The 288,358-nt window shown below is 38.2% G+C and overlaps 5 protein-coding genes across 27 annotated transcripts in view; 2 read left to right on the top strand and 3 right to left on the bottom strand.

Moving 5' to 3' along the window:
• LOC127430227 (RNA-binding protein Musashi homolog 2-like) overlaps positions 1 to 47,474 on the bottom strand; it is a 405,789-nt gene extending 358,315 nt beyond the window's left edge. For all 14 annotated transcript variants that reach the window (XM_051679847.1, XM_051679846.1, XM_051679845.1 and 11 more), the window contains exons 1-5: positions 47,288 to 47,474; positions 46,904 to 46,944; positions 46,505 to 46,586; positions 45,998 to 46,082; positions 39,355 to 39,396 (exon numbers count right to left, since the gene is read on the bottom strand). In XM_051679847.1, the coding sequence (XP_051535807.1) occupies positions 39,355 to 39,396; positions 45,998 to 46,082; positions 46,505 to 46,586; positions 46,904 to 46,944; positions 47,288 to 47,349 (312 nt within the window). In that variant the 5' untranslated portion in view covers positions 47,350 to 47,474. The remainder of the gene's footprint in view (positions 1 to 39,354; positions 39,397 to 45,997; positions 46,083 to 46,504; positions 46,587 to 46,903; positions 46,945 to 47,287) is intronic.
• Positions 47,475 to 63,876: 16,402 nt separating this feature from the next.
• LOC127430223 (A-kinase anchor protein 1, mitochondrial-like) lies at positions 63,877 to 102,329 on the bottom strand. 5 transcript variants are annotated; one of them, XM_051679837.1, is made up of 13 exons: positions 102,190 to 102,329; positions 90,061 to 90,174; positions 88,869 to 89,900; positions 78,580 to 80,177; positions 76,143 to 76,276; positions 73,675 to 73,801; positions 73,461 to 73,588; positions 72,823 to 73,000; positions 72,588 to 72,738; positions 72,419 to 72,486; positions 72,259 to 72,332; positions 72,112 to 72,177; positions 63,877 to 66,302 (listed from the first exon to the last, which is right to left on the bottom strand). In XM_051679837.1, the coding sequence occupies exons 4-13, from the start codon at positions 80,150 to 80,152 to the stop codon at positions 66,240 to 66,242; spliced, it is 2,562 nt and encodes an 853-aa protein (XP_051535797.1). In that variant the 5' UTR covers positions 80,153 to 80,177; positions 88,869 to 89,900; positions 90,061 to 90,174; positions 102,190 to 102,329; the 3' UTR covers positions 63,877 to 66,239. The 5 variants fall into 5 exon arrangements, with proteins under 5 accessions (XP_051535797.1, XP_051535800.1, XP_051535798.1 ...); XM_051679840.1 differs by lacking the exon at positions 90,061 to 90,174 and having other exon boundaries at positions 102,190 to 102,326; XM_051679838.1 differs by lacking the exons at positions 88,869 to 89,900; positions 90,061 to 90,174.
• Positions 102,330 to 105,428: 3,099 nt separating this feature from the next.
• LOC127430221 (neurofibromin-like) lies at positions 105,429 to 279,716 on the bottom strand. Of its 6 annotated transcripts, XM_051679820.1 has the most exons (59): positions 279,441 to 279,716; positions 249,400 to 249,543; positions 249,210 to 249,293; positions 246,996 to 247,186; positions 246,668 to 246,774; positions 246,226 to 246,293; positions 246,046 to 246,121; positions 245,789 to 245,946; positions 241,540 to 241,713; positions 241,258 to 241,386; positions 239,166 to 239,240; positions 238,925 to 239,056; positions 238,663 to 238,791; positions 237,224 to 237,337; positions 236,997 to 237,076; positions 236,774 to 236,897; positions 228,067 to 228,313; positions 227,810 to 227,883; positions 227,375 to 227,458; positions 224,423 to 224,767; positions 220,045 to 220,184; positions 219,795 to 219,917; positions 219,586 to 219,669; positions 219,353 to 219,469; positions 218,926 to 219,107; positions 218,319 to 218,530; positions 217,147 to 217,308; positions 216,851 to 216,954; positions 214,954 to 215,089; positions 200,237 to 200,299; positions 198,143 to 198,301; positions 196,635 to 196,732; positions 195,848 to 195,994; positions 192,813 to 192,959; positions 191,034 to 191,144; positions 149,730 to 150,162; positions 147,366 to 147,706; positions 146,030 to 146,232; positions 145,664 to 145,857; positions 145,233 to 145,373; positions 142,274 to 142,553; positions 141,398 to 141,612; positions 141,107 to 141,168; positions 140,796 to 140,937; positions 136,922 to 137,023; positions 136,614 to 136,754; positions 127,343 to 127,469; positions 126,889 to 127,020; positions 126,265 to 126,400; positions 125,956 to 126,095; positions 124,676 to 124,798; positions 123,285 to 123,403; positions 123,002 to 123,102; positions 119,288 to 119,430; positions 119,053 to 119,099; positions 116,612 to 116,828; positions 115,659 to 115,736; positions 112,041 to 112,094; positions 105,429 to 108,393 (listed from the first exon to the last, which is right to left on the bottom strand). In XM_051679820.1, exons 1-59 carry the CDS (start codon positions 279,498 to 279,500, stop codon positions 108,251 to 108,253), a joined length of 8,394 nt encoding a protein of 2,797 aa, XP_051535780.1. In that variant the 5' UTR covers positions 279,501 to 279,716; the 3' UTR covers positions 105,429 to 108,250. The 6 variants fall into 6 exon arrangements, with proteins under 6 accessions (XP_051535780.1, XP_051535781.1, XP_051535786.1 ...); XM_051679821.1 differs by lacking the exon at positions 200,237 to 200,299; XM_051679826.1 differs by lacking the exons at positions 112,041 to 112,094; positions 115,659 to 115,736; positions 200,237 to 200,299.
• On the top strand, positions 153,871 to 165,895 carry LOC127430224 (protein EVI2B-like). The gene is made up of 2 exons (XM_051679843.1): positions 153,871 to 153,962; positions 154,368 to 165,895. Exon 2 carries the CDS (start codon positions 154,398 to 154,400, stop codon positions 156,015 to 156,017), a length of 1,620 nt encoding a protein of 539 aa, XP_051535803.1. The 5' UTR covers positions 153,871 to 153,962; positions 154,368 to 154,397; the 3' UTR covers positions 156,018 to 165,895.
• Positions 171,896 to 175,041, top strand: LOC127430228 (oligodendrocyte-myelin glycoprotein-like). The gene is made up of 2 exons (XM_051679861.1): positions 171,896 to 172,134; positions 173,559 to 175,041. Exons 1-2 carry the CDS (start codon positions 172,121 to 172,123, stop codon positions 174,739 to 174,741), a joined length of 1,197 nt encoding a protein of 398 aa, XP_051535821.1. The 5' UTR covers positions 171,896 to 172,120; the 3' UTR covers positions 174,742 to 175,041.
• Positions 279,717 to 288,358: the final 8,642 nt, after the last annotated feature.

Genomic DNA, 288,358 nt, shown 5'->3' with positions numbered 1-288,358 from the left:
CCTTTTAAAGAGGCCAGCTATTGTTCGTAAGGGAACAAAGGCCAAAATATTCTAACCGAGAGGGACAAAAGAGGCCAAAGAGCCACAGGAAAACACAATGAGGAAGGAAGAACTAGTCAGTAGGCCAGGACGATACAGCTAAAAATTACATTTCTAAATTTCTCAGCCGTCTTATGATATTGAATAAAGATCTCAATATTTATGCATTTGCCCTGAAACTGCTTAAAGGAATAGTTCACCCAAAAATGAAAATTTGCTGATAATTTACTCACCCTCAGGCCATCCAAGATGTATCTGAATTTCTTTCTTCATCAAAACAGAATTTAAGGCTTTTAGGATTTCATTTCAGGCCTCCTCCTCTAAACAATGCAAGTGAATGTACTCCATTTTTTGACGGTCCAAAATGCGTATTTAGGGTGCATCAAAATAATCCACACGACTCCAGTCGACAAATAAAGTTCTTCTGAATGCAAACGATTGATTACTTTGAGAAAAAAACAATACTTATATACTTTTTAACTACAAACGTTCGCTTCCGTACATCTCTGTGACGTGCGCTCATGAGAGGGATGACGTAAACTCGTTGGTAAGGTCACGTGTCACGTGGAGGAGGAGTCAGGAAGCACGTCATTGTTTACAACAGAAACTTGCACAAAGCACAGACCAAGCACCGTTCACAAACCAAAACAGTCCAAAACAACATAAAATAAAATACAAAATAATTTCCAAATAATAAAAATAAAAAAACGTAAACAATGATGCCCTTCCTGACTCCTCCACGTGATGCGTGACCTAACCAACGAGCGTACATCACAGAGATGTGACTTAAATTAAAATTTAAAAGCGACAGTAATGTCGCAACACACAAGTGTGAGTATCCATGTTAATTGTATTGGTTCATATTAGGGCTGAAACGATCAATCGACGTTAATCAACAACAATAAAAAAAATTCACGACAACATTTTTTGTTGTCGAATAGTCATTTGATGTCATTTAATGTTACATGAGGTCAAATTAAACTCTAATGATGACATGCGAGAGCAGCACTGCAGTTCGCGCCTGACTGAGGAGAGGAAGGATTACACAGCTCACAGTCCAGATGCACTCTAAACTTTCCAAACAGCTTCAGGTGATGTAGATCACAAACTATGAGTAAATAAGTAAATACAGAAGCACTCTCGTTGTGAAGTAAGTGGAGCTCAAGCAAAACTTGCGTGTTGAGCATCTTTAAAAGAAACACCTCAGCGTTACATTTTAAATGCAGTTATATTTAATGCAATATAGCTTTAAAGTTAAAATAATACAGAAGCAGATCATGTCAATAACTACAAACTCCGAAACTGGCATTTCTCTGTGTGGTAAGTGCCTCTTCTACGAGTTGCACAAAGTGTCCCGATCTAAGGGGGAAGAGATTGAAACTGCACCTGGTTGATGTATTCTCTGTCATGGGGACGCTCGTCCCTCGAGCGCGCACTTGCTGCAGCTAGACCATAACGTGATGGCTCGTGATTTATTGAATCATAATACATGTGTTACGGTGCATTTCTTATCGTGAAGAAAATTGGCAATACGCAGCTTTATTAATAGGAGAGAGTTTGTTTTTTTGAGAGTTAAAGATGGATTTAAGTGAACAGAAATGTGAGAGAGGCAGTCTTCACCCATTATATAATGAAACAAAATACGTTTTTTATTTGTCTTTGTTTTGGCTTGTTTTCCAATATAAATATCTAAAACTCCTTTAAAACAACATACATTTGACACTATCGTTGACACTTATTTCATATGCAAAGATGTTACCCAATCATAGCAGTGGGCATTTACATTTAAGTCTTAAAGGGGACGCGACCCGAAAATTTAATCAGAGGGCCAAAAACAGGATAGAAAATGGACTGTTATTTCTAAATTATGACTATTTTTGATGAGAAAAAAATCTTACTAGCATTATAAGTGGACCTCAGTGAACATTATAAAATAAAATAAAAAATGCAATGCATGACACCTTTAAATGATAATCAAAGCCCAAAAATTATGCATTTCTTTCACCAGTCAAAAATTATCAAAAACTAATTTTTTAGCTAGGGACCTCTGGTTGAGTTGACACAGTTTCTTTTTAAAAACTCAATGGCAAAATAACTAAAAAGCACACCAAAATCATTGCAATGTTCACAATGATGCCTTATTCCATAGTGCCAGAAAAAAAAAGCTAGCCAGCAGTCCTGGTCTCCAATGCATGCTCTTTAACTATTGGAGACCAGCAATCATAGTCAAGGGATAGAAAGAAAGAGAGTGCTAGGGATGGCGAGAGAGTGAGAACAAGTGAGTGAGATTAAAGGTGCGTGGGGGGTACACCACTTTCCCTCTCAATGATCAGTGTCGGCTACTTTTAGCAAGTCTCCTCCTCATCTGTGGCATTGCTCTTGATTCCACTAACAGCATGAGAGTGAGAGTGAGAGAGCGAGAGAGAGAGAGAGAGAGAGAGAGAGAGAGAGAGAGAGAGAGAGAGAGAGAGAGATCAGCCAGCAGCACAGAGGGGAGTCTTCCCTCTCTGTCATTCAAAGGAAGTACAAGAGAAACCTATCAAGCATCCACTAAATGTCAAAAAAGAGAGACGGACAATAGCACAGAATATTCTTCTATCCCAGCTTAAAATGCAGAGACAATCATAAGTAAGCCATTTATAGGTTCATGGTTGAAAAGGTAAACACTGCGGCTCTATCAAAGCATTACTCTGTTTGTATGAGCCATCTCGTCCAGCCGGACATGGGAACAGTGGATCAACCAATGGCATCAGTTTGGGATGGGACAATTTTTTTTTTTGTCCAACTAATGGCAGACAGGGGAGTGTTTAAGAAATCGGTCATTTTAAACCAGCTAAGAGGCATTATTATTGCTATTCCATCTGGTGCCAGAAATTTCACATTTCACCTTTAACACATGTTCCTGGTCTTATACGAATATGAATAATCAGTGCATGTTATTCCAAAATTGTTTTTGCAATCTTTCATCAAATTGAAATAACTTTCTCAGCGTCTGAAAAGACTTTCTTTTTTCTTCTGACGTCATGGACACTGAAGTTTCAACCAACTATTTCCAACTATATATATGTAAAATCAAATCCAGTTCTACAATTTTTTCCTCACTAAAAATGCTGTTTCACTCAGAATATGTCACATGGCAGAAGTAAAAATGATTGTGAATGCCATTTTGTATTGACTAAGCCAGTGGTTCTCAATTTTTTTGGGTCACCTCCAAATAATCTAATCGAAAATCATTTTGTTTTTACTGAGAAAAAAATAAAATGTTTTTAAAAGATTAAACTACATTTTCTTTCATCTTCATTTGACAAAAAAATACAATGAAAACTGAATGGAAAGTTACACTTCACTCCAGGGGGCGCTTGGCCGCTCAGAAAACCAAATCCTCCATTCATCCGCATTTAACTACCAGGAAGTTTTAACCAGAAAAACTACCAGAAAATGTTTGATCTCATTGGAGACAATTTTACTCTAGAATAGTTATTTTTTAATAAAAATTGATAATGGTAAGAATTCATACCTATGAATGGAAATAAGCTTCAGCAGTCTCTATAAAAGTTTTTTCTTTTTAATCCTCATCCAGTAATAATAATTGACTGTGATTGTCGCATCCTAGCCAGCATTGAAAAAAGTAACAAGTTTCACGTGACCGTGTCGTCTATGCGATGTTTCGGCATCGGTCAGGACCTCTGGACAATAATTAACACCTGATTAATGATACTGATAAACTTTAATAAAAACTGACCTTTCTGCCATCATTTACTCACCCTCATCGTTCAAAATCAGTATGACTTTTTTCATCAACATAACACAAGATTGAGGGATGAGAGGACCATGTTTGTGGCTGTCCAAGCTCCGAAAGCACACATAAAAGCACCTTAAAGTCGTCCATAACACTTGTGCCTTAGATCTCAAATCTTCTGAAGTCATATAGTGTGTTGTTTGAGGAAAAGACTGAAATTTAAGAGTTAATTCACCTCGTCACTCATCTGAAAAATGGCGCGCACGCAAGAATTACCTTGTTTGCATGAGCGCACCTGACATCAATGCTTTGGGCTGTTAAGAGCTGCGCGCAGGATGCGCTGTGGTGCCAGGCTAAAGTTTAAAGGCAGAGGAAAATAAATTGCGCACATTGGTTCGTATGTTTATTTTCACTATTTTTGCTGAATGTGTGAACGTGAACAAGATTTGAGGATGGGTCAGTCTTCCGCGCCCCCCTTGCAATACCTCCGCGCCCCCCTACTTTGAGAACCACAGCTTTAAGCTATGCAAAAAAGTCGCTGAGTGGGAGACAAAGGAAACAAAAAGACACTCAGGGAATTGCCACATTCACAGGTCTCTGTGCAGCTCACATCATTTAACCATCACCTCTACTAAACCCTCACACATCCTCTCACAGCCTCCAACAAGCACACAGACTAGGCCCACAATAAGGATGAGGGATTTAAAGCCCTAACTGACAATGATTTTAGGAATCTCCAGAGCTTGGGCAAAGAATGACTTAAAATAAGGGCGAGAAAACATTTCAAGGGTGGGATAGCACCCCTGTCTTTGAATTACACATTACCTGTATCCAGCAGCAAAAATGCCCTGCTGCCAGTTTGACATCATCACTTATCACCTCTTGCGAGCACATGCTCTATGGGTCAGAAGTAGTCCAGCCCCTGGTGTGGAGGTACGGGAGGGAGGTGGAACAACTCTTAGAGGGTGACAGTGGCAGTAATGACTGGTTGTAGAAAAAAAAGGATACATCAGTGAAAGCGATACTTCACAACAAGGGTCTTCTTAAAATAGACTGCTGAGCCAGGAAGGACAGCCTGCTTCGATGTCAACCACCACAAATTGTATAATGCAATTGGGCAAATGTTTATCTTTGTAACGTAGGCTGGCTGCTGGCAATGACTATGACGAAGACGTGAAGATGAAGAACCCAAGTGCAGTTTATTTACAAACGTGAACCAAAAAACCCTAACTAGAAACGTTAAATACAAAACAAAACATGAACATGGACTAAACTAGACTAGACTTGACTACAGCGTACCAAACACATTCATCACATTCAATACTTGACAACTACACAATGGAAAACATGAGGCTTAAATACATGGACATGGGGGAACATAAACCAATGAACAAACAGAACTGATAACAAGATAATTAAACAATAAACCAATGAAAACATGACACATGAACATGGAGGGAAAACAAGACATCACATGACTAGGGAACAGGAACTAAACTTTTCAAAATAAAAGACATGAATCAACAGAATACACCTGACATATCCCCCACCACTAAGGGGTGGCTCCTGACACCCCAACACAAACAAAACACGTAAAACATGACATAAATTCAAAGTTCTGTAGGGAGCTTGGGGGGGGGGTGGTGTCTTGAGGTGTGGGGCGTGGCATGCGAGAAAGGGCGAGGGGCATGGGACCAAGGCAAAGTCCGTGGGGGGGTGGAGCCATGAGAGGCTCGAGGGGCGGAGCCATGGAAGGCGGAGCCGTGAGAGGCTCGAGGGGCGGAGCCATGGAACAAATTGCCCAGAGAGTAGCCAAAGACTCGAAGGGCCAGGGTGGAGCCGATGGCAGGGAGGACCAAGGCGGTGCTGGAGGCTCGGAGGAGCAAGGCGGAGCTAAGGGATCGGAAGACTGAGGTGGAGCCGGTGGGACTGAGGACCAAGGTGGAGCCGTAGGGAAGGAGGTCCCCGGTGAAGCTGACAGATCGGAGGGACGAGGCGCAGCCAGAGGATCGGAGAGCCAAAGCGGAGCCAGGTGACCGACAGACCAAGGAGGAGCCGGAGGGACGAGGCACAGCTGACAGGCTGAAGGACCGTAGTGGAGCCGAGGGAACGCCGAGCTGAGGCAATGTCGAGGGACCGATAGGCCAAGGCGAAGTCCAGGGCTCAGAGGGTCCAGGAGGGATCGGAGGGCCGAAAGTTCCCCTTGCCTGCTCAGGAGAACTAAGGGTGGGTATAAGGGTGGAAACCATCTCCAGGTCCCACTGCTCAAGTGTGGCCGTGACGTGGCATGGAGCAGGCTGAGGCGTTGCTGTGACGAGGCATGGAGCAGGCTGAGGCGTAGCTGTGACGAGGCATGGAGCAGGCTGAGGCGTCGGTGTGACGAGGCATGGAGCAGGCTGAGGCGTCGGTGTGACGAGGCATGGAGCAGGCTGAGGCGTCGGTGTGACGAGGCATGGAGCAGGCTGAGGCATCGGCGTGACATGGCATGGAGCAGGCTGAGGCGTTGCTGTGACGTGGAACTCTGGCTCGGTGGCAGCCATGACGTGGAACTCTGGCTCGGCATCCGCCTCCCCCACAGTGAACAGGGAACCAATGAACCGTAGGGCGAGGTCGATATATTGAGCCAGGCTGAGGGAACTGCGACTGCCAGGCATCAAAAAAGAAATGGACTCATTCAGTCCAAATCTAAAACAGTCTTTGAGGGCTACCTCATTAAAGTCCACCTGGCTGGCTAGACCGCAGAAGTCCTCGACATAGTCCTCTAGGGGACGATTGCCCTGACGAAGGCGCAGAAGTAAAACTGCTTGGTTCATGGGTGGTCTAGTATTCTGTAACGTAGGCTGGCTGCTGGCAATGACTATGACGAAGATGTGAAGATGAAGAACCCAAGTGCAGTTTATTTACAAACGTGAACCAAAAAACCCTAACTAGAAACGTTAAATACAAAACAAAACATGAACATGGACTAAACTAGACTTGACTTGACTTGACTATGGCTTGACTTGACTACAGCGTACCAAACACATTCATCACATTCAATACTTGACAACTACACAATGGAAAACATGAGGCTTAAATACATGGACATGGGGGGAACATAAACCAATGAACAAACAGAACTGATAACAAGATAATTAAACAATAAACCAATGAAAACATGACACATGAACATGGAGGGAAAACAAGACATCACATGACTAGGGAACAGGAACTAAACTTTTCAAAATAAAAGACATGAATCAACAGAATACACCTGACAATCTTGGAAAAAAAAAGATAATTTATTTTAAATGTTGGCTTTCTGTCTTAATCTATCCTATTTGACAAAGATAGACCAATATAATTTTGTAATGACAGACAGATACTATACATATTTTATTTTCAATGTTTAAGTGGCCACTGACCTACAGTTGAAGTCAGAAATTTACATACACTTATGTTGAAGTCAATAAAACTCCATATATTTAATATTAGCAAACTATAATTTTGGCAAGTCGTTTAGGACATCTACTTTGTGCATGGCACGAGTCATTTTTCCAATAATTGTTTACAGACAGATTGTTTCACTTTTAATTGACTATATCACAATTCCAGTGGGTCAGAAGTTTACATATACTAAGTTAACTGTCCCTTTAAGCGGCTTGGAAAATTCCAGAAAATTATGTCAAGACTTTAGGCAATTAGCCAGTTAGATTCTGATATGAGGTGTACTGAATTGGTGGTGTACCTGTGGATGTATTTTAAGGCATACCTTCAAACTCAGTGCCTTGACATCATGGGTAAAAATCAAAAGAAATCAGCCAAGACTTCAGAAAAAAATTGTGGACCTCCACAAGTCTGGTTCATCCTTGGGAGGAATTTCCAAACACCTGAAGGTACCACGTTCATCTGTACAAACAATAGTATGCAAGTATAAACACCATGGGACCACACAGCCATCATACCGCTCAGGAAGGAGATGCATTCTGTCTCCTAGAGATGAACATAGTTTGGTGTGAAAAGTGCAAATCAATCCTAGAACAAAAGCAAAGGACCTTGTAAAGATGCTGAAGGAAACAGGTAGACAAGTATCTATATCCACAGGAAAACAAGTCCTATATCGACATAACCTGAAAGGCAGCTCAGCAAAGAAGAAGCCACTGCTCCAAAACTGCCATAAAAAAGCCAGACTACAGTTTGCAAGGGCACATGGGGACAAAGATCTTACTTTTTGGAGAAATGTCCTCTGGTCTAATGAAACAGAAATTTAACTGTTTGGCCATAATGACCATCGTTTTGTTTGGAGGAAAAAGGGTGAGGCTTGCAAGCCGAAGAACACCATCCCAACCGTGAAGCATGGGGGTGGCAGCATCATGTTGTGGGGGTGCTTTGCTGCAGGAGGGACTGGTGGACTTCACAAAATAGATGGCATCATGAGGAAAGAATATGATGTGGATATATTGAAGCAACATCTCAGACATCAGCCAGGAAGTTAAAGCTCGGTCGCAAATTGGTTTTCCAATTGGACAATTACCCCAAGCATGCCTCCAAAGTTGTGGCAAAATGGCTTTAGAACAACAAAGTCAAGGTATTATAGTGGTCATCACAAAGCCCTGACCTCAATACAATAGAAAATTTGTGGGTAGAACTGAAAAATCATGTGCGAGCAAGGAGGCCTACAAACCTGACTCAGTTACACCAGTTCTGTCTGGAGGAATGGGCCAAAATTTCAGCAACTTACTGTGAGAAGCTTGTGGAAGGCTACCCAAAATATTTGACCCAAGTTAAACAATTTAAAGGCAATACTACCAAATACAACAAAGTGTATGTAAATGTCTGACCCACTGGGAATGTGATGAAAGAAATAAAAGCTGAAATAAATCATTCTCTCTACTATTATTCTGACATTTCACATTAAAAATAAACTAGTGATCCTAACTGACCTAAGACAGAGAATGTTTTCTATGATTAAATGTCAGGAATTGTGAAAAACATTTAAATGTATTTGGCTATGGTGTATGTAAACTTCTGACTTCAACTGTATATGCAGAACTGATTTGTAATTTGTTTTATTTCTACTTTTGAGACAATGATGACTAAAGACTACATCAATGAAAACTATATACGCTGATGATGAATATTTTAATGATAATAATAAAGATATTATTCAATATGAAAAAGTGTAATGTTTCCATGATAGGTAACTTGACATTGATAACATAAATTGATAGGTCTGACATTAAGCAAACACTAACCAATAAAATTGTCAATGTTGGTTATCGGTTACAGTATAGTGGTTAAATAAAAAATATTGGTCAATCTCTACTTTTTGATGTGCTTGAACTGAATCCTTGCATTTGTTGCCCACTTGCATCACAATTTACGCATCAACAAATTGCAACACATTGCATAGGACAAAATGTATTGTAGATACAAAAAATATTGTTGAGAGCTTTCCACAAACAATAATAATTATGTATTATTTATTTAATAATTAATAATATATATAAACTCAAAAATATTTTAGCCTATTTTTAAAACTTGCGCATTTCAATTACATAAAATTCCATTAAATTGAATTGTGTAATGTTTAACACAAATTAATAAAAAAAAAATTATATAAAAGTAATATATTCAATTTCATGCAATTTTGTTAGGAAATCGAAATGCGTAATTTTTACAATTATTTACAATAAAATATACTGCAATAAATATAAAAATTATAATTAATATTTAAGTTTATTAATTATAATAGTGTCCTTTTTAATGTTTTTCAATTGAACTGATGCATCAGTTGCATGCCTGTATCGCAATTCATGCCTCAATGAATTCTAATGTGTTGCACATGAGGACACCATTTATTGTATTGTACCTATAAAAACAACACAATGAAGAGCTTTCCATAAACAAATATCAATGCCCATTCAAAATAAACTATGTCCCTAGCACAAAGTTCAACATTTTTCATTGATATATTAAAATGTGTCCTCTAATCAAATTAATTTGCTCTATTTTGGCAACGCATAAACATTAGAATGACTAAACATAGAATGACACAAGTCAACCACCATTTATAAAATAAAATCAGAAAATTCACTAAAACTAAATAAATCAACTTTATTTAGTTTATCACTCACCTGTAATCTCTCCCAACTGTCCCCTCACTGCCAACAACACTGGCTTTACCACAGGAGGGCCAAATTAAAAGGGAGATCGTTCATAAAGCTGTGGTCTTTCGATGTTAATTACTTTTGTATAATTTCTTTGCTCCGGTATTCATAAGCTGGCACTTTTGATAGACACGGCAGTATTAAAAGCATATTATGTAATACTATGAGCTGCACAGCAGTGTATATAATGAGCTATAAATCAAGTATCATTTACCGTCTATTGCGGGCTATTAATCTTTGCTGCGTTATTCAACAGTGCAACAGTGAGGACAGCTGCCTCTCTGAGCTATGTGCTCATAAACACAACATCGACCGTTCAATATCTTTTATGGTTATGGATGCACACCGTCAACTCGGCTCAAACCTAGTCAAAAGTGCCAATCATAAGTTCAAGTGTCGCCGTCTATTTTTCCCTTTCTTTTTTCATCTGCCGATGTTCTCCAAGTAAACTTCTACTTTATGTCTTGTCCTCAGAGAGGGACTGTGATCTTGAGCTTCGCGCTCTGATGAATGGTAAAAGCATGTTCAAATAAAAGCTTGTGGGAGGGAAGGGTTCCGCGACAGACAGCTAAGAGCTGGGATTTGGGAAGACGTGTTGCATGTGCTGCGGAACGGCATGAGAGAACTAGAGCTGTAAAAACACAAAAAAGACAAATGCAGCTTGGGCCAAGATGGGAATTCCCTGTTTGATATGATTGTAGAAGAACGCATAAATCCTCCATTTATTTAAAGATAAGGCTTCACAGTAGCTTTCTTGTTGCTATAAATAAAAATGATTGATTGCTTTCGCCCGAAATGTAGAATAGGAATTCAATACGAAACTGTACAATGACTTTATTTCAAGAGATCATGAAAAGATCTGTCACAAAAGAGCAATTTGATCACAAACAAAAAGAGTTAGGGTTGATATCAAGATTTTCAGTGAATAAGGACTTAAAATGTTGGTCTGTTTTGAATGTTGGTCTGTTTCTCGGTTTCTTGTCTCTGTTGAATGGCTTCAGAAAACATAAAATATAGCATTCAAGTCATCCGGACAATTTTTGTAGTACTTTTATGGTGCTATCCTTGTTATTTTAGAGCTTGATAGTCCCAGTCCTAATTCACTTTCATTATATGAAAAAGAGACGGACTTTTTGTGTTCCACAGAAGACAGAATGTCATTAAGGTTTGGAACAATGATGAAGGCGAGTAAATTATACAGAATTTTTATTTTTGGGTGAACTAATCGTTTATGTCTTCATCGAAGGGTGTCTACTTCAGCAGAACAATCACAACTGAACTTGGTTGTTTTCCAGTTTCTTCCTCTACCAGGATACCGAGCTTTTGTTTGTTTGCTCTGTTCCGAACAGAAGAGTTCAAAACTGGAACTTGGGCTGTAGAGAGCTTTCAAAGCTTGAGGTACATCCACCCTTGCAGCACGTACAGTAAACAAAGTTTCTGCTTAAACTCTTGCACCAGATTATGTGCATTTCTTAAAGTGAATGTACAACTGTAATATTCTCGACTTGTAGGACAAAAAAGCAAGTAATGAAAAAACAAACAAAAAAAAAACAGCGGGCCACATTTGGCCTGATCATGTCCGTGTTTGGAGGATGCATCAAACGGCCCTGACTCCCCAAGGTCGAATCAAGGACATAGAATCCTCGATCGAAGCAGCTGTGGAAACAATGATTGTGCTGCTGTCGCCAATCAACAAACAAGTGCTCCCCAAAGTGGCCTATCTCCCCTACATCTCACAGCCATTAAGAGAGGGCCAGCAGGCCCAAATCTACAGCAGGGCAGAAGGGCCACAGCTGTGGGGAGCATTGGCACGGCAGGGTTCTCTAAGAACAGAGAGAGGGAGGGAGAGAGAGCACTACACAGGACAAATGCATGAACATGAAAAAAGAAGTCCTAGAGCAGTGGTTCTCAAGTCCATCTCTGGTTGACTAAGGGTTTTCTTAATAACCCTTATTAAGAAACACCCTTGGTCAACCAGAACTTGACTTGAGAACCACAGCTCTAGTATGGAATCCTAAACGTGCAGTACTATAGTGGCAATACCCTTACATCTTGTAATTTCTAACTAAAGCTTTTCTTAACTTTAGGGGTTTCTTGCAACTGGCCCAGTACCGGAATTAAGAACCACTGCTCTAAAGAAAGCTCTGACAGAGCATTGTATGGAAGTGTAATATACATTTTGAGAATTTGGAAAGAGATGTTTGAAATCAAGTTTCCTATTTGTTACAGCCAACAGAGTGCAACATTCTAGTTCCCGAAGTAGAAATTGAATTCCTTTTTTTCCATAGAGGAATTGATCATTAACGATAACTTATAAACATTTAAAGGCAGGCCTACTGTGAGCTCTGAGGCTGTTTACCGATGAAGCCATTGAAGCCATCAGTCCCCGTTATTTTAAGTTTAAAAACCATGTTTAAAAGCGAAATTCCTGGTGAAAGTTCATAATGCAGTGATTCACCTCGGAGCTGGTTGGTACTTTTATGAAGTGCTTTATGAAATCCCTACGGAAAAAGATGAAAAACTTCCAGAACCAAGATGGCTGAGAATACTGGAATATATTGGAACTCTGAAAGTACAGCTGGACCCACCTCTCTGGAATTCTCATTGAACAATGGATGACAATGTCACAGTGTATTACAGAAAGTTAAAACATTTTCAACTTTCACTGTACTTCCACTGTACAAGAAACATAAACAGCCAGGTCCTGACTTTGGATGGCCACTAAAGACAATGGCAGTTCTCATATACAAAGAAAACATTTACTTGGTGTACACAAAAAATTTGCCATAAAGGACTTGTCCATGACCGGTATATCCCATATATACTCGCTGTATACATTTGCCTTTTACTACTGAACAGATGGATGGTGACTGACCTACCACCATCACCACCACACAGTCACTGCTGTCAAACCATCCAGGTGTTTTCTATATAGTGTTGCTGTTCAAAGTGAATTTCCATTGCATGCAAAGCACTTTTTCCATGCAAAGCTGTGGGTAACACGGTCACTGTGATTTTGCCAAGTAAGACATACTTTTTTGGTCCTGAAAGAATATTCCTGTCACACAAACATAGTCCTAACCCTATTCCTACCCTAACCAAAACCTACCCCAAAATTCTGAGGATAAGAATGGTCTACAATCCACTAACCCTATACCTAAATTCTGATTAGTTAATTAAAAATGTTTTTCCAGGACAAACAAGACATTGAACACAGAAGGAGATGTTAGGCAGAATGACAAAGTAGTCACCATTAACTTTCATTGGAATTCTTTTTTTTTCAAACAATGAAAATTAATGGTGAATGAGGCTGTCAGTCCCTAACATATGGCATAAAAGCTCTTTCTGTGTTCCACGGAAAAAAATAAAGTCATACAGAAAAGTCACTCAGCATGAGGGCGAGTAAAATTATGACATAATTTTTATTTTTGGGTGAAATATCCCTTTAAGTTAAGCACAAGCTCCAAACCCTACTGTAAAACCATCTTAGTGTAACGGTACCCATCCTCTGTAAAACCACCTCAGTGTAATGGTACCCATCCTCTAAAACCCATTTGCCCTGAAGGTAAATACCTACTACTAGGCTAATAATTATTCAACCGCGACACTGATCAGAGCGCCCCAGGCTTTTGGCATCAGCTGCCCTCGACTCTCCAGTGATGCTGCGGTTGAGCGTACACCAGCAGAATGGATGGATAACTGCTATCTAGCGGACATTTACATCAGAGATGTATGGTCAGTAAGAACATTATATCTATATTCCTTTGCTCTACCCCACTCTCCAACAGACATTTATCCTCATAACTTTCTCATTACACACAATGCATTGACCATCCACTGCCATCAGAGGAGGAGAACTTCCCGGTATGGGTGTCATATCGCCGCAATAGTAGGAGCCAAAATGGCTCTAATGATCGCTTTAAAATGATGATGTGATTCCTTTAATTATGTTATTATTTAAGAAACCACTCCAACTTAGGCCAAATAGTCAATCGCCATTCTGTCTCATATTTAACACCATTATTAGACACGTCCTTTTCTTCCAAACTAAGTGATTTCAGCTTGGATTGTTAACAGACTAGAAGCTGCACTTATCTTCTTCCAAGGGTCTTCCTATTAGGGAAGTATGCCTATATTCGAACATAGTAACATATCAACTGGGATCACCTGACCCACGTACACTGCAGGGAATTGATATTGTACACCTCCAAGCCCATAGCCCTGGTAAAGAAGTGGAGAAGTGAGCAGATCCCTCCATCACCTCCAGTTCTCCTACTAACCTATATTACATTATTAACTGCTTTTTCTTCTCAGCGTCTCAGGCTTGTGGATGGAGGATTGTCTCTGCCTACAGACAAAAGAAAAAAAAATTGTTCTTGCACTTGTCAACTCTGACTAAAACAGATATCTTCCATCACTATCAATAGATATCAAAGTTTAAAAATGAAACTAGACACAATTGTGTCAAAATAATTACTCATTGTCAAGCAAAGATGTTTGATGAATCATTTAAAGTAAAAATTTACTTTCCTGTTTTTTGCTTATTTTTAACTAATAAAAGGAATTTGGGGCTGAACATATTGAAGGGCTGTTCTTTTCTTTTTAAGAAGCCAATTGTCTTTCATTTAAGACACACCCCCAAACCGTGATTTGCTACTTTCTGTTGCTAGTCAATAGATACCAACAGTAAAAATCCCATATATTTTTTCCATAGAGGAATTGATTTAACACAAACAATGTGCACCAAAAGAGCTCTGCAGCGACCCCCCCATTCCCAATACGAACAGCAAATGACATAATCTTGTCCATCTGCACTCTCAAACTACTTGTTTAAATATACATATATGAATATTTCGCAACAAACTTAAAATGTGATGTTTATATTCTTATAATCTGCCATTTTAAATCAATAGTTTTATATTTTGCCATAATTATCAATTTGATTACATAATTTTCAACGGATTGTAGTTCACACCCTCATGAAAAACGTTAAGCAGTCTTCCTTTTGTCAGATTTAAAAATATTTATTTGCTTCAAATCAAAGAATACAATGTTGTGATAAACCTCAAAGCTGGTTGGTTTTAGTTCATGGCTTAGAACTCTTTATGGCGGATATTGTGAAATCCCTATGGAGAAAAGTAAATGGGCAAAATACTTCCAGAACCAAAACGGCTGGTGGGCACTGTTGCGCTCTCCAGCAGGAGCACTGGGAGACGGGACATTCTCAGTCTAGAGAGAATTTAATTGGACAAACATTTGTGCACGCCCCTTCGACCAAGGTGAGTCATCAATGTTCTGGGTCCAAATTCCAGAAAGAGAAAAACTATACATTTCAAATGTGTAAAAAAAGGCTTTAAAATCTAATATACAAAAAGGACAAAAAAAACAAACAAACTTTGCAAACTTTTTCAGCAGTGTATTTATGTGATGAAGCTGTCAGAATAAAGTATGATTTCATAAATACAATCTGTAAGTGTTGAGACAGTCTGACCATGCAGGTCATCACAAGGTACAATAAAGTCAAGCATCACCCCACCCAAGGAGCGCAGGGTTAGGCACATAACACCCTGCAAAACATATCAGACACTTACATTAAGATTTTCATGCCTGCCTGTGATTGATAATTAAAATGTTATGTAGAGATGGACAGTCCTGTTCCGAGGCTCTGTCTCATTCATAATTGATTGCCAATTATTCCCTCGATTACCAACAAGCTGCACGTTTCACTCTGAATTGCTCTAACCGAGGAGGTTAAAAACCCACAGTCTAGAACACTGGCTTGAGACATAATACGTCAATACCAGAAGAACCGCCACACAAGAGCTGCCATTATATTCAGCAAGACGCAACCTTTAATGACGAAGACCTATGGGTAATTAACATGCAGTGCATTTTACTAATATCTAGCTTAATTATTCATCACAGACACTACCCACAGATAAATGACTGTGATTTATTGTATCACTGCATAAGGGTCTTTGAGAAATTAGTACTGCTGGAAAGCACAACAACTGGCCCTGTGTGCCACACTGTTAAATTTCAGCTAAAATGTCCAAGCTACTAAAGACATAAACAAAACCTGCTCCTCTTAATGGACTAAAATTTCCTACTGATGTATGCACAAGTATCCCTCAGTGCTATTCAGGAGTGGCACACCCGAACCTGCAGCATCACGGTTGACAGGTTGTGATTTGTATATGACGAAACAGAAAGACTGGGCATGGCAAAATCAATTTTTTGACAATAATCAGTCAGCACAACTTTCTATTGTGTTGTCACTAACTCACTGCTGTCTAATTTGCAAATTAATCACCCATTGGAGCATTACATTTAAAATGAATTAGTCCAATCGATTTGTGAATCAGACTGAAAATGAACACAGGACAATGGTCTGAATCGTGGACTGAATCAGTCAGACCACAGGTTATTGTGTCAGCCTCAAAATGTAATGAAAATCGTGAACCTTTTTTAAATGCAAATGTTCAAAATGCCCATTGGTAAGTTTACCAAAACTTAAATCAGTCTAATTACTGACTGGTTGTTCATATGAAGTGTAGTTAAAGATGCAAAGATGCAGAGTTATGTTGTAATCAACAACACTGAAATAAAAAATAAAAAAATGGGAAAAATAAAATGATTTATTATTGTTTAGCATGGTATTAGGGTCAATTTCTGGGGGGTCTAAGGCATCCACTGCAAAAACGAAATCCTGTAGGAAACATTAGATGCACATTTTTCATAACTGCCTATAACATTTAACCTGTATGTGTGGGGCTTGTATGTTTTTGTTTATAAGCGAGCAAGAGAGTGAGGGAGAGTGAGAGAGAGAGACCTATCTATATCTAATAGCCAGCAGTCTCAGAGCAAAACACATCAGTCAGGACAGGGCCAAAAATAAAAGCCTGCACCATTTGCAACTCCAACAGGAAGACACTCCTAATGGGCCTTCATAAGTTCACCAGAGGAGAGGCCTACAGGAGGTTTATTTTAAAAACCAATTCAAAAAATGTGATGACATTTGGGTTGAGAATTCCAAATAAAAATCTTATGCTGAATAAGGGATTGTTTGAGTTTTAAAAGAAAAATAAAACAGCTCATGTCATATTCGAAGCCATGTGGGGCTAAAACCACAATGTTTACAAAGTTCATTACAGTAAAGGTGCTTTAAACCAGTGGTTCACAACTGGTGAGTCTCAAGTCTGTTCTGAAAGTTTTTATGGACAGCAGGAGAAAACAATACTAAATGGCAATAATGCAATGCAACTAACCATTTAATTATGCATATTTAGGACAGTAAAAAGGCTTATAAACTTTTTCAAAGACCCCATTTACACCTGGTATTAAGATGCGTCTCGGGCGATCCGATCACAAGTGGTCAGGTGAGACAAATCGCTGTTTACACCTGGTCGGTTAAATGCATCTCCTGTGACCACTTGTAATCGGATTTGGAGGGGAGGGTCTCTGTTTCATGACAACATACATCACTATGTCAGCGTGTTACTGCGTGACATTAAAGCGCAACAAATTCAGAAAAGACAAAGCAAGCATGAAAAAAACTATTTCTCCCAGATGCAGCTGAAATTTAATTTGAAATTTACATTTTAAGCACAAAAGCAACATTTCGAGCACAATTGTCCGTTATTTTAGTGGATTAACTGTATTAACCTGAGCTGCAGATGTTCGTGCTTCTCATAAGTGTCTGCATGTTCATTTCAGATGCACTGAAGAAGATCCATTTAGTTCTCACACTTGTGAGTCTTGTTTTAGCACATCAGATGATTGACAGGTGAGGGGTGGCGCTACGTTGCTGCTGGGATGCATACAGGACTGATTAGTGTTTACACCTCAAATGTGATGCAATCACATGCGTTTTTGACCACATTCGTATGTGGTTTTTGTGAACCGATCACAAAACGTTTAAGACCCCGTTTAGGCCTGTATTTATGCACTGACCACATGTGATCGGCTTACCAAAAACGTATCTTAATACCAGGTGTAAATGAGGTCAAAGGGAGGAGAAAACATGTATTTTGTTGTCAAAGGTTGAATGTCCAAACAAACTCAACAGTATTATATGTCATTTAGAAGAAGCTAGACAAATTAGCCAGATATAAACATGAACTGCCCTCATCATCGAAAAACCATGAACAAAACTACACATGGTACAACCCAGAGTACATTTAAGGTGGGTTCACTTGAAGTGAGAATGAACATGGTTTGTGCAGAGACTTCCAACCAATGTGTTTTGTGTGATGAATTACTGGCAGCCAAGAACATGCAACTATTAAAATTCAAGAGACATTTAGGAACCACATTTATAAATGTTCTAGCCCATGTCATGCAATCAATTTAGCATAATGTTGGGCCTATGCAGTTTAGAATAATTTCAATAAACATTAATGTTTGTTTTTTAGGAATATTTTGTTGAATTATGTACGATTTTGTTATTTTATTGGTTTGAGTCTTTACGTCCAATGTAAAATATGGGTTGCAAAGCTAATCGAGAACCATTGCTTTAAATGATTGCAGTCGTACCCAAAATGGTTTGAAACAGGTCAGCCGAGACACCTGTGAATTAGAGCACAGCACACTGACTGAGTCTTGGAAAGGTGGGAGTATGTTGTCATCTATGTAGTGAGAGGGAACTTAAAGGGATAGTTCACCCAAAAATGAAAATTCTATCATCATTTACTCACAATCATTTGGCTTTAATCCCATATGACTTTATTTTTTATGTGGAACACAAAAGGAAATGTTAGGCAAAATGTTACCTTTCACTTTCACTGCATCTTTTTTTTTCCTTACAATGAAAGTCATATGGGTTTGGAACAGCATGAGGATGAGTGAATGTGACATAACTGTTTTTTTTAAGTGAACTATCCCTTTAAGCAGGCCAGTCATTTCATGTGCACTGGCCCTCCCGATGGTTCAGCTGTATCAGCATTGGAAAAAAAATGTCCACAGCAAGTCCCCATCTCACTGCGCACTTCAGAGAGACCCAAATTCGCCCTTTACCCCCTCTTGCAACATCAAAAACATAGCGTGAGCCTGCCGAAGCTAACAGATGTTGCTAACCAGTCACGCTCAAGGCTAATTTCTTTTGATGCTTCGAATCGTGTGGTATACTTACGTGCAAAGTTAAGTGTATTTGTCCAAGTCTTTGGTCAATACAAAAGGAAGATGGCACTTGTTTATGTTCTCAGATGTAGTTTGTGTGCCATCTACTTTCAAAAGATCAAATGAAATCCCATGGCAGTGGTGTGGAAAAATCAAGGTAAGTGGTTTCTCAGGGACTGTTGAAGTGAATGGGATAAACTAAATCCTGAAGTAGCGATTGCGTCTGCATATGCAGGCCAGCTTTTGCAAGTTCACCATTACATAACTGCACAGTTACTACAGCCAAACAAACAAGAAAAGCAAAAAAATTGGTAGTAAACCTGGGCATGTGAGATTAAAGGTTATTTCAGCTGGATAAATACAACAACATTCGACTAAAAAGGACAAATCAGACAAATTGGAATCCAATCAGTTACATAAAGTCTTTTTGACTCTGTCTTTCAGAAAAATAAAAGACATTCAAGATCTTAACTGGAGTCACTGAAGGTTTGTATGAAAGGAAAAATATGTTATAATAGGCACAAAAGCCTGTCCAATAGTCCGTAAATAGCTGCAAAACTGGATAAAACAACAATGCACAGTTAAAGAATAAGCACAAATAAATCAGTTACGCTAAGGAAAATAAGGGACAAACAATACCCTTTGTGAAGGGGACAAAATGTTGTCTCTTTGCAAATGGATTTGTTATGGATAGCAAGCCTATGACACTCATATACACACTCTTTTACTTTCACTGTCGTTCAGTCTCTTTGCCAGTAATCTCTCTCTCTGTGTGAGAAAAACGGCCTCTAAATTTAGCCTCAGATTTATCATGCGGTAGCAAAGGATCCAGCTAACCAGAGAGGGCTGGAAGAAAGCGACTGGAGGAGGCGTTGCCTCTGAGGGGGGTGTCCATCACTAGTCACATTCAGAGCCAATGAAAAATGTCATGGCCTGACAGCAGTACACACACTGCAGCCTAATAGTTGCTCCTGCTAATCTGGCCTGCCACGGGGCACAAACCACACAGATCCAAAAGAGTGATCTTTGGAGAATAGTGTGTGTGTCTGTGGGGCCATCATGAGGGGAGGACAACGTGTCCCAGGCCTAGTCATGGGGGGGGGGATATTTTTTGTATTGAACAAAAAAATCAATACTGTGGGTAAAATACTCACCAAGACTCACCAATTGGACACATACTGTATATTTAGCAACATGAAATGTTAATTTCTTAATTTAAGAGTTTCCAAGGCATGAACCAAACCAACTACCTCTGAGGTGAATCAGTGTTACAAACTTTGATTTGAGGCAAAAGATTATTTGAAAATCAGACAAAAAGCCAAAGGTACAAGCCTGTTTACTAATCGTCTTTAATAAGGGAATGAACTACAATACCATGAAGCATTACGGATGATGCAACCAAATTAAAAACTAAAGAACAAACCATTGATTTTTTGCTGTCGATAATAAGTATAGAATTAGGCCCGTCACAATTATTAAATAACCGTCTGGTCGCGGTTATTTGATTATTGTGCACTTCAAATTCCAATCACATTTTAATGCCCAAATAAGTGAATTTAAAGCGATTATAATAAATGCCATCAACGGTGCGTTTGTGTCCCATTCAGTTGAACTCTGAGCGTCACTGAGCCATGCCGCAGATGTCACCCAGCGTCTTGAAGAGCGCATGAAGCGCTTCTCTGATGCGTGAGCCGTCAGCAGAGGCACACGCCAAACTCCCGCGAAAATATAAACGAACAAATATAAACATTGGTAGTGAACGCAAAACGGTCCGGCTTCACTTTAAACAATTGTTTAATCGCTAATATTCCTGGTCAAAGCAGTTCAGACACGCAGTGTTAATGACACGCAGTGACAGAGGAGGCGCATGCTTACTCTATTTCTGTGGAGTGATAAAATGATGAAACAAAATCTCAAAGTTTTTTTTTCATAAGAAATAAGGGCTCGTGGTTTCAATCAAAGAGCATTAAAATAAAGTGTAAAAATTGAAGAAATTAAGACAGAAATATTTTACTACTGCATCTTCTAGTGGAAAGTCTTTTACTCTGATAACTTCTTTGGCAAAGTTATTAGAAATATAGGGCTCCATATTGTGACTTAATGGTCGCATCTTGCAATCATTTTTCCAGCCGGTGAGACTTACGTTTTGGTGTGACTGCAGAGTTTGCCAACTCTCGAAACGCGTCTGTTTTCTGTTTCGTATGAGAAAAAATGGAATGCAACAGCACTAGCCACTACCTGGATCAGTTATGCGCTTCTACTTCTATTGAGTTTTTATAGTTTTTAAATGTATAGTTTCTGTCATTTCATAACAAAAATGCCATAGTTTATTTTGTTGAAGTTACTTACTATCGTAGTGCGAAGCCATGCTTGGTTTTACCAGTGACTACCTGTGATCTAGTTACAAATATCACTTAAAACTATGGACACTAATGGAGGAATTATGGCAAATATTCATATTTATTATGGACCAAGCAATCAGTTTTTCTTCGGTGTAAAATCTGTTCTACAATCTGCTCTTTGATTGTAGGAAAAAGTAACTGGCTTTGTTTGCCTTCAGAAATTCAAAGAGATGATTGTACTTAATCAGTAGGATCACATGCAGAATATTTCAATCTAGCCTTATATTAATTAGGTAGGCCTATGTATAAGTACACTTTTTTACAGATGTTACAATTGCATCAAGTCAAAATCAATGCTATACTGTCTAATGTGCATTTCAGCGACAAAATAATATAAAATCAGGCTCATGGACGCACACACAGCAGCAGGACCATTGCTGAAAAAAATCATATTTGTGGGACATATCTTAAGTATTTAGAAATATTTTTATATTAAAAAAAAACATTATTTTTATGTCATTCATATGTTTTTGAAGCCTTAAAAGGAAATCATATACCCCATTTTATTATTTAATTTACATATTTGAAGTTAAATATGGAAAAATTACTTCTTAAGGTGTGAAGCACACATGCACCTTAAGAAATATGACAATTTTCATGACAATTAATCGTCATAGCCCTAAAACAGAAAACGAATCATCATAATCGCAATTCTTTGTTAGACAATTAATCATCAGCCAAATTTCATAATCATGACAGCCCTAAATAGAATAAATATATTTAAAGTACATTGCAAAATATTCAGATATAGACAAATATATATGAAGTTTGAGAGTGTAAGGAGACGTTAGCTTGCAGAGATCGTTTGCCGTGGTTTGTATGCTAAAATACTCATGGATCTTTCTGCTCAGGATCATGGGTAACATAAATATTCACCAAAAAATCCTCTATCAAATGTGATTTTTAAAAATGAAGGTGAAAAAACACAGACAGATAGCTTCAACAGAAGCATATACTATCGATTAACAAATTCAGAGCTCACGGTCTGTCTTTAAAGGTTTATAAGTTATTGTTAAAAATGTATTCCCCTATGGAAAAAATTTATGTTTTTTTTTTTTCCTACTTTCTGAACGAGTCTGTTGCGCTCTATACAAAAGTACAAGCTTTAGAATGTAGCTAGAATTCTTTTTAATCAGGTGATTTTTTAGGTTAAAAGACAGCAAAAAATGTGTTTAAACCAAGTGCTCTTGAGTGGAAGGAGTAAAAAAGGTACCCTTGCACTGGAACGCTAAAAAAAATGAGTGGAAAATGAAGAGAAAAAGGAAAGAAAACATATCAGCCACCTGGTCAGATAAGTGGCCGAGCTGTGTGGAGGAGAGGAGCGGAGCACTGCAGTGAAGTGAAGGACAATCATTGAACAAGGACACACACGGCAGGTCAGAGAAGCTTCGATGAGCCAAACAGCACTGATTGCACAGACCACTCATTTCACAAACACCCAGAGAGAAACGGACAGAGAGCGAGAGCAGAGCACAGCTTCCACTGAATCACACATGTCAATATCTGACACGTCAAAGCTGCAACTACAACGCAGTGAGAAAAAATGCCTTGACTGCCGTATTTGCGCATCAAGGTCAAAAGCATCTACGAATTACACCAGAAAATGCACTAAAAGCCTGTTAAAGCTGAAGTGAAGTTACTTGCTGGACGTACTTTCTCCTATCCCAGTTTGATATGCAGAGTAAAATAACTAAGCCATTCATGGGTTGATTTTACAGAGAAGTGTAGTGTAAACACTGTGGCGTTATCAAAACCTTACTCTATTTGTTTGAGCATTGACTCAACCAATGGCACGAGTTTAGGGGCATGACTTTTTGTTTGTCTGACCAATAAAGGATGGGGCCAGTGTTTGGCAAAAACTATTTTGCAATTCTGTTTGGTGATGCTAGTGGTACAGAAATTACACGTAAGCTTTAAAGGGATAGTTCACCCATTAATGAAATTTCTGTCATCATTTCCTCACCCTCAAGTCATTTTAAACCACTACTACTACTTCTGTGGAACTCAAAAGATGATGCTGTGAAGAATGTTCCTCTCAGTCACCATTCCCTTTCATTGCATCGTTTTTCTATACGATGAAACTGAATGGTGACTGAGGCTGTCAATCACAAAAATGCTGCCTAAAATCTCCTATTTGTGTTCCACGGAAAAAAGTCATATTGGTTTGGAACGACATTAGGGTCAAGAAACGATGACAAAATTGACATTTTTGTGTGAACTAACCCTTTAAAACAAATAGGGATTATATACCAACTCCAATGCAACACTGCGTGCACCAGTTCGTAAGAGGTCTAACAGAGAGAAAAAGAGCGAGAGAAGCCAGCGTGCAGCACAGAGTTCGGCTGTTAGAGGGTGGGCCGATAGCCCCAGCGCTACAGTGATACTGTACAGCATAGGACACGGCAGGAAACCGCACCATCAAAGAGAAGCACGTCACAGCGTCGTCTGGGTGGATTTGGAAGCTTGTCTGCTCCTACAAAGGCTTTGGCAGATCTGGCAGCCTTCCACTCTGGGAGAAACCCTAAATGAAAGCTCCAGGATGCTCCAAACTGAGTTTGTCACCGTATAATAACCTGTCTGCTGTGTTGACATGCTTCCAGGCCTGACAGTCCAAGGCAAAGTCAAAGCTAGCCTCAAGTAATACTGTATTGTCTTATTTTTTCTAGATCAAACTTTGTGGGTTGAGAAAGCAAATGTAACAATATGTGCAGTCCTTGCCTAAAATTTTAGTTTTCCTGTAGCTAAACCGGAAGTTCATGGTACTAGCAACGGCAAGGTCATGGGTTTGATTCCCATGGTAAAAACATACTGATAAAATGTGCACCTTAGATCAGTGTGTAGTAGTGTCTGAAGAGATGGGCATACTGTGAATTTATGAAAGACCCAACACCATTACAGTACATGGTAACTTGATGTTAAATATGTATTTAAATTAATAGGTGTCATTAATGTTCCTTTTATTAGGCTACTATGAAAATTGTTAATTCTTTATTATTACTTTAACTAATAAACTAATTCATAACACTGTAAAACTGTTAAGCACTGTAGCTAATATGAGTGTAGTTATGTTCAAGTTAATACATTATCTTGTACTACCATATATAGCCTACATAAAAATTAATGGTTATTTGTTTTATTTGTGTACTATTATGTGCTTTTCTGTGTATAGTGAAATTTTTATTCCTACTTAGAAATATAAATTGAAATGATTTGATATCACGAGAAAAAGGCACCACCGACAGCAGTAAAAGGCAAAAAAAAGAGCATCAACAACTAGCAAGGGTGCAATAACATGCAGTATTTTCACAAAGTTTAATTGCGTAAGTTAAATTTAAATGTATATATATATATATATATATATATATATATGTTTAGCAGGGAAAAAATTTCTAGTGCAAATTATGGTTACTCCAGGGATGCTTGTGCATCAGACACTGGAAATGTCCCGCCCCTTACTGAATCAGAAAATATTATTGGTTAGCAAATATCCAGTCACATCTGAAATGAACGTTCTGATCGCTGGATCAGCTTATTCGGAATGTCTGTCTTGCCAGTGCCATCAGTTGCACTCCCACAGCTCCGTGCGCATTTAGAGAGAATCTCTGTACACTTTTAAAAATATTTATACACTAATCAGCCACAACATTATAACCACTGACAGGTGAAGTGAATAACAATTATTATCTCGTTACAATGGCACCTGTCAAGGGGTGGGATATATTAGGCAGCAAGTGAACAGTCAGTACTTGAATTGCATATGTTGGAAGCAGGAAAAATGGGCAAGCGTAAGGATCTGAGTGATTTTGACAAGGGACAAATTGTGATGACTAGACGACTGGCTCAGAGCATCTCCAAAATGGCAGGTCTTATGGGGTGTTCCCGGTATGCAGTGGTTAGTACCAACCAAAAGCGGTCCATGGAAGGACAACCGGTGAACCAGCGACAGGGTCATGGGTGCCCAAGGCTCATTGATGCACGTGGGGAGAGAAGGCTAGCCCATCTGGTCCAATCCCACAGAAGACCTACTGTAGCACAAATTGCTGAAAAACTTAATGCTGGCCATGATAGAAAGGTGTCAGAACACACAGTGCATCGCAGCTTGCTGTGTATGGGGCTGCGTAGCCGTAGTCTGGTCAGAGTGACCATGCTGACCCCTGTCCGCCACCGAAAGTACCTACAATGGGCACGTCAGTGTCAGAACTGGACCATGTAACAATGGAAGAAGGTGGCCTGGTCTGATGAATCACGTTTTCTTTTAGATCATGTGGAAGGCCGGGTGAGTGTGCGTCATTTACCTGGGGAAGAGATGGCAGCAGGATGCACCATGGGAAGAAGGCAGGCCACCGGAGGCAGTGTGATGCTCTAGGCAATGTTCTGCTGGGAAACCTTGGGTACTGGCATTCATGTGGATGTTACTTTGACATGTACCACCTATCTAAAGATTGTTGCAGACCATGTACACCCCTTCATGGTAATGGTATTCCCTGATGGCAGTGGCCTCTTTCAGCAGGATAACGTGCCCTGCCACACTGCAAAAATTGTTCAGGAATGCTTTGAGGAACATGACAATTGAGCATCTATGGACTGTGCTGGACCAACAAGTCCGATCCATGGAGGCCCCACCTAGCAACTTACAGGATTTAAAAGATCTGCTGCTAACGTCATGGTGCAAGACATCACAGGACACCTTCAGAGGTCTTGTGGAGTCCATGCCTCGATGGGTCAGAGCTGTTTTGGTGGCACAAGGGGGACATACATGATATTAGGCAGGTGGTTTTAATGTTGTGGCTGATCGGTGTATATATACACAATTCACTCAACGGTGCTGCGGCACCGCGTTAGTAGATTGAAAAAGTTCCAGGTCAAAAGACTACTCGTTGTTCTGGCAGCCACACATGTCATCACTTAATTCAGGTGGGCATCCGCAAAATCCTAAGAAAGATAGGTGGGCATACGGCATATGCCTGCACATGCCCTAGACTACACTACTGCCTTTGATGCATTATAAGTTGCTTTGGATAAATGCATATATGTAAATGTAAATGAATGATGCACATACATTTCTATGCACGAGAATGGACTCAAAATTGAGGCCCTGGAACAAAGTTTTTTGGTGTGATCCAGTAACAAATGGACAAGTGTAAATGGGGTTCCAAACATTTTGTTATCCATTAACACTTTCAGATGTAGTCAGAAATGCACATATTCACTTTGCATTTGTAGAGTAAACAACAAGCAAATGGTTGCCTACTCAAACATTAATATAATATAATATAATATAATATAATACATTGAATTACACAATATAACATACAAAATATTTCTGTCCTAAATCCTCCCTTTTACTTGTGAGGCACTTCAATTAAACCCAAAACCCCTATTTCGCATAAAGGAACACCCTTGAGATTCTGTGTGTTTTTCAAAATATGTTTTTCCATTCTATTACCTCCACAGAAATAGAGTAGGACAGGCGTATCAGAGTATCACCTCCACTGTGTCACTGCATGTATGATACCACAGTGACCAAGAACATTTGCCATTGCGGATGGTAATACAAGATGTAAACGGGGCCTGAGATGTGACCAACCAATCAGAAATCAAATAGGAAGGATACCGAAAAGAATATCGCAAAAAATCTGCAGGCACAAGTTTACAGAACACAGGTCTATGAAAGGGTCAAAAACATTTGGTTCAGCTCACACTGTTTCTTTAGCCGGGAGGCAGAACACAACACCCTCAGTGTTATTGCTTCTCTTTCTACTCAGTTAATGTCACACTGCGACTTCAAAAGAAATATGTTCTTTGAAAAATCTTTGTGTTTTTTGAACTGGCACTATGCCACAGTCTACCACAGGAGCAATATAGAAAACAAACTTTTTAGTTAACTTTCACAGAGTTACAAGAACGACAAAGTGATTCACCATTGATTAGGGCCATCGATGAAAGTTTACTTTTGAATAGGCAGTGTGCCTGAACAAATGACAAAGGAGGAACAACAAAACAGACAATATAAATATTTGCTGTTTGTTTTATTTGCAGCAGAAATGTAAAATTTTGTCTAAGCTCGATGTGACAAAGCAAACTATAAAAGCATATTTTTTTATGTTAATTTTTATGTTAAGTTTGTCCAAACCAATCACGACGAGTGCCAGTTTTTGTTGGTCACTTAATTCTATTTTTTCTATGTCATGCTTGCTCTCCCCACCCACAGTAAAAAAAAAACATTTGGGACCATAATCCCACTCCTCGAGTATATTAAACATAAAAATATCAACAAGGTGAAATTGATTGTGGAGGTAAAGAAACATTGGATCTTATACAACAAATCTAACAACTTCCACGAGGAAAACAATAAAAGGGACACCGTCTGGAGAAGTATGATGGAACTCACGAAAATACAAGATATGTGTTCTTAGTTTTACGCTCTACAGTATTTTTACATTCAGTGTGGACAGATTTGAAAACATTTTAATCGCTGGAATCTTTTTGCATCTCACCTAGTTAGGAAACGGTGTAGGGGTCATTCAGACTAAAACCGTTCTTGGGTTAAACAAACGCTAGACAGAGCTTAATGAATAGAACAGCACACAGGTGTCTCAAGACGTGCTTGAAATTCCTTTAACTTGACACACCCTCTTAAAAATGCGTTGCTCCTGAGCGAATCACTGAAAAAAAATTAGACATGTGAAATGTTCAAAGACATCCGTCTAATTTTTTTTAAGAAAAACAATTAAAGAGGCCCTATTATGCTTTTTGGGATTTTACCTTTCCTTTAGTGTGTAATATAGTCGTTTGTGCATGTAAAAGGTCTGCAAAGTTACAAAGCACAACGTCCATGCCAAAGAGAGTTACTCTCTCCCACAGAAAACACTGCACTTGAACTGCCTGAAACGCCTGGTTTGCAGTCCAGCCATTACTTCCGTGATTTGGGCTAATTCGGTTATGGTCAGGAGCGTTAAATTTCCGACACATGCTCTAAGCGGTTGACCAATCACAACAGACTGGGTCAGCCAACCAATCAGAGCAGACTGGGCTTTTCGGAAAGGGGGGGCTTTAAACAGACAGAGGGTGAAAAGAGGTGCTGCAGCAATTTACAGTATGAGAAAAATAATGTGTTTTTTGAACATTCAAGCATGTAAACCTATTCTAGTAGACCCTCAAAATAAAATTATGGACCTGTAAATGAGCATGATATGGGCTCTTTAAAAAAACATTACCGACTGACACAAAAATGTGTTTTGTGTGAACGGTCCTTAAGTCTGATGTAAGACAATTCTGCTCCAGATACCTTTAGATTGAGGTACAGAATGCAACTTGACCCCTCTTTCCGTCTTTTCTCTGTTGTTTTGGCTAGCCGTGAAGCGTGTTGCCATACTCTTTTGAACAGGATTCAATTAGATCTCTCACATCCTGCTAATAAAAAAAAAAACAATCAAAAGGAAAAGCACCAAAGTGGCATGTTTTCCAAGCCATGCTAATTGAGAGATGTGTCTTTTGAGAAGGGGAGTCTGCGAGAGGGATTTGGGGAAAGGGGGGAGCCTCGTGAAAGATTGCAGTGAGTGGTGAGATCTTAAAGGGGTTTTGTCAATGGCGATGTCCGGAAGAGCTTGTTTCCTTCCCTTTCCTGCATGCCTTTTCTCCTCATTAGTGTCACTCAAGAGCAGTTAGTGCTGGGCTGGGCACAGTGGTACTCGTAGCTCTCCTCTACAGTTTTGAACCATGTGACCATGCCAGGCCTACTCTCAGTCACTCAGCATTACAAGGGGGAAGATGGGGCCCTCAAAGACTCCTCAAGGAAAAACGGGTGAAATGAACGTGTTTGAGTCGACATTATCTTATGACTGCTTTTGTCAATCTTTTAACTCTACACCAGTGACACTAAAGCAGGAGTTTGTGAACTTGAAGAACTTTATTACTTAAATTTCAGTCTGGTCCTAACACTAAGCTATTGTATGACTTCAGAAGATGTGGAATGTAGTGTACGAGTCACTTTTATGATACTTTCATGGTGCTTTATTTGTCATTTAGAAGCTTGATAGTCCCAGTCCCCATTCAAACTGCTAACCTGAGCTCTTGAGTTCAAACCCTCAGTTCTTTTTGAGTGATTCATGAAAAAGATCCGGTTCAAAAGAGTAATTTGGTCACAACTCTCTTATGCTGGGTTTGTTGTTGTTCCGTGCAGTGCAGCGAGCTCATCAGAAATAGAGCGGGTGTAAAGTGGCTCAAGACACACTGGTGGTGCGTGCTCTACAGATGTATTCAATAACTCACAAAATGATATCTGACGAAACCGCATATGAATGCACACAACCCAACTGTCGCAAATGGCAACTAGATTTTAAATTATTGTCGCAATCAATTATTTTGTTGCAGTCTGGAGCCTGAAAATATAAATATGTCGGACCTAAATAAGCTAGAGATTGAAGACCCACCGCCATCTCTAAAATCTGTTGTTTGGGAGTATTATGGTGTCGCAGTAAACTACAGTAATACTGGGCAACGTGTAGTGAACAGGACGAAGGCTGTGTGTCGGCTCTGTTTCACCGAAGTCGTGCATGCCTCACGAAGCACATCTAACATGATGACTCATTTGTGGTGACATCATCCACATGCGTCTCTTCAGCTTACGGGAGCAAGGACATTTCTTTACAAACATGTCTTGCTTCGATTCTTCTGTCCTCATTTCCTTCCATCCTTTCCTTGTTTCCTAAGAGGGTGGAGCAAGGAAACGAGGAAAGGAAGCAAGGAAAGGAAAACGGGGATGCACAATTTCAGAAATGAGAAGCACCCTTAGTCTAACCACGGCATGCAAGCAGCCTTTCACTGCAAATTCAGACAGAGCTAAAGCGATAACGAACATCATCGGATTAATATTTCAACAGTAGGGGACATTGTCAATGCTAACAGATCCACCTTCTCTTCTGATAATGTGGATATTCTGATTTTCCTGAAGAAAAAAAATAAACGTGAAAATTAAGTGCTGAAATGCAAAAGACACAGAAATCTGCACTGCTAATGTCTTAATTTTGTTACAATTATTATAATTGCACTTTTTTTTTACTTTCATTATTATTTATGTTTTTATATAATGTGCATATAAGAGGCTCTTAAGTTTTGTATTGTAATTTCGTTGAAGAAATAGTGCAGTCACATATAAATGAGCCTTCACAATAAGAATTGTTGCCAATCAGCCAAATTTGTTTTCAAAATAAATAATTTAAAGAAAGATTCTTTGTTTTCCCTACTGTACCGAAACTGTACCGAACCGTGACCCCAAAACCGAGGTAAGTACTGAACCATGAAGGTTGTGTACCGTTGCAGCCCTAATATGACTGGAGTCTTCATCTCATCAGAGTGCTCATGACTTTATACATAGATTTCAAAATTGCACTTAATTTCTTTAGGAGTAAAACTTTTTAAATGACGAAAAAATGACTGAGTGCACTTTTCAGCAGGTTACCGGGGGTATCTGGAAAGATTGTGATTTTGCTTTTCTAAACTTCATCTTTATTATTACAAGTGTCTCATAATTTACTTTTAGTGACAGAAAAAAAACACAAAAAAAAACAGAGAAATTCAGTATAATATTTGTTTAAAAGGAACAAATTTCAGGTTTGGTATAAATAAAGGTCTACTTTAGCCTTACTGAGGGGGTTGGAAAATAATGTCGTGTTTCACAGTTTGGTTGAATTGATGTTGCTCTTGATTGGCAAAGCACAAAAAAAATCCACAATGAGGTGCTTATTTTCTTTTTTCTCTCAAAACCACAACCTTTCTTTCTCCTTTGTTGTTCCTTGCATCAAAACGTTTCATCACGGAACTTCTACGCAATATTTACATCAAGTCATATTCACATCAAAGACCTACAACAAATTCAACCAAGGACCTTTTATCAAAGCTGTTTTCTCAGCCCATGAGGAAAAAAAACAAGCACCTGGTGAAAATTCAAAAGAGAAAAGGGGCTGCTTTGCCAAGCTGTCAGCAAAGAACTGTGGCGGCTGAAATGAAAGAGGCGATCTGCAAAGCCTGTGAAGCTGGATTGAGCTGTGCGTTAGCCAGCTTTCTTTAATTGCTGCAGAGTTGTTTGGAGTTGTTGGGCTTGTGGTGCTGCTCTTCCCACCCAGAGAGTATGAAAATGTCCACTGGGGGGGCGGCTTCGGCACTTCATACAGCACCACGTTTTGGACTTCATTAAAAACTTGGCCTGGATTTTTCACACTTAGCCATGTGCCTCTCCCTGAAAGCTTGCACCACAGGACCAGACAGCTTTGTTGTTTCACAGTACACTAGGAGCAAAAATTGTAAATATTGTTGCACACTGTTACACATGGTTCAGACTCATTCTTGTTCAGAACCGGTTCTCAGTTCCTAACCTTACTTGTGATTAAGTTTTACTCTACACAAGAGCAATATCTAGCCAATTAAATATTTTAGAGAAACACATAACTAGACAAATAGATATTTACTCTAGAAATTTCAATGACTTCAGATTTTACTCATTTCTATTACTTTTTCAGGTCCGGAAAACACTATTTTTAAAACTCCTTGAAATTTCCAGGTTTTCCATGAGCATGTGAACTCTATACAGTATATGATGAAAGAAATTTCCAAGAGTAAACATAATTTTAGCTCTGACACCCATTATTTCTCTTTTCAGCCAGTCCTGTGTATGATGTTTGCAAGAACAAGAGAACTGGGGATGTAGCTTGCTCGGGCTTTGTTTTGACAACACTCATGGTGGTAAATGTCAGGGCATCTCCACTCAGGCTGGTTGTGTGCTGGGCTGCTGGAACTGAAGGGTCCCATTATGCTATGTGCTGGGCCTTTTAACTCTGGTTTCAAACCCACCCCCGATTTCGGATGTACTTTAAAAATAGCTCCCATTTTTGTAGATAATGTCACTCATTAGACTGATTATAGCCACTGGCTTGGCACTGATTGGTAAGACTCCTGTGAAATCAAGTTTAAGGACCCGAAGGTGGCTGCTGTGAGCTTTGCATGCAAACTCATTATGCAGTGTCTAACAGTGTTTTGAACTAGTGTCAGCAAAAATGACACAATAATCTTTTAATAGCAGAAAAAGCAGAGACTGGAAGGCAGAGGCAGGGAAGAAAAGCCCAAGGGGCACAAATGAGTCGTAACTTTCACGGTCAAGACTTGGACTTGCATACAGAGAGCCAAACTAGTCTCCTACCATCCTAGGTATTCTTAAAGGGATAGTTCACCCAAAAATGAAAATTCTCATGTTGTTTCAAACCCACTTGTAGAAGGTTAGCTTCAGTCACCATTCACTTTCATTGCATCTTTTACCATACAATGAAAGTGTAGGGTGAGTGACACTAAGATTCTTCCTAACATCTCCTTTTGTGTTCCATGGATGAACGAAGGTCATATGGGTTTAAGCATATGGATGGCAGAATTTGCACATAAACGATCCCCTTTAATGTTCTGAACTAAATCTATCAAGTTATGTTCAGCAATATGACTCTGATTTTCCAATTTTTTCTCCAATCTTTGAATTTACTTAAGGACATAAATAGTTTTGAAATAAAATATTTGGGAATGTAATGCTTCATCCGCAAATGTCTTGAAGATAAATATCCTCCCACTAAATTAGCAACTGGCAATGGTCTGATCTGCAAATATGATCAATGAGAAGGGCCGAGAATGAGTGCCGAACAAATGGTCCGTCACATAAAGATGATCGTCCATCGCCTTACTGCATCTAGAGGCTTGTTAAACTGCACTACACCAGCTGGTGAAGCACTGGTAACTTGACTGGAAGGATTATGCAGCCTGAGGGTTGATGAAAATAACAGTGTTCTCGGAGGGTGATATCAGACCTGCGAAAATCCATTCCCTTCCAAAAGTGGCCTCAATTCCGATATCAATTAAAATCTTGTTGGGACATGCAGAGCCGTGTTGGGGAAAAGTAGTGTGAAACAACAAGCCCACTCACAAACACGACGGAAAGCAATCTGTGGTAAACTTCAGCAGTGTTAAACACAATCATTGCAAAAACAAATCCCCACTCCCTTTTAGTGGTTTTGTTGGGAGATAAAAAGCAATCTACTCTTGCCTTGCATGGCGAGGACAGTGTGGCTATTCATTTTTTTTGGATATTTATGATTATTTACTGCTGGTTTGTAAGTTCTTCCCTTATGTTCCAGATTCAATACAAATTATGCTCAATCAACAGCGGAATTTGTGGAATTATGTTAATTAGCACAAAAAATAACTGGACTTGAATGACTCTTCCCTCCTTTATTTACAAAAAGGCAAAATCATGTATACAGTAAGGCACTTACAATGGAAGTGAATAGGATCAATCTATAAATGTTTAAAATACACACAGTTTCAAAAGTATAGCCACATGAAGTAAACACTATACATGTTAACATGATCAAAGTGTGATAAAAAAAATCACTTATTAACCTTATTTATGTAAAGTTATAGCCAATATTATAACTTCGCTGTCAATAAGACGTAACGCTAGTTCACCCTGTAATGCCAAAAAATCCCTGATTTTATCACACTAAAATCATGTTAACATACTCTGGCGGCCAAAAGTTTGGAATAATGTACAGATTTTGCTGTTTCGGAAGAAAATTGGTACTTTAGTTCACCAAAGTGGCATTCAACTGATCACAAAGTATAGTCAGGACATTACTGATGTAAAAAACAACACCATCACTATTTGAAAAAAGTCATTTTTGATCAAATCTAGACAGACCCCATTTCCAGCAGCCATCACTCCAACACCTTATCTTTGAATAATCGTGCTAAATTGCTAATTTGATACAAGAAAATCACTTGCCATTATATCAAACACATTTGAAAGCTATTTGGTTCGTTAACGAAGCTTAACATTGTCTTTGTGTTTGTTTTTTAGTTGCCACAATATGCAATAGACTGGCATGTCTTAAGGTCAATATTAGGTCAAAAATGGCAAAAACAATAATCAGCTTTCTCTAGAAACTCGTCAGTCAATCATTGTTTGAGGAATGAAGGTTATACAATGCTTGAAATTGCCAAAAAAAAATGAAGATTTCATACAAAGGTGTACACTACAGTCTTCAAAGACAAAGGACAACTGGCTCTAACAAGGACAGAAAGAGATGTGGAAGGCCAGATGTACAACTAAACAAGAGGATAAGTACATCAGAGTCTCTAGTTTGAGAAAGAGATGCCTCACATCTATAACTACGTTTCCATCCAAGGATTTTCGCGAAAAAAGTTTTAGCGCATCAAAATAAAGGTGATGGAAATGCAAATTATCGCTATAATATTTCATTTTATTTATTTATATTTTATTCCATTCAACTCTAGCGCATAAACAATGTCGATACATCAAAGTCACGAAAAACTGGTTTGGAAACACTTTTTATCGAGAAAATTGGCATTAACGCAAAAATGTAGTGTCACATGACTTTACCCCAATCGTTAGCCTGTGTTAATCATGATGACAAGGTATACATCCTTGAAAGCCAATTTATTGTATGTGATTATGGATTGATCTTGACACTTCCAGGAGTGCCAACACAAATATCTCGTATCATGCACATCGACAAGAGAACAAATGAATGGCCACCTTTTGTGATTAATTTAATCACGGTAGCCATCTGTTTCTTTATTAAAGTTGCTTTTACACACCATTCAAAATAATAGACGGCAGTCACAGAATTAGCCCACAATACAAAAAACTGCATTTCTGTGCACAAAGATGTTTTAAATGAAAAATAAATACACAATACTAGGAGAAAAGCTTCAGTGTGCTTTTTTGGAACATATAACCCAATTCTGTTAAATTATTGTTTAGTTTACTTTTGAAAAAATGCAGGTAAAATTCCCTGTATTAAATTAAATAAATTACCAAATGAAATAAAAATTATTTTTAGACCTATATATATGCCTTTTCTTTACACAAACTTAAATTAGCCTTACCCTGTTCTCTGTAGATGAAAAAAGTCGGCTGAATGACATTCTCAGAATGTTTTACACTTTTTTCAAGACTATAAACTATCAGAACTATTTGTCAAATGCTGAGTTCACTTTCAGAAAATGAGCTTTTGAACATTTTAAAACGTCTTAAACATTTTAAATCGAACCCTCTTTACCTCGGATCGCATTTGCTGAGCTTCTTCAGAAAATGTAAATTGCATTATGACGCTTAAATTTATTTGAGATGACAATCAAGTTCAGTTAGTCGTTAAAAGTTGCTGGACAAATATGCAGGACATAATGCAGTTGTGATGGTGATGCTTTAGATGATTGTTCAAAATAGCCTATTGAATATTAGGAATGTATTATATGTCAAACCTGATATTACACCGCATATTTTTTTCTTTAATAGCTGTGCACACAGCATATACACATCGATGGATGGTCCTTATACTAAGACTGAAAGTTTCCCCCACTACTTGGTGCAGGTTGCCAGCTTGCACAGGGCCATGACGATTCGCTTTCGGGTCAGAAACTACGATAGGCGCAACATCAGGACCAATACTACAGTCCTATCAGAAGGACAACTTTTGACTGCAATTCCTCGTCTTCTGATTGCATTTATTTGTGAAATTAAAATGACAATAAGCTGGCTAATTTCAATGAATTGTTTCAATACTCTCCCCATTTTACTAAAACTTCGGAGGAAAGAAATTAGGGACATCTGGGAGGCGAATTAGCAATAAACACACATTTCTGTATGGAAACGGCTTAAGGGCAGATTTCTTTTGCGATAAACCAAAACTTATGCAACAAAGTGTTTTTTTAGGCATGACGTCATCATACCCACCATTTTTATCTATAAAAGGCCATTTGAATGGAAACAGGCAGAAGACGGCAAATTTCGCAAAATTTGTTTTACGCGTTTTCACTTTGTCGATAACAAAATAACGTGAAAAGTGGATGGAAACTAGGCTTATGGCAAGTGCTACAGGAAGCGTGGGGTGAAATGTCACCTGAGTATCTGGACAAACTGACAGCTAGAATCCCAAGACTACAAAGCTGTCATTGCTGCTCATAGAGGATTTTTTGATGAGAACTCTTTAAAGTAGTTTAAGAAGTTCTGAACTTTTTTTTTTTTTTCTTTTTGGTAATAGTCATTTTTCACTTTATTACTATACTGACTATACATTGTGATCAGTTGAATGCCACTTTGGTGAATAAAAGTATCAAATTCTTTCCATAAGAGCAAAATCTGTACATTATTCCAAACTTTTGTACATAATGTTTATGTCTTGTGGCTGTACTTTTGAAACAGCATGTACTTTAACGTTCATGGACTGGCCCCATTCAATTACATTGCAAGTGCATAACTGTAACTGCGATATTTGCTTATTTAAAATAAATGAGGGATGACTTTAAATAATTTTTGTTGTAATCAACATTACACCACAAATTTTGTCTACTGAGCTAAACTTGCATTGAACCTGGATCATTATATTTAACCACCGGTTAGGGGTTGGTGGATAATGAATTTGTATCATACTCGCTATTGGCAAGTTCCGATGGCGCGATCACATCTAACCCATTGATTGGACGTGGGAATAATAATGTATCACCATTAAAAAGGTACTATTCGCCAATATGCCAGGCTCTGAGCAAATATCCACAGGGCTTCAGTCTAACTGCTACTGGAGCCTGGCAGTATTAATACTCCTATTCATCCTGTGACCAACCCAAGCCAAGAAACAGCATTAGGCCTGGGGCCCTGTGGCCTGCATTTGGACCAGCCTCGCTGGCATGTGTATGTGCATGAGAGCGAGAAACAGAGCGCACCGTTTCTCCTCCAATGACTCCCTACTCTGGACCAAGCAGAAAAGTTCTTTATATCAATTAGCCAGACAAGTGTGCAATGGACACCTCTCACCATACAGGCCAGAGGTTCCCATTTCGCTCCAGTCTAAGACCATCTGCCTGTTCCTCTCACTCTCCCAGAGGACAATTATATTTCTCCAAGGTTGCTTTTTTTATATCAGGAGACTTGGAGATCTCATTTAAAGGAATAGTTCATCTAAAAATGAATGAAATCATTCATTCACCCTCATTCACCATTTTTGTATTTATTAATTTAGCAGACACTTTTATCCATTTACTTTTTAATAGGGGTTTGGGACAACATAACATGATGTTGAGTAAATTATGACAGAATCTTCATTTTTTGGTGACCCATCCCTTTAAGGAAAAGTCTTGCAAACTCAGCGTAGTCTAGGAGCAACAATTTAGAAATTAAAGAGATTTGTCTTTCTTCATCCATTCCAAGACAACATCTGAGCTGATCTCAGGTCAGTGTTGAAGTTCTCACCTTTCCTCTTTAGAGAAAAAGTGGATAAAAGTCCTGGTGGCCTATAGCACAGCCAGGGGGGACTTGCCGAGCTCTGCCTGAGCAACGGCTGCACGGCAGACACAAAATCTGGGGCATAGACCATCTGGCTGCCACTGAAATGAAGAGGCTGTCGGAGGTTTGCTGCCAACATGGCTCACAGAAGCAGGACATTAGACACCATAAAAACACAAAGAAGGATGCACAAAAAAATTCTTGAGACAAAATTAATGAGGGACTGGCAGAGGGATTTCATTCTCTGGATTCCAATGCTAAGGGCAAAATTCTCCTCTTTTTTCCTCCCTTTCGCAAAAATTATTATATTATAATCTTACATTAAAGCGGCAATGCTAAAAAAGGTAAGTTAATCACCACTCACACCACTCAACCCCAATAAAGGAAAAAATACTCAACCTTCACATTCAAAACAGCAATAATAAAATATTTTCTCCATGAATGTTCATCAAGTTCATACTGTACGTACTAATACATTGCCATAAAATACTAATTACAAAAGCTGCTTCAGCGAAGGGGAAGATTATCAGTGAATAACAACTTCACCCAAAAATGAAAATTCTATCATCAGTTAATCAATCTCATGTTGTTCTGAACCCCAATAGCTTTTTTCATCCGTGGAACATAAAAGGCATAATGTTAGGGACTGCTGTGCCAATCACCATTCGCTGTCATTGCATCCATTTTCAATGCAATGAAAGTGAATGGTGACTAAGGCTTTCAGTCCCTAAAATTATGCGTTGTCTGTTCGACCGAAGAAAAAAAATACAGGTTTGGAATGACATGAGGATGAATAAATGTTGAAAGAATTTCATTTTTAGGTGAACTATTCCTTTAAATTTTGGTCTGTTCCTAACATAAGGCTATCATATGGCTTCAGAGACTTGGAATAAATATTTGGACTACTTTTATGGTGTTCTATGTCTTGACAGCCATGGTCAACATGAACTGTGGTTGTATGGAAAAGATCTGAGTTAAAGATTCCTCAAAAATTCTCCTTTTGTGTTCCACAGAAATAACATCAGTATAGAACAAATAGAGGTGAGTAAATGATGACAGAATTTTCTAATTATGGTGAACTACACTTTTCACTATTTATTTAATAAACCAAAAAAACTTCACTAATGATCTTACATTGAAGCAGCGATGCAAAAAAGTAAATAACCACTCAACACTATCTGCCCTAAAAAAAAAAAAATACTCAACTTTCAAACTCAAAACAGCAATAATTATATATTTTAGTAAAATATGGTTCTTCACTAAGGTTCATTAGCACAAATAGCTGGCCCTAGCTAAAAAACTGATTAAAAAGCTGTAATTTTTTTCAAATATAAAACAACAGTCTCTCCTTGTACTGACGCATGACTGAGAAGTCATGGTTAGCCTGGAAAGAACACCAGCCAGACTACAACAGACCACAACATAGCATCAGAGTTAAATTCGGACTCAACTCTGCTCTATCAAAGCCAAAATTCACCGAAAACATTCGCCCTCTCACACTATTAACAAATACACAGCATACTTGCAAATGTGAAGTGGCTGGGCAGTGTGAGCAAAAGCAACAGCTCTTACCTTGGGTTGAGCGCGTCTTGGAAAGGCAACTTTAGGATCAATCTAAATAAGACAAGGGAGGAGAGAAAGAAATATGAGAACACTGAACTGGTGATACAGTTACATGAAGAGGAAAATGACAAAATGTTAGAAAACAGAGGCAATGTGCTGTGACTGCTCAATAACCTTCATGGAAATTATAGCATTAATCATGATGCAATGCACTGGGTCTCATGTGTAATCTTGCCTAGTTATTACACGCTGGTTGCATGAGGCCTGTGTATGACAAAATCGAATAAAACCTTACACAGGTTGGAGCATAATTACTAGATTACAGCATAAATAAACAGGCGGCGTAATTTAACACACCGTAGATAATTCACAGACTTGGTGAAAAAGTGCTGCTGGCCTCCAGGGAGGTCAGGTCGACATGACGGAAGGTGTTTTAGTGAGTGCCGTAGATTTGTGAAGAGTCAAGACAGGGCATTTGATCAATACATCCACAAACTTCTTTCCCCCTGAGAGATTATCATTATTATAGGTGACTCTCTCTCTATCCTACACTGTTTCACACTGAATAAAGGGTTACACTTTGAACACCGTTTTAGTACCGATATTGGGCATCACATAGTTTATATTTCACTATATTACAAGCAGTGTTATTTCATACACATTGACAGAGAAATAACCTTAATACAACCTGCGACAAAGGGCACAATTTACATTAACTGCTTCCATGATTCATCTGGGAAATTAAAATCCCAGGGGAAGATATTAACAACATAAATTTGTCAATTGCAATCAAGTAATTTGTCCTTTTATCGATGTCTCTGCACTATTATACCTGTTGGTAATGTAAAATATGGATGTGTCTTATGCTAAAAGTTTCTCTTTATGTAGAGAAAAAAATACTTTTATTCATAATAAACAGGCATCATTGATTTCCACTAACTGGCTTGTTAGAGGCACACCCTGGGACAAATAAAAAAAGATATTACACTAGTAACTCTTTAAAATAAGGTTGCATTTGTTAACATTATAAATACATTAGTTAATATGAATTAACAATTATTTTTTGGCGAAGGACAAATCTCAGTTGCCTCCGCGTCTGAGACCGTCAATCCACGCATCTTATCACGTGGCTTGTTGAGCACGTTACCGCGGAGACGTAGCGCGTGTGGAGGCTTCAGCTATTCTCCGCAGCATCCACGCACAACTCACCATGCGCCCCACCGAGAGCGAGAACCACACATTATAGAGACCACGAGGAGGTTACCCCATGTGACTCTACCCTCCCTAGCAACCGGGCTAATTTGGTTGCTTAGGAGACCTGGCTGGAGTCACTCAGCACACCCTGGATTCGAACTCACGACTCCAGCGTCAATACTCGCTGAGCTACCCAGGCCCCTTACTAATACATTTTTAAAAATGTTATGCATTATCAGTAGTTAATGCATTATGCACTAACTTGATCTAACCATGAATAACTGGATATTCTTATTAATTAATATTAACCAAGATTAACGCTGTAAAAAAAAAATGTTGTTCATTGTTAGTTCATATTGCATTATGCATTTGCTAATGCTTACATATACAATCTTCATCGTGGCTATTCCCATTTTAAATACTGAAATAAAATAAAAAAATGGTTTACTTTGGTCATTTAAACATTCAAAGTCGAAAACAAAAGTCTTTTTCCAAGCAGAGGCCAAAAGCTTGATCAGCCAGAGCACTAGAAGGAATGGATGGTAGATAATCACGCATGCGAGAATAAAAAACAGGTCAAAGACTTCTTTCCACAGATGCTTGCTACTGCACTCCCATTAAATGAAAAAATATCTCAAGGGAAAAAGATCTGTTAGTGCTATATTGCTCTTGAATATACCGTGTATCTGAATGCTTTGTCACTTTATATAAACAGCAACCAAAAGAAAAGCAGAACTGTGAGATGTGACAGCGTGCGAAAAGGGAAAAAAAAAGAAGTAATAAATATGTTTCGGTGGAATACGAAGGAGGGAGTCTCCTGGTAAATTAATTTGACCTGAAGAGAAATGCAATATGTACTGCTTTTATAAAAAATAATAATAATAATAATAAATAAAAAAAACTCTTTCTGGTGGGAAATGATGCTGTTGTGTTGTACTTTAATTCATCCAGAAAAGTGTTTAATCTAAAACAGATTGCTTTTAGAGAAACCGCCAGCAGTCTCTCGGTTGTCAATACACAATGCAATTCTCACCCCAGGTTTTTTCTTTTTTCTGCAGATTACACAGCTTTTAATCAAATGTGAAACAAGAGCATCAAGAATATCTCTGTACATGTTTTCTCTGGTCCATTTGCACAAATTGCGGAAAATTGGAAAACAGAAAATGCAAAAAAACATGGATTTAAAAGAGGACACTTTGAGTGCTTTGTGGAAATAATCAGCAAATATTATTTTATTTATTTCTCATAAAAATAAAAATATTATTTCTAAAAGATTTGTAAAAAACTCAAACTATAACTATATGTGTGCATCGACTTCTTAAACACCCATCTGTAATATGGCGCACATATGTAATTAACATATGACAGCTTAATAATATAGGAATATCTATATGGTTATTTACATATGCTTATGTTTTAAGATTATGCAAATAAGACGATCACACGGTGAGAAAATTCAGGATATGGAATGGCAAACGTTATCTAATGTGGCTGAAACATAAATAGTAAACAAAAAACAGTTGCAGAAGAAGAGCAAGCCTTGATCTTTTTAAAAGCTGCAATGTTTAAAAAAAAAGAAAAGAAAAAAAAAGAACGTGTTTCAACTGTTATAGACATCAAAACCAATTTAAAGTTGTTCTTTAAAGGAACGGTTCACCCAGAAGAGGAAATTCACTCACCCTCATGTTGTTCCAAACCCGTATTATTTTCTTTCTTCCATGGAACACAAAAGGCGATCTCATGCAGAACATTAAGGTCTAACAGTCTCAGACACCATGAACTTTTATTGCATGGAGAGAAAAAAAGCAGCAATAATAGTGTCGGGTTTGGAACATAATGAGGCTGATTAACTGATGACAGAACTTTCCTTTCTGAGTGAACTATCCTTTAAATCTGGAGCTATAGCCCCAGAGTTTACCTTTATCTATGAGGTCATGCTTTGGTTAAAGTCATGCCAATGCTACCGCAACCATGACGATGACATCACTACCAAGAGCTCATTAATCCCTGCTTTAGCTGCAGCCGCTACTGCCCCCGTGATCTCAATCGCTCTCAATCCTGGATACATCACTGCTTATGCTAGCTTTCTTTTTCTTTTTTTTCCCCGCAGCCATTCAAGAGCATTTGAAATGTCAAACACTGACCAACTTTTAACTTTGAATACTAGAGTTACACATGTGTGCAGTGATTATGTAATCTACACTGCTCACTTTTGATGTCCGAGATATGATTCTTTTGAACTAGTGCAATGCTAAAATATACAGGGTTACTTTTATATATATATATATATATATATATCTTAGACTGAAATACTCCTCCTGAAGGTATTTTAGCTTACATCAGTCAATGTCAAATAAGCAAAGTGAGATGAATGGAAACCTGTACATCTACAGTACTGTGCAAAAGTTTTAGGCATTTGTGAAAAATGTTGCATAGTAAGGATGTCTTCAAAACTAATGCCATAAAAAGTTTTCATTTATCAATTAATGTCATAAAAAGTCCAGAAAACATAAAACAAATAAATAAAAAAAATTTATTAATATTTGGTGTGACAAACTTTGCCTTCAAAACTTCTCCTAAGTATACCGGGACACAGTTTTTCTAGGTTGATCGGATGTTCCAAGCATCTTGGAGAATTCGCCACAGTTCTTCTATTTAGGCTGTCTCAATTGCTTTGGTCTCTTCATGAAATTCCAGACTGACTCGATGTTCGGTGGGGGCTCTGTGGGGGTCATGCCATCTGTTGCAGGGCTCCCTGTTCTTCTATTATATTCTATTTGAAAAAGGAATGTTTGGGAGTCTAAAATGTACATTTCCTAATGACACACTAAATCTGAAGATATAAATAACTATTTTAAGACAAATGTCTTTTTTTTTTTTTTTTTTTTTTACATCTTATGTGTCTAAGACTTCTACACAGTACTGTACATATTTAGGGCTTGAAAGCAAAAAGGAAGAGAATATTCACCTGATGTCTAGTATCATGATTTTATATGACTATTTGCCAAGAAATTGGAGCAAACTATTAAGAAAACCATCAACAGTAATCTACCTGCAGCTTTATGTGGGTAATAAACAGTTTAACAGTGTAATCTTCTGTTGACCAAATTAGCCACCTGATCTAATCTAATCAGTGCAACGAGCAACCACATAACCTCGGTTTATCCACCACATTACCTCAGTTTGGTCCCATCTATTTACGTCTTTAAGTGTAAACATTATTCCTAAACCTATAATGAGAATATTATGGCATGATGAAATATTACATAAAACAAGTTCATTCTCAAAGTTAAATTAAAACCTTATTTTTGTTTTGTTTCTTCTTTTAATTTCATTTATATTTTTTATGAAAATGTTTGAAATTGCTATTTTATTTGACTTATTTCAAAATAACTTTGAATGGATCTATTTTGTAACAAAAATATTTTATAACAAAGTGTTTACAACAAATTATCTACTTAACTGTACCATAATAATTTGTTAACACTTTACAATAAAGTGTCATTTGTTAACATTAGTTAATGCATTATGTGTCATTAACTAACAATGAGTAATATATTTATTACAGTATTTATTAAGCTTTGTTACTGTTAGCTAATACAATTGCAATTGTTCAATGTTAATGTTAGTTCATACTGCATTAACTAATGACAAATACAATTTTAGATTTTAAAAATGTATTAATGTCGTAATTAACATTAACAAACATTAATAAAATGCTGTAAAAGTGTTGATCATTGTTAGTTCATGTTAACTAATGGCACTTTATTGTAAAGTGTTACCAAAACTTCTAACGACCATTTGAATCGGGCATGTTTTGAAATTAAAAGTACTTGGAAAATTAATATTCAGTGGTTTGGGAGAAAAGTAGAAGCCACAAACTTTCCAAGTGAATGTCAAGTTAGTCATTCGCAGCAATGTACCTCTATGAATCCCTTTAAATACAGTTCATATCTTGATAAGAATTTGCAGCAACATTGCATCCGTTAAAATGAGTCAGTGAAGGCAGTATTTGTCCACACCCTTTATCCCAAATAAAAGGCTCTTTCACTCTGGACTCCTACAGGTAACTAACAGCTGCAACTACAAACAAGAAAGATGGTGACTTTAAAAAAAAAAGAAAAAGAAAACCCACATGAATTTTACTGATACAGTGTCTGCTTATCTTTGGGTTCTCTGGCTCATGGAAATCTGAATGTATTCTGGTTTGATTTAAGTATTCAAATAGGTGAGGTCCAATGAGCCAGACAAACCCATTTCTTGCTGATAGGCCTTTTGCATCTGACTCAGTTTGCACAGACATAGCCGACATTTCAATTTTCAGAATTTCTTAAAGATCAATCTTTCATTTCAAACCAACACAACAGTAAGATATCTACACATTACTCCTATTTAAATACAACACAATTGTTTTAGAAGAATCAAATACCACATAATAATATGCATTCCATCTCTACGTGTATAAAAAAATAAATAAATAAATAAATAAAAAACACCTCAAAGTCTTAGCGGCTTTTTGAAAGTTATCATTTTATTTTCAATGCGTGCAATACTTAAAAAAAAAAATCATAATAATTCATATTACATAGTCTAAACTTCAGGTATATCCCAGGTTTGCATGTTTCAAGCACATTTTAAACATTTTTAAAACAACAGCAAACTCTAGGTATGAATAAATCAGCAACAGAAAAATAACTTTAGATAAATTAATTCATAAAAAGACAAAACGACATAAAAAAAAAAAAAGAGTAATGACACATTTAAAGAAATGACATGAATGCATAATAATGATAACAATGGAAAATGCCTTAAGCTCAGTCTCGCCTATGCACACACAAACTTGGACCACAAATGACAGATGCATGTGAACACAACTCAAAATATATCCTTCCAGTAAAAAAAAAAAAAAAAAAAAACTCATTTCACCATGTAAATAATGTGACCTGCTCCTGAACAGTATTAGTCAGTCTGCTGTAGAATGAACTTGTGTGTGCATCTGAAATGCATCCTTGCCTTGAACACATTTCAGAGTTCTGTTTAGAAAATTCAAACCGGCAACAGTCATGAGCAGGACTACATGGACACTACATACATATTGCAAGTTTAAGTCACAACTGGCACAAATGACATGTGCTCACAACCAAAATAAACAGCAGGCAATTAGCCCTGTCTTCACCTCTGTGCCTTTAACCCCTTGTTTCCCAGTCCCAGGACTGCAAACAAGGGGTTCAATCCTGTTGAGGCATGGAAGTATTTTTAAAACAGGACTAATTATCCTGCTACTTATTTGCGTCAAGTGCCCTGCTGTTGTGTGTGTGGTACAATGCTGCACAGTGGCTCGACCCGGAAAGAGATATGATAAGGAGACTTTTTTTTTTTTTTTTGCCCACTGAATGACACATACAAGCATGCTGAAAAAGCACTTCACAAAATATATCGCGAATAAAAGCAAACCTACCGTCTTGGAGTCTAATTCGTGGTGAGGTTGAGCTAAGACCTTATCTACACTGGCAGCATCCGCAAACGTAACAAAGCCAAATCCCCTGGAAAACACACAGACACAAACACAGAAATGCATTAAGCGCTTTGACAGCGATGGGTTACGCGCGTCTGACTGATCACAGGACACTTGGTGAAGGATGTTAACACGTCCATCCCTTTTGTTATTAAACGTTACAAGAAATTGGTTGACTAAACATTTCAGGTAATCTAAAACATCAGACAGACTGTCAAGGACACTTAACGTGCCAATGACGAAGCCGAAACCTGGTGCAATTTTATTAAGCGTTTACGTTGAAAGACATCTGATTTAGCATTACGCGTTTTCAAAACACATCCTCCTCATGCGAATTAACAGCGCAACTCGCAAGAGCGTGCAATACATCGCTAAACGCTTAAAATCACAATCTCAAAGTCAGAGGGATTAAAAACCTTCGCGTTATTTTTTATTTTTATTTTTTTTTACCTGGAGCGTTTTGTCGTGGGATCTCTCATCACCATACATTCTCTGATTTCTCCAAATTTACTAAAATAGTCTCTAAGGCTGTCTGTGAAACAAAACAGAAAGAAAAGAGGTCACATTAGCAAAGCAGAATAGTTATTGCGGCTTATATATATATATATATATATATATATATATATATATATATATATATATAAATGACCCCCCCCCCCCCCCCCGTATGTATTTCAAACAGGGGTCGAATAAAGGACTTGAAATGACTGGGAATGAAAATAACCTTGCGCACACATCTCCCGCACCGCGCGCCACGCTGGATACAATGTAACCAGCGCGCGGACGCGCAACAAAAACACACAGAGCGACAAAGGCTCGCAAATGACAGAGACATCGTCGTGCTCTTACCTGGTGAAGTTTGCCAGCTGAGGCCACCGATAAACATTTTACTGTAAGGGGAAAACACAGCACAAGTGAGTCCAGATGTCAGATCGGCCATTTTGACATGCAGCTAACTACTTAGCTAGCGACAAAATATATATATTAAAAAAAAGCAAAGCTACACGAAGGCAAAGCACAGATCGAGAAGAGTCGTGTGTTTTTACTGAGTCGGGCAGGCCCGCTCGCTCATATCAATCAAACAAAGGTGTAGTAGTTGAGTGCACTCGGAAGGCTGCACCAATGGCACCGCTGCGTTTTTTTTAAACACTCTCGGCCCTAATAATGTCACTAGAGAGAAAAAGAGAGAGAAAAGGGAAAAGTCAAGTGCTGTCAGTACTGGCTCTGGCTTACCCCGGGTCGTGTTGCGAATCGCTAGGGCTTCCAGATGTGGCTTGGCTCCCGTCTCCCTCCATTGCTAACCCAACTATGGCCAGTAACTAACACACACACACACTGTCAGAGCGAACGCTACCCGAAGCCCCGTTAAGAGAATGTTACTGAGCCGGGAATGCGAGCGTCACACGTGGGATCAGCTCTGCTTGGCTCCCTCCCCCTCCCGTCACCCACAAGGGGCGGAGCGCAGAAGGGGCTCGTCACCTAACCCATTCCATTGACGTCATTAGCACGGTCACGCCCACCTGGAGCTATGAGAACGAGGATTTATTTGGGCTTTTTCTGTTGTTTTTTGTTTTGTTGTGTTTTTTTCATTGCGCCCGTGGGGAGGACTAGGACAGGAAAAACATTACGTCACCGATAATAATAATAATAATAATTATTATTATTATTATTAGTAGTAGTAGTAGTAGTATATAATAAGCACTGATTGTTTGCTCCTTACCTTTTTTGTTTTGAGTTGAGTTGCTCCAGCATGTCTAAACATCAAGTAGTGCGAAATAAAATTCTAGCCAGGCAATTATATGTTTTGGGGTAAATCAAGGATGTCATTTTAATCTAATGCTGCAGGTGACAGTCTGAAAACAATTGCTTCAATTGTTGTGCTACTTTTTTATTACTACCTACATATTGACTAAAGATTAAATTTAAGATCATGTCTTGAATATAATAAGCACTGTCATGTGTTTTGTTGAAAGATGTGGCTTGACTATATTTTAAATCAGGTGTTTCCAAATTTTCCAAAAGGACCTCCAAATATGATAAGTCCCTTACGAGGATCCCCTTCCTTAAAATAAAAAGGCAGGTATATATTTTAATGTATAAAGACCCATTTATAGTCTTCTGTGTGAGATAAAATAGTAAGTGTGATATTATAAAGATAACATGTTGGTTGGAAAATGAAATAATTAATGTTAATGTTGTCATTGTACTTAAGCCAAAGGAAATGATTTAATATTATCTGGAAAACATTTACTTTATATTCAGCTGACTGTGTATCTTTTACTAGCTACAATTTTCAACTCATTGCTAGAGTAATGTTAGATGTATAAACCTTAGGAGAAATGTATTTATAGTGATTTTCACAATACATTTTGTTTCATATCATGCTTTACAGGGAATGTTGCCCGGGAGGAGTGACATGAAGAAACTATGACTGTATAGATAATAAAAGGTAACACTTTACAATAAGGTTTTTTAACATAACAGTTTGTTAACATAATTAAATGCATTACTTATTATGAACAAACAATGAACAATATATTTTATTACAGCATTTATTATTCTTAGTTAACGTTAGATAATAAAAATATTATTGTTCATCGTTCATGTTAGTTCATAGTGCATTAACTATTGTTAACAAATACAACTTTTTTTTATTTTATTTTTTTATGTATTGGTATATGTTGAAATTAACATTAACCCACCCAGATTAATAAATGTTGTAAAAGTATTGTTCATTGTTAGTTCATGTTAACTGTTGTTGATAAAATAATCACTGCAAATCTCATTTTCAACCAGTCTTTAGAAAGCAGAATGAAACATAACATTTGACCAATTTGAGATTAACTTTTAAATCTTTTTTTAAATACCTTTTTTATTTTACACTGTTTTTTTCTCTGACATTTTCAGCGCACCCCGTTGTGGCCCTTTGGGGGTCCCCGGGCCACAGTTTGAAAACCTCTGTTGTAAATAACAATACAAATACCTCTCGTCTGTATAAAATCAAAGTTTTCTTTTTTGTTTATCATACATTAAATGCTCTTGATTTTGAATCTGTACGTGTTGCGCTAATAAGAAATTGACCAAAAAAATTATTCCTTGATCTTGAAAGATCTAAAGTAAGCATGAAATCCTTTGCAATCTTTATGTGCAAGAAGGGGTCAGTAGCGGTTTTAGCTTATATTGCACCCTGGGTGAAATCCGCTATCTATTGTGTTCAAGTTTCAAATAGAAATTCTTTTTTAAATAGAAATCACTGCCATGGTTCAAGCATAGTTCAATTAGAATATCAGTCATTTACACATTCAAAAATCATCAAAATTCCTAAAATTAATAAGATATTTAAAGCACCAATGCAAATATTACATTTGGTTAAGGTTATTGATTCACAACGTTTTTCCTATCTCTGTCATATATAGTACACTCATGAAGTCATTGTGAAGGACTCCTTGAAGGCAACCGTCTGTCACATTTAGACGTTAAACTTAAAATACCTGAGAACACTGCCTGAGGGTATGTGGACCACTTGACTTCTGAAAACCGCAGTTTTACACATCAATTAAGGTTCTTTAAAAATACACAAAAAAGGTTAATGCTTATTATCCATGGAGAGAGGGGAGAGAGTCAGCCTATGTGTTAAGGAGCGAGAAATAGAGAGAGAGGGCTCAATTAAGGCTGCCTACTCAGTGGATTTTCAGTCATGCTACAGCGATTGCTGTTTATTTCCTGCAGCTCTGTATGAGAGAGGGCTTCATGGCCCAAAGACAGCTCATCATTTCACCCATTTTTTTCTTCTATACCTCCTCCAATTCATATATCCTCTTTTCCACTCCTCTGCTAAAGATAGCTTCTGAACAACAGTCTGGCCTCTTCAAGTGAAGTGCACACATAAAGGAAGCGTCCAGAGGAGGCTGAGATGTGCTTGATTGGCAGGTGAACCCCGCTGTCTCACCTCACTGCCTTGCATCCCGCTTGTTGGTAAACTGACACATAGGCACCTATGGGGCTCAACATAGAAATGAAACATCTCTCTCCCCTTTCAGATTATTTTCTCTTGGACTTCGGGCAAGACAAGACCGCCATTTAAAAAAAAAAGAAAAAAAAAAAAAAAGGAACAGCATGTCAAGGATCCTCATAAAGCAGGTTTATAACATTTAAATTTTTTGTTCTTGATTACTTTCCATGTTATAGACCAATAAATTGTAATTAGTATTAAAAATAATTGTTATCTTCTAAATCTAAGCTCCCTGAAATGTAATTTCTGTTAAGTTCAAATATGCATCACCACTGCTGTTCCATTTTATTGTAATTCAATACATAATTAAATTTCTGATGGGCTTTGGCAGAACAGTTTAACAGGGTATTTAGGATAATCGAAATGACATAATTGCTTAATAAGATCTGATAAGCATAATGGAGGGGGAAAAAATAGTTTATTCAGAGCAGTTGCCTTTCATTTCATTGGAAAGCAGCTAAAGACATTCAGTCCGACCACCTGAAAGCATGTTGTGTTTTTATGCCTTGCCGTCGCTATGCCAAATCTGAGCCATCAAAGGGGGCTGCTTTTAGAATCATGGCTTATTGGCATAATTGTTCAGGAAACTGTTGTTCAGAATACATCTACAGTACATGATGACGCGAGGGTTTCAAATACATATATACAAGCCTTAAATACCATTTAGGGGAATGACTATTTGGAAAGCCAAATGTTTATTGGTTCATTAAAGAGCATTGAGGGCAAACAGGACCTCATAAGAGCTTTACTACTAACTTTTATTATTTGATTACAGAATTAATTCAAGGCATTGCTTTTTTTTTCTTCTTTTTTTTTTACCCCAAGACTCTCATGGTACTGATATTTGTCTGATCACACAAAAACATACATTTTCTCTTGTAGATCAGCCTGAATATCATCCACTTAATAAATACACTGCTCCTATGAGATGAGGCACTGATTTCATACCCTTATGATTATTACCATTCTCGATATGCATATTCATGCTACTTGTGACACAAACAGAGACACGGCTGTCAGGCTTGATGAAATGGAATTTCAATTCAACTTTAAAGGAAACACATCAAAAGCGTATTTAAATATACACATTTGCATTTGCTGGTTTTGAAGGAACGGTTTATTAATGCTGCAACCCTCGCCATTATTACGTTAAATCTAATGTCTCTGAGAATCCATTAAGTCTTCAAAAACAGCAGAGAAACGTGTCTGAACTGAAGACCCTTATTAAAGACAAGACTGAGTGCATAACACAGATCTGTCCAATTAGAGCCGGTGCATTTTGCAATTAGAGAGAAAATGTAATGTGCCAAACATTGCCTAAAATGGATGGACAGTTTGACAATGGAATTAGAAAATATGTGCTCAAATCTTCAAATGGATAATTGCAGAGATAATACTTCATGTTTAAGAAATAGTTATAATGGGGGTTGAACTATTGAAGAAAGAAGTTTCATCATCATCATGTTGTCCCTCTTCAAAGCAGTGATGCTGCTCTTGTAAATTAATCATTAAGTTCTTCTATAGTTTAACAAAGATAGTTCTGGGCTCAGTCACACCTTGCACCAGAAGCATTATATATCAAACTTAACCAAAATGTAAATTACCAAGGGGTCTTCGAGGGACAGGTCGTGAAGTTTTGTCATTTAAAAGTGCACAAATGTACCTCAAAATGACCCCATTTTCTTGCTGTTGTAATGAAGTTGGGATTTGAGTAAATAAATAAATAAGAAAACAGAAAAACAAACCAATGAATGTTAATTTCCAATTGCCTGGTCCTCTAGCATTCCTTGTTCTGTTTTTATTGGTAAATTCCAATAAATTCTAACTCTGGTTCTAATTCTAATTGGTTGATTTTCAATTTGAAGTTTGGTTTCCATTTAAAATGGAAAAAAAGTTTCTTTTTCACGTATTTTTTTAACCCTGAAGATTAAATCCTTCCACATTCAAAAATATATTTTAGCCTATTTTTAAGATTTACGTATTTCGTAAATTACACATTTTCTCACATAGTTACAGATTTTGCATGTGTAAATCTTAAAAATAGGCTCAAATATTTTTTTAAGTACAAGAAATGACTTTTAAAATAAAATACATTTTCTCCAATCAACAAGTGTTGCTACTTTACCTTTAATAAAATAATAAATGACAAACCAAACCACATATAACTGAAACTCTTTATAGTATTAAGTTTATATATATATATATATATATATATATATATATATATATATATATATATATATAACTGCTAATAAATCAATTCCCCTGTCACATCATCACTAAATGAGCATTGAGCACTTCCTCTATCAAGTTATCTGATGTGCATTATCGTTCCCAGATTAAATGCTTCTTCTTATCACATCCAAACATCCATTTGCGTTTTATTTTCCTGCACAACTTGTTTCGCAAATGGGGGGGGGGGGTTGTACTTGCTTGTTTTGATTATTGGAGGGGTTACCTGCCCCCATCCCCCTCCCCAGAATCTACGCCCCTGCCAATACTGCAATTGAGCTATTGTTCCCCTGCCAGTATTAAGGGACGCTTATTGCTAATGCTGCCCCATTTCTTTGACAACATCATTTAGGCCATGGGCGATTCACTTTATTCAAATTCAAATCTAGATGTGTCCTCCTTTTATACACACCTGTACACATCAAGTGAAAAAAAGAACATACGGAAAAGATGTTAGTGCTCATTCTAATGATCTCCCATCAAAGTTATTGGCGCACACTACAAAGCAGACGCTCCATTCAACAGCCGGCAGAAGCTTCACACATACACAAACAGAGACGCATGAGCTAACATCAGTGCTGAGCAGATGGTGTCAGTGTAAGGAAAGGTGCTGAGGGCTCTTTACACGCTTTTATGTGTATTTTCAGTTACCCTGACTCAATGTCTCGGAGTCTCTGTGCTTTGACTGTGTCCATGTCACTGTTCCTCACTGATTCTTTTGGGGATGGCAATACAATCAGGGCCAGAGCCTTTTTTTCTTTTTTTGCAATTACTTGTAACTAACTTGTGCCAGGGTGGTTTTTAGTGGATGAATGATGTCAGTTCCCCTGAAGTTCACACAGGTGTTGTACACTCTTTGAAAAACAAACAGGTACCATTTAAGTATAAGGGCTGTCACTGGGTTGGTACCCTCAATGGGACCTTGTTTGTACCACTATGTAAAATTCATAACTCGTTTTGGGTACATAATTGTACCCTAAGGATATATTGGGTATGTTTAAAGGTACATTTATATGTTCTGTTCATCTGGGGGAAAAAAGTACCTTTTCCCCCTTAAGAGTACAAATATGTACTGAAAACAAGGGTACCAACCCAGTGACAGCCTTGTACCTTAAACTGTACCTTTTTATCTGAGAGTGTAGCATAGAGAGTAAATAGAGGTGCAGTTCTTCTCATCAACTCAGGACATGCTCCAAGATTGACAACCAGAAAGTGTCCAAATAGCTTTTCTCTTTAATTTGAACATTTTAGCATTTAAATATGAAATGTTGTGTGTTTCTGCTGTCTGTCTTTAATATATATGCCACCAAATTTGATATTTTGTTATCTAATGCAATGAGTTTCGCATTTTTATATGCATTATATGTGTACTTTTTAGGGCCATTGTACCAGTTCAAAAGTAATGACATGAGTTTAAAAAAAAAAAAAAAAACAAACAAAAAAAAAAAAACATCTAAACTTTAGATATCAATGCTCAGTATATTTATTAAGTCCATTTCTTCCACAGAATGTATTAATCAAAAGATAAACCAGCCTTAAGCCTTGATGATCAGTTTAAGCTCAGTATCAATTTCAGTGAAATATTACTTTGAAACCTTCAGAATCGTCCTTGATGCCAATTGCAATTGAGCAGAGGAACTCTCGATTATTTTTAACCAGAGACTGAAATATTTGGTTGTCACCCTGATAAAGAAGGTTTAAAAATAGTGTCCTTGGTGGAAAAAGAACAGACTTTAGCCTTTGCTCGTTCATTACCGAAACTGCGAAGGGAGGTGCGATAGAAATATTTAAGTGTAATTTAGTCGTGCCTGACCAGAACAAACAAATGAGAAACGTGTCGGTGTTAAACTGCCCCTCAGGAGACAATAACATTCATTTAATTCCGGCACTGCCGTACAGTGTAACATTCACATGCCAGAATATGTCTGAATATCCATTGTGTTCACACAAAGTTTTCGAAGACTTAAGGGTCTCGGCTGTCTGGCAGCAGAAAGCAAGACAAGGGTGACCTCGGATAATTACCGGTGTCTAGAGATGAGCTAGAAAGTGCAGCCATTCAAGACGTCTGAATAAAGATTGTGTGTGCTTGAGTGCCTTCATTAGATTCGTGCAAGCTCACGCATTACCACTATTTGACCGAGATCAGACAGACAAAAAGCTCATTTAAGTGCCCTGAAATTGAGATGGCCCTGACACTCCAAAAGCTGATGATCTCATTGCCCAAAAAAAAAAAAAAAAAAAAAAAAAAGTATTTCTTGAGAAGCTGAAATGTCAAACTCCGACGCCATCTTGTGCTCATGTTATCACATCACATCAGCGACCCAGACATGGATCACTATATTAGATAATAACTGTAATATTGAGAAAGGAGGATTTATGATAAAGTGATTTAATAAAATATTAAGGGATGGATCTTAAAGGAATATTTCTGGTTTAATACAAGTTGAGCTCAATCGATAGCATTTCTGGCATAATGTATCATTTCAACTCAAAATAATTTAATCTCGTCCTCAAACATCGAGATTACAGTGAAGCACTTACAATGTAAGTTAATGGGGCCTATTTTTGAAGATTTTAAAGGCAGAAATGTGAAGTTTATAATTTTATAAAAGCTCTTACATTAATTCTTCTTTTAAATAGGCTACTGTGTATTATTTGAGCTGTAAAGTTGTTTAAAGGTGCACTCATTGTAATTTTGAAATGTGTATAAAATCATGACCTCTCACACGAGATGAAGACTGTAGTCATATCAGTAACCATATAAAATCCGTTTTATTCTACATGGAGCAGGGGTGCCATCATGGGGGCTGCCATTTTATAATCACATGACCAGCTGAATACAACTCGCTTAATCTCAGTAATCGTCTTGTTATTGGACACTTTCACTCTTGGATTAAATTAATCATGGCTGATTGTGAATAATGAATTTCTACAATGGCATCTGTAATGGAAAACTATTGATTTTGAATGATGCTGCATCCACACCACTAGGTCTTACTGTAAGTCCAACATGACGAGTAAAAAGTTACTGAATGCACCTTTAAATCATCGTTTACAGGGTTTATGGACATTATGGTGTTAGGTCACCATGGCAACAAAATAGTAAAATTGTATATTACTTTACACAGAAAAGGTTAGGAAGCAATTTACAATACTTTTGCATATTTTAACATTTACAGATTGATCCCATTCACTTCAGTTGTAAAGGCCTCACTGTAACCCATAATTTTCTTTTTTTTTTTTTTTTTTTTTTTTAGAAAAGGACGGACAAGTCGAAATGATTTTTTATGGTAATAAACCTTATGCCAGAAACACAGTCAATTGAGCTTAACTTGTATTGAACCCAGAATATTCCTTTAAAGAGACCTTCTGCCTTCCAAATGAGACTTATGATCCATGGGCAGCACACAGGCAGAGAGATGAGTCAGACATTTGTATAGACATTCAATCATAAAACACCACTGCCAATGAGAAATAGTCAGTGTTTCTTGATTCAAGAGTGTCGATTATGAGTAAACAGCACATTAAATGCTTACATATTAGAATTGCAAAGTAAATTGAAAATCATACTGATATAATTCTTTTTCCATTACAAGCATCATAACATTGCTTAAACAACAACATTCTGTTGCATGTGGTATATCATTTCAGAAAAAAATGAAAATCAGTTTATCAGGAATGATGATTTACCAGACTGCACTGTAATGAGGTAGCCTGGTTGAAAAAAATAAATAAATAAGTTTTGATTATTATGCATACTACTACTACTATTAAAAAGACATAATTATAATAGTACTGCATGGACCCAGGGCACCAGCCTTACTGGAGAGGCACCCTCTTGTTGCAATTGCAAGATATATGTCCAAATTACAATGAATTATACTGCAAATGAGAAATGAAGTGGCAATTGTGAAATCTAAAAAGCATAAAAATGAGAAAAAAAGCTGGCATTACAAGTATAAACACCTCCACTCAATCTGAATTCATGTACTATCAGAGTACGTACTGAATTTGATGGTGAGCGTACTTCTCGGTTATTGATAAAGCATGTTCATTAGGGATGCAGGTCAGTAGAATACATTCCTGGACATAGGGCCTACTCATCCTTTGACCAGAAGATAAGATTTTGTAACAACAACTGCAAAAATAATTTACTCTGGTTTTGTTAAACAAGTTATCCGCAAGGAACAATTTTCTTAGTATATGTATAGCACTTATAGTTTCAAAGAGCCACTTTTATGCAATTCAATGTTTAGTCGGTCATATGGGTATTTCTCACTTACTGTTTTATGTATACTGATGAGCTAAAATATTATGACTACCTGCCTAATATGCTGTTGGTTCTCTGCGTACAGCCAAAACAAGCATGGCATTGACTCTACAAGACCCCTGCAAGTGTCCTGTGGTATCTGGCACCAAGACATTAGCAGCAGATCCTTCAAGTCCTTTAAGTTGCGAGGTGGAGTCTTGTTGGCCCAACACATTCCATAGATGCTCAATCGGATTGAAATCTGGGGAATTTGGAAGCCAGGGCAACACCTTGAACTATTCATCATGTTTCTTAAACCATTCCCGTACAATGTGCGCAGTGGCAGGGGGCATTATCCTGTTGAAAGAGGCCACTTCCATCAGGGAACACCATTGGCATGAAGGGGTGTACCTGGTCTGCATTGATGTTTAAGTAGGTGGCACGTGTCAAACTGACATCCACATGAATGGCTGGTCCCAGGGTTTCCCAGCAGAACATTGCCCAGAGCATCACACTCCCTCCACTGGCTTGTCATTTTCCCACAGTGCATCCTGGTGCCATCACTTCCCCAGGTTAACGGAGCACATGTACATGGCTGTCCATGTGATGTAAAAGAAAACGGGACTCAGCGGACCAGGCGACCTTCTTCCACTGCTCCAAAGTCCAGTTCCGACTCTTGCGTGCCTATTGTAGTCTGTGGGTGCGATGCACTGTGTGTTGTCACACATTCCTCCCATCATTATTTTCTGTGACTTGTGCCACAGTAGACCTTCTGTCGGTTCAGATAAGATGGGATAGCCTTCGTTCCCCTCGCACATCGATGAGCCTTGGGCGCCCAACACCCTGTCGCCAGTTTGTGGTTTGTCCCTCCTCGGACCACTGTCAGTAGTACTCGCCACTGCTGACCCCACAAGCCTTGCCGTTTCAGAGATAACTGACCCAGTGGTCTGGCCATAACAATTTGACCTTGTCAAAGTCGCTCATGTCTTCTGCCCATTTCTCCTGCATTCAACATGCTGACTACGAGAACTGATTGTTCGCTTACAATCTAATCTACCCAGACCTTGACTTGTGGCCTTGTTAGGAGATTATCAACGTTATTCGCTTCAGCTATGAGTGGTCATAATGTTTTGGCTCATCAGTGTATACTGAGGATTTAGAAATACTAAAAAAGTGTTCGCCCCATCCTTATTTCTTCTGTTTTTGTGTAAATCTCATACTAAATAAAACAAATGCAATCTGAGTAAACAATAAATACAGTTTTTAAATGATAATGTTATTTTATTGAAGCAAAAAAGTTATCCAATACCAACTGAGCCTGTGTGAAAAAGTATTTGCCCCAAATCTAAATCCCCAAATCTATGAAACGGCATTCATAATGAGGTTCAGCTGGACTACACACACCCAGGCCTGATTACTGCCAGCCCTGTTCAATCAAATCAACACCTATATAGAACTTTTTTAACAGCATGAAGTTGGCTAAAAAGCCACACCCAGTAGCACACGATGCCAAGGTCAAAAGAAATTCCAAAAAAGAGGTTGACTGAAATCTTCTATTCTGGGAAGGGTTACAAAGCTATTTCAAAGGCTCAGGGACTTCAAAGAACCACAGTGAGTCATTATCTCCAAATGGAGAAAACTTGGCACAGTAGTGAACCTTCCCAGAAGTGGCCGACCTTCCGAAATTCCTCCAAGAGCACAGCGACGATTCATCCAAGAAGTCACAAAAAAGCCAAGGACAACATCCAAGGAACTGCAGGCCTCTCACGCATCACTAAAGCTCACTGTTCATGACTCCACTATCAGAAAATCACAGGCCAAAAATGCTATCCATGGAAGTGGCAGGGCAAAAATCACTGCTAACCCAGAAGAACATTAAGGCTTGTCTGAATTTTGAAAAAAAAAAAAAAAAAACACACCTAGATGATCCTCAAACCTTTTGGGAGAATGTTCTCAGGACTGATGAGTCGAAAGTGGAACTGTTTGGAAGACAGGGTCCCTTTACATCTGGCGTAAATCAAACAGAATTCCACAAAAAGAACATCATAACTACGGTCAAGCATGGTCGTGGTAGTGTGATGGTGTGGGGATGCTTTGCTGCTTCAGGGCCCGGGCAACTTGCAATAATTGAGGGAAACATGAATTCTGCTCTCTACCAGAAAATCCTAAAGGAGAATATTGAGTTGAAGCTCAAGCGCAACTGGATTATACAGCAACACAATGATCCAAAGCATAGGAGTAAGTCCACCTCTGAATGGCTCAAAAGAAGCTAAATTAAAGTTTTGGAGTAGCCTAGTAAAAGTCCTGACTTGAACCCGATTGAGATGCTGTGGCAGGACATTAAACGGGCAGTTCATGCTCGAAAACCCTCCAATGTGGCTGAAGTAAAGCAGTTTTGCAAAGAAGAGTGGGTCAAAATTCCACCACAGCGTTGTGAAAGACTGATCTCCAGTTATCGGAAGTGTTTGGTTGAACTTGTTGCTGCTAAAGTTGGCACAACCAGCTATTAAATTTAAGGGGGCAGTTAGTTTTTCACATGTGTGATATAGGTGTTGGATAACTTTTTTTGCTTAAAAAAAAAAATAATAATAATAAAATAAATAAATGATATATATATATATATATATATATATATATATATATATATATATACACACACACACACATTGTATGAATATATATTTGAAAACTGTATTTTGTTTACTCAGGTTGCTTTTGTTTTATGTTACAGTACTGTGCAAAAGTTTTAGGCACTTGTGAAAAATGTTGTATTGAAAATATTTTCAAAAGTAATGCCATAAATATTTTTGATCAATTAACATCATACAAAGTGCAGTAAACATAAAGCTAAATCAATATTTTGTGTGACCACCCTTGTCATCAAAACAGCACCAATTATCCTGGGTACACCTGTACAGTTTTTTAATGTTCTTGGCAGATAGGATGTTTCAAGCATCTTAGCTAATTCGCCACAGTTCTTCTGTGTGTTTAGGCTGTCTCAATTGCTTCTGTCTCTTCATGTAATCCCAGACGGACTCAATGTTCAGTGGGGGACTCTGTGGGGGCCCATGCCATCTGCTGCAGGGCTCCCTGTTTTTCTATTCTATTCTCAAAAGAAATGTTTGGGAATCTAAAATCTATAATTTTATTAACACACTAAAGCAGAAGATAAAAATAATCATCTAAAGACAAATGTTTTTGAGAATAATCTTATGTGCCTAAGACTTTTGCACAGTACTGTATATCTCGTTTGAAGATCTAAGACCATTTAGTATGTAAAATACACAAAAGTAGAAGACATCAGAAGGGTGGGGGGATACTTTTTCACAGCACTGTACTGCTTTTGGCATACTACATAGTAGTTAAGTATGCATATTCCAGCCTGATCTCACGAACAGTATGTGACCGTGGCAAAATTTTTGCAAAACAAAATTACGTGCTTCATAACACGTTTTGTTACAGTTTCCCAGTGAAATGTCCAACCAGGGGTGCCAAAAGTGAGTGAAATGGTGTTGTAATCAGATGAGGCTTTTATGGTGAATATTAGATGCAGGTTTTAATGAGTAAAAAATACCTCCCGAACCAAAAACTTTAACCTAAACTTAACCAATAGTGTCCTAAAAGCAAATGAGAGGTAAACAAAACAAACACCCTCAACTTAACCAACATCTAAACCTAATTGATAGTGTACTAAAAGTAAATGAGTGGTAAACAAAACAAACACCCTCAACTTAACCAACATCTAAACCTAATCGATAGTGTACTAAAAGTAAATGAGTGGTAAACAAACACCCTCAAATTAACCAACATCTAAACCTAACCGATAGTGTACTAAAAGTAAATGAGTGGTAAACAAAACAAACACCCTCAACTTAACCAACATCTAAACCTAACCGATAGTGTACTAAAAGTAAATGCGACATGAAAAGCAAATTTTCTAAAGCAACCACATCAATTTATATTGCTTTTATGACACTTTAGTCTCACATATCAGCTTGTGTGCTTGACTGGTGTCGAACAGAGTTCAAAGTTCAGAATTCTATCAGGTAAACTACCGCGGAAGCTAATCATGCGGAAATACGTAAATGTAGGGTGGGTCTGTAATAAAAGCATTAAAATGTATCATTTTTCAAATAATGCGTTAAAGCAAAAGTGTTTCGATATTATAACATTTCAGTGTGTGAGTAATAGAGTGAAAAATAAGTGTTTATAAAGTCATAATGAGCTGTTGCACTCGTGTGAAAGTGAACAAAATGCACAGTTGTTGTAGCACCTCCAGTGTTAATTTCACCTAGAAACTGCAGCGAAATGTAGAACGTGGCACGTAAAAATCAGTTTGCAAAAATTTAGTTATAGCAACATTCATTTTATGAGATTAGGTTGGCATGTTCAGATGTTGCTGGGTTTCTCTCTGTTTGAGGCCCCTTCTTGGTCAGAAGCCCCTAGGCATTGGCCCCATTGGCCCGAATCATAATCTGTCCTTGGCATATTGCCAGACAGTTAGACTTATCTTTGAATATAGTGGTTTATAGTCAGATGATGTGGAATCTCCTTTGCGACCAAAGAAGGTTGAAAAGAATGTGACCTTGACCTTGGTTTTTATCTTAACATTAGCTGTATAGTAACAGCAGTTTTTTTTAAATGACTATCTCTGTCATAATGCGATTTTGTCAGCGAGTGGTTTTCCTTTGAATAACTTTCCTACTTCGTGCTTTTGATTTGCAACACCATGCAATCACAGCTATTAAATGCACTTTCAATGACAGCACTAGAAGTTTATGAGTGACTGTTCATTTCCATACCTCTGATAACACCATACAACTTTTGAGGTGCTTTTGTGGCTCTGTGGCAAATTTTGTGGAAATACACTCCGTTGTTAGCCTATCAAAATTTTGTTTCGGTTATTTTAATGACACCTGGACCAAAATTGGAAAGGTGGCACTTTTTTATCATCTTGTCTATTACCAGTTATTTTATTGTGTTATTCCCTGCCAATTTTTGACACTTTTTTTAAAGCCTCTTAAATGAACAGGGGCAGGCCACTAGAGCCATTTGGTACACCATAAGACAGAAAGTAGCAAATCATTTTGTACAATAAGCTCAGGTGCAACTGTCAATTTCTAGAGCGGAGTGCAGAGGTGGACCACAATATACATTTCTCTGGTATAAAAAGCAGGGACTAGTGGATTCAGTTTCAGCTGCATAGAACATAGAGAAGAATAAAGACTGGTGAAAAGCAGATTCTAATTTAGAAATGTTTACATCGTGTCTGAAAGAATATCCTTATTCCTAGAACTGTCTTTGTCAGTGTAAATGCATGGATTCATTAGCCTTTGAGAGAGGAAGCACACTCATATAATGGTCTCTTACACCCTCTAGAGGTTAGGTAAAATGATTTCACTCCACTACGATTGAAAACGTATACAACCAAATGCTTTAGACTGATTTACAGGTTGGGGGAAAAAAAAATTGCTTAAAAAAATTCAGAAAAATACAAGATACTTGAACAAAATATATTTCATATAGTAGCCTAGAAGTCAAAACATAAGATAGTTTAGATTTAACATTTTTGGTTTGCTTAAAGCAGAAGTAATTTTTTCAAGTGTTTTTTTTTTTTTTTAAACATTCTTTATATTTAGAGATAACTAAGTTATTCCCCAAAAAGTGTTAACACTGGTTGAGTAGAGCTTTCCAAAACTGATGTTTTGTGATTTTTGGGCAGGACTCTTTTTTTTAATTATTTTTCAACCAATTGCAGGAGGAGAGTGTTTTCGGAAAACGATTTAAAAGCGAAATATTCCGGGTTCAATACAAGTTAAGCTCAACTGACAGCATTTGTGGCCTAATGTTGATTGCCACAAAAATAAATTTTGACTTGTCCCTACTTTTCTTTAAAATAAGCAAAAATCGAGGTTACAGTGAGGCACTTACGATGAAAGTAAATGGGGCCAGTCTGTAAACGTTAAAATACTCACCGTTTCAAAAGTAAACAAGACGAACAATATTCGCGTTAACATGATTTACATGTGATAAAATTGCTTACTAACCTTTTCTGTGTAGTTATATACAGTTCTACAACCTCGTTGCCATGACAACATAACGCTGCAAACAACTGTAGAAAGATGATTAAGCAATGTATGAACTAAGTTTTAGCAGAAAAAATGTATTCAAGTGCTTTAATAAAATTATAAGCTTTAAACTTTAAACCTTGCAAAAATTGGCCCCATTCAATTCAACTGTAATTTAAGTGCCTCACTGTAACCTTGATTTTGGCTCTTTTTTTTTTTTTCACTGGAGGGATGAGTGGACATAATCATGCCACAAAAGCTGTCAAATGAGCTTAACTGGTACTGCACCTGGAATATTCCTTTAACTTCACAGTAACATTTGGTGACCCTATCACAGAAATTACACATAGTTTTGATTATTCTAAAACATTGGAAAATAACATATGTAGGTGTATCCAGACTTTTGACTGATAGTGTAAATCACACATTCATTACTCGTTGACTTCTGTTGAAGTGTCCTTCTCAAAACTAAAATACGACATGAAACGTTTTTAATAACTTTATTCTTTTTTTCCTAATAGATCTGTACAACCAAAGAATCAAACATTTTTATGAATCTGGCCAAAAAAACAAAACAAAAAACAAAAAAACAATCTGACCTGTCATGTCTATGCAGGATTGCTTACACTCATTTAAATAATCAAATGATTAATTATCTAGCTAAGCAAACATTTCAAACCATTCCTACCAACAAAGAACAAATGAGCAGATTTTGGAAAGGGGTGTGAAGAAGAAAACAAAAAAAAAAAAACATGTTCTCTTTCGTTTCCTATACACGCTCGTGTTTTTACAAAAGTACAGTGAGACACCTTTATATATATATATATATATATATATATATATATATATATATATATATATATATATATATATATACACACACACACACACACACACACACACACCTGGACATGTCTAAAGTATCGTGATTTTCCATTAAAGGAGAGCGGGTAGGAACATACAGAAAACACATTTGCAATGGTGGTAGGAAACCATGTCAGTGAAGATAGGAGTGTATGATCAATAAATGAAATGAAAATGTAGACCTAAAGATAGGAGAATTATAGAATTAATTTCTGAGGTCAATGTGGCTCCTTATTCATTCACCCACTTTACTGCAGGCAGACATAACAGGGAAATTCCACAAAAGGCTAAACACCCTGACATAGGTCAAGCACATCCATTCCTGAAAAAATATTCATATCGGTCCTGTAACATAGAATACGTTATCAAATGAAGAGCTCATGCCTAGGATGGATGCAAGACAGTTTATTAAAAAAAAAAAAAAAAAAAAACAAAACCAAAAAAAAAAAAAAAAAACACGTTTGCTTGTGTAGTGCCCCTCACAAAAGTCTCACCCTTCTCTAAGTCGATTTTACTTTCCAGTGCTGTCAGTTTTCACATATTAAGCTCTATTCTACTGCTAGAGTGGCGTTTTACCATTTTAATAAAAAAATAAAAATAAACCCATTAAGGAAAATTGTTTAAAAGAATAGCACACCCAAAATTAAACTCTTATTTACTCACCATCATGTTGTTCCAATTCTGTATGACTTGCTTTTTTCCCTGTCGACCACAAAGGGAGTTGTTAGGAATAACGGATAGCCTCAGTGACTTTTCACTTTCATCAAATTTTTTTCACATTCAAAAAGTGAATGGTGACTGAGGCTATCATTCTCCCCAAAATCTCCTTCATTTGAGTTTGGAACATCATGAGATTGAGTAAATGACAGAATATTAATTTTTGGATGAACTAAACCTTTAAAGATTTTATCCAGAACATTTCCAGTCTGAGGCCAAATATACACAGTGGAAGGATTTACTTCTTTTTTGCTCAATGCAGATCCAAAAGCACCCAGCTAGAGGGCTTTAAAAAAACAAAACAAAAAAAAAAGTCTTAAACTGTAGTATTAAAAATCAAAACCAACCAGACAACCGATGATCAAGCTAAATGCCATACAGGAACATGAGACATTCTGGGGTCCCAACAACATTGGACTAAAAAAATTTAAGCAGCAGAAAAAGGGGCAAGTCCTGGCCAAATATCATAAGAAAAATAATGATCAATGAAAATGTACAAAAAAAGGAAGAATATCATTCATCTCTGTGCCATTATAATTTAAACAAATTACAGATACAGTATTAATGTGACTTCTTCACAACCCATGTAAAACCAACATAAAAAAAAGCAATGAATAAGGCTTAAAGCTTTTATCTTTTTCAAGACAGGTGTATTGGGAGCTTCTCCTAGTAGCCAATTGGTGCATAAATGACAGGAAGGTGGGTTCCTGGGATTGGACACAGTGTATCATGTTATTACAGAATGCAAAGAGTAGCAGATGTCAGTAATGGCAATTAGTATCTAAGGAACGTGGTCGTGGGCCAGAACTTTATTGCGCAACTGAGATCTGAGTGACACGAAAGCCAGCGTCCATCACACTTACGATGGTGCACAGTGAAGTGCGAATGCGATGTGTGAATCGACAATGCACGAGGCCAAAGACGTGCTTTGGAGCAGAATTACATGCATACAAAAATACATACAGACCCATTCATTATATGTAGTTCATCTACCCAGTAGTCCCAGTCACACAGTAGTGTTCTGGTTTTTGTAGTAGTTCGTTCAGGCCAAAGGTTTTAGTGTCCACAGGTCAGGATAGGTGTAGGATGCCCTTTTACCTTCTATTGCAGCACCACTTCAAGTTCTAGTGTTGCTCTAGGGCTAGAGGACTTGTGTAGTCTTCTCGAAAAAGGCCCAGAGGTCAAGAGGGCGTAGATGTCTCTTGGATTAAAAGACTTAAGTGTAGTACAAGTAAATCAAAGACTGCATGACCTTCAAAGTGAAGCTTGGTGTCAGGACTTTTCATGTCAAAAGCAGTCTGCAGGACGAGTACTAAAGATCCAGAGTGTGGTAAGGAGGGTGATGGGATGGGTGTCGTCTCCGCCTCTAAGGCCACACAGTTAAACAGACAGACATTGAAATGGAGGTCTTGCAGTTGTGAACCAATTATTTTGCATTGGCTCTGCAGAACTATTCCTTAAAAGAATCAATTGCTTCCAAAAACCAACCTTGTTGGAGAGTGAGACACTGGAACGAAGCCATAATGTAAAAGACAAACATGATGACATGTAGTTCCAACATTACAACAGTAGCAACAGCACCAAGCTTTCACTGCACCAGTTTTCTTCTCAACTCATCGTTATTTTTATTTTAACAAATTTTTCCATCCACGGTCATTACAATCCACTGTCGGGATTGTGCTGGAAGGAGTCTGGTAGGATGGAAAAAAATTAACCTTTATTTAGTTACAATATTTAAATTTACAAGAGCACAGAGTCAAGAAACTTCAGTCCTTATTGGGTGTTCGGTCATTGACACTTGTCTATCTTCATTTTTCTTTTATACAGTACATAGATTTCTTGTGAAAGGGGGTAGAAAAGAAACCAGAATAGGCGGGGACAGCAAACCAAAAATGAAATTCTCATGGCCAGTGATGCGCACTTCATGGTGGTGTGAGGACAGAACCTGCAGATCTTCATGATGCGTGCCGATGATAATTAGAGGGCAGGTGGTCCGAGAAGCGAGTAAGAAGAGTAGGGAATGAGGGAGCACTGACTGGAGGATCAGAAACTGTCCACCCAGGTGCCAAGACCTCGCTCTGCCAAAGTGCGGTTCAGCAGGACCAGCTACGAAACAAGATCCAAAAAATGTTATTTATTGTACTCATTATCAGGGGTATAAATGTGATAGGATGGTGCATGACACAGCGCTCCTTAAAATGAGTGACATTATATATAAAAACAGCATCGAGACTGGATGCAGTGTTTTAGTTGGCATGTTAAACACCTCGGTATTTCACATGCATACAGTGCATCCGGAAAGTATTCACAGCGCTTCACTTTTTCCACATTTTGTTGTGTTACAGCCTTATTCCAAAATGGATGAAATTCATTATTTTCCTCAAAATTCTACAAACAATACCCCATAATGACAACGTGAAAGAAGTTCGTTTGAAATCTTTGCAAATTTATTAAAAAAAAAAAATTAAAAATTTTTTTTTTTTTTTTTTTTAAAATCACATGTACATAAGTATTCACAGCCTTTGCTCAATACTTTGTTGAAGCACCTTTGGCACTAATTACAGCCTCAAGTCTTTTTGAGTATGATGCTGCAAGCTTGGCACACCTATTTTTGGGCAGTTTCTCCCATTCTTCTTTGCAGGACCTCTCAAGCTCCATCAGGTTGGATGGGGAGAGTCGGTGCACAGCCATTTTCAGATCTCTCCAGAGATGTTCAATCGGGTTCAAGTCTGGGCTCTGGCTGGGCCACTCAAGGACATTTACAGAGTTGTCCCGGAGTCACTCTTTTGTTATCTTGGCTGTGTGCTTAGGTTCATCTTCCAACAGGACAACGACCCTTCGCCCCAGTCTGAGGTCCAGAGCGCTCTGGAGCAGGTTTTCATCAAGGATGTCTCTGTACATTGCTGCATTCATCTTTCCCTCGATCCTGACTAGTCTCTCAGTTCCTGCTGCTGAAAAACATCCCCACAGCATGATGCTGCCACCACCATGCTTCACTGTAGGGATGGTATTGGCCAGGTGATGAGCAGTGCCTGGTTTCCTCCAGACATGACGCTTGCCATTCAGGCCAAAGAGTTCAATCAAAAGAGAATTTGTTTCTCATGGTCTGAGAGTCCTTCAGGTGCCTTTTGGCAAACTCCAGGCTGGCTGTCATGTGCCTTTTACTGAGGAGTGGCTTCCATCTGGCCACTCTACCATACAGGCCTGATTGGTGGAGTGCTGCAGATATTGTTGTTCTTCTGGAAGGTTCTCCTCTCTCCACAGAGAAACACTGGAGCTCTGTCAGTGACCATCAGGTTCTTTGTTACCCCCCTGACTAAGGCCCTTCTCCCCCGATCGCTCAGTTTGGCCGGGCGGCCAGCTCTAGGAAGAGTCCTGGTGGTTCCAAACGTCTTCTATTTACGGATGATGGAGGCCACTGTGCTCATTGGGACCTTCAATGCTGCAGAAATTTTTCTGTACCCTTCCCCAGATCTGTGCCTCGATACAATCCTGTCTCGGAGGTCTACAGACAATTCCTTGGACTTCTTGGCTTGGTTTGTGCTCTGACATGCACTGTTAACTGTGGGACCTTATATAGACAGGTGTGTGCCTTTCCAGATCATGTCCAATCAACTGAATTTACCACAGGTGGACTCCAATCAAGTTGTAGAAACATCTCAAGGATGATCAGTGGAAACAGGATGCACCTGAGCTCAATTTTGAGAGTCATGGCAAAGGCTGTGAATACTTATGTACATGTGATTTTTTTTGTTTTTTATTTTAAATAAATTTGCAAAGATTTCAAACAAACTTCTTTCACGTTGTCATTATGGGGTATTATTTGTAAAATTGAGGAAAATAATGAATTTAATCCATTTTGGAATAAGGCTGTAACAAAATGTGGAAAAAGTTAAACGCTGTGAATACTTTCCAGATGCACTGTATTTTGCACTTTCACTATGCCAAAGCTCAAGCTCAGAGCTATTTTAAAACATTGCTCCAACGACAGTATTTGTGGTGTAATGTTGATTACCACCGAGAATAATTTGACTCGACAATCAGTCTTTAAAAAGATAATGTTTTTTGTTACAGTAATTCACACTTACTGCATGCTACTACACTACTGTACTGTTTCAAAAACGGTTTTGTATAACTAAAAACACAACATTAGACAGGTTTGCATGACAATAATATTTACACTCCTGTCATGACCATGTGAAGCCAGTAAATGGGTGTTTCTTCAACTTTGGGCAATTTCATGTCCCAAGAGTTGATTTTTATTAAAACTAACTGGTCTGCTTTTTATATGAAGGTCACATTAAAACTGACAAACTTTTTACCAAGCCCTTATTTACAAATAACGTCCTTTTCAAATGATTTATGTATAGATTTATTTTTAGCCGTGTCCCAGAGCCTGACTTTTTAAATTATGAAAACGCATTATAAAAATACAAATTATTACATTTAAAACAATAATGTAAACAGAGTGAAATAAAACATTTATATATTTTTGTGACATTTTATTAAAATTGCAATTATCCCACAGTCGTGGCGTCATTTCCACCACACCAAACAATTTGGCCATAAAATACATTTTAAACATTAATGTGCTTCTTTACAAAATGCAAGTCTGAAGCACATGCTTGAGATAATCAAGGTAAATATCACTTGTGAGCATAATATTTTTATTGGGCATCAATCAAGCTGTAATTTTGCCAAATCATAAAAAAAGGTGTGAAGATATTATGTATGTGTATTTAGGATACATACAATGTTAGCTATGAAATTAGTCTTAGCAAGAGAAGAGTGTTGGCAAATTTATTTTAAAAACATTTCCATCATCGTCATTTGTAATAAACAATACAGAATTTCAGATGTGGTAGAAATGATACTGTGGTGGGAATTTTCACAACTTCCAGAAGAAAAAAAAAAAAAAAGAAAAAAAATGACAATTTCTTATGTTGCATGTACATACAGGTGCATCTCAATAAATTAGAATGTCGTGGAAAAGTTCATTTATTTCAGTAATTCAACTCAAATTGTGAAACTCGTGTATTAAATAAATTCAATGCACAGAGACTGAAGTAGTTTAAGTCTTTGGTTCTTTTAATTGTGATGATTTTGGCTCACATTTAACAAAAACCCACCAATTCACTATCTCAAAAAATTAGAATACATCATAAGACCAATAAAAAAATCATTTTTAGTGAATTGTTGGCCTTCTGGAAAGTATGTTCATTTACTGTATATGTACTCAATACTTGGTAGGGGCTCCTTTTGCTTTAATTACTGCCTCAATTCGGCGTGGCATGGAGGTGATCAGTTTGTGGCACTGCTGAGGTGGTATGGAAGCCCAGGTTTCTTTGACAGTGGCCTTCAGCTCATCTGCATTTTTTGGTCTCTTGTTTCTCATTTTCCTCTTGACAATACCCCATAGATTCTCTATGGGGTTCAGGTCTGGTGAGTTTGCTGGCCAGTCAAGCACACCAACACCATGGTCATTTAACAAACGCTTGGTGCATTTGGCAGTGTGGGCAGGTGCCAAATCCTGCTGGAAAATGAAATCAGCATCTTTAAAAAGCTGGTCAGCAGAAGGAAGCATGAAGTGCTCCAAAATTTCTTGGTAAACGGGTGCAGTGACTTTGGTTTTCAAAAAACACAATGGACCAACACCAGCAGATGACATTGCACCTCAAATCATCACAGACTGTGGAAACTTAACACTGGACTTCAAGCAACTTGGGCTATGAGCTTCTCCACCCTTCCTCCAGACTCTAGGACCTTGGTTTCCAAATGAAATACAAAACTTGCTCTCATCTGAAAAGAGGACTTTGGACCACTGGGCAACAGTCCAGTTCTTCTTCTCCTTAGCCCAGGTAAGACGCCTCTGACATTGTCTGTGGTTCAGGAGTGGCTTAACAAGAGGAATACGACAACTGTAGCCAAATTCCTTGACATGTGTGTGGTGGCTCTTGATGCCTTGACCCCAGCCTCAGTCCATTCCTTATGAAGTTCACCCAAATTCTTGAATCGATTTTGCTTGACAATCCTCATAAGGCTGCGGTTCTCTTGGTTGGTTGTGCATCTTTTTCTTCCACACTTTTTCCTTCCACTCAACTTTGTTAACATGCTTGGATACAGCACTCTGTGAACAGCCAGCTTCTTTGGCAATGAATGTTTGTGGCTTACCCTCCTTGTGAAGGGTGTCAGTGATTGTCTTCTGGACAACTGTCAGATCAGCAGTCTTCCCCATGATTGTGTAGCCTAGAGAACCAAACTGAGAGACCATTTTGAAGGCTCAGGAAACCTTTGCAGGTGTTTTGAGTTGATTAGCTGATTGGCATGTCACCATATTCTAATTTTTTGAGATAGTGAATTGGTGGGTTTTTGTTAAATGTGAGCCAAAATCATCACAATTAAAAGAACCAAAGACTTAAACTACTTCAGTCTGTGTGCATTGAATTTAATACACGAGTTTCACAATTTTAGTTGAATTACTGAAATAAATGAACTTTTCCACGACATTCTAATTTATTGAGATGCACCTGTACACTGTTGGATACTGATAGTAGACAAATTAAACTAGTGTGTGTTTGTGAAAAATGTTTTAAAGAGACTATAATCCACCATGCTAAAAGTGCCTGAAGATGAAGAAACACCCTAACACAGCAACTTTTTGCATGATGTAACAAGATACAAGACAAAGACTTTATATACTGTACAAAAAACTCTAAACTCAGAAATTACATCAGTGATGATTAAGTTCATCCGCCTAGAACTGCAGTCCCACTGATAAAATTTATTATACATAACTCAAAGAATATATTTTATTATTTTTTTTTTTAAAGAAAGAATTCATTCAAGAGCTTTCACAAAAATACAGTCTTTAAATTTCTGCTCTTTAACCCTCAAACTGCATAGCCCTGCTTACTTCAATTTTAAGCGATGAGTCAATTATTTTCTGTGGTATTAAACATTGTGACAAATGCTGCTGAATAGGCTTAACTTGTATTGAATTCAGAACATTACTTTAAAACAGCGGTTTTCAAACTAGGGGAAGGGTTACAGCATGTCAAGGGGGGCGCAGAATATATACAAAAAAACAAAAATACAATAAATATGTAAAAATGAAATAAATACAAAATGAAAATTTATAAATTATCAATAAAAATAGAAAATATTTTCTAGCTTAAAAGACCATGCCTCTGTAGACATGATTTAGCGGGATAAAAAAAAAAAAAAAAAATACGCAAATCAAACGTAGTTACTCGCCATTTGGCTGGTAATTTTATTAGGAACTGCAGCATAATACATGGTTTAATTCGTATTATAAGAATGACAATCTGATGCTTGTTGACGATGTTAGATATGTGAGCAAATCAAATGATATAGCCTAAACAGTCATGAAATCATTTTGTGAATCATGTCTTCTTACACCTTTTACCTCAGAGAAAATGCTTAAAGGATTTTTCAGAACTTCATGTAGCGAAATATGTAGAAAATCCAAAAATATGTGAAACAAAATCACGTGTCCATTAGTTCAACATAAGATTGGGGTGACGTGTTTTCATATGTTTGTTACAGGTGCAGTTTCACACAGAGATGGAGATATGATGCTGCGAGTTTCACAAATGTAGACTCACTCACTATTGCTCACTATTAGCCATATTTTATTTATTATTAACGAATTGTCTAGGTGTATATAGGTCTAATATATATATATATATATATATATATATATATATATATATATATATATATATATATATTAGAATTGTAGGTTATGTATATAAATCTGGATAAAAAGTAGGAGGTCGAGGGTTTTTGTCTTAAGGGGGGCGCCAGTACGTAAACCCTGCTTTAAGAGACAAAAATGTGTATATGCACATACTAAACAAATTGAGGTAACACAGGAGTGGGAAAAAACCCTCACCTCCTCTCCCACCATGTTCCACATGTGTACTAAAGGAAGTCCTGTATTGTTGTCATAGTTGGTGACCTACAAGAGAGAATTTCCCATTAAACTTGCACCAATGCAAATACCATTATTTTAGATATAATCCATTAATTAAACACTCACCTGTGCCAGCAAAGGAACCCCTCTCGTCAGTTCTTCGAATGCTGAATTGGCCTCAGACGAGAACCTGTCCTCTCCTAATGCAGATGTGAATATGGTAAGATCCAAGATGGTGAACACTGGCCTTAAGATTCAACTTAAGCTATAAAAGAACAAGCCAAACCTGGAAGAGGGGCGATGTTGTCCAATAACACTTCTGTTCCTTGGAACGGTAATGTCACAAAGTCCGACCTGGTAAGCAAAGTTAATTGAGTCCACTTTAAGTCACATTTTTAACCCTATCAGAGTATTTAAAAGTGAAATAGTAGTGTACTGGAGGAAAGGAAACGAACCTGATCTGACGAAGAGCGTCAATCTTGACTCTGTCATAGCCTCCGTAATCTACATATCGGATCTCTACTTCATTCGAATCTTTGTAGAATGAGATAACCTGCGCTCGCCACCAGGCTCCATCGACAGCTGGGGCCGCACAAATCACACCAACTGAAAAACAGATGAGAGATTGAGAACAATGACTTCTCTATGTAGAGAAAAAGAAGAAAATAAAGAAAAACAAAAAGATCTTACCTTCAATGGGTGAGGGCAAGGTGGGTGTGCCGGGCTGTGAGTAGCACAGGAACATCTGCTGGTCCAGGCTGCGCAGGGCGTGGTACGTCGGGTGAGTGTGCTGCTGGACAAACACATGACCGGCCGAGACAATGTTCACCACAATCACCTCCACGGTCACCCCATTGGGCAGCAGAAGCTGTGAAATACAGACAGACCCAATTAAAATCTTCTTTAGCATGCAGATCTGGATGAATTAGGGGCCGTTCAGATGGAACACGTGTTTGCGTAAAAAAAAAGTAGTAGTTCAACAAATTGTACAGAACTGAGGTGTCTCGAGACACTTTTATAAAAGTTGAGGTTCTTTTAACATAACACTTAAAACGTAACATTAACTTGAGTGTGACACTGAAAAAAAAAAAAAAAAGTGAAGCAGCACAGTAAAAACAATTAATAAAAACTGCATGCAGCGCTGTGATCTGCCCCTTAATCTTCCGATGTCTTTGTTCGCAGAGTAAGACTTCGCATGAAGCACTGTGATGAGCCCAGTTAACAAATTAAGACATGATGTACCAGTGGAGAGAAATGCCGATTATCAATACATTTCAATGAACACTGAAATGTACTGATAATAACAGTTTCATCTTAACCAATCTTACCCAGGAAGTCATGGGCAAGGAGGGCAGCGTTAGTGGAGGGGCAGGTGGAGCGTACAAGTTTGTCAGGTCCAAATCTTTGAACTTTTTCCCAATCAGAGCCAGCGCCTTATTAACCTGCTGCTGGGTCCCTAAGAACCAAGTAAGAACAGCAAAAACTATCATCAAGGAGGTCATTGCTGATCCCAAAACAACATGAGCAAAGTGAGTTACTCACCCTCTATATGGCAGATCTGGAACTCTTGAGTGTAAGGCAGGGTTGAAATGTAGATCTTAGCACCGGAGCTCTGCTTCAGGAAGCTCACGTATCTCCCTTGTTTGCCGATTAGCCGTCCAACTAGATGCTGCAAAAACAGAGGGGAACCACAGAGATGAGTGAAAGTTTTAAAGGGGTCATATAGGGCAGTTAAATTTTCTTTTATCTTATAAGAAAAAGAGCTTAATTTCTGCATGGATCACATAAGCACTATTCGGACAGCAATTGTTTCTCAGGGTGACGTCTGTAAAAGTAATTTTCATGGCTCCTCGGTGATAAAACTCATGTGTTCTGATGACAATTAAATCACAGGGGACGAGCGAGACTTTTTGTCGATCACATGATTGCAGTTGCGCTTGTTATATGGAAAATTAATCAATCCACAAACTGCGTCCTCTGTGTTGAAATATGTTTGGAATTACGCTAAAGTTAAATAAATTTTTTAAAGCATGATGAACCACGCTGTGGACATTTACAGTTACATTTTCACATACGGAGCAAGACTTCTTGCGAAGAGCAATTAAACGAATCAAGAAACTGCAGGGACAAGACTGTTAATCAACGCAGCCAAATAAATCTGTCAATGGGGGTATGCATGTTTCGTCACCCGCATCACCTCAGTTGCGACGCTTGCGCGCTCTCTCCTAAGCACACACAAATAGGTATAGAAGCCGCACATATCAAGGACAGTAAAGATGGTTCAAATGAAATTTGAGGAGCTATGGTAAAAATGGTTCTTATGTTGTATCTATCAAAATGATGGAATTACGCTAAATAATTACGCTATCTGTTAGCGTTTAAAAAGTGGAGGTGGAAATTAAACCTTTTAAATAATTAGACATTAACCCGGCAAATTTTATGGGACTGCTCGAAAGTTTACATGATCTGGCTCTCGTTTTTCCTTTCCCTTAAGAGTTCCCACTCACTGTGGTGGAATGGCTACGTAATTTTATTATTGTGAATTTTCAAAAATTTCTGTTACACAATCCTCCAACTTCCACAACTGTCCATTACCACCAAAGCTGTTACTACGAGCAGCACAAACGTACTGCAATTAGCAGTGGATAAAAAGGATTTCCAAAATGGCTTTTGGATTATAAACTCAGAGATGTGGATTCGGATGGTAACCGGTAATCGGTTATCACACGACCTTGGTGTTTGTCAAAAAACAGTAGGTAATTTGGCTGCGAATTTTTTTGCAGGAGGTGGGAGAAAAACACTGACATTTTCGGATTCAGATGCCAATAAAATCAATGACTACCCCCTGTAAATGCTGGAATTACCTCATGTCCCCATGTAAAATAATTGCCATCTGAATAGGGCTAAAGTAATGCAGCCTTTGCAAAAAGGCAATTACTGAACAATGGGGCAACCAGTGTCTTATAAAATAAAGTGCTGCTTTTCATTTCACATGCTTGGGACTGATGTTTTTTCAAGCACCGATAATCAGAATTTTTCAGATTATTATCGATCTATATATAAAAAAAATTTTTCAGATATAAATAGGGCTACTCGTTGCAAAATTATTTGTCACTTCACTACATATTTCTCAACACAACTTTGGTAAAGTCTGAGCGGCAGAGTAACTTGAAGGGTTACCCTATCGGACAACATGGAGCGTTCTAAAATGTGAAAAATACTCAATGTCACTTTGTTCATTGTTGAAGTACAAAAACCATAACTTGTGTGTATGATGACTAGATTCACAACTTTGGACTGCCACCTGCACCACATCGACTCTGTGTGATATCTGCACTATGTCTTGTGTGTGACTGTCAAGTACAGTAAATGTTGTATCACCCCCTTGTGGTCTCCCAAAGTTATTATGCCAGACAGTGAATTGAAAAGCACACAAATTAGGCTTCTAATTTTAACGTATTTATCGATACCTCAAAAACGTTTCAAGAAAATAACAAAGATCAATTATCGATGTATTGATATTTTATGCTATTCTTATAAGGTGACATTATAAGAATATATATTTCACAGCTGCAAAACACAGACCGTTTAAGTCTAGGGGTCAAAGAAAGAGTGAAAACTGGTCATGAAAAACTAAATTACGATTGTTTTTTTGCACACATAAAAAAAAAAAAAAAGAAAAAAAACTTTACTAACATAAGTGGAACTCTGGGAGAGAATAACATTTAAAAAATGTAATATGACCCCTTCAAAAAAATCCATTAATAACAAATTAATAAAAATTATGAGTAATGTGACTCTCTGAATGGAAAAACTAATGTTTTCACCAGTAGTAGTTTCTCCTATTCAAACTATAAGAAGCCGGAGGTCACAGACACATAAAAGTACTGCTCTGACGTTTAATTTAGATCCCATTTTTTCTCTGAAAACTGCTATAGTGGTTAAAGGAAAAACTTAAATCCGTAAACAGTAAATCTGAAACAAACTGTGAGGTCTAAAGGGGAACGCACCTTTGGCACCTCAATCTCCCACACAATAAGCTCTGAGCTCTGTGATTGACAGGCCTGGCTGCCACTCAGCTGGCTGTCTCCCATCCCCAAAGTGGAACAGCTGTCCACTGAATCCATGCTATTCACATCTGAACCTGTTGAGAAGACAAGCAGTCTAGTCAATTTGGTCAAAGTTCTAACATACATTTAATTGAATCCAATCTATAAAAATCAAAACACCTTAAGCAAAAGTTTACCCACGCTAATCAGTTTGTAAGAAAAGATCTGCTAAGTGAATAAATAGATAAGAAATACCACCTGAACCAAATTCTGAGATGAACTGCATATCATTAAAACCATAGTTGGCATTTTGTTTCCAAGAGTAAACAAATGGCACACATGCTCCTGTCAACATTACTGTAACTCATATATTGGCGATTTTCAGGGGCATACTTTTACAGACCAAACGCAAATGTCTGTTTAGCCAGGTCTCTATTGTCAGCCAAGCAACCAAGGGGTAACAATAACAAACATGACGGATACAGATGAGAAGGTCCTCTGACAAAGAAAACAATCAGCCTCTTCCCTCTATTAATTTCTGTGAATCAGTTCAAACTGAAATGAAATGATTCAAAACTCTCAAAATTCAAATCTTCAAGAAGATTTCTTTGCATCACTCAAAAAGAAACATTCCCTGCATTACATTTTTTTCATACATTAAAATGCTTTCGTAAAAATATTCACCTTCTTTAAATGGACTCTCCTGTTTAATAAATTAAGTGAAAAACAGTGTGGAAAACTGAACTATCTTGAATCTAATTGGCTACAATGACAATTTGGCCATTTACGGTTACCCTGGGAAAAAAACAAAAAACTGCCTTTAAAATGTTACAAATATTGTCAAACACTGAAAAAATAGAAATGTCTTTTGCTATATCGCCGAGCTCTAATTGACAACACTACAAATACCCATTTACCAACTTTTCTAGGGTCATGCTCGAAGCAGTATACTAGAGTATATACTGCTAAGGTGAGAAAACAGGCCGATAGCCGATTAATCCACCGATAGTTATAAAAATCTATAATATGAACTTTAGTATTACTTTCCATGGTGATACTTCAATAAATTTCTCCCACACTGGTAACTTCTTTAAAGCCTCTGCCATCTGAAATTAATGAAAATATTAATAAACATATTACAGGTCAGCAAAAGCAAAAACAAAACCTCCTTGGAGCGCTCATGTTTATAACCCAACTGAAACAAATTGGACGCCCCTCAAGCCATTGATTTCTATCCGTAGATATCTTATTAGAAGCTGTTCCTATAGGCCACAATACGTCGACGAGTCCGCCATTTTGGAAAGGTCAAGAGCCGTCCGTCAACACATAAAATTAAATTGTCAGATACGGTCTGTAACAGTGTGTAGTCTTTCCCAGCCAACTTTCAGATTATCTGATTTTCCATAAACACTGGTCAATATTTTAGATGATATAAAAATTCCTGACTTCATATCTAAAACGGGGGGATTCATTGCAAACTGCAAATAAAGTCCTCTTTAAATATATAAAATGGCAAACATACTGAAATTTAGCACCCAGTCTGTCAATACATAACATGTTCATGATCTGTTTCCACACAATAGCAGTTTATGCAGCAGTCAGAGGTTTCTTCAAATTAATTAAACCACATTTGGTTGTCTTAAATTATTGATTTATTGTACCATGACAATAACAATAATGTGTATTGTACTGTATACACACCTTGGCTTTTCACTGTTGATGTTTTAAATCCACTTTTAAAGCATTGGTTTCTATAAATAGCCTAGTAACCTTGAACAACAAACTACACAGTGTCAGTGATTGTTTTTTTTAACCTCTAGAGGGCATCGTTATACTGTAGAACCAAGGAGTTCAGACTAGAACTCTCCAGTGCTGACCACCAAAAATACTCAGTTAATTTTTCCAATAGCCGATAGTTAAAAAATGCAAATATCAGCCCCAATAAATCGGTCAACTTCTACATTAGACTACAGAGAGAAGAGTGCTGCCCCTTCACTTTTAAGAATGTAGAGTTTATTAGTTAATAATACATTTTACTTTGACTAATAGTGCAGTCTAAGTGTTAACTCCGCGTGGCGTTATCCATGTCTTGTGCATGGCCGAATACTTAAGCCTTTCCGAGTATACTATTTTGACCAAAAGTCTATTTGAACGTGTTGGATGGGTTAAATGTATGCGCACTACGACTGCTTTGTGAATATCTTTTTAGTGCAGTCAACTAAAGGTGCATGTGCAGACAACACGCAAAGACGCAGACTGTCCACATGTCTACAAGAACTGGGCAGTCTGCGCATTCTGTGCTGATGTTGCAATTTGTGTCATGCACACTGTGCGCAAGGCATACTGGGACGTGGAAAACTGAAGTATACTTTGGGCTTAAGAAAGAGATGTCACTCACCTCCAGACTGGTCAGCTTCTACCTCACTAGTGGCACCATTCCTAAGCCCCGTGCCGTTAAACTGTGCTGCTTCACAAACTGTAGCCACATTTTCTGCAGTAAGTGCAGACTCCTGAAGGGCAGACAAAGCAGAACTCTCCAGCAGTCCATCTCCATGACCCTCTGACACCCTACATGTACCTGAAATTTGAATAAGGTCCTCTTTGCTCTCAGACACAACCGACGAAAACCCTGTGCAATGGAGGTCCTCTGTGCTAATTCCATCCTCGGACTGGCATGTGCTACATCCTGAGTCTTCAACCAGAGCTTCCTCCGCCTGGAATTTGGCCAGAACCGGTGTTGACTCCAGTGCTTCCCCAGATGACATTGTTAACAAGCCTCTTTCTTCACTCTCCGCTCTCCTCTTGTAACTTTCCTGCATCTTCCACAGAGAAGGCGACAGACAACCGTTGACTATCTCTTCCGCTGTCTGTGCCGCCTGTGTCTCTGCATGACTTTTTAAAGAAGTGTTTTCCAAATGTACACACAGATCCTTGTCCCTGGTGTCTTCTCTTCCATTTACAGCCAGTGTGCTGCTGTCGGCCGCCTCAGAGCCCTTGCTGTGCCGGGACTCACAGCTGCTGACCGCCATGACCTCCTGGGTGGCTGCCGAGATGACCTCAGTGATCAGCCCTGCCGCGAGACGCTGGAGCTCCTGCATGTCTGGACTGGTCTCAGCTGGCAAACCCAGTTCTCCGTTTTCATGGTGCCAGGCCTCTGATAAGCTTTCTGAGAGGGGTGTGCTAGTGGAGTTAGGGAATGAAGACAGAGACATTGGCGTTTTTGGACTGATGGTCTCCAGCTTCCCAGCTTGGTCCTCGGTTGAGGATGTAGTGGAAGCTAGCTCAACATTTGTCAAGTCGGCACAAGTTGGCGCAGTGGTTTCAGCAGCCACCTCTCCCTCGGGCTCGGGACGCTCTGCTTTGGACAATTCTGCAGACCTCTGTCTGTTAAGTGGTTGCTTTTCGCCCTGCTTCTTAATTGATGCAGTATTCCCTGGATCTATTGCTTGGGGTAACTGGTTTGAGGGTATGCTTTCAGTGGCTGCCTCTGGTGCTTTGTGATGTGGGCTCTCCTCCACTGTTTTTGTTGGGGTTGAAGATGAGACAGGAGCCATCTGCCTGGTGGTCTCTGGGTTATTCTGTCGGGGGACTGATTCTGTATTGCTCTGAGAAGCGCTTCGCTGTCCACTCGCCAGGACAACTTGAGGAGTGCCAAGAGCCTCTCCCGATGTCCCTTTTAGCAGTGGTGTGTCAATCTCTGCTACAACTTTCTGCTCAACAGGTCTTTGCTCTTTGGCTTTGACTCTGTCTTGACTGGTTCTACGGTGTGTGGTGCTTTCTGTGGGACAGCCCTTATCGACAATCCCATTGCTGCCCTCCCCAGAGGAGGTCCGCAAGCCCATAGCTGAACCCTCCTCACTGTCGTGGCTGGCAATTCGCTCTTTCTTGCGGGAGATGTACCACCACCAGCCTATGAGCGCCAGCACTCCAGGAAGTGTATACGGAACAAAGGACCGGAACCTCAGTGGCATCTCCTCTAGACCCTAGCAGCTACACCTGCGGGGCAACAAGATGTTTAGTGTCACAATATCTCAGCACTGCAATTTCACATTACATCACACTGTTGTTCTTCAGATATTACATTCATGGACTGTAATAACAGACAGTAAAATTCTTAATCACCATTTAAAAACGTAATTATTGGCAGTAGCGATGCTCCGACCAGGATTTTTACAGCCGATACGATCGCCGATGTTCTTGTCACCTGATCGGCTGATACCGATCATTTCACCTTTTATCAGGTCATAACTGGCTTTATGTAAGCTAATTGACTTTTCCTCTTCCCAGTAATATCACTTTGCCTAGTTTTTGCTGGCAAAATTTTTAAAAGGCTTATTGAGAAAAAAAAAAAAAGAAAAAATAATAAGACTTTAGAACAAGTATAGGCTAACAAAATACTCTCTATATTAAGATAGATAGCCCTATACAAAATGAAGCTTAGTGTCAAACCGAAGACGAAATGATAACCCATACAGTTGAAAAGTTTACATACACTTAGGTTGAAGTCATTAAAACTCATTTTTTAACCACTCCACAGATTTAATATTAGCAAACTATATTTTGGCAAGTCGTTTAGGACATCTATACTTTGGACATGACACGGGTCATTTTCCTAACAATTGTTTACAGACAGATTGTTTCACTTTTAATTGATCACAATTCTAGTGGGTCAGAACTTTACATACACTAAGATAACTGTACCTTTAAGCAGCTTGGAAAATTCCAGAAAATGTCAAGCCTTTAGACAATTAGCTTCTGATAGGTGGTGTGCCTGTGGATGTATTTTAAGGCCTACCTTCAAACTCAGTGCCTCTTTGCTTGACATCATGGGTAAATCAAAAGAAATCAGCCAAGACTTCGCAGCCATCATACCGCTCAGAAGGAGACACATTCTGTTTCTTTTTTATTATTAACAATTTTTATTGATTCCGTTCAACAAATTAAATAAACATAACAGAAAATGCGGAATCAAATTATATAAATTTAAACCCTCCCCTCCACCCCCCCCCGAACATGTAGTCGTAAATATTTAGAACACACACACACAAAAAAAGTATACTTTCAAAGAATAATAAAATTGCGCACACACATTTAAAACTAGAGATCCCTCCCCACTGCCCCTCCCCGAGAGCCTTCCAAAAAGGCCAAATATCTGCCCTATTTCCAAATCAAATAACGCCAGATCGTCCAGCTTTCTATACAACATCTCAAATGCCACTACCCTGCCCATCTCAGTGCACCACTCTTGAACAGAGGGCGCTCCAGACGACTTCCATCCCCTGACAATAATCCGTCTGCCAATCATAACAATGGCCAGGACCCAATTCTTTATGTACTTATTCCCTATATTAATGACTGCCCCATCACCTAAAATACAAAGTCTGGGCAAAATGTTATTTAAGTGCCCAATACATTACACATAAAACTGAACCCTCCACCAAAATTCTTGGATCTTAACACACCACCAAAAAACATGGTTTGTGTCCCCATCTTCTGATTGGCATCGCCAGCGGGGGGGGGGGTGGGGGGTAAATACCTAAAGAACTGAGAATCCCAAAATGTTGAACCATATTTTCAAAGGATCTCAACACTCCACTCTCATATAGGTCACTGAGTGTATTAACCTCCCTCACAATCCACTCTGTCCAGCAGAAAGGGGACTTATTAATACATAATTTTGGGATCAGCCACATGCTCGAGGCTACATTTAAAAAACTGTCCGAATTAAACACACTGGACTCTTTTGTCAATATCGAGTACACATGCGAGATAACGGGGTGTAACTTAACTTCTCCGGTTAGTTTGATAGAAAGGCTTTGTAATGGTGAAATAGGGGAAAGAAATTCCTATTCAATACAAAACCAGGCAGAGGCTCTCTCAGGTGGGAGTGACCAATGAGCCAAATGTATGAGACCGAATGCATAATAAAACAAAATCTTAAGTAGACCTCGAACACCTTTGTCAGTTGGCCTATGTAACTTACTGGGATGTTTACCATTCCAAATGAAGGACTTCGCTATGCTATCAAATTGCTTGAAATAAGAGAGGGGGACATCTATAGGGAGAGATTGTTGCAGGTAGTCGAATTTTGGCATACAATTCATTTTAATAACATTAACCTTCCCAGTCATAGATAAATGTAATGAAGCCCACATCGCTCGAAAAACTTTTTATTAAGGGGTCAAAATTAACTAAATCAGACAAATTTGCTGGGAATAAAATACCCAAACACTTAATGCCCTGTTTGGGCCACTGGTTGAAAAGCTGTTACCGGGCAGTACGCTGTCAGAGCCAAAGCTTCATATTTAGACCAATTCACTCTGTATCCTAAGAATTTAGAAAAGGAATGAATAGTTCTGTGGAGGCAAGGCATAGATCTAGTAGGGTCGGAGACAAATCATAAATTATTATCTGCGTAAAGCAAAAGCTTATGCGCCAGACCTCCTGCCACCACCCCTGGAAAATCATCCTCCTTTCTTATCACGGCTGCTAATGGTTCCAGGGCAAGACAGAACAATAAGGTGGAAAGAGGACACACCTGCCAGCTGCCCCTATCCAGAGTAAAATAATCAAATTAATCCATTCATTTGAACCGCCGCTACCAGGTTTCTATAAAGTAACTTAATCCACCCAATAAAAGTATTCCCGAACCCATACATTTCCAAAATCTTAAAAAGATAATCCCATTCTACCATATCAACACTTTTTCGGCATCAAGTGAGATGGCAGCGACCGGAGTCTGATCGTACGCCACTGACCACATGATATTGATGAAATGCCTAATGTTATCAAAAGAGCTGCAGCTCCGAATAAACCCCATCTGATCTGTATAAGAAGTCATAAACTTAATTGCCCACATGGGCTGAGGTACCCCTCTGGGTGAAATATAGACTATAAGCCAACATTTATTAACATACACATCTGAAATTATGTGACTGTATTGTTGTGTTAATATTTAAATTCTCGCTGTTTATTTTGGACTGGTTTACAACGGCTGTTAGATGATTGGGTCTACCAGACCTTCCTTATCATTTGTAATCAGTCAAATATTTCTCTGTTGGCACATATGTCATTGAACATCTTCAAATAATGCCATAACATTTGTTTTCAGTTGTAATTGCCTTTATTTACTTTAAACAAGTCATCAAATGTGCCTCTACAAGTGATAAAACATGTGCGTTTGCGCGCTTTTCAGTTTAAATTGGACCCGAGTGATACAACTCGGGTCCAATTTACGACCCAGAAAACCACAATCTTTTAAACTTTAAAGTTTGTTCGAGTTGTTTATGGCAATAATGAAAACATGGACTGGTACCAGGAAAAATATTGCAGGTAAAAGTTAAATTCAGAATTGTTTTTCAGTTGTCTCCACAGAATGATAATACTGTAGATTTGATACATTAATAGGTTTCTGATTTAATGCTATCCGACTTTGGGTCTGTAAACTAAAATGAGCAATTTCTTATCCTAATTTTGTGTTCAGTTTTAAAAGGTGTATTAAGTTATCCAGAAAAGAGCAGTGAATGCTTTTCTCTTTTTCATTGTTGTTGCTTTATTAATATTCTATACAATTTTATATGTACAAATCATATGCGATCTAAAAGGACTGTGGTTATTTATAGAATTATTATATTAGTAGATACCATGTGCCCCCTTTATTTTTCCTTGATATTTTTAAAGCAGCATAAAGTGAATCTGACTTTGTGTCAAACGATCATGTCTTGTGCATGTGCTCTTTATATGAACAGCAGGGTTTAACCATGGATTTAACAAATAAAAAATATTTGTCCTGCATAGTGAGATTTTGTCCAACATGTATATTAGATGAAATCATGTTTAATGATCCCAAAACAAATAAAAATTATTTAATTCTCAAATTATACTGCCTTTAAGAAAAGTTATTTTTTCTAATGTACAATCATTTATAGCTTTTTTTCTCTGCACCTGAATGCAGCAGGCAATGTTGAAGATGTAATCTGCAACCACTAATATACAGTCAGTTTTTTTACGTTTCACTTATTTTCTCTGCACCTGAATGCAGCAGGCGATGTTGAAGATATAATCTGCAACCACTAATATACAGTCAGTTTTTTACGTTTCACTTATCGTTAAGGTGTGGATTAGGCTTTGGGAAACTGACCAGCAGTTATGTGCCATTTTATCCCATGGCAGAAATAGGAAGCAACAGGTGGTCGATTAAGTGAGATAATTCCGCTATGAAAATCTCTGTGTGAGAGCGGAAACCTTCACCAATCAGATGCTCAATTGCACAACGAGCATCTGTGCTCATTGTGCAATGTATGATCTGCAAATATCATACATGTTTACTGGTTTTAATGCAGGGATGGTTGTGTTCACCGGAATTCAAGGAAAAATGCTTTGCCAATATACAGTATTATTAAGCTTTCATATTCAATTGAGGGTGCTCTAACCTTCACATCCCTGCAGAACTGGGCCTGCATCTAGCTGGCAGCTGCACTGACATGGCAAAACAACAAGATACCTTACTTATCTATTAAATTTATTATGGAATAGTAGTGTAGCCTACTAGCTCACCTTATGCTGCACTACCATGTTCGCAAAGCACATCCTTGTGCTCTCTAGCAATGTGACGTGTACGATTCCAAAAGTCTCTCCACACTCCAGTTGGATTTCCTCGTTCTTAACTTTGATTTATACTTAGCATCTATTTAGGCTATAAGGTTTGCAACGGTATGAGATTTTCACGGTACGATAACAGTCTCAGAAAATATCACGGTTTCATGGTATCACAGTATTACACAATTATTATTATCAGTTACAGTGACCTACTGAAAACTTTTTTTTGGTTGAACAAATGCTTTATTATAATTGAATTTTTTTTTAATTTTTTTTTAATGGATGTATAAAAAAAAAATTCTCCCTTTTGAAAATAAGAAAACTGACAGAATTATAATAAACTGAATTATAAACATGATAAAAAAAATAGCATGTAACTATAACATGTTATATGACTAAAGCATGTTAGTTTACATGTTAGCATAGCATGTTAAATCATCTACTAAATGAAAAATAACATCAGCTGTGTGAGCGTTTAATGTCCTATGATTATTAATTAACATATACTGTAGGTGAGCGACAGTGCAGCCAGACTGCTCCTGTCTGTACCTTTAACTCAGTGGTTCTCAACTGGTTTTGCTTTAGGACCCAGATTTTACATTGGAAATCAAGTGGTGACCCGCCATAGTAAAAACGAAACCTGTATTTAATGTATCCTGGGTCGCATTTCCTTTTATGTTGCATAGTTTTGTTTGTGGTTTTCAAGTACAAGGACATGCATCAAGTGACACTATTTTTGTTGTTGACGCCAACAACAAAAGTGACAGGAAGTTTTCTCTCCTCCCTTTTAAAAATTGAAGAGCATATTTACTTACATGAGCTCATTATCCCGTTTGATTCCTAATTTCAAACATTATTCAAACAGAACATACATATTACAGAGGAGGAAAGGCTCCTCATTACCATGGTTAGGTCAGTGTAGCTAGTCTTAAATAATAGTAAAAATAACAACAAATTATAGTATTTATGAAATGATAAATACTAGCTGAATCACATCTTGAAACTTTAACTACAACTGCCACTGTTGATATAAAATGAGGTCTAATAGATTCTACCATTAGATTATTTCATATGAAACTATAACATTGTCAAAATATAACTTATGTAAAATCGTGAAACAATTTTGTAAAGGTGATGATGTATAATGAAACAAATTTGCGCATAGCACAGTGTTGTTCTTTTCCTTCAGGGCTGCCTACTGTTTGAGAGGTTCGACTTCACTTCCTCCGTAACGCTTTAAACTAGTACAGTCTCACTAGAATTGAACTTGGTCACATCTGTTTTAAGGTCTGCAGTTTTAAGCTCGGTTGTTGCATGCGCGCACCAGAGAGAAGAGCAGATCATGATTGCGAGCTGGTTCCGTTACACTCGTGCCAAAGTGCAGATGAGAAGCCTTTAGCTGATTGCAAGGTTATCAATAAATCTGCCTCGGCAGTCCTAAATAGGCTATCACTTGGGCGGCCGCTGAAATATCTTCAATGGGAGAACCGTGGCATTGTTCTTTCCCTGCTGTCCGCGACCCAGTCCGAATAGACCTGCTACCCACTTTTGGGTAGTGACCCACCAGTTGAGAAACACTGCTTTAACTCGCACACACTCACTTATGTCAGACCGCCAATATCCGCAGACTCTCTGACAATTTCTCCATTGCATGTGTGTGTGTGGTGCAAGTTGATGAGTCTGACAGGCAGTCAAGGAGGAAAGGAGATGTGCAAGCGCAGGTGAGATTCTCCATCCGGTTGCATTTTTTTCTCAATACCTTAGATAAGCAAATGTACATGGTATGAAAACCGTCAATTTTCATACCGTGAAACCAGTATACCGCTGCAACCTTATTTGCAACTTCACTAAAACAATGTTTGAGCTCCATAACCATAATCGCAGATTCCCAAACCAGCATATCACTAAGCGCATTCTGGGTTGAGCGAGTGGCACTGAGTGGCCTGAGAGAGCGGAGTGGAATCTTAAAAAGGCGCTCTCTGCTCGGGTGGAATTATCACCGCTCCGCTCACATGTTCTGGTCATCAGTTTAGGAAGTTCTAATGGTTCCACAAAGTTTCTAATATCCTCATCTGTAGACAAAGTCATGGAACTATAGATAAAGATAGAATTCTTTAAAAGCAATATTAATATCAATGGCTGAGGTAAATATTTCACCACCAGCAGATTTCACTGAGGGAATGGTAGATAAAGACTCCGTTTTATATATCTAGCCAGAAGTTTTCCTGCCTTGTCCCCCGACTCAAAGTAAGACTGTCTTGCCCTGAATAGCCAAAACTCCACCTTCCGCAACAAAATAGTATTACATCTGTATTTCAATCGGGTCAATTCTCTGAGGCCATTAGACGACATTTGGTGCTTCAGCTCTGCCTTGGCACTTTTAATATTCCCTTCCAATTCCACGTGTTCCTGTGCTTTGGATTTTTTGGTGAATGCGGCATACTGTACGATCCGGCCCCTAAGAACCACCTTAAGTGCCTCCCAAGCCACGCCCAAAGAGGATCCTGAGGACCAGTTGGTCTCCATATAGACATTGATTTCAGCCTTTATCATATGTTGGAATTCAGGATTTTGCAAAAGGGATACATTAAAGCACCAACTATATGATTTCTTTTTCTCCAGATTTGGCACCAGCTCTAAACACACCAGGGTGTGATCTGAGACTAAAATGTTTCCAATTGAGCAATCAGCAACTGATGAAATGATGAGATATATATATAAAATGTGCGTTTTTATATATATATATATATATATATCTCTACTCGAGTAAATCTTATGGACTGATGAAAAAAAATGTGTCCCTCCCAGATGGGTTCAAAAGTCTCCAAATATCTGCAAGACCAAGATTTTTAAACATCCTGTGAAGCATCAATGTTGCTCTAGGGGCTTGCACACTTTTGCTTCACTATGGTCAAGGACTGAGTCCATCAAAAGATTAAAGTCTCCTCCCAAAATTATATCATGAGGGGTGCCAGCGGCTTGCAACATCCCTTCAAGATCTATATAAAAAAAGCCCCGATTATCAACTTTATGCGCATAATGACTCTTCCTAATTTATCTTTAATCTGTTTGAGACATTTGAATTGTAGATGTTCACTTAGTGTAATGACTCCCCTGCTCTTACTTGAGCCAGCACTAAAGAAAACATGTCCACCCCATATCTTCCCAAATTTTTCAGCTTCCTGTGGGGAAAGATGCATTTCTTGAAGAAACACTATCATATTTCCTATGCTTAAGATGAAAAATAACCTTCCTTCTTTTTATGGGGTGCCCCAACCCATTCACATTCCACGTGGAGAGAGACAAACCACTCATATTAACATTTTACATTTTGACATAAGAAAAAAATAGATTGTGTGTCAAAAACAAGATTATAAAAGACCACATTCCAACATTAGTGCACCCATCAAAACTCGAACATCCCCCAGAACCAAACAAACAGACAAAAGAAAAATGTGTGCATTAACCCCGCTCACGACAGCGCCAACTGGTGTCCATCCCTCCGAACTCAAACAGTCCATGCACACCTAAGAGAACCCCTGCGACAACTTTGCCATTGGATTACTCGAGTCCGGTGTTTCTATACAAATTTTGTGAGACAGAATTACATGGCAAAAAACAATCTATAAAACAAACTCCAGCCAATAGGTGGAATAAACAGAGCGTATAGATTCATCCATAAAACTGTCCTGAAGGTGTGTTACTTTACATAATGAACTCCAGCCTCTAGGCAGAACCAGCACAAGAAGAGCACACAGATTCCCCAAACAGACATGCGACTGTTCAGTGAGCCGGTCCACTCGGTTGCAACGTGAGTGCAACAAATGACTTAATCACTCCAATGTCTTGTGAGAAATACTCAAAACAAACTACAGCCAATAGGAGGAATAAGTACAATGAGCATGTAGATTCATCCATAAAACTGTCCTGAAGGTGTGTTACTCTACAAAATAAACTCCAGCCGCTAGGCGGAACCAGCAAAAAAAAAAAAAAAAAAAAACCTGCTCCGTTTCCTCGAACAGTCAAGTAAATGTTCAGTGAGCTGGTCCACTCAGCTGCAACGTAAGTACAGCAAGATGACTTACTCACTCCATTGACTTTATGAAGGACATCGCTTGCTGTGGGCATGTGAATGTTTTACAGCCATCCTTAGCATCTGTTCTCAATTTGGCCGGGAATATCAGGGCAAAAGCGAACTTCCGTTGATATAAAAGTTTCTTGCATTCCTTGAATCGATCACGTTTCTCTTGTCGAATTCGCAAAGTTTGGGAAAAAGAAAATGCTGTGGTTTTTACTAGAAAGCCTTCCTTTACTCCTAGCCTTGCGTAACACAAGATCTTTATTGGATGATCTCAGAAATTTGGCCAGAATTGATCGGGCCTGTCTCCCTCCGCAGATCGCCGTGAGCTCACTCGATTTCCAGCTTATGGCCTTATGTCATGTCGGGCAAATTCAGAAGGAGCCCATCCAGATATTTCACCATATCCTTACCCTCTTCGGCCTCAGGAATTCCAACTATACGGACGTTATTCAGCCGGCTACAATTCTCCATGTCCTCCAACTTTTCCCAGACATGCTCCAAATCCACCTTGGTCGCTAGCGGATTAGTAGATAATTCCCTCTTCGATGACTCCAGATAATTGGTCCGTTTCTCAACATCCCCCACTCTTGTAACCACCTCAGTGAACTTTGCCTCCATGGCAGTGATCGATCGACGTATCACAGAAAGATCCTCCAAGTCAGCAACTATCTTCGTCAGCACTGCCGACATGTTCCGCATATCTCGCCGCGTTTCCTGCACCTCTCCGACTAAATCGACTCCCAGGCTCGGGACCTGCTCGTGGGTGTCAGCTTGAGCACATAAGTGTCTTTTAATGTCTCCAGAGCCCAAGCATTTTGAATTCTTTGACATTGTACTCCTAGAACAGTTATGGAACAGTGTGTATCGAATCTCACCGGTTTATGTCATTAAAAGTGTTAAAACAAGCAAAGTGAGCTGTTCACACATCCGATCCCCGCATGGCGCTACGTGACTCCACATTCTTTTCCTTAGAGGTGAACGTAGTTTGGTGCGAAGTGCAAATCAATCCCAGAACAACACCAAAGGACCTTGTGAAGATGCTGGAGGAAACAGGTAGACAAGTATAAATATCCACAGTAAAACAAATCCTACATTGACATAACCTGAAAGGCTGCTCAACAAGGAAGAAACCACTGCTTCAAAACTGCCATAAAAAGCCAGACTGCAGTTTGCAAGTGCACATGGGGACAAAGATCTTACTTTTTGGAGAAATGTTCTCTAGTCTGATGAAACAAAAACACCATCCCAATCGTGAAGCATGGGGGTGGCAGCATCATGTTGTGGGGGCGCTTTGCTGCAGGAGGGATTGGTGCACTTAAAAAAAAAATAGATCATGAGGAAGGAAAATTATGTGGATATTGAAGCAACATCTCAAGACATCAGCCAGGAAGTTAAAGCTCGGTCACAAATGGGTCTTCCAAATGGACAATTACCCCAAGCATACCTCCAAAGTTGTGGCAAAATGGCTTAAGGACAACAAAGTCAAGGTATAGGAGTGGCCTGAAAATTTGTGGGCAGAACTGAAAAAGCATGTGCGAGCAAGGAGGTCTACAAACCTGACTCAGTTACACCAGTTCTGTCTGGAGAAATGGGCCAAAATTTCAACAACTTATTGTGAGAAGCTATGGAAGGCTACCCAAAACGTTTGACCCAAGTAAAACTGTTTAAAGGCAATGCAACCAAATACTAACAGAGTGTATGTAAACTTCTGGCCCACCGGGAATGTGATGAAAGAAAAGCTGAAATAAATCATTCTCTCTACTATTATTCTGATATTTCACATTCTTAAAATAAAATAGTGATCCTAACTGACCTAAGACAGGGAATGTTTTCTACGATTAAATGTCAGGAATTGTGAAAAACTGAGTTTAAATGTATTTGGCTAAGGTGTATGTAAACTTCTGTCTTCAACTGAAGGTGCAATTAAACTTAATGATACTTTTGGTTATTGATTCATTGTCATTATTTCATATAATTATAATTATTCCCTATTTTGTTTTATTTTTTGGATTTGATTTAATACATTATTGTATAAAGAATTGTTATATTTATACATTCCTGCCTTTTCACTTAGTTGGAAGATTGTATGCAATTTTCAATGAATTTTTCATAATGGATTTTATTCATTAAGGGAGAAGCTACCATAGGTTTACCTCAATGACATTACGGTGTCTGATTTTGTTGAGCAGATGGATAAATTCAATTAAATTCATGATAAATATTAAATCTGTATTTATTATTACTAAAATTATTTATTAATTTTAATAGTAATTATAATTAACAGCAATAACCATAAATCAGCGAATAGGAAGAATAAATTAATATGATTGTGTAGGTTTTGCATATGCAGAAATAAATTACACATCTACACATTTAAATCACACATTTACTGTCATTTCAAAAGCTTTTTGTGAAATATTTGCAATGTAAATAATCATTCCTGATTACTGCATTCATATATCCAAATTAAAGTTTACATTTTAGGACAAGATATTTCTCACTTTGCGCTGCAATTTTTGCATGAATATATCGCTTCCAGTCAGGTGGTCACATACAGTCTAGTTGCATAATAATAGCTGAAATATTGCAACGCAGCCGAAGGTCAAATAGGAATTAAAAAGTCTCATCTGGAGATGGTCAAAACCCCACGCAGCCCCCGTATGAATCTCTGTTTGAAAAGAATGACTTCCGTCTATCGTACGCAGTGTCAAAAAAGGTGATTTAAGGGACAATGTAGAGTCTGCAGGTGACATGGCAAAATAAAACCAGACAGTTTAGAGCCTTGCATTGCCCAGAAGTGTCTTATTTTGCAACAGCTAGTATATTTACATGCATGACCCTACACAGATTATGCTTAAACCAACAAAATGCTTTCAGGGTAAGGTCATAAACCTTATTTTTATCATAAATGGTTTTTAGCATAAACCGATAAGCACACATAGATTTAAAGTGTAAACACCTTTACTGGCATACTTACTGGCCAAGAGTAGTGTGCATGCCTGCTTACGTTTTGGCAGAAAAATCTGAGAATATTCCCATGATTTTTTGAATAAGCTGACTTTTGGAAGTTATCAGCATATTGTTGTGAATGTAAAGTCACTCAATGCCTGGCCGACTGTACATTAGCTAATTTATAACAAGGCACCTTCCCAAATAAATAAATGGTCATGAAATATTAATTAAAAAAAGTTGAAATCATTTTGTGGAAAGAAAAAGACTGCATAGTGACGAGTACAGTACAGGTATTTAGGAAGATAGTTGTCTGTGACAAGTCAATTAAACAGATTAAAAGTCATTATACAAAAATATTTGAGCAAAGAGTGCTGCAATTGACCAATCAAAATGAAATAACTCAGAGAGCCATGTAGTAAGTAAATTAACCATTTGTCAGTTACAGCAGTGGTGGTGTTGCATAAGGTTTTATTTCTGGGTAGAGAAGTGTTTCCTTTGGGACAGTCACTATGGAAGAAAGGAAAGAATGGGTGACTCATTCTCATCATGGGGAAATTACACCCTGGTCAACATGCATTCCTTTGTCTTGTTCACAAGTCTCTGTAACATTTAGAAAACAACTGCCATTTTAAACATTTCCATAAAACTTTGCACAATGATAATTACACGGCATGAAATAAAAATATGAAAACAGCTAATGTAGCCTGGCAGGACAAAACAGACATACAATCATAAAAAAGGGAATATCATAAAAAAAAATGAACAGCTTAACTTGTCTGACATCATGAATGATATATCACATTGTTTGTTGCACTTTTGGTGTGGCTGCTTTAAATGAGAAAGGGGAGTGTTCTGGGCAGCCATTCTGAAACATCGGGGACAATATCACATGGCTGACATCAGGCTGTAACTAACGATTATTAGACTATTCGGGCAATTATTGCAACGATTAATCATTTGCTCTTAACCGACTATTCAGCTTGTACCTTGACTTAAAAGGTTGTAATAAACATGCTTACTAACAATAAAGAGGACAAAATCATCTTAAAAATACCTCTAAATGACATTCACTGAATTAAACAAACAAATTTCTCAGTCTCGGACAACAAATTTTTCTTCTGCAGTATAGCTACTAAAGTAAATGTACTTCATAATTTTTTTATAGATATTCATATTAGAAAACAAGCCAAAACAACTTGGAATCCATCTTTAACTCTCAAAAAACAAACTCTCTCTTCAAGAGCTGCATATCGCTGATTTTCTTCTCGATAAGATACACACCGCAACTCATGTATTATGATTCACTTTGTGGCGAGCCATTACGTTACAATCTAACTGGAGCAAGCGTGTGCGAGGGACGAGCATGCCCGCCCCAGTGTGTACATCAGCCGGGTGCAGTTTCAGTCTCCCCCCCTAAGATCAGGTCACTTCATGCGACTCAGAGAAGTGGCGCTGACCGCACAGAGATATGCCAGTTTCTGAGTTTGTACTTATTTACATGACCTGCTTCCCTGTTATTAGAACTTTAATAAAGGACGCATTAAAGATATAATGGCGGGGTGTTTCCTTTACGCTCTGACATGCAAGTTTTGCTTCAGTGGAACGGCGGCTCCGGCTCAGCTTATTCCACAACGAGAGTGCTTCTGTATTTAGTCATTTTGTATAATTTCCCCATATTTAGCGATCTACATCACCTGAAGCTATTTGGAAAGTTTGGAGTGCGTCTGGACTTTTTTCTCTCCTCAATCAGGCACAAGATGCAGTGCTCCTCTCAAACGTGCCATCATTAGTTTCATATCTGATCATGTGTTACATTAAATTTGACCAAACGACTATTCGTCAATGAAATTTTTTGTGGACAATTTTTTATTGTTGACGTTGTCGATAATGTCGACTGATCGTTTAAGCCCTAGCTGACATTCAACCTCAGAGACTGCTGAGAGCTACAGTGCTGTGAAAAATTATTTGCCCCCGATTTCTTCTGTTTTTATGTATTAATGCCAGACCGATTTATCAGTTGGCCGATATTAGCCTTTCACAGATATATCGCATCGGCGTATATGTTTTCCGATATGCGCAGATATGAAAACTTTTTTTCATAACATATAATGCAGAAAACAATGCTTAGGGTGATTTAGAATTGGTGTCATAACTTAGTTTGTCCAGCAGAGCATGCTCCGACTCCACTGTTTACAGAGCTGAGCTGACGGTGGCTCTGCAGACAGTGCAGAGTTAAGTGATGTCTTCAAGGCAAGTTGTTAACTAGTTTGTGAAATACACACTGTAAAGTTAATAAACAATGACCCATCATATTCCCTTTTCAATAACTAATAACGTTAACCCCGTCCCTGACAACCATGTCACTCATGTTTATCACATCTGTTTGCCATTAGCCAGCTATAGTTTGTCAGTGCAGTCAGTAACGTAGCAGATGGAAAGGTAAGCAGAGCATCTTTTTGCAGCTCAGCAGACAATTGTGCGGTGGTGGACTGTGTCAGTTGAGTGTTGATTCACGCCATGTTGTTACCTAGTTGGTGAGACGCAATGCTGGAAAGTAAATAAACAACATCCATCTTTTACTCTGTGACAACGAGCTTATAGCTAACTAGCTAACCACGTAGCTACTTTCATACCTTGTCAGCTGAGTGGAAGCTAATGAGTAAACATGTATTCACCAAACTGTTTTGTTCAGGATTCGCAGTTTGGTACCCCCTTCAACCATACATTTACAAAATGTAATATTTAAAAGTCTGGTATTCCACCGTTGAAATTTTCCCCTGAACTTGTATAGCAGAATACATTGTAACACCACTGTCACAGTTTATCTCTTGACTCGGCAGGTGTAAATGCTTCTTGTTTTACAACCTGCCAATAATTAACTGGCAGTATTAAAATAGTCAGCATTTGACTGATACTAAACAGTACTACTGATGTTTCTTTAGCTATTTTATTTATCCTTTATTTAAATGGTCAGCCATTGACTGATACTAAACATACAGTACTGATTTTTATTTAGATATTTTTATTTATTCTTTATTTTAATGGTCAGCCATTGCCTGATACTAAACCTTTTTTTTTTTTTTTTTAATGTGACGAGGAGGGCGGGGCTAGCCCAATTGTGCTAATCAGCCGAGTAGAGGGATAAGTGCAGCAGGATGCGGCAGTTCGAGAGAGAGCGCCACACGGAGCTGCTGTGTGTGCGTTTGTGTTGTGTCTTTTTGTTTCATTAAATATTTTGACCATTCAGCCGGTTCCTGCTGCTGCCTCTCCCATTTTAACCTAGTTACATTTAGCTATAATTTTAATTTATTCTTTATTTAAATGGTCAGCAACTGACTGATACTGAACATACAGTACTGATGTTTTAAGCTATTAATTGTATTTTTATTTATTCTTTATTTTCTCAGTGTTCATTTCTAGAATTTGTTGACAATGTATAATAATAATGTCAAATATGCTTTGATAAAAAATGTTAAGAAAGCAGCCTTCTGAGTACCTTTGCATAGTCATATTGGTGCAAAATTGGTGCACAATCCACATAGAAAATGTCTGTTTTCATTCCAGCTCAAATTAACTATATTGGCCACAATATCGTTAATCGGTGAATTTCCCCCCTCTAAAATCAGTCTCAAAAATCCCATATTGGTCGGGCTCTGTTGTGTCTATCTCATACTAAATTTAAAAAAATTCAAACAAAATCTAACATAAAAACAAAGGCAATCCGAGTAAACACAAAATACAGTTTTTAAAAGATAAATGTTATTTATTGAAGAAAAAAAAAGTTATCCAATACCAACTGGGCCTATGTGAAAAAGAATTTGCCCCCTTAGATACTAAATCCCCAAATCTATGAAACTGCATTCATAATGGAGTTCAGCTGGACTAGACACACCCAGGCCTGATTACTGCCAGCCTTGTTCAATCAAATCAACACCTAAATAGAACTTTGTCAGCAGCATAAAGTTGGCTAAAATGCCTCACCCAGTAGCACACTATACCAAGGTTGAAAGAATTCCAGAAATGAGAAACAAATGTGATTGAAATACATCAGTCTGGGAAGGGTTACAAAGCTATTTTAAAGGCTCTGGGACTCCAAAGAACCACAGTGAGAGCCATTATCTCCAAATGGAGAAAACTTGGCACATAGTGAACCTTCCCACAAGTGGCCGACCTTCCAAAATTCCTCCAAGAGCACAGCAACAACTCATCCAGGAAGTCACAAAAAAGCCAAGCACAACATCCAAGGAAATGCAGGCCGCTCTCGCATCAATGAAGATGGCAAAAAATGCCATCCATGGAAGAGTGGCGAGGCAGAAGAACATTAACGCTAATCTGAATTTTGCCAAAACACACCGTGATGATCCTCAAAGCTTTTGGGAGAATGTTCTGTGTACTGATGAGTCGAAAGAGGAACTGTTTGAAAGACAGGAGTCCTGTTACATCTGGTGTAAATCAAACACAAAATTCCATAAAAAGAACATCACACCTACGATCAAGCATGGTGGTGGTAGCGTGATGGTTTGGGGATGCTTTGCTGCTTCAGGGCCAGGGCAACTTGCAATAATTGAGGGAAACATTGAGGGAATTCTGCTCTCTATCAGAAAATCCTAAAGGAGAACATCCGGTCATCAATCCGTGAGTTGAAGATCAAGTGCAACTCGATTATGCAGCAACACAATGATCCAAAGCATAGGAGTAATTCCACCTCTGAATGGCTCAAAAGAAGCAAAATTAAAGTTTTGGAGTGGCCTAGTAAAAGTCCTGACTTGAACCCGATTGAGATGCTGTGGCATCGAAAACCCTCCAATAAGGCTGAATTAAAGCAGTTCTGCAAAGAAGAGTGGGCCAAAAGTCCACCACAGCGTTGTGAAAGACTGATCTCCAGTTATCGGAAGCGTTTGGTTGCAGTTGTTGCTGCTAAAGGTGACACAGCCAGCTATTAAGTTTAAGGGGGCAGTTAGTTTTTCACATGGGTGATACAGGTGTTGGATAACGTTTTTGCCTCAATAAAAAAAATCTATACACTGCCGTTCAAAATTTTGGGGTCACTTGGCTGAAATGTTTCTCATGATCTTAAAAACCTTTTGATCTGAAGGCGTATCCTTAAATGTTTCAAAAGAGTTTTGTAGACAAAAATATAATTGTGCCAATATATTAATTAATTTCATTACAAAACTAAAATTTTATTAATTTTTTTTTTTTTTTTTTAAATGGATGACTTTGACCAAATAATAAAGAAAAGCAGCCAATAAGTGGCAGGCATAGATGGGAACTCCTTCAATACTGTTTAAAAAGCATCCCAGGGTGATACCTCAAGAAGTTGGTTGAGAAAATGTCAAGAGTACATGTTTGCAAATTCTAGGCAAAGGGTGACTACTTTGAAGATGCTAAAATATAACAGTTTACTTATTTTGGATTTTTATAGTCAAAACATAATTCCCATAGTTCCATTTCTATCATTCCATAGTTGTGATGACTTCATTATTCTAAAATGTGGAAAAAAAAAAAAAAAAAAAAAGTTTACCCTAAACTTTTGACCAGTAGTGTATTTTTGAAAACTGTATTTTGTGTTTACTCAGGTTGCCTTTGTTGTATGTTATATCTCTTTTGAAGATCTAAAGCAATTTAGCATGAAAAACACAAAAATAGAAGAAATCAGGAAGGGGGTAACTATTTTTTTTTACAGCACTGTACGTGCCATGTCTGCCTCGCTGATCATTGGCTGGGAGGGGCATCCGTTCCAAGTTAAAAAAGGACATCCATGCATGCCTTTCCATCATGGGCACAGAATAAACTAGCCTCTTGAGGAGGAGGAATACATCACAGACAAGCCCCTCCCATTTACTCCTGTACATAGTTACCACAGATAAAGGGGTTTCCATTTCTCTTCAGCTTTCATCCAACATTTCAAAAGTCAGACTGCCACCGTGACTTACAATGAAAGCAGACTAGTACGTAATGACAAATATGAAGCTGTGCCTCTGGGGAGGAAAAATGAGAGTTGGATTCTGAATGCACAAAAATATGTTTTGAAATAAGCACATCAAATGTGAAAGTCACAAAGGGTGATTTCCTTAGAAGCTGATACTTATGTCATAGTTTTTGTTTCATATTTAGAAACTAAAAAAAACAGAAAACTGGTAGTCTTATGAATGGCATTGGATTTGAAGAGACATGAATATTGTGACGTGTTAGGCTAATTACGGTACAGCTCAGCTGTGGTTATAAGCCCAACAGAAATTAGATCTTACAACATTTCAATGCACATCTATGAAAAATAATTTTAACAGCAGAAAATGCTGTTAAAGTCGCAATTTATGCCACATTTTACAAACTGAAGATATTTTCTGTTAAGAAAACACTTTCTTTGCAGTTTGTAAATCATTTGTATTAAAAGGTACACCAAAGCCAATTATCCTCAAACTACATGTGATAAACCGTAAAATCACAGCAGATGTTTGCTTTAGGCACAGATTTAAATTAGTAGGGAACTAAGATTGTGATGTTCAGATTATTTCCCACAAGAAAGTCTTCGGTACCCTGATAAAACTTAAATTTCCAAAACTATTTAAAATTCATCATGGTATTACTATGATTTTTCTGACATCTACCATAGTATTTACAAAGTACCAAGGTACTTAAAAGTACTATCATGGAATAGTTTAGTAAGTGATAGACATTTAGGTTTTTCAGGCTTCAGAAGACTTTGGGTAGCACTTTATTTTACAGTACTGGTTTTCATTTACGTGCAATATTACAACAACTACAGAAATTACTAGGTACTAACCCTAAACCTTACCCCAGCCCTAAACGAAACCCATATTAAATACAGTTGAAGTCAGAAGTTTACATACACTTAGGTTGAAGTCATTAAAATTCATTTTTTAAACACTCCACAGATTTAATATTAGAAAACTATAGTTTAGGCAAGTCATTTAGGACATCGACTTTGTGCACGACACAAGTAATTTTTCCAACAATTGTTTACAGACGGATTGTTTCACTTTTAATTGATTATCACAATTCCAGTGGGTCAGAAATGTCATACACTAAGTTATCTGTGCCTTCAAGCAGCTTGGAAAATTCCAGAAATGCCAAACCTTAGACAATTAGCTTCTGATAGGAGGTGTACTGAATTGGAGGTGCACCTGTGGATGTATTTTAAACTCAGTGCCTCTTTGTTTGACATCATGTGAAAATCAAAAGAAATCAGCCAAAAACATTGTGGACCTCCACAAGTCTGGTTCATCCTTGGGAGCAATTTCCAAACACCTGAAGGTGCCACGTTCATCTGTAAAACAATAGCACTCAAGTATAAACACCATGGGACCACGCAGCCATCATTCCGTTCAGGAAGGAGACACATTCTGTCTCCTAGAGATGAACATATTTTGGTGCAAAAAGTGAAAATAAATCCCAGAACAACAGCAAAGGACCTTGTGAAGATGCTGGAGGAAACAGGTAGACAAGTATCTATATCCACAGTAAAACGAGTCCTATATCAACCCGACATAACCCAAAAGGCTGCTCAGCAAGGAAGAAGCCACTGCTCCAAAACCGCCATAAAAAAGCCAGAATACAGTTTGCAAGGGCACATGGGGACAGAGATTTTACTTTTTGGAGAAATGTCCTCTGGTCTGATGAAACAAAAATTTTACTTTTTGGCCATAATGACCATCGTTATGTTTGGAGGAAAAAGGGTGAGGCATGCAAGCTGAAGATCACCATCCCAACCGTGAAGCATGGGGGTGGCGGCATCATGTTGTGGGGGTGCTTTGCTGCAGGAGGGACTGGTGCACTTCACAAAATAGATGGCATCATGAGGGAGGAAAATGATGTGGATATATTGAAGCAACATCTCAGACATCAGCCATTAAGTTAAAGCTCGGTCGCAAATGGCTCTTCCAAATGGGCAATGACCCCAAGCATAGCTCCAAAGTTGTGGCAAAATGGCTTAAGGACAACAAAGTCAAGGTATTTGAGTGGCCATCACAAAGCCCTGACCTTAATCTGATAGAAAATTTGTGGGCAGAACTGAAAAAGCGTGTGCGAGCAAGGAGGCCTACAAACCCGACTCAGTTACACCAGTTCTGTCTGGAGGAATTGGCCAAAATTTCAGCAGCTTATTGTAAGAAGCTTGTGGAAGGGTACATTTGACCCAAGTTAAATAATGTAAAGGCAATGCTACCAGATACTAACAGTGTATGTAAACTTCTGACCCACTGGGAATTTGATGAAAGAAATAAAAGCTGAAATAAATCATTCTCTCTACTATTATTCTGACATTTCACATTCTTAAAATAGTGATCCTAACTGACCTAAGACAGGGAATGTTTTCTACAATTAAATGTGAAGAAGTTTGAAAAACTGACTTCAACTGTACATGTCGTTACCAAGTACTACTTAGTACTTTCTTGGGTGAGTACACTGCAAGTATACTGAAAGTACACGTACGTGCAACCAGACTTTGCATAAAAAAAAAATTAAAAAAAATTAGTACCATGGCATTTAACATGACCAACCCTCCATTTCGATTACTATTACAGTTTCATTCAATAGTACAATTTAAGCAAGTCATAATAGTAATACCTACACAGATAGAAGCTCTGTATCTCGAACGCGTTTCAAAGAGCCAGGCCGACCTACAGTCACATGCTTGTCTAGTGTTTGCATATGTCTCCCTCTGACACATGCGGCTGCGTGAAACGTGGGAAGTCCTCCTGAAATCAGTCCGCCGTTCACCTTCACGAGGTTAAATCAACGCACGTGAAATTAGCAGCGCTCTTTCTTGACATATCACGGACTGACCGCGCGCGTGCTGTACTGTGGCCGTTCGACCTTGAGAGAGATGTAGATAACGTAGAGGGTCACCGTAGTAATTCAACCGCGCAACACGTTAAACACACAAGCCCACTGAGCGTAGGCTCGCCGTAAGCGGCTTATTTGAGCTATTTATAATACAAAATCAAAACTCAATTCACTCGCGAACTTAAGGGGACTCATGAGCCGTTCCTATCGAACGCGTATAGTTTGATCAGCGTCTCGCGCAGGAGCCCCGCTTTTTTAGACGCCTTGCCAGGCTAAAAAGAACATCAACGTGAGTCTCGAGACACCCTTAGCGGCCCCTTTACACGCAACCCAACTGTGCTCTTTCGCAGTCTGCTGTTGGAGGAGAATTGTACACCGGAGATCCCGAAAAGTGGAGTGCCATGCGCTAGCAGTGCACGCAAAGGCACATTAACGCTGCAGCGAAGTCAGTCATATAATCCACGATCATAAACGGTGCTTGTCGTGGTTAAATAACCATGCACCTCGCGCCAGATGTCGGTTTTATTTCGCCCTACTCCCACCTCGAGGTGGCAATGCATGCTGCGTGTGTTAGCAGTCAGGCTAACTGTCCACTGCCGCTATTAGGAACGACTATGTGTCCATTTACCCTATGCTAAATTATAACAGAGTGTCTTAATCTTCTGGCACGAATGAGACCATGTTAAAATATGCACATAATTGGGGTGATTTAAAAAGGGGAGCATGAATAACCAGTTAGCGAGGTGATGTTGACCTACACTGCGCGTAATGACGCGTGGTAGGCCTAGGCGCTGAATGAATTACAACCTCGTCCTGCAATAAGCTCTAGTTATGCCGTCAAACAAGTATCTTGGCTTTAAACACTCAGCCAAACAGATTTCACGAGGGTAACCCTCCACCACGTCGTCCTCTTCCTTCAGAGCAGCCCTGAATTATCCATGAGTTCACAGAAACCGGTTGGTACATAATTCAGCTGGATGAAGGTGCGAGCTGATTTAGTCAGTGACACATTTAATATGTGCCAAGACAAGAGAACAAAGCTGGAACAACTCAAGTGGTCTTGCATTTTCCAATTACATTAATTGAGTCACCAAATGACCATAATGACTCCAAATGGCCACACGTATTACTATGAATTGGAACCAAATGGAAACCCAAGTGACAAAGGCTGGCCAAATAGTCGACATTAATGCATGTGCAAAACATACTTGCCACCCAGATGGGCTGAAAACTCGTGGAAATGAGGCGACCCACAGCATATGCCAGTTAGCCACTGTGGCTAAAGCGTTTCAGAAGCCATGGTTAGTTAAGTAACGGTGCGCTTTACGTAGTGGACATCACTGGTGCAATGGCACACACAAGTTGTCGGTTCAATACAGGTGAAAATCCCTTTTAAAAAATCCACCAAGAACGGCGAGATGGTATAAGTGAGCTTGGATGTGAAACAGAGGGCAACATAAAACATGAATTAGCAGATAGACAGGCGGCTAAAATGGGCTCCCTCTCTGCGCTATCAGCTTCAGCTATTCAATATATGGAGTCAAAACAACACACACGGTTTATACTCACTGTGTTTATGCGTCCTTCGCACCGCCACCGTGAACTGTCTCGTATTATATTAACGTTACGTATTCAGGTCCCGGCAAAAACCAAACGTGTCCCCCCCGGCTCAGTGTGTGTGTCTCGTCTCTCCTCCCCACGTGTTGACCGACCGAACGCACACACTAAAAACAGAGACGCGTCAGCTGATCAAATCCCGCGAGAACTCCACACAGTGGAAGGGGATAAACTCTCGCAATATTACATTGGTCTCAGCTTTGGAGTTGCTAGATAGCAAGATAGATTGATTTAGAAAAGATAGCTTTTGGATTTGGAATGTATTAAATGTTCAAATGTTATGTACACGTGTATGATTAAAAAGTGTACGTCAATGATGATTATTTGAATGGCTTTGCAATGGAAGCATCATAAAGTACAGTACAGTATGTAAATACATTAATTTGGTACTACATGCATGTTATAATAGGCCAGGCTCGAAATGAAAAACTCTGCTCCGTGCTCCATCTATCCACTAAGGTTTCCTTGTCCCAGAAAAGGTTGAAGACTTCTGACTTGCAGCATTAGCTGCTAAACTCTGGCAAAGCTTTTGTCACATTTTGAAAGATCACAGTTTTGATTAGTTTGCATGGTTGTGGGTTTGTTGACATGACTTGACAAGCAGTGTGACAGGTTACACCTAAAGGGATATTTCACCCAAAAATGAAAATTCTCTCATCATTTACTCACCCTCATGCCATCCCAGATGTGTATGTCTTTCTTCTGCTGAACACAAACAAAGATTTTTAGAAGAATATTTCAACTCTGCAGGTCCACACAATGCAAGTGAATGGGTACCAACATTTTGCTAAAAATATCCCATAAAGTAATCATTTTATAAAAGTAATCCATATGACTCCAGTGGTTAAAGTTCTTTTTTACTATTAATTCTCCTTCCTGCCCAGTAGGTGGTGATATGCACAAAGAATGTGAGTCAACAAAAACAATGTGAAAGTGAAGGTTGAGATTTAAAAAAAAAAAAGATTAAAATGTTGAATGAATTATATATTTATATATATATATATATATATATATATATATATATATATATATATATATATATATATACACACACACACACACACACACACACACACACAGAGAGATAGAGAGATAGCAGTTTAGCATGATTACTCAAGGATAAGGTATTTGAGTGATGGCTGCTGAAAATGGGGCTTGTCTAGATTTGAACAAAAGTTACTTTTATCAATAGTGATGGTGCTGTTTTTACATCAGTAAACTATACTTTGTGATCAGTCGAATGCCACTTTGGTGAATTAAAGTACCAATTTTCTTCAGAAACAACTAAATCTGTGCATTGTTCCAAACTTTTGGCCACCAGTGTATGTGTGTGTGTGTGTATATATATACTTTTCCTTTAATTTCTCTTCTCAAAATCTCTAGATTTTAAAATTAGTGTCCATATTATTTCAATTACCCTAGTGTAGTTGTTGTCCGTCATTATGGGGACTGTTGTAATTAGTGGTCAACCAATAGTGGATTTTGCAGATACCGCTAACTAAGATGGTGGGAAAGGCCAATAACCGATTAACTGGCCAAAAGTTTTTAAAATAAATTTATTGAATGTTAAAAATATATGTATTTTGAATGTCTTTATTATGACAGGCACAGACATAGAGGTTACAATATTCCAAAATGAATTAAATCCCAGATGCATCTTATTTTTCAACCAAAATTCCAATAATAACATGAAAAAATTAAGATTTGGTGCATAACACTGAATTTTAACTATAAACAAGCCCAAAACACACTGAGCACTCATATTCTGAAAAGATGAATACTTGGCCCTGTTACAAGGATCTATATTTAGAGTGAACCAAATTAAGCTTTTTATTGCCTATACATTCACAAGATTAAGGGTTATATGTATCAACAGATGAGGTTTAATGAGAAAGGTTTATTATTATTCACAAGATATGAAGTTGAAGATACAATGTATGTGCTGACGGGGCACATTTCCGTTTAGTCGCATTTTTCTTTGCATGCCCTCACTTCAATTAAGAACACTTGATTATCTAATCAAAATAACTAAATATGCATTGAAGTGAGGATAAAAATATGGCTAAATATTGGCAATGATAAAAGATTTAGATACAACAAATCCCTCCAGTTTTTATTTCACTTCTAGAGGCTGCTGTTATACTGTAGAATCCTCCAGTGCAGGCCCCAGAGAAACAAGGAGTAATAATAAAAGAAATTTTTTTTTTAAACAATCGGCATAGATTTTGGCCGATAACGATATTTCCAAAAAGCAACTAACGGCACCGTATCATTAAACCGATATATCGGTCTGCCTCTAGTTATAATCCCTGTGGATTATTTGGCTTGAAAAGTAAAATAGTGACACATTCACAATGTGTGGTTGTTCATGTCTAACTCCCAGGCTTCTATTTGATGTGTTTACATCTGGCAGACTTATTTTTTTAGGTTGTTTGCTCATCTGCCATACTTCTATAAGATGTTTCTTCTTGGATGTCAAGATATTCAGCAGATGTTTTGCAGATGTTAATTAGAGTGCAATGCTTTTCAGATTTAACGCTCCTAAATAGACATCTCAGAGATATACGTGTGCTATCTGGGTTAGAGCCGATTTCTCAAGCAAATTTACCAATACAAAACCAATCCCAGATAGCAAAACTGAGACATCTGAGAGGAAACGTCTTATAGACCTATTGCAGTTGAGCAAACAACCAAAAAATACATCTTCCAGATGTAAACACAAACATCAAATAGACATCTGGGTGATGTGCATGTGCAATCAAGATTGTGATGATTTGAACTTTCAACTCAATTTACTTATTTCATAATTAAGCATTATTTGTCCACATTTTGATGGATGCAACACCTTAAATGACACCTACTTACCTACTGAACATCATTAGTCCAGTTTTCCCCTCTATTCAAGTCATTAAAAGTTGGCAAAGTTAGTCTGCTATTTTTGTGTTCTGTTAAAGTTGATTCTCCTTAAACTGAAATGGTGATAATATGGTAGTAACTAAGTATTGTCATCATCCTGTATAAAATGTATGGTCTTCCCACAAGTTGCTTTTGGGCCTCCTTTGGGGTAGTAGAATTCTGATGCAAGTATCTTTTTTTGGTATTGGACTTTAAAACAGTTAAGGATTTTTGAACACCAAGAGCCTACTGAGAACTATAGTGTAACAATTGATTCCACACATTGGAAAGCATGGTAACATAGTTGAAGGAAACTTTTATTACGAACACTGGTATAATTAAATTGCCATGTTATACATGTACAGCAACTAACCGCTTTACAAAAAAAGCAAGTAATACAATATCACATATATTTACACTTGTATTTATATACCTTCCAATTTTACACAAACATATTTACAGGTGACAAATGCAATTAAAAATGTGGTAAATGCATTAGACACACAGCTTCAATTACATAATATTAAACCATTTTTATAGTCTGTTTAGGATGAATATGCGAGACAATATAATCACATATGCAATTTAAAAGGCTTGGGGACATGTCATATCTAACTGCTGCCACAGCAGCTGAGACTGTGCCTTTTAATATCATCTTAAAGTATTTAAATATCAGACATTCTAAGGACACATCTGATTGGTCAGTTTTAGATTGGTATTAGCAATGCAGCATCTATAATTCAAAAGTTATATTTAAATTATTTAGAGTAATGGATGTAAAACAAAATTTAATTAAATAAAAAAGTACATTTCAAACACTCAATTGGGTCATTGACATTCCTTCATACTTTCAATATGTGCTGAAACACACCTGTAAGTTTGACATGGATTGGTGTTAAATTCACCATTACAACATATAAAGCAGGAAGAAACAATTCAATACCATTTGAAGATTTGTGTTTGATCGTAACAAAACGTGGGATTAGAATTCACTGTAATATTTAGTGCCCTAAAATGACCGTACACAAGTCAGTATAAACATGTTTTTGGACATACAAGATAGTTTGTAAAACAAACAAAAAAGTCAAATAAATCCGCAAATTAAACAGAAAACACATTGATTTGGTCCCAATTCCGATACCTCTGGTTCTCACAGATGTGAAAGCAATAATTTTTTTCGGAGGAAAAAAAAAAAACCTATCTAAAATGTATGCAAAAAATATTCTGTCCTCATCCATTTGGTAGGTACCCTTTTTTAGTAATACACATTTCCCTTTAATTAGCATCTTTACATAGAGCAAACAACATTTACAACACTTCCCCTCCCAAAAAAACTAAAACTAAATATTAAATGAGACTGAGAAACATGAATCAATTTGTTACTAGGTACACTACCATTTCTTCCTTTAAGGTTTGACAAGATTAGCTGGTCAAGTAAAGACAACCAATGCAGAAAACAAATATTGCACACACAAATCACCCACTTCATTGTGCATTAAATAAATTGTGAAGCCCTGTTAATAGCATCTTAAACTTAAATGGCATATTTTTGTTTAATTTCGCACTGAAGGTATCTCTCACCTCTCATTCACAAGAACCAGTTTTTGGGTGAAAGTTAAACATTGAATCCTTTGTTACAAATCTATGTGAGAACTGTATGGAAGAAATTATTATTTAAAGGCATACAACATACTAGACAGACATAACAAATATACAAAAATGGAGTTCACAACAGTTTCCCCTTGCAATACTTCAGACTAGTCTTTGGTGCAATGTTACGATGTCAGTGTGTGGAGGGATTCGGACTCTTGTGCCACTGCTTATGTGAGGTTACAGGGGAAGGTAAAAGTGTGCACAGATACGTTCTGATCAACACACTTCAATGATGTGCAATTTGTACACACACATAGTGTTCAACAAAACAAGACAAAACATATTGCACCACTGTGAGACGTTAAAACATGTTAATTTTAATGCTTATTTGTTGTGTTTGATTGGGGTGTTTTTGGAAATGGCACTGAATGGCACTTTAATTCAGTCCCCATTACTGTACATCATCGAACTGTAAACAAAGCATAAATTCCATGGTGAAAAAAAGACAGAATACTAAACAGACTCATCTGTTTCTCTTCTATAATCTTGTTTTGACGACTTCTGATGATTATAATAACGATCGCAAAACAAATTCTTCATGTGATTTTTTGAGAGGATTATCTACATTTACTGAAAATTTCAATGCAACAATATGATATTGTTGTATTGGATGGTCACATGGTACTGTTTACACTGTAGCAACATATGGACATATGGTATCTGTTAAAGCCGCAACACGTTTTCAATAATTAGTACCTGTTTTTCCCTTAGCAAGGTCTTGCCTATTTTACAAACTATACACAGCTGAAAACCCTGACAAAGGCACACAATGGATAAAATAAGAACCCAAAACATGTGATCATTTTTAGTCAATAGTATAGTACACATATACTCTTTCCATATATACACCTGGTTGGGATCGCAATGACTTTGGATCACAATCCAGATTTCAAGCCTGTGGATATCAGGTTGTCTATGGACAGGCTGCGAGTCCATCCCAAGAGTAGGTCCAGGACTAAATGGAAAAGACCAGAACGATGAGGTTGAAAGTCTCCACGCAGTAAGTATTAGTCATCTGCTTGATGTAGTGTTTGATTAAATCTGTTTCTCATTTATGTGTTTCCTTCAAACATCAATGAGGACAAAATCTCAATTTGTGCAAGTTGCAAGATGAAGAGTGGACACCTCCTGGTGCACTTTCCAAATGGTTTGGGAGCTTGAATTGGACAGAAATGTGCAGATGCGTCAAATCTAGCATTCGAATGTGGCTGGTCCCAGAACATTTGTCAAAATGATAAATGTTCTGGAAATAATTCAAACTCCTCTGCAGGTATTTCGGAACGCTTTAGTTAAACTGGCATCCTTATGGTTTTCTTTTAACAAAACAAAAAAACAAAAAACTAATTCAAAAACAAACTCAAGCGGTTCTTTGATGCAGGAACCTTGTTAAACTGGATGACAGAAAACAAAGGATTCGTGGAGAAGTACGATCGCCACAGGGCGAGTGGAAACACCTCAAATCTTCTCAGACGATCTTTTTGATGCTTGGCCGTTTGAAGCTGCCTGCACTGCGCTGTTTCTGTACCTGGCTGGCTGACCCATGTCGTGCTCGCCCGCTGGTGGAGAGACTTGAGGTGGGAGGAATTTCAACATTCTCCTTGTCAATGCCTGCGGAAGAAATAATGTAACACCCCTGAATCATGACCTTACAAGCACAAATGTTGTCTATATTTATCTTATTAAAAAAAAAAAAAAAACTTGACTTGATGTATATAACATTTACATAATTTCTTACATTTTAAATGATAACTCTAAAAGTGTATTTTTTACATTACTGTATAAAGTGCTCAACAGACTGTCACATGGAGTCTAGCTGCAAACTCGGTAAATACAAATAACAAACAGTAGGTGTCTCAGTGTACAAAGCTGTCACATGTGAGAAAGCCTGGATCCTGTGAGTGTGAGCGTTCAAGTCTAGCAAGTCTAGCTATTGAAAGACAAAACTTATCTCATGATACAAGACACTGTGATCATTGTAATTTAAAAATGTCGTTGATCTTGTATTAATATTTAGATTATATCAGCATATCTATTCTTTTAAATTTACATTCATGACTATAACAAAGTGAACTATAAGACTTTTCACATTACGCTTAACCCTGGGTTAATGTCTTTCAACATTTCACACTTGCAATTTTAAAAGGGGGCTAGTGCCATAATTTAACCCTGGGTTATTGAGCCTTGCTCCAAATGAACCCTGAAATACAGTGCCACAAGGCAGTGTGAAACCAATGTGGTGCTGTAATGGTGACCTATTTAGCAACACACAACCAATCATAAACTGCCTCAGTGTCTACCTCATATAATATTCAGGCACGTTGTAGTCATAGAATCACATGATGTGTTTTGTTTCAGTGTCTTATGAAAACATTTAAACATGTCGAATACTGACGACGAATGTTCCCCTGCATTTTCTTTGTTGGTTGGATGGTTTTCATAGTATGTTGAGGACTAAGGGCAACTAGAGTGGATTTACATGGCAACATATCCACAGATGGACAAGAAGTTAATAAAAAAGGCGACAAGTTCGTAGTATGCTGTACAAATATATGTAATGAACCTTGTAAATGTTCAAGTAAGAATATTAACCCAGGGTTTACAAGTAGCAGTCGATTAAACATAAATTTAGTGCGATGAATTATATAATGTATTAAAAAAAAATTATGTAACTAATCATGCCCTCACCATTTTCCTACCATCATAGCAATTCAAGTTTACATTCAAGTTTTTGTGATTCCTAGTCAGCAGGGGGCAGTAAGTGCAACTCCAGCTGTATAGGCAACGCATATCTGTACAAGCAACAAAACCACACAGACAGCACAAGATATGAACACGTTTTAGCATTCGAACAGCTGGACAGGGCGCAAAAGCAGGGTCTCGAACCGTGTTTTCTATGTTTCAAACTACATTTAACTTGACTCAGCACCCCAAAACGCTGCATTTACGATGCAGTGCAACCAAAGTGAGATGCTCCAAAAGCATCCGTCTGATGCATGTGTACATTAACAAGTCCTAAGAAAAGTCCTTATAATAAACGTATCTCAAACAGATTGAGGAATTCAATTGCAAAATTAATTGCTCTGGACTATAGACCAATGATAGGCTTATGTTCAATGATATGGAAATAAAAAATATTATTGTCTTCTAAAGCCATTTTTTGTATTGTATAAATTAACGTTTTACTCGTCTGCCACAAAAATGTAATGCTTTTTTAATTATCTAAATTGGTATACACACACACACACACACACACAACCCCAATTCGGAAAAGGTTGGGACAGTTTGAAAAATGCTAATAAAATCAAAAATTATATTCACCCTTTGCTATATTGAAAGCACTACAACTACACATTATATATTTTAACCTGTGTATTTCATTGTTAAAAAAAAAAGTAAAAGAAAAAAAAAAGTTCAGTAATTTCAAATCAGATGATTGCAACACGCTCCAAAAAAGTTGGGACAGTCGAGTGCTTTCCACTGTGAAACATCACCATTTGTTCTAATAACACTTAAGCATTTGGGCACTGAAGACACAAGTTTGTTAAGTTTAGAAAGAGTAATTTCCCCCCATTCATCCATTATGTAGGTCTTTAGCTGCACAATTGTACAGGGTCTTCGTTGCCGTATGGTGTGCTTCATAATGCGTCACACATTCTCAATTGGAGACAGGTCAGGACTGCAGGCAGGCCAATCTAGCACCCACACTTTCTGCTCACACAGCCATGCACTTGTAATCCGGGCAGTATGTGGTTTGAAGTTGTACATGTCTGTCTGCATTCATGGTGTTCTCACAAATGTGCAAGTTACCCATGGCATGGGCACTGACATACCCCTGGCTCATACAGACACTGGCTTTTGGACCTGACGCTAATAACAGCTTGGATGATCCTCTTCCTCTTAAGGAAGGATAACACAACGGCTGTGTTTTTCAAAAAAAATTTTTAAATGTGGACTCTTTGGACCAAAAACAAAACACAGTTACACTGTTCTACTTTCCATCCAAGATGAGACCGAGACCAGAGAAGTCAGCAGCGTTTCTGGACAATGTTGATGTATGGCTTCTGCTTTGCATTGTAAAGTCTTAACTTGCATCTGTGGATGCAGCGGCGAGTGGTGTTGACTAACAAAGGTTTACTAAAGTTATCCCAAGCCCATGTTCATGATATCCATTACAGATGAATGCCATTTATTAAGACAGTGACGTCTGAGGGATCAGAGATCACGCGCACCGAGATTTGACCAGATTCCTTGAATCTTTTAACTATATTGTGCACTGTAGAGGGTGAAATGCCCAAATCCTTCCAATTTGTCTTTGGGGAACATTGTTCTCAATGTGCTGGATTATTTGCTTTAGCATCTCTTGGCAAATTGATAAGTCTTGAACAGTCCTGGTTCTTGAAGGACTAGGCTGTTTTTGGAGGCTTCTTATACAGTATACAGTACTATGACACAACTGCCTCACCTATTTAACATCTGTTTCACATCACCTTATTTCAACTCGCCAAATTGTTATAGCTTAAATTGCCCCATCTCAACTTTTTTGGAGCATGTTGCAATCAACTGATTTGAAATTACTGTACATTAAAAAAAAAAAAAAAAAAAAAAAAAAAAAACTTCACAAGGTAAAACATCTTATAATGTGTAGTTGTAGTGCTTTCAATATAGCAAAGTGTGAATATAAATTACAAATCACTCATTTGTTTTTATTAGCATTTTTCATACTGTCACACCTTTTTTGGAATTGGGGTTGTATATACAGTATATATCCTTAGCAAAATATTAATGTGTTTAATTCGATTAATTAATCAGCATATCATGTAATTAATTTGATTTAAAAAAATTAATCGATTGACAATCCTAATTTTAACCTGCAATATATGATTATGCATTGTGTCATGTATACTGTCTAACTGCAAATGTAAATGTACCGAGTGTGAAATATGGAACAAGACAGCACAGGATACTGTTAAACCAGGGTTAAAAACAACAAGTGTGAAAAGCCCATAACAATTCTTTTAAAACTTCATATGTAATGTCCCATTATATTATTAGGTAGTAGTTGTTTTTCTGAGTGCTTGCTTAACACATGGCTCTTGTGATCTCATTTTCACTCTTCTTGTAAAACCAGCCCCTCTCGCTTTGATCCGATAGCATCCTCTACTACTGATTCCTGGAGCAAATTTACAATAAACTCTCTCAGATCAGCTGTGAATGGCAAAAACTGCTATTTTCACACAACGGAGGTTGATGAGTACCTGGAAGGACGAGGTGGGGTGGGAATACGGCCGACTTAGAGCAAGGCAGACAGGCTTCACACAGAGAGAGTAGAAAAGAAAACAAAAAAGACATGAGTGACACATTCACAACTCAAACGAGGACAGGAAGGACAGATGAATGGAAACAGGAAATCAAAATAGAAATGGCAGCTCATATAAATAACTAACTTATTTTAATCTTAACCACCAACAAAAGCAGAGTTCTGCTGAAGAGTGAAGCTAAGCAGTAATTGATATTTAGGGCTGGCCAATATACAGTTGAAGTCAGAAGTTTACATACACTTAGGTTGAAGTCATTAAAATTCATTTTTTAACCACTCCACAGATTTAATATTAGAACAATATAGTTTTGGCAAGTCGTTTAGGACATCTACTTTGTGCATGACACAGGTCATTTTTCAAACAATTGTTCACAGACAGATTGTTTCACTTTTAATTGACTATATCACAATTCCAGTGGGTCAGAAGTTTACAACTGTGCCTTTAAGCAGCTTGGAAAATTCTAGAAAATGATGTCAAGCCTTTAAACAATTAGCTTCTGATAGGTGTACTGAATTGGAGGTGTACCTGTGGATGTATTTTAAGGCCTACCATCAAACTCAGTGTCTCTTTGCTTGGCATCATGGGAAAATCAAAAGAAATCAGCCAAGACCTCAGAAAAAAAAAATGTGGACCTCCACAAGTCTGGTTCATCCTTCGGAGCAATTTCCAAATGCCTGAAGGTACCACGTTCATCTGTACAAACAATAGTACACAAGTATAAACACCATGGGACCACGCAACCATCATTCCGCTCAGGAAGGAGACACATTCTGTCTCCTAGAGATGAATGTAGTTTGGTGCGAAAAGTGCAAATCAATCCCAGAACTAAAGCAAAGGACCTTGTGAAAATGCTGGAGGAAACAGGTAGACTAGTATCAATATCCACAGTAAAACGAGTCCTATATCGACATAACCTGAAAGGCTGCTCAGCAAGGAAGAAGCCACTGCTCCAAAACCGCCATAAAAAAGCCAGACTACAGTTTGCAAGTGCACATGAGGACAAAGATCTTACTTTCTGGAGAAATGTCCTCTGGTCTGATGAAACAAAAATTGAACTGTTTGGCCATAATGACCAACGTTATGTTTGGAGTTAAAAGGGTGAGACTTGCAAGCCGAAGAACACCATCCCAACCGTGAAGCATGGGGGTGGCGGCATCATGTTGTGGGGGTGCTTTGCTGCAGGAGGGACTGGTGCACTTCACAAAATAGATGTTATCATGAGGAAGGAAAATGATGTGGATATATTGAAGCAAAATCTCAAGACATCAGCCAGGAAGTTAAAGCTCGGTCGCAAATGGGTCTTCCAAATGGACAATGACCCCAAGCATACCTCCAAAGTTGTGGCAAAATGGCTTAAGGACAACAAAGTCAAGTTATTGCAGGGGCCATCACAAAGCCCTGACATCAATCCGATAGAAAATTTGTGGGCAGAACTGAAAAATCGTGTGTGAGCAAGGAGGCCTACAAAAATGGGCCAAAATTCCAGCGACTTATTATGAGAAGCTTGTGGAAGGCTACCCAAAAAGTTTGACCCAAGTTAAACAATTTAAAGGCAATGCTACCAAATACTAACAAAGTGTGTGTAAATGTCTGACCCACTGGGAATGTGATGAAAGAAATTAAAGCTGAAATAAATCACTCTCTCTACTATTATTCTGACATTTCACATTTTTAAAATAGTGATCCTAACTGACCTAAGAAAGGGAATGTTTTCTACGATTAAATTGTGAAAAACTGAGTTTAATTTAATTTGGCTAAAGTGTATGTAAACTTCTGACTTATACTGTATATTGAATATTCACAATACAGTACATTCGTGGTGACTTTGCTGGTGTTATAAAATCAAGCAACATTGTGAGTATAGCAATGATTTTAATACGATTTTTATTTAGATATTAAGTTCCCTGAAAGAAGTTTTCCCTCTCCTTGTTTTGTAAGTATGAGAGTATGGAGGATCAAGTCTGTAAATATTAAAAATAAATAAAAATTATAAAATAAATATATTTCCAAATAAATGTGAAAACATAAAAAGAGTACATAGAAATTATATTTCAAGTCTGTAGACTTGCATTTAATATTGTGAACCACAAGATGTTACTGTGACTTCCAACCTACAAAACATGCCCTCTCATTACCATATGGACAAATGCATAAATAAATAAATGTGGAAATAAATAAATATAAAATTAAATAAATTTGGAAATATATAAATGTGGAAATAAATACATGTGGAAATAAATAAACTTATAAATATATAAGGAAATAAAAGTATAAATACTCTCACTTTTGAACATTTATTTCTATTAAAAAATTTTTTTTTTTACATTTATTTGAAAATATATTTATTTATAATATTGGCAGAATTGGTCCTCCATTCGAGAGTGTGTTAAGTACATTACCGTTCAAAAGTTTTTTCTTTTTTTTCACATTTTAGAATAATAGTAAAGTCATCACAACTATGGAAATATGGGAATCAAAATCTTCAAAGTAGTCAGCCTTTGCCTAGATTTTGCAGAAATGTGCTCTTGACATTTTCTCAACCAGCTTCATGAGCTGTCACCCTGGGATGCTATTTAAACAGTATTAAAGGAGTTCCCATCTATATGCTGGGCACTTAGTGGCTGCTTTTCTTAATTATTTGGTCCAAGTCATCCATTTCAAAAACTTTTTTAAAATAAACTTTTAGTTTTTTAATTAAATAAATCAATATGGTGGCACAATTATATTTTTGTCTACAAAACTCATTTCAAACATTTAAGCATATACCTTCAGATCAAAAGATTTTTAAAATCATGAGAAACATTTCAGTCAAGTAACCCCAAACTTTTGAACGGTAGTGTACGTTATAAAAATGTTATATTAGCTCCTCTGATTTAAACTTCAATAGCAAAAGTGGCAACTGAGTTGGTAAGTTCGGTTAATTTCTTTGAATTCTTTACAATTGTACGTTTCAATGAACTGAATCTCTGTTCAAAACATTGATTTAATTATTCGTTTACATTTGCAATAAATAGCATTCCTCCTTGTGTTTATTTAGAGAATAACATGCCATGATTACTTTTAAGTAGATTTTGCTGCATTGTAATTCTTGCATTAAACATTTAGAATTTTTTGGCTACAATGGCTCTTTCGTCAAAATTATGATGCCTCTGTATATATATATATAAAAATTATAGCAAATGCATAAATAGATAAATACTGAATACCATAAAATAAATAAATAAAATAATAATAATAAAAAAAAAAAAAATTGAGAGATAATGTATTAGCTCAAAATGCAGATTAAATTGATATCACAGTAAAGAAATTAGTGAGAAGGAATGTGACGATCACTTAAGGGTGCTTGCTGGATGTCAACTGACTTCCGTTATATATAAATACCCCTGCTACGAATGTACACCCTTTAATGGCCAATTAAAACGGAATATTATCACACTGCCACCACTGAAAGAAAGTAAAAGACAAGAAATAGGCACTTAAATAAGTTACCACAGTTCGCAAACTATAGAACTGGACATTAATTGCCCAACACAGCTCTATAGTTTAGGTTTGTACCAGCTGTTTTCGGTGGCACCTCCTCTGTGGTTCGTGGATGGGAGAGAGTTGGGGACCGTCTATAAACTATAGGGCCCTCTGAATCGACAGCACATTCCCAATGAAAAGAAGACAGAATGCAGTGAGGTTAATGAAGATACAAACGCAAAGCAAAGGTGTAAAATGCACACACAACCTCAGTCAAAGCCCTGTGTATTCTATTCTCTGTCTTGGTCTAACACGCTAGCAAAGCCCAAGAAAAGTGTGAACTGTGAGCTTAGTTGACAGAGGCGCTTTTAGAGATCTCAGATATGAAAGAAGATAGAAAAGCGCTGACAACCATGAATGCGGTAATGTTCTGCGTGTTTAAAAACAGCAGCATGACTACAGCTGTTACTGGGTTGTTATTTAATTTTTTTAATGGTGGGGATGTCACAATGACTTAGAATTTTCATTATTCACACTCACTTTTGTTACTAATTATGTTTATATTATATGAGCAAAATGTGTGCATTGAAGAGGTAGTTCACTCAAAAATGAAAATTCTGTCATCATTTACTCATCCTCAAGTATTCATTTATGATTTATTTTCCCCTCTGTGGAACACAAAAGATGATGTCAGGCAGAATGACTAGCCTCAGTCACCATTCACTTCCACTGTCTGGGAAAAAAGATGCAATGAAAGTGAATGGTGACTGAGACTAACATTTTGCCTAACATCTATTTATGTGTTCCAGGGAAGAAATAAAATTATATGGGTTTGGAACAACGCAAGCATAAATTAGTAAACAATGACTGAATTTTCATTTTTGGGTAAACTATCCCTTTAAGGGAATGACTACCGACTACCAATCTAATGCATTGTGTACGTATATGTGCATGTGCACAAGTGAATTAGTAAATGTTTGTATGTTTGTGTGTGTGTGTGTGTGTGTCTTTGACATCACGCTCGAATGCCGGAAGTGAACACTGACCTGGTGAGTGCTGTGAGGTGGCGAGTGATGTCATGGAGTTGGAGAGGTTGAGATTCTGAGTGATGCTGAGCTGGCTTTGGACGGTGGGCGGATATGGAGAGGTGGGTGTGCGCAATGACTCCTCCCCCCCTTCTTCCTCGATCCCGGGAAGGTAGGTGTCAATCAAAGCATCCAGAAACTTGACCACGAGTTCGGCATAGTCTGGAATTTGTGTTTGCTTTTGGAGAGATTAGGAGTAGGCTCATGTAAAGGATAAATTAAAGACAGCATTTGTAGCATAATAAAATTTTAACTGGTCCCTCAGGTAAAAAAAAAAAAAAAAGTCATGACAACAAAGTTGTTATATTGGATCTAACTTTATTTTAATAAGACTAGTAAGCGATTTTATCACACTAAAATTATGTTAACACAATGTTTACGTCTTGTGGCTATACTTTTGAAATAGTGTGTATTTTAATGTTTATGGATTGGCCCTGTTCTCTTCCATTAAATGTGCCTTAAGGAAAAGTTCACCCAAAAATGAAAAATCTCTCATTATTCACTTACCCTGATGCCATCCCAGCAGAACACAAATGAAGATTTTTAGAAGACAGAGCTCTGTCAGGTCCTTATAATGCAAGTAAACAGGTGCCAGCACTTTGACGGTCCAAAAGTCACATTTAGGCAGCATAAAAGTAATCCACGCGACTCAAGTCGATCAATGAATGTCTTCTGAAGCAAACTAATAGGTTTATGTAAGAAACAAGTAAATATAAAGATTTTTAGAAGAAGACAGAGCTCTGTCAGGTCCTTATAATGCAAGTAAATGGGTGCCAGCACGATTTTAAATTTTTAACTTTAAATCAGAGCTTCTGTCCAGAGCTCTGATGCTGTCTGAAATGGCCGAACTCCCGCGTGACATTCTTCTGTTGTAAATAAGCACCACTTCCAAATTCTTGCGTGAACTTGCCGACGCGCTTACGTCATGCAACATCTACGTGATGTGTCAACTGCTGGCAGGAAGCGCTTTTTTTTTTTACCCAATTTTGCAATGCCCAATTCCCTATGCGCTTTTAAGTCCTCGTGGTCGCATAGTGATTCGCCTCAATCCGGGTTGCGGAGGACGAATCCCAGCTGCCTCCGCATCTGAGACCGCCAACCCGCACATCTTATCATGTGGCTTGTTGAGCGTGCTGACACGGAGACATAGCGCGTGTGGAGGCCTCACTCCATCCACCGCGGCAACCAAGCACAACTCACCACGCGCCCCACCGAGAACGAATCACATTATAGCGACCACGAGGAGGTTACCCCATGTGACTCTACCCCACTCCAGGGGCGGTAGCCAGCGCCTTTACCACTGAGCTACCCAGGCCCCCGGCTTATTTTTTACACAAACATATCGATTTGCTTCAGAAGACATTCATTGATCGACTGAAGTCGCATGGATTACTTTTATGCTGCCTAAATGTGACTAATGGACCGTCAAAGTGCTGGCACCCGTTTACTTGCATTATAAGGACCTGACAGAGCTCTATCTTCTTCTAAAAATCTTTAATTGTGTTCTGCTGAAGAAAGACAGTCATACACATCTGGGATGGCATCAGGGTAAGTGAATAATGAGAGAATTTTCATTTTAGGGTGAACTATTCCTTTAATGTAACCACGATTTTCATCATTTTTTTTCATAGAGCAATAAGTCAAAATAATTTTTGTCAAACATTGTCAAATGCTGTTAACTGAGCTGACATTGAACTTGTAACATTTCTTTAAAAGTCAGTTAGCTTTACTAAAGAACTTTTTTACATATCCTAAAGAAAATGTGAGTGGTGCTTGTTCATGGAAAATATACCACCATGATGCTAAGGTGTTATGGGTGGTTGTTAAGGTATTGTTAAGTGTTTAACAGGGTGTTCTAGGTTGTTGCCTACTGGCCCAATTCAAAAGAGACCACCTCAAGTGTCTATTATTTTCTGCTCCACAGATAAGGCTCAGGTATCTCCCTCAATGTAAGTTTTTTGCCCATTTGATCATCTAACAGGTGAAAATCTTTAACATAATTGCTTAGAAAAGCAAAAGAAAGCAATAGTTCTGGGACGGTGCTATTAGATGTGGCTTCATTGTAGAAATGTCACTTATTATAATGACCTAGACCTGCAGGTTTTGTGTAGTCAAAACACTGCCACTGCACTGATTCAATGCCCTATTGACAGTCAGCAAGACTGAATAGGAAACCCCTTGAGTATTAAGGGAGGAATACATATGCAACACATCCCTGCCATTCATGCCTTTTTAAAGCACACAGCACAACTCTGGGAGAGTAACAGGCAGGACACAGTGGATGGTTTAGGGAGATGTTTGGGGAGGCCGTTTTGGTCAATAAATCGAGAAAACCACAGCACAATGAATTTCCTCACTGTACTTCATTAGAAAACAACATTTATCGGTGCAGTTAATCATACCTTAGAGAAGGGCCCGGCAAACCTCCAGAGTCCATTGAAACCGAAGCCTGTGAGTGAAAGAGAGGTGACAGAAATAGAGAGAGAAGGGGAGGAAAGTTTAAGTGAAATACTGTGAACAAAATCTCATTATATGATGCAAAAAAAGAGATGGTGGAAAACAGCCTCTGACAAGAATATAAATCTGAAAGTAAATAAATGATTAAAGAGAGAGAGAGAGAGAGAGAGAATGTTTTACTCTGTAAGCAGGACGGCTGGTACTGCGGAGGAGACTCCTCATGATACACCACGTTCTGAATGATGCCGTGAACGGGGTTCAGGAGGTTGGGGTCCTGGCACATGGAGAGGACGGTGCTGATCTTGGAGTCCAGCAGGTTATGACTAAAGCCGAAACGACATAAGCAAAATGAATGTCATGTCAGGATATTACCAATACCAAAAGTATGACATGGAACTGGATGTGGAAAGCAAGTGTTATTTTATGCATTTTTGATGAGAAGATGAGAATATGAGGAGATGTGTTAATGTTTAATGTTCTGTTATGTTGGTATTTAAAAATGAATCTGTTATGCTGAAGTTTTGGAGGTTATCACCATTGTAGTGAAGAATGACACTTGTGCTTAGGTTGAGGATGGACTTTCACTTTCAAGTGATACTTGATTTGAGTGCTGCTTAGCTCTTTAAGCAGTTGCAATTAAACTGATAGTGCAACAGTTTCACTGTCCTTACACTTGCTCACCTGGGATTTACTAATGATTGCTAAACTAAATTAAGTTAGACCAACATAAAAAAATTAATTGAATAAACCCTTAGTAAATTAAGTTTGACAAACCTAATGAGGTTGAGTTCAAACTACTATAGTACATTGATTTGACCTAATCTAACTAAATTATGATGGCTCAATGAAACTGACTTAATCTGAATGAATGACATTAAAATGCTTGTAAAAACGTTCTCAAATTTAATTAAGGGTCATGGCTTCATTTTTTGAGTGGCCGGTCTAGTGTAGTTGTTTACAATTGGCAAGCAATGCTGCAACCAGTGTCAGAAATGTTCCAGCCGTTTAAGTCAAATACTTCAATTTAATTAATTCTATAACACAAACTCTCGAGATAATTTATTACCTCTTACCCTAAGAATAAAATCAACATCTACTGATATTTAATGCCATAATATGTATAACTCTTGACTATAATCAAATATTAAGAACTATATCAGCTTTTACAAAAACCCCCCCAGAAGAATTCATTACGATGTTATTCATTTTTATTTTTCGTGGCATTTTTGCCGCAAGCCCCCTTTAATTCTGACCCTGGTTGCAACTTGGTGCATTAACAAAGAATTCAACTGATGTGTGGTCACAGGTGTACATAAATTTATTTAAAAAAATTATTCATTAAGATAGACTTAAATGTATTATTATTACTGATTTATTATAATTCCCTTAATTACAGGCATTCTTGAAATGAATTACAATGTGTCACTAATGACAGTAATGTCATTTCTCTTCTATTAATGCTTCAGAAATCCTTCATAATCACAAAATTAGAACAGGCTTTAACTAGTACGCAGGCATGACACTGTTCCAAATTATTGTATGCATCAAGAGACTTCAATTGAACATAAATGCACATATAACTATGTTAGTTAGCAAGCAAGCATTTTAGATAGGTAACATTTAATATTTATAGCCAACAGTGACAATTAGCTATAAAATGTTACATACTGAGAAGCTGACTCAAAGTAAGTTTCGCTTTCATCTTGGCTCAAGATGAACTTATATACCCATAATGTTTATTTATCTCTCCAAAAGTTCTACCAAAAGTGTACTTTTTTATTTTTTTTTATTTTTTTATTAATTTCGTTTTATTAATACTTACAATAATAAAGCAAAAACATATATATACTCCACGAGTTCCCGTGCTTTGGATTTTTAGAAGAATGAGGCATACTGTATGATCCGACCCCTAAGAAACGCCTTAAGTGCCTCCCAAGCCACGCCCACAGAGGATACTGAGGACCAGTTGGTCTCCATATAGACATTGATTTCAGCCTTTAACATTTGTTGGAAATCAGGATTTTGAAAAAGTGATACATTAAAGCACAAACTATATGATTTATTTTTCTCTGTATGTGGTAACGCCTCTAAACTCACCAGGGCGTGATCTGAGACTAAAATGTTTCCAATTGAGCAATCAACAACAGATGAAATGATGGACTTAGATATAAAGAAAAAAAATCTATTCTAGAATAAATCTTATGGACTGATGAAAAAAAATGTATAGTCCACAAAAAAAAAAAAAAAAAAAAAAAAAAAAAACTCCACAAAACAAACTCCAGCCAATAGGAGACATAAACACAAGGAACATGCAGATTCCTCCACAACTGTCCCAAAGGAGTGTTATTCCACAAAACAAACTCCAGCTGCTAGGCAGAGTCAGCACAAAAAGAAACAAAAAAGGTATCAAGTTTCCTCAGACAGTCAAGTGAATGTTCAGTGAGTCAAGCTCACTTGGAGGCAATGTGAGAAACACACCATGACTTCCTCAGTCCATTGATTTTATGAAAGACATCGCTTGTGGGCATGTAAATATTTTGCGGCCATCCTTAGTATCCATTCTCAATTTGGCCGGGAACATCAGCGCAAAAGCGATCCTCCATCGATGCAAGAGTTTCTTGAAGGAGAGTTACTAAACAAAACAAATTCCAGCCGTTAGGCGGAGCCAGCACAAAAAGAAATAAAAAGGTGCCCAGCTTCCTCAGACAGTCAAGTGTATGTTCAGCGAGTCAAGCTAAATTGGGGGCAACGTGAGAAACACCAAATGGTTTACTCACCCCATTGTCTCCATGAAAGACAATGCTTGCTGTGGGCATGTAAAATATTTTGCGGACATAATTAGTATCTATTCTCAATTTGGCCGGAAACATCAGTGCAAAAGCAATTTTCCGCTGATGTAAGAGTTTCTTGCATTCCCTGAATCAATCACATTTCTCTCGTCGAATTCACAAAGTCTGGGAACAAGAAAATTTTGTGGTTCTTCCAAGAAAGCTTTCCCTTTACTCCTCGCCTCACATAACACAAGATCTTTATTGGATGATCTCAGAAATTTGGCCAGAATTGATCAGGGCCTGTTTCCCTCAGCGGATCTCTGAGTCGGGACCCTGTGAGCTCGCTCGATTTCCAGCTTATAGCCTGTTATGTCGAGCAGACTTGGTAAGAGCTCGTCTAGGAATTTCACCATATCTCGGCCTTCCTCACGCTCAGGAATTCCAACAATTCGGATGCTGTTTCGCCGATTACAATTTTCAAGGTCTTTCAACTTTTCCTAAATGCATTCCAAAACTACTTTGGTGGCTAGTAGGTTAGCAGCTAATTCCCTCTCCGATGACTTCAGATAATTTATCCGTTTCTCGACATCTGTCATTCTTATAACCAACTCAGAGAATTTCGCCTCCATGGAAATGATCGATCAACGAATTACCGCAAGATCCTCCAAGTCCGCTACGACCTTCGCCAACATTACAGCAGGCTGGACAGCTGACACTGAATTTCTCCAGCTGCACTATCCAAACCGAGTCCCTGGTCTGTGGCCCTGTCTGAGGTATCAGCTTGAGCACAGAAGTGTCTTTTAATATCTCCAGAGCGCAAGGATTTTGAATTCTTTGACATGTTGACCTCTTAGAACAGTTATGTAGCAGGGTGTATCGAATCTCACCGGTTTAAGACACAAAAATAATTAAAAACTAGCAAAGTGCACAGAGCTCACTGTTCACATGTCCGACCCTCGCATGGTGCCACGCGACTCTCAAAAGTGTACTTTCTGTTCTCTAAAAAAATCAATGCAGGCTAGCATTCAACCCTGAACCTCCTCAAATATTTTTAGCATTGGCACCAGACTAATAGATCTCAGCTGGCTGTGATGTATTGGTATGAAATATGGCAGATACTCACACTACAGGAAAGACCTTGGGGAAGACCACACTGGCCTCAGCCAAATACTCGTACAGGATTCGCTGATGAAACTCATCTGTAGTGTATTTAACCAGCGTCGCCTGCAATAAAAAAGTTTAAAAAAAATTGTGGGGGGGGGCGGGGGGGGGTTTAATTATACAACATTAAGTATAGAATAGTACATATAGTTGGTCCAAGATAGTTGGTCATTTAAGAGCTGTTGTTTCAACAGTATACAGGTTCGAGGTTAATGAGTGAGGATGGAACAGTATGGAGTACGCACCAGCACAGTGAGGAGCAAAGTCTGTATCTTTGGGTCTGTGAGAACTTTCTCATCCAGGAGAACATTTGATTCAGACATGGACACTTTGCGTAAGTGTGAGTTGGCTATGCGTTGGGTTTCTGGAATGAAGAGCAGATGTAAGTATGGTAACATTTCTAACTTTCAATTCTTATATATGAATCAACAAGTTTGCCTGTTATGTTATCCATATGGTCTATGAGAGTGGTTCTCAACTGGTTTTGCTTCGGGACGCAAATTTTACATTGGAAGTCAAGTGGCGACCCACTATAGTAAAAACGTAACCTGTATTTAATGTATCCTGAGTCGCATTTCCTTTTATCTTGCATAGTTTTGTTCATGGTTTCCAAGTATAAGGGCATGCATCAAGTAACATTATTTTTGTTGTTGATGTCAACAACAAAATCTACAGGATGTTTTCTCTCCCCCCTTTTAAAAATTGAAGAGCATATTTATTTATAGGTTATGAGCCCATTATTATCCCGTTTGTTTCCTAATTTCAAACATCATTCAAACAGAACATACATATTACATAGGAGGAAAGGCTCCTCATAACCATGGTTAGGTCAATGTAGCTAGTCTTAAATAATAGTAATAATAATAATAAATTATAGTAGCCTATTGATGAACAAAATACTAGCCGAAACACATTTTGAAACTTTAAATACAACTGCCACTGTTGATATAAAAATGAGGTCTAATAGATTCTACCTATAGCTTATTTCATATGAAACAATAACATTGTCAAAACATAACAGTTACTTTTACTCATGTAAAATTGTGAAACTTTGTAAAGGTGATGATATGTAATGATTATTTTATTTTTTAGCGAATAACACAGTGTTGCTCTTTTCCTCATCAGTGCTGTTTGGCATGTCAGGGCTGCCTGTTTGATGGGTTTGACTTGACTTCCTCTGTGATGCTTTAAACTAGAAACGTCTTACTAGAATTGAAATGGGTCACATCAGTTTTAAGGTCTGCAAGCCGCAATATTAAGGGAAGGCCGGCTGTTGCGCGCACGCGTCAGAGAGCAGAGGAGATCATTAGCGTGAGCTGGTTACGTTACGTTAAGGCAAAAGCTTATCGCACCGCAAAAATATCACAGTGCAAATGATGAAGCCTTTAGCTGAATGCGAGCTTATCATTAAATCTCTTAATTATATATTATACTATAATTAAATAATCTCCATCACTTGGGCGGCCGCCGAAAAATCATTGTTCTTTCCCTGCTGTCCGCGACCCATTCCGAATAGACCTGCGACCCACTTTTGGGTCACGACCCACCAGTTGAGGAACACTGGTCTATGACATGTTTATGTGTGTGCATCAAAAGCTTATTATGTGGCTGAACACATACTCCATAATACACTCACCGATCTCATAGTCATTTTCAGAAACCCGCCTCATCTTTGGAGGAGTAGTGATGCCTGATTCCATATCTGGCCTCTTTGGGGCTTTTGAGTCAGAAATGAGATGATCAAAACTCTTTCTGGTGCCTGGGAAAACCACAAAAACACAAGAAAAGTAAAATGTTAAAGAGGCTGTAAACAGTTAGTCTTCAACCCAGTTTACACCTGGTATTAAGCGTTTTGGGTGATCTGATCACAAGTGGTCAGCGCTAAATATAGGTCTAAACGGCGTCTAAAATGTCTTGTGATCGGATAACAAAACAAATAAAAACATATGGAGGTAGACAAAAACGCATGTGACCACACCGCATTTGAGGTGTAAACGATAATCCGTCCTGAATGCGTCATGGACAGCAACGAAGCACCACCCCTCACCTGTCAATCAACCGCTGCACTAAAACAAAAGTTTAAACTTTGCCAGTTACGAGTGGCTTTAAAAGAAAATAACCATCCAATCGGAACATTTGGAAAGCGAATACATACACAAGCACAACAACTTCACAGATCATCTTCAGTGTGTCTGATTTGAACATGCAGGGACACAGATGACAAGTACACACATCTGCAGCTCAGGTTAATACAAGAAATCCACAAAAATAACGGATAATTCTGCAAAAAATGTTGCATTTGTGCTTAGATTCCACTTTAGATGCATCTGTGAGAAACAGCGTGCTGGTTTTATTTGCGCTTCTTTGTCTTTAATGAATTTTTACAGTGTATTATGATGCAGTAACACACTGACATAGTAATTGATGTCGTCTCTGTAATCAGAGACCCTCCCATTGAAATACGATCACAAGATACACATTTAAGTGACCAGGTGTAAACAGCAATGTCTTCAATTCACAGTTCCTTTGATTATTTTTCTTCTTTTACCAAGCATTAATGGCACACTTAAGCAACAAAATTAAATTAAACTGCACGTGTAGTTGACGTAAAATACTATGGGCAATTTTTGAATAATTATAATGAATGCAGTTTTTATGACCTCATATTTATTGAAAGACTATACTGAATATTTGTACCTCTAAAAATAATTTGTCACACAACAGGACCATTTAAAATCAACTAGTTAAGTAATTTAAATGTTAAAAAAACTTATGATATCTTAATATGCAGCCTCCGGAGAAAGAGGAACAGACCCAATGACTTATTTAAAAATTCTGCTTTATAAACAAAGAATCCCTGTTTCTTTCTCAGGTACTTCTTGTTTAGCCAAAAGCAGCCATCAAAACTGTTCATACCAAGTAATTTCTTTGTGTTGGCCTGTGACGGTTGGCCCATATCCACACTCATGGACTTGCGTGGGCGAAGGCTGGTCTGGCCCATGGCTGAGTACTGTGGTGTGATGCTGCGCTCTGATACTTTAGGAGAAGCCCAGGGCCTGACACATAAGGGAGTGCGAGTATTTAACAACCAACAAGTAATAATAATAATAATAAAAAAAAAAAAAAAATCAATACAGTATGGTTGGAACAGCAAATGCATATCACAGGAAGAGGACAACAGGAAATTCAAAGCTGCTCGGTGAAAAGTCAGAGAAATGATCTCACCTGCATCCAGCCTCGTTGTCGTACACCGAGTATGTGTCCATGGGGAAGTTTTCCATGGTAACATCCGAAAGCAATAATGACTTCCTGTGCTTTAGACTGCAGCGGCTCCTCACTTCCTCAGATACTGTGAGCAAAGCTGTAAAACAAACATCAGAAAACAAACAACTATCACATAACAAGCTCTAAATGTCTGGTTCAGTTTGGATGTTTAATTTACTTTTTATTTCAATCATTTCTTTTAGCGTCAGTTTAGATTTTCAGTATATTTATTTTTTATTTTCGTTTGAGTAATTTAGGGCTGACAAAGTTAGTGCGTTAACTGATTTCTCAGGGCCATCTAATGTTATCGCTATCTAGTGGCATTTTCATTTTCAAATGTAATAATATACCGTGGATGGAAAAACTTTATAAAACTCATTTTTTTTATTTAACTTCTGTTAGTTTTGAAGCCATTAAAATCTATTTTACTTGATTTTTATTTCAAAAAAGTATTTTTGCAAATAATATTAGTATTCATTTCTATTTCAGTTAACAAAAAAAAAAAAAAAAAGAGCTTTTTCATTTCAACTTTTCATTTTAGTGAACAATAACACTGAGTTCAAGGTTACGTTGCATTTCACTCACCTGCCAGATAGGCCACACTCTGTATGTTCACCTCAAACTTGTCACAACTGCGGTGTTTCCCCACCAAACCCAGGAGCGTGTGAAGGATACGAACAGTTCTGGCCACCGTGGTGGAAGAGGGATGTCTGTATCCTTTAAGAAGACAAGACAAAGTTGAGGAATCAAAGATACAGAAGACATTTTATTGATCTACCATTGAGCCATGACACAAATGAATGCTCAATGTGACTGATCACAGTCAACCAATTTAGTGACTTTCTAAATAGGCTAAGAATGGATAAATGATTTGCCAATACATAAAAAAAGAAGAAAAAAAAAGAAAAAAAAATGTAAAAGACCTATGCTTCAGACAGAAAACTTCAAAGCATCCATTTAGTGATATAAAGTAGCCAATTGACGTGCATATATTCTGTTCAACAGACCTATAACTTGCCACAGGTCTTTCAATTTTTACCTTTGAGCAAGTGCCCTACTAATGCAAAATTGAAATTGGAGGAAAAGTTGAGTCCCACAAAATGGTCCATTTGTTTACAGTGCCATTCCAGAGGCTTCCGTATCTCCATGAAGACCTCCTCTGGACTCTATACAGAGGAATAACAGAATGTTTCTATTAAAGATCATATAATTAACATATCACTGATTTAGATTCCTAACAATGCAAAACACTCTACCTTGATTTTTGTGTGACACTAATTTTAGTATTTAGAAGGCAAGTTTATTTATATAGCACATTTCATCCACACAATGGCAATTCTAAGTGCTTTACACATAAATGATAAAGAAAATACAAGATAAAAATTATTTTAAAACCAAGAAATGAGAATAAAAAGTAATAAAATGAATTTAAAAAATAAGTAAAAATTATTAAAATGAATAAAAAAGAAAAATACAGAAATAAAATGATGCAGTGCAATCAGTAAGTGCAGCACAGTGTTCAATCAGTAAATGCACAGTTAAACAGATGTGTTTCCAGTGTGGATTTTAATGTGGCTACTGTTGGAGCACATCTGACCTCTTCTGGAAGCTGGTTCCAGCTGCGGGTGGCATAATCGCTAAACGTTGACTCACTTGTATTAAGTGAACCCTCTGTATGTCTAACTGATTTGATTCTAATGATCTGAGAGGTCAGTTTGGTTTATATTCAACAAGCATATCTAAAATATATTTAGATCCTAGGCTATTGAGCGATTTATAAACAAGTAATAGTACTTTTAAAATCAATTCTAAATGTAACTGGAAGCCAGTGTAAAGACCTGAGGACTGGAGTAATATGCTCTGATTTTTTTGGTTTGGGCGAGAAACCTGGCAGCGGCATTCTGAATGAGCTGCAAGTGTCTAATGGTCTTTTTGGGAAAGGCCGGTGAGTCCATTGCCGTAGTTCACCCTACTGGTGATGAATGCATTAACAAGTTTCTCTAAATCTTGAGTGGATACAAAACATCTAATTCTGGCTATATTTTTGAGATGATAGTAGGCTGATTTAGTTATTGCTTTGATGTGACTACTGAAACTATGGTCTGACTCCAAAATTACACCAAGATTCCTTACTTGACTTTTTGTCTTTAGCAGGGTTGGGGAGTAACGGAATACATGTAACGGGATTACGTATTTAAAATACAAAATATAAGTAACTGTATTCCACTACAGTTACAATTTAAATTATTGGTAATTAGAGTACAGTTACATTCAAAAAGTATTTTGATTACTGAAGAGATTACTTTGCATTTTATTGTCATTTGTTTCATTTAATATTTAGTCTTTTCAGATGGAACACATTTATACATATAAATGATGTGATCCACAGTGCATTTGAACGGCGGTGAAACACTTTCTTATGATGTGTAAAGTTGTGAAGTAAGTTTAGAGCAGAAGAAATAGAAATAAACCTTGTGTAAATTGTCAGCTTTACGTTAAGATAAAATGCTATTTCTAGCCATTTTACATGCACGTTACCAGGCACGATCATATTTTTCACGTTGGATCATAATTTCTTTTTTCTAGTAAGACCTTTGACATTAGGGCAAAAATCGTATTCTTGATAATAATGTTTGTATGGCTTTCCTGTAAAAATATCTAAAAATCCTTAAAACAAGTTCAAAACACTGCATAAGATATTTAGGTTTTTCAGAGAATGTATTTTTAACATGTGTATTTTGTCTTACTGTACTGGCAGAGTTTTTATAGTCAAAACAAGTGAAAAAAATCTACCAGTGCTGAAGCAATCAAAAGTATTTAGAATACGTTACTGAACTTGAGAAATCTAACAGAATGCATTACAAATGACATTTTACAGCATGTATTCTGTAATCTGTAGTGGAATACATTTCAAAAGTAACCCTCCCAACCCTGGTCTTTAGACCCTTGGAGTCAAGGTGTGTGTTCACCTTGGGAATTTCACCTTTGTTGCCAAATACAAGGACCTCTGTCTTGTCGTTATTTAACTGAAGAAAATTTAGCACATCCAACTGTTAATTTCAGTGCACTGGCACAGAGAGTCTATGGGACTGTAGCATTTGGCGATAGGCCTAGATAGATCTGGGTGTCGTCTGCATAGCTATGGTATGCAATTTGGTTCTCTTTCATATTTTGTACTAGTGGGAGCATATAAAGGTTGAAAAAGAGCAGTGCAAGAATTGAACCTCGTGGAACTCCACATGTCATGGATGTCCACTCAGATTCATAGTTGCCTATGTTCACATAGTAACCCCTCCCTTCTGGATAAGTCCTGAACCAGCTGAGGACCGTCCCAGAGAGCCCTACCCAGTTTTCCAATCTGTCTAGGAGAATGATGTGGTCAACAGTATCAAAAGCAGCACTGAGATCTAATTATACCAACACTGATGTTTTGCCTGAATCAGTATTTAGCCGAATATCATGTGACAGAGTGAAACTGCGCACTGTCCATTTAAGGATCCGCCACTACCTAATTACAGAGAGGTGAGAGAATATAAAATGGCCGCTCGTCATACAGCAGGAGTGCTACAAAGAGTGTGCTACAAGAAGATGTGACTCAAGTTGAAACAGGTGTGGGAAAGACAGAGTTGTGTGCTGTGCTGGTATGTGAAAGGAAAAAGTGTCTGTATACAAGTGATGTGGGAAAAGGAATGTGATTTGAGTGCATGTGGAGTGGCATATGTCAAAGGGAACTGCAATCAGTCTGCTGACCGCTGAAGAGCTCTGTAGTAAATGTGTGACGGAACAAAGGGTGAAAACTGAAGCTCCAGCAGATCGCTTGAAACTACCCGTGTTCCCTTCTATTGAATCTCCCTTTGGAACCAGTGTACACCATTCCTCTACCCCCATCACACCTGAACTCTCTCACATTTCCCCTCCCGCATTTACACCCATACACATTCATACACTTTGTGATACCTGCTTTGATGTTTTGTTGTTTAAATGTGATTTTGTAATTTTCTGTTTTCGTTTTGTGTTACTTGGGAATTATTTTCTTTGTTTTGTGTTCTGAAATATTGATTTTCTGTGTTTATTTGAAAATTACATTGTGAAAACTTAAAACGTTCTCATTGTAAATACATTTACAAATTTTCGTAAGCGGTGGCTTTTAAGTTATCCTGGGCAAAAGATTTATTTTGACAGGCCAAAACCTGTCTGGCACCTGAATTTATTTAAAAAAAGTTGTTTACATTTATTCTGGGGCCACCACCATTACAATCATTCAGGATCATTATGAGTGCCATCTCTGTGCAATGATGTAGTCGGAAACCAGACTGGAAATTGTCCAAGAAGCCATTCGAGATAAAGAATTTGTTCAGCTGACTGAAAACAACCTTTTCAATGATTTTGCCTATGAAAGGAAGATCCGAAATTGGTCTGTAGTTGTTTAATATCAAGTTATCTAGATTGCTCTTTTTAAGAAGGAGCTTGAAAACTGCAGTTTTCAAGGACTTTGGAAATATGCCTGAAAGGAGTGATGCATTTACTATTTCTAACAGATCTTTTTCCAGACAGTTAAACACATTTTTGAAAAATGATGTGGAGAGTGTGTCAAGACAGCTGGTTGACATTTTAAGATGCTGTAGTATTTCTTCCAGGGTTTTTCCATCAATTGCCTCAAAATCAAAAGTTTTTGTTTTGGTGGGTACTGTCTGACCTCAGTGCAAAATGAGGACGAGCTGATCGGCAACCTAATATCATTGATCTTCTTCATGATAAAAGATGCAAACTCGTTGCATTTGCTGTCAGAGAGCATAGGACTATATTATTTTTTGTAAAGCTGCTTTGGAATTATTCATATTATGAAAAAAGTGCTATACAGATACAGTAAATGAGCATTTAAGTGAATAAGAGTCTGTCTAGCATGTGCATTTTCATGAATAAGAGACTAAACTTAATCGGTTCTATAGTGTCAACATACTTTCTGTTCCGGTTGCTGCCGGCACACTGCATGAGTGTTTGTATCTTGCTAGTCTGCTTAGCATTAGCATATGCTCATCGTTTTATCCTTTGCCATTTTACCACGTGCTTCGGGTTTTTCCGCTTTTCTACTGTTTCAATTGCGTGTATTTTACTGTGCCAACCCATTTTCTCTCCTTTTTTTCCTTTCCGCTTGTCTACATCTCATGTCTCGACTGCGTGCATTTGTTTTCTCCAGTGTTTTACATGGATTATTGCATCAATCTCAAACATCTGCTGATTAGGAACCCCATTGAACCACATCGACCTCAAACCCTCGCCACTAAAAAACAACCATAACACAAACAACAACAAACAACTGCGTTAAGTCATGGCATCCGCTCATGTTATTTCTACCTGCATTGCATGCCACATGTTTACTATAGCTTCTTCCATCAGCAGTGAGGGGTTTACATGTGAAAAATATAAGGAATTAGTCAGGCTGACGGAGAAGGTTAATGAGTTACTGGAGATCAGTGAGAAAGAGAATCCGGTAGATACCGTTTCGGATGCGGGTAGTACAGCGAGCAACACACACACTTTGGCTCCAGATGTAGAGCCCCCTAAGCTACTTGCTTAGCAAAGTGACACCACTCTCCCGTTCCTGTTAGGGTTTCCAATCGATTCTCCACACTCAGTGATGCACCCACTGAGAACCATGTTGAAAGAGCCTTAATAATTGGTGATTCTATTGTAAGGAACATGGAAATAGAGACTATATCCACCATTGTTAAATGCATTTCTGGGGCTCGAACGTCTGACATCAGATCAAATTTACAAGTGCTGGCTAATGCTAAACGTAGATTTTCAACAAATTTTATTCATGTCGGCACTAATGATGTCTGACTTCGCCAGTCGGAGATCACTAAAGATAATGTTAAAGAGGTGTGTGAACTGGCAAAAACGATGTCAGACAATGTAATATGCTCTGGCCCCCACCCTGCTCGTCGTGGTGACAAGGTTTATTGTAGATTAGTGTCACTGAATGGCTGGATGGAATGGTCTGAGTGGTGTCTGGAGAATAGCATAGGATTTATAGACAATTGGAAGAGTTTTTGGGGTAGACCTGACCTGCTAAAGAGAGACAGACCTATCGCATGTGGAGGCTCATGCTATTCTCCGCGGCATCGATGCACAACTCACCACGTGCCCCACCGAGAGGGAGAACCACATTATAGTGACCACGAGGAGGTTAACCCAAAGTGACTCTACCCACCCTAGCAACCGGCCAATTGGTTGCCTAGGAAGCCTGACTGGATTCACTCAGCACGCCCTGGATTCGAACTTACGACTCCAGGTGTGGTAGTCAGCGTACTTGCTGAGCTACCCAGGCCTCCTCATAGTCTTAATAGTGATAATATTTGACTAACTGGGGCCAGGAAGCAGACAAACTGGCTAATCTGAACGTCTGCTAGCTGTCTTGAGACGTCACACAATTCACATGAACTACAGCACATAGAGACTGTATCACCTAGATATCACATTGAGATGTTGTCTTTTCCCCAAACTACCAAACACAAAACCCTCACTAAATCATTTAGAAAAAATCAGATTAAGATCAAACTCGAAAAAACCAAAAAAACTTAAGATAAACATCATATAAAAGTCGGGCTACTAAACATTAGATCTCTTTCTACCAAAACGCTAACTGTAAATGAAATTATTACAGATCATAGTTTGGATGTGCTCTGTTTGACTGAAACCTGGCTTATACTGGATGAATATATTAGTTTACATGAATCTACTCCCCCAGGTTGTTGTTATAAACATGTGCCTCATCTGAAGGGTCGAGGAGGAGTTTTTGGTGTTACTCAGCAGACAGGATATAAGTTTAAGTCATTTGAACTAATAATGCTTAATCTGACACCGTCAGATATAAATAAAAAATCTGTCATCTTTTGCCCTTGCTACAGATTATAGATCACCTGGGCCTTACTCTGGTTTCCTTGGCGAATTTGCACATTTTCTATCAGATCTAGTGGTTAATGTAGCTAAAGCTTTAATTGTTGATGACTTCAACATTCACATAGATAATGAAAATGACACACTGGGATTAGCATTTATCGATATTTTCAACTATCTTGGAGTCAGACAAAATGTGCCAGGACCAACTCATCGCCATGATCGTACGCTAGATTTAATTCTGTCATATGGTGTTGATGCTGATACTATAAAAATTCTACCGCAGAGTGATGACATCTCAGATCATTACCTCATCTCTTGTTTGATGCGATCAGCTAATGTCACTCAATCTACACCAAGCTATCGTTCAGGCAGAACTATTCTTTCGACCACTAAAGATAGCTTCACTAATAATCTTCCAGAATTGTCTCACCAAAAAGTCTAGAAGAACTTGATGTATTAACAGAAAATATAAATACAGTCTTCTCTAGCACTCTTGATAGTGTTGCCCCCCTTCGATTAAAGAAAATTAAAGAAAAAAGCCTCGCACCATGGTACAATGATCACACTCATGCTCTCAAGAGAGCAGCTCGGAAAATGGAGTGCAAGTAGAAGAATACAAAATTAGAGTTATTTTACGGTGCATGGAAGGATAGTGTCTGTAGCTACAGACAGACACTAAAAGCTGCCAGGTCAACATATTTTAGCAAACTCATAGAAAATAACCACAACAATCCTAGGTGTTATTCAGTACTGTGGCTAAATTGGTTAGGAATAAAACATTGACTGAACCAGATATTCCGTTGCAGCACAATAGTAATGACTTTATGAATTTTACCTGATAAATAAATCAGAAATAAATTAAAAATAATCAGAAATAATATTGGAACTATGCAATCAACTGTCACAGCACCTCAGAAAACATTTTCTTCATGAGCAACTTCAATCCTTTGCTGTCACAGGTCATGAAGAGCTAACAAAACTTATCAAAAAAATCAAAAGATCTTAAAAGTATTTTTTTTTTCAGAACCTCTTCTTAATATTATTAACTCCTCGCTATCCTTAGGACATGTCCCAAGAAACTTTAAAATGGCAGTTATCAAACCGCTTATTAAGAAGCCACAGCTTGATCCTGGAGAATTGGCTAACTACAGACCGATTTCAAATCTACCATTTTTGTCAAAAATACTAGAAAATGTAGTGTCCTCCCAACTATGTTCATTTCTACAGAGAAATGGTACATATGAACAATTTCAGTAAGGATTTAGGCCCCATCACAGTACAGAGACTGCACTTATCAGAGTTACAAATGACTTGCTCTTATCATCTGATCGCGGCTGCATTTCTCTTCTAGTGATTTTAGATCTTAGTGCTGCCTTCGACATGATAGATCACGACATTCTCTTGAATAGACTGGATAATTATGTTGGCATTAGTGGACTTGCATTAGCATGGTTTAGGTCCTATTTATCAGACCACTACCACTTTGTAAGCCTCTGCTTTTCTCCTTATACCTGCTTCCCCTGGGAGATATTATCAAGAATCATGGAATAAGTTTCCACTGTTATGCCGATGATACCCAACTTCATATTTCTTCTAAACCCAATGAAAATTCACAATTCTTCAAATTAGCAGAGTGTATAAATGAAATCAAAGATTGGATGGCCAGAAATTTCCTTCTACTCAATACCGACAAAACAGAAGTACTAACTATTGGACCATAAACCTCTAAAAAATAAGCTGCTAAAATATAATTTGACTCTCGATGGATGTACCGTTACATCATCTTCTACAGCAAAAAAACGTAGGTGTTATGTTTGATACCAATCTGTCCTTTGAAAATCTAATTTCTAATGTTTGTAGAACAGTATTCTTCCACCCCAGAAATATTGCTAAATTACGACATATGCTCTCTGTTGCTGATGCCTAAAAACTAATTCATGTGTTCATGTCCTCAAGACAAGATTATTGTAATGCATTACTGGGAGGATGTCCAGCAAGTTCAATAAATAAACTTCAATTGGTTCAAAATGCACCTGTCAAAGTGCTGACTAGAACCAAGAAATTTGATCATATTAGCCCCATTTTATTGTCGTTACATTGGCTACCTGTTAAATTTCGTATTCATTTTCAAATTCTACATACAAAGCTTTGAATGGTCTAGCTCCATAGTACTTACGTGACCTTCTGACATGCTATATTCCATCACATTCATTACAATCACAAAATTCTGGCTTGTTAATAATTCCTAGAAATCCACAAAAGGAGGTAGATCCTTTTCATATTTGGCTCCTAAACTATGGAATATTCTCCCTAACACTGTTCGGGATGCAGACACACTCACTCAGTTTAAGTCTAGACTAAAGACTCATCTATTTATACAGGCATACACCTATTTTATCCATCAACTCACAATTAGGCTGCATTAGTTAGGTCTGCCGGAACCAGAAACATCTATCTTGATCTATAATTCTGCATAACATTGAATGGCATCTACACTAATATTATTCTATTTGTTTCCATGTCTCAACCATATCCCGAGGTTACCAGAGCCGGCCAGATCCAGCTCCATTCCTGCTTGATGTCGGACTCCACTGCTACGTGTTGCTGAGTGATGACAAACTATAGTCTAACTCCAACTGTAAGACATCGGATACTTCATATGCCACTGCCTGAAACTTGGACTTATGATGGACCCCACCGAACCTCACTGAAATAGCCTGCTGTTTTAACTGCGATGCACCTCATTGATCTCTGCCTGCATCAACTTTGTCTATTGATGGCCCACACTCTTGAAATGGAAAACACAGACTACCATTTAATAGCCAACAAAAGCCTTCATCAGCCAACTAACAAAGGACACTGCATCTATGTGAACTTCTGCAGTTAATCCAGGATGGACTTCAAAGACATCAGTCATTAATCTTAAGGTTCATACATTTTTTTTTTTTTAAAACACTGGACGTTAACACTTACTTAGTTTACACATTTGTAACCATGACTTGCACTGCACACAAATAACTAATATTGAGATAATATTCATGTTGTTTAGCCAGAGAGGAACTCGCCCCTACAGTGAGCTTGGTTTCTCCCAAGGTTATTTTTCTCCATTCACCAACATCTTATGGAGTTTTGTGTTCCTTACCAAAGTTGCCTTCAGCTTGCTCACAGGGGTTTTAAATACAATTATTATTTATTTAATTGTTATACACAATTTACAGTCATATTTAATCAAACTACACAATGATCATTCTAAGACTTTATAGATATTACAGTTTCATTTTTTTGTTAATGCATGACTTTCTGTAAAGCCGCTTTGAAACAATGTTGTGTGTAAAGCACAATACAAATAAAAATGCTTGACTTGACTAAACCGAATGCATTTGTATGTTCATTTTAGCTCCCAGTACCTTGTCATTAAACACCCGGAGGCTGTCCAGCGTGTGCAGGTTCTGCTCCAGTAGGGCGGTACCGGCAGAGTATAGATTCACTTCATCCAACTGAAGCACAGCCACAGCCACCCAGAACAGAGCTTTATGCATTGGAGAATCCTGTGGATCAATACAATTATACATGTTGCCATTAAACATATCTTCCATACACAATTGTTTCTTCCAGACATTGTATATCAGATGAAGAGTATTCCATTACATAATGACATGAGCTAATATCAAACAGCAGCTGAGGTTTCTAATAACTGCAAACAACTTGATTTCACCTGATCGAGAAGAGGCTGTAGTTTGGTAAGTGCGATGACGGTGGCCTCGATGAGAACTTGGCTGTTGTAATTATCCGGCCCCTTTAAGCAGCTCTCCAGCCCCTGTGCAGGAATAGCATTAATCAGGTGGAGCGGCGGAGCATGACAGCGGCAAATACCCAGAATGAATGACACTACAGCAGTTAGACTAGCGCACTGCATTGTGTAGAGCCCAGAATCACAGGAACATGCTGCACATACAAACTAATGATTCACAATCTCTGTCCGATATTGTCACAAGCATGCATTCAACTCTCTTTAGATGTTTACAAAAGATGTCCACCATAATCTGTGCTGATTGTTGCTTTTTTAACTCTCGGTTATCAGCAAAAATCAATGCAATAGTTGATGCTAGTTTTTTTTTTAAATTCCTCAGCAGGTGAAATATACAGTATATACACAGTGTATGTGTGTATGTATATATATATATATATATATATATATATATACACACACACACACACACACACACACACACACACACACAACCGGTCAAAAGTTATGAAATACTTATATATTTTTTATTTTTTTCACATTTTAGAATAATAGTAAAGTCATCAAAACTATGGAATAACATAAATGGAACTATGGGAATTATGTTGTGACTAAACAAAATCCAAAATAAATCAAAACTATGTTATATTTTATCATCTTCAAAGTAGTCACCCTTTACCTAGAATTTGCAGACATGTACTCTTGACATTTTCTCAACCAACTTCTTGAGCTATCACCCTGGGATGATTTTTAAACAGTATTGAAGGAGTTCCCATCTATGTTGGGCACTTATTGGCTGCTTTTCTTTATTATTTGGTCCAAGTCATCAATTTCAAAAACTATTTTTTATTTTAGTTTTAATAAATATTAATAAATTAATATGGTGGCACAATTATATTTTGGTCTACAAAACTAATTTCAAACATTTAAGCATACGCCTTCAGATCAAAAGATTTTTAAGATCATGAGAAACATTTCGGTCAAGTGTTTCAAAACGTTTGACCGGTAGTGAGTGAGTGAGTGAGTGTGTGTGTGTGTGTGTGTGTGTGTGTGTGTGTATATATCTCAGAATCAGCTTTTCTGCCAAGTATGCTTATACATATAAGGATTTTGTCTTGGTGACAGGAGCTTCCAGTGTACAACAACACAAAAACAGCAGCAAGACATAGATAATAATAAAAAAAAATAAAACTAATTATACACATACGTACAGACACACACATACATACATACACACGGGTAGTGCAAATCTAATACAATCTGTTATGTACAGTGCAAATGTTTCAGAGGAATGAAATGGCAGAAGAGGTTGGATGTGTTGGATAAATATAAAAAACACTAAACTGTGTATTGCACATAGTTATTGCTCAATGGGGCAATTTATCTGTTCATGAGATGGATAGCCCGAGGGAAAAAAACTGTTCCTGTGCCTGACGGTTCTGGTGCTCAGAGCTCTGAAGCGTCGGCCAGAAGGCAACAGTTCAAAAATGTAGTGGGCAGGGTGAGTGGGGTCCAGAGTGATTTTTCCAGCCTTTTTCCTCACTGTGGAAGTGTATAGTTCTTGAAGGGGGGGGGCAGGGGGCAACCAATAATCCTCTCTGCAGTCCGAATTGTCCTTTGTAGTCTTCTGATGTCTGATTTCGTAGCTGAACAAAACCAGACAGTTATTGAAGTGCAGAGGACAGACTCAATGACTGCTGAGTAAAACTGTATCAGCAGCACCGGTGGCAGGTTGAATTTCCTCAGCTGGCGAAGGAAGTACAACCTCTGCTGGGCCTTTTTCACAATGGAGTCAATGTGGGTCTCCCACTTCAGGTGCTGTGAGATGGTAGTGCCCAGGAACCTGAATGACTCCACTGCTGCCACAGTGCTGTTTAGAATGGTGAGGGGGGTCAGTGTTGGGGTGTTTCTCCTAAAGTCCACAATCATCTCCACTGTTTTGAGCATGTTCAGCTCAAGGTTGTTTTGACTGCACCAGACAGTCAGCTGTTCAACCCCCCTTCTGTATGCAGACTCATCGTCATCTCGGATGAGGCCGATGACAGTGGTGTCGTCTGCAAACTTCAGGAGCTTGACAGAGGGGTCCTTGGAGATGAAGTCATTGGTGTAGAGGAAGAAGAGTAGTGGGGAGAGCACACATCCCTGGGGGGCACAAGTGCTGATTGTACAGGTGCTAGAAGTGAGTTTCCCGTCTCTCAAGCTGCTGCCTGTCCGTCATAAAGCTGGTAATCCACTGACAGATAGACATGGTGTAATTTATTCTGGAGTATAGCTGGGATGATGGTGTTGAAAGCCGAAATGATGTCCACAAAAAGGATCCTTGCATATGTCCCTGGTCTGTCCAGATGTTGCAGGATATGATGCAATCCTATGTTGACTGCATCATCCACAGACCTGTTTGCTCGATAAGCAAATTGAAGGGGATCTAGAAAGGGTCCAGTGATGTTCTTCATGTGGGCCAACACCAGTCTCTCAAATGATTTCATGACCACAGACGTCAGGGCGACAGGTCTGTAGTCATTAAGTCCTGTGATTTTTGGTTTCTTTGGGACAGGAATAATGATTGAGCGTTTGAAGCAGCATGGGACTTCACACTGCTCCAGTGATCTATTGAAGATCTGTGTGAAGATGGGGGCCAGCTGGTTAGCACAGGACAAAAGATACGCTGGTGAGACGCCATCTGGGCCTGAAGCCTTCCTCGTCTTTTGTTTCCGAAAGACGCGGCTCACATCATCTTCACAGATCTTAAGTGCAGGTTGAGTAGCAGGAGGGGGGGGGGAGGGGGGTTGCAGGAGGTGTTGGTGTAAAGTGAAGGTCAGAGTGGGTGTGGGGTGTGAGATTGGGCCTTTCAAATCTGCAGAACACATTCAGGTCCTCAGCCCGTGATGCGATCCGCTCTGAACAGCTGGAAGCCCGGCAGATGTAACGTGCTGTCCGGAATGGCTTCACTCAGCCAGGTTTCTGTGAAGCACAAGGCAGCAGAGGTTGAAAAGTCCTTGTTTGTGTGGGTGAGATGATGTAGTTCGTCCGTTTTGTTAGGAAGAGAGCGGAGATTCGCTAAGTGAATACTCGGCAGCGCTGTTCGAAATCCGCACCGACGGAGTTTGACCAGCGCACCGGCTCGTCTCCCTCGCCTGCGTCTCCTGAACAACAAAGCCGTGCCTCCAACTAAAATGTCTAGAAAAACGTCTGAATATTCAAAAACCGGGAAAAGATTGTCTGGTTCATGCTGTCGAATGTTCAGCAGTTCGTCTCTGTTAAAACTGACTGGAAAAAGATGACTAAACACAGGACAAAAAAACAAAAACAACAAAACAATAGGAGCGCTCCACATCGAGGCAGCCATCCGAGGCACCATCATGATGATAATATATATATATATAAACACACACAAAACTCCTCATCAGGTGAATATATAAGCTATAAAAAGCTTTATTTGGTAAATACATACATACAGAGTATTATAACAGAGCCAAGTCTCTATCACTTGTAAATTAGAGTCCCTGGTGTATTTCAGGCTTGTTTATAGTTAAAAGTCCCGCATTATGCACCAAATCTTCTTTTATCTGGTAATTATTGGGACTTCGGTTGCACAATAAAGTGCTTTTGGGATTTAATCATTTTAGATTATTGTAGCCTCATCATCTATGCCCGTCATATTAAGGAAAGAATACGATTTTTTTTATCATTAAATAAATTGATTTAAAAAAAAAAAACGAATTGGCCGATTATTCAGTAATCAGCCTTTTCCACTGCCTTAGTTATCAGTACCGGCAAAATCCACTATCGGTCGACTTGTAAATCAGAGAAAAAATAGAAAGGGGAGGAAAAGAGAACAAACCCGGTCAATGCTGAGCAGAGGACTGGCTTTGCTGAGAATACGAATGATCTGTTTGAGCTGCCCGTGAGTCACACGTTTACTGATGCAGCCGAACACCACCAGAGCCCGTGGCTGTAGAGACGGATTATACTGGAAGGCAAACCTATCCAAGGAAACATCACAATCTTGTTAATGTTAAACAGATTCCTTGACCACATTCCTTGAATGTGAAACTAGTGGTATGTATGCTATGTGATGTGCAATTACCAGAAAGAACCTTATAAGAAATAAATCAATCATGCCATTTTCAAAACAACAGAAATTGTACACACTTTTGAGCTAATTCAGTCCACTGATCCAGCCATTTGCATCCAGGAATGTCCCTCATACAGGCCTGTTGGGAACAAACAATAATTGGTTAAACAGCATAGGACCTGACATAATTGGTCAGTAGGATTCATAACTCACCTAAGAACAGAGCTAAAGACAAATTGATTGAAAAATACATATTAATAAAAACAAAATTTTACATAACATTATGTCAACAGGGACACATCAAGTCCATATATGAGGCACAAATTGTGACAGAACATTCATAATTTGTAATCATGATGGTAACTTACCTCCATGATCTCCAGTAGGGCCTCTGTTACAGTTTCCAGCGAGGACAGTGCAAAGGTCTCTCTTTCGTAGGAGCCGGGAGAGAAAGAGCGGTCTCTGTAGCTGGAGCGGAAGGCAATAACTGCTGCAGATTTCACCTTACTGATGCCAAACAGCAGGTAGAATTTGGGCAGAGAGAATTCAGTGAGACTCAGTCGCAGCACCTGTTTAGTTTCCTCTGCAGAGGCAGACCAAGAACAGCAACAAATCAGACTGATAATCTCACGTTCTCGAATGTCTGACATCCTATTTACATATAATTATATTACATATAATTAGCACTGCATAACATACAGTGTTTTAATAAAAAGAACAAAAAAAAATGCACATATTTGTTTTTCAGACAATTATGGAAATTTGGCATCCAACTCAGTGGGAAAAATATTTGCAGTTTGTTTTCAGACAATTACAAAACCTGGCATCCGAATCTGTGTCAATATAGTTTTGTGCGAAAAATTTGGTATCAATCTCTGTGTATAGTTTTGGTGCAAAAAAAATAAATAAAATAAAAAATAAATTGCACAGTTTTCCAGAGAATACTTTTGGTGCAAAAAAATGTTTGCACAGATTTTTCCAGAGAATAACAAAAATTTGGTATCAGACTCAGCGTGAATAGTTTGTGCAAAAAAATGTTTGCACGTTTTTCCAGAGAATAAGAAATATTTGGTATCAGACTCTGTGTGAATAGTTTTGGTTCAAAAAAGTTTTTTAGTTAGTTAAATCGCATTACCATCACAAAAAAGCAACATGAATTTATGGTATGAAGATCACAACCACCAGAACAGATGTGAATATAAATAGTATTTTTTTTTTTGTCCACTGCTATGTTTATTTCTCACCACTAAAGTTGAGTTGTGAGCAGGTGCAGAGCGAGTGGATGATGTTAATAACTAGGCCGTGTGTTGATGCTCTGAGGGAAAGTGGGCCAGTGGCCACCAGTAGGGTAACGACATGGAACAAGTAGGGCAGATGAGCAGCCACATCTAGGGAGTTGTTGAAGGAGAGCATGAGCATATAACGGGCCAGGATGGCGATATCGTCCCACATCAGGTGTTGCTCCAGGGTGGGGGTGGGAGACAGGCACGTCTTATCGATGATCTTACACATTCGGCCTATTACCTGAGAGACAAATATAGTCACTCTGAAAATTAGGATGCTAATTTAAAAGTGCACTCAGTACTTTTTTGCTTATGTCGTCTTGGACACTAACACCTAGTGGCATGGATGCAGCATGCAATAGTGTTTAGTTACTGATGCCATTGTAGAAAATCACTATTCACTGTCAGCAATGATTAATTTATGCATTAAAGAGCCAAATAACAGGTTGATAACTGAGATTAAGCATGTAGTATTCCGCCGGTCAAGTGATCCTAACATGGCAGCCCCCATGAGGGGACCATCAGTAATTGTTTTCCCCATTAAAAAAGTTTTACTCCTAAAGAAATGAATTGTAATTTTGAAACATACACTATATGGCCAAAAGTTTATGGACACCCCCTTCTAATTAACGAATTTGTTTACTCCATTAAATCCAGTAAAGATAAATCTTAATGTTTCTTTATGTAATGGCTTGGGCTTTGTGTGCTTCCAAATTTGTGGCAACTGTTTGGGGATAGCCCTTTTCTGTTCCAGCATGACAATGCCCCTGTGAACAAAGTGAGGTCCATAAAGAAATGGTTTACTGTGTCTGGCGTGGAAGAAACTGACTGGCCTGCACAAAGCCCAGACCTGAACCCCACTGATAACTTCTGGGGTGAACTGGAACAGCAACTGTAAGTCAGGCCCCATCGACAAACATCAGTTCCTGACCTCACTGATAGCCTTGTGTCTGAATTAGAGCAAATCCCTGCAGCCATGTTACTACATACAGTATAGTGGAAAGCCTTCCCAAAAGAGTGGAAGCTAGAGGGAAATTGATGCCTAAGGTTTTTAAATCAAATGTTCATCAAGCACATATGGTGTCCACAAACGTTTGGCCATATAGTGTATTTATAAAATCATGACCACTCACATTGAGATGAGGACTCTAGTCATATCAGTAACCTTATAAAAGCGGTTTTATTCTACAAGTGGCAGGGGCGCCATCATGGGGGCTGCCATTTTAGAATCACATGACCAGCTAATACTACTCGCTTAATCTCAGTAACCATCTTGGTATTGGACACTTTCACACTTTAATTTAATTGTGAATAGTGAATTTCTACAATGGCATCTGTAACTGAAAACTATTAATATTGAATGATGCTGCATCCACACCACTAGGTGTCACTGTAAGTCCAAGATGACACGAGCAAAAAATTACTGAGTGCACCTTTAAGCAAATATGGCTTTTTCAGTCCAATTGCGATAAAATAAATAAATAAATAATTAAACTGAGTACATGGCATGTAATGTCACTGAAGCTGTTTTAGAGCATTTGTGAAGTTATCCTGAAATTCAATATTACCAGTAGAAAAATTTGGGCGTACAATTTCCCGATAGGAATAGTTTTTTTTTTTTTTTTGCAACAATCCTCTAAGCATATTGATACAGAAACGATTGCTCTGTATGACAAGAACCTAAACACCACTTTCCACTAAATAAGATTATACTTGGTCCCTCCCTCACTTAACCTCAAAGTTCCGCTGTTACACGAGTCTTAGAAAAAGCAGACACAACAAGTGGACAAAGCCTGACCTTGTGCTCCAAAACTGGCTTGTTGTGACATCAGCAGTGGCTGGCACATGCTAACCAAAAAATATTCAGCATCTATTCAGCACAGCAGAGAATTTCAAAAGAGTTAAATATACCCAACTAATTGAGAACAGCAGGAATAGTCAGCTACGGTTACTGCAATCAATCAAGAGCCATAAAGTCTAAGCCACTAGAGTTATTGAATTCGTAATTGTGGCTTTCTTCTTGCTTAAACCTTTAACAATGACGTCCATTGAGCGTGATGACTAACAGTTGCCCATATAATAGAAGAGACAGCCCGGCTGGTTAACTATTGTCTGTCTGTGCATGCACACGTACAAATTGGGCATTTGTGTACAAACACTTAGGATAATAGATGCTGGGTTAGAGAGCTAGTCAGCCTGGATAAGATCACAAGAGGAATGATTCAGGAATACAAGAGACAGAGACACTTAATTGGTAAGTCGAAACCTGTTTCAGGGCGTGTTAGTGGGTTATAAATAACCAAAGAAAACATGTAAGATACTAACCAGAAATTAAACAAGAACTGAATATAGGAAATAACAAAATAATATTTCAAAACTGCCGTTTTTTTTCAGGTAAGTATTGTGTCACTTTGAAAATGAATGAGTAGTAAATAGTTGTGGAAGTCAAACCAAACAATTACAATTTTACATTACTAAAAAGTCCAACAGATAAATAAGATGAAACTGTACAATTGTGGCAAATAATGTCATTGAGACTGTTTTATAGAATTTGTGATGGGACAAATTGTGATATTATGAAATTGAGATAATGAGCAAAATGGATACTTCAAATTCCATAGTACCATGAATAAACTATAGTATCATGAATACAAATCTATACACTTGTTGCAACAGTTATGTAGCATTTCCATTTGCTCAAAAACCTTCATTGCTTTTAAACTATGCTAACATGCATAAGTATTTCAATATAATCTAGCTAAGTACACTCAGTTTCTTGGTTGTCCTATCTACGTACATATCAAATATTAATACATCAAATAGATGGATAAAACATTCTAATTATTATTAAAAAAAATAATAATAAAACCTATTGCAAAATATTACAATCTAATATGGTAGCTTAGCAGTAAGTGCTTACCTTGCTGGACACCAGCTTGACATTTCCCGAAGCCAGAGCTACAGCTGTGTCAGCCATCACTTCAGCCTTGATGGATCCCAAACCCCCAGTTGCACTGGTCTTTATGAAGCTATCCAACACCACGTCAAGCAAGTCTGTTATCTACAAACACAGGAGAAGATCTGCATGGTTAAAAGGGTGTAATCTGTCATTTCTAACTTTGACAACTTGCTTATTGAGCCACAGGACTTCACTTAGAGTACCAGAAGAAAGCCAGAATTGCTGCAGAAATACATTACACTTAGAAGGCATTTATCATTGCAGTGCCTGTTGTAGCAATTTCAGAATAATAATTTTAAATTGTGGACATAACAACCTCATAAAACTGAAGTCATTAGAAATACAAGCAGAGAGCAGGGCAATGATATGTTTTGAAAGAATGGAGGGCCTACCTGTCCTAAGCTGCCCCATATCTTTGCCTGTATGGAGGGGTACATCTGTTTCTCATTTATGGTCATAGTGATGAGCTTATCCAGAATAGCCGTGACACGCTGTCGTTTAGCATCATCATTGTGTTTACAGAAGCGCACTAAATTACGCAGCCAAGGAGTCATATACTCCAAACACAGGTGCTTTAGCTCAATACCTGAGGCGAACAAGGAAACAGAGAAAGACATCCTTTTAAAGTTTTTCAAAGCTTTCATAATTGAAAAGCAACTACAAGAGTAGGTGCTTTGCAGAAAACTGTAAACATAAAAACAAGAAGGGTTTATACTTTGTGTGCAATTGTATACTCTTTGTTTGACTGTGATACTGACTTGATTTGCTGAAGCCAGAGATGCACTCTTCCAGGAACTCCAGAGTGAGATGGGGTTCATTGGCTGCTAGTGTTTTGCTAATGGACACAATAAAAAGGGTGTTGTTGGCTGGGATGCACAAGCCAGACGTTTCCAGGAGCTGACCTTCAATCTTCAGGTTAAAGGTGCAAGTTAAGGCACAGAGGAGATTGTATGCAGCTGACCTGTTGAATGAAGTTTTAGTCAGCACATTAGTTAGCAGACATTTTCATGGGTGCCATTTTAACCCATGAAATTACTTTGAAGGGCTGTTTTTGTTTTTTATTTTATTTTATTCTCCCCAATTTGGAATTCCCAATTCCCAATGCGTTCTTGATCCTCGTGGTGGCATAGTGACACCTCAATCTGGGTTGCAGAGGATGAATCTCGGTTGCCTCCATGTTTGAGGCCGTCAATCCGCACATCTTATAACGTGGCTTGTTGAGCGCATCACCGCGGACACACAGCGCGTGTGGAGGCATCACGCTATTCTCCGCGGCATCCACGCACAACTCACCACACGCCCCACCGAGAGTGAGAACCACATTATAGCGACCACGAGAAGGTTACCCCATATGACTCTACCCTCCTCTAACCGGGCCAATTTGGTTGCTTAGGAGACCTGGCTGGAGTCACTCAGCACACCCTGGATTCGAACTCACGACTCCAGGGGTGGTAGTCAGCGCCTTTACTTGCTGAGCTACCCAGGCCCCCCTGAAGGGCTGTTTTTAAATAGCCAGTGATTTTATATACAGTACGTCACAGCCATTAACCTTGTTTTGCTCTTTGCAACAAAAATCTGTGTAGTGCTACATGAGTCATTATATTTTGATCCATTTTCCTTGAACAGAAAGAGTGTACAATTTCAAACATGTTTATACCTGCTAAAAGTGAATTTTGTCAACATTTAGGAGCACACTAGCAAATAGATGGCCTAAAGGCTAATAAACATGGACTAAAAGCCACAAACTCTTTAAACAACATGTTTATTTCAATATTCATTGGAATATCTTCAAAAAACAGTGATGCTTTCTTGGCATGACAGGTTTATGATTCTATGACTTCTATACTAGCCGTAGGGCGGCAAGTTCAACAGCCGTCCCAGCTGAACTGAAGACACAAAGGAGCAGAATTAGCATTTCTAATCAGTTCACAACAACAAAGACAGAAGCTTGCAAATAAAAGACCCACTGTCATAATAAGAACAGCATGATGCATTGGACCATTCATCCAAAACTAAGTTGCTAGGCTAAACAGCAGTCTGAGCATGGTCCAAAACCCAATATCCCAAGATGCTTTGAAAAGCAATGGCTCTCACCTTAAACTTGGGTCCGAGCTTCCCAGGTTTAGTAGGGCGATGTTAAGCAAGGTGCCTGGAACATCTTTAGGCCTTATCTTGGTGTGCTGAGGGATGGAGTCTGGTTGGGAGAGCTCCCAGCGTGTGCGGATGTGGATGATGGACTGGACGATGGCTTCACACTCCTGGTGCATGAATGTGAGAGGTGTGCCCTGATTAGTGATGGTCAGAGTGAACTGGTTCTCATCGACCAAGCATATCTCTTCGATCTCTGAAGCGTAATATATGTCGTTCAGGAAAACAGGTTGTCCCAGGACACGCGTCCGTTCGGCTGAGGTTACCTGTACGGCTGTTGAGCCCACCTAGGTAGAAACAGGCCATTCAAGTTACAGACAAAATAGGTCTAAGAATGTTAGTCCAAGTGAAGGAATAATAGGTGGTCTTTAGGGAAATCCATACATGACGTGTTCTAGCGTTCAAAAAAGTGCAACAAAATAAAACAAAACAGAAGCAAGAGATTACTTTGTAAAAAGTTTTACCATGACAAATACTTTAGAAAAAAATTTGATCATGGCAACAGCAAGATGTGAAGCAATGACCAAAGACAACTGGCTGACAGAAAATAGACCAACAATAAAAAAAAGAATAAAAAAAATAGCCTAGACTGAATGCAAGAAAGCATCCCATTTGAACAGTCCCTTGGTTAATTTATATGAAGATCAATCGCCACTTTAAGAAGCCTCAAAATGGTATTAGGTATATAACCCATTTATAAAAATAGCGTAGATGGAATGCAAGAATGCAACTGTGACGAAGAGGAGGGCGTGGCCAGGCCGTTAGGGTGCACGGCCGGCACTGAGTCAACTAATCAGCTAAAAACAAACACAACAACAAAACAAAACTAAACTATCGGCATCTACCGTAGGTTTATGCAGATAACCGATAGCTCCAAAAAGGAACTATTGGCACCGATTAACTGGTAAATATCATCTACCACTAATTTAACCCATTTTAAAAATAGCATAGATAGAATGCAAGAATGTGTCCCCTTGGTTTGACAAATTTATTTGAAAATTCCTCAAAATAAAATTTGCTGTATATAACCAATTTTTACAAAGAAATTGCATAGAAGGAATGGTGTGAACAACCCTTTGGTCAACTTTTTATGTACATGAAAAATAAATTGTTACATTTGGTGTATATAGCTGAATTATATAGCTGAAAAAGATGTGAAGGAATGAAAGAATGCATTCTGTGTAAATGGCCCCCAAACTTAATATTTATTTGAAATTTCAACTGGCACTTTAAAAAGCATAAAAAATTGGTTTTCCATGATTAATTCTCCCCAATACCCTACTAATTTGTAATTTAGCAAATGCTTTTATCCATAGAGTACACTTATTACAGGTGTCTTACAAAAATGTTAGGCTCTTCCGGACCAGCCAAGGTTTAAAGGAATAGTTCACCCAAAAATGAAAATTTGCTGATAATTTACTCACTCTCAGGCCATCCAAGATGTATCGGAGTTTTTTGTTTCATCAAAACAGAATTTAAGACTTGTAGGATTTCATTTCAGGCCTCCTCCTCTAAACAATGCAAGCGAATGTCCTCCATTTTTGACGGTCCAAAATGCATATTTGGGTGCATCAAAATAATCCACACGATTCCAGTCAACAAATAAAGTTCTTCTGAACCCAAACAATTGATTATTTTGAGAAACAAAACAATACTTATATACTATATATTAAAATATTAACTACAAATGTTCGCTTCAGTACATCTCTGTGACATGCGCTCATGAGAGGGAAGACGTAAGCTCGTTGGTAAGGTCACGCGCGTCATTGTTTACGAGAGAAACTTGTGCCGTTCACAAACCAAAACAGTCCAAAACAACATAAAATAAAAGAAAAAAAATTCCAAATAATAATAATAATAAAAAAATTTAAACAATGACATGCTTCCTGACTCCTCCTCCATATGACGCGTGCCCATACCAACGAGCTTACGTCATCCCTCTCATGAGCGCACGTCACAGAGATGTATCGAAGCGAACATTTGTAGTTAAAAGTATATAAGTATTGTTTTGTTTCTAAACATAAACAATTGTTTCGGTTCAGAAGAACTTTATTTGTCGACTGGAATCGTGTGGATTATTTTGATGCACCCTAAATATGCATTTTGGACCGTCAAAAAATGGAGGACGTTCACTTGCATTGTTTAGAGGAGGAGGCCTGAAATGAAATCCTAAAAGTCTTAAATTCTGTTTTGATGAAGAAAAAAACTCAGATACATCTTGGATGGCCTGAGGGTGAGTAAATTATCAGCAAATTTTCATTTTTGGGTGAACTATTCCTTTAAGTGCTCTCCATGTTCACAAGTCCTTACCTTAATCGACACCTTTGTGTCTTTATGTGCCAGTTTTAGTGCATTGTGGAACACTTTTAGGTCCTCCTCCAGTGCCAGGGTAGCAGCGGGAAGCTTCTGCTGCTCGGGTTCTATGTGTTCCGCTAGACGTGCTGGTGTGTCTATAAACAGCAGCTTCTTGCTCCCCTTCAGACCAGTCAGTAGCCGCTCATGGTATTTGGTGTACTCTCGCACCCAGGTGTTGCAGTTGTAGATGTAGACGGCAGCCACGTTCTCATAGGCGAAGTTGGGAAAGACCACAAACCACTTGGACAAGAAGTCTGTCTTGAAGCGGTTACTGGGGCCAACATGGGTGAGGTCTACTACGATCTCATAATGTTTGGCATAGTAAGGCTTGAGAGTCAGTAGCACGTGGAAGATTAGAAGATCGCCGTTGATTTGTCCGGTTTTAAACCTAAGAGAGATTACAATAATGAGTTGAATTATAATTAGTGATAGACCAATATATCGACAGGGCTGAGAAATCCGCTGATATTTGGTCACAGACTATTGACATTGGCCTATAACAGTGCCTCCTTGGCTGATTATCAGAAGTGTTACCTAAATCTTGAGTTAGTTACAAAATCTACCAACAGTTTTGTCAATGGATAAACAATTTCTGCTTATTCGTTTTTTTTAGTGATTGAGTGAATATTGAGTAAAAAAAAAATATATATAATTTCATCTGGGCAATTGTGCATTTGTCTCACTTGCTTTCATTAATCTGTATTATGTATACAGTAAATAAGCTATATATATCGGTCAGTCTGATTTCTAAATATCAGTTGACCACCAATTAAAACGCTGTTTTGTTTCCAAAATTTTAAGGCTTTGCATCTTTGAAAAGTGTGTTTTGGGGGTGATGTCAAAAAAAATGCACAAAAACATAAAAGCAAAAATAAACTCTTTTTTTTAAAAGGTGATAAATGTGTATATGCCAATAAACTGTCACATTAAGCCCTTTAGGACCTTTCAAACAAAGCAGTCTGTAACTATACCTCCAAATGACAAAAATAATATAATAATTCATAAAAGACATGGTTTCGTCAGATGAACAGAAACCAGTTCTGTGTATAGTAACTTAAATATAACTCTGCATTCTCCTCTTACAACCACAGGTAAAGCGCATCTAAACTGAAGAATACCTAAATAACATCATTAAGCGTGGGCACAGGAAGTGAATCTGTTCTGCATCTCAAGCCATAAGCACTTCTCTCTTCTTCAGTTCATTGTTCTTCATCACCCAGCTCCGACAAGCCATTATATCCACTTCAGTAAGTACTTATTAGTTTGGCAATTATCTCTAAAGCTTATTTGTAATTAAGGACTTTGCAAACTAAAGGCAAAAAAATATAAACTACTCATAATTATACTGTTAAAGTGGTTTGGGAGCGGTTTCAAATAACCCTACTTTAATGAACGACTCGGTGCATTTAAAATCTAAAGCTAAATCCAACAACAGTAATTCACTAATAATAATAATAATAATAATAATAATAATAATAATAATAATACAGACAAATAATGCTTTTTCCATTATCTGAAAATTTAGTGGTCCCGTCTTTACGGTTCATGGCTTAACACAGTGTCCTAACCAGGTGCAACACGACAAAACACCCTAAAAGCTATCTCTACCACATAAACAATAGTTTTTGTACAAACTCGGCACAGGGCATTTTGTCGATTAATTGTTTTTTTGTGTAATTGTGATTGGTCTAATATCCAGCTCCAAAAAAACTCATTAGGGATATCAATTTTCAGACATTTTCACAAATGATTGTCATGGAAATTAAAGATAAATTAATCAATTAATATTTAAGGTTAATACCGCAAAATGCATGTGGAGGATTCCATATAACATGTGGATGTAGCCTACTGTTTAAATATAATTAAAAGAAATACCCTTGAGAAATGCACATTTTTGCATTTTACACTTAAAATATTCTTAGTTCAGTGTATTTTAATATATTTAGGCTATGTTTAGTACAAATTTATGAATTGTTTTATTACTGTTAGTGAACTGCTGTTAATAACTTGTATAAAAGAAACATATTTGAGTTAATTAAAACGATTCAGTCCTTTAGACTTTTTTATTTGAAATTAAGTCAAATCATATACGCTGCGTAAACACAGTAAATAACATATCGCTTCTCTGGTGCTGGTGAGATGTCAGCTCAATGTGCCTTCGTGCTCTCCCGGCGTTCACTGACATAACTGTAGGTTGGGATGAAATAACGAGACCAGCGGATCAACTGTGCTTGTTGTCATGTTGTACTTTAACACGCTATCATGGTGTATGCAGAGATCATATTGTTATTTTGTAGATAAATGCCCCAACACTGATTACATTAAGACCCCGTTTACACCTGGTATTAAAATGTGTTTTTGGTGATCCGATCACAAGTGATCACAGTGCGGCCTCTAGTGGTGGATGACTGTATATATACAGTCAAAAGTCTGCTGGCAAGAATACTGAATGCATTTGTTCTGAAATTAATCAATGATTGATAAACTTAATTGATCAAATTATTAACGACAATTAAGCAATTATCGATTAATCATTAATATCTCCTGATTGGCTATTATTGTTTTGTGTCACGCAGCAGTTTCGCATTCAGTGTGAATAGCTTATTACAAACTTGACGCATTGCACCTGGTTACGACAATGTGTACTGAAATGCTACAGTGCAAAATTAACTAAAATACAAATGTCAAAAATAACATTTTGTGCTGTGTTCTTGAATTCTGATTTGAATAACTATACTTATTTAATCTATAGATCTCAAAAACATGGAGACAATGCAGACGACAGGATTAAAGATGGATAGCACCACTGTCCAAGCACTAAAGTACGATGACATCAATATTTCACTTGCAACATCTAGCATGCCCCCAACTGGTGTCTCAGAGATGGCCTGCTTTATTGATGCGCAGCTAGTGTTTATAGCGGCTGCCTCTTCTGTTGGTGTCATATTGATCCTACTAACAACCACCACAGTGTTGGCGTGTAACATTTCCAGGCTGAAACGTAGTCAACGGGCCCCACATCTATCCCGAAGCAATGTGGACCTGGTGAGTGGGGCGGGCTACTGGGGTACTGAAAGAAGAGAGGGGGGAATTGTGGGTCCATGTGAAACCAGCGTTCTACTGGATGAATTAAAGACTGACGGGGAGGAAGAAGAGGTCCATGATGGCGAGGCAGGGCCGACCCAGTACATCAGCACTACTAACGCATCTGGTGACTCTGATAGTGTTCCAACAACCATGCAGAGTTCAACCTCCAGGGATTCCTGCATAGATCCCATACATTTGGAGAACATGCCTCTAATGGTGTGAACAGATGATTATTTTTTTAAACAGGGTTTAAAATAAATGGCTTCTCAGCTGCTGCAGTGAGTAATTTCTTCAAACTAACAAAAGCACACAATTACAAGCAGCCTTTAACATGCCTTAAAGGACTTTTTTTTATTTTTTTTACAAACCACAAAAGAAAACTATGAATTCATCCTGTTAAAAAAAGTACATTTCTTGTAACTGAATGTTAGATAGAGAATTTAGGTTTAATGTGACAAACTGTCAGTAAATATATCATGTCTATAACCTTTTCACAAGATATTTTGATAATTTTTTTCAATCAGCTCGGGAGATTCGTTAATTGATGATGAAAAAGGACTACAGGCAAATGTACTTTGCCCTCATATTTTGTACAGCAACATAAACTTAAATGCTAATGATAACCATCCCTGTTTGTAGTTTTTCTTTAGTTGCATGGGCAATAAAGAATGGTGTGTAATCAAAGCTCACTGTCATAATTCCATTGTTGAAGTGTAAAACGAACATTTCAGGATACAAAAACAGAGGCATGAGATCATTTCCCTTCTGACGACTTCTGCTCACTAAAGAAATGTTCAAGATAGTGTGAAAATGTATAGTAGCTCTCTAAAAATAAATAAAAATGATGCTTCCATGGTATGCCCCAAAACAATGCATAAAATGTGCATTGAGACACACTTTAAGTTTAAAATAAAATGCTGCTGTTTGCTACACTGTTACCACATATTCTTTCCTCAGAAAACAAAAAACAAAAAAAACAAACCTGCTATTAGTAAAAAAACGAATGCAACCATTTCACAGCTTTCATTTCCTGTTGAGTGAAGGTTCCGTTTTCACTAGAACATACTTCAGTCTTTAACAAATGCTTTGGATGGTGTGTGGGTATGTAAATATTCTCGTTTTGTCTAGCCAACAACTGCATTAAAAGATATTATATGACCAAAGCTCAGTTAAGTTTGTACGTTTATTACATTTACAGTTTTTCAAATATGTGATACTACATCATGTTAACAAAGAAGAAACAGTTAGTCTGTCATAAGCAGTCAGAGTTTTTACTGCTATTTTGACCGTCAAGCTAGTATTTAATTACCATTCTATGGTAATAGCAAAGTATCCACTTAAAATTGTTGTGCTTTTTCTATACACAAAGATGTAATGTTGCAATATGTTCTGGAAGTTAAACTATGATTTTTAAGTTTTAATCAGAGCTCATTGCACAAGAAGACTTGCAGGGATAAAAAAAATATCTGTCGTGTCTTATGTGCAAATACCTCTCTTTTTGGCAAGGTTTTCTGATACACCATTTCTAAGGACATCATGAGGACTATTCTTTGCCCACTCATCATCTTCCTCCTCTTTCTACCATGGAGACTAAATAGCCATTTGACACTGAGCACAACTATCCTCAACAACCATGAGGATATCACTGACCACCACATGCTTACAGGCACAACAGATGATCCATCAGGACATAGGCAATTCACTGTTGCTTCTGGAATGGAAAACGTGGTATCACTTTCAAGCAGCAATGAGAAGCAACACCTTACAAGCAAAAGTCATTCAGAGCAGCAAGGCATCCGGGTGAAGACTTCCAGTGGTGAAGGCGAGACATTGAATAAGACGACAAAAAGGAATGTAGATGACAGTCAAAACAACTTAAGCACACCAGCAGAGCCTGGAAGACAAAAAGTGGGGAAAGAGGTAACAACTCCACAAAAGGAACTACTAAAACCAACAGAAAGCTCACCCAGACCACAGGCTATTTCTACTGTGCATATACAAAATACTACAGAATTTGACCAAGAGGTCCCCAAAAACCAAAGGGCAGATAATTTGCCACAGGAAAAGACAACCAGACTGCCTTCATCTTCAACAGAAAAGGAGATGCAGGAAGTCACACAGGAAATAGCCTCTACTTCTGATTCCCCTGATCTATATGATCCTCAAATAAATGGAACAGATGGCAAAACAACACATACAAATGATCTTCATACCGTGCAGCTGACAATGGACGCTACAGTCCAACCAAGCTCAATCACTCAAGTGCACACTTCCGCAGTAATAACTGCAACAGATTTCAATAAGATTATTACTGGACTAAGTACAGAGGGTGTGAAAGCCACACGGGGGCCAGAAATCACAAAAGAACGGAAAGCCGGTGATATTCAAGGTCCTGAACTTAAGACTCGATCCACAGTTCAGCCTACGGTTAAGACATCCACAACCACTCCTCCATACACCACCAAAAAGACCACCATTAAACTAGTCCCAAAACCTCCAACAAAAGCATCATCAAACAACAAGCATCAAAAGAACCCTGGTGCTGCTGTGGCAGCCGTGATTGGCACCACATTCTTCTTGATGTTCATAGCAATCCTAGTTATCTTGATACGGAAAAATAAAATCCAGAAAAGGCAGCTAGAGAATCCTGAGTGGGCTGGACCTTCGCCATTTTTGGATGGCGAGATTCAACCCAACTTGCCAGAAATGGATGTATCCGACAGATACCTTCCCCAACGACTCTCTAAACACCTGACACTTCGGAGGAACACAAACGAGGACATTTGCATGGGGGACATACTGCAAGGAAGTACCTTTGCCAGACAAAGTCTGAATGAGCTCCAAGAACCCAATGGGAAACCAGTGGGTCAAAGCCCAACTAAGATAGAAGAAAATGAGAACCAACCAGGTTCAAGTTTCATGGTTTCTCCAAACACCAAACCACCTGCAGAAGAAAATCCTGCAGTTACAGTAGACATCCAAGAATCAATAGAGCAGACTGATGACATCAGTCCATCTCCATCTTCTGGCACGGACTCTGTAATTAAACCATTTCCAACTTTAGTGTCTATAGATCTTGATTCACTTTCGGAAGAACCCGCTCCCCTCCAAACAACAGATGTTGGGATTGTTCCTCCAGATCCGCCACTGCCTTAATCTCGATGACCCAGACAATTTTGACTGCTTCCGCCCCTACTAACAACTCAATGGGGAAAACAAATAATTGTATTCTAAAAGACAAGAAACCTAGGCAAATGTGATTTCTTGCTTGGGACTGCTGCAACCTGATGTTTAAGAAAGTCTTCTTTAATTACAATGTCACCCATATGACACTGTCATATAAATGCTTTAAATGCAATAATCTTTACCGTCTTAACGGTTTCATTAAGGTGCAATCTCACTAGAAAATATATTGTTTCTGCTCACAACATTTTGTTCTCCAAAGCTTACTCTTTAACTAGGGCCTTAAATTCTGTCATCATTTACTCATTTAAAAGTTGTTCAAAACCTCTAAGACTTTTCTTTCCTCCATGGAACTCAACAGATATAGACATTGATGTTAGTCTCAGTAAAAATTCACTTTCATTGCATCTTTTTTCCCTCCATTCAATGAAAGTAAATTGTGACTGAGGAGGACATCGTCTAAAATCTCCTTTTGTGTTCCATGGAGAAAAGAACATAAACATAAATTCTGAACATAAATTAGTAAATGATGATAGAATTTGTATTTTTGGGTGAACTACTCCTTTAAGGCTGTATCAAGTAATGTGTTGTCTTTGAAAACACATACCAAAAAAAATTATCTTTACTCTGCAAGCTCTTGCTGACATATGGCTAGCCCTGACACAAACATTACAACACATCCAGACTGTGTATGCATGTGTGAGAATGAAAAATGGCATGTAGCAGGTATGGCCTAGGGATGGGCATTTTCATGTAATTTTGTAGTAGAGTACCCTAACCCCCCCACAAAAAAAACAAAAAAAAACAACGTGTTTCTGAATACTTGTAAATTAAAATGCATGTTAAAAAACACGTATGACATGTACGTGAATCTTATATTTAGTTTTATTCACAAATGTGACCAAGAATGGTTTCAAAATAAGATAACCTCAACAAACTATGCTTTTCTTTTGGGAAAATAATTAATAAAAATGGAAAAAAAAGATAACAATAAAACAAACATTTGCCCTCGCCCGGAGCAAACACAGAAACCAATACTGAAGGCACGTGGGCAATGCACATACATAAACTCTGAGTCTACATAAAGGCTATCACATTTGTATAATTTCACGTTATTATTCAGAAAAACAAGTGGTGAATGTTGGCTTTTTATAAAATGCGCTCTGCCTGTGTTAAGAGATTTCACGCACACACACACACACACACTAGTCTGATCAGCTTAAGAGTTCGCTTTGCATTCTTTCCACCATAAAAGCAGATCCTCATCTGCTGGTTTGCATGACTCCAACAAGAACCATATACAAAGAGTAGAATTCAATAAGAACCAAAGTATTACAAGTATTGCCTTGTAATATAACTTGGCTTTGGTTTAGAAGCACAGACACCATGATATATCTTCTCTCATCCAACACCTCAACATCACGTATCCACAGTGCCCCCCAGTGGACTCAATAGTAACTGTGTGATTTGGTGAGATATTCAAAGGGAACAGTGAATGAATTTGTGATATTCGAGAAGTGTTTTTAATACTCGAGTAGCTGGTGCAGAACGACTACTCTATTACTCAATTACTTGTACACATCCCTAGTAACCAAAACTATTTCTGAGTGAATTACTGAATTGCTGCAGCCACTGGGTACATTTCTATGGTGCAAAAAAAAAAAGAAAAAAAAAGGGGGGGGTCAGCATCTGTGAACAACATTATGACAAACCGAATAGCAGCTCTGGTGGCAGTAAATTTTACACTAAAATAAAAAGTGTTGCAACAACATGGTTTGTGCAACAAGATTAATCTCACTTATCTGAGTTCCTATAGCTCAACTGGTAGAGCATGGCGCTAGCAACACCAAGGTCATGGGTTAGATTCCCAGGGAACACAGTCATAAAATGCAGGGTTTTTCCTGCATTGAAAATTTTTTGGCGGTCACCAAAGTAAAATTTCGGGCTGCCGAAGCGAAATTTTAGGATATTCATGTTGATTTTGGTGCTTCATTTATGCTAAATATGCTTCTTATGTGGTACACGGATGTGCGTGGGATGATTGAAGACTGACATTACGTGCGTGTCGCGCAATCCACAGAGAATTTCTCGCGCAAGTGATGCGCTCTTCTCTATCCTACTATTGTACTTCTGGAGCACACAGGTGTGCGTGCCTCAACCGGGCTTCACTCATATGCCAGGTCAGGATAGCGCAGAGTGGATCACATGCACAACTACCCTCGATGCCATGCCGCAAAACAAACCTAATGCGACCATTTGAATTCTACACAAGAATTTTCTATTTAAAGCGCTATGGAGCAATTCAGCCATTTCAAGGCAAGACAGCAATGACATTTTGAACAGCACTAACGAGGGAATGACAAAACCCTATACTCTCACTGCCCTTCACCAGCAACAATTACAAGACTTCACATCTACACATCAACACACTTACTAACATTTATCACAGTAAACTTGAATAGAATTTTCATTACATTACAACTGTAGCAGTTGTATTAAAAAAAGTTAACTTTTTAAATGTGTCAGGGCTATTATTTTTTTCATAACAAATACACAGTTAATTTTTTAAGACTACCCAACTGGGTCACATGACGCCATGCAAGAAGCAGACGTGTGAGCAACGAGCTCTGTGCACTTTGCTAAATTTTCAATTCTTTTCATGATATAATCTTGTGAATTTGATACATCCAGTTACACAATTGCTCTTTGATGCAAAACATGGCAAAAAAGTCAAAATCCTCGGGCTCTGGAGACATTAAAAGACACTTACGTGTTCAGGATGAAAGCCCTGACAGGCCTACAGACCAGGGACTCAATTTGGATGGCACGGCGGGAGAAGGAATCCAGTGTCAGTTGTCCAACATGTCGGTGATGTTGACGAAGGTTCTTGCTGACTTGGAGGATCTCGCTGTAATACGATCGATCGATTACGGCGATGGAAATAAAATTCTCTGAACTAGTTACATGAGTGTCAGACGTTGAGAGACGAATCGATTTTCTGGAATCTTCGGAGAGGGAATTAACCGCTAACCCGCCCGCGACCAAAGTTGATTTGGAACATCTCCTTGAAAAGCTTGAAGATCTTGAGAATAGAAGCCGCAGGAATAACGTCAGAACTGTTGGAATTCCTGAGCATGAGGAGGACAGAGACACGGTGAAATTCCTAAATGAGTTTTTCCCGAGTCTGCTCGACATAACAGGCCACAAGCTGGAAATCAAGTGAGCTCACAGAGTCCCAGCTCACAGATCTGCTGAGGGAGATAGGCCCCGATCGATTCTGGCCAGATTTCTGAGATCATCCGATAAAGATCTTGTGTTGCGCCAGGTGAGGAGCAAAGGGAAGCTTTCTTGGAAGAACCATAATATTTTCTTGTTCCCGGACTTCGCGAACTCGACAAGAGAGAAACGCGATCGGTTCAAGGAATGTAAGAAACCCTTACATCAGAGAAAGATCTCGTTTGTTCTGATGTTTCCAGCCAAACTGAGAATAGAAACGAAGGTTGGTCGCAAAGTATTTATATGTCCCAATCAAGCAATGTCTTTTATAGAATCAATGTCTGAGTAAACCACTGGATGTTACTCATGTGAGTGGGTCAACTCGCTGTACTTACTCTTGAGGAAGCTGGGCGACATTTTGGGTTTTTTGCGTTGGCTCCGCTGAGCGGCCGGAGCTTGTTTTGTGAATAACTCTTTCCTTAAATAAGCTTTTATATTGATGGAAGATTACATTTGCATGGAAGTTCCTGGCCAGTTTGAGAGTGGACACTACGGATGACTGCAAAATATCTACATGCTCACACAAAGGATGTCTTTTATAAAGCGGACGGATTGTGTAAGTCATGGTATATATGTTTATACGGCCTCCGAGTGAACTGACTCGACCATCCGGGGAACCAGGATGCCGGTTTTGTTTCTTTTTGTATTGGTTCCGCCTAGCGGCTGGAGCTTGTTCTTTTGAATAACATTCCTTTGGAACAGCTGTGGATTAATCTGTTCGTTCTTCGTGCTTATTCCTCATGCTGGCTGGAGTTTGTTTTTAGTTTTTTTTACGGGACATTGGAATGATCACTCATCCGCTGAACTCATAACAGCCGGCTCACGGAACATCTGTTTGTCTGTCCGAGGAATCTGAACGGTTTTATTTCAGCTGAAATTTGTTTTGTGGAAGATCACACCTTTGAGACAGTTCTGTGAATGAATCTACACATTCTTTGTGTTAATTCTTCCTATTGACTGGGTTTATTTTACAAAGTATTTTCTGTTATGTAATTTTGCGAGGCAAAATTGAGCAATCCGATGGCAAAGTTGTCGTGGGGGCTTGTGGGCGTTCATGGACCTTTTGAGTTTAGAGGGACTGTCACCGGTTGGCGCTTTCGTGCGCAGGGTTAATGTGCATGTTTTTCTTTTTTCTGTTTGTTTTGTTCGGGGGGAAGTTCAGGGTTTGATTGTTTCAATAATGGGGAATGTGGTCTGTATAATTTTGTTTTTGACACACAATTAATTTTTTCTAATATGTCAAAATGTCAAATGTTAATATGAGTGTACTATCTCTCTCCACATGGAATGTGAATGGGTTGGGGCACCCCATAAAAAGAAGGAAGGTTATTTATTTTCTTAAACGTAAGAAATACGATATAGTGTTTCTTCAAGAAACACATCTCTCCCCGCAGGAAGCTGAAAAATTTGGGCAGATATGGGGTGGACATGTTTTCTTTAGTGCTGGCTCAAGTAAGAGCAAGGGAGTTATTGTATTGGTAAATAAACAACTACAATTCAAATGTCTCAAACAGATTAAAGATAAATTAGGAAGAGTAATTATTGTTTTAGCTGAAATTCAAGGGCAAAGTCTGATTTTGGCTAATATTTACGCACCTAACGCTGATGATCAGGACTTTTTTTCTAGATCTTGAAGGGATGTTGCAAGCCGCTGGCACCCCTTATGGCGTGGCTTGGGAGGCACTTAAAATGGTTCTTAGGGGCCGGATCATACAGTATGCCTCATTCATCAAAAAATCGAAAGCACGAGAACTTGTGGAGTTGGAAGGAAATATTAAAAGTGCCGAGGCAGAGCTGAAGCGCCGTATGTCAGCTGATGGCCTCAGAGAATTGACCCTATTGAAATATAGATATATTACTATTTTGTCGTGGAAAGTGGAGTTTTGGTTATTCAGGGCAAGACAGTCATACTTTGAGTTGGGTGACAAAGCAGGGAAGCTTTTGGCTAGATATATAAAGCAGAGAGAGTCTTTTTCTACCATTCCCTCAGTGAAATCTGCCGGTGGTGAAATATTTACCTCAGTCATTGATATTAATGATGCCTTTAAAGAATTCTATATTGATCTTTATAGTTCCACGCCTTCGTCTACTGATGAAGATATAAAAACTTTGTGGAACCATTAGATCTTCCTAAACCGACGATTGAGCAAAAAAGCTCTCTTGATTCTGAGATAACCTTGGAGGAGCTTGACGAGGTAATTAAGTCCCTACCTACTGGCAAGTGTCCGGGGCCAGATGGTTTTGCTGCAGAATTTTTTAGATCCTATGCTACAGAACTGGCTCCACTTTTGCTAGAAGTTTATACTGAATCATTAAAGAAGGGAAAACTTCCTCCAACCATGACACAAGCCCGGATCAGTCTGATTCTTAAAAAGGACAAAGATCCAAGCAAGAGTAAAAGTTACCGTCCAATCTCCCTGATCCAACTAGATGTAAAAATATTGTCAAAAATTTTGGCTAATTGATTAAGTAAAGTTATGACATCTCTTATACATATAGATCAGGTGGGGTTTATTCGGGGCCGTAGCTCTTCTGATAACATCAGGCGTCTCATCAATATCATGTGGTCAGTGGCAAATGAACAATCTCCGGTCGCTGCCATCTCACTTGACGCCGAAAAGGCGTTTGATATGGTAGAATGGGATTATCTTTTTAAGATTTTGGAAATGTATGGGTTCGGGAGTACATTTATTGGTTGGATTAAGTTACTTTATAAACACCCTGTAGCAGCGGTACAAACAAATGGATTAATTTCAGATTATTTTACTCTGAATAGGAGCACCCGGCAGGGTTGCCCTCTTTCCCCATTATTGTTCCGTCTTGCCCTGGAACCATTAGCAGCTGCGATAAGAAAGGAGGATGATTTTCCAGGGGTGACAGCGGGAGGTGTGGCGCATAAGCTTTTGCTTTATGCAGATGATATTTTATTATTTGTCTCTGAACCTACTAGATCTGTGCCTTGCCTCCACAGAATTATTAATTCCTTTTCCAAGTTCTCAGGATACAAAGTCAATTGGTATAAATCCGAAGCTTTGGCTCTGATAACATACTGCCCAGAAACGGCTTTCCAGCCAGGTGCTTTCCAGTGGCCCAAACAGGGCATTAAGTATTTGGGGATTTTATTCCCAGCAAATTTGTCTGATTTAGTTGGAGTTAATTTTGACCCTTTAATAAAAATTTTTCGAGTGATGTGGGCAGGTGGGCTTCATTACATTTATCAATGATTGGGAAGGTTAATGTTATTAAAATGAATTGTATTCCAAAATTCAACTACCTGCTACAGTCTCTCCCTGTAGATGTCCCCCTCTCTTATTTCAAGCAATTTGATAGCATAGTGAAGTCCTTTATTTGGAATGGTAAGCGCCCCAGGTTAAATTTCAATAAGTTACATAGGCCAATTGACAATGGTGGGTTAGGCCTACCCAAGATTGTTTTATTATTATGCATATGGTCTTAGACATTTGGCTCATTGGTCGCTTCCACCTGAGAGAGCCCCTCCCTGGTTTTGTATTGAAAAGGAAGTTCTTGCCCCTATCTCGCCACTGCAAAGCCTTTTGATCAAACTAGCCGGAGAGGTTAAGTCGCAACCCGTTATTTTGCATTTGCACTCGATATGGACAAAAGTGTCCAGAGTATTTAATTCGGATATTTATTTAAATGCAGCCTCGAGCATATGGCTGAACCCTAAACTATGTATTAATAAGTCCCCTTTTTGTTGGTCAGATTGCATTGTGAGGGGGGTTAATGCACTTGGTGACCTATATGAGGGTGGAGTATTGAGACCTTTTGAAAATTTGGTTCAACATTTTGGCATTCCCAGATCTCAGTTTTATAAGTATTTACAGCTTCGCCACCTACTCTGCACTATTTTTGGGAGTGGCACGCACCCCCCTAAAGCGGCAGGTGCTTTGGAAGAGGTGATTACTGCTTTTGGAAAAGGCCATGAAGTATCAGTGTATTACTCCCTACTAATCCAGAGTCTGGGGGATGGAGCCTGCTTCTCTCAAGAGAGTATGGGAAAAAGATTTGAAGTTGGTATTGGAGGATGGAGTGTGGACTAAGATTCTTAAAAATGTCAAGTCTGTATCTAGAGATGCAAGGGTTCGCCTTATGCAATTTAAGATTTTATTGGACCCCCTCTAGATTATATAGGCTTGGTCTTAAAAACACACCCACTTGCTGGCGATGCCAATCAGAAGTTGGAGACACTACCCATGTCTTTTGGGGGTGTGTTAAGATCCAAGAGTTTTGGTTGAGGGTTCAGAGGTATTTGTGTGGTGTTTTAAACACTCAGGTTTTCCTTTGTCCCAGTCTCTGTATTTTGGGTGATGGGGCGGTCATGCATTTAGGGGATAATCACATAAAAAAATTGGGTTCTGACCAGTCTCATCATCGGCAGGCAAGTAATTTTAAGGGGTTGGAAGTCAAGTGGGGCACCCTCTTTTTCGGAGTGGTGTGTGGAAATGGGGAGGGTAGCTGCATTTGAAGAGGCGGTAAGTAGAAGGCTGGGGTTTAGGGACTTATTTGCTAAAAAATGGGGCAAATATTTAGTTTTTTTGGGGGACTCTCGGGGAGGGGATGTGGAGAGTGTAGTTTAGTTTAATCATGTATGTTTATTATTATTTTATTTATTTGTGTATATATATGTGTATATATATATATATATATATATATATAATATATATTTGTTTTTTTTGTTTTTTGGATTGTGTGTGTTATGTGAGACCGCAGGGGTGTTCGTTAGGGGTCAGGGTGGGATTGTATTAGTAGGGTTTATATGTAAAATGTTGATTCTTTATATATGTGTTGAGTTTTTTCCACTGTCATGTGCATATGAATCAATAAAAGTGTTAATTACAGAAAAGAAAAAAAGACTACCCAACTAACCACTGGGGAGAAAATTATGGTAAACAAAAGGGCAAGTAGGATACAATGTAGAATAAAAGTCTGGACCTTTATAAATTATGAAGAAGGTCATGTGTAATATTGTAATATGTTTCCTGTTCTAATGATGATTGATATTAGGAAACTGGCTTGGCTTCAGATATTCCTAGAATCACAATGATTGCTAAATCACTAAGAGTGCTAAAAGAAAATAAATATCTGGTATGGAGCAGGAAACAAACATATTTACTATAAGCACAGTCCCAAATCAGTAAAGTGGTTTACTCATAAATATTAACTAGCCATACAGAAATAATTAGTTTGATTTCCCACAGCACCTTGAAGTAAAAAAACAAAACAAAAAAAACAAGACTCTGTTGAATTTAAAAGTTTCTAAATGCTCAGATGATAAAAAATAAATAATATTCATTACAAACATGAAATGCAACAACATCTCTTAAATATTAATTGCAATTATGTATATATATATATATACACTGTATATATATATAAAGACAAATTCGTGATGAACGTACATCAGCCACCACCCAGGAAAATCCCTGAAATGTATACCTTTAATACACTAAAGGTCGACTGGGATAAAATTGTCTGCCAAATGCATAAATGTTAATCTTAGTTTTTTCATAAACTCTGCTCTGGATCAACTAGGTATTACTGAGAAAGGGAGGAAGCTAGTACAGTGGCATACTGTGTGCCGTCTGCAGAGATGAATGCAGGGTCTGTGCACTGGTAGCAGCAGAAATGAGGGAGGAAATGTGACAGCGGAGTCAGATCAGGAAACTGACCACAAGACTGTTTTCTGCATTTTTATATATTTTAAAGCCAAGTCTCTGCACCTGGTGGGACTCAGCCAGAATTTAGTGTTATATGAGGCATTAGCTTTTATAATAAGCTTTGTGGCATGCTTTGCATGAATTACTCTCATCTAACCTGGTATAGTTTTCAGAAGTAAGGTTAACACTGGCATGGAAGTCAGTAGTCATCAACACCATAAGCCACAAACTTATAACAATAAGATCTAGCAATACCAACCAATTAAGGTGATTCAGCATTTGTCACAACAATCAGAAAACAGTGCATCATCTATGGCTATTTCACTTCCAAAAATGCACCATGGTTTACAGTGGCTTTTGGACATATTACAATAATAATACCATGATTTTCTGAAAATGTTACATGGTATTTCCATGTTTTATGGACATATACTATTGTAAAAACATGGTATTCTTCAAGTTACTCCAAGTACCTTGGAGTATTTTGTGACATGGGTATTTCACAAACAAAAAATACCAATGTATTATGATTTTTTTTTTACATGGTAACATGATAAAACCATGATTTCTAGAACACCATTGAATTCCTTTTAGTACATTGGAGTACCTTGCAAATACCACAGTACATAAATATGGTAACTATTCAGTAACATAGCATTGAATGTTCCATGGTATTATCAGTGGTCGATTTGTAAAAAAAAAATTCAATGGGGATGGTGTTGTCAAAGATTTTAGTTTTGTTTTTTCATGTTCTCAGAAATGTAATCTGTGTCCAATTTGGTTTCATACATTTTTGAAAAATCTTCATAGCACTTTCTTTTTCTACAAAAAAATAAATAAATAAAAATATCTAACTTTAAAATTGTCATGTGGTGTAACCATTAAGTAAAAAGTATTATATTTTCTTTGCACCTTTTAATCCTTTAATCATTAGTTTCCAAAAAGTTTTCAAACAAATTTTTCAAGACAAAAATTGTTTTTTTTCTATAAATATTACGCAATTTTGAGTCAAAAATATCAAGAAGTTTTCTCAGGGTTACACCACATAAACAAAATGTGCCTTTCCATAAAAATTTCAAAGTAATTATCAGATATTTTTTTAAAACTGTTAAAAATGTTTTTAAAACTCTAAAGGGTCTAAAGGTGTCCGTTCTGTTTTATGGTCAACATAAACAACAAAAGAACTACCTACATGTTGGTTACACCCAATGACTTCGATTTGGTGGACAAAAGCGCTTTAATCATATTTTAAAACAATTTTTTCACTGTTTATTTTTAGTTTAAGAAATAATAAAATATTATTAAATATATATAAAATATATTTCTTTTTTCAGGAATTTCAGATTTTAATGAGACTTTGACTTATTTTTAACTGTCTCTGGACACCACATGACATTTTTTACTTTAAGCCCCAGAAAAAAATATCAATATGTCTTTAAATATTACAAATGTTCATCATAGAAGAGGTGAATTCAAGTAAATGGTTTGTGTGAATTGCATTTTTTTTAATGCATTTTTAATTTAATAGATCTGGTAAAAAATGAGCATCACTTCATTGACCCTTAGGACACATGGCCATAATATGCACTTATTACCCTCTGTAATTGTATTTTATGCTGATGTGGAAAGAATCCACATTATGATCATGAAAAGGTTTTTTTTTTCTAGATCGCCCATTGCAGACACACATTTTTTTTTTTTTTACTCCAATCTACTACTTGACCATGTTTGAAAGTGTGTGAAACATTTGAAAACTTGTGGCATAAGTTTCATGTGAACACTAGGAAGGACAAGTCAACCCACCGCAAACTCCGACATACCTGCCAGTGTTTTCAGAAAACCTGCGTTTTTATTTGCAGAGGAGCGAGAGCTTGCGCGCTCAAGGTTGCCAGATTGTGGGACTAAAGTGTCACCCTGGCAGCATATATCCAAACTGTACAAGCGTCCAGATCTGATTGGGGGATTTCACGTATAGAAATCTGGCAACCTCACACGTCGAAATCTAATTCTGACCAGCTAATTGCCCTTATTTAAAGTCTGTTATTTATCAAACGTATTAAAATTAAATATTTTACTTGCATGATTAGTTCTAATACATGACACAATTAATCTAAAGGGGATGGTAAGGAGGGATGGTGTTTTTACAAGGGGGATGCTTTTTGGTATTTCTTGCAACAAGGGGGATGGCATCCTCTCGCATCCCCCCTCAACTTGAGCCCTGGGTATATGATACCATGACTATACCACAGTATCACAGTGTTTCCCATTAATTACCCGCCACAGTTTCATAACGAACCAAAAATATTTTTACACTTCTCATAATAACATAAAAGATCTCTAACGTTGTGTTTTGCGCCGTTGCTTCGGCAGAGCATCTCTCACTCGCTTCATAGGTACACTATTAGGTTGGGCATCGGTCATAATTTTAGAAAAATATACAACATTTACAACTTTGACATGTTACTTGAGCATGTAACTTAAATGTCCTTTTTTCTCTCCGGACAAGTAACTTTTTTACTCGGACAAGTGAATAACCAATTTACTTACAAGCACATAACAATGCTTAATGTCGAGCCCTGGTTCAAACGTATGCTCTAGTTGATTTCGTGTTTTGTGACTCAAAATTACTTCACATCAGAAACATCAGAAAATAAATTCACAAAAAGATGCTTCAGTGTAACAAGGAGTAAGTTTACAAGGGCGGTTACAATTGAATTTCAATTTGAGTTTTTTTGACCTACAGTCTATGACCTATTCTCTCTGTCCAAGTATACATGACACTATACACAATCGAATCGTTCAAGAATCAACGTCAGCTGAGGAGGTGACAGATGTTTTGTGTGTTGACCTCTTGCATCATAATAGCACGTTGAAGAAGTCAGCTACATCAGACCCACACAACAGTCACAACAACAACATGTTGTTCTTCACGCATTGATTTTGTGCTGGTCAGACCAATCAGATTCTACGCTACAAGACTGTTTTGATCACACAGACTGGGAGATGTTCCGGTCCGCCTCTGATGAAGACATCAAGGTTTACGCTGATAGCGTAATGTGTTTCGTCAGTAAGTGCATAGAGGACGTTGTTCCAACCAAAACAATACGGATCTACCCCAACCAGAAACCATGGATTAATAGCGATGTTCATTTGCACTTAATGTGCAGACCTCCGCTTTTAATTCAGGGAACGCGGAGGAGCATAAACAAGCCAGTTATGCCCTCCGCAAAACTATCAGAGCAGCAAAACGCCAGTACAGGGACAAGATTGAAGGACAGTTCAACACCACTGACTCTAGAAGCATGTGGCAGGGAATTAATATCATCACGGACTTCAAAGGGAATTAAAAACTCCACCGTGAACACCGCTGCCTCTCTCCCAGATGAGCTAAATACTTTTTATGCTCGTTTTGAGGGAAATGACACCACCCTCGCGGAGAGAGCTCAAGCGATTCATTCACTCTCCATCTCTGTAACAGATGTAACCCGATCCTTCCGACAGGTGAATATCCGTAAAGCCATGGGTCCAGATGGCATTCCGGGCCGTGTCAGAGCGTGCGCGAACCAACTGGCTGGTGTTTTTACGGACATTTTCAACCTTTTCCTCTCCTTGTCTGTAGTCCCCACATGCTTCAAAACGTCCACCACTGTGCCTGTACCAAAGCAATCTGAAATCACTTGCTTAAATGACTGCCGTCCTGTTGCTCTGACCCCCATCATCAGCAAATGCTTTGACAGGCTAATCAGAGATAACATCTTCTCTGTGCTGCCTGCCTCACTGGACTCACTGCAGTTTGCTTACCACAACAACCGTTCCACTGATGATGCCATTGCATCTACACTACACACTGCTCTCTCCCACCTGGAAAAAAGGAACACTTAAGTGAGAAGGCTGTTTGTAGACTACAGCTCAGCATTCAACACCATAGTGCCCTCCAAGCTTGATGTGAAACTCCGGGCTCTGGGCTTAAACAGCTCGCTGTGCTGCTGGGTCCTGGACTTCCTGTCAAGCAGACGCCAGGTGGTTAGAATTGGCAGCAACATCTCATCACAGACCCTCAACACTAGAGCCCCGCAGAGCTGTGTTCTCAGCCCACTCTTGTATTCCTTGTACACACACGACTGTGTGGCAACACACAGCTCCAATGCCATCAAGTTTGCTGATGATACAACGGTGGTAGGTCTGATCACTGACAATGATGAAACAGCCTACAGAGAGGAGGTGCACACTCTGACACACTGGTGTCAGGAGCACAACCTCTCCCTCAACATCAGCAAGACCAAGGAGCTTGTGGTGGACTTCAGGAGAAAAGACAGAGAACACAGCCCAATCACCATAAATGGAGCACTGGCAGAGAGAGTCAGCAGCTTCAAGTTCCTCGGTGTCCACATCACAGAGGAACTCACATGGTCCGTCCACACTGAAGCCGTTGTGAAGAAGGCTCATCACCGCCTCTTCTTCCTGAGACAGCTGAGGAAGTTTGGAATGAACCACCACATCCTCACACGGTTCTACACCAGCACTGTAGAAAGCATCCTGACTGGCTGCATCACTGCCCTGTACGGCAATAGCACCGCCCACAACCGCAAAGCCCTGCAAAGGGTGGTGCGAACTGCCAGACACATCATCGGAGGTGAGCTTCCCTCCCTCCAGGACATATATACCAGGTGGTGTGAAAAAAGCTCTGAGGATCATCAGAGACTCCAGCCACCCGAGCCATGGGCTGCTCTCACTGCTACCATCAGGCAGGCGGTATCGCAGCATCAGGACCCGCACCAGCCGACTCCATGACAGCTTCTTCCCCCAAGCAATCAGACTTTTGAACTCTTGATCTCTCACGATCAATATACATCAGCGCTGCACTTTATTAATCTTATTATCTCACACCGGACTGTCATAAATTATATTCTCTCTTAACAACACACTGGCAACTGACTATCAACCGACAGCCTGAATGTCAATACAGTACAATACAACCTACTGTATATTTTATATATACTATTTTTATTGTATGGGTATTCTATATTATGTGTATGTGTGTTCTGTATACTATACATTGTATATTATTATTGTGTTGTGTAATTATGTGTATATTAGATATGTAAATTGTGTTATGTAAATCTGATGTTTATTGTAAATTGGTATATGTCTCATCACTGTCATGACTGCTATGTTGCTCGGAACTGCACCCAAGACTTTCACCCACTGTTGCACTTGTGTGTATGGTTGTGTGACAATAAAAGTGATTTGATTTTGACATGTTGTTCTTCACGCATTGATTTTGGTGCAGATCAGATGTATTTTATCGGTTATGCTTATGGTGCAGTCCTAAGGCAGAAGACGACACAATTTGCTCCTGGATTGTTCTAACTTTACGAGCTCTGCTTTGGTTCACTAGGACATTATCCTTATAAACACTGTGTAAAGCATTATAATAATGTTTTTTTATTCTAAACATTATTATATGTTGTGAATTAATAGACGATTAAGAATGTTTGTCTAAATATTTCTTGCGATCATTGGTATTTCTTGTCTGAATCCTTAAACAGCTCTGTATCTATAGCTGTCATGTGCTTCAGGCTGCATATTCAATAAAAATAATTAAAATCATGCATGAATGGAATCCAGATGAGAATAGTAAAAGAAGCTATTACCACTCAATGATAATTGAAAGTTATATGGAGAGTATACAATGTGTAATTTGTCATTTTACATCCTGAATTCATAGCACTAACGCTAGCATGCTAACCATGGCCATAGTATGCATCTGTTGCCATCTTATATTGTATTTTATGATGGAATGTGTGAAAGTAGTCCATGTAAGATCATGAAAAGTTTTTATTTTATTTTTTTTACTAGTTTTATTAAAGCAAGACATTTATTGCTAATGGAAACATTGGTGTCGGGTGATATACATTACATTAACATGTATGATATGAGTGTTACATTACATTAACATGTATGATATGAGTATTACTATGGTAGACAGATATGAGAATTAGTTAATGGACAAAAGAATAGTAATTAGAGGCACATCAATGTGTCACAGGTGTGAATGGTTTACAGACTGCAGATCTGTCCAAAAATTAACATTAAAGATCTTTTACTGCAATATTAGATATGAATATTAAGTTCTTGTTGTGGCATAAATCTAGTAATTTCCTTGATACTACACCTCAGTTAGTCAACAATTATTTCCATCAAACATTCCATGAGGATATTATTTGGTAAATATTGACAGAGCAAGAAATTAAATTAAAAACCTTAACAACAATCACCTACAACCGTCACCTACATGAGGCCATGACTGCATAGGAGCATAAACCATGTTTCGCTGTCCTTTACCATTAGCTGCGTCATACACGGGCAGATTAATTAATCAATGACTGGTACCATCGCAACAAAAGCGATTTTCATTTATCAAAGCATCGGGCAGTGAGTAATGAGAGACAGTGTGTGCATGGACTGTGACACAGAACAAAACTGTGAGTGTTTAAGTGAGAGAGAGAGAGAGGGAGGAATGAGAGAGATGATTTGGTTGATGTGTGCAGATTCAGAGTATAAAACACTGAAGTCCGCATCCCCCACCCCCGCCTCATCAGCAGCAGTCTCTGTGCTGCATTCCACTAATGCATCCCCCACCCCCCCACCCCCCCCACCATCCGAAGATCCTTTACTCCCCTCCCTCGGTCTTACCCTCCTCCCTCCACCTCCTCTAAAAGGCAGCCCTGATGCTGGTGCGGTAAGCAGGCAGCCAGCAGCAGTGGATGCCATCCAGGGGTGCAAACAAATTGCACGACCATGCCTGGAGAAAAGGAAAAGCAGGGAAATGGCTAAGAGAACCTAAACCAAAGTAACTCACTGCTGTCAATGAGAGGGGAGGTACGGGTCGGGCAACAAAGGAGAGCGATAGAGAAAACCTATGTGAAAACAAGTGAGGGAGCAAGAGAGAACGTGGACCCAATTGTCAAACAAGAGTGGAGATATATATAGGACAGAAACCAACTAAGCAACTGAAATTTGCTTTCTGCTGGTCTAGTAAGAGGGGGAACAGGAAGAGGCTACTGGGAATAACTCGAGAGGGACCAGAGAGTGAGAAAGAGACAAAATGCCTGCAAAGTGATGGAAAGGATCAGGTAAGAGATATATGACATGACTGGCAAGCATTTTGGAGAGTAGAACACATGCAATTAGGTTTCTGTGGGCTGTCAAATCACGCAGCATGCATGATCATTAACAGAATGCACAGTGATGCTCGGTCAGAGGGAGACTGCAGTAGGACATTTCTTTTCGCAAAAGAGGGACCTCTTAATCAGAGCTCATGCTTAATTTCTTGCATGTGTACACACAAGCAAACTTAAACTCCTTCCTAAGGGTTTAGTTCCAAGTCTTTGTATCCTGCTGGCAAACACTCAAACTTCACAGTGCTTTTTGATTACTAAGGGATTTGCTAATGCTTTCGGCTTCTTTTGTACCACTGTGGCAACCCAGAACTTTCTAGAACTGAGTGTGAAACAATGGTGTGGACACACATAGATGTTCGGTGCTCTCACTTCAGCAAGTAACGCTGTCTTAATATGCCCCACAATCGTGGGGTTGGGGAGTTGGGGAGGTGGGGGGTGCACTATGCGGGCACTACTGTCAAGGCTACGTGCTAACTTCTCACTGCTGCAGGAGGACTGTTTAGGTCCTGGCAGGAACTCAAACTATCAGTGAGAGAGAGAACTAAGAGCCTCTACTAACAACAGGTCGCACTGCAATCACCCAATATAGTGTAATACACAGAAATAAAGAAGTCTCTTAAGCTGCTGAATTAAAATGTACTTGTTTTGATTGTCCCAACCTTGCTCATGCATAACACAACTGCCGTTCTGATCTCCTTTTTTTTTTTTTTTTTACAAATTGCAGAAAAGTGCCAAGAATTTTTCCTGGCAGGCTACCAATGCCCTAGCCCAGACCCCCTAATCTCAACCATATAAAGCCTGTAAGGCTGAGTAGCCTGTCAGGCACAACTCATTACACCTTTCAGGTATCTTGTTGTACTGGGGTGATGGCATGAATGAAGGGGACACATTAAGACATGGTTCTTTGAAAAGCAATGATTATCTCCCAAAAAAGTGTGCGAGGGGTGGGGGCAATGTTGACGCCTCAGCAAGTGCAGGGGAGGATCCCCAAGTTAGTCCATCCCAAGGCAAAATGATTGCTGTGTCTCTGGAGCAATCTTTAAAAGAACTAGCTATTATGTTGGACCTACATCTTAAGAACAGAGAAACAAAAATGTGTGCTGAGCAAGCTGCTTAAGAAATTGCTCATCCTTGGAAATTGATGTTGATTTGATAATTAAAAAACTAACTATACTAACAGGGGAAGTATACTCAAAGCAGGGTATACTGCAAGAAAATGAACCCTGAAAATTGCACATTATCCCAGTAGGTGTCAAAACTCACATCTCCAGGTTAAAGGTTTGGTGTATCTAGTCTGCCTGGATGCTAATAATTTTTCATCAAATCAAAGCAAAACCATTTTTAAGGTAGTGATAAGTTTGCTTTTTTCCCCCCAGGACAGCCAACACCATACCTGCCTCCATGCCAGCTAACCTGCTGCTGCTGCTGCTTCTGTTTGGGGTGCATGTTGGTGCCATTTGCCCACCAATGTGTGCCTGTAGCAGAGGCCATAGGGTTGTGGACTGTTCTGCCCGTGGTTTGGGTATACTTCCTGACAGCCTGCAGCACAACATTCATTTTCTCAACCTATCACATAACCGGCTGCAAGATCTTGATGGATTTCTTGTCCATTTTGACCATTTAAGAACTCTTGACATCTCCTATAACTATCTCAATCATTTTCCTGTTGGCCTTCCTCGAGCTCTTTGGGATGTACGTGCCTCAGGAAACTACATCCGGCAATTGGAGAAGAATGATACAGCCTACCATTGGAACCTTCAGTCATTGGACCTCTCATGCAACCAGTTGGAGCGTGTGGTTTTCATCAACAACACGTTGTCCAGTCTGCAAGCCCTGAATCTCAGTTACAATAAATTCTGGACGGTCCCCACAAACATGCCCTACAATTTGGAGATCGTGGATCTCTCTCACAACTTCCTTCTGCAGATCCTGCCTGGCTCACTGGATCGCCTGCTCCGTCTGTCTAGATTCTATCTGCATGCCAATCGCTTCACCCTGTTAGGTGAAGGCGCATTTAGTAGACTCGAGGGACTGCAGCTCCTCACACTTGGAGATAACCCTTGGGCTTGTGAGGATGAGGAGAATATTAACCATCTGCTGACTTGGATGCAGCAGACCCGTGCAAAAGTGCTGGGCTGCCCCTGCTACACTAGGCCCACATGTGGGGAGGTCCACCTGTCTACTAGCAGAACATGGCATTCAGCTGCATTCACAGAGCCACCGCTGGGTGCTGATGCACATAATCCTGGCTATCGAGCACCAATGCAGGCAGTTACCTCTGGGTATATGACCAAGTCGGCCCTGCTGAATGTGCATCACAACCCAAGTGACATTAATGACTCTGGGGCAGGCGAGCAAGCACTGACCATGGGTGGAGGCTCTCTCACATCCACCCCACATAGCCTATCCACACATGCAAGCACAACAATCCGAACACGAAGCACTAAGAAGGACCTTCCAGGTAGAGCTCGGAGCACAAGTCATCAAATTCACAAATCCATCTCTGAAACTGCTGTTTTAAGTCTTTTATTTACAGCAATGATTATCGATGCTTTGTGATTCTGCAAATCAGTCTTGTACTAGACTTGCTGCCTTGAGTCTGGGGGAAAAAAAATCCACAGAATGCAAAAAAGGAGATACCTCTTTGGTTTTAATTTTCACATTGCCACGATGAGCACTGTTCTTTAATTTATGCAATCTCTGCCTGCTTCCAACAACATTACCACCCTCAGAACATGACTGAGTACTATATGGCTACGGTGCACACTCACATCTTCTAGAAATGTAAACAGGTACAATACAATTTATAGTTCCTTGGTGTGGGAAAAAAGAATGCTCTTTCCAGTGTTATGCTTGTCTATTGACAGAGATTTGTGTATTGTTTATATTATTTATTAATTAAATAATTACAACTGCATTGCAGTGTTGAGCTGATGTGGTCTATGGATCTGTACCGACATGTTGCCTTTAAATGTTGAAATAATAAAGGGAAAATACATCTTTAACCCGTCTCTGCTACTCTTCAGTTATACGATAGTGGTAATTTAATATGATTACCGTATTTTCCGGAAATAAAGTCGGAAATATAACCTGACTATAAGTCACACCTGGTCAAAATCATGTTGAGAAAGAAAAAAAAAAAAAAAAACACAGATAAGTCACATCTGTAGATAGGTTGCACCATCAGAGGTTGTATGCGGCAGGCACTAAAGCCCAAAGTATTCTTCGCCGGTCCGCGTTCCGCGCTGGTCTGTGCAGTCCACGTGACGTAATTTTCATCATAAGGAGTGTCCACGGACATCCGCGCACAGTGTCCGTGTGCAGCCAGATTTAAACGCACATGCGCAAGGTTGACTGTTGAGATAGAAAAGTCACAAGGTGGCAATACGCACAGTTGGGCTGTACTGTCAAGCAGTAGTCAAAGAACATATCCTTCTCCATCGGTTTGTTGTTGCTGTTCTTTGTTGTTTGTTTGGTAGCGTATAACAAAGCAATTGAACTCTGGTGCGATTGTTCCGTTAGTGCGGTTCATTTGAACAAGTGTGAACACTGCCATCCGAACCTTGGTGGCACCAAACAAGCGGACCGAGACCGCCTGAATAGTGGGTCTCAGTCTGCTTCCAAATGAACTCTGGTGCGGTTCAATTGATATATGAACGCAACATGGACCAAAGACGTCTAAACGGACCAAAAACAGGAAGTAAGTTGCCTAATATTGACCTCAAGCATACCTGGTTCTTCTCATCATAGGAGCTATGTTGCCCATTACAGTTCGTTACAGGCGTCAGAACCGCCGTCAGCCATCCTTGCAGCATATTTTCATTTGTGTGTGCAAAAGAGGAATTCCTGGTGCTGTTTTGACTCCTTTACAAATTTTATTAGCTCTTCGTTTGTTCTCAGCTGGTAAAAATACCATCATATATACATATATAAATATAACGAGCGCATTTCACCCAGCAGCCAGCATTGTTTTGGATGAAAATATACATCATAAAAGCTGTCCAATCAGGTTGTGATTTTTTCCTGATGCCTTTTGTTTCATATCTTTAGGTTCGGTGTTAAAAATGCCAGTGTGAATGCTAAGCGAACCAGGACTAAATGTATCATTTTCTTTTTTGGTCTGGACCAAGAGGACCAAGAGAACCGAACTACAAGTGTGAACACACCCTAAGGGTGCTTTCACACTAGCACTTTTGGTGCGCACCCAAGTTCGAATGACGTCAAAGTTCGGTTTGTTTGGGTGGTGTGAATGCTGTTTTCCGAACTCGGGTGCACACAGCGCTTGAAAAGTTGGTCTGGGGTATGGTTCATGTGAACTCCGGTGCGCTTCACTGCTAATATGAACACAACTGTACCAAATCGTGGAAGTGAACCACTTGTGATGACGTATAATTCGCGTCTTTGCAGGCTCCCGATCACAATTATTATGGTTTAATGAATTTCTCGTACCAGCTTGTGTCCAAATAAATCACCTTCAAAGAGCAGCTGACAGTCTTCACATCTCTTGCAACCCATCTGTGGGCTCGCGGAAGATAAACACTAATATTCTTCACATCACTGCACATTCAATGCATCCGTGGCAGACAAAAATAATTGTCGTTTTGTGCATGTAAAGTTTTGGTAGTAAATCCAAAGAGATCAATACTTCAATAAAACAGCGAAGCTGATGTCTTCTTGAGTTGTTGCCTAGTTACAGTAGTAAAGAGCAGGCGCTTGTACTCAGGTTGATGACGTAATCGGACTGCGGTTCGGACCCAAAAAATATGTTGTGAACAGAGACCAGTGGGGGCAGGGAGAGGGGGGAGGAAACAAACTCGGGTTCGGTCCAAGCAACCGAACCAAGCGTGAAAGCACCCTAAGACCTGTGAGCAGCCGCCCTACCTCCATTCAGCCGTTCAAGCAGCATGTCAGACCACACCGTCGAGATTCCCTCAGGATTTACACATCATGTAAAGGTTTTTATTTTTTGAGAGAGAGAATCTGCTTTAAGTAATAATCTATAACAGTTTTTCATATAACGTTTGTTTCTCTCAAGAACTGTCTTTCTGTGAACATTTCTGATATTTGAAACCCTGTTTACTATGCATTAAACATCCTGTTCACTGACAATGGTTTTACTATGAGTGAGAAGAAACGTCATTTTGTGGACATGTGAGGAGTTGCGTTTGACAGCGCAGTCTTTGTTAGAACAATAATGTCATGATGGTACAGAATATTTAAATTGGCTGCATAAAATAATTTGTAAAGGCAAAATACTCTAAACAGGAAACTTTAAAACTCTATACTACCGTTTATATGACTGATGTTTTCATCTGTTTGTGTGTAAGTTATGTGTTTTATTGTGCAGCATGTTTAACCAGTGTCCTGAAAATATGTGCTACCTATCAGGATGAGCTACCAACGCTATAGTCGCATAGTTTTAGGGTTAGGGCTTAGTATAGCCTCACAACATATCACACTACATGACAGTTATGCTGGTAGCACATCCTGACAGGTATTATCTGCCTGACAAGATCTGCTCCCTAGGTTTTAACACTTTTCATGCTGTTGTAGTACATACCGACAGGTTCTCCTCCCATGCCTCCCGACTTGTGCTACCCATGTTTTAGCTTTAAACATCATTGTTTTTTAGAATATCCTGAGCAGGTAGCACAGACTGTCAGAACACCGGCCAACATCAGTTACTAATAAATTATGTAAATAAGTCACTTCAGACTAAAAGTTGCAGGACCTTTCAGATGATGAAAAAAAACTGTGATTTATATTCCGGAAAATACGGTACATAAAATAAGTCAGTTGTCCATAGAGCAAAACTGGACACAAAGCAAAGCTAATGTCCAGAGAGTTTTTAAATATATGGCTGTTGTACGGTATATAAACTCAGCAAAAAAAGAAACGTCCCTTTTTCAGGACACTGTATTTTAAAGATAATTTTGTAAAAATACAAATAACTTTACAGATCCTTACTGTAAAGAGTTTAAACAATGTTTTCCATGCTTGTTCAATGAACCATAATCAATTAATGAACATGCACCTGTGGAACGGTCATTAAGACACTAACAGCTTACAGACGGTAGGCAATTATGGTCACAGTTATAAAAACTTAGGACACTAAAGGCACCTTTCCACTGCACATTACGGTTCGACTCTGCTCGCTTTACTTTTCTGAGCTTGCTTTTCCAATGCAGTTTAGTGCCGCCTCAACGTGGGTGGGATTATAGGCTGATCATCATAGTTGCGCCGCCTCTACTGCCGTGACATCATCTTAAACGCGACACAAACATTACTGACCATAAACAATAACAAGACCGCTAGCTGTTAGCTACCAGCTCATTGTGCTGCATAAAGCAGCTGTTGCATGGTGATTTTACGCAAGTGTAACAGTTAAATTGGCCTGGTTGTTTTAGAAGCAAGCTTTCCAGTAGCTGGTCAACTAAATAAAGTGAAGCTTTCAAGCAGGGTATAGAGTTAACTTAACAAAACGTACCATCCTCCATCGTGGACTCCAACAACGCTGAGTCCAGGGCACTCTCCCTCCCATTGCTCGCCGGTCTACTGCCATAGACAGCGTTCTTTTGGTCGAACCACTTCCACTTTCTTCTGTTTGAACCACTCCGGCTGTTGTGATCCTTGATGGTTCTGTAGTCACTTTTACGTTTTTTTTTAACTTTTCCCTACACTGTTGGTAGGTCTGGTGGTAGCTGTGGGTGGCCAACAGCTGAGACACTTCCTGAAAGACTTTTCGTTTGTCGCTAACGAGAGGAACGTCTGCACCTTGTTTATTGACCACGGCGTGGTTTTGTGCACAGCCATTTCTTTTTACAATACGAAAGTCACGTGAACAAATGATATTGCTGTCAATGTTGCTAACTTTAAAACTAGCGGGTTGATGTCCCGTGTCGCAAATCCAGTGACGCTGGTAGTAACAATTCTCTCTAACCAATCAGTGATCTGCAGGGATTTGACGTCACATTAGTATCGGCTCGGCTCGCTTGGAACCTCAACCGAGGTGGTACTAAAAAAAGTATCAGGTACCAGATACTATCCACAGTGGAAAACCCCCAAAAAGCGAGCAGAGTCGAGTCGAGTTGAGCTGTACCGTGCAGTGGAAAAGCCCCGTAAAGAGACCTTTCTACTGACTCTGAAAACACCAAAAGAAAGATGCCCAGGGTCCCTGCTCATCTGCGTGAGCGTGCCTTAGGCACGCTGCATGGAGGCATGAGGACTGCAGATGTGGCCAGGGCAATAAATTGCAATGTCCGTATTGTGAGATGCCTAAGACAGTGCTACAAGGAGACAGGAAGGACAGCTGATCATCCTTGCAGTGGCAGACCACGTGTAACAACACCTGCACAGGACAGGTACAGGATGGCAACAACAACTGCCCAAGTTACACCAGGAACACACAATCCCTCCATCAGTGCTCAGACTGTCCGCAATAGGCTAAGAGAGGCTGGACTGAGGGCTTGTAGGCCTGTTGTAAGGCAGGTCCTTACCAGACATCACCAGCAGCAACGTCACCTATGGGCACAAACCAACCTTCGCTGGACCAGACAGGACTGGCAAAAAGTGCTCTTCACTGACGAGTTGCGATTTTGTCTCATCAGCGGTGATGGTCGGACTCGCGTTTATCGTCGAAGGAATGAGCGTTACACTGAGGCCTGTACTCTGGAGCGGGATCGATTGGAGGTGGAGGGTCCATCATGGTCTGGGGCAGTGTGTCACAGCATCATCGGACTGAGCTTGTTGTCACTGCAGGCAATCTGAACGCTGTGCGTTACAGGGAAGACATCCTCCTCCCTCATGTGGTACCCTTCCTGCAGGCTCATCCTGACATGACCCTCGAGCACCAGTAATACTGCTCGTTCTGTGTGGGATTTCCTGCAAGACAGGAATGTCAGTGTTCTGCCATGGCCAGTGAAGGGCCCAGATCTCAATCCCATTGAGCACGTCTGTGACCTGTTGGATCGGAGGGTGAGGGCTAGGGCCATTCCCCCAGAAATGTCCGGGAACTTGCAAGTGCCTTGGTGGAAGAGTGGGGTAACATCTCACAGCAAGAATGGGTAAATCTGGTGCAGTCCACGAGGAGGAAATGCACTGCAATGGCAAAAACTCTGTTTTACCTTTGTCTAACTGCAAGCAAAAAAAAACAAAAAAAAAAAAAACAAACCTTTAAGAAAACTATGAGAAATAGCTCTAAGACCAAAAACCTAGCTACATCTGTCTACTACAAATACCAAACATGTTAAGATGAAATGATTATGTAGCAGACTATGAACTCATGTTTCAAACAAGGCATTGCATTATAACAACGTAGCCCAGTAAAGAATTGTAACACTAGATGTGTTAAAAAACAAATTGAGCCGACAATATACAGTTTTTGTATTGTAAAATCTTAAACAAAATGCCAACATACCTGTTTGTTTGAGTATCACTGTCATAAAAACTTATGTTAATGAGATAACGCTCTGGTTTTTCTTAGGCATTAGGGTTAGGATATCTGGATAATCCAGATAGTGACAGCGTTTAACCTCAAAATGAGTGAATCCTTAGCACAAGTCTTTTGCCTGCATAAAACAACCAGAGAAGACAACTTTTCACTTCTTGTGTGTCCCTTATATTCTGGCTACTGTAGTGACCTACAACTGGATGTCTGCATTTCTCCTAAGCCTTTGTCTTTCAACTGCAGTAAAGTTTTACATTATCAAACTGCCCAAAGTGACATAGTAATAGACACAGACCTTCATAACAAAACTTACTGATTTGCAGTGTTAGGAGGGAAAAACTCCTCTAAAATGTTTGTTATAAACTCACCCCACCATTTTCAGCTATTACATTGATGGCCGTTGTAGAATGTTGGTATTTCAATGAATGGAATGCATTAAAACTTACATAAAATACTAATGTAAAAATGCTAGGGTTTAATAGATAATTTGTCAGATTAACGTAAATTAATAACATTTTACTAATCAAACAAATACAATAAAAGCTTCAAAAATTACACTACCTGTGTATATACAGCACTGTGCAAAAGTCTTAGGCACATAAGATGTTTCACAAAAACATTTGTCTAAAGATGGTTATATATCTCTACTACTTTAGTGTGTCAATAAGAAATATACATTTTATACTCCCAAACATTCCTTTTGCGAATAGAATAGAAGAACAGGGAGCTCTGCGACAGATGGCATGGCCCTCACAGAGCCCCCACTGAACATCAGGTCAGTCTGGTGTTACACAAAGAGACATAAGTAATTGAGACAGCCTAAATAAATAAAAGAAAAATTCTGCCAACAACCAAGAAAACTGTGTGCAGGTGTAAGTAGGAGAATTGGTGCTGTTTTGAAGGTAAAAGTGTTGATTTGGAAAAATATTGATTTTGCTCTTTTTCTGTTTACTGGACTTTGTATGACGTTAATTGATTAATGAAAACTATTTATGTCATTATTTTTAAGAAATCCTCACTTTGAAAGTTTTTCACAAGTGCCTAATACTTTTGCACAGTACTATATATATATATATATATATATATACAGGTGCATCTCAATAAATTAGAATGTCGTGGAAAAGTTCATTTATTTCAGTAATTCAACTCAAATTGTGAAACTCGTGTATTAAATAAATTCAATGCACACAGACTGAAGTAGTTTAAGTCTTTGGTTCTTTTAATTGTGATGATTTTGGCTCACATTTAACAAAAACCCACCAATTCACTATCTCAAAAAATTAGAATACATCATAAGACCAATAAAAAAAACATTTTTAGTGAATTGTTGGCCTTCTGGAAAGTATGTTCATTTACTGTATATGTACTCAATACTTGGTAGGGGCTCCTATTGCTTTAATTACTGCCTCAATTCGGCGTGGCATGGAGGTGATCAGTTTGTGGCACTGCTGAGGTGGTATGGAAGCCCAGGTTTCTTTGACAGTGGCCTTCAGCTCATCTGCATTTTTTGGTCTCTTGTTTCTCATTTTCCTCTTGACAATACCCCATAGATTCTCTATGGGGTTCAGGTCTGGTGAGTTTGCTGGCCAGTCAAGCACACCAACACCATGGTCATTTAACCAACTTTTGGTGCTTTTGGCAGTGTGGGCAGGTGCCAAATCCTGCTGGAAAATGAAATCAGCATCTTTAAAAAGCTGGTCAGCAGAAGGAAGCATGAAGTGCTCCAAAATTTCTTGGTAAACAGGTGCAGTGACTTTGGTTTTCAAAAAACACAATGGACCAACACCAGCAGATGACATTGCACCCCAAATCATCACAGACTGTGGAAACTTAACACTGGACTTCAAGCAACTTGGGCTATGAGCTTCTCCACCCTTCCTCCAGACTCTAGGACCTTGGTTTCCAAATGAAATGCAAAACTTGCTCTCATCTGAAAAGAGGACTTTGGACCACTGGGCAACAGTCCAGTTCTTCTCTCCTTAGCCCAGGTAAGACGCCTCTGACGTTGTCTGTGGTTCAGGAGTGGCTTAACAAGAGGAATACGACAACTGTAGCCAAATTCCTTGACATGTCTGTGTGTGGTGGCTCTTGATGCCTTGACCCCAGCCTCAGTCCATTCCTTGTGAAGTTCACCCAAATTCTTGAATCGATTTTGCTTGACAATCATCAAAAGGTTGCGGTTCTCTCGGTTGGTTGTGCATCTTTTTCTTCCACACTTTTTCCTTCCACTCAACTTTCTGTTAACATGCTTGGATACAGCACGCTGTGAACAGCCAGCTTCTTTGGCAATGAATGTTTGTGGCTTACCCTCCTTGTGAAGGGTGTCAATGATTGTCTTCTGGACAACTGTCAGATCAGCAGTCTTCCCCATGATTGTGTAGCCTAGTGAACCAAACTGAGAGACCATTTTGAAGGCTCAGGAAACCTTTGCAGGTGTTTTGAGTTGATTAGCTGATTGGCATGTCACCATATTCTAATTTTTTGAGATAGTGAATTGGTGGGTTTTCGTTAAATGTGAGCCAAAATCATCACAATTAAAAGAACCAAAGACTTAAACTACTTCAGTCCGTGTGCATTGAATTTATTTAATACACGAGTTTCACAATTTGAGTTGAATTACTGAAATAAATGAACTTTTCCACGACATTCTAATTTATTGAGATGCACCTGTATATATATATATACACATATACACACACACACACACTACCATTCAAAAGTTTGGGGTCACTTGACTGAAAAGTTTCTCATGATCTTAAAAACCTTTTGATCTGAAGGCGTATGCTTAAATGTTTGAAATTAGTTTTGTAGACAAAAATATAATTGTGCCAGCATATTAATATATTTAATTACAAAACTAAAATTGTATTAAAAAAAATGTTATTGAAAAGAATGACCTGGACCGAATAATTAAGAAAAGCAGCCACTAAGTGCCCAGCATATAGTTGGGAACTCCTTCAATACTGTTTAAAAAGCATCCCAGGGTGAGAAAATGTCAAGAGTACATTTCTGCAAAATCTAGGCAAAGGGTGACTACTTTGAAGATGCTAAAATATAACACAGTTTTGTTTTTTTTAGTCACAACATAATTCCCATATTTGCATTTCTATTACTCCATAGTTGTGATGACTTTACTATTATGTGTTTTATTTTTTGCCTAAAAAAAAAAAGAAAAAAAGAAAAGTGATTAATTACACTTGTGACCTAATGGCTCTAACTTCTTTATGGGTGCTGGAACTAGTTCTTATAACTAAGTTTTTCAATCATACCTTGTCTCACCCTACAGAAGTTCAGTAGCTTTAAATTGAAGTATGACCTCAGTGCTTCAATTTAGCACTGAATCTGAGTGAATATATATACCTCTGTTTCCATCCTCTTATGTTCTACATCTCCGCCTCTTGTGGGGGTGTTGGTTTATAGTGTAATACTCAAAAAGGCAAAGCTCAGCTTTGGTGTTCACACTGATATTCTTCTAGAGAATCTAGACATACGAAGAACAAGTATCTAAAGACCACGGTAAATATTACTATTTTCATATATCATGTGTAATGATTTAAGGTGATGGAATCAAAAAGCAGTAATACTGGTTTTATATTTAGTCCAGTGGAATAATTCATGGCATATGTTGTTGTCTAAATCAGGTCATAAGATCGCAAGACCACAGTGTGTGTTTTCTGTTTCACATTGTAAGATATATATGACATATTCTTCATGTAACATTCTTTATGCAGGCTTCACATAAAAAATAATAAGAACTGTGTTGAAAAACAAAAGCAGCATAAAAGCCATTTACTGAAATTTTGAATAAATGTATACTATATTACATGATGCAAGGGGAGAAGACCTAAATAATACTGTAATTGACACTTTTCTCAGCTAGTTAATGGTAGCAGCAGTAGTTGTAATCTAGACCATTTATTCATTGAATTGTGCAGCCATGCATTTTTACTTTTCATATGAAATGTAACGTTCATTCTGAAAAATATTCAATCTGTTCATAAGTGATGAATACTTATATTTTGTTGTGTAACCTCTGTTCAAAATATTAGTATAAATAAGGCTTTTAACAAGTGTTAAAAAACAATACATTTGACTGTAGTGGTGCAACAACAATGAGTTGGACAGTTTGGGGAGTACTGAGTAATATTTAACTTCAATGTTATCTCTTCATATAAATAGTGAAAGACCTGAATATGGTTTCCAAAACTCAAATACTACTGCTGCTGGCTGTAGTGATTGCAAGCAATGGTCTTATCACTGCCACCAACACAACAGCCAACACAACAGCCAACACAACACCCAGAGCAACAGCCAACACAACAGCCAAATCTCTTCCACCTATGGGGATCGTGGGGCTGCCTGGATTTCTGATCTACACTGTTGCCTCCACTGCACTTTTCAAACTCTTCCAGCAACCCTGATCCTCTCTAGGGGCTCAAGGTGTTGATGACTAAATCAGTTTGTCACACAGCTAAAACCTACAGGATATACCAAACCTGTGACGATATTCAACAAACTTCGGTTGAACTTTTAATATATATATATATATATATATATATATATATATATATATATATATATATATATATTCTTATGTCTGTCTTTCAGATAATTTCAGGATTGATTGTTTCATTTATTTTGATATTTTAGTAATCTGATTTTGCCATTACCTTCATGCATCAGTACAAACATTTCAAATTTATGGTAAATTCAAATCAATTTCAAAAGTTACATGTACTGATTCACCATATACTCACTCTACTTTGTATCTACTTTGAATATTGTAAATCCATGGGAACATGATTAAACACAAATATGGGAAAAATTTTGTTGAATACACTTACATTTTTAAATTACCTTCCACCTGCAAAAATTAAGGATGTGTACACTTAAAAATAAAAAATAAATAAATCACTCTTATCCAATATTTTTCTTATTTTCATTACATTACATTCATCTTATTTTCCAGTAAAAATATCTAAGCATCCTAAAAACATCTCTTTTTTTTTTTTGCAGTGTATTAATATACAATTATAAATAAGGAATGTATATATTAGGCCTATATATGCCGTGCTACACAATCAGCACACTCCACTGATGCACTGATAACAAGGACAATGCAGTATTTATGCAAAACATGATCCAACAAATAAACAAACATGACTTGAGTCAATACTAAAGAAAGAGAATAAACTTGACAAACAGGATACAGAAGTGAAATACAACACTAGGGCTGCTTGATTATGGCAAAAATTACAATCATGATTATTTTGGTCAATATTGAGATCACGATTATTTAAAACGATTACTCACTGACTTTAGAAACATCATGCATTTATTTAACTTTTTTTGTAATTTTTATTGTCTTTATAACAGTGGATTTTCTTGAACTTGAAATGTAAACTGCACTGGGTAGGGGAGGAGGCTATTGTCATATGATAAATATTTTATGTTACGTATGGTAGTCAAACAAAGGAAAGCCTCCATCGCCATCATTTAACAGCAGGGGTGTTCACACTTCTATGGAATGAAATCTACTTTATCATCATGTTATTGCAGCAAGATCTACCATGTACAATAAGAGCTACAGATTATCACAATACCAAAATTTCAGTAGTCGGTTGTGAAATTTGACGATTCTCAATACCAGCTTCAAAACCACAACAAAAAATAACACTAATAAGTTAATTATGGAAGAATGGTTTCAAGTTCTTAATTATTCAAGATTATTAAACAGTCAGTAATAAAATAACAATAAAAAACAGCAATGAATAGAAATAGATTAAAAATAATAGAACAAAAAATACAAATTAAGAAAATTCTGTGCTTTTTTAACAGCTTTCAAAGTTTTTAACAGCAATGTCAAGTATTCAAGTAAACATTCAGAATGAAATGCAACCTAAAAATACTACTGGTCTTTACTGTATGATTATAATACATTAATACTTTTTAAAGCTACTAAAGTTACCTAGTGAAGAGCAGTGAGTGTTTTCTCATTTTCTTGTTATGGTTGTTTGATTATTATAATGACAAACTACACTAGACAGCAGCAGTCCACTGTTTACGTTCACTTTAGACATCACTCACCAAGATGGGCATTTTGGCAGAATTTTTGAAATGTATTTGACCGTTCAGGTGCACATTAGCACAAGCATTTTCAGCACACACACATACGCCGCCAGTCAATCAAACAGGAAGCAGCTGTTACTAGATCGATATCGAATTACAAAATTACATGCTCTGGATTACTTTTAACAGCAGAATAAGAATATGAACTTTCTAATAAGTGACACAGGCCTAGGCAATCACAAATATAGCTGGTTATTTTTTCATAATTGCCGTTTTAATCAGTCTGCTTGTCCGGTCGGCCAACTAAAATTCTCTTTCACATTCCCCTTCAAAAATCCACTTGTCCCGGACAAGCATTAATGTCGAGCCCTGATTAAATATTGTATTCAACATTCTCTGATAACAAATTTTTCTTCTGTAGTATATCTCCTAAAGTAAATGTACACTGAGTTTTAGATATTATTTTTGGAAAACAAGCCAAAAGATGACTTTATATCATGATGGCGCCACGGATGGCCGCCTTGGTGTGGAACGCTCCTATTGTTTTGTTGTTTTTGTTTGTTTGTCCTGTGTTTAGCAATCTTTTTCCAGTCAGTTTTACCAGAGACAAACTGCTGAAAATTCGACAGTCTTTTCCCAGTTTTTGAATGTTCAGACATTTTGCTAGACATTTTAGTTGGAGGTGCGGCTTTGTTGTTCAGGAGACACAGACGAGGAAGATGAGCTGGTGCGCTGGTCAAACTCTGTCGGCGGGGCTTTCGAACAACGCTGCTGAGCATTCATCTTGCGAATCTCCGCTCTCTTCCTAACAAAACAGATGAACTACATCTCCTCACCCGCACAAACAAGGACTTTTCAACCTCTGCTGCCTTGTGCTTCACAGAAACGTGGCTGAGTGAAGCCATTCCGGACAGCACGTTACATCTGCCGGGCTTCCAGCTGTTCAGAGCGGATCGCATCGCGGAGTTAACGGGGAAAACGAGGCGGTGGAACATGCTTTTACATCAATGAAAGTTGGTGTACAGATGTAACAACGTTAAAGAGGATATGCTGTCCTAATTTGGAAGTGCTCTTTATTAACTGTAAGCCTTTCTACTCGCCGCGGGAGTTTTCCTCGTTTATTCTGGTGAGTGTGTATATCGCGCCAAACGTGTGTTTGAATGCGGCGCTGCAACGGCTGGCTGATCAAATCACAGACACGGAACAACAATACCCGGACTTAGTTATTATTTTCTTGGGGATTTTAACAAAGCAAATCTCACACGTGAACTGCACAAATACAAACAGCACATTACATGCCCCACCAGAGACAGAAATATACTGGATCATTGATACACAACAATAAAGGATACATATCGCTCTGTCCCTAGAGCAGCTTTGGGACTCTCTGATCACTGTCTGGTTCATCTTCTTCCAACCTACAGGCAGAAATTAAAATCAACCAAGCCAGTAGTAAGGACTGTAAAGAGATGGACCAATGAAGCAGAGCGGGAACTACAAGCCTGCTTCGATTGCACGGATTGGAGTGTTTTTGAGGCTGCAGCCACAGACCTGGACGAGCTCACAGATACTGCAACATCATATATCAGTTTCTGTGAGGATATGTGCATTCCTACTAGGACTTAAAGTTCAACAATGACAAACCGTGGTTTACAGCAGAGCTCAGGCAGCTTTGTCAGGCCAAAGAGGATGCTTACAGGGGTGGGGATAAAGTCTTGCACAATCAGGCCAGAAACACACTGAACAAGGAAATCAGAGTGGCTAAAAGATGATACTCTGAGAAGCTGAAAAACAAGTTTTCAGCCCACGACCCTGCATCAGTGTGGAGTGGCATGAAACAACTCACAAATTACAGGACTCCTACCCCCAACCCTGTGGTGGACCAACAATTGGCTGACGACCTGAATGTGTTCTACTGCAGATTTGAAAGGCCCAATCTCACACCCCACACCCACTCTGACCTTCACTTCACACAGACATCTCCTCCAATCCCCCTCCTCCCCCCTCCTGCTACTCAACCTGCACTTAAGATCTGTGAAGATGATGTGAGCCACGTCTTTCGGAAACAAAAGACGAGGAAGGCTTCAGGCCCAGATAGAGTCTCACCAGCGCGTCTTCGATCCTGTGCTAACCAGCTGGCCCCCATCTTCACACAGATCTTCAATAGATCACTGGAGCAGTGTGAAGTCCCATGCTGCTTCAAACACTCGATCATTATTCCTGTCCCAAAGAAACCAAAAATCACAGGACTTAATGACTACAGACCTGTCGCCCTGACGTCTGTGGTCATGAAGTCATTTGAGAGACTGGTGTTGGCCCACCTCAAGAACATCACTGGACCCTTTCTAGATCCCCTTCAATTTGCTTATCGAGCAAACAGGTCTGTGGATGATGCAGTCAACATGGGATTGCATCATATCCTGCAACATCTGGACAGACCAGGGACATATGCAAGGATCCTTTTTGTGGACTTCAGTTCGGCTTTCAACACCATCATCCTAGCTATACTCCAGAATAAATTACACCAACTCTCTGTTCCCATGTCTATCTGTCAGTGGATTACCAGCTTTCTGACGGACAGGCAGCAGCTTGTGAGACAGGGGAAACTCACTTCCAGCTCCTGTACAATCAGCACCGGTGCCCCCCAGGGAAGTGTGCTCTCCCCACTACTCTTCTCCCTCTACACCAATGACTGCATCGCCAAGGACCCCTCTGTCAAGCTCCTGAAGTTTGCAGATGACACCACTGTCATCGGCCTCATCCGAGATGATGATGAGTCTGCATACAGAAGGAAGGTTGAACAGGTGCAGTCAAAACAACCTTGAGCTGAACATGCTCAAAACGGTGGAGATGATTGTGGACTTTAGGAGGAACACCCCAACCACCACCACCACCATTCTAAACAGCACTGTGGCAGCAGTGGAGTCATTCAGGTTCCTGGGCACTACCATCTCACAGGACTTGAAGTGGGAGACACACTTTGACTCCATTGTAAAAAAAGGCCCAGCAGAGGTTGTACTTCCTTCGCCAGCTGAGGAAGTTCAACCTGCCACAGGCGCTGCTGACACAGTTCTACTCAGCGGTCATTGATTCCGTCCTCTGCACTTCAATAACTGTTTGGTTTGGTTCAGCTACGACTTCAGACATCAGAAGACTACAAAGGACAATTCGGACTGCTGAGAGGATTATTGGTTGCCCCCTGCCCCCCTTCAAGAACTATACACTTCCAGAGTAAGGAAAAAGGCTGGAAGTGGACCCTACTCACCCTGCCCACTACCTTTTTGAACTGTTGCCTTCTGGCCGACGCTTCAGAGCTCTGAGCACCAGAACAGTCAGGCACAGGAACAGTTTTTTCCCTCATCTCATGAACAGTTAAATTGCCCCATTGAGCAATAACTATGTGCAATACACAGTTTAGTCTTTGCCATTTAATTCCTCTGGAAGAAGAAAAAAAAGCATTTGCACTGTACATAACAGATTTGTATTTGCACTGTACATAACAGATAACAGATTTGTATTAGACTGCACTACGTATGTGTATGTGTGTACGTGTGTGTATAACTATTTTTAATTATTATCTATGTCTTGCTGCTGTTTTTGTATTGTTTTTGTATTGTTGTACACTGGAAGCTCCTGTCACCAAGACAAATTCCTTGTATGTGTAAGCATACTTGGCAATAAAGCTGATTCTGATTCTGAAAAAGATTAATCAAAAACATATTTTGTTTCAGTGTATAATGGCTAAGACTACACCCTCACCTTTATGTTCACTTCAAGCCATCTTTAACAAAAAAAAAAAAAAAAAACACAAAAAAAAACTCTCTCTTCTTAACAGAGCTGCGTATCGCCGATTTCTTCATGATAAGATACACACAGTGAACGTGACACATATATTATGATTCACTACGTCTTGAGCCATCACGTTATAATCTAACTGCAGCAAATGCACGAGTGACAAGCGTCTCCATGCCAGAGTGTGCATCAGCTGGGAGAAGATTCAATCTCTTCCTTGGTCACTTCACTAAACTCATAGATGCAGTGCTGACTACACAGGGAAATGCCAGTTTCTGAGTTTATTTTCATAACCCGCTTTCTTATTATTTGAACTTTAATAAAGGATGCTTTAAAGATATAATGCTGGGTGTTTTTATTGTGAAACGGAATGTAGCACAATAATCATTTTATCTTGATTATCTTGTTTTCATAATCGTTGGAAGCCAAATCGTAATTGAAAATAAAATTGTATTAATAGCCCAGCCCTATATAACACTCATCTCAAAATACAATAATATAAGTAGGAGACAAAACAACACAACTTGAGAAACAAAGCTCTTACCTGCGGGCAATGTAATAAAAAACAGGATTGCCATTCTTGGATGTGCCAGCTTGGTAAAAAATGTTGAGTGTCTTTAAAGCTTTGAATTCTTCCTTTTCATGGACTTGATGCCTTTAATGATAATAATAAAAATGTTTCTTTAAAAAAACTTGCATGGTGAATATTTAATTAAGCAATTGTAACAGAACATTTTGCAAATACATTAACAGTATTAAACTGAACCATATATTTGCTTATCATAAGATATTCCTTAATTAAAAATATATATATTCTTAAATATATAAAATATATATTCTTTAATATATATACACTGGCAGCCAAAGTTTGGAATAATGTACAGATTCTGCTGTTTCGGAAGGAAATTGATACTTTAATTCACCAAAGTGGCATTCAACTGATCACAAAGAATAGTCAGGACATTACTGATGTAAAAAACAGCACCATCACTATTTGAAAAAAGTCATTTTTTTTATCAAATCTAGACAGGCCCCATTTCCAGCAGCCATCACTCCAACACCTTATCCTTGAATAATCATGCTAAATTGCTATTTTGGTACAAGAAAATCACTTGCCATTATATCAAACACAGTTGAAAGCTATTTGGTTCGATAAATGAAGCTTAACATTGTCTTTGTGTTTGTTTTTGAGTTGCCACAGTATGCAATAGACTGGCATGTCTTAAGGTCAATATTAGGTCAAAAATGGCAAAAAAGAAACAGCTTTCTCTAGAAATTCATCAGTCAATCATTGTTTTGAGGAATGAAGGTTATACAATGCTTAAAATTTCCAAAAAAACTGAAACTTTCATACAAAGGTATACACTACAGTCTTCAAAGACAAAGGACAACTGGCTCTAACAAGGACAGAAAGAGATGTGGAAGGCCAGATGTACAACTAAACAAGAGGATAAGTACATCAGAGTCTCTAGTTTGAGAAAGAGATGCCTCACATGTCCTCAGCTGACATTTCATTGAATTCTACCTGCTCAACACCAGTTTCATGTACAACAGTAAAGAGAAGACTCGGGGGTGCAGACCTTATGGGAAGAATTGCAAAGAAACGCCACTTTTGAAACAGAAAAAGAAAAAGAAAAGGTTAGAGTGGGCAAAGAAACACAGACATTGGACAACAGATAATTGGAAAAGAGTGTTATGGATCTTAACCCCATTGAGCTTTTGTGGGATCAGCTAGACTGTAAGGTGTGTGAGAAGTGCCCGACAAGACAGCCACATCTATGGCAAGTGCTACAGGAAGCGTGGGGTGAAATGTCACCTGAGTATCTGGACAAACAGACAGCTAGAATGCCAAGGATCTGCAAAGCTGTCATTGCTGCACGTGGAGGATTTTTTGATGAGAACTCGAAGTATTTTAAGAAGTTCTGAAATTTTTTTTCAAATTGTAATAATTTTTCACATTATTAATGTCCTGACTATACACTGTGATCAGTTGAATGCCACTTTGGTGAATAAAAGTACCAATTTCTTTCCATAAGAGCAAAACCTGTACATTATTCCAAATGTTTGGCTGCCAGTGTATGCATGTATGTATGTATACACACACACAGGAGTTTAGAGAGTTATTTGTTACCTTATTTAAAAAAAAAAAAAAAAAAAACTAATATATATATATATATATATATATCTCTCTCACAATTTTCACACTGCACAAAAAAATGTCACAGCATAACACCAGCACAAAAAAAAATCTTTACTCTCCAAGTTCTTGAATCTGTCTCTCGAAGAGAATAAACCAAAGTTTTCGAAAAACAATGATATTCACCTTGTCATAAACTCCTCAAACTTTGAGCTGGTGAGGTTGAGGCTGGACCAGTGAGTATCAGCCATTGGTTTATGTTCAGGAGGACCCAGATACGCCAGGAGCGTAGCCATCTTGTCAAATGGTCTGCGGCCTACTGCCTTGTGGTCCCTATGGTTTAAAGATTGATTATAAGATCTGTGAAACTGATTGATTGTGAAACATACATATTTGCAGAAACCTTTTCCAAATGCACTACATGGCCAAGGGTATGTGGACACCTGAACATTACACTTGTATGTGCTTGTTGAACATTTCATTTTAAAACAATGTCCATTAATAGGAAGATTATCCTCTCTTTGCTGCTTTAAAACCTTCCACTCTTCTGGAAAGGATTTCCACTGAATGTTGGAACTTGGCTGTGGGGATTTGCTTCCATTCAGGCACAAGAGCATCAGTGAGGTCAGGCACTGATGTTGGGGAATGGGGCCTGACTCGCAGTCACTGTTCCAATTAATTCTTTAAGGGATAGTTCACCCAAAAATGAAAATTCTCTCCATTTACTCACCCTCATGATATCCCAGGTTTGTATGACTTTCTTTCTTCACCAGAACACATTTGCAGAAAAATGTAAAAATATCATAGATCAGAAGGTCCTTAAAATGCAAGTGAATGGAGATCTCTCTTTTGAAGCTCCAAAAATCATGGAGAGTCAGTACAAACGTCAAGTACTTTTTTTTTTTTTTTTACTCTAAATCATGCTTCCGTTCTGCAGCGGTATGTGCGTGTGATGTAATCGCATTGGCATTTGAAACACGCGAGAACTGAGGCACGTACGTCACAGCCGGAAGTGCAGCACTTCTTAAGTGAGGAGGAATGCTGTATAGTAGCTTGGTTGGTTTTGGTTTAGATCTGTATTTATCGGTTTCTTTATTCACAATGGTGCATTTGTGTGCTTATCCTGGATGTCTCAACCGAGAGGAGAACTTGACATTACTTCTGCATCATGGCAACGGAATACGTCACACAAGAGACAGCTTGGACTCCACCCTCTCCTGAAGCTTACCCTCACGTTGGATTATAATTAAAAATTACTTAAATATTGATATTTTTCACACCAAAAGTGAGCATATTGCTTTAGAAGACATTAACTTAACCGTTGGAGTCGTATTGATGATATTTATGCTGACTGTCTGTGATTTTTGGAGCTTCAAAAGAGAAATCTTCATTCACTTTCATTTTAAGGACTAATGAGCTGAGATATTTTTCTTCAAATGTGTTCTGGTGAAGAAAGAAAGTCATACACACCTGGGATATCATGAGGAAGAGTAAATAATGAGAGAAGTTTCATTTTTGGGTGAACTATTCCGTTAAGGCAGTGGTTCCCAAACTTTTAGAAGCATGCATCCCTTTCTATTCTTTGACATTTGTCAAGCACCCCCATCACCCTATCTCGGTTAAACATCACCTTTTTAACTACAATAACCAACTGCAAACTTTCACTGTGTATCAGCAAACATTAAAAGACATTTCGAGTAAACACTCTGACTACAACCCCTGGAGTCGCGAGTTCGAATCCAGGACGTGCTGAGTGACTCCAGCCAGGTCTCCTAAGCAACCAAATTGGCCCGGTTGCAAGGGAAGGTAGAGTCACATGGGGTAACCTCCTCGTGGTCGCAATAATGTGGTTCTCACTCTCAGTGGGGCACGTGGTGAGTTGTGCGTGGATGACACGGAGAATAGCGTGAAGCCTCCACATGCGCTATGTCTCTGTAGTAACGCGTTCAACAAGTCATGTGATAAGATGTGTGGATTGACTGTCTCGGCTGTGGAGGCAACCGAGATTCATCCTCCGTTACCCGGACTGAGGCGAGTCACTACGCCACCTTGAGGAATTAGAGCGCATTGGGAATTGGGCATTCCAAATTGGGGAGAAAATTAATAATAATAAAAATAGAAATTTCATTTATAAATAAATAATGATTATTGCTGCTTACCTTCTTGTAGTGAGATGGACGGGCATGCATGTTTGCACACAGATCATTAAAATTTGGGGTAATGGATGACAGTTTTACCCTCAAATCATTCTTGGCATCTAGCCTTTGTCGATATTTGGCTTTTAGCAATGTCAGTGCAGAAAAGCCTATCTCACATAAGTATGTGGTTGCAAAGGGCATCAATACGTGCAGTGCTCACTTTGACAAACCTGGATACTCCACCATTACTGATGCCCAGAAATCCACCAATTATTTTTATTTTATTTTTTTAAAGTATGCTGTCTCTCCCATCAGATGATAACTCCAGTAATTGTTGTTGCTCTTGAAATGAGAGATATGGGATTGGAGAAGTGACAGACAGGAGTGACAGTTGGACCAGAAAATGAACTTTTTTTACTTGTGCTTCAACTTTGTCCTGAATGTTGGAAACAGTGGCACTGAGGACTGAAGACTTAAATTAAGCTTATCCAGAGCAGAAAATATGTCTGCCAGGTATGGAAACTTCTGAAGCCAGATCTCATAGTGACATATATTAATTGTATAAAGAGAATTTTCAAGAATTGTTTTCCACCATTATAAATATTTTTGCACCCCAGTTTGGGAACCATTGCTTTAAGTTATTTAATGAGGTTCAGGTCTGATATTTGAGCAGGCCAGTCAAGTTATTCCACACCAATCTAAGTAAATTATTTTACTGGTGGCAGTCGCCAAGCTCTTTGGTAAACCCCATTCTATATTTAATGTTTGTCTAAGGAGACTGCATGGCTGTTTGCTTGAATTTATGAACCTGTTTTTAATGGGTGTAGCTGAAACCCATATATTAGAAGGGGAGGGGCAGGGGTCCATCTCAGTCAATCGACAAATAATCATTTAGATTTACAGCAAAAGTAAAATATTGTATAGAGATAAGTTAAATAGTTAGTGACTGAACAACCCAAAAGAATGCAGTCCGCAATGGACCAATACAGTCAACATGTGTCTCGTTCTATTTTTGAATCTATGGAATTGACATGACAGGATGTGCTCATGAGATCTCCTCTGAGTGTGTAGGAGTTATTTTACCTGTTGCTGGACAAGTACTGGCCTATCCTCTCCTGGTTGTTCCATAACAGGCGATGCAGAGCGAGCACATTGCCATCACTTAAGAATGACAGACTGTGGTTGACAGAATCACTTGGAGGAGAATCAGAAGCAATATCCAAGAAGAACCTGCATTGAACAAGCAAAAAACAAATTGTTGATGAACTAACAATAGACAAGTTTCATCCCAATGTTACTTTGATAAGTCATACGGATTCTAAGGAAACATTGTGTTTAACCAGTCCAATGCCCTTAAATAAAGAATTTAACCCAGATTAAGGGCAGGGTGGCATTCCGTTTAATTGAAATCTGGTTATGTAAAAGGGTTAGTACACCCAAAATGTAAGTTCTGTTGTTATTTACACATGTTTTAAACCTCTATGAATTTCTATACTGTGGAACGCAAAGTAAACTCTCATTCACTTTTATTGTTCAGAAAAAAGATGCAATGAAAGTGAATGGTGACTGAGAATAACATTCTGCCTAACATCTCCTTTTGAGTTCAACAAAAGAAACAAACAAAGTCATACTGGCTTGGAACAACATGAGGGTGAGTAAAGGATGACATCATTCTTATTTTTGGGTGAACTATCCCTTTAAATGTCAACATAACTATAAAGTCTGATGCCTTTTCTTGCCCACTAAAGTCATGAATCTTCACTAAAGATAAACAGAACTACTACATTACACACAGTACTAGCATTAATACTACAGTTATTTACGCATTTACATTTATGTGAGATAATAAATAAAACAATTATAAATATACCTTCTGGCTGCATCAAAGTTGCTTTTTACAAAATCATTAAAGGGCCGCATGTGCTCCTCTTTTGTGAAGAGTACATGATTAGCAATGCTCTGGAGAATCTAAACAGAGAAAGGAAAAACAATGTGGCTATAATAATTTATCTAATATATATATATATATGTTCTGATATAAATTGCATTTTTTACTACAGTTCAATCGTTACTTCTGTGGGACAGAGGGATACGTTGTATAAGACAAGACTTTTTAAATGGAATGATAATGTAAAAATTGAAAAACCTGACAACAATGTGCTGCTATTCAACACAGACCTATTGAAACCAGTCTGTAAACAATGCTGAAACTGACTTCCAAATGTACGCAATACATCAAACCCTGCAAAAGCATGTGTCCCTTGCATATCCTATATTACACAAGAAGTTCAGAGATCGATGTGCAAGATGACACAAAGTATAGATCGATAAGTGAATTGAATGGTACTCAGGACGCAAGTTTTAAAAGAGTCCAGCCCTTCAACCAAATAACACACTAGCTCAAGATTACAATCTTACTAGCGCAAAATATTATGTGCTATGAATTTTTGGTTTAGTTTAGTGTTGATACCGATTTAGACAGTGTCCATCAAAAAGAGAGGCGAAAGTACATTCACTGAGCACTTTATTAGGAGCACCTGTACACCTACTTATTCATGCGATTACTTAATCAATGCATAAAATCATTCATATATGGGTCAGGAGCTTCAGTTAATGTTCACATCAACCATCAGAATGTGATCTCAGTGATTTCGACCGTGGCATGATTGCTGGTGCCAGACGGCTGGTTTGAGTATTTCTGTAACTGCTGATCTCCTGGGATTGTCTCTAGAGCAGTGGTTCTCAATCGTTTTTTGATTAACGCCCTCCTACTTCATTCCCTTAACCCAGCCTGTGTATTTGACGCTGTTAAACCAGATACTTCAGATGTGTCGCTAGACTTCAAAATCAGATGAACCACGGTACAAATGCATACCGACCCATATAATTGAGAACAAACTAATATACTCCAAGTCTAGATAAACGTTTGAATGCAAAGAGGAACTTGATGATAGATTTGATTATTATAACTGATAAACGCCCCCCTCTCTACTAATTTGATCTCAGCGCCCCCTGGCATCATTTGAACGCCCCCGTTGAGAACCCCTGCTCTAGAGTTTACTCAGAATGGTGGCAAAAACAAAAAAACATCCAGTGAGAGAGAGTTCTGCAGAAGGAAACGCCTTGTTGATGAGAGTGGTCAACGAAGAAAGGCCAGACTGGTTATAGCTGACAGAAAGGCTACGGTAACTCAGATAATCACTCTGTACAATTGTAGTGTGCAGAATTGCATCTCAGAATGCACAACCCATCGAACCTGGAGGCGGATGGTCTACAACAGCAGAAGACCACATCGGGCACTTCATTAGGACAATAGTTTTCCTTATAAAGTGCTCAGTGAGTGTATATCTACCCATTCTTTTAGTGTCACACTCTTACCTTAGACATGAGTTTGAGGCCACGCTCAATCCGAGGTGGAGGCTTCTTGTCAAGTATGCCCGCCTCATATGGTGAAACTATAGCGGGGTTAATGAAGCGCAAGAACATGGCACTTCCTACCGCACCAATACTGTTCTGAGGAAACCGCTGGCTGACCACCTGCACAAACACAATTGGTAGGAAGGAAGAGGAAAGATGGGTAAGTGGAAGGATATAATACAAAGATAAATGACAGTCAAGACATGCTATGACAGGTCAAGGTCAAATTTATCATAGTATATCATTCTCATCAAAAAAATCTGAGGATTTAAATTGTTCCAATAAGAAAATTCAATTTGAAAATCCAACTTTAGTGAAATCAATGAACATGTCATAAAGATTTATATGCATTTCAATGGGTCTCATTCATGCAGAAATCTTGATTCATTAAGTTACATTTAAAAAAAAAAAATTATGAGCTAATGATAAAATCTCAATCCAAGCTCAAACCAAAACTACGGAAAAATCAATCCTGGTGGCCTTAAGGTTTTTTGACAGTTTCACACACGCTCAACAACCGGCCATGCCTTCTTCGCCCTCAGAATTTGGCCTTGCAAAGGTAAATTTGACTGCGTTAAAAAAAAAAAAAATGGAATACGTTAACGGAGGAATACGTCGATCTACATTTGAATATCTAATATTAATAGTGAAAGAGACCAGTTTATAAATTTGCATAAGGATATAATGAAAGAAGAAAGAATGAGAATGACAAAAGGTAGAAGAAAAATGAAGATGTTTTGGTGTCATGTACAATGAGTGTGTATTCTTCGCTCTGAAAGAAGAAAAACATAGGTCATGGGACTTGAACATCAAAATTGCACAACAGCAAGGATGCAAATTAATGCTTTCACTGTTTATTTAATAGTGAAATGCATTAAATGCACACACACACACACATACAAAAACACCTTTACCAAAAAATGAAAAAATAAACATTGAATGCTAAGTGACAGTGTTCACATACCCTACAAAACAGTACACCTACAATGCCTTATAAACAAAATCCATGGTGAATTCTGACCTAACCTGACCTAAATTTTTAGGGAATTGAATTATGTCCTTCCCAACTGACTTTGATTAATTAGACAGGGACTTAAATTAGGCAACAAAGGGTCTTCACTTATTACAAGTACATTTTAAGCCTTCACCTACTGAAGACAAAATATAGTGTTTTATGATGAAATAATAAAAACGGCAATTAATTTATTAAGATAAATTGTGATGGTTGTGAAGGTTTCAAGGGAAAGGAAATAAGCAAATACAAAGAAAAGAACATTTTCATGCATGCAAAAACACCAATGGTTTCTCACAAAGAGAAAACATGCATAACCATAGATTAGAATACAATACACAGAGTACATGACAGAACCCATTGTAGCACCAACATGTTCATTGGATCCCATTTAATGGATGCAAATCACTTAAAACCCAGTATTAAAATGCCTTTGACTCCACTTCCTAATACAAGAGCCAAGTTATGGAATAAACTACAGATGAAGTAGTCGTGTTTCCTTTATGCAATTTGTGCTATGATATGACAAATGCCCACCAGACGAAGTCAGTGTCAGTCTTCTGATGTGCTTGGGTCTTTTTACTCTCGTTAGATCAGACTACAAACCCAATAGTGAAAACAGACTTCTTTACTACAAGAGCTTTTTCTGGCAAAAAAAGCTGAATCGATCCCAACTGCCCACCACTACTAACCGAGTCCACACCAGTTGAAATTTAAAGCAAAAATAGTGTGTAGTCCGAAGTTGTACATTGTTTTTTTTTTTTTTTTTTTTTTAATCTGTTATTTTTTTCAGCATGTTATATCACACATGGAGGTCTGTTTGTGAGAAAACCGTATTGCAAACAACAGTTTACACAAGTGTTGCTGAACACGTTTTGGCGAAAAAAAAAAAAAAAAAAAAAAAAAAAATCACAAACCATGAAAATAAAAATAAATAATAAAATAAATAAAAAAATAAAATAAGTTAAACAGAAAAACATGTTGCAATTGTGGTATGAATAAAAACAAACCAATAGGAAAAAATAAAACTCTAAGACACTTACAGATTTTTTGTTTTCCTTTTTTTCTTTTACAGTGGCTTTATTCAGAAGGGAGTGGCAAGTAGCCTACAGGGCAGAGATGAGCACAGAGAGGTCACAGCAACTACACATCTGCACTCAGCACAGCCACAGTGCATACAAACAAAATGAAAGGGCACACAACACAACTTCTGCCTTCTTGAGAGCTGATCTCAGAACAGTTTGATTCATCTCCTCCAAAAAGGATCAGTGATTCAGGCTTAAGAAACTGCTTTCCAAGCCAAACGTAAAACAAAAGCTGCAAAGATGCTGCAGTGGAAAAGGGAGAGAACACTCAGCCGAAGCAGAAAGTGAATGTGTTAAGAGTGTGAAGATATTATATTAAGGATAAGTTGAAACTAGCCACAGGAAGTGACACAAGACCAGAACAGAAAGTCTATATGGCTGTGTCCGAAAGTACTGCCATGTCAGTCGACTAAACAGGAAGTGTATAAATGTATGAAGGTACATCCTAAGGAAACCTAAGGTGTCATGTGAAATGACTTAAAACATATTTCAAGTAAAACAAAATTTTCAAGTAAAATTACAGATTACAAAGTAAATATGAAGAGGCTACAATGTTAATTTCTGTGGAAGTTTCTGCCATGAGATGCCACAGAATAAGTGTAATATTTGATACAATGAGGACTGAAATGGCCTCCACATACCTGGGAGTGCCCGCTTTCAAAACTGTTCTTGAGTATTGTGATTACCCACTTAAACGGCCAGCTTTGGGTTAAACACTTCCAAATGTCAAGGACTATGTTCAAAGAATTGTGTACCAAGGTCGGACCTTTCATTGGGCCGGTCACATCAAGCTATCGCACACTCGTAATGTGCACAAATGGTCAAAACACGTCATTGTTTTGCAAATCAACTGTTTCCATCACCTTAATGCGCATTTTAACTAATGAGATTTGTAATTTGAGAAGTCCTGATGCATATATGTAACTCTGTTTGAATAGGTGTGTTTATCAATGTTTTCATTTCAGGAGAAGAGAGATGGAGAGATAAGAGGAAAATAGGAGGAAGCAGGCATCACAAAAATTATGCTCCAAGAATATGCAAACTACAATCTACAGAAAGCTAGCAACCCTGGCCTCTGCTTATTTCTCCTTAACTAACCAAATGTCACAGCCTGATCACAATGATAAAACATGACAGGAAAGACTATGAAAGGAAACTACAAGAATGGAAAAAAAAAATACATTAAGAAAGTGGAAAAGAGAGGGTTGCTTTTCCATACATAATAATTTAAAGTTTTCTACTCTTACAACATAAAATACAAGTATCTGCTTTGAAGTCCTGAAGATGGTGCCAACGTCAGAGTACGGTCACATTTGAGATGTGAGAAGGTCTGTTTGTCGAGTCAAAGGCAACTTTAAACCACTTCAATACTAGCCAATAAAAACACTGATCCTTGAATCTTTTATACTGCTGTTCAACATTAAGCACTTTTTTTTTGTCAATGTTCTATTGTTTTTATTAGTTCTACTACTTCAGGTCTCGACACTGTCATGTCCTTCGGACATTGGTCATTCACTTGTCCGAGTTAAAGTTACTTGTCTGGAGAGAACAAATTTAATTTAAGTAATAGTTACATGTTCAAGTAAAAAAATTACGGCCGATGCCAAACCTAATATCAATCAACTCAATTCTCAGTGACAGAAATGTATAATGCGCTGGGTAGGGAAGGAGGCTATTGTAATATGGTAGATGTAGTATGTTACGTACGGTAGTCAAATAAAGAAATGCCTCCATCGCTATCATTTACAGCAGGGGTGCTCACAGTTCTGTGGAATCAGATCTACTTTTTCATCATGTTATTGCAGCAAGATCTATCATGCAGAATAAATGGTCACAATACCAAATAACAGAAGTCATTTGTGAAATTTGATGATTCAGAAAATTAGCTTCAATACCACAACAAATAATAATACTAACTAAATTGTGAACAGTGAGTAATAAAATAACAAAAAACTAGATATAAAATATAAAAAAATGAGAAAGTGCTTTTTTAACAGCAGTATCAAGTATTAAAATAACATTCAGAATGAAATGCGACAAAACTACTGCAGCAGTAGGCCTGGGTAAAAATATTGTTTTTCCAATTAATCAAGATTTTATTTTGAATGATCTCTATCATTTCTTAAATCCCAAGATCGATCTTTCACTCAATGCGTGTGTTGAGATTAAAAGTTGTTCCATGTAACGTGTGTCCAAGACAAGATCCACGCAACCCATTAGTCATTGAATACTGTCTCTTTTTAATATCCTTTTTGTTATTTACAGTCAGTTGTTGATCAAAAACAAACATTTAATTGTAATGAGGTAAAGCCTGGTCCTCTCTAGTTAACATGCGCTCATTTAAAGGCGCTGTTTACAGAAATGACGTTTTTTGTTAGAGACAGTACCGGTTTTAGCACGTGTTCAACAAATCAATGTAAATACTTGTAAACAGTACATATTATGCAATTTAACAATAAATCTAACAAAATATATAAAATATAATATCTTATTTATTGGATACATTTATTTGTTGATTTTTAAAAAGCCAAAATGTGACAAATTATGAAAAAGTAATAAAATATAATTATTAAAATTAATATTTTCCTAATGAACCTAGTTAAAAGGTCCCATGTATAATTAACAGCATTAGCTGTGGGATAAATTATTTTATATGTAAGCAAAAGGGACATTATAACTGAAATAAAGCCAGATGAATTGATATTGTATCGAAATCGGAATCGAATCTAGAGCTTGGGAATCGGAATTGAATCAGGAAATCTGTATCAATACCAAGCCCTATGCAGCAGGTCTACTAGGTTACATGTACACTCACAAGTCTGCAGTGTTGGGGTGTAGCTAAAAACATGTAGTGATGCTACTAACTTAACTACATTTTTCAGTAGCTTTACAGTAGCTCAGCTGCTTTTAAAACAGTAGCTTTTCCAGTAGCGAACTACTTTCTCCAGCAAGTAGCGGTGTAGCGTGACCAAACGCTACATCATGTTGGTCAGATTATAACTAATAGCCTTCCTTATTGCGTAGAGGCCAAACTTTTACCAGCAAAACGTCAGACGATCTGGCAGTCTGCTGATCAGAATCAGGCAGCGTCTTCTTTTGTAACGGAAGATCACAAACTAAAATAGTGCATTACCGCCATCTACTGAGAGCTTATTACAGCTCACTTGGATAAGAGATTGTCTGATGATTATATAAAGCGAGCAACCACAGTTTGTTTACCTTTACAAGATGTACAGGGGCAGGTAAATCTGAAAATTATAAAAAAACACCATTTTATTCTTCTATGTAACAAAGAATGTTTCAGACACTTTGTTCTTAATAGATCACACAACAGCATATTTACCTTTACTATTTTAAATAAAATAATTCAAAAAGTTATTGCCTTTTGAGGGATTTTGTTTCTGTTCTAAATATATTTATTTTGCTTATCATCTGTACGTTACTGGGAGCAGCGAGTGTATTATTATAATATTTATAAATATACAGTATATATATTAATTTTTATAATAATTACTATCATGCAGAACTATTTGATTTCTATTTTTTTGCATTTAATTAACTATTATTTTCATGTAAAATAAATAAAATGATTGGTAAAAGAAATCATTTATGGCATGTATTATTATGCAACAATCTAGGGTGACCATATGTCTTTTTTTGGACCTGAACAAAGCGAACAAATATATGTAGAGCAACCGCTGTATGTGACCTGTAAAGCTGGCACTTGCATGTCAATGGCAAAAAAGTCAGAAAATACAATGAGCATGAACCCAGGTGAGGGGAGAAACAAGCCCTGAGTCTTTATTCACATATTATCCACACTAAATATTATGTGACAAGAACAAAAAATGCCAGCCCAAGGAGAGTTTGTCATAAAAATTTGATCTTTAGGAAAAGTAGGCTACACCTGGCCAGAATGGCTTTTTTGTTGTTTTATAATTGTATGGCCATTATTAACTGTTTTAATGTACTATTCATTAAATGTATTAAATACATCAATTAATAAATGTCATTAGTGTACATTTTGTTATTAATATTATTGGTTTAATAGTAACATTTAAAAAACAATATTGCCTCATTAAGTAGCTTCAATGTAGCTAGCTACTTTTTGATAGTAACTTGTAGTGTAGCTAACTACTTTTTCAAAAGAGCAGCTTGACTATAGCTTAACTACTTAAAATTATGAGTAGCTTGAAGCTTGTCAAACTACAGTTTCAAAGTAGCTTCCCCAACACTGCAAGTCCATAATTTTGATACAAATCTGCTTTTTCCCCACTGTTTACGTTCACTTTAAACATAACTCACTGTGTTTACACGAATACCTCACCAAGACGAGCATTTTGGTGGTATTTTTAAATGTATTTGACCATTCAGGAGCGTATCTGCATTACCCAGAGCGCTCCCGGAGCACATGCGTATGTAAAGCACACATACATGAGCTGCCTGTCAGTCAAACAGCGCTCAGCTATTACTAGATCACTCTCTGGATTATTTTCAAAAGCAGAATAAGAATATGTAAAAGGAGCCTTGTAATAAGTGACACAAGCTAAGGCTACATCACAAATATAACCGGTTATTTTTTCGCTATTAACATTTTAAACAGGCTACTGTCAGGTCGGACCAGTAAAGTGCATTCAGAAAGTATTCAGACCCATTCATTTTTTTCACATTTTGTTATATTGCAGCCTTATGCTAAAATGCTTTAAATTATTTATTTTATTTCACATTAATCTACACTCCATTCCCCATAATGACAAAGCAAAAACCTGATTTTTGATAACTTTGCAAATTTATTAAAAAGAAAAAACTGAAATATCACATTGACATACAGTTAAAGTCAGAAGTGTACATACACTTAGGTTGAAGTCATTAAAACTTTTTTTTTTTTTTTTAACCACTCCACAGATTTAATATTAGAAAACTATAGTTTTGGCAAGTCGTTTAGGACATCTACTTTGTGCTTGACAAGTAATTTTTCCAACAATTGTTTAAAGACAGACTGTTTCACTTTTAATTGACTATATCACAATTCCAGTGGGTCAGAAGTTTACATACACTAAGTTAACTGTGCCTTTAAGCAGCTTGGAAAATTCCACAAAATGATGTCAAGCCTTTAGGCAATTAGCCAGTTAGCTTCTGATAGGAGGTGTAATAAATTTGAGGTGTAACCTGTGGATGTATTTTAAGGCCTACCTTCAAACTCAGTGCCTCTTTCCTGGACATCATGGGAAAATAAAAAGAAATCAGCCAAGACCTAAAAAAAAACCTCCACAAGTCTGGTTCATTCTTGGGAGTAATTTCCAAACACCTGAAGGTACCACGTTCATCTGTACAAACAATAGTACGCAAGTATAAACACCATGGGACCACGCAGCCATCATACCGCTCAGGTAGTCTCCTAGAGATGAATGTAGTTTGGTGCGAAAAGTGAAAATAAATCCCAGAACAAAAGCAAAAGACCTTGTGATAATGCTGGATGAAACAGGTAGACTAGTATCTATATCCACAGTAAAACGAGTCCTATATCGAAATAACCTGAAAGGCTGCTCAGCAAGGAAATAGCCACTGCTCCAAAACAGCCATAAAAAAGCCAGACTACAGTTTGCAAGTGCACATGGAGACAAAGATCTTACATTTTGGAGAAATGTCCTCTGGTCTAATGAAACAAATATTGAACTGTTTGGCCATAATGGCCATCTTTATGTTTGGAGGAAAAAGGGTGAGGCTTGCAAGTCGAAGAACACCACCCCAACCGTGAAGCATGAGGGTGGCAGCATCATGTTGCGGGGGTGCTTTGCTGCAGGAGGGATTGGTGCGCTTCACAAAATAGATGGCATAATGAGAAAGGAAATTTATGTGGATATATTGAAGCAACATCTCAAGACATCAGCCAGGAAGTTAAAGCCTGGTTGCAAATGGGTCTTCCAAATGGACAATGACCCCAAGTATACCTCCAAAGTTGTGGCAAAATGGCTTAAGGACAACAAAGTCAAGGTATTGGAGTGGCCATCACAAAGCCCTGACCTCAATCCAATAGAAAATTTGTGGGGAGAACTGAACAAGCATGTGCGAGCAAGGAGGCCAACAAACCTGACTCCATTACACCAGTTCTGTCTGGAGGAATGGGCCAAAATTTCAGCAACTTACTGTGAGAAGCGTGTGGAAGGCTACCCAAAACATTTACCCCGAGTTAAACAATTTAAAAGCAATACTACCAAATACTAACAAAGTGTATGTAAACTCCTGACCCACTGGAAATGTGATGAAAGAAATAAAAGCTGAAATAAATCATTCTCTCTACTATTATTCCGACATTTCACATTCTTAAAATAAAGTAGTGATCCTAACTGACCTAAGACAGGAAATGTTTTCTACAATTAAATGTCAGGAATTGTGAAAAACTGAGTTTAAATGTATTTGGCCAAGGTGTATGTAAACTTCTGACTTCAACTAAGTATTCAGACCCTTAACTCAGTACTTAGTTGAAGCACCTTTGGCAGCGATTACAGCCTCAAGTATTTTTGGGTATGATGCGACAAGCTTTGCACACTTGGATTTGGGGATTTTCTGCAATTCTTCTCTGCAGATCCTCTCAAACTTTATCAGGTTGGATGGGGACTGTCGGTGGACAGCCATTTTCATGTCTCTACAGAGATGTTCAATTTGGTTCAAGTCCGGGCTTTGGCTGGGCCACTCGAGGACATTCACAGAGTTGTACCTAAGCCACTCTTGTGTTGTCTTGGCTGTGTGCTTAGGGTCATTGTCCTGTTGGAAGGTGAACCTTTGGCCCAGTCTGAGGTCCTGAGCGCTCTGGACCAGGTTTTCATTAAGGATATCTCTGTATTTAGCTGCATTCAGCTTTCCTTCAACCCTGACCAGTCAACCAGTCCCTGCCGCTGAAAGACACCCCACAGCATGATGCTACCACCACCACACTTCAGTTGAAATGGTACTGCGCAGGTGATGTGCGTTGCCTGGTTTCCTCCAGACATGATGCTTGGAATTGAGGCTCAACAGTTAAATCTTCACTTCATCAGACCACAGAAACTTGTTTCTCACAGTCTGAGAGTCCTTTAGGTGCTTTTTTTGCAAATTCCAAGCATGCTTTCAAGTGTCTTGCACTGAGGAGATGCTTCCATCTGGCCACTCTGCCATAAAGCCCAGATCGGTGGAGTATTGCAGTGATGGTTATCCTTCTGCAAGTTTCTCCCATCTCCACACATGATCTCTGGAGCTCAACCAGAGTGACCATCAGGTTCTTGGTCACCTCTCTTACCAAGGCCCTTCTCCCCTGATTGCTCAGTTTGGGCGGGCAGCCAGCTCTAGGAAGTTGTTCCAAACTTCTTCCATTTAAGAATTATGGAGGCCACTGTGCACTTGGGAACCTTCAGAGCAGCCAAAAAAAGTTTTGTAGCCTTCTTCAGATCTGTGCCTTGACACAATCCTGTCTCTGAGCTCTGCAAGCAGTTCCTTTGACCTTATGGCTTGGTTTTTGCTCTGATATGCATTTTCAGCTGTGCGACATTATATAGACAGCAGTGTGCCTTTCCAAATCATGTCCAATCAATTAAATTCCACAGCTGGACTCCAATCAAAGTGTAGAAACATCTCAAAAGATGATCCAGAGAAATGGGATGCACCCGAGCTAAATTTCAAGTGTCAAAGCAAAGGGTCTGAATACTTGTGTCAATGTGATATTTCAGTTTTTTTATTTTTAAGAAATCTGCAAAGTTACCAAAAATCTGGTTTTTGCTTTGTCATTATGGGGTATGGAGTATAGATTGATGTGATAAAAAATACAAATTTAAAGCATTTTAGCATAAGGCTGCAACATAACAAAATGCAGAAAAAATTAAGGGGTCTGAAAATTTCTGAATGCACTATAAAATTCTCTTTAATTTGCACCTTCAAAAATCCACTTGTCTGAAAAAGTGAAAAAGCATCAATATCAAGCCATGTGCTTGTTTTTTTCTTTTCTTACCGTGTTACTGACTGTTTACTTGTCTTGAATAAATCCTTGATAATTTCAAACTATGATTTATCAAATTAGTTGGTATTTTGTAAGTGGTATCAAAATTGGTACTGAGAATCATCAAATTGCTTTCATATGTAAGCAAAATGAACATCATAACTGAAATATACCCAAATTAATCATATTGAAATTGGAAACAATTTGAATAGATATCTTTAATAACTAGATTAGCTTGTTTATCTAAATTCCCCACTCATTATCTTGAAAAATTATGTTTTGTAATATTTTTTATGTATAAACTTCAGAATCAGAGCTGTGTATAGATTGACTGGGGTACATTCATGACTTGTAGTCTTTGATGTTAAATGATTTGTTTCACAATTCACAGCTGCCAGCAGCAGCAAAACGATATGAAAACAGAGATCTGACTTTTTGACCCCCAGGCTCCCAGCTGTCTAAGACTACTTTCAAAGACCCACAACCCATAACACCCTACCAAGAAATAAAAATAAAATAATTAACCACGATTAATTTTGTTATTCAATACGTTTCAGGAACTGCTTGTTTATGTTTTTTATTTATTTATTTTTTTATCTTAACTTTTCTAAAAAAAAGAAAATTAGCATTACAATTAAGTCAGATTAATTGCTATTGCCTACAACATATTTCAAATAATTTAATTCATTTAAAAGCCCCCTTGGTTGATATCTGAGGCCCCTGGTTGAGAGCAACTGCCCTATTCCAAGTCCAAATGCGTGCCATTATTTCCATATTTTATGAAAATTACTGACACGGTCATTAAAATTCATTATAATGTTACAATAAAGCAAATTACAGGGCAACTAATTTTCACAAACATTTAGGTTCTCTCATTTTCAAAGACATTTTCATTACTGGAAAAATGCAATACAAAATACCAGGTTTTCCAGGACACATAGGAACCCAGAATTTGTTAGCTAAACTGAAATTTTAATGCATTTAAAATTAAGCAGATTATGATTTTTGTCATTTGCAATCATTCTGTGGCACACTACATTTCAGCAAACATACCGGATACATGTGATGCAGGATCGGCCTCCAACTTTCTACATATCTCTACTTAAGCACCAAGTTTATGTGGAATGTCACTTAATTTATACAGGCCCAGCAATATTGAAAATATGTAGTATTTTGATTCAGTCGTAATCAATTTTTACTTTAAAATCCATAATCACATTTTCCCATTCAAATGTGAATGGGTGCAATGTAGTAGTGATGTAAAAAACTTTAATGGCAACTACATAGGTAACGTTTGTCAAACCAGACCTTTTTCTTGGCTTGACAACACCTTGTCTAAATGTTAATCTAGTTTTAAAAGGTTGAAGGTTGATGTTTATACAGACATTACAATATAGCTTGCTAGCTAGATTGTTAGAGAAAGAGCAACTTAAAGCAGATCAAAGGCCTTTTGTGGGTTTGTTTACATTTTAAATTTTTGACAGTTGGAGTTTGAATTAACAAGCATTCCATTGGCCAATTTGTATATTCTGTCAACGCAAGTCTATGGGATTTTTCAGATTTTGATCGTCCCGCTGTGCGAAAACCACAAGTCTGATCAGTTAGAAAAGATATAGCATACTTTTCCAGAACAGTCTGAAGCTCTGTACCAAGTAGGTTTCCCACGGTGTACAGTGTTACTGGTTTTACTCGGTACAAGGGACAACAGCGTGAAATGTTATACCAGGTAAAAGGGGGAAAAATTATGGAAATTCCAATATCAATACAATAGCCTAACGAATAAAATAGCCTTAAACAAAGAATAGTTCTCTAATGAAGAGTTTAAGACACATGATAAATGAACATAAATAATGCACTGAAAGCCAGATGTTCTTTATCAACGTATCAAATTACACAGGCAGCAAAGTACGCCCACTGACAGAAGACAGGTAGCGAATATAATGAGCATGGTGGTAAACTGTAAGACGTCTCAGATTCTGAATGACACAAGAAATGCTGTTAGACACACATACAGGCACTTCAAGAAACACTTTATTATATTTTTAAGAACAGATGAGAGAAAAGCCGCCTATACGCATGTCTGACTCGCTATTTGTTTGGAGGCATGCAGTCTTGTGGAACACGCGTATTTAAAAGGTTCTCACTCTTTCTTTGTTTCAGTCTTCTGAACATTTTTTGCAAGAATAGTATCATCTATGAGAATGCTGCAAATGACCTCAGACCATCTCAGTTCAGGAGGTGCTCTGAGTTCAATTTGCTTACACAGAGCAGTTCGTTGTGAGCGCAACTCTGCAGGGTCACTTTATATATAGCCTATACATCTGTGATTAAATTATAAAATAATACAAAAACACATTCACCTCGAAACATGATTTATATTTCAGTGATTATTATCATTATAAATATTATGTTTACATTTATAATTGTTTTTTCATCTTAATGTGTATTAATAATTTTCCGCCTGTTGTCATAGACGGATTGCGTGACGGTAAATGGAAAGGTGGTTGTTTTTTTTTGTTTTTTACCACTTGATTTTTCGTTTCGTTTGAAGAGCAATTTGAATTTAGAAATGTCTTTGGTTTAAGTTTTTTGTTTTTTAAATAAATGAATTTAATTTTCAATGCAAAATCACTAAATCAAGAATATTCACCGATCCCACAGCCAGGGGGTTGACTATGTAATCTGATATTGTGAAATAGATTTTTTTTTTTTTTATATAAAAACGTGAAAATATTTCTTGCATATCGCCCAGTCCGAGGAGGGAACAAAACTAATTTATTCACACAATTCAAAGTCATTCCCTTCCAAAACAGCTAAACTGGGTCATGGGATGAAAGGTAATAAAACACCAACATTAAACCTGCAACAACCCACAATAAGTGATGCATTTGCCCGGACAACAAAATATCCGACCGGTAGCCCATGATGGAGAGAATACACGGATGAAGTAGGTTAGTTGCCAAAGAGATGCTACCCTTCACAACTGTTGAAAAGCCATCTTTCAATAAGTTGAACAACACATTTTAACTGCACTCCATTTTTGTCAGTTTCATAAAATATAAAATATAAAAAATAAAGTTTAAAGTTTGAAATCAAGCTGCCTTGCATTACTGTGTAAGCTATTGTTTAATGAAAATTACCTCATAGTACCACTTAGCATCCAACCAACGGTACTACCAGTGTTAGTCGGTTTGAACATGAACACCGCATCGGTGTGAAAATTATGATACAAGAATCAGAATCAGAATCAGCTTTATTGCCAAGTGTTCTCACGTTCACAAGGAATTTTTTTGGTGAAAGGAGAAACAAGTGCACACAGAACATTACAGTGAGACACAGTAATGAAAATACTACTAATGAGAATATAAAACAAGGTAAGAGTATAAACAGACATTCAAATAATAGGACATAACAGAATGGTGTATATACATGTGCAAGAGGTAATGTATGTTCAAGGTAGGGGTATGTACAGTTATTGAATGAAATATGTGAATTTACATATGAACTTGAGATATGCATTTACATTATTGCACTACGGGGGTGTCCAGAGGCAGTTAGTTTTCATGTGGAAAATGGCCTGAGGGTAAAAACTGTTCTTAAGCCTGGATGTCCTGGTGCTGAGTGCTCTGTAGCACCGGCCAGAGTGCAACAGTTCAAAGAGGGAGTGGGCAGTGTGTGTGGGGTCCTGAGTGATTCTAGCTACACGTTTCCTCACTCTGAAGACGTACAGGTCTTGGAGGGTGGGGAGGGGGGCACCAATAATCCTCTCAACAGTCCTGACTGTCTGTTGTAGTTTCCTTCTGGCTGATTTGGTGGCTGAACCAAACCAGATAGTTATAGATGTACACAGGACAGACTCAATGACAGCCGAGTAGAACTGTGTCAGCAGCTCCTGTGGCAGGTTGAACTTCCTCAGCTGAGCCTTCTTCAAAATGTAGTCTATGTGGGTGTCACAGAGATGGTAAAGCCCAGGAACCTGAATGACTCCACTGGGGGGGATTTCTCCTGAAGTCCACTATCATCTCCACTGTTTTGAGAGTATTCAGCTCAAGGTTGCTGTGACCGCCTCGTCACCGTCGCGGATGAGGCCGATGACCGTGGTGTCATCTGCAAACTTCAGGAGCTTGACCGTGGGGTCATTTGTGTACAGAGAGAAGAGCAGTGGAGAGAGAACACATCCCTAAGGAGCACCAGTGCTAATTGTGAGGGTCCCGGATGTGAGTTTCTCCAGTCTCACTTGCTGCTGCCTATCTGTCAGAAAGATGGTGTTCCATCGACAGATTGGGGTGGGCACGGAGAACTGGGTCAGTTTGGTTGAGAGAAGATCAGATATATTGGTATTGAAGGCTGAACTGAAGTCCACAAATATGATCCTTGCATAAGTCCCAGGCCTGTTGAGGTGTTACAGGATAATGCAGTCCCATATTGGCAACATCATCCACAGACCTGTTTGCTCGGTAAGCAAACTGAAGGTGGTCCAGCAGTGGTCCAGTGATGTCCTTCAGGTAGGCCAAAACCAGTCTCTCAAACAACTTCATGACCACAGACGTGACAGCGACAGGGTCTGTAGTCATCAAGTCCTGTGATTTTGTTTTTTTTGGGGGACTGGAATGATGGTGGAGCATTTGAAGCAGCAGGGAACTTCACACTGCTCCAGTGATCTATTGAAGATCTGTGTGAAGATGGGGGTCAGTTGGTCAGTGCAGACTTTTAGACAGGAAGGTGAAACACCATCTGGGCCAGAAGCTTTCCTAGTCTTTTGTTTCCAAAAGACCCAGGACACATCCTCCTCACAGATCATAAGTGCAGATTGAGTAGCAGGAGGGGGGTTCCAGGAGGTGTTGGTGTGTGTGTGTGTGAAGTGAAGATCAGAGCAGGGGAGAGGTGTGAGAGTGGGCTTTTCAAACCTGCAGTAAAACACATTCAGTTCATCAGCCATTAGTTGACTCTCTACAGAGCGGGGGGAGATGTCTTGTATTTGGTGATGCATTTTAGGCCTTTCCACACAGATGCAGGATTGTTGGCTGAAAACAGTTTTTTCAGCTTTTCAGAGTAGCTTCTTTTAGCCACTCTGATTTCCTTAGAAAGCGTGTTCCTGGCCTGGTTGTACAATGTTTTATCCCCACTTCTGTAAGCATCCTCTTTGGCAAGACAAAGCTGTCTGAGTTTTCCTGTAAACCGTGGTTTATTGTTATTGAATGATAAAAATGTCCTAGTAGGGATGCACATATCCTCACAGAAACTGATATATGATGTCACAGTATCTGTGAGCTCGTCCAGGTCTGTGGCTGCAGCCTCAAAAACACTCCAATCAGTGCAGTCAAAGCAGACTTGTAGTTCCAGCTGTGCTTCATTGGTCCATCTCTTTACAGTTCTTACTACAGCTGATTTTAGTTTCTGCTTGTAGGTTGGGAGATGAACCAGACAGTGATCAGAGTGGGACAAAGCGATATGCATCCTTTACAGTGGTGTAGCAGTAGTCCAATATATTTCTTTCTCTGGTGGGGTATGTGATGTGTTGTTTGTATTTTGGCAGTTCACGGGTGAGGTTAGCTTTATTAAAATCTCCCAGAATAATTATAAGAGAGTCCGGGTGTTGTTTCTCCATTTCAGTGATGTGATCAGTCAGCTGTTGCAATGCTACATTCACATATGCTTGTGGCGGGATGTATACACTCACCAGAATGAACGAGGAAAACTCCCGCGGCGAGTAGAGAGGCTTACAGCTGATGAAGAGCGCCTCTAAATTAGGACAGCACATCTTCAATGCTGTTACATCTGTACACCAACCTTCATTGATGTAAAAGCATGTTACACTGCCTCTTGTTTTCCCTGATAACTCTGAACAGCTGAAAGCCCAGCAGATGAAACGTGCTGTCCGGTGGCTTCATTCAACCAGGTTTCCACGAAACACAGAGCAGTGGAGTTAGAAAAGTCCTTATTTGTTTGAGTGAGCAGAAGCAGTTCATCCGTTTGGCGGAGCGGACATTCGCCAGATGAATACATGGCAGCGGAGTCCTAAAGCCACAATGACGGAGCTTCACAAGTGTGCCGGCTCGCTTCCCTCGCGTGCGTCATTTGGATTGCTTGTAGAGCACCGCTGTGCCTCCAACTAAGATGTCTAATAAAACGTCTGAATAATCAAACATTATCAGGTATGCTCTGCCGAATATTCAGCAGTTCATCCCTGGTGAAACGGATTGGGAAAGAGTGACAATAAAACATGACAAACAAACAAAAGTAACAAAAACACTAGAGAGCTCCACACTGAAGCAGCCATCTGCAGCGGCATCTTTTCTGGGCGAGTGGCAAGATGGGCGAGTGGCAAGTTTGGTGGATGTAGCTTGAAAGTTCGTAGAATAACAGTATGTCAAGCCAACATAATTAATTATAAAACTATTAATCGTCAAAACAATAAAATAAATTAAATTATAACAGCCCTATAGGAACCTTTAAAATAATGTATATTTGTTAACAACTGTGGGATGCATGAGGAAAAAACTGATATTTAAAATGCCTGATTTATTTGTACACAGACAGGCAGCGGTGAGCAGTGGTGCAAGACAGGATAAGAACAGGTTCCCTTGTTAGAGGTGACTGAAAGACTGATCAGTGGATGCCCAAGCATGACAGACAGCCTCAGTGCATTCATTCAAAGGATGCAGTAACTGTGCTAAAGCAGGGTGGCATTAGGCAATGGATGTACCTGATACAGACAGTGGCACACGCTGCGCAGCTGAGGAGGAAACTCGCTGGAAGAGTTGATGATGGCCAGAAAGAAGCGGTCTGTGATCTGCAACAGGTTCTTCTGGTTCTCCTCCAGGTTCTCTGCTTGTTCTAGCCTAAATAAGGGATAGAGAGGTCAACAAATCCTTCAGGGAGCTATAATTCAACTGGATCGGAGACAAAAAATCCTCTGTATTTAAAAGACACATAATGTACAGCAGGGCTAGTCAACTGGCGGCCCACGGGCCAAATCCGGCCACCAATCACCTTTGTCTGGCTCTCAAACTGATTTTTGATCAAATTGTCTCGCCATCTGAAATATCAGAGCACTCTCTGTGCAAAACTCAGCGTTCTTAGTCGCGAGCCTCAGCAATCAGCGGTGAGTTTAACAACACTCATTGGCACTTGCAACAGCATTCAGTCGTCATCAGTTGTGCAGATCAGAGTGCACGTTTAAGCTTTTCTGGCGATAGTTTAGTTACACTGCTTGCTAAACATGGATCACACCGTTTAGGTGAGCATTTGATAGCGTCTTTTTCAATCAAATGTATTTATATAAAATTGCTTAGTTGTTTGGAGTGCGGTCAAATCTACAGATGTAAAAAATTATCACTACAGTTGTGACAGAAATGTTGTCAGCACATATGCACATTAGGCAACAAAAGCAATCGATTATGAAAACAGAACATTCAAAGAAATTGCACAGAAATGTGCTTTTATTCACTATTCTTGAAGTGTCAAACGATAGTGTCTCATCTGTTCAGGGTCTGTAGGGCTTGTAAAAAAGTGACAACGTAAAACTGAACCTACAAATATCCTGATTATATTTGGTTCTATACAGCTGTGAGTCAGCCCTCTCAATCACGAACAGCATTAACTCAGTTTGTTCTTCTTTTGCCAGTGATTACCTACACAAAAATCTGGCTCCATGTGCAAATTCACAGTATTTGCAGGACTCATTTTTTCCTCACTGAACAGGATGATACTTTATAGAGAAAATGGAAGAATAGACATTTTATCTCTTTTTTCCCAAAATATAAATTAAATTTAAATGCATACTTAAGTAAACATGACATATTTATATGACCATTGTTTTCATTTGTGGGTTGATATTGTGAGAGGGCTTTAGCAGGTCTAAAAGTTTCTCATCAGTTTTAATAATTTGTAAACAATAGCCCTAAAATGTAAAAATTTTTATTATGTTTTGTTTTTTCAAAGTAAACTTGATCAAAAATGATTTGTTAGTTAAGAGTACAAGTCATGTTTGTACTTAAGCCAGATCTTATGAAGGAATTTATGGCCAGACCTTAAATTATTATTCAACATACAGTATACCCTGTGACTATTTTAATATAAATAAATGCACTGTATTACAGGCTTTTTTAAGTAACATGTTACTTGCGATGAAAGTGTTAGCTAAGATAAACACAGAAAAATTTTTGGCCCCCACCAAGTTTTCATCTGAATAATCTGGCCCCTGCAAGAAAGTAGTTCAAGAGCCCTGAGGTACAGCCTGGAGAACTTCATACGAAGATTCAACATTCATTAAAGGTGAAGTGTGCTTTTTCTGCACCACTACCGTCAACAAACAAAATAGCAAAAATAACTGACTATTTTCAAACCGATTTCCCGATCACTCCCGTCAGCCATTGGCTGAAAAATCCGATGGCCACCCCCAAACTCACACCACTGGTTGAGCCAATGCTGCCGAGTCAGGTCAATGTTTTGAAAGTACAAGTGTTCACACTTCAAGGAAATCAACCTACTAAGGGCTTGCTTATAATGGTTTCTGCATATTAAGCTGGGACTGAAGAATGTATTTAAACAGGCTTAACAGCTATATGGTGAAGCATTAGTTTCTAGGTAGTTAGACATGCCTGGTGGGGTCCACTTCAAAACTAATTTGCTGCCACTCTGGTGTGGTGATTATTCCTCTCAAGAGCGGTTCCAGAAGCTTCTGCAGATAAGCAGCACCATACACCTGCAAAAACCATGGAATACAAATGTAGAAGGCATTTAAAAGAACTTATGAGTCAAGACAGATACACATTTGAGGCTCTCTGACATTAATTGCAGAATCTTATAGGGAATCAGATTTCAATTGAGTTTACCACACTATAACATCCCCTTTCTGCATGCAACTTGGGCTATGAGTGACAGCGTTTCATGTTACCTTAAAACAAAAGGTCATGATCTTGCTAGCCAGGCTATTGCCTCTGAAGAGTGTTTGCATGGAGTCAGCCAGCTCCACCTCTTTTGAGAACATGTTCCACAGCAGTTGATAAAGCAGATGTCGAGAGTCGAACAGTGTCACCAACACCCTGGCCAGCTCATCCTGCAGATCAGAACATTAAACACAACTCCTCTACCATGAACAATAACCAAACACATACAATGTATTGCTCTTCATCCACAAAACAGAGTTAAGCCCTGTTTACACTAAAAACGATGCAATAAAATGACAATTTGACAAGTACAAGTCTGATTCGCAAATTTTTGTAATTCTCAGAAAACTGTTCAGATTCCTGAATGAAACTGTCAAGAAAATGAACCTTGCCTCTGAATTAAAGGTATAGTTCACCCAAAAATGAAAATTATTTTATCATTTACTCACCCTCATGCCATTCAATATGTGTATGACTTTCCTTCTTGAAGAAAATGAAGATTTTTAGAAAAATATCTCCACTCTGTTTGTCCTCACAATGCAAGTTAATGGTGATAAGACCTTTGTAGCTCCAAAAGTCACATAAAGGAAACATAAAAGTAACCCATATGACTCAAGTGTTTAAATCCATGTCCTCTGCAGCGATATAATAGGTGTGGGTGAGAAACAGAACAATATTTAAGTCCTTTTTTACTCTAAATCTCCACTTAAACTTTCAGATGTAAAAGTGAAAGTAAAGATTTAGAGTAAAAGAAGGACTTACATTTGTATCTGTTTCTCACCCACACCTATTATATCGCTTCTGAAGACCTGGATTTAGCCGTTGGAGTCTTATGGATTACTTTTGTTTCCTTTATGTGATTTTTTTGAGGTACAAACATCTGATCACCATTTACTTGCATTGTATGGACCTACATAGCTGAGATATTCTTCTAAAAATCTTTGTTTGTGTTCTGCTGAAGAAAGTCATACGAATATGGGATGGCATGAGGGTAAGTAAATGATGACAGAATTTTCATTTTTGGGTGAAATAAGGAGGTCAAAAAGATGCTGTTTGGTTGCATGCAAAAAAATACTGACTTGGTGTGAATAGGCCTTCACCTTCCAATTTAATTTGTTAAAACAAACCCAAATTCTGTTATTTTTAAACTGTAAAAGTTTGATTTGTTGATGCTTCTTACCCATTGGGAGCACGGCACTACATTGGCCAATGCCATGGCGATGGGCAGCTCCCCCTGGTCTCCCATCATGGTGACCAGCTCTACCAATCGCTCAAAGCGGTCAGCCAGCACAGTCTCTGCTAATGTGTCAAACTCCGTCCCCTGCTGAAGGATCTTAGTGAGCACCTCCATGAATGTGGCCCGTGTCTGCAAGTCCTTATGATACCCAAGACCTGTATAGAGATGTAATGCAACATAAAAAGACAATTCAAATTTATGAATGTCACTTTTTAGGAATTTTAATAGTTGATCGTAAAAAAATAATAAGCAATTTTTATTAATCGATAACATTAAAAACATAAATGTGCACATAGCTTATTTTTAACGTCAATTTAAATAGATATACTTAAGAAATGCAAGTATTGGAATTTTTCCTCTTAATAAATTCAGTCTGATCTATTCTAATGTATGTTTAGTATGAATATAATTTGCTTTATTTGCTGTAAATTACATACCATTAATAATAAAGTTAATTACAGATACAACTCCCTCTCAAAGTACTGTGTTGATGTCACTTCATACATCAAAAAGTACAGTAAGCAGCTGTGATAATTTGAGTGCCTCTCACCAATAGAATGCATGAGGCCGCTGTCCACATTAGCGTTGAGTAGGTTGGACATGGCCAGCACTGTACAGTGCCGCAGAGATGCCAGTCGCCTAGACATGCCACGTTTCCTACCCGCCACCTGCTGTCCATCTTCCTCAACTTCACTGCAGTCATTCAACAAGTTCATGAACAGAGTGAAGTACCTTAGAATGGAGAAAAGCAATGGAGGGGTGAGATGAGACTCATTGAGTAATAGAGAGAGACCTGTCAAAAGACTGTCAAAACATGTCAAATTAAGACTTTTGTCGATAGTTCTGACCGGTTATGACAAATCAGGTCTGCACGGAAGAGCTAGCTTTTATCACTCGTCGCTTCATTGTGTCAAACATTGTTAGGACATGGTATAAGAAGAAACTGGAAAAAACAATAGAGAGATGAATTAACTTACTTCAGGAAGAGCTGAGATTTGGCCTCCATGAGTTCCACACCATCACCCTCCTCAGGCTGCAGAGGAAGACCAGCTAACAAAGAGACCACTGCCTCCATACTCGCCTGATCCAGATCCCTGCATAACACATTCAAATGAACAGCGAGCATGAGGTAAGAGCACACTGTAGAACGTTTCCAAAGCAAAGAAGAGCTTATATGGCAGTAAAAGCATTGAAATTATAAAGATCATACCGGGTGAGGCATTTAACATCATCATCTGCTGCTTGATTGGAGGTGCCCATCACCCAGTCAGTAAGGTACTCCACCATTTTATTTCTGAAGCAACATATCAGACATCCAATAAAATCACAATTTGCATGCCAACAAATACATCTGAAACAGTGATACATCATCAAAGGTGACATCTGAAAAACTGAGCATGAATCCAGTAAGGAGTTTACCTGAACTTCATCTCTTGGCAGAAGGAGAGGTCATCCCTGCGTTCCATCATCACCTCCACTAGCTGACACAGTTTGGTTTTGATCTGAATGGCATGAACTACATTTCCTAAAATACGCACATATCTGTAGAAGACATAAAAATGAGAAAGAGGGTCCGAAACAAAACCTGACTTTAAGTATAATCCTGAAATTCTTTTCCCCTAGACATCTACACAAATCCAGCACTGATATGGGCTATATGAGGTCTGACCTGACAAGGTTGAGCATCATGGTCTCAATGCTGGCCTGGCCAAGATGCTCGGAACTTCCTTCAGTGTGACTGTCTAGCAGATTCTTCATAATAGCAATGGTCTGCTCTACAAACAGTGTGTTTGTGTCTGTAATGGGAACCTGAAGAAGAAAGTGACCAAGTTAATGAAAATGACTATCACTAACAGAAAACACCAAATGTGGCATAATGCAGATATGGAATAACATACAAATAAACATGAAATTCAGAAATAACATCGTATTCAATTCATGTAATAACATTCTTTATTAAAATGATCGCTCGTAAAAAGTATTGAGTTGATAGTAAGACTGCATTATCTAGATTGATCAAACAATGTTGTGTCTCGTGTCCAAAAACCATAAATGACAACTTATTAGTGAAAACATTAGAATGTTTGTGAAGTCATTTGTTTGATCTAAGCTGTTTCTATTTAAGTGAATATCATAAAAACTATCAAAAACTGTCAATTTCACCCCAAAATGAAAAGAATATTATATATATATATATATATATATATATATATATATATATATATATATATATATGCAGCCATCATACGGCTCAGGAAGGAGATCTCCTGGAGATGAACGTAGTTTGGTGCGAAAAGTGCAAATCAAACCCAGAACAGCAAAGGACCTTGTGAAGATGCTGGGGGAAACAGGCAGACAAGTATCTATATCCACTGTAAAACGAGTCCTATATCGACATAACCTGAAAGGCTGCTCAGCAAGGAAGAAGCCACTGCTCCAAAACCGCCATAAAAAAGCCAGACAACAGTTTGCAAGTGCACATAGGGACAAAGATCTTACTTTTTGGAGAAATGTCCTCTGGTCTAATAAAACAAAAATGTAACTGTTTGGCCATAATGACCATCGTTATGTTTGGAGGAAAAAGGGCGAGGCTTGAAGCATGGGGGTGACAGCATCATGTTGTGGGGGTGCTTTGCTGCAGGAGGGACTGGTGCACTTCACAAAATAGATGGCATCATGAGGAAGGAAAATTATAAGGATATATTGAAGCAACATCTCAAGACATCAGCCAGAAAGTTAAAGCATGGTCGCAAATGGGTCTTCCAAATGGACAATGACCCCAAGCACACCTCCAAAGTTGTGGCAAAATGGCTTAAAGACAACAAAGTCAAGGTACTGGAGTAGCCATCACAAAGCCCTGACCTCAATCCTGAAAAAGCGTGTGCGAGCAAGGAGGCCTACAAACCCGACTCAGTTACACCAGTTCTGTCTGGAGAAATGGGCAAAAATTCCAGAAACTTACTGTGAGAAGCTTGTGGCAGGCTACCCAAAATGTTTTTCCCAAGTTAAACAATTTAAAGGCAATGCTACCAAATACTAACAAAGTGTATGTAAACTTCTGACCCGCTGAAAATGTGATGAAAGTAATAAAAGCTGAAATAAATCATTCTACTATTATTCTGACATTTCAAATTCTTAAAATAAAGTAGTGATCCTAACTGACCTAAGACAGGGAATGTTTTCTACAATTAAATGTCAGGAATTGTAAAAAAAACAACAAAAAAAAACAACTGAGTTTAAATGTATGTAGCTAAGGTGTACGGTAAACTTCCGACTTCAACACACACACACACACATATATATATATATATATATATATATATATATATATATATATATATATACACACACATACATACAGTTGTGCTCAAAAGTTTACATACCCTTGGAGAATTGGTAATATATGTACCATTTTTAAAGAAAACATGAGTGAGCAGGCAAAACACATTTCTTCTATTTCTTATGGGATTCATATTCAACTGTAGGTTATAACAGAATGGCACAATCATAAAACAAAACATGGCAACAAAGAAAGAAATGAAATGACCCCTGTTCAAAAGTCTGCATACCCTTAGTTCTTAATACTGTGTATTGCCCCCTTTAGCATCAATGACAGCATGCAGTCTTTTGTAATAGTTGTCTATGAGGGCCCAAATTCTTGCAGGTGGTATAGCTGCCCATTCGTCTTGGCAAAATGCCTCCAGATCATGCAAAGTCTTTGGTCGTCTTGCATGAACCGCACGTTTGAGATCTCCCCAGAGTGGCTCGATGATATTAAGGTCAGGAGACTGTGATGGCCACTCCAGAACCTTCACCGTTTTCTGCTGTAACCACTGGAGGGTCAACTTGGCCTTGTGGTTGGGGTCATTGTTGTGCTGGAAAGTCCAAGAGCATCCCATGCACAGCTTTCGTGCAGAAGAATGCAAATTGTCTGCCAGTATTTTCTGATAACATGCTGCATTCATCTTGCCATCAATTTTCACAAGATTCCCCATGCCTTTAGAGCTCACACACCCCCAAAACATCAGTGAGCCACCACCATGCTTCACAGTGGGGATGGTATTCTTTTCACTATAGGCCTTGTTGACCCCTCTCCAAACATAGCGCTTATGGTTGTGACCATAAAGCTCTATTTTGGTCTCGTCACTCCAAATTACAGTGTGCCAGAAGCTGTGAGGCGTGTCAAGGTGTTGTCAGGCTTATTGTAACCGGGCTTTTTTGTGGCATTGGTGCAGTGAAGGCTTCTTTCTGGCAACTCGGCCATGCAGCTCATTTTTGTTCAAGTATCATCGTATTGAGCTCCTTGAAACAACCACACCATCTTTTTCCAGAGCAGCCTGTATTTCTCCTGAGGTTACCTGTGGGTTTTTCTTTGTATCCCAAACAATTCTTCTGGCAGTTGTGGCTGAAATGTTTCTTGGTCTACCTGACCTTGGCTTGATATCAAGAGATCCCTGAATTTTCCACTTCTTAATAAGTGATTGAACAGTACTGACTGGCATTTTCACGGCTTTGGATATCTTTTTATATCCTTTTCCATCTTTATAAATTTCCATTACTTTGTTACGCAGGTCTTTTGACAGTTCTTTTCTGCTCCCCATGGCTCAGTATCTAGCCTGCTCAGTACATTCAAATGAGAGCTAACAAACTCATTGATTATTTATACACTGACACTAATTGCAATTTAAAAAGCCACAGGTGTGGGAAATTAACCTTTAATTACCATTTAATAAACCTGTGTGTGTCACCTTGTGTGTCTGTAACAAGGCCAAACATTCAAGGGTATGTAAACTTTTGATCAGGGCTATTTGGGTGATTTCTGTTATCATAATGATTTAAAAGAGCCAAACAACTATGTGATAATAAATGGCTTCATATGATCACTATCCTTAAATAAAAGACAGTTTTTTTGCATGATCAGTCATATTTTCAAAATCAATGCCAAAATTTTACAATTTCTGCCAGGGTATGCAAACTTTTGAGCACAACTGTATCTATACACACACACACATACCGATCAGCCACAACATTAAAACCACCTGCCTAATTTTGTCTAGGTCTCCATCGTGCCGCCAAAACAGCACCAACCCACAACTGTACAGAGCGGTTATCCGAACCAGTCTGGCCATTCTCTGTTGACCTCTCTCATCAACAAGGCATTTCCGTCCATAGAACTGCTGCTCACTGGATGTTTTTTGTTTTTGGCACCATTCTGAGTAAACTCTTTTTTAGTCACATTACTGTAATGGAAGGGTGATGAATTGTCATGAAAATAATGTTACAAAAGACGTTTTTTTTCACACAACTGGGTAACTAGTACCGCAACTAAAATCAGTTTGTTGTGGAACTATACCCGGTCCGATTAAATTCTAAGCATTGTTTGTCACCTAGGGCACAAAAGCAAACTTTTTTTAAATAAGCTTTGACGTAAAAAATTTGTTGTGTCGGCAACACCTGAACCTGGTACAACAACAGCCGAGCCGACTCACTTCAAAACATAAACAATGGATGTCTCTGTGAAAGATTTTGTTACAATTTTTTTTATGTCCATTGATATACCTGTCCTTCTATCCATTTCAATTTGAAAATAACAACAACTCAAAATAAAAAGTTTTAACGAAGGTTACTAATCAGACTTTTAAAAATGGCTGGTATCGGTTGTCTGATAGCACATATTTCTTGACCAATGAGAAGTGTTGGCTTCCACTTTGCAAGGAAAGTACCACTTCAGGAGCAGGTATTAAACATTTTCCTGGTTTGGTACAGGATTTAGTTCCAAATGGCACTAGTTCATGTGGTGGAAAAACAAGAACCTGAAATAGACTGGAAAAATGCCTAATGCATAATGCATTTTTGGGGGGGGGGGGGGGGGGTATGACCCTTAATGTTTCTTTCTTTTTGAGATTCATCCATTTATTCTCTGAACATTTTAAATGATCATAATCTAAATTAAATAATCTCCACACATTTGATTACAAAATATAGAAAGTGTTCAAATTCTACACCAGAAATGAATCCTACTGCTGCATGTCAGAGGCGGCTCTTACCAGGCCCTGTGTGTCAAAGAATCGCCCGATGCTGTTGCGTAGTTTGGTGAATAGCATGGGGTAGAGCGCTGGACTGAGCTCTAGTCCCACCAGGTCTTTGACGTTGGTGCGAATCTGCACGCCCACCTTCTCATGTGTACAGACCATAAGAGCCAGCAGACGCTCTATGAACCTGTTGAGAGACGTCTCACTGTTCACCTCGCATGAGCCAATGGAAATCATGGAGCCCTTGCGTTCAGCCAGAGGGCCCATGGGAGGACTGTAGGTGCCCAGGCTGGGTGTGCTGCGCTGCTGGAGACACACCCCTCCCAGAGCGCACAAGAAACCTGTCATGTTGATCCACTCCTGTGGACAAAAATAATTTTAAGCAGGGAAAACAGACAAGGAGAAATACGCTACGAAAACAGATTAAATCAGTGTTTCTCAAATGGTGGGTTATGACCCAGAAATGGGTCACATGTCTAGCCTTATAAGGCAACAAAAAAGAAAAATGCAAATAAAAGAATGCTACTAAACATATAACTGTTTAGTTTGGATAGCAAAATAAACAGGCTTTTACAAGGAGGAAGCAAACTGCAGTATTTTGGTGCAAATTCATCTGCTTTGTGTAGTGAATTATTGGGTGCGTGAGCATGAAATCATTGAAAAATAGGAGAAAAACAAATTCTATATTTGAATTTAAAGGAATAGTTCCCTCATAAATTTAAATTCTCTCATAATTTACTCACCCTCATGCCATCCCAGATGCGTATGACTTTCTTTCTTCTGCTGAACACTAGGGCTGGGCGATACGTAAAAAATATTTTAGCGATAATTGCCTTTAAAAAATATCACGATATCCGATTGCATTGTCAACCCACCTGCTGAGGGTCGGTGAATTTTTTTGCTTCATTGATTTTGCTTTAAAAATTTAATTCATTTATAGAAACACAAAAAACTTAAGACATTTCTAAATTCAAAATGCACTTTAAACTAAACGGAAAAAACATTAAAATAACAAAGTGATCAAAAAAATCTTTTCCAAATCCAAACATTTATCTTCTCCAACAGCTCCATTTGCCATATCGCAAACATCCGTCAACAACACCAGATGGAAAATTACTAATAGCCTACAGATTAAGAACTGAAGACAATTATAAATGTAAAGACAATGCTAATCAAAATAAATAAGCCTAATAAATTCCCTTGTGTTCCCAAAATAATGCTGCCAAATGTGTGTTATTATCGAATGTGTGTTTGTATTTTGTTTTGGTTATACATTTAATGCAGCCTAAAGAAAATAAAATAGAACTAAATTTTAGGTTCAAGGTGAACGTGTCTTGTATTACTTTGATTTATTCACTTTCGTCTTTGTTTCTTTAATACAAAGATATATATTACGGAACCTGCAGAGTTGCGTTCACAATGCATGCCAACTGCATGGAAATAAAGCTAATTAAACTAACAGCACCTCCTGAGATGATCAGAGATCATTTGCAGCATTCTCATAGACAACATTATTCTTGAAAACAGTTTTCAGATGAATGAAAGACCTGTTCCAGATTGCACTGCACACCTCTGAACAAACAGCGAATCAGACACAAGCAGTAGCTATGTTTCCATCCAAATTGTGAATTAAATTTATGCGAAAAATCTGAATATCGCAAAAACAATGTGCGGATAAAGACGCTTTTTCATCCCTTGCATTCAAAAGAACAAAATCGTTACTTCCGGGGAAATTGTAGCAACTGTGTGATTCTTATTAATAAAATACTTGCGGTTTAGGACGCGCAGACAAAACACTTTAATAACTCGATTCATGACTGGAAATGAAAGCACGTCACACAGTTCTGGGAGCACTGTGTGTGTGCGTGTTCCTCCATCATGACTTTGTGGTGTGAATATATAAGATATTCTTTAAAAGTATCAATAAACCTGCTCTTCGGGAAAAAGTGCAAGTTTGTGTTTAACTTATTTGCTCTGCGAACTCTATGCAGGCTTTGGATTTTTAGGACACCGGTATTTTAGAATGACCAGGGCAACAAGTCAGTTGCGATAATTGGTCTACTGGTTCGTCCAGTTATGAATGAATTATTCGGTCACATGATTTTTTGATGCGCATCTTGTATTCCTGTTAAATTCAATAGGAGTTTATTCGGTAAATGTGTTTCCATCATAGTTTATGCACATTTCTTCTAATCGAATAAAAAAAATGTATCCATCTCAAGCGAGCGTATACGTTTTCCATGCACATTTTGGTGATTTTATTCGCATCTTGGTGTTTCCATCCAGCAGATTTGATGCAATATCCTAAAATGCGCATAAAAAAGCGTTGATGGAAACAGCTATTAATGGCTTTTCTTTTGTCTGTTCTTAAAAATATAATAAAGTGAGTTTCTGCAAGCGCATGTCTAACAGCATTTCTTGTCACGTGTCACTCCAAGACATCTTGCAGCACGTCGCCCGCCTGTTGCGGGTAGATGAGCAAAATGACCCGTGCATGAAACTCATTTGGACGAGGAACTCGCGAACTGGATTCAGCCTCGTCGCATTTGGTGGGTGGCGGGTGCTAGATTCACACCCTGGTCACTGTTTAATATATTTGGCGACTTGTCAGATCCATGGTTTTGCCATTTCCCGGTATTGTCGATCATGTCTGTTCAGCATCGGGATCTTTGTAAGTCATCGTCAATATCCAATTACATCGTCCTATCGCCCAGCCCTACTGAACACAAAGATTTTTAAAAGAATATCTCAGCTTTAAATCCATATAATGCAAGTGAATGGTGAACAAAACTTTGAAGCACATAAAGGCATCATAAAAGTAATCCATACAACTTCAGAGGTTTGATCCATGTCTTCTGAAATGATCTAATCGGTTTTGGGTGAGAACAGATCAAAATATAACTCCTTTTCCACTGTTCCACAGTTGAGAACCACTGGATTAGATATTATCTGTCCTGATTCAGTTACCTGTCCATCTTCAACTTTGTTTTTTGGGTGGTTGAGTATCTGTTTAGTAGCTTGCTCCCATTTTAAATACGTGTCTTCCCATGCCTGACAAAAACAAAATGGTGAAATCGGAGTCAACTAAAGAAGAGAGGTAGCAAAACAGCTACAATGCATATAAAACCACTTATCTCTTAAGAACAGAAAAAAATTATGGTCAAACTTTTTACAGTATCTGTGTCACTGTGCATTTACATAAGTACAAAGTAATATTGATTAACTACATTTACACACTCTGTAACTGTTTTGTACATCTGCATGTAAATGCATATTGTTATAATTACTACTATAGTAATTAATTTTTGTAACATAATATGTGTAACAGACACTGCTAAAAAAAAAAAAAGTGACCAAAATTATATTTGAAAGAAGCACATAGCGATAAGATTATACAATCACCTCTATGTTTCCAGCTGTAGGGTGTTTTATCCTCCTCAACAAAGCCATCACTCTCTTCTGAAGGGTGTTTCGGCCTAAACGCACAAATGCACATACAGTTTATAGGCTGCTTTATTTTGCAATGAAAACACAAAACTCCTTGTACAAACTGACAAGCATCTGAGTTTGGAAAAAATTTAGCAACACCATTATTAAAGAGCCACAGGTCTACTTCAAGCAAGATGTTCCATTTTCATTGAGGTTTTGGCACCACTAACCTGTAGCCATCATATTGCTGACAGACGCAAGCTCAATGAAGGTGTTGTAGTTGGGAAGGACAGTGTGCATGGGCAGTTCATCCACACTGCAGCGGATGTCTGCCTCCTCACAGAGATGGCGAAAGCAGGACATGGCCACCAGCACAGCCTCAGCGTCAGGGCTCCACAGGAAAGTGTAAAGACACACCTCCAGCTTAGTCTGAGCCTGTCTACCTATGGGGATGATACTGCCCTGCGTAGAAAACTCCTAAAGGCAAACACACACAGACAGACTGGGCTTGCTTTACACTGCATATGAACAATTTTGTTCCATTTTGGGATGAGTTTTTAATTCTGATTCACACATTTCTGTTCCCTTACACAGTAATATGTAACTGACTGAACAATGTTGTTAATTTTAATGCACAAACAAAAAATGTATATATAACAAACAAAAATTGGTTGATGATTAGTGTGATTTAGTCAGAAATCAGAAACTACCACAAAAGGCAAATTTTACGTATAGATTTTTCAAACAGCACATTTGAAAAATAAGGACATAATAATGGCCTAAAGTGCACAGCAGCACAGCTTATATTTTTGATACATGATTTTACCACAGGTGAGGGTATATGCACGATATGAAGTGTAATTTGATAAAAGACATAAATGTTCAATACATTGTTACAATTACTATTTATAATAACCACAATAATCAAGTCATATACAGGTGCATCTCAATAAATTAGAATGTCGTGGAAAAGTTCATTTATTTCAGTAATTCAACTCAAATTGTGAAACTCGTGTATTAAATAAATTCAATGCACACAGACTGAAGTAGTTTAAGTCTTAGGTTCTTTTAATTGTGATGATTTTGGCTCACATTTAACAAAAACCCACCAATTCACTATCTCAAAAAATTAGAATATGGTGACATGCCAATCAGCTAATCAACTCAAAACACCTGCAAAGCTTCCCTGAGCCTTCAAAATGGTCTCTCAGTTTGGTTCACTAGGCTACACAATCATGGGAAAGATTGCTGATCTGACAGTTGTCCAGAAGACAATCACTGACACCCTTCACAAGGAGGGTAAGCCACAAACATTCATTGCCAAAGAAGCTGGCTGTTCACAGAGTGCTGTATCCAAGCATGTTAACAGAAAGTTGAGTGGAAGGAAAAAGTGTGGAAGAAAAAGATGCACAACCAACCGAGAGAACCGCAGCCTTATGAGGATTGTCAAGCAAAATCGATTCAAGAATTTGGGTGAACTTCAAGGAATGGACTGAGGCTGGGGTCAAAGCATCAAGAGCCACCACACACAGACATGTCAAGGAATTGGCTACAGTTGTCGTATTCCTCTTGTTAAGCCACTCCTGAACCACAGACAATGTCAGAGGTGTCTTACCTGGGCTAAGGAGAAGAAGAACTGGACTGTTGCCCAGGTCCAAAGTCCTCTTTTCAGATGAGAGCAAGTTTTGTATTTCATTTGGAAACCAAGGTCCTAGAGTCTGGAGGAAGGGTGGAGAAGCTCATAGCCCAAGTTGCTTGAAGTCCAGTGTTAAGTTTCCACAGTCTGTGATGATTTGGGGTGCAATGTCATCTGCTGGTGTTGGTCCATTGTGTTTTTTGAAAACCAAAGTCACTGCACCTGTTTACCAAGAAATTTTGGAGCACTTCATGCTTCCTTCTGCTGACCAGCTTTTTAAAGATGCTGATTTCATTTTCCAGCAGGATTTGGCACCTGCCCACACTGCCAAAAGCACCAAAAGTTGGTTAAATGACCATGGTGTTGATGTGCTTGACTGGCCAGCAAACTCACCAGACCTGAACCCCATAGAGAATCTATGGGGTATTGTCAAGAGGAAAATGAGAAACAAGAGACCAAAAAATGCAGATGAGCTGAAGGCCACTGTCAAAGAAACCTGGGCTTCCATATCACCTCAGCAGTGCCACAAACTGATCACCTCCATGCCATGCCGAATTGAGGCAGTAATTAAAGCAAAAGGAGCCCCTACCAAGTATTGAGTACATATACAGTAAATGAACATACTTTCCAGAAGGCCAACAATTCACTAAAAATTTTTTTTTTATTGGTCTTATGATGTATTCTAATTTTTTGAGATAGTGAATTGGTGGGTTTTTGTTAAATGTGAGCCAAAATCATCACAATTAAAAGAACCAAAGACTTAAACTACTTCAGTCTGTGTGCATTGAATTTATTTAATACATGAATTTCACAATTTGAGTTGAATTACTGAAATAAATGAACTTTTCCACGACATTCTAATTTATTGAGATGCACCTGTAGTTCATTAGCAAAACTGCAGACTGTTTATAAATTCTAAGTAACGTCGCAACTTGGTGCCTTTATATAGTGTCATATGAATTCTACACTGTAAACCATAATTTTGAAGTGTTAATAATTCAAACATACGAGTACAAAATTGAGGCTATGGGGAATACCCATAATATGTACTCATAATCCCTTGTGCTTTATTTATTTAATTACATAGGGCTTTACTGGTTGTTTAGATCAGTGTTACTATCAAAAATAATTAATAATTATTTCTGTAGTTATTAAGTAATATTTAAATTAATCAATTGAATCTAACTCATTAAAACCTCATATGGGGCTCCAGTAAATGTAGTGCTCTACGTTTAGGAGCATGTTTGGTTATTAGCAATAATTAATAATTATCAAAGATAATTATTAATTATTAAAATCAATAGAACATTGATGAGAATCAATGTTAGCTTTTTAAAATCCTTTAAATCAACAATTATCAAAGATAATCGTTAATTGTTAACATCGATGAAACATTAAAATTAACACTAGCTTATTGATCATTCAAATTCAATCATCAAATATAATTATTAATTATCAAAAATCAATAGAATATTAATAAGGATTAACATTGACGGGGCACCACCCTGAAATCAGGGACTAATAACCAGACAGTAAAACAGTCTCAATATTAGATTGTTTTCTTAGGAAAATCGGCATCCGAAGAATATCGATTTTCCGAAAAAAACAAAACAATGAATGAAGGTTTGAATCCGTGCACTGACATCCCGTCAGCATGACACAGGCGTATGCAAAACAACCCAAAACACTTCTCTTTGTAATATAAACAAAGTTTATTTATGCAGTAATATCAATTAATAATTAATACAATGCAGTCAATAAACTTCCGACTTACAACTACAAACTAAACAGTGACATGATTAGATATGGAAATAAAATAATCCTGTAACACATAAGGTGTGTGTGTGTGTGTGTGTGTGTGTGGGTGTGTGGTTAGTAGAGAGAGAGATGATTAAGTGACAGCCCTAAAGCCGATTTCGCGATAGTGGGAGAGAAAACAGCTGTCAGTTTATCACTCAGAGACGCGGTGGACGGCTCGTAAAAGTCCCGCGTTATTTGACTCTTTAATGGATAAACTCAGTTGCTGTCTCACCCACGATGGCGAAATTGCACAACAATCCAATTTGGTTGGACCACAATACAGCAAAACAAATTCGTGATAATTAATACCCTGAGTATTAATAATGAGCGGACATGGCAATCCGTAAACTGTACAAGCAAAAAAGTTGAAACACAAGAATAACACACTATAATATTCTATCTCTGCCCAGATGTAAACCTCTTACTTGAATCGCACGAGGACACAGGTAGAATGTGTTTTCCTCCGTCCTTTAACTCTGACCAGGTTCCTTGAGGCTCGGGTGATGACGGGAGGCCGTTTCCTCGCTCTGTCGGCAGGCGGTACGGCTGTTGATTCTCGGCGGGCTGGCGGAGAACTCAGAAATGTCGACTTGATTGAAGATGGAAGAGAAATCTTTAATCTCTTCACTACTGTAGGCAAACGGATGAAGATGCGAATTGCTCGGCGGTCTCCTTCGGATCCATTAGAGTGTTCGGTTGAACACAGAGTAATCTCAACTCGTCCAGCGAGATGGAGATTGTATGGCCACAGTTTCAAGTCGGACGTTACTTCCTTGTGCCACGAGGTTACACCGGAGAGCAGCGAAGAGCTGCATCCACACACTGCAAACAAAGTCGCTGGAAGCAACGTTCTGGAAGCATTTCAGAGGTATTTCAACTCCTGATGATGTCATGTTTGAGGGGCGTTCTGTTGTGTGCCTAATCCAAAAGGAGTTGAGAGTTCGATCCTTTAGTGAGCAAGGCTTCATGGATTTGTAGTCTGTTTTGGACTCCCTTTGTTTGATTTTGGCGTGATTTTTATCAGTAAGATTTACGACTTGGAAGGTGGGGGCTTGAGTTAGGTTTTTACAACTGTTAGGCCTGCCTTTGTCTTCTCTCTGAATACATGAGGCCCAACAATTATGTTTCCTTGGTCAAAGTGTTCATATAAATATTTGTTATTAAGAATTCATAGAGGTTTTAGCTCTTTTGTAGTATTAGGTTGTTTTGTTGCAAATATTTGTTTCATGTGATGACACCATTAGGGTGATCTGTGTCCCCTTTGGTCAAGTTGGACCCGGTTATCTTTATCTCAGTTCTCCATGTGCATTTGCAAATCAAGTACAGGTATCTATGCCTTTCTGTGTAGATTTAAGTTTATTTAATGACTGGCCTAGAATCAGTTGTAATATTCTTTATTTGATCTGCGTTATTGTATATCTAAATTTGAGACAATTCAATTAACATTGTCAAGTAGAAACAACAATACTTAAATAGCAAATCTGATTTAAAGGCTTAGATCACCTAAAAATGAAAATTCTCTCATCATTTACTCACCCTGGTTCAATCCCAGGTACAGTTGTGCTCAAAAGTTTGCATACCCTTGGAGAATTGGTAATATATGTACCATTTTTAAAGAAAACATGAGTGAGCAGGCAAAACACATTTCTTTTATTTCTTATGGGATTCATATTCAACTGTAGGTTATAACAGAATGGCACAATCATAAAACAAAACATGGCAACAAAGAAAGAAATGAAATGACCCCTGTTCAAAAGTCTGCATACCCTTAGTTCTTAATACTGTGTATTGCCCCCTTTAGCATCAATGACAGCGTGCAGTCTTTTGTAATAGTTGTCTATGAGGGCCCAAATTCTTGCAGGTGGTATAGCTGCCCATTTGTCTTGGCAAAATGCCTCCAGGTCATGCAAAGTCTTTGGTCGTCTTGCATGAACCGCACGTTTGAGATCTCCCCAGAGTGGCTCGATGATATTAAGGTCAGTAGACTGTGATGGCCACTCCAGAACCTTCACCGTTTTCTGCTGTAACCACTGGAGGGTCAACTTGGCCTTGTGCTTAGGGTCACTGTTGTGCTGGAAAGTCCAAGAGCATCCCATGCACAGCTTTCGTGCAGAAGAATGTAAATTGTCTGCCAGTATTTTCTGATAACATGCTGCATTCATCTTGCCATCAATTTTCACAAGATTCCCCGTGCCTTTAGAGCTCACACACCCCCAAAACATCAGTGAGCCACCACCATGCTTCACAGTGGGGATGGTATTCTTTTCACTATAGGCCTTGTTGACCCCTCTCCAAACATAGCGCTTATGGTTGTGACCATAAAGCTCTATTTTGGTCTCGTCACTCCAAATTACAGTGTGCCAGAAGCTGTGAGGCGTGTCAAGGTGTTGTCGGGCATATTATAACTGGGTTTTTTTGTGGCATTGGCACAGTAAAGGCTTCTTTCTGGCAACTCGGCCATGCAGCTCATTTTTGTTCAAGTATCATCGTATTGTGCTCCTTGAAACAACCACACCATCTTTTTCCAGAGCAGCCTGTATTTCTCCTGAGGTTACCTGTGGGTTTTTCTTTGTATCCTGAACAATTCTTCTGGCAGTTGTGGCTGAAATGTTTCTTGGTCTACCTGACCTTGGCTTGGTATCAAGAGATCCCCGAATTTTCCACTTCTTAATAAGTGATTGAACAGTACTGACTGTCATTTTCAAGACTTTGGATATCTTTTTATATCCTTTTCCATCTTTATATAGTTCCATTACCTTGTTATGCAAGTCTTTTGACAGTTCTTTTCTGCTCCCCATGGCTCAGTATCTAGCCTGCTCAGTACATCCACGTGAGAGCTAACAAACTTATTGACTATTTATACACAGACACTAATTGCAATTTAAAAAGCCACAGGTGTGGGAAATTAACCTTTAATTGCCATTTAAACGTGTGTGTAACCTCGTGTGTCTGTAACAAGGTCAAACATTCAAGGGTATGTAAACTTTTGATCAGGGTGATTTCTGTTATCATTATGATTTAAAAGAGCCAAACAACTATGTGATAATAAATGGCTTCATATGATCACTATCCTTAAATAAAAGACATGATCAGTCATATTTTCAAAATCAATGCCAAAATTTCAAAATTTCTGCCAGGGTATGCAAATTTTGAGCACAAATGTATGCATGCCTTTCTTCAGGAGAACACATTTGAAGAAAATTAGAAAAATATCTTAGCTCAGTAGGACCTTTCAATGCATGCGGATGGTGATCAGACCTTTGAAGCTCCTAAAAGAACAGTCAACATAAACGTCATCCATACGTTCCAGCGGTTAATGTCTTCTTAAGTAACACGATTGCTTTCAATGCAAAAAAGATCAATATTTAGGTAATTTTTAACTATAAAGCATCGCTTCCAGTCAGCAGCAGTATGTGCGTGCTGAATCATGTTAGCAAACGTGGGGCACACGTGCGACACACCCGGAAGAGCTGCGCTGTTTAATTAATTCATCCATTTATTCTCTGAACATTTTAAATGATCACAATCACTATATGTATATATGTTTAAATGTATATGTTTGTATGTATGTATATATGGTTGCATTTTCTTTGCACTGGAAGCTTCTGTCACCATGACAAATTCCTTGTGTGTTTAAGCATATTTGGCAATAAAGCTCAATCTATATTAACTAAATAATCTCTACACATTCGATCAGCAGTATGCACGCGCTGAATCGCATTGCCATGTTCACACGAGAATTGACACACGTGTGACACACCCGGAAGAGCTGCGCTGTTTACCGTTTAGGAGGAACGCTGTACAGAAGCTTTGTTGGTTTTGATCTGTATTTGTATCTGTTTGTTTTTCACAATTGTGCGTTTGTGTGCTTTCCCTGGATATCTCAACCAAGAGAAAAACATGAGATTACGTCCGTAACATGCCAATACGAATTCGTCACACGAGAGACCACTCTCTTGTATGCGTATTCTGCTGCTGACCGTAAGCGATGGTTTATAGTTAAGAAGTACTTAAATATTGATCTTTTTCAAACCAAAAGCATCGTATTGCTTTGAAAGAAATTAATTTAACCGCTGGAGTCATATGGATGATGTTTATGCTGACTGTCTGTGCTTTTTGGTGCTTCAAATGTCAGATCACCATACACTTGCATTTTAAGGACCTACAGAGCCAAGATATTTTCTATTTTTCTTCAAATGTGTTCTGCTGAAGAAAGTCATACACACCTGGCATGGCACAACGGAGTAAATGATGAGAGAATTTTCATTATTGGGGGAATGATCACTTTAATCTACTTCCATCTAGCTAACTTCATTCTATATGAACATAATTACACAAGTTTTGGAGACACCATTACTCAATTTAATTGAGGGAACAAGCTTACTCATTCAATTGAGTCAAGTCAACTTATTAGGGTTTTCAGTGTATATGAATATATACGGTGTATATGAATTTAGGGTCTAAACTAACCACTTCATAAATAATATTTAGGGCTTTCAATCCATAATTTTTTTTTAATCAAATTAATTACAATACATGCCGTTTAATTCATCTAGTTAATCGCACATCAATATTTGCTGAGAAAGGTCCCCAAATAATGATAATTCAATATCAATAAAATGCAATAATTTAAATAATATATAAATATATATATATATATACACTACCGGTCAAAAGTTTTGAAACACTTAATATTTATTTTTTATATTTTTCACATTTTAGAATAATAGTAAAGTCATCAAAACTATGGAATAACATAAATGAAACTATTGGAATTATGTTGTGACTAAACAAAATCCAAAATAAAACAAAACTGTGTTATATTTTATCATCTTCAAAGTAGTCACCCTTTGCCTAGAATTTGCAGACATGTACTCTTGACATTTTCTCAACCAACTTCTTGAGCTATCACCCTGGGATGCTTTTTAAACAGTATTGAAGGAGTTCCCATCTATGTTGGGCACTTATTGGCTGCTTTTCTTTATTATTTGGTCTAAGTCATCAATTTCAAAAACTTTTTTTTTATATTAAATTTTTGTTTTATAATGAAATAAATTAATATGGTGGCACAATTATATATTTGTCTACAAAACTAATTTCAAACATTTAAGCATACGCCTTCAGATCAAAAGATTTTTAAGATCATGAGAAACTTTTCAGTCAAGTGACCCCAAACTTTTGACTGGTAGTGTGTGTGTGTGTGTGTGTGTGTGTGTGTGTGTGTGTGTGTGTGTGTGTGTGTGTATGTATGTGTATATATATATATATATATATATATATAAAATTCTGATTAAAACATTTTGAATTATTGCAAACGAGTAAAGCACTGATTAGACAATACAAAAAGTGGCTTTAGAAGTCAGTGTATTGTTTGTTTTACTCCCATATCAGTATCAAGTATGAGTAATTTGAATGAAAAAAATAAAATAATAATAATAATATTTCTGGATAACTATGTAGCTTTGAAAAGATGTCTATGCAAATTCAGAATGTGCGTTCACCTTGTTCTTGAGGAGGAACTTGTTCCTGCATATGAGAATCTCCCTGAGCCACTTCAGTATCTCTGTACTGTTGATCATTGGATGGCCAATCAGCTTTTTACAGATCAGGAATAACACCTGAGAGCTGAGATGAGAAAAAAAAAACACACTCAAATCATCAACCGATAGTTCATCTGCACAACCTCCTCCAAACAGCTGAGAAATCTCTTCATGTGTTGCCCACCTGATGTCCCAGAAGGTTTCGATGGGTGCATCAGGGTTCCACTGCTCAATGGTTTCTGGTTGATGTAACGCCAAAAGCGCCTGGGTAACAACAAAGGCACCATTAAGTTTCTTGCACTGAAAAAATATCTAAATCATAACAGCTCAGTATATTGAGGAATAACAACCATGAATAAAGATAAATCAGGGGTAACAAAAGAAATCTTACTGAAGAACAGGAGATCTTACCTCCATGGCTTCCTGTGAGAGCTCTGTGCTGTGTGTAAGAGGAACCAGCTGGACCAGACCTTTGATGAGCTCAGTTGTGCTGTTCTGGATTTCCTGACCAGGTTTTCCTGGATTCTGGTGGTGCGAAAACAGTCCGTACAGTAACATTTAATCAGCATTAATTACAACCACAATTCCGAAGAAGTTGAAATAGAATGGAAAATGCTAATAACAATAAAATGGAGTGATTTTTACATTCTATTCACCCTGTGCTATATTGAAAGCAAGTAATAACAAGTTTAGGTGTAGCAAGCACATTTTTCCCCCATTCATCCATTATGCAGGTCTTCAACTGAGCAATTGTAAAAGGCCTTCATAGTCGTATTTTGTGCTTCATAATGCGCCAAACATTCTGACAAAAGGTTTACTGAAGAATTCCTGAGCCCATATCATGATTTCTATTACAGACACATGACAGTTTATAAGACTGAGGGATCTGAGATCACACGTATAGTGGAGAACAGAAGTGGTTTTTGGCGATGCCCTTTACACAGAGATTTAACCAGATTCTTTGAATCTTTTAACTATTTTATGCACTGTAGAGGGTGAAATGCCCAAAATCCTTCCAATTTGTCTTTAAGGAACATTATTCCCAAAGCACTGGATTATTTTTTTTACGTAACTGTTGGCAAATTGGCCAGCTTCGACACATCCTTGCTCTTGAAGGACTAGGCTTTTTTGGATCTTGTATACTATAACATGATGGCCTCACCTGTTTAACATCTCCTGTTTGACATCAGCTTGTTATTTTAACTTGTCAGAGATTGTTATTAGCCCTAAATTGCCCTCTTTTTTAAATTTTTTGGAGCATTTTGCAATCTTCTGATTTGAAATGAGTCTATATTTTCAAAAAAACAAACAAAAAAAACAATTCAATTCATAAGGTAAAATATCAAATAATGTGTTGTTGTAGTGCTTTCAATATAACACAGGGTGAATCAAATTTACAAATCATTACTTCTTGTTTTTATCATCTTTTTCAATACTGTCCCAACTTTTTCAGAATTGGGGTTGTAGTTCTTTCTAAATTTCCTTAAACTAAAATGCAACTCCTAGGCTTAGAAAAGTTACCTAAATAAACTATTTAGGCCTAAATTACAAGCATTCACATCCACTTTGTTACAAAATGATCCATTCTTTTGAAAATGGAATAAATCCACATGTAAGACCCGATCTGGATAATCCATGGATAATTGTTTTAAAAATAATTAAAACAATAAGGAAAGCTTTAGCCAAGAAAAAACCCAAACACAGCTGGATTAGAGCAGCTTATATGAATTAAAGGACCAACAGGTTTTATGTTAACTATTACACAGTGAATTCACAAAAGATACCCAACTTAACTAATTTACCAAAACACACATTATAACATTATATCCCTCTTACTGCTCCATACTCACATGCAGCATTAGTTTGGGGTCGGCGTGAATGAGTTTGACCAGGGCCAGCAGCAGAGAACGGGAGTCAAGATCTGTCGATCTCTCTTTGAACTTTAAACTGGTTGTCATTTTCTCCTTTAAAGTCATACTCTGCAGACAAACACACAACTTTGTTAAGCAAAAGCAAAATACATGACACCTGCTTTGAGTTTGATTAGATGGGCATCAATGCATGTGTGTGTGGTCAATGTGTCTCATCAGGATATAATACAGCTTGTCTTACTGATGTCGTCCTCAGAGGTGGATGTGCACTGAGACTCTGAATCACTCTGCCAAGTGTGTCGGCAAACATGGTGCGCAGTTCTCCTGAGTAACAGTAGATGGCGTCGATCTTCGGCCACCAGTCCAGGTGAGACTAAAGGGAACATGAGTATTGAAGGTTAACATGCAGGAAACGCCCTTAATACTGCAAATAAGTACACTTCTGTAGCAACTATGAACCCATTTTATAAGGTCCTACTTACATTAGTGATAATTTTGTGCAGGGAGTTAACCAGGACGAAATGGAAGGTAGGAGGAGATGTTGAGGCCAGACATACCTAGCAAAGAAATTTGTTTAATAATTCTCTGTTCAGTTAGAGTTAGGGTTAAAATCCTAACACATATACAGGTGCATCTCAATAAATTAGAATGTCGTGGAAAAGTTCATTTATTTCAGTAATTCAACTCAAATTGTGAAACTCATGTATTAAATAAATTCAATGCACACAGACTGAAGTAGTTTAAGTCTTTGGTTCTTTTAATTGTGATGATTTTGGCTCACATTTAACAAAAACCCACCAATTCACTCTCTCAAAAAATTAGAATATGGTGACATGCCAATCAGCTAATCAACTCAAAACACCTGCAAAGGTTCCCTGAGCCTTCAAAATGGTCTCTCAGTTTGGTTCACTAGGCTACACAATCATGGGGAAGACTGCTGATCTGACAGTTGACCAGAAGACAATCACTGACACCCTTCACAAGGAGGGTAAGCCACAAACATTCATTGCCAAAGAAGCTGGCTGTTCACAGAGTGCTGTATCCAAGCATGTTAACAGAAAGTTGAGTGGAAGGAAAAAGTGTGGAAGAAAAAGATGCACAACCAACCAAGAGAACCGCAGCCTTATGATTGTCAAGCAAAATCGATTCAAGAATTTGGGTGAACTTCACAAGGAATGGACTGAGGCTGGGGTCAAGGCATCAAGAGCCACCACACACAGACATGTCAAGGAATTTGGCTACAGTTGTTGTATTCCTCTTGTTAAGCCACTCCTGAACCACAGACAACATCAGAGGCGTCTTACCTGGGCAAAGGAGAAGAAGAGCTGGACTGTTGCCCAGTGTTCCAAAGTCCTCTTTTCAGATGAGAGCAAGTTTTGTATTTCATTTGGAAACCAAGGTCCTAGAGTCTGGAGGAAGGGTGGAGAAGCTCATAGCCCAAGTTGCTTGAAGTCCAGTGTTAAGTTTCCACAGTCTGTGATGATTTGGGGTGCAATGTCATCTGCTGGTGTTGGTCCATTGTGTTTTTTGAAAACCAAAGTCACTGCACCTGTTTACCAAGAAATTTTGGAGCACTTCATGCTTCCTTCTGCTGACCAGCTTTTTAAAGATGCTGATTTCATTTTCCAGCAGGATTTGGCACCTGCCCACACTGCCAAAAGCACCAAAAGTTGGTTAAATGACCATGGTGTTGATGTGCTTGACTGGCCAGCAAACTCACCAGACCTGAACCCCATAGAGAATCTATGGGGTATTGTCAAGAGGAAAATGAGAAACAAGAGACCAAAAAATGCAGATGAGCTGAAGGCCAATGTCAAAGAAACCTGGGCTTCCATACCACCTCAGCAGTGCCACAAACCGATCACCTCCATGCCATGCCGAATTGAGGCAGTAATTAAAGCAAAAGGAGCCCCTACCAAGTATTGAGTACATATACAGTAAATGAACATACTTTCCAGAAGGCCAACAATTCACTAAAAATGTTTTTTTTATTGGTCTTATGATGTATTCTAATTTTTTGAGATAGTGAATTGGTGGGTTTTTGTTAAATGTGAGCCAAAATCGTCACAATTAAAAGAACCAAAGACTTAAACTACTTCAGTCTGTGTGCATTGAATTTATTTAATACACGAGTTTCACAATTTGAGTTGAATTACTGAAATAAATGAACTTTTCCACGACATTCTAATTTATTGAGATGCACCTGTATGACAATTATATTACATCTACATTACATATACATTATAATTTTTTTGGTTTTTGATTTACACTGTTCAAATGAAATTTGACTTGCTCAGTATGCCGTTATAGTGATAATCAACATGTCAACATGAAACAGCATTCCCAACCCATTTACTTCCATGATGTGACTTATTTTTGAGTGAAATGTAAGGCGGACCTGATTTTATTCATTAAGAATTGATTGGAAATGGAGGGCTTGAAAAATATGAGTTTGATTGACTTTAAATGTCTGGTTAGTGATCAACTTCAACTAAAAAAAAAAAAAAACTCTTAATGATGTAATGCCCTGGTGACCCTAAACATGCTGGAAACTTTAAGGGAAGCTAAACTGACCTTGAAGTGCTGGTTGTTACGAGGATTTATACGATAACACGACACAAAGCAGTCGATCATGAGATCCACATCGGCACTCTGACAGCCCGCACCCCTCGAGAATGGCTTAGTGGGGTTAAACAGGAGACCCTGGGATAACAGACCGACCAAGGTTACACACAAACAGCAACAAAAGTGGCACACCCAAATATCACTCCCCCAATCAAATTTCAAGTTTCCATCAAGCAGATTTAGGTTACGCATCTGTATTCACTCCGTTTTGTTAAATATCTCCTCCCTTACCTTTAGGTCCATGACGATGGACTGAACAAGGAGAAAGATGACTGAATTGTCCTCCCAGCTGATGTAAGTGCAGGCTTTGCACAGTTTTACACAAGCCACGGCTGCACTTTCGGTCAACTGTCTGCTGCTGCTGTGCTGTCCCAGAGCCTTCCGCAGACTGTCCACAAAAGACTTCTGTATATAAAAAAAAAACAGCTTACTTTGTTAATCTAAGAAACCTGCTGGACATTCCTTACTAACGGTGGAATGATATAGTTCTCACGATTCGGTTTGATAACCGATTCGATATTATCTCAATTTGATAGGATAACACTTACAGTTGAAGTCAGAAGTTTACATACACTTAGGTTGAAGTCATTAAAACTAATTTTTTAACCACTCCACAGATTTAATATTAGCAAACTATAGTTATGGCAAGTCGTTTAGGACATCTGCTTTGTGCATGACACAAGTAATTTTTCCAACAATTGTTTATAGACCGATTGTTTCACTTTTAATTAGGGTTGGGTTCGAGTCCACTTTAGTTGAGTCCGAGTCTTTAATAAACCGAGTCATCCTTCAACTGTCCTTCAAAACACTTCTTATTGTGTTCTGTTGACATTTCAATTATTTGTTGCTTTTTTCCCTCCACTCAAACATAGACTAAAGAAAGTGAAAGCTGCGTTTGTCATTACAACAATGGTTAATGTTTCTAATTTTAATTTAGTTTTTATTTCTACTTCATTTTCAATTTGTCAATTCAATTTAATTTAGCTTTATTTAAAATTATCCCCATCTAAAGAAATAATAGTCTATACTGAGATTTCTTTCTGAATCTTTTTTCTCTATCTGCCAACTGATTTGGGAAAATACTTTATCTTTACCCACAAGATGCCACCCTGGGCAACTGCCCATGCCTAAATCCACCACTGTGGACAAATGCTGTAAAATAATGTATTGTAAGCAGCTCGTCAATGCTTTGCAAATAGTCAATCAATAATAAATAGGTGCTGTTTATCTGTTTAGAGTTGATGTCTGCTTTAGCAATAACGCTTTTTCCCCCCGAATATTTAAAGTTACACAGTTAATTAATCAAGCTATTATGGACCAGTTCAAGCCGACAACACTGCGTGGACTACAAGAGACTACAGAAGCCTACATGTGTAGATACATTATGGATTTTGCAGGAAACTGCATACATACGTAATTCGCCCGTGCGTGTTGATGTCATATCCATACACAGAGAAAATAAGATCCGGCTACTGTAGCGCGCGTGTGGGAGTAGCTAAAGCTGAAAGTTTGCTGTCACATGAACAAGAAAAATTGACCATGGATCATTCAAAACGACAAACCTCCGGAGAATCACTTTGTAAAAACAAAGAAACCCCGAACAGAGCAGAGTCTACAAGCAAAAAGATAAAGCGACAGAGCTCAACATCAAGAATCAACATCAGCTTGGCTTTTCAGAGGTGGCGACAACTCAGAGATCTGAAAGCAACCCAGAGATAGCGTTTTTCTTACTCAACAGGTAAGATATTTTATTGATATGGTTTATGTATAGTTATGTAATCAAACACACACACACACACACACACACACACGTCTGTGTCTGTGTAGTGAAATAATTATACTGTAATCGGTGCAGAACTTTTCACTTGCTAGCACACGTGTTTATTTTTCTTTAGAACAGCAATAATTTATATAAATAAATCCTTTAGTTCTAGGCTTGCCAAGGACATGTGAGTCTTGACATGATGTTGACCACTGGTTGGTAACAATGACAGTCTATAAATTAGTTACTACCGTGATCTATTTGGCCAGAATATCCTGCAGTTATAAAAACTTTAGAATGTTTGACCTTATCAGACTAGCAATCATTGTGTCTAATGTTAACGATCGTTGCCTAAATTTTGTAATGTCATTTATTTAAAAACATCAATGTTTCCAATAAGTCAAGACAACAGCGTAAGATATGGCACTTACCTGCTCAGATTACATGTTTTCGGATATCCGTCTTTTCCTTTCTTTCATTATTTATTTGTCCATTCGCTCTGATTAGATGTCCTGTATTCATGTGTACACTGGTGCCTTGAACCACATTCATCCGCGCAGAGGAGCAGAGCCAAACCACAACCAAAACAATGTCCTTCCGCAAGACACGTGCAGTTTTATTTTTTAATCGCTAGAGGTCCAAAAGTTACATAGTGTAGCTTTAAGGACAAAGTCAAGGTATTGGAGTGGCCATCACAAAGCCCTGACATCAATCCGATAGAAAATTTGTGGGCAGAATTAAGCATTTGCAAGCAAGGAGGCCTACAAGCCTGACTCCATTACACCAGTTCTGTCTGAAGGAATGGGCCAAAATTCCAGCAACTTATTGTAAGAAGCTTGTGGAAGACTACCCAAAATATTTGACCCAAGCTAAACAATTTTAAGGCAATGCTACCAAATACTAACAAAGTGTATGTAAACTTCTGACCCACTGGGAATGTGATGAAAGAAATAAAAGCTGAAATAAATCATTATCTCTACTATTATTCTGACATTTCACATTCTTAAAATAAAGTAGTGATCCTAACTGACCTAAGACAGGGAATGTTTTCTATGATTAAATGTCAGGAATTGTGAAAAACTGAGTTTAAATGTATTTGGCGAAGGTATATGTAAACTTCTGACTTTAACTGTAAATGACAAAGTATGATAGAAATTGGGTTTATTTTTTTGAAAAATGCTATAATTTCTCATCAAAGACACAATATAAATCTTCAAAGTTTACATAAGAGTTTTTCATATACCTTCCACTATAAGAAAGATCAAAACATATACAAAACAAATAAGCCTTCAGAAATAGTAGGCTACATTCAGGCTGATCAGGTGCAGAACAAGCAATAGAACTGATGTGAAAGTGTATATTTACTTTTTAATAATTTGTCTTGATTAGCATAATCACATTTTAACTTTTTAAAAATATAAGAATGATACATTCTATCAATTAATATTAGTTCTTGAAACTGTATATATAATAATGATATGAGCTTTCAATGTTTGAAAAAATGTGAACAATTTACAAGTAATAACATTAAGTTTACATTCATCAAGCGCTATAATGGTTCTGTCATTTTAAGAGTTTAACGCACATTTCACAGACTGGCACAGGTGTTGCGTTTCATTTATTAACGAGAGAAAAGTCTGTTTTTTGTGCATCCGTGCTATATGTGATCAAAATGTATATTTAATTTATCTGAATGTAAAGAAAAGGATGTTAAAAGGAGTGCGGAATCTCAGCTTTGATTTATCTTTTTATTTATTAAAATAAACAAGATCATTTTTGTCGATGGATGGATGGATGTTCACATTATTGTACAGTTCAAGTTTGAATAGTCTTGGTCCATTTGAACATTCCGTTGATGTAAGTTTATGGGATTTTGGGGATCTTTGATCACCTGCTGATCAGTTAGAGAAGACATAGCAACCTGAATAAGAACAGTCTGAAGGTCTGTGCCAAGTTTGGTGGATGTAGCTTGAAAGCTCTTGGAGAAGTTACAGTTAGAAATTTTGGTCTAGGTTTATAGATTTTGAAAAAAAAAAAAAAAAAAAAAAAAAAAACTCAACCATGTCTGATGAATAACAGTATGTGGCATGGCATCCAAAATAACACCAAATTACAGAAAATGTTTTCAGCTTTAGTACTAAATCTCCTTTTTGAGTGTCAGGTTTTGTTTCTTTAGCACTCATTTATGTGGACCAGCCCACCACAAACAGAAGTGAAACTTAAAATCATGCATCTGTGGATCAGACTGTTTAAAACTCACTAATCAAGACCAGTTCGCTTTAGTGACAGGCCTAGAGACTAATTTTAAAGGGATAGTTAATCCAAAAATGAAAATTCTGTAAACATTTACTCACCCTTGTGTTGTTCCAAACCCGTAAGACACATTTTCTAATGTGGAACACAAAAGATGTTAGGCAAAATTTTAACTTCAGTCACCATTCTCTTTCATTGCATCTTTTTTCCATATAATAAAAGTGAATGGTGACTGAGGTTAACATTCTCCCTAACATCTTTTTTGTTCCACAGCAGAAAGTCAGTCATGTGTGTTTGAAACAACATGAGGGAGAGTAAAGGATGACAATTTTAATTTTTGGGTGAAATATCCCTTTAATTATTTAATCGCCTCTGCACAATCTGTATCAATTAATTGTGCTGTCCAACAAAGTATGCAGACAAACTGGAGTAGAAACAGAAGTATTTGTGTGTGTGACCTCTGACCTTGTTGGCTTTCTCCTCTCCCCCCACTTCTTTGGTGATGCTCTGAGTAATCTCTGGACAGAGGATGAGGAGAATGATCTGTAGCGGCCACACCGCAGCCTTCCTTTTCGCACTCTCTGCGAAGCTGTCCACCAGGTCGAACAGCTTTTCTGCACAGTCTGCATTTGCACACAAACATATCCCCTCACACATCTAGACAAGAACTTCAACACTCTGGTAAACGAGTGCATGCAGATATGAATCATCATGTCACTCACCAGCCATGTCTGCCTGGGGTCTCTGATAGAGCTTTGTGAACTCATCAGGGTAGTGTTCTACCCAGTTCCAGAAGGCCTGACACAAACATAATGTATATTAACTATTTGTTACCTTCAATCTGAAATTAACGAGTATAATTTAAGGGATGTTTAAATCTATTTTAATGTTGAAGTACATACCTTTTCCAAACTGCTGATTACTGAAAGTTGCGCAGGCTTTTTCAAAGATTTGAATTTGAGTACTGTTTCTAAAGGGAACATATGAGAAGTTATCAGCAATCAATCAAGACATTATCAAATAACACAAGGGAGCATTTTCATGTTACGTGTAAGGGTAAAACTCATGAAAACTCAATAAATATACAAGTAATATTTCACCCCAAAATGGAGACTACTTCAGACCATTAAGATTTATTCAATTTTTTCATTATTTTTATGACAATTAGGCACATTTAAACCCCCTCCACGATTGACAGTAGCATTCTGTAATGGGCATTAAATGCACTCCTAATCATAATGAAAATGCAAATGCATCTAGGTAGTATTTATGGTACTGCATTTCATTTATGCAATTTAAAAAAAATCATTGTGTCCAGATAGGATGAAACAGAGTTTTGTTTACCTTGTAGCAGTCTCTTTAACTTAGAGCAGTCTACATTGATATACTGTATTAGTTCAATGTCATGGACATCCACTGTGTCCTCTGTGCAAACTGTGAGTTCCTGCAATCTGTGAGGAGACATCAGTAAAATAACATCAAGGGTTTAACATCTACAACTGTAGCTAACCAAGCAAAACAGCCCAACATTCGTACAAAGCACAACAATGTGACCAGATGTTGACAATAAGCATTTTAATCAGTTATTATGTGGGTATTTTGGGACTTAAACAAATTGAAAAAGGGCCTAGAACAGAGCCCTGTGGAACACCCTGGTGAGTTTTAGACATACCTGGTGGAGATACGACTGAAGACGGCGTTGAAGTTGTTGCAACTGAGGGAGAAGAGCACGGCGGATGCCGAGCTGCGTAGCTGAGCAGCGTGCTGCTGGCCCTCACGGTATGAGTGCAGGAAGTGACAGATCTCAGGCAACAACTGCTTCACCAACATGGCCTCATCCAGCCTCAGGCAGTCCTTGGGTTGCTGAAGAATGAACATGTGAAAACATACATATACGTTATTTTTCTGTGATTACAGTATACTTTGTTAACAAAATATTATATAAAAATTATTTGTTTTAAACTGTTTTGCAACAAATTCAAGAATGCTTAAAGCTATTTATCCTAAAGACAGTAAAATTAAAGTACACAAAATTTAGAAATGATAACTTCATTTTATCTGTCATGGGGCAATGACTCACAATTTTTGCTACTTACCTTGAATGTATAATCACTAAAGTTGAAGTCTAAAAGTGGTTGGGTCTGATATAATCTGGGTTAATTGTTTTTCACAGGGCCAGCTTCTGAACCATGTAATTCGCACCCATTCTTCTCATTCAAGGACCAGAGCATGTACATCTATTTGTAGACACTACACTAGAATGTGCTAATACACCAACATAATCAATCAGCCAACACAAGTGAGCTGAAAACCAGACTGAGGCTACAGTGAGGGAAAAGTGCTTTAGGATCAGCAGCAAGCAGGAAAGAGACGGAACAGAAATTCAATGACAAAGCACCCAACTAACACATTAGTGGATCAATGCCCTGCACGCTTGTACTGACGGGGTCAAGCAAAGTGCCTGAATGTGTAACAATGATGGTGGAGCAATCAGTCAACATTCATTACCACCAGAACTTGAAAAATCCATGAAATCATAATGGGAGCTATGTAATTTTTGGTCCATGACTTCTAGCTTTGAAGCCATATTTATGCTACTGTAAACCCGTTAAATTAAAATTCAAAATTTGAATACTCGTCAAATTTAAGATAAAAAGGCCCATTTAAATGCTAAAATGAGCTTTAAAATTTTGGATGTGTGCCAAGCACTAACGTTGACTAGTATTGTGTAAAACAGAACATTACTTTCGTAACTATAGTATTTTTAGTAGAAAGTATGGTTGCGCTGGTAAATGTTTACGGGGCTGCAATTGCAAAATATGATGCTTTCCAGTTAAAAACTGATGAATTTTTTTTTTATCAGTTTCAATAGATGTTTTTAAATTATTATTATCTACAATTTAAGAGTGTGCATGTTTGTGTGCATGTTCCAATGTTTAATTTCAGTCAAATGTTTTTTTGAGTTTGAAAAAATAATTATGATTGCTCTAAAAGTCTGTCTATATCACAATTGTTTTAGTCATAAAAAAGCGAATAAATTATTGGATATATCAAATACAGCATATTGCAAGGCTTTGTAAGAGTGGGTCCCAGGTAAACACAAAATGTCATATTTGAGTGCCAAGCTGAGAAAGTTTATGAACCCTTGTCATAATTTTATATTGAGTTTTGATTTTTGTAAAATGTAATCCTGAAAAATAGAGGAGAAAAGTTAATTATATTTACTAAATATATCCTCAATTAAAAATCTCTCCATATAAACTCGATATAAAAACAGTTTGACACAAGAAAGCGTCACATTTTGCATAAGCCAAACCAAATGCACAGAACAGTGTACAGCTAGCTGTCTTGCTTCTGAGCAAGCGAAATAATGAAAAATCTATACAGGAAAATCAAGATGATCTCAAGACGAGGAAACACCTGCAAATGTAATAATCTCCTGCAATGGCTGGTCCTGAGCGGTTCATCTGGGAGTAAAAGCTAAGTATTTAATTGTTTTACCAGGGCTCCATATCTACGACTAACACAAGAGTTCATGAGCAATCATGGACCATTTCTGGAAATGTTTCTACCAACGAGGCAAAGACAAAATAATTAGAGATTCCCAATGTAAAATAGTCACTGGAGTTTGTTACAGTTGCTTTACATCAAGTTTGTTCTTTTTCAATTTAATTTTTGCCATAAGATTGCAATGAGATAAGTCTTTTCTGTGTTCTTATTCAGGTCAGGGTGTGGGCAGGTAATCATGGAACGATTGAGACTATAAAGCAATTTTGCATTCAGCTATAAAACTGAAATTGCATTGTGTAACAGAAGGCAGGATGTAGGACAGTGAAAAAATGGGATTGGTTGGACAAGTCCACTTTGGGTAGGATGGGCTGCTCACCCCTGCCAGACACTTCTCCAGTGTGTCCAGAATAATCAGCTGGGAGAGGTAGAGGTTTTTCTCGGCAGCTTCGCCGAAGATCCGCTACGAATGAAACATACAAAAATGCATAATCAAAAACTGTGACATAATGGAACTACAAAACTCATTTAACTAAGTGGGCAACTTGAATGTTACTGACTGGACTTACCATATTGTTCACATTTTTGAGTATGTTGGTCAGGCCATTGATGACGAGGGCAAATTTGTACTTGGAGATGTTTATCAGACATTCTTTGTTGTGCTCTGTGCTCACTTTGGTGTGGGTGCTCTGTTGTCCTGTTTTAATAGGGAGCTGTGAGTGACAGAGAGAGAGAGAGACAGAGAGAGAGAGAGATTAAAACAACATTTTCACCAAAACACAAATCTATCAGAACAGTGACGACCAGAGTGGGTAATCAATATGGATTTAACCAATATCTAGATATATACAGTACATAATTTTATGACAGCAAATGAGATCACACAAATCTGAGTAACAAAATGAGACTTAAAGTAAATAAAATTGTTGAAATAAAATGTAATCTTATTCAACACAATATTTTAGTGACAAACCGATGTCAATTTTTTTTCTTAATTAGTCATTTTGACTAGAATTTGTCAGTCATTCTGTCTATGAATAGCGCACATGTTCTGTTTTTTAATATTTTTGTGAATCTTTAGTGTATATTGTGAATACAGCATATTTAAATTGAAACATTTGGTGTACATCTTATTTGCTATCAGTAAATGTACATTTATATTAGCCATCTTGCTTTCTAAATAACTGTATCAGCCATTTAACAAAGCCATATCTGTCAATCACAACAATATTTAGTACTTCAATACAATATTTTCACAAAATTCACACACGAAAAAATGTTAATGCTGCTGACAGGCTTTGGAAGTAACACTTCTATTAGTCAGCAATGGCTATCAGTCGATTAATCAGCCTGGATGATATACTGGATAGGGGTTAAACGGTTTATCGTGGCATGAAACATCATGGTTAAAAAATGTGCCGATGCACATCATGGAGATTGGACTTATACAAGTCATAGATAAATAGTAAATAGTAGATAATAAGTTGGTAGAAATTTGGCAACCGGTATATATTTTGGATTATATTCTCTATCGCAGTAATGAAAAATCGCCACCGTGTGGCAAGAAATGTGCACCTCATTCTATTCACATAACACGTACGTGGTACACATTCTGTCGGATAAATGAATGCAGGTGGGACGGCTTCACGTGAGATTGAGAGAATTGAAGAAACAGCATTTTTCAGGTACTGACAGTTTTTCAGACCACCGAAGCAAATTCAATGACACAGGGCTCCAGACTGCGACTAAAATGGTTGCAAATGCGGCCAAACATAAATGATTGCAACAATAATTTAAAATCTAAATGGATGTGTGCTTTCATATGCGGTTTCACCAGATATCATCTTGTGAGTTACTGAATACATCTTTAGAGCCCCAGTGTGTCTTACGCCGCTTTTCACCCTTTCTGTCGATGATATGAGCTCGCTGGCTGCACGCAACAACAAACACAGCGTGAACCATGATGTCCGATTCGTAAACACAATATCGAGGGAAGCCCCGGTTGTTGCACGTGCACGCCAGAGAGCAGAGCACATCATGATCGCGAGCTGGTTCCGTTCTTTAACTGATTGCGAGATTATCAATAAATCTGCCTCGGCAGTCCTAAATAGGCTATCACTTGGGCAGCTGCCGAAATATCTTCAATGGGAGAACCATGGCATTGTTCTTTCCCTGCTGTCCGCGACCCAGTCCGAATAGACCTGCGACCCACCAGTTGAGAAACACTGCTTTAACTCACACACACACACACACACTCACTTATGTCAGACCCCCTCGCCTCACTTCTCTCTGACATTTTCTCCACAGCATGTGTGTGTGTGGCGCAAGTTGACGAGTCTGACAGGCAGTCGAGGAGGAATGGAGATGCGCAGCGCAGGTGAGATTCTCCGTCCGGTTGCATTTTTTTCTCAATACCGTAGATAAGCAAATGTACATGGCAGGGCTCGACAAAAAGGACTGCCCAATGGCCCGGGGCCAGTGTGAGAGAGATTCGGGTCAGTTGCTAGAACTGTCACTTGCCTGATCGGGCCAGTGCTGCATTTATAACATTAGTGCAAGCAAACAACAAGCAAGAGAACACAAAAATTACACGGCGCGAACGAAGTCTTCTAACCGAGGAGCGAGCGTGAGTATATTTATCTCCCAAAGACGCGCAAATGCATACTATACTGGACGCGCCAAGGCACAGTCGCGTGCAGACACTGAGCGCACTCTCCTAGCAGCTGTTACCAATGTGTAGAAAATAGAAGGGAAAAAAAAACACAATGAATTTCGTAGCGGGATTGCACATCTTGTGCAACATTTTAAGTATCCCCGAACATTCCGTGCTCATAGTGCGTGAAATACCCATATTTTTCGTTTTTACATGTAGGTGAAAAGCAATAATCCACACATTGGAACACAAAAAAAAATAAAAATCAACAGTTTCATTCTATAGGACTGAAAATCCATGTCTCTCCGTGCATATGTCTCATCATCATCTCTCTCCATGCAGTGTAGACTGTTTAACTTGCATTTGCTCTCAATAAGGCACAGAGTGCTAGTTTTATTCCCACAGTAAAAAAAAAAAAAAAAAAAAAAAAGGGCACATTTTCGCTCATTAATTTGCCTTTAGAGATGAAGCGCTGAATGAAATGTAATAAACTTTGTGAAACCCCAGTTATACATGTGCCTGGAAATCATGAGCTGCTCAGTATCCAAAATATAAGTATACATTTAATTAGGTTAGTTTCAAAATGTAAACATTAATTCCACATTATAATGGCATTTGATATGAAAAGAAGCAAGATCACTATGGCTATTATGCTATTATTATCAGAGCTGTTCAGCTGCAGGGTGAAGATGAATATTCAAAACAGTCTACTTCATATCATCCTCATGAAACACCAGTTACATTTCTCATTTCTGGACCGTACAGGTATTTTTGTGCTTTGTGCATCAGTCAGTGTCGGTCTTTAGGTTGTCTGATTTCATGTTATATACAAATTCTTAATTCAAAGATTAGGTCTAATATCTCCCTAATGTGTATTACACGTCACAACCGATTTGGTAGCAAGTCTCTTCTCAGGGATTCATATGTTTATTACATTCAGCCAATAATCACATCTTTAACTCAGTGATTAAATCTTTGATCCTGTGTGTGATTACACTACATATGGGCAAAAGTTGCATGACAGCATGACTAAACGGGGGACCGAAAGCCAATCATCTCCTCCACAGAACTCTTGGCTTAAAAACTCATGTGCAAATGGCAGGATGGCTGAGGTTAATATGATGTATTTATGAATTTATATCTGTAAAGCATTTATATGGGATTACATAAGGCATAAATCATATCTTGCAAATTATAAATGTGATTCAGTTTGGGGGGCATTGTCTTAAAAACATAATATATGTAAAAAATATTTATCTTTGGACACATTTTTAAAGCCATGATGGAAAAAACAGCTAGTTATCGTTTTTGTGTTGGGGCCAGTGAAAATTTTGGCAGGGTCAGTAAAAATCTGAAGCACTGGACTGACCGGGCCAGTAGAAAAAATCCTTAGAGTTGAGCCCTGCATGGTATGAAAACCGTCAATTTTCATACCGTGGTATACCATGAAACCGGTATACCGCTGCAACCCCAGAGATGAGTGAATCGTTACACTCCTAATATTGGTCTATTGATAACTTGAACAACACAAACTTTCCCAAACCACACTACAAAACGCAAACAAATAAGGCAAAAAAAAACAATGCATGTACAGTCCTCATATCAAACAAGGGATAAGAATGATGGTAGAGGACCCATGTATCTACCAAACAGGTGTGAATGTTGGGTTCCTGTGGCCAGTCTGTGTTTTGGATCTTGATGTGCCTTTACTGAGAGCATTGGGTGGAGAACAGCTCGTAACATGTGGGTTGCACAGACTGAGAAGTCAGAGGTCGAACGGTCTTAAATGTGACACACCCACCCCTGAGAAAACATCCAAGCATTTTAAGACCTCAAACCACTCTGTCCTGGGTCTAAACTCTCAAACTTTAGGTGTTAAAATAGAGCCCCAAGCACTACAGACTTCTGGCCTCTGCTGCACACCTGCAGGCCAGCAGATCTGCTCTGGTTCTCTCAAACACACAAGCAGTTAAGTCTGTGCAGTGGGAGTGTTGAAAGCACACACAGCCTGGCTGCCTTATTAATGAAGCAAATGTAGAATGAGGGGGTGGAGGAGTCCCCCCCACCCCACTCCCCCTCTAAGTGTTCCCTGATGAGGAATTTCTCTTAGCTGTTTTGCCTACGTGAACAGTTTTGAACCAATACCGCTTATGGACAACTGCAACACAAAGTTAGAGAACTGTTGGAGCCATGACCTAGTGGTTAATGCATGGCATGTTAAGCTATGGTGCTCATTTGGGCAATGTGGGTTTGAATGTCCTCTTTTGACCACAATTTCCCTTTTTTACTGTGTCTATTAAATAAAGAAAAAAAGTGATCAAACTAAAGTTCCCAGTAGTGTTGTCACGGTACCAACATTTCAGTAGTTGTAGACTACTTTCAACCCGTGAAATTTCACGGTTCTCGGTACCAATTTCGATATCACAGCAAAAATATGCTAATATGATAATGTGCTACTGAACACACCAGTTTAGTTAATTTTAGTAGTTGAATATTTTAATAATTATAGTTGAATAATTATTATTATTTTCCAGAACTCCATGTTTTAAAGATTAATTTAACCACATCAACAAAATGGTGTCTAATCAAGAAAAACAAAAAAAATTGGTGTGTGGATTTTTTCCCCTTTTTCTCCCAATTTGGAATGCTCAATTCCCAATATGATTTTAAGTCCTTGTGGTCGCGTAGTGATTCGCCTCAAACCGGGTGGTGGAGGACGAATCCCAACTGCGTCTGAGACCATCTTATCACGTGGCTTGTTGGGCGCGTTGCCACGGAAACATAGCGCGCATGGAGGCTTCACGCCACCCACCGCGGCATCCACACTCAACTCACCGCGCGCCCCACCGATAACGAACCACATTATAGTGACCACGAGGAGGTTACCCCATGTGACTCTACCCTCCCTAGCAACCGGGCCAATTTGGTTGCTTAGGAGTCCTGGCTGGAGTCACTCAGCACGCCCTGGGATTCGAACTAGCGAACTCCAGGGGTGGTAGCCAGCGTCTTTACCACTGAGTAAAGTTTTCAACATGCTATTGCATTTTATTTATTTTTTTTTACTTTTATTCAACAGCAGTCTTGCTTGTGATTTATTGCTTGATTATTATTCTTATATTATTATTACAGTGATTTTTACATTTTACTATACAGTTGTTATATACTGTATTTCTATAACAATTTCTTTAATTTCAAGCATTTAGTTTTATTTTGAATTGTGCTTTTATTAAGACGTGTTTTTAGCTGGAAGCATCACTTTACCGGATAAACAGTTCTGACATGGCCCAGTGTGATCAATGAAGACTTAAGTCACATCTGAAATGTAATCTCTTTACACTGTTCTTTGAGTCTGACAAATGATATGTAGGACACAGTTTTGGAGTGTTTGTATTTTAGACTACTTGTGTTTGTGTATGTGGTAAATTTGAAATGTTATGTTTAAAACTGTATTACTGTGAAGCACTTTGGTCAACACTGTTGTTTTAAATGCAATATAAATAAAGTTTGAGATTAAAGCACAAATGCAGTGATTTCATTATATAAATATGTAGTTTACATGTGCTGCGTGGTTCACAATGGATAAGTGCTCTGATCTGTCATCTGATACAACGTGAATGATTCTCAATGTCTGTGGAGTTTCCAGTGTTTGAGCGGTCGGATTTATACAAAGTATGCAGCTCATCCACACTAAGATTGCAGACGTCAGCGGTTTAATAAATCACACTAGGACATGTCACGATTATAATTTGATACATTTTCCATTTCAGTATAAAAGCAGTAACAGAGCACGCATTCAAAATAAGCCTGTGAGTATTTTAAAGCTGTCGTGTGTCAGTCAGACTGCACGCTGGTACCAGATAGTGTCGGTGCTCGTTACTACCAGTACTGCAGAAACACTAGTATCCTTATATCTGTTTTATTTTAGTATCGACTTGGTACCGAAGTACCGGTAATTTTGACAACACTAGTTACCAGATTCCTCACTATAGGGACACACTTTTAAGTATGCAAAACAATTTTGGACCCCACTACAAACATAGGCAGCAGGATATGATGTCATGCTCCAGGGCTTCTGTTTTTAATAAATTATAAATAAAACATTCAGAATGTTCAAATATACTAGGGATGTCTCGATACCATTTTTTTGAGAATGAGTACGAGTGCTGATACTTCATTTTTGGTATTCGCTGATACCGAGTCCGATACCCATTTTTGTTTTTTACTCCATATCAACAGTTTTTCAATTTTATCATCAAAATGGTGTTTAAACAAATAAATTAAAAACTTTAATTCATGAAAATATAACAATGAATTTAAGATAATATTGTATTACTTTTTATTAAATGAAGTGCTCACATACATAAACTTACAGCACAATCCAAAATACAACATTGGAGTTATATTTTGTCAAATAAAGTATTGCATAACAGAGCATCACAGATGATAGATACTGCTTAAGTATAATACAATTACTACTGATTTATTATTATAATTTTTATTATTAGTAGTAGTAGTAATAGTATTACAGTGAATATTACATAACTTTACAGTGGTGATATATTTCTGTCATACTTTTTTCCTATAAATTTACCTTTAATTTTGAAGTGTTTCTGTGTTGTTTTGACCAGGTACTAAAAACGGTTCAAGGAACGAAAACGAAAACCAAAAACAAACAAAATTTTTAGCAGAACGTAACCGAAAACCAGAACTAAGTGATTTTAAATTGTTCTGGAGTGAAAACTTTATTTTTAAATGCTGGTAGCCGGTTATAACCAGTTAATTTTGTTCCAATAATTTTTTTCATGAAACTAAAGGCCAAATGATTTATCACAGTACATTTCTGGAACTACACCACTTCATGTTGCCCGAAAAAATTAAACGTGCTTTGATCCTGAAGGAAACTGCTGCATCACACAATTCTTTTTCCAACTGCACGTTGTGGATGTTGCATTCTCTAAATGTAGACCTTTTAAACAACTATATATTATTACTACATATACATGCACAGCTAATCCAGGTACAAGTAAAACATTATTAGAGGTAAAATGTACATTTCTTAGTTGTTTCCAAGTCTTCACTGAAGTCTTCAGTCTTCACCACATAGGAAAAAAATAAATTGCTTATGTTTATTTTGGTGAGGCAAGTGGCTTATATTGGGCTTGTTTTTCCAGACCATGTTACTTGTTTCTCTGGCGAGATCTGGCAAAACTGCAATTGGTATTTTGCCCACCCCATAGCGCAGAGTACTGTCATTTAAAAATAAAAAAAATTTTAACTTGTATTTTGTTCTAACCGGTAACCTTTTGGAAAGGAGGCTGCAGAACTTATGAGACAAAACGAAAAATGCAGTTTTTGCTAAGAACGAACCGAAATGAAAAACATTTTGTTTTTAGTCCCTGGTTTAGTCGCCATGTGACTTATTAAACCGATTATTAAACCGCAAGTATGTACTCTGTATGTGCCTCATGCTACAATGTGAATTTGCACTGTTTACTAGGGGTTTATATTTAACAATATATTGTGTATCGCGGTTCAAAAAATGACGATGTGTGTCATGGAGATTGGATGTTTTTTTCTATATTTTTTCTTTGTCTGTTTTCTCCTATATGCATGATGCGCAACGTCCTACGCCTAAGTCACACGGTGACGTGAACAGAGTCGCTTCATAGCACACTAGCAGCTGCTGCCAGAAAGGTGTTGAATAATGAGTGCGGCTGAAACTGATGTGAAAATAGAGGATGCCCCATCCTCTTAAGTCGGATGTATGGCAACATTTTGGTTTTCCTGTAACACGACTGCTCGAGCAAAAGATTACAGATAAAACAAGAACGGTATGTAAATGCTGTAAAAGAACTATAAAGTACACATCTTCCAATACATCCAATATGATGCTGCATGTGCAACGTCTCCACAACGACAAACTCCGTGAGCAGCATATGACAAAGAGAGTGATCAAAGGCCAGGCATCTTTGCAAAGTAGTTTTACAGCCCCATTGTCACATTCATGTGCAAGAGTGCAAGAAATAACCAGATGCATAGGCATTTTTATGGCAAAGGGCATGAGGCCATTTTCTGTGGTCGGCAATGACAGATTCCGCCTAATTTGTTTCAAAACTATTTGCTTATGTTTTACCTTTTAAAGTTTAGTTTAATTGTTACTTTAGTAGTTCTATTAAGAAATTTAGGGTGCAAATTTCCTACTTCTAATTTCATACTAAAGCTAGTTTATTTTTCAGTGACAGCCCAATTCTATTTGTAATTTACAGAGAAGGAAATGTAAACTTTGACTACTGTTAGTGTTAATTTATCCAAAAGAAACTTATTTTTACATATCAGGATAAATTATGTGTGGCATTTATATTAGGGCCAAGCTGTCATTACTTAATATTCCCGTTACTGCAGTTTTGATTGCAAAATGTACAAATAAGAAAACATGTGGTTTGTTGAACATTGTTGCTGTTTCAGGAAATAAATGTATTGTTTTAATTTCAGTATTCTTTTTCAAAATATTTAAAGTATCGAACCGTGAACCCTGTGTCGTGAACCGTACCGAATCATGTGCTTAGTGTATCATTACACCCCTACTGATTACTGTCTTCTGCTACAAACAGAGCACACAATGCTCATGACGGTGTTTCCCCTGTATGAGCCTTGGAGGAGCCTTAAAAGGTATGAGCAGCTGGAGTCAGCACAACACTGTCTTCACACATTCACAAGCGCTCACATTTGAATTACATGCAAACTATATATTTATCTCATTAAATCGCAGCTTTTGCGGTTAATTAATCTCACTAGGACATAACTTGATATTAATTTGTGGGCTGAATGTTTGCATAATGACATTCGTACATCAGATGGTATCGGTTTTTGGTATCAGAGCATTTTTACGAGTACGAGTTCCAGTACATGAGCGTGGTATCGGACCCGATACCAGTTTCATAACAATCATGCCACGGTCCAAATCACTAAGATCACATTTTTCCCCATTCTGATGGTTGATGTGACCATTAACTGAAGCTCCTGATCCATATATACATGATTTTATGGACTGCTGCCACAAGATTGACTATTTCTGTAACTGCTGATCTCATGGGATTTTCAGACATAACAGAATTTACTCCGAATGATGCCAAAAACAAAAAAACATCCAGTGAGAGGCAGTTCTGTGGATGGAAACACTTTGTTGAAGAGAGAGAGAGATCAACAGAAAATGGCCAGACTGGTTCAAACTGACAAAGTCTACGGTAACTCAGATAACCGCTCTGTACAATTGTGGTTAGAAGAATAGCAGGTTGGCGCTCTTTTGGCGGCACTAGTGGGACCTACACAATATTAGGCAGGTGGTTTTAATGTTGTGGCTGTTCGGTGTATATATTAGGGCTGGGCGATATGTCTTAAATTATATCTCGATATTTTTCAGCAAATTGACGATATTCGATAATAATATATTTGCTCTAAAATGGCTCAAAAATGTTTGTTTTTTTGGAACCATTATTTTATCCGAACAGCCACTATAGCCAAGTAGATTAATATTTTAAAGACATTAAATTAAAATATAATTCGTTTTTCATTAAATAAACACAAGGGAGAATGAAATTCAACCATTTTCATTGATATGCACTTTATATTTACATTTCATACACAATGATACACAGTAGCTTAATAAAAAGCATTATTTACCTTCAAATGTTTTTACCAATACATTTTTGTGAATGAACAAGGTGTGCAAAGCTACTTCACTGACTTATTTTTGAAACCCCAGCTGAACATTGCATAATACTGTAGGTCTTTACTGGTTTTTTATATCAGTTTTACTATCAGAAATAATTGGTAATTATTTATTTAGTTATTAATTAATATTTCAATTAATTAATTTAATCTAACTCATTAAAACCTCATGAGGCTCCAGTAAATGTAGTGCGCTACGTTTAGGAGCAAGTTTGGTTATTAGCAATAATTAATAATTATCAAAGATAATTATTAATTATTAAAATCAATAGAACATTGATGAGAATCAACGTTAGCTTTTTTTTTAATCCTTTAAATCAACAATTATCAAAGATAATCGTTAATCGTTAACATCAATGAAACAATTAAAATTAACACTAGCTTATTGATCATTCAAATTCAACAATCATCAAAAATAATTATCAATTATCAAAAATCAACAGAATATTAATAAGGATTAACACTGATGTGGCACCACCCTGGAATCAGGGACTAATAACCAGATAGTAAAACAGTCTCAATATTAGATGTTTTTTTTAGGAAAATCGACATCCGAAGAATATCGATTTTTGGGAAAAAAAAACAATGTATGAAGGCTTGAATCCGTGCACTGACATCCCGTCAAAAATTGGCCGTATGCAAAACAACCCAAAACACTTCTCTTTGTAATATAAACAAAGTTTATTTATGCTGTAATATCAATTAATAATTAATACAATGCAGTCAATAAACTTCCGACTTACAACTACAAAATAAACAGTGATATGATTAGATATGGAAACTAAAATAATCCTATAACACATAAGGTGTGTGTGTGAGACAGTGTGTGTGTGTGTAAGGAGGGACGCGCACAAAATGGCGGACATGACTCTTGTGGAGAGTATCTCACGCGAGACTTCCGGCCAGAGAATATGGCCGCGAATGGGGGCAGAGAGAAACCAGTCAATGGCATCTACCAGTTACCGCGTGTATCCGCTTGTACGATTGCTTAGGGACAAAGCTGGGCTTTAGCATTAAGCTATCTACGAGCCACAAATGTGTGCCAGAATGTTTGTGAGGGGTCGCGCGTGTGTGTGTGTTTGTGTGTGGTTAGTATGAGAGAGAGGGAGAATAAAGTGACGGCCCTAAAGCCGATTTCGCGATCGTGGGAGAGAAAGCAGCAGTTAGTTTATCACTCAGAGACGCGGTGGTCGGCTCATAAACAGTCCTGCGTTCTTTGACTCTTAATGGATCAAATCAGTTTGCCGGTCTCACCCACGATGGCGAAAATGCACAACAGTCCAATTTGGTTGGACCACAATACAGCAAAACAAATTCGTGATAATTAATACCCTGAGTATTAATAATGAGCGGACATGGCGGTCCGTAAACTGTACAAGCAAAAACCTTGAAACACAAGAATAACACACTATAATATTCTATCTCTGCCCAGACGTAAACCTCTTATTTGAATCGCATGAGGACAGAATGTGTGCTCATCCGTCCTTTACTTCCGACCCGGTTCCTTGAGGCTCGTGTGATGACGGGAGGCCGTTTCCTCGCTCTGTTGTGCACGGCTGTTGATTCTCGGTGGGCTGGCGGAGAACTCAGAAATGTCGACTTGATTGAAGATGGAAGAGAAATCTTTAATCTCTTCACTTCTGCAGGCAAACGGATGAAGATGCAGATTGCTCAGCGGTCTCCTTCGGATCCGTTAGAGTGTTCGGTTGAACACAGAGTAATCTCAACTCGTCCAGCGAGATGGAGATTGTATGGCCACAGTTTCAAGTCGGATGTTACTTCCTTGTGCCACGAGGCTGCACCTGAGAGCAGCGATGAGCTGCGTCTACACACTGCAAACAAAGTTGCTGGAAGCAAATCCCGGAAGCATTTCAGAGGTATTTCAACTCCTGATGATGTCATGTTTGAGGGACTTTCTGTTGTGTGCCTCATCCAATAGGAGTTGAGAGTTCAATCCTTTAGTGAGCAAGGCTTCATGGGATTTGTAGTCTGTTTTGGACTCCCTTTGTTTGATTTTGGCACGATTCTTATCAGTATAATTTACGACTTGGAATGTGGGGGCTTGAGTTAGGTTTTTACGACTGTGTTAGGCCTGACTTTGTCTTCTATCTGAATACATGAGGCCCAACAATACTAAATTATTCATGTGGGACACGTCAGGTTTATTATTATAATATAATGCTGATTTATCATTTTTATTCTGATTATTAGATTTGCGTTAAACAAAAGTAATATATTTCTGTCCTGTTTACTTCACCTCCACTTGGGGCTTTTATTTCGAAACAGAAAAGGCAATGTGTATTTGAACGTTTACAATGTTCCGCATTTCCTGAAATGCTGTAATCTCCTCCTTTTCTGTTAAATGGTGCCACGTTTGTAGATATATTAGGGGTGCACCGATCGAAATCGGACGATCTTCGTCTTAAATACGTGATCGGCAATTGTGCCTAGATTTAGGGCAGTTCTTTTTGCAGCACGCAGGGAATCACACATACACTGCTCCTGTAATGAGCACTTGCTCAGCCCTTGAAGCATGACAGAGTGGCCTCTGGAGGGCGAGTTGTTGGCAATTCTAAGCATTCACAAATTTTCAAACATGATGTAATTCATATGAATATGCCGTTTTGTTTTTAAAAATGTGTAAGAATTACATGTATATGAATATTAAGTTGGCCATTTTCTAGAGTCATTACGGTAGTAATTCTGACTCACTGCACATTAAGCAAGATGAGGATAAAGAGGCTGCTGTGTGTGATGCTCTCATGGTTTTTACTGGTTGCCAGTATGTCACAATGACCTTTTGATATTGACAACAGAACTATAAATAACTGTTTAATACAATTAAATGTTAGCAATTCACAATTAATGTAATTTTAATGTCATTTTGGTAGTACTTTATAAAAAGGTTTCATTTCTTTAACATTAGTTAATGCACTAGGTATCGTGAACAAACAATAAACAATATATTTTTTACAGCATTTATTAATCAATGTTAGTTAATAAAAATGTAATTGTTCATTGTTAGTTCATAGTGCATTAATGTTAACTAATACAACTTTTGATTTTAAAAATGTATATGTTGTAACTAAAATTAAGTTCATTAGTTCATGTTAACTACAGTAATGTTGTTAATGTTAACAAATGGAACCTTTTTGTAAAGTGTTATCGTAATTTTACTGTGTGGGGCATAAACATATAACTGCAGCATATAACTTGCAAAAGTGTGGCAAAGGGCACTTTAAGAAAAAAAAAATCGGTATCAGCCGATCTTAGTGTTAAAAAAAATGGGAGATCGGTATCGGCCTCAAATTTCCTGATCGGTGCACCACTAATGTATATTTATGTATGTATGTATGTGTGTATGTATATATATGTATATGTGTGTGTGTATATATATATATATATATATATATATATATATATATATACACACACACACACACACACACACACACACACACACACACGGCCAAAAGTTTGGAATAATGTACAGATTTTGCTCTTATGGAAAGAAACTGGTATTTCTATTCACCAAAGGGGCATTCATCTGGTCACAATGTATAGTCAGGACATTAATAATGTGAAAAATTATTATTACAATTTGAAAAAAAAAAAAAAAAACAAAAAAAAAAAACTTCAACTACTTCAAAGAGTTCTCATCAAAATATCCTCCACGTGCAGCAATGACAGCTTTGCAGATCCTTGGCATTCTAGCTGTCAGTTTGTCCAGATACTCAGGTGACATTTCACCCCACGCTTCCTGTAGCACTTGCCATAGATGTGGCTGTCTTGTCGGGCACTTCTCACACACCTTACAGTCTAGCTGATCCCACAAAAGCTCAATGGGGTTAAGATCCATAACACTCTTTTCCAATTATCTGTTGTCCAATGTCTGTTTCTTTGCCAACTCTAACCTTTTCTTTTTGTTTTTCTGTTTAAAAAGTGTCTTTTCTTTGCAATTCTTCCCATAAGGCCTGCACCCCTGAGTCTTCTCTTTACTGTTGTACATGAAACTGGTGTTGAGCAGGTAGAATTCAATGAAGCTGTCAGCTGAGGACATGTGAAGCGTCTATTTCTCAAACTAGAGACTCTGATGTACTTATCCTCTTGTTTAGTTGTTCATCTGGCCTTCCACATCTCTTTCTGTCCTTGTTAGAGCCAGTTGTCCTTTGTCATTCAAGACTGTATTGTACACCTTTGTATGAAATCATATACAAGGCATTGTATAGCCTTCATTCCTCAAAACATTGACTGACTGATGAGTTTCTAGAGAAAGTTTTTTGACCTAATATTGACCTTAACACATGCCAGTCTATTGCATACTGTGGCAACTCAAACACAAAGACAATGTTAAGCTTCATTTAACGAACCAAATAGCTTTCAACTGTGTTTGATATAATGGCAAGTGATTTTCTAATACCAAATTAGCAATTTTGCATGATTACTCAAGGATAAGGTGTTGGAGTGATGGCTGCTGGAAATGGGGTCTGTCTAGATTTGATTAAAAATAACTTTTTTCAAATAGTGATGGTGCTGTTTTTTTACATCAGTAATGTCCTGACTATTCTTTGTGATCAGTTGAATGCCACTTTGTTGAATTAAAGTACCAATTTCCTTCCGAAACAGCTAAATCTGTACATTATTCCAAACTTCTGGCTGCCTATACATGATACTATGTGTAAGGGCGACAAATACACCTGTTTGAAGGTGATTGAGTACCTATGCATGTACAAAATGCCAGGCCAACCGTGGTCCGACTGGCAGTGTTTCATGCACCACTTTTCAGCAGCGGCGCTCCGCCAAGAGCCAAGTTGTGAGCTGATGAGATAAAAAGAGCACATGCTGCAAAATAACACAAGAACAACAAGAACCAACAAGGGCTGTGATTTAATCACGCTGTTCGTGCACAGCTCTGTTCTGAGGACACGTGAGGTGGTTCTGTCTGTGCTTGCTCCACAAATTTAATCTCATGCACAGAGTGACAGATGTGAGCTATTTGAAATAATAGCACATGCTGTAATGAATATACTGAAGTATTAGCTACTTTTTTAGAAGTTACAGTGTTCTGGATTCTTTATGCTTTAGGGAGTGTTCACACTTGGCAGGTTTGGTTCGATTAAAATGAACTCTGGTGCGATTACTCTGTTAGCGCGGTTCATTTGAACAAGTGTGAATGCTGTGACCCGAACCTTGGTGCGCTTCCAAACGAACTCTGGTGCGGTTCGATTGATATATGAACGCAACATGGACCAAAGACGTCTAAACGGACCAAAAACAGTAAGTAATTTGCCTAATACTGACCTCAAGCATACCTGGTTCCTCTCATCATAGGGAGCTATGTTGCCCATTACAGACCGGTACAGGTGTCGGAACCGCCATCAGCCGTCCTTGCAGCATATCTTCGTTTGTGTGTGCAACAGAGGAATTCCTGGTGCAGTTTTGACTCCTTTACACATTTTATTAGCTCTTCGTTTGTTCTCAGCTGGTAAAAATACCATCATATATACATATATATATATATATATATATATATATAACGAGCGCATTTCGCCCAGCAGCCAGCATTGTTTTGGATGTTTGGCAAATTCAGTCAAAAAATAAACATCATAAAAGCTGTCCAATCAGGTTGTGACTTTTTCATGATGCCTTTGGTTTTGTATCGTTAGGTTCGGTGTTAAAAATGCCAGTGTGAACGCTAAGCGAACCAGGACTAAATGTATCATTTTCTTTTTTGGTCCAGACCAAGAGGACCAAGAGAACCGAACTACAAGTGTGAACACACCCATAGAGACTTATTTGTTTCCCGTGATGGTTCCTCTGTATGGATGTTCACCCGTTCATTCGCTTCATTGTCTGTGCAGATGTAAGTTGTAATATTACATACAGTATATGCTGTGGATAAAGTGATTTATCTCATGAATAGAGGCTGGTTTGAGTGAGGTAATTAACCCATTTTAAAGCGGTACATTTTGCTGGTATTCGGCTGGTACACAGTATGCTTTATGCAGTCCACACTATGCGGAAGCCTACGTGCTCTATATTATTTTAACAGCAGAATAAGAATATGAACTTTGCAATATGTGACACATAGGCTATTTCACGAATATAGCAGTTTTTTTTTTTCCTTCTTGACATTTTAATTAGGCTACTTAACCCGGACAATCATTAATGTCGAGACCTGCATGATACAGCGCTCTAGATTTACTTTAACTGGTCATTACATGTTACTATACAAATCTAAAACAACCCTATGACACCATGTTTTTATGGACAGAAGCAGAGATGACAGCATTTCAACATATTTACCAAATTATGTGAATATGTACATATGTGTATAACTATTTTATTTATTTTTATTATTATCTATGTCTATGGCTGTTTTTGTATAGGTTTTAAATTGTTGTACACTGGAAGCGCCTGTCACCAAGACAAATTCCTTGTATGCGAAAGCATACTTGGCAATAAAGCTGATTCTGATTCTGATATTTGGAATAAGGAGCTCATTCAGATGTTTTTGTTAATGAAACTTCACACTAAATTTCATGTAGTTTTTAAACAGATCGTTTAGCAATGCTATGAAAAAGTTTATTATTAGTTATTATTATAAAATGTATATATTTCTGTAATTTCTTAACACAAAATTCATATGACAACCTGTAGCTACCTGTAATGTAATAAATAATAACTATATAAATAACATAAATAAAATGGGAAGACTAAAGCGTTTACATGACATTTTAAAAAGACAAATTAATGTTTTAGTCCAACTGAAATCGAACATTTAAAGTGCATGTTAACGTACTGACTGACCCTGGGCCAGCGGGCCATCCTAAATGTTGAGACCTGCAAATCAATATTGGTGATGACGGCAAATGTGGCTTTAAGAACATTAGGTTTAGTAGTCTGAGAAACCCTGAGGTTCCCTCCTTCTCTCTGGCTCTCTGATGTGTGGCCATAAGAGAAAAGCAAGTGGTTGGAAATGAAAGTCCTGTTGAACACAAAGCACCAGCAACACACAAAAACGATCATATCACATGAAACACAGACACTCTCCCAACACATACAGCCCAACCCTGTTGAAATCCATTTTAATACAGGATGCCTATGGACAGTGAGCACTTTGTTTCCCAGGCACGGTTTAAAATTCCAGAAAGGTCAGACACCAAACACTTCCCTTATGTGCACTTTGGCAGAGTTAGTTGTGCTCGTATGTACTATGCAGTGTGGCCATTAAATAATTTAAAAAAAAAGAAGACATGACAGGAACACTGCATCTGATCTAATTAAAAAAATATCTCATGTTAAAATAGTTTAAAAATTAAAATTATGTCAAGTGAATATCGAGTTTATTCTTCAAACAAAGCTATTGTATAGCTTCAGAAAACTTAGAATATAACTCAACAGACTTATAGACTGGTGACTTCACGAAACCTGTCCAGAAAATGTCCAAAATTAATAGAAACAAATAAGAAATTATATTACGCTTAAAGAAAATGGAGACTATTTTAATGTCATTAAGATTTTTTACATTGTGACCACTTCATTATTGTGACATTATTTTCATGAGTTACGCACATTTCACCCCACAATTTATTACCACAATGTAATGGGGGGGTCATTACAATACTCATTACCACAGCATAAAAAATTGTATTTACATTGTAAGGTATTTATACATCATAGTAGTACTCATTTACTCTGCCTTTCATTTTCGCAGATTTTAATAAAAATATGCCAGAGTTATTTTCATGATCTGCTTCCATATTATTTGAACTTTAATAAAGCTATAACTCATTAAATATAACTGCATTTAAGATGTAACACCGGGGTGTTTCCTTTAAAGGGCTCCGGCTCTGCTTATTCCACAACGAAAGTACTTCTGTATTTACTTATTTTGTATTTTGCGATCTACATCATCTGAATATATATAATCTCAATTAATTACATACATCATTATTTGCTGAGAAAGGCTCCCAAAATAAGATTATTCATATAATGTATAATACTTCAAATATTTATAAATATAATATATAGTTATATTTATAAATATATATATAATAAATATATAACATGGATTTAAATTCAGTTTGAAATAAATTGCATTATTCTGCAGCATGAATAAAGCATTGATTAGACCAGTGGTTCCTAAAGTGTGAGGGCACTGCAGGGAAGGCGCAGGGAGACGGTGGGATTGAAGAAGTCCATAAAAAAACTTGCTATATTATTATAATTATTATTAAGCGTAAACTTTTGAAGCATGCTTCAAATCCATATGAGTGTCAACTGTGCAATTGATTGATATATTTCAACTGGACTGTTGTGTCTGTAGAGGACAGTGACTCTCAGTGAAGAGAGATGGCTGCAATGCCAGTTTGTTTTCTTGTTTTACATTTTAAACTATTAAATCCACTGTTAAATCCTCTGCTTTGGGGGCCTGGGTAACTCAGCGAGTATTGACGCTGACTACCACCCCTGGAGTCACGAGTTCGAATCTAGGGCGTGCTGAGTGACTCCAGCCAGGTCTCCTAAGCAACCAAATTGGCCCGGTTGCTAGGGAGGGTAGAGTAACATTGGGTTAACCTCCTCGTGGTCGCTATAATGTGTGGTTCTCGCTCTCGGTGGGGCGCGTGGCGAGTTGTGTGTGGATGCTGCGAAGAATAGCGTGGGCCTCTACACGCGCTACTTCTCCACAGTAATGCGCTCAACAAGCCAATAATATGTGCGGACTGACTGTCTCAGAAGCGGAGGCAACTGAGATTCGTTCTCCGCTACCCGGATTGAGGCGAGTCACTACGCCACCACGAGGACTTAGAGCACATTGGGAACTGGGCATTACAAATTGGGGAGAATGGGGAGGGAAAAAAAATCCTCTGCTTTTGTGAGAAAATTGTTTTTCCTGCATTTAAATTTTTTTTGGCAGCCGACGAATATAAGCACTAACTGTGCTTCTCATCTAGAACATGGATGAGCATAGGTTAAAATGGTTTCATGTGAGTGTTGTGCGATCCACCGAGACTCACATGTGAGACGTGCTCTGCTCTATTCAACTGTATCTCTGGAGCATGCAGGTGCAGGTGCGTGCGCGTTAACAAGGCTACCCTCGATATGTAAGCTCCAGTGACAGGATAGCGCAGAGCGGGTCCCATGCGCGATTAAACTGGGTTTCTCTTAATTTCGTGGCGCAGATGACTAAACTTAAGCAACCCATTTGAATTCTTCAGGAGAATTTTCTATTTTAAAGCGCTATGGAGCAATTCAACCATTTCAAACAGCTACAGCACTGACATTCTAAACAGCTCTGACAAAGGAAAGGGAAAACACCTGCCCTTCACCAGTATCAATTATAAGACTTTCACATCTACACATCAACAACACCCTTACTAGCATTTATCACAGTAAACTATTACAGAATTTTTCATTACAACTGTGGAAGTCAAACAATATCTGTTTTGGAGTAGGAAACAAACATTTCCTCTACAGAAGCACAGTTCCCAAATCAGTAAAGTGGTTTACTCATGCATTTGTTGACGTATATAACAGGCTCATTGCTGTTTACCTGGCAGAACAAGCATTTGGTCTGTCAGAGGGGAACAAAAACTGTAGTTTGTTTGCTGTGTTTTTTGCGGTGACAATGAACTAGTAGCTGTTGTTAGCCAGGAGATTGATCTGCACTTTTAAAATTAAAGTAAATCTTTGTCTATTAGTGAGCTTTTTAGGGCAATCCCGCTTCAGTTGCAGGCTTTTGACACTTTTTGACTTTGAGTTGCTAATTTGTGGGCTAGACTCAGCTGTACAGCAATTAGTACTTAAGTAGTGAGAGAAATGTAGCGGCAGCGGCAGCCCTTGTGTGCAGCCCTATCTCTTGTAAAGACCTGCGAGTCAACCCGCGCAAGGACACTGACAAGAAGCCAGCCACTATGCTAAGTTTTGCCCCCTTCTCACTTTTTCCTCATAGTTATTCTTTATTCTACTCATAATGTGTTTTCAGTACATTCCTGTTGTCTCAAATAGGCAAATGTCTACATGCACACGCTGTAGACTACGCACTCCAGAGCACCTTAGGACACTTAGCACTGCTTCTCCACAGCCCCTCTTTTCTGTTGGACTGTGGAACTGCCAATCAGCTGTCAACAAATCAGACTTCATTTCGGCCTTTGCCAGTCAGTCAAAACTCAATGTTTTGGCTCTGACTGAAACATGGATGTGCAGAGATAACACTGCAACTCCCTCAGCTCTCTCTACAGACTTCACTTTCACCCACACCCCTTGTCTGACTGGGTGGGGTAGGGGAACTGGTTCGCTCATTTCAAACTCATGGAAATTCACTCCACTCTCTTCTCTCTGCAATAACACAACTTCTGAATATCATGCCACTAATCCTGCTAAAATCCACTTTTTGTTCTTCTATCGCACCCCAAGTCAACTAGCCAACTTTGTTGAAGAGCTAGTTGTATTGCTGTCTTCATTCCCTGAGGATGGCACTCCACTGGTGGTCCTATATATAACTGTATCTCAAATAATCCTCTTGTTACCCCTTTACATATCTCTGACCATTTCTTCAAGGATCAGTGCTTGGACCCATCCTCTTCTCGATGTATGTACACAAAATCACTCGGACCGATCATTGAGGCACATGGCTTTTCCTACCACTCAGGGCTCCAGAGTGCGACAAAAATAATTGATTGCGACTATCATTTAAAATCTAGTAACTAGGGATGTGCGCTACGACTAATTTGACAGTCGTTTAAAAGGAAGTCTTGTAACCGACTAGTCTAAAGAGAAACCAACCTTAAGAAAAAAAAAAAAATTTAATACTTTAAATAAAATACTTAATCTATTCCAAATCCGATGCTAAATTCCACTGAAAAGGGGCATTTATCTGCGACATGCTCGCCTTGCATTATGATCATTGTACATTAAATATAGAACATGACATGCATTCACTGAATCAACATTAGCGAATATTTAATAGACATATTTATTGAAAATAATTGAATGAATAGTGCAGGATCAATGGAACAACCATTAAAAGCCTGTTCTAAACGGAAATCACTAAGTAAAAGTTACTTAACCCATTAAAACAGTCAGGACGTTGAAAATAATTAACAAGTAAGCCAAATCTACGAGAGAGACAAAAAATGTGCTGAAAAGTTGTGCGTATTTCACGATGTGCAGTCGTGCATTAGTCATTGATCTAATATGACAGCTGTTCGGTAAAGAACGTCAACCAATAACAGTTGCGATGTTAAAAAAAATAAATTAAAAAAAAGTAGCTATAGGATAGGAAAAAATAGGCCTGTGATGTAGCCTACAATAAACCTAATGTATTCTAAACATGACGTGCACACAGAATCAAAGATAGTTTAACCCATTAAGCAGTCGGCACCTCGTTGAAAATAGCCTTCTTAATCAGCAGATTAAAAAAACTGCATACCTAGTCTAAAACAGTTATTTTCTAGGCTACTAACTCAAAAGCATAATTTTTTGATGAGTAAAATTAACACGTCGACATGGTCCGGTGAAAGACGGGACTTATTTCACCTAAGGTGGCTGTCCTGCGCTTGAAAAAGCCTGCTCAGCGGAAAATGCACAGATGTAAAGAAGACTCAAATGTGAAAACATCCAATAGGGAATTTCAAACATTTAGAAAGCCAATTCCCGCACCACCAAAGTGATTTCATAACTACTTTGCTGAGTTTGCTCGTCTAGTGAGAGGATATTTTCATGCACACGCCGCGAGTGTGAGAGGGAAGAAGCACGCGCAGCCTGAGATGAAATTAAACTCTGTATCTGCTCCAGATATCCTCTTTTTTAAATAATATTTGTATTATTCATTCTATTTAAAATATGTAACTTTAATGTGACAGTAATTTAAGTGCAGCCTCTGTAAAAATATAAAGCCAAACGGGGAAATATTAACCGACTAGTAATTCCAGTGTCGACTAGCAGCATCCGAACCGCTTAGCCGACTAGTCTCGCACATCCCTACTAGTCACCACTGGCGACAGTCGGGTTCTGTGCGTTCATGTGCGGTTTCGTCAGATATAATCTTGTGAGTTATTGAATACATCTTTAGAGCGCACACCAGTGTGTCTTGTGCCACTTTTCACCCGTTCTGTTGTGATAACGAGCTCGCTGCACGCAACAACAAACCCAGCACGAGAGATTCGAACAAATGACTCTTCTGAACCGGGTCCTTTTCATGAATCACCTGAAAAGAACTGAGAGTTTGAACACAGGAGCTCAGGTTAGCAGTTTGAATCAGAGTCACTTTCTCAGCGAATCAGCCGTCAGTGAGCTCACAACTAGGAGTGTAGACATTTCAAAATAAGAGTTCCATGTGTATTTCGGGCTTTTTTATAATTAAAAGTCACATATTTTATACCAGTTTTTTTCTTCTTCTGGTAATTATTGATTGGGATTGGAGTAGCACAATAAACTGCATCTGGGATTTCATTCTGGGCCATCTGGTAACAGTAAAAGACAAAGGCAATAGACCTTATTCACGCTATCACCATCTTTGGTTTTTTATAGGAATGACAACGAGGCTCTGAGGGATAGACTTACAGTCTCTTCAATGGCACGAATGGTGTAAAGCTGTGTAAAGCTCCTAGACCACATCTGATTTCCCACAACTCATGTTGTCTGGAGTTCTTTGTATACAGAATGTTCTTGGACAGATATTTCATCAATGTTTTGTCTGCGGAATGATCCAAAAACACTTTAAACTGCAGTACAGCCCATTGAAGAGATGGTAAGTCTATCCCTCACAGCCTCGTTGTCATTCCCATTAAAAATCAAAGATGGCGCTAGCGTGAATAAGGTCTTGGTCTTGTTGTAAAACAATATATCTATCTATCTATCTATATATATACACATACACACAATGGCTCCTACGTCATTTTTTTTTAGTCTGGAGCCCTGCCACTGCTACACAGATGATACGGCGCTCTACCTATCATTCCAGCCTGATGACCCTACTGTCTCAGCTTGTATCTCTGATTGCTTCTCGGACATTTCAGCCTGGATGAAGGAACGACACCTTCAGCTCAACCTTGCCAAGACAGAACTCCTTGTGATCCCAGCCAACACATCTGTTGACCCCAACCTCACTATTCATCTTGGTTCAACTACACTAACACCAACCAGAACAGCCCGGAACCTGGGAGAGTTGGAAGATGACCAGCTTAATTTCACTGCACACATCTCATCAACCGCCCAGTCTTGCAGATTCGCGCTTTACAACATCAGGAAAAATCAGACCTTTCCTGTATGAATATGCTACACAGCTCCTGGTCCAAGCTCTGGTCATTTCGAGACTGGACTACTGCAATGCTCTGTTGGCTGGCCTTCCAGCTAACACAATTAAGCCACTGCAGATGGTCCAGAATGCAGCAACACGTCTGGGTTTCAATCAGCCAAAAAGGGCTCACGTCACCCCACTCTTGATTTCACTCCACTGATTTCATTCAGCTGCCCGCATGGAACAGCCAATGGAACCGCACCCTCTTCAATTAACTTCTTCAGGTCTATGCTCCAACTCACTCTCTGCGGTCTATGAACGAGCGATGCCTGGTGGTCCATTCACAAAGAGGCTCAAAGTCTACTTCACGATCGTTCACTTTCTGTGCTCCTCTGTGGTGGAATGAACTTCCAACCTACACACAATCTGCTGTTACCTTCTCAACATTCAAGAACCAACTGAAAACACATCTGTACCGCGAGCACTTAGCCAACCCACACCAATTGCATTTACTACTGCACTTAACCTGCGCTTAATGTACAGAAAAAAAAAAAATCCTTGTCTGTCTCTTTCTTCTGTGCTAGCATATTTCCTACTCCAGCCAATGTGAGAAATTGGCAGTCCTATACTGCAAATGTTGTTAAAATTTGTATGACAAATTGCTTGCTATGTGTTTCATTTGTAAGTCGCTTTGGATAAGCGTCTGCTAAATGACTAAATGTAATGTAAATGTAAATATTATAACTAGGCTTATAGAAATAAGGTAAGTTAATTTGACTTCCCACAGCACCTTGAAATTGAAAAACTCTGTTGAATTCAAAGATTTCTAGATGCTCAGATGATCAAATAAATCATATTCATTACACACATGAAATGTAACTACATATCTTAAATATTAATTGCAATTAAGAAAAAAAAATAAACTAAAAAAAAAACGACAAACTGACCATGTACGTCAGCCACCACCGAAGACCATTTTTGACCCAGGAAAAACCCTGGATACATTTTTTTAATGTGCAGCACATTTTTAACTATTTCGAAATTAGTAATTATAATTACATTTAAACAAAATGACATCAACTTTAGTTTTATCTAAAAACTAAAGGGGGGATGGCCTGAAAAATTTTCTATTAGTAAAGGGGGGCTTGACTGAAAAAGTTTGGGAACCACTGGATTAGACAATAAAAAGTGGCTTAAGAACTCAATATATGTTTGTTTTATTCTAATATCATTGAACAAGCCAACAGTTGACCGCAATCTGTTTTGCATTGAGTTCGTCAATGTGTCCAGTTCTCACAGTACATTTTATTGCGTTCCGTCAGCGCTATTTTTAATTGCTGCTGTATGTACGTGCGTGCCTCAGACGGACATGTTTGGAGCATCTCACTAGTATTCACATTTTTAGAATGCCATGTCAAGCTAAAAGTAGTTGAAAATTAGAAAATCAGATCTCAAGATTCCTGTATTCTGTTGTGCTTCGCCCATCTGCTGTGCTTCCTCTTAAAGCCCCGTTCACACCGCAAACGACATTGCCGCTTGGTGTCGCTAGACTCTGCGATCTGTGTTGCTGGTGGGCATTCCTACTGCTGTCGCTTTAATGTTATTGGTGGACAGCATGTCTGGCCATAGCAGCTTTGGAAATTCTGATTATAGTTTATACTGCCAGTAAAACCAAGATGTCATTCTAATTTGACGAGGAATCAGTTTTATTGATTCTAAAAATTAACATTTTGCATGAGAGTGTTTTTACATAAACTACAGCAGTGCTCAATGCATCATATCATTAACTAGATGAACGCTCTATCAATTTATGAATCAAACTCACTCTGAATGTCGACACGGCTTTCCACGCATTATTTTTACTAGGCTATATCCATGTATGTGGTAATAGACAAATGATAGAACAGAGAAATCGCTCACAGAAACTTTTAACTTCTCCATCCTGCCTGCACTCAACTCCAGTATCTCACACTCACTGCCTGGAAACAGGTGACGTGAGCTCCTCTGTCTTCACTCTCATTGGCAGTCACTTGCGAATGTCGCTCGTCATTTGCATAAAGTTGACATTTTCTTAATTTTGTCTTGTCGCTTGCTAGTCACTGCAGCTTGTGTCGCTCCAAGTCGCTCTGCTCTCATTGAAAATTAATAGGACTGTGTCGCGCGGTGTCAATAGGGCTTAAAGCCCCATACACATTGTCAGCGATTTTGTCTCTGGATGCGACAGATGACCATTAAGAGCTGGCGACTTCCGGTGACACGAGAGACAGCAACTATTGGCAATAGGACGTGGGCGTGTCAAAAGACACGACAAAGTTGAGAAAAGTTCAACTTGATGCAAATGCAGAGCGATATCCTGCAGCGACAGCCAATGAGAAAAGACAGTGAAACTCACGTCATCCAACTCCTGTGAGATAATGGAGCCGAGTGCAGGAAAGACGGAGGAGTTGTTGTTGTCATCGATTTCACTGTTCTATATCATGTTTCTGTAACAACTTACATGGATATAATAAAACGATGTGTGGAAAACCATGTCAGAAATTGTCAACATTCTGAGCGAGTTTAATTGATACATTGAAAGATCGATCTTTGTGTTGATATAATGCATTGAGTATTGTTGCAGTTTATAGCACTTTCCTGTCCAGAATGCTCATTTTTTGCGGCAAGTAAACTGATTTCTAATCAAATTGGATAATGTACCAGAAATTGTCGACATATTGAGTGAGTTCAATTCATACATTATAGAGGCCCTATTATGCTTTTTTTCCTTTAGTGTAATATAGCTGTTTGTGCATGTAACAGGTCTGCAAAGTTACAAAGCACAAAGTCCACACAAAAGGGAGTTATTCTCTCCCACAGACAACACTGCTCAAGAACTACAAGAAATGGCTGGATTGTAGTCCAGCCATTTCCTCCGTAAAGTATCTATGTCACTATGTAACACATTTGCATAATGCCCACCTAAGGGCTGCCAGGAAGGTTAGTGTTGTGTAGTGTCGCCATGTTTAAAAGATGCTGTTTTCTTCATTGCAACAGCAAAACCTCTTTGTTTTGACTTCCAAAGGCAGACAAATTGAAGAATCAGTGGTTAAAATGTATTTTAATTATTTAGCAGTACAACCATAACCAATGCTGGATTTTCAAGATGGTTACTCCTGAAAGATGGTGCAGTTCCCACTTTGTTGGAACAATCTGGTGCTTCAGGATCACAACCTGTAAGTATGCTTGATTATTTGTGGATTTATCTGCTACCAAGAGCTCAAATGCACATTTTTGTGTTGTAGCTACGGTGCACACCCAGTGCACAGCTGTGGGCCTCTGCTAACCTGCTAGCTAATGTTATTGTATTGAAATAGTTTTGCTTATCAGCTGCAGGCCACTTTACCAACAATTGTGTAGAATTATGCAGATTGTTTGTCGTTCTTACTATCATGAATAGTGATCAAGTGTGGAGATGGATTTATTTTTACAAACGGTCATTTTACATCTGCAATCCACTGTCATGCTCAGCTAACTTGCTATGTAATGTTATTGTTTTGGTAAGGGTTTACTATTCAGCTGTGGGACGGCTTTTACCTAAACGGAGTAAAAAAATGGTCGATCTCAAGAGTCTTATATAATTACAAGCTGCAATGTTACGGCCACAATCCACGGTAGTTCATGGCTAACTTGCTGACTAACCAGGAGTAAGCCTCTGTTCTCCGTTCATAGCTCGGGCGAAAAAAGTTCAGCTACACCCATTCCAGCAAAACATGACTAACTTAGATGCACTACATGTCTTTTACTTGAAGCTTTGTTAGGTTCACAATAATCAACAGTGTACTTGTAAGAAAGCTACAAAATTAAAACTTACCACTGTGAAACATCCTGCTCAAGTTGTGCTTGCGGAGGTGGTTCGGGTCGATCAGCTTGTTCTTCCAAACTTTCATTATCGGACTCAAACTGGTACGGCAAAAACCGATGCCATTGTTACCATAGTTACAATAGTGTTTACAGCTGTTAAGGAAGCCTGAAACTCAGTTATGGTAAGGGGCATTACATTTCAGACACACGCTCTATGCGGTTGACCAATCACAACAGACTAGGCCAGCTGACCAATCAGCTGGCCTTTAAATCCACTTTAAAAAGACAGGGCCTAAATCAGAGCGTTTGAGCCAAAGGATGAGAATAGGTTTAACAGAAATGTACGGTGTGAGAAAAATAATGTGTTTTTTGAACATTAAAGCATGTAAACCTATTCTAGTAGACCCCAAAAATAAAATCATGAACCTGTAAATTAGCATAATATGGGCTCTTTAATTGATTGTTCATCTTGTTTATGATAGGATGCATTGAGCACAGCTGTGGTTTATTTAAAAGAACTTTCCCCTGCAGAATGTTCATTATTAGAGGCAAAACAAATGATTCCTTGTCAAATAAGTATGATATATTTGTTCTATTGGCAATCTAGCTCATCTGTGAGCAGATTTTCTAAAGCTATGGCCAGTTGTGCAGCCAACCAATAACATCAGAGTGACAGCAGTAGGAACGCCCACTAGCGACAAGAAATACAGTGACTAGCGACAAGAAATACAGTGACTAATGACATCTAGAGACAAAATCACTGACAATGTGAACAGGGCTTAAGTAAGCACTTCTCATTCTGTGGCTGTGCTGCTTGTGAGGTTTGTTGAGGCGTGCTGCCACCTAATGACGAGGCTCATAAAAACAGATGTACGTAAAAAACAGTATACTGTAGAAATACACATTGATTTTCCTTGACAGGTTTTGTGAGAACCACCAAACTATTTTTTTTGGTCCTTTTTGGTTCTTTTTGCAGCAGGACAGCCCCTAGTCACTGTATGTATTTGTTGTATAGAAAAGGGCAGCGTAAACGCTCTTCATAATTTTTCCTTTTATGTTCCATGAAATAAAATTAAAAAAAATCTACGTTTTAGGGCAGGGTGAATGACAGAATTTTATTTGCTGCCATTCCATTAAAGGTGCTGTAAGCGATTTTTTTTTATTTTTCATGTATGCAAAAATTTTTCCTACTCCCTTAAAATATTAATGAAATAAGTGTCCTGAGATATCTCACCAGTCTCTGTGACATCTGTAGTCTGTAAACAGCAAACAAAAATGTGTCCGTGGACACTGACTTTTTCAACTGTCAATCATTTTGCTCGTTCTCATAGTGTTGTATTTGAAGCAGATCACTGAGGCTATGATTCACAATGTTTGTCAGTTGAGGGCGCTATTTTGCCACTGTTGAATTTGACAGCCACAGGAACAAACAATACTGCTCTTATACTTGGTTTTGGTCTCAAAATTATCTTTGGGGAGCGGAGTTTTTGAATGAGGTGGTGTGGCTAATTCAACGGCTCAGTCACATGAAAGCTTCAGAACACTAAAATCGCTTACACCACCCTTAAGCTACTTATGGCAAAAAAACAAACAAACAAAAAAATAATGAAAAATGACATAACAACAAGACCAACCCAGCTTCTTTTAAGTTCAACTGAAGAGAAAAACCCCTTCAATCAAGTGTCATCTTCATTCAGTTGAAACACTCTTCATTTTCTTGCCATCCCATAGTGAAACCTTGGCCAAATGCTAAATCTAAATCTCCCAAACTGGCATCCATGTAGAATACAATGCCTCATCAACCTCTCATTCCTGAGTCAGAGCTCTCCCCAGAGAGAGGACAGATTAGTTTTCCATGACCATGCAATGGCATCTGTGAGGTCATTGTTTCAAGGTGCTCTTTGCATTCATACAGCTGCTGACAAGGCAATAACCACGACTGAGAACTTGCCTATTACAAGCGAGACAAGCCACACATCAGTATTGATCTTATAGCAAAAAACAAGCAATCCAAGTGTAATCCAGTAGCTTTTATTAAAGATTGGGAGTAGTTCACCTGAAAATGAAAATTCAGTCACAATATACTGACTCTCATGTTAATCAAAACAAGTCTGACTGTTTTTTTCTTGTGTAGAACTCAAAAGGATATGTTAAGTAGAATGGTAGCCTCAATTACTATTAACTTTGTTTGGGGGGAAAAAAAAGATGCAGAAAGCCATACAGGTTTAGAACACAGGTTTAGGGACAGAATCTTATTTTTGGGTGAACTATCTGTTGAAAATGTTACATTATGCTTGGAATTTAATTGTTGTTGGTTGCTTATGGTGAGCAGCTGTCATATACATCATGTGTACTTTATGACAGCATATAGAATGAGAGAAGTGCAAGAAGGTGGTCAAAGCCTGACTTGTCAACACATTAAGCCTCCAAACAAGAGCCTTAATCCAATTTAAAAGCTCCAATTTAAAGAGCACTAAACCGGCTTAGTGGTAAAACGGCCTAAACCTCTTGTTACACTTTAATCAAACTGTTACGAACCACATCCAGCCCCTTAACCCCAGTACAAGAACCAAACACCTAGCCTGTATACTTAAGATTTCCACTGGTTGACAGCACAGAATGTTGAATGCAAACTTTGTGTGCAACAATGTCTTTAAAAAATTTCAAACATCTTTCAAGCACATAGAGCATTAATTAATTGAAACAACTCTTATGTTTGAGGTCGCTCAGGAACATTTGTTTGCATTTTTTGCATGCACAGGATGGTAAATCTCTGTGAAGCTGCTCCAGCTATGCAATCTCATCTCTCTGTGTCAACAGCACGAATGGAGTCTGATTCCTTTTGTTTATATTTAGCCACGGCGCGCGAGCAATTGAGCTGAACATTCATCAGATCAATCACGAATCCATAACCCAACATTGACTTTCGCTGACCAAATGCAAGACATCAGGCCTGAACTAGGACATGTACATATAGCATTTGTGCCAGTGAAAAGCCCAAACACCACCAACCTACCATCCTCAACATAAACAGCGCGCGTGCGTGCATGCATATGCATCAACCATTTCATCGTTTGCGTGCTCGCTTTTTGGCTTTGAAATGTCAAAGACCCCAACAAGACATACGAGTTGTGTATTTTCTTTACCTGTTCGTCGAATCTATTAATGATGGCCTGGACCCATTCCACGGGCTTGTGCGCCGCCATGCTCAGGCGGATGCGCGCGCCGCAATGTCTCCTATCAATCACTTTTGCGATCCCGATTCCTGCTCGCGCCTCGCCCCCGATGCACCAAATACCCCCAAAAGCGCTCCGAAAAACAATATAGGAGGAGAACAGAGGAGGAGGTGGAAGGAGGTGGAGGGAGGAGGGGGGTCTGGGTTTAGTTTTTCACTTCAAGCATACTCCACCACGCCGCCATGACACACCACCGGAAGTTTGAATCCTCCTCTCTCTCGAGCCATTCAGGGGTTTTGCGCGTGCGCGGCTAGTGCTGCCGTGCTGAAGATGGTACATTATTACAGAGGTAGATAGCATGCGTGGGCTTCAGTTGAGGGGGTCAAAAGAATAAAAAGATAAATGTGTCATTTTAGGTAATAAGACACAATAACAAAGATCAGTATAGGATGCTATTCCTCTGGTAAATTTGCTGTTATTTGTTCTTATAAATCTAGGGTCAGACAGTAAGAATGCTGTGTAAAATGTTTGTGTACAACGTCTATCTATCTATCATCTATCTTTCCGTTCTCCATCCATCACTCTGTCTGTCTGTCTATCTGTCCGTCCATCCTCCATCCATCACTCTGTCTGTGTATCTGTCCGTCCATCCTCCATCCATCACTCTGTCTATCTGTCCGTCCATCCTCCATCCATCACTCTGTCTGTCTTTCCGTCTGTCTATCTATCTGTCTGTCCTCCATCTCTCTCTCTCTCTCTCTCTCTGTGTGTGTGTGTCTTATCTATCTATCTGTACATCTTGCTGTCTGTCTATCTGTTTGTCCATCCTCCATCCATCACTCTGTCTGTCTTTCCGTCTGTCTATCTATCTGTCCGTCCATCCTCCATCCATCACTCTGTCTGTCTTTCTGTCTGTCTGTCTGTCTATCTATCTGTCTGTCCTCCATCTCTCTCTCTCTCTCTCTCTCTCTGTGTGGATCTATCTATCTGTACATCCTCCATCCATCACTCTGTCTGTCTACCTACCTATCTGTCTGTCCATCCATCCATCTCTGTCTACTATCTATCTTTCCGTCCATCCATCCTCCATCCATCACTCTGTCTGTCTGTCTTTCTGTCTGTCTATCTATCTGTCCGTCCTCCATCTCTCTCTCCCTCTCTCTCTGTGTGTGTGTGTGTGTATCTATCTATCTGTACATCTCGCTGTCTGTCTGTCTGTCTGTCCGTCCATCCTCCATCCATCCATCACTCTGCCTGTCTACCTACCTATCTGTCTGTCCATCCATCCATCTCTCTGTCTACTGTCTATCTTTCCGTCCGTCAGTCCTCCATCCATCTCTGTCTGTCTGTCTATCCGTCTGTCCATCCATCCTCCACCCATCACTCTGTCTGTCTGTCTACCTACCTATCTGTCCATCCATCAATCCATCCATCTCTCTGTCTGTCTGAGACTCAGTAAGTGCAGAACCTGTCTGAACAATATCTGATTAAAAACACAGGAAGCATAATAATTTGTGTGTATTGTTTTCCTTAAAAATCACATTCCAAGACAACAACCCAACTCTTCCATGGATTATATAAAAGGGTTCTGGTGACCATAAATTACAATGAAAAAAAAAATACTCATGAAGTGTTTTATAGATTATTTCAAAAGTATAAAAGTACGGAATCAAATTACCCCTCCTAAAATATTTTTCCTTTTATATTTTAGCATACCAAAATTAGACAGAGATGCTAAAGCTCACAAGGCCATAGTAATTATCTGATGGGAATACTGAGTGGATCTCTACTGCCACCTTCAGGTTTATCTAAAATACAATATCAAATATTGATTTTCAGACAGCAAGTTTATTTTTTAGGATAATATGACAAAGTTGACTTACAGTCGAAATTGGTAGGATTGGATGCTATGTTGACATGCTAAAGTTAGCTAAATACACTACAAATCAATTAATAGAAGTTTTGAAAATGCACTTCCTAAACCTGGAAAAAATCATATACAAACTGTAAAATGGACTAATTAAAACAGCACATATGCACAAACTCCAAACTTTTAATATCTTCCAGTTTGTCCTCCAGTCATGAGTTTGTAATACGGAGCCCTTTAAGTGATAAATCTCTGCTTAAGGTCACTTAAGGGACTCCGTATGATAACCTAAAAAAAAATTAAAATAATCTTTGAATCAGATGTGGTATATCATTAATCATCATGTCATAAACAAACAAGAAAGCATCTTATCTAGTATTACTAAATTGTAGTTTGTGCTTTAAGACAACAACTTTAAGGCTCCTAAGGTTTTAGATTACTAAAGTCGTCATTTTTATTTGTATAGCGCTTTTCACAACACACATCGTTTCAAAGCAGCTTTACAGAAAATCACGCTTTAACAGAAAATGAAACTGTACTATCTATAAAGTCTTAGAGTCATCATTGTGTAGTTTGATTAAATATGATTGTAAATTATGTCTAAAAATAAATAATTAAATAGTTAAATAATAATTATATTAGAACTCCAGTGAGTAAGCCGAAGGCGACTGTGGCAAGGAACACAAAACTCCATAAGATGTTGGTTAATGGAGAAAAATAACCTTGGGGGAAACCAAGCTCACTGTAGTGGCCAGTTCCCCTCTGGCTAAACAACATGAAAATAATGCCAATATTAGTTATTTATGTGCAGTGCAAGTCATGGTTTAAAATTAGTAAACTAAGTGTTAAGGGTCAGTGTTTAAACAAAGATTTTGTATGAACTGTAAGTTAACTGTTAATGACTGAAGTCTTTGAAGTTCATCCTGGATTAGTTGCAGAAGTTCACATAGATGCAGTGTCCTTTGTTAGTTGGCTGATGAAGTCTTTTGTTAGCAATTAATTGACAGTCTATGTATTCCATTTTAAGAGTGTAGTCCATCAATAAACAAAGGTGATGCAGGCAGAGATCAGTGAGGTGCATCGCAGTTCAACCGGCAGGTCATTTCGGTGAGGTCGATCCTAAGTCCAAGGTTCAGGCAGTGGCAATATGAAGTATCCCATGTCTTATGGTTAGAGTTGGCATCAGTTCATCCCCTGAAGTCCATCGTAATAGACTGAAGTGATGTCTGGCTGGCACCGGCTGCATTTAGTCGTCATCACTCAGAGACATGTAGCTTTGTGGATTTTGATATTCTAGGAACTATTAACAGGCCAGAATTTTGCGATCGTAATGAATGTGATTAACGTAGTTAACAAAATTTTAAAATTAATATGAAATTTAACAGGTAGCCATTGTAACGATGATAAAATGGGGCTAATATGATCATTTTTCTTGGTTCTAGTCAGCACTCTGGCTGCTGCATTTTGAACCAATTGAAGTTTATTTATTGAACTTGCTGGACATCCTCCCAGTAATGCATTACAATAATCTAGTCTTGAGGTTATGAACACATTAATTATTGTTTTGGAATCAGCAACAGAGAGCAGGTGTCGTAATTTAGCAACATTTCTGAGGTGGAAGAATGATGTTCTACAAACACTGGAAATTAGATTTTCAAAGGACAGATTGGTATCAAACATAACACCTACGTTTTTTGCTGTAGAAGATGATGTAACAGTACATCCATCGAGAGTCAAATTATATTTTAGCGGCTTATTTTTAGAGGTTTTTAGTCCAATAATTAGTACCTCTGTTTTGTCGGAATTGAGTAGAAGGAAATTTCTGGCCATCCAATCTTTGATTTCATTAAAACACTTTGCTAATTTGGAGAATTGTGAAATTTCATCGGGTTTCGAAGAAATATAAAGTTAGGTATCGTCAGCATAACAGTGGAAATTTATTCCACGATTCCTGATAATATCTCCCAGGGAAGCATTTATAAGGAGAAAAGCAGAGGCCCTAAAACTGATCCCTGTGGCACTCCACATTTAACTTTTGTTTGATTTGACAATTACACAGACAAAGTGGTTGCGGTCTGCTAAATAGGACCGTTAATAATATTAAGAAGAGGTTCTGAGATTATAGGGAATATCTCTTTTAAGAGCTTAGTTGGTATTAGATCTAACATACATGTTATGGCTTTTGATGTTTCATTAAGTTTTGTTAGCTCTTCATGACCTATGACAGCGAAGGATTGAAGTTGCTCGTGAGGAAAATTATGAGACACTGTTTTCTGATGTATTGTGACAGAGGATTGCATAATTCAAATGTTATTTCTGATTATTTCAATTTTATAAGTAAAGAAATTCATGAAGTCACTACTATTGTGCTGCGACAAAATATCTGGTTCAGTCAAGGCTTTATTCCTAACCAGTTTAGCCACAGTACTGAATAACACCTAGGATTGTTGTGGTTATTTTCTATGAGTTTGTTAAAATATGCTGAACTGGCTGCTTTTAGTGTCTGTCTGTAGCTACAGACACTATCTTTCCATGCACCGCAAAATACCTCTAATTTTGTATTCTTCCACTTGCTCTCCATTTTCCAAGCTGCTCTCTTGAGAGCATGAGTGTGATGATTGTACCATGGTGCGAGGCTTTTTTCTTGAATTTTCTTTAATCGAAGGGGGGCAACACTATCGAGTTCTAGAGAAGACTGTGTTTATAATTTCTCTTATTACATCAAGTTCTTCTAGACTTTTTGGCTTACTGAGTATATGAGATAAATCTGGAAGATTATTAGTGAAGCTATCTTTAGTGGTTGAAAGAATAGTTCTGCCTGATCGATAGCATGGTGTAGATTGAGTAACATTAGCTGATCGCAGCATACAAGAAATGAGGTAATGATCTGAGATATCATCACTCTGTGGTACAATTTCTATAGTATTAACATCACTTATATGACAGAATTAAATCTAGCTTATGATTATGGCGATGAGTTGTTCCTGTCACATTTTGTCTGACTCCAAGTGAGTTGAGAATATCAATAAATGCTAATCCCAGTGTGTCATTTTCATTATCTATGTGAATGTTGCAGTCACTAACAATTAAAGCTCTATGCACAGTAACTACTAGATCTGATAGAAAATTAGCAAATTCACCAAGGAAATCAGAATAAGGCCCGGGTGATCTATATACTGTAGCAAGGGCAAAAGACGAAAGATAATTTTTATTTGTATCTGACCGTGTCACATTAAGCATTATTAGTTCAAAAGACTTAAACTTATATCCTGTCCTCCGAGTAACACCAAAAACTTCACTGTACATTGCAGCAACACGTCCTCCTCGACCCTTCAGACAAGGCTCATGTTTATAACAATAACCTGTGGAAGTAGATTAATTTAAACTAATATATTCATCCGGTTTAAGCCAGGTTTCATTTAAACAGAGCACATTCAAACTATGATCTGTACTCATTTCATTTAAAATTAGTGCTTTGGTTGAAAGAGTTCTAATGTTTAGTAGCCCTACCTTTATATGATATTTATCTTACATTTTTGTTGTTTTGTTATTTTCAAGTTTTACCTTAATAAAAAATTTTCTGAATGATTTAGTGAGGGGTTTGTGTTTGGTAGTTAGGGGAACAGACACAGTCTCTATGTGATATCTAGGTGATACAGTCTCTATGTGTTGTAGTTTATGTGACTTGTGTGACGTCTCAAGGCAGCTAGCAGACGTTTGGATTAGCCAGTTTGTCTGCTTCCTGACCTGTGCCCCAGTTAGTCAAATACTATCACTATTAAGACTATGAGACAAATTAATAGAGAGGAGAGTGGCACCTTTCCTGGAGGGATGGAGTCCTTCTTTCTTTAGCAGGTCAGTTCTACCCCAAAAACTCTTCCAATTGTCTATAAATCCAGACACCACTCAGACATCCAGCCATTCAGTGACACTAATCTACTATAAACCTCATCACCACGATGAGCAGGGAGGGGGCCAGAGCATATTACAGTGTCTGGCATTGTTTTTGCAAGTTTACACACCTCTTTAACATTATCTCTAGTGATCTCTGAGTGGCGAATCCGGACATCGTTAGTGCCAACATCAATAACAATTTTAGAAAATCTACATTTAGCATTAGCCAGTACTTGTAAATTTGATCTGATGTCAGACACCCAAGTCCAATTTGGCTATATTTGTGCTGTCTTCAGACCTGTATTAACTATTCCTGGGACTTGCCATGGATCAAAAGCCATTTTTGATGTTTTTCTTGATATCGGGTGTTTTCCCATTCACCGCCATTGTTTCCTCCCGCTGACAGTCACAAATATGGCGTCTGCATAGTAAAAGTGGCGTCAATGAAACAAGTCAATTCACTAAAGGCCTGTAAGTCTGCAGAAGAATATGTGGTATTGATATGTGTTGACACTTTTGTTTTTTTGTTTTACAGTATTAGAGTTACTGAGGTTTAATGTTATTGTGTGTTTGACTTATGGGTATGGGATATTGAAAAATAAATCATACTACAGTGCATGTGACACCATAAAGAGTTCATTTATATTTTGTAAAGAAATTCTTTTTTTTCTTTTTTCTTTTTCTTTTTTTTTTTTTTTTTGTGTGGAAAAAATCAAAGATATAAATATATTCTTGTAATGCCAGTATGTAGTGTTTTAAGGTAATTTTGTTATGATGATAAAGTGTTATTAATGGCTGTAAATGCTGTAAATTAGACATATAAAGTGTTTTTCTTGGTTGTTGTGGATTTTGGAAGACAGATTAATTGCTGTGTCAAGCTGCAAGGTGGAAATGACAACTGTATGAGGAGAATTGTTAAAGTGTTTTCAGTATTGAGAAATGTGAGAAAATTATTGTAAAAAAAACAGCAACATAGAAAAAGTGACACTTCAACTTTAAGTGTAAAAAAAATACAAATGAACCTTTGCATACTCACTGTCCATTTAAATGGACCCTTTTCACATTACTGAGTCTGGAACGCGGAAGTAAACTACAGCAGGGTAAACCTCTATCTGGGAGACCACAGCAAATGTTATTTTTGCTCTAACAGCAAAATAAAAAAATCCACCATTACATTACCATGACTTTCCAAAAGAGACCAAAATAGAGAGCAGTGAAATATGGCAGTAGGTAGACAAAAAGACACAAAATTTACTGTCACTTCCTCAGCAGCTTTATAAGAAACTCCACTGTTGCAGTTTTGACTACTGGTATTTTGTATTATTTATGTATTTATTTAATCAAAGGCAGGTAACACAAATAATAATGTTATTTTTAAATTATTTATATTTTTACATTTACATTAAGTAATTAAACAAATTTAAAATATAAAAAAGTTTGTTACATTTACGCTGCTAAATTAAGACAGAAATGTGTCACCACAGTCCGTAAAATGTTTGCCTGCCTGAAAAGTTTGCCCTTTTTGAAAAAGAAATCTTCCAAACTTCACTGAAATAAAAATAATCCATTGAAATTAAATTGTTCATTTCATCTCATTTTATTCTGTATAGATTCTGTAAAATGTATACGTTTGAAAATTATTGTAAGTTAACACTGGAAGTGTTAAAAGTTTATTTACTACATCCCATTTGATGGGATGTTATGTTGCACAGCATTAAACTTAGTGGTAGTGCATTTTTGCCCTCATCTTAGAATTCTTCACTAAGATAGCGGTCACCTGAGAGAATAGAATTCGGTGTCTGAAGTCTGTGAGATATTTCCCATTGATGCGTATCTAGGAAAGCCATTATAAAATCTGCACATAATTAATCCATATCAGTCTGCTAATGCATAAAAATCATTTGTTGTGTTGACCTGCAAGGTCTTCATTTTCCATCATTTTTGTCTTCAAAGCCTCACTTAGCCTCTTACGCGCTGCAGGATTTTTGGGCTGCCACCTGAAAATGTTCACATTCAAATTTAAAAGCTCCCTGTTCACACATACAGTGGACTAATTTCATAAAATTGCTCTCATTTTACAGATAACCCCTTAATTTTAAGAAATTATTGTAACGTATATGTTTACAATTTTATGATAAACATAATTTTTTTTAAATGTATTATTATTTCTAAATTTTACATTTTAAGTTCTAAGAGTATCTAGTTGTCATTGGAAAACAGAGAATCCCAGGTTTACAATGATGTGTAACATTTAATCTTGAACCTATTTTGCTAGTGATTTGTTTCTCATACTTTTGGCTGCATGTACTTTTTCTACAGAACTTCACATTTTGTTAAAAAAATTTTTGACACGAAATTGGATTATTCATCCAAGCAAGCTCAAAAACAAATAAACAAGTACTTGAGGCTATTTGGGACTTACAGATCAGTGGTCAGCACAGAAAAAAGATGTTTGCATTTTATGTCTTACCGAAAAAAAAATTCACTTTGTGATATTTTTGAAAATAATTTAAACTGTGGTATTATGGCAACAAAATAAACTATACTGTCACCTTCCTGGTTTCATTTGATATATGACTTGTCTATTTAAGTGTTATGTGAAGGACTTTTATATTCATTTTAAATGTAACCTCTAGCCAATTTGTGACATAGGTTTTCAGGCCTTATTTTGTTATTTTGTGTAACTAAATACAAAGGTGATAGGATCCTCTAAAGAGTCAGATTCTAAGCTTCCAAATGATACCACATATGCCTAACTTATGAATCCAGGGACTTCAGTATTTTAAGTGATAAAAAGGCTTGCCATATAGAGCCTCCCCACGAGAGTTTAAGAGGATAGAAACTTGTTAAAAACAAAAAAGCATATAAAAAAGTGAGTGAAAGACCTTGTAAGTCTCCTCAGTGACATGGATCTCAAGAAGGAACAATTGGTCATAGAAGGGAGACTGATCCGTTTGTTACACTTTGCACCAGTGACCATCCTGAAAGGTGTCCAGTCTCCATCACAATATACCCACTATCTCTCACATAGCGTGGGTTGAAGTGCAAAGCAATATCAGCCTCAGAGTTAAAACCAAATTGGAGATTCACAATGAGAGAACATTATTGCATTATATTATTATATACT

This window comes from Myxocyprinus asiaticus, chromosome 39, assembly GCF_019703515.2.
Source record: "Myxocyprinus asiaticus isolate MX2 ecotype Aquarium Trade chromosome 39, UBuf_Myxa_2, whole genome shotgun sequence".
NCBI lineage: Eukaryota > Metazoa > Chordata > Actinopteri > Cypriniformes > Catostomidae > Myxocyprinus > Myxocyprinus asiaticus.
The sequence above is the reverse complement of the archived record's forward strand: the minus strand, read 5'-3'. Positions and strand labels throughout refer to the sequence as shown.

Coding starts and splice junctions, on each gene's coding strand:
- LOC127430223 (XM_051679837.1), bottom strand. CDS start 80,152: ATGCCACTGAGGTTCCGGTCCTTTGTTCCGTATACACTTCCTGGAGTG. Junction 72,333..72,418: donor CAACATCGCCCCTCTTCCAG/GTTTGGCTTGTT, acceptor CATCTGCATTAG/GAGAGGACAGGTTCTCGTCT. Junction 72,178..72,258: donor GGGTTCCTTTGCTGGCACAG/GTGAGTGTTTAA, acceptor TCTCTCTTGTAG/GTCACCAACTATGACAACAA.
- LOC127430224 (XM_051679843.1), top strand. CDS start 154,398: ATGAGGACTATTCTTTGCCCACTCATCATCTTCCTCCTCTTTCTACCA.
- LOC127430221 (XM_051679820.1), bottom strand. CDS start 279,500: ATGGCGGCGCACAAGCCCGTGGAATGGGTCCAGGCCATCATTAATAGA. Junction 218,531..218,925: donor CGGCCTCATGCATTCTATTG/GTGAGAGGCACT, acceptor ATCTCTATACAG/GTCTTGGGTATCATAAGGAC. Junction 145,858..146,029: donor CTCTGGCTTCAGCAAATCAA/GTCAGTATCACA, acceptor TGTTCGCCTCAG/GTATTGAGCTAAAGCACCTG.